The sequence below is a fragment of the Falco cherrug genome, chromosome 5 (assembly GCF_023634085.1).
Source record: "Falco cherrug isolate bFalChe1 chromosome 5, bFalChe1.pri, whole genome shotgun sequence".
Taxonomy (NCBI): Eukaryota; Metazoa; Chordata; class Aves; order Falconiformes; family Falconidae; genus Falco; species Falco cherrug.
The window spans coordinates 15657258-15873372 of record NC_073701.1 but is presented as its reverse complement, the minus strand read 5'-3'; the positions used below and the strand labels follow the sequence as shown (position 1 = coordinate 15873372).

The window sequence follows — 216115 nt, the reverse complement described above, 5'->3', positions numbered from 1 at the left end:
AAATTACATAGTTTTAAACAGCTGTATCCTGTTTTTCTATTAGGTCATTTTCATGTGCTACACCAAACCAATTGTACCTCACTACATCTGTCTTTGGAGTTTTCCATTCCCCACCCAGATTTCTTTCAGGCTACCTGGAGAGACCCCTTATAATGGGCTTCTGCACAGGGTCTGTTGTAGGAGCTGAAACTGCTGGTAGAGGCATCCCACATATTGTGTCCCATCAGATGGGGCTTGTTATTGAAATAGCTTTTGCCATTTCAAGATTGACAGGTATTCTCTCCATTTTTAGGGTGAGAAAGTGGGGAAAGAATTATCTTAACCTTGCAAATGCTCTCAGCTGGATGTGACAGTTTATTTCCAAGACTGAACCCCAAATTATCTTCAATGACTCTGCTTGTATTCACATCAGTTCTATGTAGGGTCCTATCCAAGGTTTACCCAGTTTAAGGTTTCCAACCAGATCTGGCTTACAAGCAAGATTTGCAGTTCAATGGAAATTTGAGGGGGCTTTTTGGATTTGATTTCAGTCCAAATCAAATCTAAGTGAGATATTTTCAGGAATTCTTCTGAACTGGAAGTTCCCCAAACCATTCAGCTGCTCAGTGATTATCACAGCTAAAATGAGCATTGACTTCACAAAGCAGTGATAGGGACTCAAACTCCCAGTTCCAAGTAGTTCCATCTGTGATTTGCTCTGTGGGGAGGACATGATAGTCTCCAAAGTTTGCCAGAAACTCAGGAACGCTCTTAGATCCAGTGAAACAAACAGGGCTTGAGATGTTTCTAACAAATCATCTGTGTTTCGGGAATGGCACTGTTGCTACTGAAAGTGTCATCTGTGGCACATCCTGCAGTCCTGATATATCCAGTTGAGAAACTCGAAGCTTCCTTTGAATCTCTCAATGAAAGCATTAGATTCTGGTATACTCTGGGTCTTGTCCCAGCACAGCGCCCACACCCAGGAGCAGGGAAGTACTCCTAGCTCACATGCTAGAAACATCGGTAGTGGACAGTCCCATTTACCAGAGTTTGTCTTTAAGTATTCCAGCAAGCATAAGACACTTCAGTTTCTCCTTTTGTAATTAAAAAGCTTCTGAATGACCTAAATAATTGTTACCCTACAGGAACTCCACATAGATTTCCAGAAGTCTTTGGCCCCCAACCAAGAGTGAAGAGCACTAGCCTACACTCCTACAAGTTTAAAAGGAATAAAAAATGCTATTCCTTGCCTCTTATTGGTAAGAAAGCCACCTAAACTGCCAGCATCCACTCTGAATTCTTCTACTATCCCATCAGAAGTTGGAGCACGGAGATGGTAGTCATTTAATGCATTTTCTATAGTCTCACAAATCTACAGAATCTCTTTTGATTCAAAATTTCTTCCCTGACCTGTGTATGACTCACCTCAAAAATTCCAAAACTAATTTATCTTCTGCGTTACAGTCTGCTCTACTTCATGTCTGTAAGGGAGCAGGCTGGGTAGGGCTGTTTCCTAAAGGAAGGCAAGCCAAGGGGAATACAGAGGCCACCAAGACAGGTGCCTCAGCCAGGGTCCATCCCACAGCACTCAAGGGACACAGCAGGAAAAACCCAGAGATGGTGGCCAGGTCCAACCAAGAATCCAGACCTTAAGGCAAACATGATGGTGATGAGGCTTGCCTCAGTTCAGGCTGGAAAGCGAGTCCATAGGTCAGGGTTAAGGTCAAGTCCAGTCATCACCAGACAAGTCCACAGCAACAAAGCAGGTCCAGGCCAAGCCAGGAAGTCAGCCCATGGGTTAGGATCCAGACCAAGGGGCTGCATAGCATGCCCATAACCCACCACTTCTCCAGCAAAGCTCAGGAGGAAGCTGAAGGGCCAGGGCTGAGCTTAAATAGAGCTCCTGGGCCTATGAGCATGGGTGGAGGCATCAGGTGAGGGTCATTAATACTTTGTGCACTCAGAGTCCTGATAATGCTTTCGCAAGTAATCTTTATGCCATTTTATGAACTAGTTCAAAACCCCCAAGTAAACAATAATACTTGTCCTTATTAAAAAATATCAGAAATATTTGCTTAGTGAAATACTGCCTGACATAGGCTTTACCTGTCTCTTAACACTTCCTAGCCACATCTTCTACATCTGTTTTGTAACTCAGGCAAAGGAAATCATACCACTTCGAAACCCCTCAAATATCTAGCAGTTTTTAAATGATGACATTATACTACAGCTGCCTTTTTCAATGGATCTAGAGCCGGCTAATAAATCCTATAATCTACTGCTTTCTTCCCACCTTTTATACAGGACTTGATCTTAAATCCTGAGCCATTCCACTGTGAACAGAGTTTTCACTGAGATGCTGAGGGAGAGGCTATATTCCAGGATATCTGTTGCCAATAGCACAGTACTCTAGTACTGAGTTCTGCCTGTGGGAATCCCTTGGTTTCTTGGGAATCCCTGTGGCTGCTATCCCCTGGATTTGCACTTCTGCAAGATGCAGGAAGGGAGGAAACAATCACCTCTTCCCAAACATGCTCATTCTCCTGAACAATCAATTTTTTGCTCCTTGCTTGTTTAGACTGGCATTTGCAATCAATCCCACAATGAAGCTCTCTGGGCAAAACATCAATAGCAGTCAATGTTAAGCCTGAACCCTTGCTTTTGGGTTACTACAAAACCATGGCATGTTCTATAGTTTTAATCACTGGCAAAGCATACAGTAATTTTTCCCAGGAGATTTTAGCCATTGACTCTTAATAAACTGTCATCCTCTCAAGTAATTTACATTCCTGTATCAATACCCAGTCCATAAACACTAGCATCTGTGTCTAATTGAAAGTGAGGTTTGAAACCCTGGTCAGTTAACAGAGAAAAACTTGGAAGAACCATTTCATCTCTGAATACTAAACCACACGCTGACCACTGAAATAACATTCTTTTCCTACCCCTTTTATGCAAATGTTATGTAATATTGTGAAACACAGAAATAAACCTCCTCTGGAAGGATTAAAGTCCCACAAAACTGCACATCTGGAAGCCTCTGGGGAGCTGGCTGGTGTTCAAAGATCTTAAGAGTAGAATTTCCCTTCTCACTGTTCTGTGTGCCAGACCTAAACTCATTCTTTTAAACACAATTCCTATTGCTTTGGGTACAGTTTCAGACCAGCAGCCTTGAGCTGATCCTGGCCCATTTGTAAATATACCTTATTTTGTTCAAAGGTACTAGCATGTGCCCAGGGTATTATCTATGTGTAGTGAACAAGCCAGGAGTACCTGGAACAATCATTTCTGGACCAAAGCCTCCTCAAATGCAGCTGCCCACTATGAAAATCAAAGGCTATCACAATGAAATGCTGCAAACCTTGCTTGCAACAAAAGCATTTTTTCTCTTTTTTAGGGCCAATTTCTATTGCCAATGTTCACTTAATATTCAGGCTGAAAAATCAGATTAAATTTTTACAGGGTCTGGGGAATCATCTATTCATGGTCACTCAGAGAAAGCCTTTTAAAAGCGTTCAAGGTAGTTTCTACACATGAACCAAATCTGCCACCTTTTTTTTTTTTTTCCTAAAAAGAATTATGGTTGACACACAAGAACAGCTGAAGGCTCAGTTATGCTCTTCTGATATGTTTTTTCCATGTCCTTTGTGGCCTCTTCTTTCTTTGCTTGATGGCAAAAACAGATGAGGTGGGTGTTTGATGTACTGTTTCTCCCTCTGATGGCCTGGAGCTGGCTTGGAACACTGCAGCCTTGATCTTTGCTGAATCAAGGAGAAAATCATGACACTTAACCAAAAGGTCTTTTGGGCCATTTTGCAACTGCCTGTTTAAAGCAACAGTACTATATCAGAACAAATCTAACAGAAACCTTCAACTCCATCTCTTCAGTGTTCTTCCTTTACACTATTCATTTACTCCAGTGGGATTACATTTTTGCCTTTTACATGCATCCTTTTTTCCTTTTTGCCATTCACTACATGTTAGCCACTTTATCAAACATACAAAAATTCAGCCCTGCTCCAGATCTATTAAAAATGTAACATGTAAGGTCCTAATGTAAACTTTGTCTAAAAGATGGTTGCAGCCAAAAGTTTCTTCCTTTGGAAGACTATCATCATACTGAACTGCAGGACAGTTTGTTCACAGTGGTAAATTACTTACTCCACACTAACAGATCTTCAGAGAATTTGGCACAAGCTGGATTTATAAGGTACCACCTGTCAGCTAACAGTCACTATTAGTCACCAAAATTGCACAAGCAGACAAGCTCCTTTAGAGTCTGTTTAGCCAGGCTGGTCTAATAATTATCATGTTTGAAGCTGTGTCTACTTTGGTCAGTAACCAAGCTCCCTTTCTTGTTGCTCAAGTGTATGCTGCGGAGGGTCCTGGCTTTTCCATGCTTTCCCTATTAAGCATGGTGCCCCTGGTTTCTGGCTAGCTTTAAAACAGTCTTTATTTCCTTCTGTCCGTATTTAGTCAAACTATTTATTTGCATTACTGTAAATTTACTTTGTCTTATAAGCTAACTGTATTATTTTTATGGATAGCTTGAAAACTGAGACATGCTATCATGCCAGCATGTATGCTAGCCTCAGAGCTGTGCTTACAGAGCTCATGGCATTTCTCAGCCTCCTTATGAATTCTTGCTTCCCATCCTAAAGCACTGCTGCTGCAAGGAATGACAGGTTTATGGTAAATTCCATTGCTTTTCTGAGGGCCAGCAGCTTCTTCACTCACCTTGGTCCAGAGGAACATGTATAAATCAATCTACTGACAATTTATCTACCTCAGAAATGTTTGATGGTGTCTGCACGTTGTACAAACCTCCATAGTCGTCTGCAAGTGAGGTAAGTACTTTGGTTTATCCCTCTTCCTGACTCTTGGCCATCCTCTAACCCCTACAGACTTTAAACCAAAGGCCCAGAACTTTCTCAAAGATCAGGATAATGGCACCTCTTTCCAGTGGGTAAGGCATGCAGTGCTGTTTGAACTGTATGTTATAACCCACATCCTTTCTGTTCCTTATCCAGCTGTCCCCTACCAGGGAGATAACAGATCATTTGAAGGAGAAGCTAATTATTCCCGTTAAGCTTAAACCAAAGATGCAACAGAAGACAAAACGCTTGAGGCCTTTCACCAGGCTGCAACAGGGTGGTTACTCAGATGTTGGCCCTATCATCTTGCTGAAAGTCAAATAGTGCAGTCACTGTAGTGCTAGGAAAGGAAGACTCTTCACTTGTGTTTTTCTCTAAATGGTAGATATACACTTCCCTTACCTCTGAATTTCCTTGTCATGATAGGTTTATTTGACTGCATTGTGTGCTTCTGTGATTTAATTGTTATGTTATTAGGGTGAGTAAAATAAAGCTGCAGCTTTTCTTCTGCTGTATTAGTGCAGTTTAATTACATTTGGGAAAGGCGAAAAGGAGAGTGGGAGCTTGCCAACATTAATGCTGTCTGTCATTCACAGCCCATTGATGACAAGGAGTTGAAAGCTTGGCAGTTACTCTGGTAATCAGCAACCTGGCTGATGACGAATGGAAAAGATTATGTGAAATTTCCTGAAAGGGAAAAAAAAAAAAAAAAAAAAAGAGTTCTCCAAAGAAATAAAATACAAAACAAGAACAAAGGGCACAAAAAACCCCAAACCCCAACTTCTAAATCCAACACTAAATCCTTTTTACAATGTTTACATGAAAGATGCTACATGAAGCAGTTAACAATAAACGAAAATTTTCTACTAGTAAACTGTGTTTAATGTCTATAAAGGGGTCCTGTGTTCCTAAAATAGGAGCACAAATATGTCCACTTGATTGTTGAAATGGACTTTTCCCCCTGAGCTGAAGGATATGTATTACTGGTAAAAGAAAAAGAACACTTTTCATCACTATAGATGGCATCTCAGTTATATTTCAAAATTTGTAGCACTGAAAAGCTCATCTTTAGGGTTGTTCCAAATATATAACTCCAGATCTTTCCAAATAGAAATACTTTGTTTTCTTTTTTATTCATTCTACTTAATTTTCTCTTTTTAATACAGGAGAATGTAGATATTTCATCTTACTATTAGTAACATAAGCAACTGCTATTCACACTTTAGTTATTTGTAGTACTCCAGCCTCCGCCACAGTAGTAAACTTCAAGAAAAACTGTAGCTAATTGAAACTGGGAACTACATCAGTGTTTAAGAAGGAGAAATTCTACAGTAGTTACGTGGTTTTGCTGTGACCTGTACAATGGATGATTTGTGACATTTCTCATTCGTCTTAATTAAAAGCTGAATATAATTCCAAAGCCATTTTTGGCATCTTTGGGATGAAACTGTGCTGGCTTGTCTGAGGTTTAGTCCTGTCATTTTTCTGTAGCTGCTGGATATACCTGCTCAGTTTCACAAGTCACATAATTGTGCTTCAGCATTCCAGACTTCAGCTTTTCATTTTGCTCATGATGGGCAAATTAAAAGGCCCTACGGTATCTACAGTACTACTAGACCATAGTTATAAGAATAAGAAAAAACTGTACAACTGTACAAAGTACAATTGTTTGCTCAGTATGCAAGCAATTGTGAGACTTCTGCCTTTTCTATTTTGCCAAACACAACATAATACAAGAAAGAAACAAACAGCTTTTAATCATGATGCTAAGCAACTCAGGCAATTTAAAGTTAACCAGCAGGTACTGTTGACTATGCAGGACGGTGAATAGGGAATTTCTCTTTCATGCTGCAGAACAGGTACATCACTATGTGGCTTGAGGCTTTTTCCCCACAGGCAGAGTACTGCAGTTCCATATTTTATGAGGAGTTGGAGGGGAACACCTCACCATAGCTGAAAGATCACTGATGTTTACTGGAAAACTACATGAGACTGATTTGATTGATATGTTTAGTGTTAAGAACTAGCTATGTATTTATTAGATTAAAAATATAATGCACTGAAGAAATGACAATGGGATATTAGTCATGCATCAGACCCAGTTTTAAATTTCTGTGGAAAAGATGTAAAATTTAGGGTAAAAACCCTGTAACACATTTTCTGTGTTAGCAGTGAAGTTCCACTGCCCAAGTAACAAAGTAACAAGTTTCTCCTTTCTGGACAATGACAAGGTAAAGTTACTTTATATACGAGGCTTCCTACATACATCATTCTCTCTGTGTGGTAGTTATGTCCAGGCACAACTGGTGTTTTCCTGTATTTGTCCAGGTGTCATGGACATACAGCAATGCATCAGAACTCATGTACACTAAGTCTGTCTTGCATGCTGTATATTCAGGTGTCCTGGCTAAGCCCACGCTGAATGTATAGATCAGCTGTTACTTGCACACGTGCATTAAATCTGATCCTTCAGGAAAGCATCATAGGAGCCTAAATCAGACAAGTTTAGGAAGTATTGACTTCAGTGCATACGCATGGAGTAGCTCTGCAGTGCATGTGCAGGAAGCCTGACACACCAAAGATGCACAGAGGATGGGAAATTAATAACGTAAGAGAGGATGGATTGCAGATTTCAGAGCTATAGGCTGTCACTCAGCAGTGGTCTACTGTTCCTCTTCTGCAGTGACACTGTGCTGACAGAAGTCTGCATGAACTCTTATCTGTAAAAATCAAACTGCCTGAGAATCATAAAAAATCCTTAAGTAGATGAGATCTGTTCACTTCATGGGTGGTTCTTAAGTACAGTTTTGAATTAAACTACATATAAATAGTTGTCAACCACCGAAAAGCCAAATTAAGTAAAAAACATCAGCAGAAATAAAGTGATGCACTGTTATACAGGATTATATTTATTAACCATTTCTGCCTTTCCCAATCATTTCCTGAACTTCATTTGCCCAACCACCTAACACTTTAGATAAGGGAATCATTTCCTCCCCTATCACTTGAAATTAATCTTTGTCCATTGCTGTGTAAGTGAAGGTTCACATAGAGCGCTTTCTGTCATCAGAACTAATCACTCAAAAAATAAGATATATAAGCTCTTTCACCTTAAAGTAACAATCTCTCTGTACAACAAAGGGTAACTATTTAGGGGTTCCTTGCTTCATTATGCCACAAGTTTGATCAAAGTCCCATTACAGGTACTGTCCTAATTGGAACATTGGAATATTATTCTGTAATATTTTATCCCAAAACTCATTATTAAAAAAAAAGTAACATTTTATTGGTATTTTACCTGTATCTCTTCAATTTAGACTTGATATTGCAGCTGCCTTAGTTTTTATACTTGCTGTCATGTACTGACATGAGTTAAGATAGTCAATCACAAAAGATGTTTGCTGCTGAAGTTTTGAAGGTGATGCCACTAAGCTGACTGAAGTTACTGGCCAATCAGATGGAACAGGATGTAACTGATGCAAGAAAGCAATTTTTGAGAGCTGCAGTTTCTTCTGCAGACAGGGAGAGTATCTTCTTTGTTTCAATCCATTCAAGTAGTTCAGTTAAGAACTATTTAACTCAAAGCTGAAAAATCAACGTAAGAGTAGAAAAAGTAAGATTGCCCGTTTTCCTCTGCCAATCTACAGCTAAAGCTAAGTATGAGAGGGCAAGATCTACTTTCTCTAAGATTGTGAAGGACATGGCTACTAGAAGCTTCCAATTCAATTCCCATTCTACAGGCCATTATTTCAGTTGTTTCATAAAATATTTTAAAATGCAAACACGCTTTTGAAATGCATGAAGCTTTTTTAAGATGGTCTTAATGAACAATTTAAAATGACCTCATGTAAATATTAATTGAATGTCAGTTTTCATACAAACAGAACTCGATGCAAATCATAAATAAATAACTAAAAATGTAAAGTACCATTCACTAAATGAAGGGTGAGGTATTAATACTCTGAATAAAAGATTTCAAAGCTAAAATAGATTAATTTGATGTGTATAGATACAATGTAATCTCTTAGGTGAAGAATCAAAATAGCCAGATTCGGTAATACTGACCAGTTGCAAATTTATGTTTACATGTTCACCAAGATAGGAAAAACAATTTTTCTTAAGAAAGACGACTAAAATTTAAAAAGTAAAAAGAAGATCTAAATTACCAAGATCAAATGTTTCTGCTTGTTCTTTTAAACAATAGCTAAGATGAAGGATTTTCATCCAAGCACTCTTACCCTACCTGGAACATTTAATCAACAATTTTTAATACTGAAGAAAAAAATAAATAAGAACAATGCTTAGCACATTTACTTTTTTTTTTTTGGTAGGAATTTATTACTCATATTTCCCATGGGGAAACTACACAGCCTCAAGATTTCCAAAAAAAGGTACCTGTAATTACTTTTCTAAGCTTGCATTCATGCATCTGAATAAGTGAATTGATGGTGAATATGTTCTGCAGCTTCTAATAGGTCCTAACCATTAGGCTGATCAAAAAATTTTCAAGCACATTTATATTGTTGTAAAAACGCTGACATGTCAAAATGCAAACTTTCAAGATAAATATATGTTTTGCCAGGAAGAGAAACTATGCGGGAGGCTTCTCAGGTCCAATTTTCGGTTTCTGATATGCAGCCCAGCCTCATCTCCATCCGCACGCCGAACAGGTAACATCAGTGGGTGGCTGAGGTATTCCCCCCACTGCTGGGAGGCCTGTGTTCACCTTTGGCCTCCGATTCAGTGATACACTGGCTATGAGGTTGGGCTGAGATGCATTCCTTTATTTGCTCCAAAAAATTTCCTAACACCGTCTATGTCATTCTGACATAGAACAAATATCCAAATTGCAATTTTCTTTTATAAAGTGGGTATTTTCCAGCTCTGGATTTTAAAAAAAGATGGTTTGATCAGCGATAAAGTCACTATGTCCACTAAAAGCAGATGTAACTCCACTAATTGTTGCAAGATATCCAGCCCATCATTGCCTAGCAGGCAACATGGGAACAAGCGTGAAGGAATTAAATTTATTCTTGGAAGGATTTTAAAATACTTCATTTTAGAATCACTCAACTATTGTGCCGTAAAGCCCTTTATATGTATTTTGCCTCTCCTCGATGTATGCATTTAACTCTCCTGCTCTCTACTCATAATATCATAGGAGCATAGTATTATATATTTATGATTCTATCATGGCCTGATTTTGAGACGGAGGGAAGCTGTGCATGCTCAGTGCCTCTGAGAAATACACCCGGCGCTAGCGGGAAAGGGGCCTTCCCTCACGACACCCGCGATGTTCCCCGGTGCCCTACCAGTACCTCACACTGCACCGGGGCTCCGCAGCCTCCCCGGTAGCCCCCGGGTCCTTCTCGCCACCGCCACCACCTGCACTGCAGACGTGACGGCCAGCGGCTCCCCCGGCCCCCAGGCGCTGGCCGAAGAGCACTGCTGCGGCGGCGGGGACGCGGGCTGCGGGCGTGGGGACAGCTGGCCCTGACCCCGGCGGGCCGGTCGCCCAAGGGCCGCCCTCCCGCCTCACGGCCGGCGCGGCGCGGCCTGGCTGCAGGCGGGCACCCCCCGGAGCCCCGCTGCCAAACTTCCCCCCGATCGCTGAGGGGAGAAGGGGGGCGACCGGGCAGGGGAGGCTGGGACCCCCCCGTCCACCCCCCAGAACGGCCGGCGCGGAGTTCCTGCCTCCCCCACTACACACACGCGCTCCCCAAGGGCGCTGCCTCAACTCTGCCCCGGGCCGGGCAGCCCCGGCAGCGGGCTCCGGCGGGCCCCTCAGGCGCGGGGCCGGGGGGCGCAGCCTCCCCCTCCCGCCGGAGGCGGCCCCGCGCCGCCCCCCGCTGACCCCCACCCGCGGCGGCGGGGCGCCAACCCGCGCCTCAGCCGCAGCGCGGGCCGTTAGCGCGTCCCGGCCCCGGCCAGGGGCCATGGAGCACCGCGGGCCCCGTACCCGGCCGGGTCGCTCCGGGGCAGCTCGCAGCTCCGGCGGCGCGGGGCACGGCCGGCCAGCGGGGCTCCCCGGCCGGGCAGGGAGGAGGGGAGGGCCGGCGGTGGGGGATTCCTGGCCCCCCAAAGGAGGTGGGGGAGGCGGGGGAGGGGAGGCGGGGGGGGGGGAGGGGAGGCTGGGCTCCCGGAGAAGGAGACGATCGCTCGTACAAAATCCTGCGTCTTCAAAGCAGCCCCGGCGGGCAGCGTAAGTATTTTGGGGGACCTGACGCCCCCCTGCCCCTGCAGGGATGGGGATCGGGGGAGGGATGCGTGCGGCCGCCCCGGGCGGGGTCTCCCTGCCGGTTCGGGGCGGGGGGATTGTGCGCAGGGCCCGCTCCCCGGTGCGGGATCGGTTCGAGGCAGCGAGGTTCAAGCCTCAGCGTCGCCTTCCCCGGCTGGGGACTGAGGAGGCGGGGGGGATGGGTCCGCCTGCGTTGCCGTGCGAGGGTCTGAAACCCCCCCAGCCCCCCCCTCCCCGCCACCTACCCACCCCCAAGTGCGTCAGGGCTTTGCTTCTCCCAACCAAGCTTCCCCGTCGCTTCTCTTTGCTCCTTAAAAAAAAAAATTTAAAAAAATGTATATATATGCGCCCCAAAGCTAGAGAGAGTGAGGCGGTCGGGGGGGGGGGGGGGGGGCGGGAAGGGGGGGAGGGCTTCTCTGAGGAGCGGGAGAGGGAGAGAGGCGGAGGGAGAGCCGCCGAGAGCCTCGCAGCTCCCCTTGCTCTGCCTCCGTGCTGCGCTGCCGGCGCTTGCCAGCCGCCGGGCGTGAGGAAGGGGCGTGTGAAGGTAAGGGCTGTCACCGCGCTCTCGGGGAAGGGCTGCCCTGCCCGCCTGCCGCTCGGGCGCCTTCCCGCTCCGGCCGTGCGAGCGCGCCTGGCCGAGGGGGCGCAGCCCCCGCCCCACGCGTGCCCCGCCGCCTCCCGCGGGCCGGCCGGGAAGTTACTTTGTTCGCAGAGTTCCCGCGGAGGCTGGGCTGCCGCGACGGGAGGCGGCCACCCCCGGGCGCCCGGCCGCGCCGCCAGCCCGCCCCGCCGCCCCCCGCTCAGGTGTCACCCGCCGCCACCGGAGACTTATCCGGGAGGGAAGCCTCCGAGGAAAATCCGTGTGCGCCTTCCCCGGTGGCTTCCCCTCCCGTAGCCGGGGGAAGGGGTGATGGAAGTGGAAGAACTTTCCTTTGTCATTGGAGAGGGTTTAGTGACCTCCAAAGTTTTGTTCCGGGAGAAACCGCTCGATAAGTTTTTTAGGATTCATGCTGATTTTCCTGTAATTTATTGCGCTGTTACTTGGTATCCAGCACGTTCAAAGCAGTGGAGCAGAAAAAAAGATTAGGGACCTTTTGGTAGGGATTTCATTGCTTTTAATACATTGCTTTCTTACTATCAGAATTTTGTATTTTGCATTTTCAGATGGGTAGTATGGAATACACTTAGGAATGCATATGCTTGTCTGTGGATGACACACAGGATAAAGATGGGAAAGGTGCAGAAACTAGACAGATTTCAAACATTCCATTCTCTTTGGCGGAAGATCAATAGTTGGAGATTTCTGCTTACACAATCTATACCTTGACAATATCATAATGAAGAGATCTGCTGATAATGTATGGTATCGATAGCCATTTCAACTTCAGCTAAGGCTTAATGAATTTCGTAGGCAATTTAGACTAGTATAAAGGAGCTCTGGGTAGTCTGGATAAATTGATAACTAGGCAAGATTATTAAACTTTGTGATTGGCTCCTGATGAAGTGAACTCTCAGTTTTTCAAAAGAAAATCAATAGATACTTAAAATACAAGACTACATTTTAGATGTGTGTGTCTGAAATTTGACTACTGTATCTTTTGAGAAGACCAGTGAAGGAGTCATCATACGATGGTAGTCGGTGTTGCACCCATTCGTAATAAACAGTTTCATGATGCCAGGCACTGTAAAAATGCTGGTTGTGTATTACACAAAGAGGGGGGCTTAATTTCTATTTTACATATGAATTTTTGGGAAATCATTAAATGTAATGGCTGTCCCATGTATGTTACATACATTAATTGGTTTATATTACTACCCATGACATTTTAATGGTATGTTTAAGCAATTTTAGCTTGGCTTTTCTATTTTCTTTCATTGTCTCAAGCTATCTGAGACAGAAGCATCTTAAAATTTCTTGCTTGTACATTATTCCATCTCTCTCTTCTCTCCTTGCTCTCCTTTGGTCTAAACTGAAGCAGAGTAACCGCTGAGAATACCTGTGTATGTTCATGTGAGGAAAAACTCCTGTTTTAAAGATGCACAAATCTTGGTGGACGAGAGCTAACCCCTGGTGCCCTGTATGAAAACCTGCTGGGCTGGTATTAATAAGATAAGTGTTTTGGTATTAGTTTGTGATGCCAAACAACAAACATTAGAGAATGCAATGATAAAGCTGGTGCTCTGATCTTTGTTTAAACAGGTCATGGTTTTTATTTAATGCTGCGTGCTCGTTACAGGAACTGTCAGCAGGAATGTAAAGCGAACTGGAGTTCTGATTTGGCATACATAACCAATTCTGACATTGATGTTTCTGCTGCTTGAGTTAATGGTTCATAGAGTATAGTGTTGTTTGTGGCCATATTTATTTAATTGAATTTATTATATGGAATTAGGAAAAAACGTCTGGAATATGTCCTTTTAGGAACCAAATATGATCAGACCTGCTGCCTCAGGTGCATTCCTCCTCATCTGAAGAGTTACACAGGAGTGGGCTCTTCCGTATAACAGAACAGGTAGAGGTGTATAAAAAGGTTACTGTTTTTTAAGTCAGCTAGAGTTCTGCCACTGAATTACAGGGAAGGAGACTCAAATCCCCTGAAACCAGGTAACTGCTTAGTCAGTTATCCAGGCAGTTTCTTTTTTTAGACATACGGAAACAATATCAAATAGTAAACAAAAAAGTGCATTTATAATTGAGAATTTTAATATTTTTGTTCATGAAAACAGTTTTCATTAACAAACAGTAAAAATATATCAGTGCAGTCCATTTGGTTCTTGCTGAACCTTGTTTTGAAAAATTCAGAGAGGATGTATAAAATAGTCTGAAGGAAGAACCTTTTCACATGTTCTGTTACATTAACATATATTAGGCTATTACAGTGTATGGTTTGAGCTTGCAGAATAAGACCTAAGTGGAGTGTTGCAAACTTTAATTTGCATGCTCTGGATCTACACCAGTTTGGATTTTGTGATCATCGTCCATAGGTAAATTGGGTTTGTGTGAGAGTGTCTTGAGAGCAAGGTGGTCTCTAATTTTTATTTCTGACTTAAAATGCATGCTTCTGTTAAATTCTGGATACTCTAGGTTATACTTGAAGATACAAACAAGGTTAGTAATGTGAGAGAGTCCTTTAAAGGTCAGCGAACTGTTATACTTTGACTTCCTCTTAGGAAGTCATCTTGTCAGGCTAATGTTATTACAGATAAAATAACATGTGAGTGTAATGTTTGGGCAAGGTTGCAGGATGACAGTTCAGTATAAGATCTATTGCAAAAAGGAGCAGAGCTGTTATGGTAATGGCTATTCACCTGCTTCTGGAGTGACCACCTCTGGAGTGTAAAGCAGTTCATTCTTTGTGACTGCTCACTGCTTGACCTCATTGTTGAAACTGTCAACAAGTGTGACAGTTTTGCTGTGATTTGATAAGACAGTGGAAATTGTAATAGGTTTAACAAGTAACCATCACGGTATATATGTATTAACTTGCAGTCATAACTGATCTGGGATTCATTACACTAACCTGAATACAAAGTGCTTAGCGTTTTCCATTCAGTCACTATTTAAAATGCCATTATTTACCATTGGTATAAGATTGGGTTAATAATGTCATTTAAATATGCTGTATTGTGTGTGACTATGGAGAGCCATACTAATATTAGTGTAATAAGGACTCATCTTTTTTACTCAGATTCAGAGATGTATAACACTTTTCAATTCCAAGTATTTGCCCTTACTTCTTATATATTTTTAATTTATACATTTCTGCCCAAAACAAAATCACTATATTTAGCAACTCTTTTTTTTTAAAGTTTTTGGTTTTGTTTTTTTTTTTTTTTTTTATATTACATGTCCTCTCGACCTTTTAAATTCAGTTTCTCTGCCATACAGCCAGTCCAGCTTCCCTTATGGCAGGTGAGGGTCTCACCGTTAAACCAAAGACTGAAGCCAGCAGAGCAGCTGTGGACGCAGTGTATGAAGGAGACTGATGGTTACTGTTATTTTTGACTGTTTTTTCTCTGCCTTTTCCTAATTGGCTGTTTTGCTCAAGCTCCCTTTTTGCCAGCTCTCGCAGTCACATCACTTTGCTTAACGTGCTGTATAGCTCAGATATCCTGCATGCCACTTTATTTTGTGGCACCTTTTTCCTCCTTACTGACTCTTTATCATATCCCATCTTCCCTTTGCTTTTGTCTTTTGTGATGCTAATCTTATTTTTTCCTTCTCCGTAAAAGAAAATGGAAGGAACATAGTGTTCTGCTATTGCAGAGATCATTTCTCTGCATTGCACAGTTATTTTTCACCCGTATCCTTTGTTGAGTTTCTGAAGACTGTAAGCTGTTTGGGGCAGAGAATCTTTGCTACTGTATGGTTGCACAGTCTCTAACATAGTTTGTTGTAGGATTTTACCTGGTCTGTGGACACTCATACTATAGTTAATATAGTTAATATAGAAATAACTAGGGTTATTTCAACTTTGTGGGACAGTCTTCCTTCTGATTCTTTGGTAGAAAACAAAAAAAATTCTTAATTGGAGCTTATCTTTACTGTATTGCTGTTCTGAGATACATCTCGGTTTTGCCCCTCAACACTTTGTCCCTAGTATAAGTAGTTTCTGGTAAAAGTTTGAGATACCTTGCTTAACGCAGTGGGGATGGGATGGATTAAAACTTAGCTGCTGCCAGTAGTTAACAATCTAGTACCTTGAACAAGAACCTGATCAAAACCTATCCGCTTCAACACATTTTAGTGGAAGCTTCAGATCTGACAGCACCAAAAAGGTGTTCTGGTTTCACCATGTTGAGCAAGTAAGACAGAAGGGAAAAGAAAATCAAAAAATGTATAGTGAGTTCATTTCACTACTCTGGTATTTTCCTCCTACATATTTTTTCTTTTTGATCTCCCTTTACTTTTCACCCCTAAACTGTTTGGCTTTGTTTTAGCATCTTTTGTCACATGAAAATTTGTAGTCAGTCCATATAAAATTTTCAAAAGAGTTTTTCAGGCAGCCAGCAAATCAGCTGATACACAGCGCACACAGCTCAGAGTCGAAGTTCAGAGGCAGCCAGTCCAGGCACTATTCCTGTCACTTGGCACAGCCTGTGCAGTGTTCCGCAGTGTGACAGCTTCCACCTGAGCTAGCCTAGCTGCCATGGAGTACTGTGAGGGCACTCTCAGTGTAGCAATTCTCCTGACTCTTTCTGCTTTCATGAGTAGCTTCTTCAGCTTCAGGGAGAGCAGTGATTTGAAACATCTGTGTGAGAAGGGCACTGTAGGACTGGATGCTTTGCTAATCAGTAGGATCCATTTTAGGTCTGAAGAACATCCAGAGGTGTTTGACCTGAAATGCTCCCCCTTCGGGACTCTATATGTGGGACTTCCCCCATACTATCTTTCCTCTCTCTTTTTCTTTGAAGGAAAGGGCTTAGTTGCCTTTGTTTCAGTTTCATGTGGACAATGTATAGGAAGGAGCTCTTTGTGGACATGATTTTATGGGTAGGAGGAGTGAGTAGCAGTCCTGGGGAGGATACCTGGAAAAATAAACAGAACAAACCCAGTGATTCCCACCTTGAACATTTATCAGATGAAAGGATTTCAGTGGGATAGATGCAGCTAAATGAGTGAAAAATGGAAACAACAAAATCAGTAGGACAGTATACTTAATTGTCAAAGATTTGTGTCTAAGAGGAAAAAAAAAGCCCCTGTTAAGGATTTGCTTGATTAATTCTGTAATTTAACTCCAGACCTTAATAGAAAAAGATACACTGATCTCAGAAGTAGTATCACTATAAGTATATAGTATATTATATAAGTATATATAGTATATTATAGTAAGCTGTATTCTACATTCCACCTTATATATATTTGTGTGCTGGTGCTTTGGCATTTCATACATCTTGAACTGCAGGAATAGATTGGTCATTTTTATTTTCTGTTCTTGTGTATTGACATAGAGATCAGCAACCTTTCAGGAGCTGTTAGTGTTAGATTTCTTTCTGAAATCGGATGAGAGTATTGGAAGTAGAAGTTCATCCGCAGCTGAGAGGTGCTGCTGCACAAAAAGGGAAGACCCTGTGAACTGTCTTGCAGGTATTAACGTGCCTGTGTGAAACAGCAGCTCCCAGCTCCTGCTAAGCTTGGGGCAGTGGAGTCGGTCAGTGTCTCTGCTGCTGGCTGTGTGCCATTAACCTCTGCCTTGAGCCGGCACCTCTACTGTACTTTGCTGACCTACAGACTAACACTACTGGTGACCAACACTCGTTTTGAATGCTTAGAAGAAAACTACTTGAACTGCTTACTAAAATAATTCTCTACTCAATATTGGGCTTTGACATATTCCATGCAGTTTTGGTGTCGGGGTGAACATGCTAAACCAGGTGAGATGTATTCTGCCCTCAGATATGCATGAATGATCAAATTGGTCAAATCTGTGCATTTATAAGCAATTTCCATTGAAATTGGTTTGGATAAATTACATGTCTCAGGCAAGTGGGACTTGACCCAGCAGGGCTTGTACTGGTGAAGGCTAGGAAATTAGTGTGAGCCCAGCTGTCACAAAAGGGTGAAGAAAAAGAATATTCTTCAGTTAAAAAAGAAACCAAACTCTTTCTTAAATGTATAATGTTTCAGTACTTATATAGTCCTCTTCTCAGTAAATATTTTGAGAGATTCAAGAGCTTAATCAAATGACATGCCCAAATTGCAGACTGAAATGTAGAATCAAATCCCCACAACCCTAATTTGTTCCTGTTGGAATGTCCATTTTTGATAATTTTCCCATGTAACCTATATTTGTAGCTATTTTCCCATAGAATGAGTATTGTCATTTTGGGACTTGTAATTTGTCTTCTACGAATGTATACTCAAGATTTTCAGTAACGTAGTAGATTTTGAAATACTGCCAGAGATGAAGGCAATTTTTTTAGAGTGAGGATTGAGTTTTGTGGCTTTTAGATATTTATTTAAAATTTCTTTCCCTAGAGGTAATTACTTAAACAGATTAGCTACCTCTGCAGGTATTTTGGGATAAATACAGGTAGTATTGAGCCAAAACACTGTATTTTTCAGGGACTAGATTAGGTTTTACTTAAGAAAAATGTATCCATTTAAATATTTTATCCAAATATGATAATGTTTTCTACAGTCAGGCAAGATTGTATGTAGGATTACAATAGTGCATTTAACCTTGACAAATGTTCAGTTTATTTGTAAATCTTGGAGTATTGCTGTGTTTAAATCTAAAATATATTTGATATATTGTAAAGTGGAAGTTTAAGGTAAAAACAAAGCAATATTATTAAGTTGTGTTTATTTCTTTAATTGAATAAATAAACAGTTATTTGTATGGATGAGAATTTGATTCAGAAAATTATACTGCTGATGAGCCAATATAAAATTAAATCTTCATAAATCGAATATTCAGTTACTGTAGTTTTGGAAACCTAGGTAGGGAAATGAGAAAAAATAATTTTAAATCATGCAATCATCATTTAAAACAAGACTAGCTGTGAAGGTTTCTAAATGGTAATTGCTTTAAATAAATACAGAATTGAATTTCATAGGTAAATGTTTGAAATTCTTGTGTTTTCTCAACTCATTCACCTAGATCTTTTTCTGGATGCCTGGTCAGAACTTTGGCATACAGGGGGTACAGTACAGTTTTGGAGGAGACTCCACAGAAGTGGATGCTAGAGCATAGTTCCAAAAAACAAATAATTTCTCTAATTTCCTACTTGCTGTACCTATATAATCTTTTTATGACAGTTAAAGCTAATGAGTATGTTAGTGTTGTTCATAAATAATGAGAGAAACGTGTAATATTTGTGTTTGAGAGCAATGGAAGAAAACTAATTTGAAGCAAAAAATTAATTTCAGTGAAGAATTTTGTCATACCGTATTTGACAGGTCATGATAATCAGCAAAGGAGAACAATGATGCATGTTTTAGCATGGTGAGAAGTATCTTGGGGGATTTTGTTGGTTTTTTTCCCCTAATGCAGGTTAAGGTAATTGTAATTACAGAGAAATAAGAGGTCTTATTTAAGTTACTGATTTTTTTTCATGTTACAAAGCAGATTGCTCAGTGCCCTGTAGGTCTGGGGTTAACAAATATGTGATATATATGTGATGAGGCACTGAAGTGTTCATTGGTAGGTGAAATAGGAGATTCTAAAGAGGAGAAGATAGATCTTTCCTTCGTGTGGAAGGGAGTAGGATTTTGAGGCATGCAAGTAACTCAGAGTGATGCCCCCTGGTTTTGCTTATATGGGTGGGAATAGTTCAGATTCCCAGCGAGAAGATATGGTCACAGAACTGAGTATTATTTGACTGATAACATTTAGCAAATTCGGATTCGCTGGCACAGAAAACCGTCTCAGACATGTTGTAAAAAGACCATCCAAAGAGTCGCCTTAGTAAATCTTGGGATAGGTATAATTTTCAGCAGAAGCCACTGAAGAGGGCAGAGACTGAAGAACAAGATGCTCAAGATCTCTTTCAGTTAAATACACACATAGGCAAAGGTTTTTGAAAATACCATAGTGGAGCATGTGTATTCCAGTTACCAGATAAGGCTCTGAAATCCATGGTAAGAGCCACAGTTAAGAGGGGTTTGTAAAGGTTTTATTCCATTTTTTACCTTTAAGACAACTTTACAGACTTGCAGAGCAATATACCTACATGTTATGCCTTGAGGAGCAGATGGAGCAGTATATGTTGCCATCTCATGGTGCTCACAGAATGGATCAGTGAATATGTTTCATTTTTTTTGGTGGAGATAAATCTCCGTTACAAAACTCACCCTCACTCGTACCTTTATTTGATGCTTAAAAGCAGGGATTTCTTAGCCTGTGTGGGTACGAAGTTAGAGCTGCCCCTCAGTGGGTCTGTGCACGGGGGGCCAGAGGCACACAGACGGGCCGGGGAAGCACGCAGGTGCCAGCCCCACGGCGTGCGCTCTGTCTGTGGCGGGGATGGAGGGCTGCAGGCTTCAAGGCTGTCACCCTGGCACATTGCACCACTGCTAAACTGGCGTTTAGAAAAAATAATGCTCTCAAATGCTGTACTGCTGCTGTGGCTGAAGTAGGGTTAGGTCTTCTAGGAGCTGACCTAGGACTTCTAGGTCACGCCATTCATCATTAAGAACTCTGGGAGGTTTGTGAGGGTGGTGAGCACCTTAAATGGCACCAAGGGTTATTGGACTGTAAATCAGATATCCTTGAAGAGTCTGTTTGTTTTTTAGTGCTGCTGTTTGGCTCTCATTGACACAAATTGCAGGTACGTAAAGCATTTGCTTTGGGAGAAGGGCTCACAAGTGTATATTTCACTTCAATACATTGCAGTTTTATTTGTTTATTTTTTAAATGCAATGGGAAATGTTTCTGTCAACAACAAATCATATTTATGTAGAAAGCCTAATGATTCCACCAGTAGAAATGTGCATGATCGACCTTAAAATCTAAAGTGTTTTGATGACATTTGATTATGCTGCCTTCACTTCAAAGTCCTCATTGGTCAGTTGAGTCCAAACCAGTTGACGAAGGGGAGACATGATGGGTTTGGCTTGCTAGGACTTGCATTCTGTTTCAGAAAATGATGAGGAGAGTGTATCCCTTTGGAAAGACTTTCGTCTGCAGAGTGATTTGCCTGGCTCATCCTTTCCCACAGAATAATGCCTTTTTAGGATTATTTCAGTATTCATTTCCCGATGGCAGAACAGAAGATAGCAGACTAACTCCATTGATTGGCTTTTATCTGGAGTATCTGAAACGGGGATTTTAGACAGCAAAAAACCTTTAGCTTTTTCAGCCTGTTGTTCATAGTAAAGTGATTGCTTTACTGCTTCTAGTATGTTTGCTTATAGCTGGTCAGTCTATAACAAGCTTTTTGGTGGGGGTTAAAATGAAAATAGTAATTTGTGATAATGAAGCCAATCACTAGTGGTTATAGAAGTGTTACTATGACAGTTGGGACCATTGCTGCAGAATATTAGGTAGCGCTTTTTTTCGGTTGAAATAAAGGGTCTATTTCCCTGTGTAAAGGATGACCTGACAGTTTATGAAGAGCATTGTAGCACAGTATAGGGGAAGACCTGAACCCTTGATAAAGCTCTTGGAAAGGTCTCTCCTTAACAGTATCCAAGATTCACAAAAGAAGCAAGTGTGTCACTATGCGGTCTATCACAAACTCTCACGTGCTTCTCTAAGGTGTTTTTACTGCTATTGTCTTACTGGCTTTCCTTGAAAAAATAAAATATGGCTTTGATGTTTTATAGCTGCATGAAAACACCTTTTTTTTCCCCTCTTTTTTTTTTTTTTTTGGATACTACATTTCATTTCCTCATGGCCTCCCCAAATCCCAGCTTATCAGACTGTCTGAACGAAGCTAACATGTTTTCTGTAGCTGCTTCTTTGCCACTGATCTTGGTACTGCTGACAATCCTGGCATCCTTTCTTTATGTTATCTCACTGTTATTAGTGCAAAATCTGGCAACTGCCCCTCTTCAACTCTTGTTGGTAGTGTGCTACAGCTGTGTTGTGCTGCTTGACCTCCAGATATTTTGTAATGTAGCAAAGTTAATTGCTCAACAGATAACTCCTTCACAGTTTTCTCTCTTAATTTGTAACTTCTTATTTATTATCATTATAATCAGTATTTTATCTTGGTTTCTAATTATTATTTCAGTGACATCTGCTTAAGACATGTTTTCAAGTCTAGATTCATATTGTGTGTTGCTGGAATAATTTTCAAAAGTCTCAGTGTTGTTTTTAGGCTTAAGACAAAGAGTAGATGATGGAGGGGATAGTGAAGACAATGGAGTGAGATACAGCGAGAGAAAGTGGACATGAAAGTGAACTGAAGGATGAACAGGATAAGGCAGAATCTGTGAGTGAAGAAGTGAGTTTAAAATAAAACATTGGCTTGAAATGGAAAAAATAGAGAAGTAAGATGCATAAAAAGGCTGGAAAATTCATGTAAAAGAGGAAAATAATTATGCCAGCTATGTAAGAAAGCTGTAAGATTAAAATACCAGAAAATTCTAGCTGAAAAAGTAAAAAAAATCTTAATACAAAGCTTTATTTGAGGACCTCATCAAAGGACTTAATTACACGTCTGGGTTCAAGCACCTGCCTAGTCCAGTAGTTCCTCAGGAGAGATGTTGCGATCCACGTAGCTTATGGCAGGATGCAAAGCCTTAAGATGATGGAGCAGTGTCCATTGTACACAGTGGGCTTTGGGTCAGAGCTCTGTGAACATTTGAGCATGTGCTGGAGAAGGCAGCAGAAAAATAATGTATGGAGAACATTCCTGCCATCAGTAAGAAGATGGCTTAGCTGATTTAATAGCTTTTTCTCAGTCTGTGATTCTAACAGCCAGGTTTGTGATATTTATTTTAGTATTCATGTTCTTGCAGTCCATTTTACATTTCTCTGTTTTTCCCTGGCAGACATCCCGCAGCTCCATAAGTCTGGGGGAAGAGGATGGTTAGCATGTTGTTGCTGTGGGGATTTGAGTCTTAATGCTCTGTGTTGGTAATGCTGGGCATATAATTTTAAAACTTGTGTGCTATAGAAGCAGATAATTATTTCCCTGCTGCATTGTATACTCTAGTTTGGGAAAGGAAGACATTTCAGAACACTAAAAGAAAGAAAAAGTTAGGATTTGGGGGTCTATTGGAAATGGAAACAGAAAGAGGGGAGTAATGGGTGTCAGTCTGGTTATCAGTCAAGCTGGAAAGAGACAGCTTGTTCTGTCGAACACCAAGAATGTTAGTAGTCAGCCAACCACTTATGCAGGAAGAAAACCCTAGACTGAAAGGTAAGGTTCAAAGACATCTGTGTATGTTTCTGAAATGAGGTTGAATTAAGCTTGCTATTGAATTATGCTTTTACTGATTATGTGTGCTACATATCTGATTTTTGTTTAGCACAGGCTATTCATACGATTGCTAGTTGTTATATTTGTATTGCAGGATCTGCCTCTTTTCCAGTCTTGGATGCTTTTTATGTGTTCAGGATTGACACTGGGTGACTCTCATTTGGCAGAAAGCTTAGCAATGCTGTGTCATATCTTTTTTCCCCTTTCCCCTCCCCCCCTTCTTTTTTCTTAGCTCAAGTGAAACATATCTTACTGTTTTCTGCATGTTTATGTGGTGAACTTCTTGCTGAGTATCTGCGGCTAGCACCCTCTCAAGCTGACCCATGGTGTGATTCACAGACTCTCCCATGTGCAAGGATTGACTCCCTGCTTAAAAGAACTCTTCAGCACTAAAGGATTTATCAACGGTGTGCTGGCTGTGGTTTGTTTCTGTCCGCAAACAAATTTGTTCTTTTGAGTTAGTTTGTGTTGGTAAGGGCTGTTTCCACTTAGCTGAAACAGGAAGCAAAGCTTAAGAGTGAATATTGGGATACCTGCATACATCTGCTGTTTCTGCAGCAGATTTGATGTACAACTTGAGAGAATAAAAGAGAGATAATAAAAGAGAGGACCCAAAGAGGAGGCTGATAGAAGCCGGTTTCTCAGCTGCTGCGAGCTCCTGAGAACTTACTCAGGCCAAAGAGAGATTCTAGGTCCCTAAGGCAGTGCCTTAACTCCTTTGTAACTGCAGTTCAGTTGTGTGTAAAGCGGGCATAATCCCTGAATTATAAAACAAGTCTGTGTTTTTCAGGTAGTTTGAAATCCTTATGTAGAGCTGTGGAATCATAAATTATTAATCTTGCTGGAGAATATTTCTAGAGGTCACCAGTTCTAATAGTTCCTTTCAAACAGAAGTAGGTTCACTTAGAACAGTTTGCCCCCTATAAAATCTCTGACCTTGCCTATTCAAACTTCTTTACAAATGCATCATTTAATACAGGAAGCTCCTCAGGGAGGGTTCTTCACATCTGCCATCATAATTTCTTATTTCCTAAATGCAGCAATTTGTACTTGATTATTCTTACAGGGATCGTGCCTCCCTTCCCTCCTCCTGCTCTGGCACATTCTTTTGTGCTGCTGCTTGTTCCATAGCCTGAACATGGCATCTGAGAACGTATGAAATCCAAAATTGTCTTTGTTGTTATCTTACCATTTCCTTACCACTCAAATCTAGGGGAGGGCATGAAGGAAGCTGCTCTTTTATTCTCAGACTGTTTCCCTGCAGGTTGTTAGTGACAGCAAGTTGTCATCATTTTACAGCCATTCAACAAGTAACAAAACTGAGCTGAATCTCTTATTTCAGTTTCTTAAGAACAAGATTTCCCCAAACAAAAATACACCACCACTTCTTGGAGCACTTAACATCTGTCGTAGTTAAGCAAAGGACTGAGGCCCAGATTTTTAAAGATGCTTATGTGCTTGACTGCCACTAGAACTGAACTGGACCTAATTACCTGTAAATAGCTTTAAAAATTTGAGTGACTACGAAGACCTCTCTCACCCATCACTCTTGGCAGCAGTCCCTTCAGAATGGAAGTAAGGCACATCAGCAAGGTCGCACAAAATACGTGTAGTCCTGCTTTCCAGAAACTGCATGTATTAAGTGAATTTCTGCATTCTAGCATGGTTTTTCATGAAATACATCTTCTGAAGCAGATTACTTGTATTCCCTAGAAGGGCCCTTGCGTGCATGAAAGTAAATATTTAAGACTGACAACTTTTAAAAAGGATGCAAAATTATACTGTAAAAATATCCACCTTTATAGCTTATAATCCATTTTTTATTAAAACTGGGAAATAAAAGTAAAATTCACATTTAAATTACTTTCTGCTGTTTCTAGGGGATACTCTTTGCATTCCACTTGGTTTCACTTTGCTGTTCCTCTACCCATTTTCAGTGCTGCTGTTCTAGACTTGCATAACCTTCAGGGAAAAATTTATTCCCAAACATAAAACCTGTATGTATTTTACTTTTTTTAATATTTAATAACATTTAACTGTGTGTTAGCCTTGGAATCACTTTCTTTTCCAGTGAATCCAGAATGCTGGGCTAGTGCTGACAAAGAAGAGAATGTGTTTGAAGGGGGAGCCTTTCATATCTTCATCAGGAGCTCCTTCAGTAATACCATAAAATCAGGAACGAGTGCACAGAAGGCCGTTTGCTCTGTTCCTTAGGATGTAAAGAGCAACCACTTGAAATGTTTCCCCGTAATAAATGGTGCAGACTTTCTCAAGAACTGATTAAACTGATTCTTGTTTAATTAACTTGCGTTTTAGTCATGCACAGCTGTGTGTTCAGTTTCAGGTTTGGTGGGGGTTTTTTTTGGAAGGAGGATGGGGAGTAAACATTCAGCAATGCAATAAAAAAAGGAAGTAAATGATTGTGCTGAAGAAACTTTATTATTTAATGTGCTATTCTGAATGTCTGCCATGTCTTTCAGATTTGTATTAATACAAATGTCTGAAATAATTGACCAAGTTGCCCCTGTGTACTTCAGCAGGTTTACTTCTAGTCCCTGTTTCCCACCCATAAGTAAAGTATGTTCATCAGATTGCTGAGTTGGAAAGCTTTGTGATGAGTTTTTGAGCTGTGTGTCTTCATCCCTCCATATCCCCCCTTCATCTTCATCTCATATTAAATAAAGCAAATTCCAAATAGATTAACTGTTAAAAGTTATGCTCCATCTCTTCAATCTGCTTTTAGGTTTTTCAAAGGGGAGTGTGCTGATTAGGTAAGGAGATGTCATGGTCTTCTTCCATCGATGTAGGAAGATAGCAGATATGATTGCCTGAAAAAGCCCAACTACACAGTGCAAGCATGGCTTTCGCCCAGTCGCACATTATGGCAGCTAGAAGGCATCAGCACAGTAGACTCATAATTGAAGTGGATGAGTACAGCTCCAACCCCACACAGGCTTTCACGTTCTACAACATTAACCAGGGACGTTTTCAGCCCCCACATGTGCAAATGTAAGTATTATAGTTTTGTTATTGCTCTAGCACAGCCTTGTGAATTGTTATTGCCTTGTCGATGTGGTATTTGATGGACCAGTCAAAAAGAATTCAAAGAACACTGTTTTGCTGCCTTTCTAATAATAATTACTACAATGATACAAAATCGGTCCATTTGGAAAGTGTAAGTACTTTGTTAAAGGATGGGAGAAAGATCACTCCACTAGCCTATCTTTAATACATAGTACTTATGTATTAGAAATAAACAACAAGCAGTGGTAATAAAATAAGAGATGCTACAAGGATGATGCTTTCTGCAATCTTAATAATGTTTGTTTGTATTGTGCACTTACTTATTGATGTAAATAGCTGTTGAAAATACCAAGCCTGTATCTGTACAACACATACTGTTTGGTTAGTTATATTACAGCTACATACAAGGGAAAAATCACATCAATAAATAAAATAGTGTGGGCACCCATCCGAAAACTTACTTTCATACCGATGTGCTGAAGATGCCAAGTGCTTAAAAGAGTAATTAAAATAATGTGTTTGTTTCTGACTTCTTATATAATGACAACATCAGTAAAATTAACTGCTCTAAATGATTTACTTGTAATGTAAAGTGGAGAATTATAATTACAAAATGAAACCTGCCATAAAGTTTAAAGCCAGAAGGAAGAGCAAAACAGTAAAGCTATTATAAATAAATTAAGTATAAAATTCTACTGTAAAATATTTTTATAGGGAATAAAAATGTCTGCACCATTTTACTGTGTTTCTTAAAGAGAGCAGCAGCCTTATCTTTTGATCAGAAGGCTGGTTTTTGGTTTTTTAAAGGATTTTTTTCCTTTAGGAAGACTGAATAAATAATCACCTCATTCACATTTTTGGTATTTAATACGATTTGATAATTTACAAACATAGGCCATGATTTCTGCGCTTAAAAACTCAGTAGTTATGACTGGTTGAATGCTATGTGTTGATTTAGTGAATGCTTACATATATTCTTTGGCATAAATTAGGTATTGTATTAAAAAAATCTGAAGACAAACATATACCAGGGTGGTGAGCAAACGGTCAGTTTTTGGGGGCAGTGTATTAGCTTATGGTCTGTGTTGGGGTTTTTTAGATACTACTGAAATGCAAACAGTAAAATGAGTTGAGTGTTAGCACTAGGAAACATCTTTTGTTTATAGAGCTGGCAAATGGTAGCAAAAGTGCAGACAAACAAATGTGGGTTCAGAAATACTTACATGAATGAAAATGCTAAATGCAGGTTGCTTTATTTGTTGAGGCTTAGCTATTCTTTGTGAATATTCAGACAGTTCCTGGGCACTCGTGAATTTGTTCACTGGTCTTAAAAGCTGAAATGTTTTTTACAGGGCTGAAAATAAGTTATTTACTAGTATCCACTTATTACTCAACAATATACTGTTTAAAGTTCTTAACTAGTAACAAATCATATTACCAGAGAGCTTAGACAACCAGCTGCATTGATAGAAGTTCGGCACCTAAGCAAGTAGTTGAAAATAAGCTATTCTTAGAAAATGGTTCCTCAGAAGAGTTTAGCAATCTCTCATGAATGATTAATACTATTGAAGAAGCTTGTGCAAATAGAAAAACAGGCTAAATCAATTGAAACATTTACCACAATCTGACCTACTCTTTCTCTTGGTACAGAAATTGTAAATAACGTTTCTGAATACCAGCAGGATTGCTTTTGCCTCCTACCAATGAATAGAATAGTAACAAAGAAGGGAAAAGTAGACATCAAAAGTGTAACAAAAGCATCTTTTATTTACATGATTGTTACAGGTGAAATCTTAGTCCTGCTTTATAGTCTGTGCGAGTTTTGCCATTGGCTTCAGGGAGTTGAGGGCTTTGCCATGTCTTTGTGTATAGTTCAAAATACCTAGATTAGTGATCTTGCAGGCAATCATAAACAGATCTCACACAGACCTGTTAACATCTGAACTCATACTAAACTACTTTAACCACAGGGGTTTTTTTGTGCTCCTTTTCTTCAGAATTCAGTCTTGCAGCTCTTCCTTGGTCCTCTGTGCAGTTTCATGTTTGCTGTTTCACTTTTTAGGACACATAACATACTGCCAGCCCTTTCCTAGCCCCATCTTAGTCTGGCATCCCTGTGCTTGTGAGATGACTGACAACGAGTGGTAAATTTCGCCAGCATTTTTAAGTCCGTCAGTTGTTTCTGGAAAGTTCCTGTCTTGCTCCTTTGTGAAACCACTGAAATCTAGTGTATAAACTTAACTTCTGGCAGTGTTTTTTCTCTGAGATTTTTTAACTTTGCTCTTCAGTTTCTCTGGAAGTTTTCATACTGATTTAAAGAAAAACAAAAGCATTTTCATGAAAATAATCAGCAGATCTTTATTCCTTTGCTCATGCTGCAAGCAGTGCATTGGGTGTTGGTGTAACAGCTGCTGTGGGAATGTGTTACACAAGAATATGGGGATTGAGCCTTCAGAAATTATTTCCAGTAATACAACTTAGATGCGTTTGTGAAACTTGACATATGTTTTTACCTATGTACAGCCTCAGTGTGTGCATATCACTTCAATGTGAAAAATCTGCATCTCATTTATTTGCTTTTTTGTATTGATGCCTTTTTCCCATGAAAATTCTCTGGTCCATTGCACAGGATTTAAAAGTTATACATACCTCAGCAACCTGGAAAATGCTGTCCACATCTTCCCCGTCCCCATCCAAACTGTAAGAAAAAGCATGTGTATTATGTGCTGCATGGGTTGCCATGGTAAGTCTGTTGTTTTTTCCATTCAGCTTCAGAGGAGCAATATGTGAAATGCATGCTGCTCCCCAACACCCAACTTACTGCTGTGCTGAGCTTTAAAAGATTTCTGAAGGAGAAGAAGCACCTGCTTTAAAAGTTACCCTACCATGAAAAGTCAAAAAGTGGTATTTTAAACCAGTGCATATCCTTATCTTGTGCCAGGGTAGTATGCATAATTTAAAGCTGGCTTACTAATTATGACCTGCAAGTCACTTTGGGAAGTGCTGGGCAGGGAGAGCAATAATCAGAAATTTTTTTACTGAACTGGTGTTGAATCATTTTAGTTTGAATGGCTGCAATGGTAGCCAGGGTCACCTCCTCATCAGTTTCATCCAGCCATCCCAGTTCTTCTTGTGGAGGAGCTCCATGAACTGAATGCATTACCCTTCACACAACTCGCACCTTATGGCAAGCCTCACCCACTAGTCTAAACCCCACCATTCACCATCCGTATTCCTTTGCACCCCTGCTACCTCCGCTCACCACTGATGGAGCTCACTCTATGGCAGTTCTCCAAAACAGAGGCATTTTTAACATGCAGTGGCAGTCATGCAGCTGCACTGTTTGAGGTGTGACCTCCTATGCTTAACTTCCCCTGCATCTAACTCTCGGTTTTTTCCTGCACCCTTCTACATGTGCCTGTGGTCCTCTCGCAACATACACACTCCCTCAGCCCTGTACACAGTGTTTGCAGCTGCTCTCTCAGGGTCCAGATGTTCCACTCTTTGTCAGCCAACTTCTACAATTTCCAGTACGTGCTTGCTTACATATCCCACTAGTATGTACATACTGCTGTGTATTCATTAGGTATGATTTGGTCACAGCTGGTTTTACTCCTTACTTCGTGTTTGGTTACTTTTTGCTCAAAACCGGAACTTCAGAAAGACAACTACAAGATACTTGTACTAAAAGGCTGTTTCTCCAGTACTGCTGTAAAAAGCCCAACATTTCTGCTTCCTAAAAAGGTATAGAAGAGATGGGTACAAAATAATTTGTTCATACTCTAGTTTTGTAGTTATATTAGTTATATTATATATACTATATAGATAGTAAAAAATACTAAGTACTTTTTCTGCATTTAACAAGATTGGCATGTTTTAGATTTATTCCTCACTCTCACTAATCTTGTGAAGTCGTCGAAAAGACCTCAGTTTACCTGCCTATAAATTTCATAGAATTCTTTGACTTAGAGAAGAGATTGCATGATTAAAGATTATCTTATGTCTTCCAAGCAATAAAATGCCTTTTGAAAATTTACCTAGTAAACAGGGATACTGTTGTTAATAGGAAAGATCTGTTAAATTTTTTTCTGAGTTTATTTATATAAAAGTAAGCTTCTGAATTGAAGCACAACCAGAAAGTGATAGGAATAGTATTACATACTGCAACAGTGAACAAAACTAATTTTATTTTTCCTTTCAAAATAAATGTCGTAGAAGTAAAATAATTCATAACAATTCTATATATCTCTCTGGCTTCTAGTGACATAAATATAACTCTTGCATTTCTGGCTTTTTGATTTTATTCCACCAGAATTCCCTAACTGGAATAGCAGATATGGTATAGCTGCATATAAATACATTTGCTTCTATACATTCTAACAAAAAATGGATTGAGGGTAAAAAGATTGACTTGAAAATAAGTATTCCTCATATAGCAGAGAGGTGTTCTCTGCTTTCCTCTGCTAAATCATAAGTAGGTCTCATCAGACTGTGTCAGGTCTTTTCATTCCCTCAGTTTTGAATATTGAGATCGGGCTGTGAACAATGCAGCCTCACCCCTCACAGCATCTGAGCTTACTTAGTGCAATTAAGCCCAGAAAGTTGCCACCTTTGTCCTGGCAATAGTCAGGCTTGAACGTACATTTACGGCTGTTGTCAGGAGAGTTCTTATGTTGCTTTGCATTAACACGCTAAAACATATCTCCAAAATGTGTTAATAAAATTTGCTGGAATTACATAACTTGCAGAAAAAGGTTATAATTAGAAAAAAATGCATTTAAATGTATGTATCTAAATGTATCTAAAGTATGTATCTAAAATAAATCTTTTCCCTGTGTACCATGTAATGATATTTAGACAATGAAATGGGGTAGTGCTATTCCTTTGAAACTGGCAGTGCCTTTGGTTTATTTGTAAGTATTTGTGTCAGAGTTACAGCCATAGTCCAGTCTCTTTTCCTTAATCTCTGTAATTTAGTCCATCTACCCAATAAATACTGAAAATGTTGTGAACATCCAGAATTTCTACACCTCCCATTAGTGATAGGTTTGTTTTAATAAATCCCTGCATTCAGACAGATCTAGATGTCTGTGTAATGTTTTGTAAAGGTAAAAAATACATTAGAATTGCAAAGTAGACACTAAGAAGTACATAAGAACTTCATAACCTTGTTGTGATGCATTTCCTACAGGGTTGATCCGGTGCCCCATGATGCTCCCAAACCTCCAGGATATACACGATTTGTCTGCATTTCTGATACTCACTCAAGAACTGATCCCATCCAGATGCCATATGGAGATGTGTTAATACATGCTGGTGATTTTACTGAGCTGGGACTTCCTAGTGAAGTAAAAAAATTCAACGAGTGGCTAGGTAGGTATTGAATTCTGTGTGGATTTGAAAGTAAATTTGTTTACTGGTTGTATCTACCTCTTCTGCCTCCCAGTAAAAACCATCATGCACTCAGAAATGATGAATATTAAATTGACTTTTAAATTTGAATGGCAATGAGCAGGAATCAGATTGATTTTTTTTTTTTTTACAAATATTTTTGCATTTTTTAAAATGAGTAAATTAGATTTGTGAGACTATTCATCTGTTCTGCCTTCACACTCTCAAGTGTACATTAAGCAAATTCTTGGTGTTAGCAACAATTTAAGTCAGTAGGCCTTTAATGATTTACATAAAACCTCTTACATACCTTGTTATGGCTTTGCTTCTTTGCAAAAAAAGTTGTTGTGACTGAAAACATTTGTCTGTTTAACCCCCGAGGCTCGTAGTTTTTTTTTTTATCTGAGGCTCAGCTGCACCACAGCGATGAATTCCAAACAAAGCAAAATGTGTGCCTGTGGTTGCTGTCTTGGATGTAGCAGACCAGATGTAGATGCCTTCTGTAGGCAACTGTTGGCATTGGTAACTAAAATTCTGTTCCACTGGGCAAGAGAATGGTGATTTACATGTGCTTCTGCAATATTTTGTATATGCTAAAAAAAATGACAGTGAAAATTGGAAAGCATACACTGTATCCAGACAAAAACCCTGATCAGTATTGTTCCTGCAGCAGTGCGGATACCTTAATTTAGAATGAAAATGGCTTCTGGATTCTGATACTTCATTAATAGTAGAAGGGCAAGAGGAAATGAAGAAGTTGGAGAGAGAAAGGACAAGAGTAATGGATTTCAGTTCTTAAGTTGATTTTCTTTTCTGTAGTTGGTATTTCTGCATTTTTCCTGTCTTTTTTTGCTACATAATACAGCATTCCACACTGGGAAGGCACAAAGCAGACAGATGCATGTAGGCTGAAATGGAATATAAAAAAAAGTCAGGACTTCACAATTTAAATAAATATTTGCTAGCAAATAATTATCAGCAAAGCTGACAAATATTTGAGCTTGGGAACCCAATAATGTGTCCCACATAGAACAATTGTGTTGTTCTGTGAGTGTTAAGGTAGGGGCAGCATGTGGAAGTAACACGCTCTCTTATAGTGCCCTCACCTCTTGCTCTGTACCCAAATTAAACCGTTTGGTTGTAAAACAGAAAGCAAATTTTAATCCCATTTTGTAAGTCTCTACCATATATTATAATAACATACTAAAAATAGCATATAAAGATTATACAAACCATATGGTTATCCCTTCTAAATAATACCCATTTTAGTTATCTGCTGGTGTGGGAAGAAAAGTGCTTTGGGATATTGCTAGTGAGCAAGGATGGGGGCTACACATATTACTTGCCACACAGTTTTTGTCTCTCTAGTTCTCCATCTGCCTCCCTGCTGGTCACAGCTGTACAGTGTTCTGAAGAAGTCTGTAAGCTGAAATCCTCTCAGTATCGTAGGGAGATTTCCCAGGGCATTTCTGTGATGGTCTCTTCATCATTTTTATTCCAAAAGAAGGCTTAATTTTCTGACTTTTCAGGCATGCTTCCAATTTCATGGTGGTGTGCAGTTTGGGAAAAGGTGATCTTGGTAGTTTGAGTTAGAGTTTTGAAAGAGCATCTTTGAGGTATGCAAATTTATTAAGTTAAAGATTTTTTTTGGTTTCTTGGCAATTTGAAAAAATGGGAAACGTAACTTAATTTTTTAATTTGTTCTGGAAAGTCCAATAGAAAAACAGTTTGGCATCACTACATATGTTTCATTCAGTTAGCATTTAAACTTTTGTTCCAGTTTAAAACTGTAAACTTTTTTTTAAAATTGCAGTGAATGAGATTTCAAAAGAGAAACCTTAGCTTTTTAAAAAGTTATCTTTTGTTTTAAATGAACAATTTATCAACTGTTGAATACCTTGGGTGTTTGCAAAATCTATAGTGAATGGTTAAAAGTGTTCTCTTTAAGAGGAAGAAATTTCAAAATTTTTTGCTGGGTGTCTGTTTTGTTGTGAAAGGCACTAGTTTCCAACAATTCTGATTTTTCTAGATAGCTGCTTCTACTACCTGCAGTGATTTTGCAATTCCAGCCTACCTAACCTTCTCCTTCTTCATTGTCTTAACATTTTACTAGTTTCTTGAGAAAGTAATTGATGGACTCTGGCATAGACTTTTACCTCCACCATTGTTCTTACCTGCTGCTGCCAAATTTGCCTCTCCACTCCTTTGTCCCATAGCACAGGTCTTACCTTCCCACTTAGTTATTTTCTTCTATGTCAAATCTATGTCTTTTGCCATTATTACACTATAACTTTGTTTATGCTTGTAGTAAACGCTATAGAATATTTGGTACACATTCCCTTTGTTTCAGCTTCCTCTTAGGCACTAGATACGTATCCTACTGCTGTTTTTGCTCCGTATCTTCATGGGTAGCATTGATTCCTCCTACCGTTTAGCTTTCTTTTCCATCATACCCTCTTGGGTCTGTGCCATTCTGGACTATCTGCCTGTTTCATCTTTTTAGGAGGCCCTTCAGCAAGTCAGATTTGTCTTTCTGCTCTACATAAACTCTCTGTGCCTGTCTGATGCAAAGTATATTTTACATTAACATCATTAAGTTCCATGGACCTTATGGTTATTTTGAGCACATGCTCAAGTGTGCTAATAGAGGCACGTTGGCTTGCTGAGTCATACCCTAAAATATGTTCTCTCTTTTTTAGGCTAACAGTATGTGGGTACACAGGAAGGCCTGTACCAGCTCAGATGATGTCTCTCTCGCTCAGTATTGTCTTTGACTGTGGCTAGCAGCCAAGGTGCTCTGCTTTGTCTGCCCCTTAGTCACCTAGTTTTACACTTTTTATCATCTGATCCCTAAAGCCCTCCATTTCATTTTGTTTCACTTCATTCTTTTTGGTAATTAGTTGTTTTCTTTCACTTTTCTTTTCCTTGAAGCCCCTTCCCGCTTTCCAGGGAGTAATTTGGGGTTTTACTAGAGCTAAGACTGCTGCCTAACCGTATGGAGGAGATGAAATGCTAGTGATAACTGGATGTGCATGTCTTCTCAGCTTTCTGTGGTAGGCAGTCCAAGGACTTCCTAAGCCACAGCATTACTTTGTATTTAATATACAGATTTTTCTTTGAGTCTTTTCATTGCCTTTTGGATCTATGCAGATTTTGAGCGCCAACTCAATCTTGTGTAAGGGTTCACAACATGATTTGGATTGTGTGAAGAACTTTGCTTATTTTGAATGTCTTACCTACTAGTTTCATTGGGTATTTCCTAATACTGGAAGAAGCAAATGAACAATTTCAATTTTTGTTCAGCTTAAGAATTTTTAGGCTCTTCCATATCTGCCCTGAAGATACTGTTCAGGCTGAAGACTGTTTAGAAGTCCTTAAATGCCTTTGATCATCTATGTCACTCTTAGTATCTCTTTGTTCTATATCCTTTTTAAAATGGTGAGACCAGAACTGCACATGATCTGAGAACACCATAGATTTATCCCCTGGCATAATGAAATTTCCTGGTTGTTCTCTTTTCCTTTTTAGTCTTCTGGATTATTCTGTTTTTATTTTTGACTGTGACTGAACAATGAGGTTGCATTTTCATAAAATTGCCTGTTATAACTCTATGAACTCCTTCCTGAATGGAAATACCTAGTTCAGAACCCATCAGTGTGTATCTATAGTTGGTATATTTTTTCCAGCACTTGAATTATTCTACATGAATTTATATTCAGTTTCATCTGTCCTCTTATTGCCCAATCATGCAGTATCATGTACTTTTGCAAGTCAGATTTCTATTTTGCTACCCTTGTTCAGGGTAGCTTAGAAACAGAAGGGAAAAAGGTATGAATAGTCAGTTTACAAAGCCTGCCAATGGTACCAACCTGGTTATTTCCCTCCCTTCTTTTCCTGAATTGACTGTCTGCTGTTTTTATATTTAATCTTTTCCTTTTTTTTAACCTAGTTTCTTCTGTGACTGTGTTGTTCTTCCAAGTTTGAAAATCTGATTCTGGAGAATCAGGAAAAATGAAGTACAAAATATGTATTATGATAGGGCCAAATGGGAGGCCATGAGGCCAGTGAAACTTTCTAATGACATTATAAGGATGCATGGTATGACAGCTTTGAACATATGCTAATTTTTCAGTATGTCCAGGAGGCTTTAATGACATCACTTTAAACAGCCAAAAATAATTCAGAGGAGTTTTTTCTAAATACATGGTCCTATTAGAGCAGGTCCTAAGGAGGCCATGAAAATGATCAAAGGGATGGAACACTCTCTTGTGGAGCAAGGCTGAGAGAGCTGGGGTTGTTCAGCCTGGAGAAGAGGAGGCTCCAGGGAGACCTTATTGTGGCCTTTCGATGTATAAAGAGGACTTAGAAGAAAGATGAAGAAACACTTTTTACCAGGGCCAGCAGTGACTTGACAAGGGGCAGAAGAGGGTAGATTTAGAGGGTATAAGGAAGAAATTTTTTTACAGTATGGGTGGTAAGACATGGAACAGGTTGCCCTGAGAGCTTGTGGATGTCCCATAATTGAAAATATTCAAGGCCAGGTTGGATGGGACTTTGAGCAACCTGATGTAGTGAAAAATGTCCCTGCCCATGGGCAGGGGAAGGTTGGACTAGATGATCTTTAAAGGTCCCTTCTCACCCAAACCATTCTCTGATTCTATGTAGTCAACACAAGATAAGGTAGATTATATAACATATATCAAGCTCACTATGCACTGTAACTTTCCTTGTCCTCAACTTTTTAATTATTTTTGGTTTTGTTGTTGTCTACCTGCATATAAATCTAATGTGTTGTAGGACAAATACAAAGACACATGTCCTCCTTTAGTGAACTTATCAAATAACGACTCCAAAACCATCTCTATTTTTTATCTCCCATATTGTTGGCAGTGGAAATTGCCTGCTTGGCTCAGTTGCTCTTGTAATTCTCCTTGCTCAAGTCTGTAATATCATTTCCAAATTGTGTATGCTCCAGGACCCACTGTCACTTTGAGCTTGTGGGTTACTTTCCTGGAAATTCTAACTAAACAGCTGATCTGTGATACAAGCTCCAACACATACTTCCATGTTCTCGCTGAGAATTCTTTTCTGTGCATGGATTGGAAAGATTACTTAAACTAACACATTTTATAATGTCCATTGTTTCAGTGTGTTTGCTTGAGATTTTCCAATGTCAAATACAGTCTTCCTATTTGACATTCAAGTTCAGGCAAAATTTGAAACAAAAAAATAGAAGGTGGCTTTGCATTGTAGTGGAAAATAGTAATTAGCTCTTTAGAGTATTTTCCTGATAATGTTAATCTTACTTGCATATTGTACACATACACGAAAAATGGATTAAATTATTTGACATGCACTTCAGGAATTGTCCTGGGCAGATCCTGCTCAAGGGATAATACTTTTATTTCAGAGTAAAAGGTATTTTAGAGCGAAGATGCCTTCTCAGCTATACTAACTAGTACAACTAGAATTACCTGCTTCTAGTATTAGATTGTGGAACAAAATCAGCTAATTTTGGTCAATAAATGTCATCTGTACTTTTAAGTTCTTGATAAAAAATAAAATATCTTCAGAACAGCCTGAAGCATTAGACTTAGCTTTACTTCTGCTTTACTGTTCAATCTTGCAAAATGATGGTAGTTATTTTTCTTCCTCTCTTAACAGGTATTTTATATTTTTAGGTTCAATAATGCTCACATTTACAACAGATTAAAATCATGTTGAAGAAGGAAAAAGAAATCAGCTTCAGAGCAGCAAAAGAAATTAGAATTTATAAATTGTAGTCATGCCATTTTGACCATCGGTAATTACACTATTTTTATGTTAATGCAGAAACCCCTTGAAAGAAGTATTTAAGCACTAATTATCTATTTACAAAAGAATGGCTTTGGAAATGCAGTGAAAAACATTGAGCTGTGTAGGGATTTAGAACAGATGTCATTTTTAAAAGACTGGGCATACTAAAAAAAGTGTTGGTTTTTATTGCATTTCTTAAATGTGTGATGGCTCAGATCCGTTTATACGTTAAGGCTCAGGCAGTATAGCACAGAAAACTGCACTGCAACACACTCTTCCAGTATTTCTCCAGTTCTGGGGAGCTAGTATGTCCTGAAGATTTCTGAATGTTAAACTGTCTGATGGGAGTCTCAGGAAATATTTAAGCTGCTTCCCTGTATTGGGCAGATGACCCAGAACAACTGTTTTCCAGATACTCCTTCTGCGCTAGTGGTGAGAAGCCGTAGAAGCTATAGAGGAGCAGTAGATACTAAAGGATTTTTCCTTCATCCCTCCTTCCAAACAGATGCATGCTTTCGGGAGGTTTCTTGCACTTTGTACTAATCCTGAGGTTGTGTCTTTCCACTGATGGAGTTTCTGGCATGACTCACTTAAAAATGTCCTGTGATTTTTCGTAAGTATTGAGATCCCTAACCCCCCAAAATAAGCAAGTGAGTAAAAATACCCAGTCTTATTCCAGACCAGCAGACAAGTGTAGTTTTAGGAAGGTAGTGTGGTCCAGAAGCGTAGAGAGCAATCGGAGAACTGAAAGATCTGGAATGTGATTCTGTGAACTGTCATTGCCTCTGGCGGAGATATTTGAAAGAGCCCGAGGAAGACAGGCAACCAAATTCTAGTTAGTCCTCTTCAGATTTGACAGCCTCTTTATTGTTCCCTCTTGTGAAATTGTGAAAATGATGTTTGATCCACCTACCACATGAATGTGTTGGAGGATTAATTATTCTCAGTAAAGCACTTTGAACACCTACTGCAAAGCACTGTACACAAACATTAACCATTGTTATTGGTGCTCTGCACCTTGTACAGTGACATGACACACAGTTCTTTGTAGTTTTCCCTTCCAGAAAGTGACAGCTGGGAGATACTGAAAGCACCTTTGTGGGATCTGAAGATCTGCACAGGAATCTTCAGCAGTGTGCAGAGAGATCCACACAGAAATCTAAAATATTTTTTAGTTGTTATTTTTTAACACAGTTCTTTTATCTCTTTTGCTTTCATTGTACCCACATACATGTTGTAAGCCAAAAATAAAATACTCTAAAGGACAGAAAAGCTGTTGTAGAAAATTATCTCCTCAGAAAGATATATTACATATATAACTATTTTTATATATATTATATATATAATATAAAATAGACTCTAACTATTCCAGGAAGTAAAAAAGAAAAAATATTTCTGAAAATGGACCCTATGGCTTATGTAGATGGGGTTCTCAGACCACCAATTGCCATAATCTTAAGAGGACATGTCAAAAGAAGTTTGATCTAGGCAAATCTTGCAGCTGTACAGTTTTCTAGGTGTCTGGTTCTGACCGCTAGTGGACAGAAAGTACAGAGTTATATATCTTTTGGCTTGGCACTACAGCTACTCTAATGGCCTAGTTTGCAGCATGCATTGGGTTGGTTCTGCATAATTACAGGGTAATTAAATAAACCAGGGTAAAAGGAAGCCACTTTTCTTTTAGAAGTAATTTTGGCCAATTGTTAAACGTGTGTGGGTGTATATAAAACACAGTATATTAAAGAGCCGAAGTTAGACTATTATCAGGTATTTTGTAGTTTAATTTGCCTTTATCTGTTTATTTTAAGAAATCCTGTTTTGCAAATGTGAGCAGTGTTGTATGTGTTCGCTAGTTTAGTATTTGATATAATTACTGGCTTTTACAGTGCAAGAATATCTAGAGCTAGCAGGTTACAGATGACTTAGGAGGGAGTGTTCATTTACAGTGTTATTCCAGATTACACACCGTACAAAAAGTATGTTAATGTGAATTTCCCAGACATCAGCCCCAGTGTTTAAACACAGAACTGTCAAAGAGATGCTAAAAAGCAATCTGAGACAGTTATGCAGTCTTTTTACTATATCACTCACTGCTGTATTCTAAAAGGTTGAAATGAGAGGGAGAAAGCATTAAGTGGGCACTTATATGATTGTCACTGCTTTTAATGAATACTAAAAATTCTGCTCAGTACAATACCAGGAGAGAAGCAAAGCACATCTGCTTGTACAAGTTTGCATTTATCTTGGTGAAGTTGCAAGCTGGTAACAATTGTAAGCTGCAAAGGAGGTCACTGGTTGATAAAGATACCTAACCTCTTAGTACAAGAGGAGCCTAGACCATAAACATCATGCATTTGCTTTTGAATTACTTGCAGTGTTGATACAGTTTACGGAGAAGATGACTTGCTGATAGAATGGGATGCACCTTTAAGCACACAAGAATTCTACTTTGAACAAACTCAGATGCAGAGAAATAGCAAACAAAGGCATATTGTTCAGTGCTTTGCAGTATGCAGTTTGTAGTTCAAGTAATGGTTCCCCAGCTTTTCAAGTTATTTTGTAAAAATTATGTTCACCATAAAAAGGACCTACTGTAGTTTAGAAGTTAAGAAATGCTGTGATAATTTTTAATTGGTGCATAAACATGCAAAAAATTAGATGTTCAGTTGATTTTCTTAATTAGTAATCTGCAGTAATGAAAGGAATAAACAAAGATGTTACTAGCTAAACAATACATATATTCTTATACACGTTATATTACCAGAACTACTATTAGATTTTTACAGTGAGCAAGCAAAGGCTAAGAAATTTCCTGAGGAGGGCTTGCTGTAATTGAGAGAAACTCCATGTATGTACTTAAGAAGTTAGTAAGATGATAATACCTATATATATATATAAGCTATATATAAGCTATATATAAGCTAAATATGATACCCCAGTCTTTTTGATAGTAAAATAATCTCAAAGATTAATAGTTTACATTGATTTAGGAGATTTAAGGTGGAATTTTTTGTCTCTTAGACTTTGTGTTGGCTCTTAGGTGTCTCAGAAGATGCCACTTAAGGTGTCTCATTCCTTTGAAGCCTCTCCTTCAGATAGGCATTAGCCTTCTTAGACACTTTCAGGAAACTTAAGGGAATATAATTATCCTTGAGGCCTTTGCTCCTCTGCTGAATATAGTAAATGACCTTTGAGTCTGCTGGGCATTTTCAGAGGGATATTGAGAGACAAGCGTACAGAAGTCTAAAGCATCATACTTCTACAAGTTTTCTTTCTGTAAGGAAAAGATACCCTTTGCTACAACAGCTAAATGAAGTGCAAAATTATGTGTCTCCAGCATTTTTCTGTGTACAGAGAGAGATTACAAAAAAGAGAGGGGAAAATGTGGCAGGAAAGGTGAAGAGCCATGTAGCAGAGAAGAAGGAGAAGGAAGGGAAAAATCTCTCCTCCCATGTTAAGATAGAAGCTGAAAGAGTAGAGGGTGGCTTGGAGCCCCATTCCAAATTGGCAGAAGGCAAAAGTTGGATGTGGCCTGAAAGAGAAAGCCCTGAAGCCCAGGGCTGAATTGGAGCCAGTGTGTTTTTGACAGAATTTTGATGTGTAAATATTTCTGTTAGATTCAAAATCCAAATAGGATGAAGTGGCTAGAGGTTGATTATAGAGGAAAATAATTTTAATTTCTTGCAAGTTAGACATTATGGGAAGAAAACCCCCACGTATTTTAGGGAAAAAAAGTGAAATTTTTCTTAGAAATGAAATTCTTATTCACCCCAAAATATTTTAAACTGACATTTTTCTTCATTTTGTTTCCTTGGTAATGTCAGAATCACTACATGAATTTCCAAATATATCCCATTCCATCCAAGTAGTATTTTAATAACATTAATACAGAAGACTGTTTAAGTAAAACTTTTCCAACCAGGTTTAGTTGTATTTCATCTCCAGGTTATAGAGATATTTTGGCAGAAGCTTCTTAGGTGCCAGAAATAGGGGGATCCCTGGTCTTTGGGCAAAAACACTTGTTTTGGTTAGTCAAAATAAGAGAACAGGAAAAAAATATGTAACTTTCCCCAAAATTCATAACTTTTCTTTTTTTTTTTGGTTTTAAGATGTATCTTTGACTCCCATAGCATATGTTCTTGCATGTTTCTTGGCACTCCTGAAGGGCAGATCTATTTCTTATATGCTTGCTGCCTTAATTTTACTGGGGAATGAAATTTTGTCCTGGATATGTGTGCAGAATTCCTGTGACAGCTATAAATTTTATTTAATATCTTTGTATACATAGAGCTTCTGTATTAATACCAAGTTTGCTACCTGCCCACCAGCAAAGCCATATGCTAGCATCAAATGTTAATTGGCTATCAGTTGGGTATTTAGTCCTACTCATCTGCTAAATGGATAGTACAAGAAACTTATACCAAAGTTAATGGAACATACTCTCTAGTCCTGCTAAATTGCTTGTCTGCCATAGATTTGTTCCATTAGAATCACAACATGAAATGAGTTTTTAATTTCTTTCAGCATTACAGGCTCTTTAAAATTCTTGTCTGTTTTCCAGTGTAGACTTACAGAAACCTAGAATCAAACAGGATGGAAGGGACCTCTGGAGGTCATTGAGTCCAACCTCCTGTCTAAAGCAGGCCTAGTTAGAGCAGGCTGCTCAGAACCTTGTCCAGTTAAGTTTGAATATCTCTGGGGCTGGAGATGTAACAGCTTCTCTGGGCACCTATTTGCTTTCTGACCATTCTCATAGTAGAATTCTTTCCTTATGCCATAAGGAAATCTTTAATCCATAGTAGAATTATTTCCCGCTTGTGTCTCTTGCCTCTTGTTCTATCTGTGTGTGCCTGTAAGAAGAACCTAGCTCTGCCTTGTCTTTATCCTGAGGTGGTAATCGCAGACAGCAGGAAGGTCTTCCCTTCATCTTCTCTAGTCTGAACAGGCTCAGATCTCAGCTTCTCCCTGTGTGCCACATTGCCTGACCATCTTGGTGGCCCTTTGCTGGGCTTCCTTGAGTTTGTCAGTAGTTTTTATTTTACTGAGGAGCCCAGAACTGGACACCACACTCCAGATGTTGTCTTCAGAAGTGCTAGATAGAGGAGAAAGATCACTCCCTTTTTTCAGCTGGTTTAACTGTTAACTAATACAGGCCAGGATGTGGTTGGCTGTCTTTGCCACAAAGACACATTGCTGAGTCTTGGTGAATGAAGTTACTCCATCCTAGGTGCAGAACTTTGCATTTGCTTTTGATAAAGTTTATGAGGTTCCTGTCAGCCCATATTTCCAGCCTTTGGACGTTCCTCTGAATAGCAGACATACCCTCCAGAGTGGGTGAGCAGATCCCCACCCCTAATTCGTCTTGTCTGCAGAATTGTTAAAAGTGCACTCCATCAGATCATCCAGGCTGTTAGGGAAGTAGTATTAGCCCCAGCATCACTAGCTGAGGGATACCTCTAGTGGCTGACTGCCAGGTGGACTTTGGACCACTGGTTCCAGTGAGCCCAGTATTTGAGGTGATACTCCATTGACCTTATTATCCATCTTTGGCTCAGCAGTTTGGCTGTAAGGATGCTATGGGAGATTGTGTCAAAGGCTAAGATGAAGGCGAACAACATCCAGTCTTCTCCCTTATCCACGGAGCTAGTCATCTCAAAGAAAGCAATTGTGTTAGTCTCGGGTATGATTTACTGGTGTTAAATCAGTGACGGCTGTTCGCAATCACTTTTATGACCTTCATGTGCTTGGAAAACTACTTTGTAGGAGATCTGTTCCATAATTTTCCCAGGCCTGATGTGAGACTTGGTGGCCTGTAGTTCCTCAAATTTCCCTTCTTGCCTTTCTTGAAGATGGGTGGGACATTTGCCTTTTCCAGCCATTGGGAACTTTTCCGATCCCCGTGACGTTTCAAAGTTGATAGACCTGCGATAGACACATGATAGGCCTGTGTCCATCCATTGCAACATGCCAGTCAGGTGAGGTATCCCACCATGTCTCCATAATCCCAGACATCTCACAGCTGTCCACTGTGCATCACCTTCTTCCTCCTGGTTGTACCCCATGCTCTGTGTGTGTGCATACAGGTACCTGAGAGGAGCTCCAGTGAGGCTGCTTTTACAAGGGCAGTGCAAGAGCCAGGTGGGTTGTCCCCCAGCTGCTTCCTCACTGCGCCCATGCCTCCTCTTCACAGCATGACAACCCTTCGCCAACACACCTAATTTAAAACTCTTCCCACTGTATTAGTGAACCTGTTGGCAAAGATGGTCTTGCCCTGGTTTGCCAGGGGAATGCCGTCCTAGTGTAGCAGTCCTTGTTTGTCAAAAAGGGTTCTGTGGTCTTAAAAGCCACAGCCCTGTCCGCAGCACCAGCCAGGCACTGTTGTGTTGACTGTGGGATACATCCACTCCCACCTCAACAGTGAGCCCCCTCACTGGGAGTATTGAGGAGGCACCACTGGGGTCATATCCCCCTCACTGTTAGGTCAGGGCTGTCAGTCACCATTGATATGCTCAAGGTTGCTCTGGTGGTACCATTGGCACCCACACAGGTGAGCAGTCAGGGAACTTAATGTTTAGCATATGGCTGTTTTGGAAAAGAAGGCGGCAAAAAGAAAAAGGTAAACAGCTTAGCAAATGAAAATGTTAGGTGGTGCCTTTACTAAAGCTTGGTTTTGTGGAGTTTGTAAATGGAAGCTGAAAGGAACCCTCTGCAATGGGTACATTGTAGCTACTGCTGTCTTTGGTAGGAATCTTCCTTAGCAAAATGCAGTTGTTACAAGAAGCCACAAAAACCTGCATGAGTGGGAGTTCAGCATTTTCAGCTCAGTTTGTTTAACAAGGGACAGGAAATGTGCTTGGTGTCTTTTCTACCCAGCTTGTCATTAGCACCCACCAGCAGGTAGGGAATAAACTGTCAGCCTGGAAGTGTCTGAATTATCTCTGATCAAGAGCGGGTGACACAAAAAATAATAGATGTAAAAGTGGTTGTTCTAAAGCTATGGACACATGTAGAAACACAGCCATACAACAGCTATTAGGCTGTGTGCTCCCGGGGAGGGCTTGGTCCTAGCCAAGGACTGAGCCAAGGCTACAGACTGTGCAGCAGTCTGTGTCTAGGGATAAACCCCCATGTATTTCATAGAATCATAGAATCATTTAGGTTGGAAAAGACCTTTAAGATCATAAAGTCCAACCATTAATTTGTGTTGGAAGGACGTAATGGAATAAGAAAATACAGAATACTTTAAATAATAACATTAAAAAAGTAGTAGTAAGAAGTTGTAGGTCAGAAGTAGGAAAGAGTTGCTGCTTTAAGGTGGTTTTCAGGCAAATATTGATTAGATACTGCTAATGTCTGATGGATCTCAGTGCTGTAAAAAGTACTTGAAATGTTCAGCGTTTCTTGGGATTGTGCTGACACACCGTGTCGGACTGTGGTCCTGCTGCAATTGGTGTTGGTCCCTCTGAGGTCAGTGGTGGGAGGACCATGTTTGCATGCAAAGAGCTGTTGAGCGTTCAGTGTTGATTTCTGCATGTGGACTGGCGTGAGCATTGGTAAGTTTGGAGATCACACTGGAAGCAAGGAAGATGGGAAATGTATAGTCAGTATTGTGGTCTGATAGCTGAGGGCCATCATCTGCAGTGACTCAACTGGCATCTTACATGTATACTTCACACCAGCGATGCCCAGCCAAGAACAGGGTTTCAAAGATTTATACCTAAGGTTGACTTTGCATTTCGAGAACTCTTGGAGTAAAAAGCGAATCATGTTCTAAAGTCTTCTAGGGAACAAAGTTTAAACAAAATATTGTTAAATTTACATGCAAGCAGAAAAAAATAGCCATTAGACAAAAAAATTAAATTTAAAGGGTAAAGAGGGCTTGTGGAGACAAAGAGGGAAATAGGTTTAGCAAGTTGCTGCCTGTTAGGGAATGAAAGAAAAAAATCCCTGAGTTGCAAACTCATCAAAAACACAGTTGTTAATTGAAAAGCTGACAGACCTGTAACTACAGCAGCGCTTCTGGCCGCCACTATAATAAATGTAACTGTACATTTAGAGTAATTTGCTAATTTGCCTAAGTAACACCCACAGACAGCAACATGACATAAATACATTAGTGGAAGCAACAACTATAACCAGCTCGTACAGGTTCTTGGCTGCTAGATGGATGGATCAGATGAGCTGGAAAAGATTTACAAAACAGAACAGAAATGGAATTGTTAACAATACTGCGGCATTTTCTTTATTTTCCTATTTCCCAAGAATGCTTTAAGGCCTGTAGATGCCCATACATATTGTAGCATGTAAGTAACATTTTTAACTTGTGTGTGCACGTGTGTACACACCTGGAAAACTTGTAGAGATGGAGTACACATCTGTAAAATGCTAAGCATTAAAAAAAAAAAACAAACCAACAACATTTACATCTCACGTATTCTTTCAGGTAAATAATTGAATCTCCAGCATCCACTGTGTAATTTACAATGTCTGAGAAGACTTTCTGTTAATAAATATTCTAAAGGCACCTGTGTGTTGGGTCCACAGGAAAGACTGGAACCTGTACAATCATTGTTCCCAATACAGTTGTTACAGCTATCGGAAACTTATGCTGCAGAGTCACCCAAATCTTTTCATTTGGCAAATAATGAGTTCAGCCACATGGCATCTCCTCTGGGCTAGCACTGCTTTTGGTCTTCTGTTTCCATAACTGAATCCTACTCATGCCAACTTTTGCCATTGTGTATTGACTGGTGTTTTACATTTTCTAAATATCCTACCTCTAGGTAGGCTTGGGATCTTTACTAAAAGTTTCTATGTTATCAAAACCACATTTTAAAAATAAAAAATTACAAGGTTGCTGCTATGTAAGGTGGGTCTCATTTTCAATGAAGTATTTCTTTCTGGTCCCAGTCCTCCGTTCTGATCGTCTTCATCCTGATGCAAATTAATAGTACAGAAACAAAGCCAATGAATGCAGCTTTACACAGTTTCTGCCTTTTTTCCCTCTCAGATACGCTTAGAAAGTTTCTGTTAAGCTCTTTCAGACAGGTGATAACCTGCTCTCAAGGGCAAAATCCAGCTGATAGCCAAATGTGGAGTCAGGTGGAAAGTTTCATTTGCAGTGCTGCTCTCAGGAAGAATCCACATCTGTGGGCATATATATGCTTGCCTTCAGCAGGAGGTTGTTGTAAGGTTTTTCACTAAATACAGGTTGTAAAATATTCTTGAACATGAGTCACTTTAAATTATAGTCCATGGATCCAAGGAAGTCACTGAGAAAATGGAGCAGGAAAAAAAATCTGGGATAGAGGTGAACTGCAAGACTTCTCTGTGGGATGTGGAGAGCTAAACCCAATCCCTGTCTTGCTTAAAGGCTTGATCTTAATGCCAGGGCAAAGGTGGCAGCAGACCCCTCTGGCTTACCCAAGTTCTGAGTCTGTAAGGACCCGCTCAGTACAAGCTGATAGAGACCACAGCTCTGGGAGAAGACGGCTGATGTTATTTTATGAAGCGTTATGGCTGGTCTTCTTTGAACCCTAATTTCTGTCAAAGAGTTATCATCACTGTCACAGTAAGTGATACTTGCAGCACAAATGGCAATTAACCAGAAGTAAATAGTAGAGCAGAAGTCTGCAGACAGGTTTTTAAGGTTGATGAGTTGAAAGTAGTTTCAACACATTAATGCTAAGCATTCTAAATCACAGCATGCCCTGAAAAAGACTGTAATGTAATTTACCTGAAATCGCCAGGAATTACAGTAACACGTAGTAGGGATATGCTCAATTGTTTCAAATATGTCTGTGTATTATAGGAATCAATAATAGTTTGTGAGTGTGTCTTTTTTTCTTTGATCAGATTTTCCATAAAACAAATAATTTGTTTGTTTTTCACTGTTTTAGGTAGCCTGCCCTATGAATACAAGATTGTGATAGCAGGAAATCATGAATTGACCTTTGACCAGGAATTCATGGCTGACTTAATCAAGCAGGACTTTTACTATTTCCCCTCTGTTTCTAAGCTGAAGCCAGAGAGCTATGAAAATGTACAGTCTCTTCTAACAAACTGCATCTATCTTCAAGACTCTGAAGTGACGGTGAGGGGATTCAGAATATATGGCTCCCCTTGGTAAGCAGGTTTTTAAGCATACATAAAAAAAATATTGTTGATTGCTATCACATCAGCCATTTTGTATGCATCTGCTATATTTGGATTGCTGTGTTAGGAAGAAAAGTAATACTCAGATTGATAAAGTTTTTATATTTTCTTGTAATGAGTCATTCCTGTGACAAACTAATGTGCTTGTACTATGGTTATTGTTAGCAAATAGTGATGGGAGAACGGAAAGATAGTGGGCTCTTTAAACTCTCAGCCAGGAGCAGTTCTCTAACATATAGTCCATGCAGGGTTTTTTTGTGTCCAAAAATATGTTTTCTATACTTAGTGAATCTATATAAGTACAGGTTAATTGTATTGCAGGGGTACATTCTTTTGACAATTTCCATCCTACAGATATTAAGGTTCATTAGTGTATATCGTATCATATAACACAGGATGCTTGTGTCAGTATTTGTTCAGGCTTTTTTTTTTTTTTACATATCCCTCAGAATCTTACTTTCTTTTATACAGTAATAGCTTTCCTCAAGGTATAGTTGAACTTCTAAACTAAAGTCAACAGATCAGTGGCTAGTATTCAATGGATTTTGCTCTACTGCATAGGGTGAACACTTAGAACTCTGTGACAGTATGGGATGTGACAGATGGGCTTTGGCTTCCTGACCTCCTCTTGGACCTCCTATGTGCTGCTTCTGTGTCTCTTTACTTATATTACTTGACTACTATGTTATTTTCGCTAACAGGACTGTAAATTGGGTCTTTTATGAGCATTTGGTGTACATTTTAAAATAAGTAAAAATTTATTTCAAAAGGCAGGTTTTTAAGGGAATCTGTTATTCATCCTTTTAAAATCACATCAGGCTGGAATGTAGCAAACAAGTTGTCAAACCTGATGCATATACCCCAATGTGAATTTTCAGTGTGAATAAACTGTGAAATCTCTTGGATTATTTTTTTTTTTTAATGAAAATTGGCATTTTCCCATTTGGTTACTTGAGATGGGTGTTAATTTTCTCTGAGCTTATTATTCTACATTTGTCTACATTAAATAGCTTCCCTCTTAAATGCGCCCTTCTCTCCCTCCCTCTTAGATCTCCAGATCTTTCTGGGTTTTTTTTTCAACCTACCCACCTGCTGTGTTGTAGTTCATCTGCCTCTTGTGTCTACTGTGTATTCAATCAATGTACAATTTACTTCATTTTCCAAATTATTAGGGAAGATATTAGATGGTATCAGTCCCAATATTAACTTCTGAGAAATGCCACTTGGCATCTCTTCCCATTTTGATGTTCAACTGTAAATACTGTAATTATGTTCTGTTTACAATATGTCTGGCAACTTCATATCTTCATTGCAATATTCGTAACCAGGCACCATATTTCCAGTGTCAGTAATAATTTTCCAGGCTGTAAAGTACCAAAAGTCTCACTAAAGGCTAGATAAATTAAATTAAAGCAAAATGCTGTCTATAAAGTAGCACTAAGTAGAGGCTAAAGGAAACCACTTGAACTTTCTGTGTATGATTAGATCTGTAAAAATCTGTTGAGAAAACTTTTGTCCGCCCACTAACCCAGAAATAATATTTCTGTAAAATCAGATCTGCCGCATTTCCTTTGTGCGTTAATCTTGTCATTTTGCACAAGTTGTCTAAGCTCTCTGGTATGACCCGTTCTTCATGAAAAAAGATTGCTTTCCATCTTTTATGTGTCTTCGGGTTATATCTAAACTTCCACACTACATGTTTCACAGTGTTGCTAACTCATCTCCCACCCCCTTATGGTCCTGGAAGATGAGTGTTGTAAGGTCCTTTGAAAATCTTTGCTTACTCCATATGGGAGAGAGTCTTGATGAAAGTCTTCCAGCCAAAATGGTTTTTTTGCTGGTTATTATGCAATGCTGAATGAAGTTTCCGTGCTAATTGATGTCATGTCCAGTGGAAACAGCAGCAACCACAATAATAGCAGTAATAATTTGCTCTTCATTAGTCTGTCAGACAGCAGATGCAGAAGTAACAAAAGTCACATCAGCCAGTCCACCAGTCAGAAAACTTAGGGTGAGAAACAGCTATTTTGTGTGGGTTAAACTAGCTGCCTGCTAGATTGAAGGATGTGGTACAAGTCTGTGCCTACTCTTCACTACTGTTCTTTAGCATTTCTTTTTGTTTCTATACTTCATTCACCCTGAAAAGGAGGCATGTCATAGCCTCTCTGGGAAATGAATCTCAGTTTCTTTCCATGTCATAGTAATGTAATCTCTAAAAAACTAGAACTTCTGTGAACTTCCCATGGTGAATCTTTTTTTGCCCTTGCATCATGAAGCCAGTCCTTTGGAAATCCTTATGAACCTCGTAAAGACTTTAAAATTTAGAGTTCTTTAAGATTTCAGAACTCAGTAAGAAAGCTAAATTTCATTCAGTTCCTTGTTTGGTATCCTAAAATATTTTTCTTTTCCAGCTTTGAAAATATGCATCTAGCTTTTTTGAATGGATTTGTTTAATTGGAGAACTCCTAATTACAGTTTATGTTTGTTGTCCATATATGACTATTTAATGAGAAGGTCAGCTACCTAGAAATTAAAAGACTGGGGCCCCAGATCCTGCCTTTTCGTTTCTGGTTACAGCCCTGACCTTCTATCTTACGTTGCCCTTTGTAAAAAGATGTACAAGCTAGAGATATCCCTCCTTTATAAAACAGCTTCATCAATAGTTGCAAAGTACTTTGAGAACACTAAAGTCTGAGTGAATGCCTACCTGCATTAACTTAGAGTGTTTACCTGTAGACATCTGTGTTTTTATATGACCTGTACACAATTAAATTGGACTTCTGCTTACTATGTTTTGGTTGCACAGTAAACCATGAGAGCTTGATTGGTTTGCATCGCGTGCCAGTCTCTAAGGCCTTTTAAATACATACCATTTGTGTGTGGTTAAATATTTTCAATAGCAATTGGGTATTTTGACCTCTATTATTATCTAAAACTCAGTGGTTATTTTTAATTGCATAGAAGAAATGGGACACTTTTGTCTCAGAAACCAATACTCGTAACTCTCCTGGGCTCCAAGGGCAAGATTTCAAGTGCCAGATTGAGCCTCTACTCACTAACGAAAATTTAACTGCCTTAAATGTTAATTATGCTAGTATTATCATCAGGCAGGGAGCAGCCATTTTGAAATGCAAGCTGCAAAGCACAAAAGCTGCTATTTAGGAATTTGTATTTGCAGCACGGGTTTCTTGGACCACGGATCATGAGTATAGATCAGGAGGGAGAGGAAGTATAAAAGCATTAGATGCTTCATGGGAAACTTGGAATACCAAGATGTTAAATGTATCCAGAGCAACCTTGAATTTTAAGGGTGGCTGTGTTTGGCCTAGGGGACTCATACTTTTGACAGTCCACCATACAGTGTTGGTTTTCAGATCCGAATGAGCAGGGCATCAGTGAGAATGCAGTGTGCTTCTTTTTAGTGTAACTCAGATGCTGGGAGCCGTTGGATTTTTTCCCCGTATGAATCCTGGACACCATGTTTTTTTAAATAAAAAGCTAGGCACAGAAAGATGGACTCTGGGTTTCATCCCAGCAAAACCCAGGACATGGCCAGAACATATTCACGGACCTGGAAGCAATTTTGTGTACAGACTAGTCATAGTCTGCTATGAATGTAAAACAAATACTTTGGTGCTTCGATAGCATTTATTGTAAATTGGAAAGCATCTGGTTGGACAGTACTTTTAAAAAACCTTATTTATTCTGGACTACTATGAGAAAAGTCAAATTGACAGATTGAATAACCTGAATAATTCTATATAATGTATTTTTGACTGCTAAGCCTTCCCAAGGGTGAAGCCATTTTCCTAAGGGGTTTAATTTGTTTTTCAGTAACATACATAAGTCATAACATAGAAGTAAAAATATGGCAAGCAGGAATACCAGAGAGGTGGCAGAGAATCCATCCTTTGGTGTTTTCAAGACTTGGCTGGACAGTCGTGGCTGACCAGGTGTAGTGCTGGTGAGTGGTAGGGAGTGCTAGGTTGGACTGAAGACCTCCAAAGGTCCCTTTTGAGCAATGTTTCTGTGATTCTGTCAGTCCCACTATGGAGCTAGAGCTAGGTGTCAGTGTTGATACCTGAAATGAACAGGTATCAACAAAATCCTTACACTAGGGAGCTTTGTGGATGATATCAAACTCCCTACAAGCAGTAAATAAATGGTCCTGACAGGTGACTGGGAAGATGAGAAGCCAAGATAATAGTGGAAATTTTAATTTGGATTTGAAGCAGAAGGTCTTTCTGTGTCATCAGGCCGAGTATTATCTCTATGATGATGTCGTTCACGGAACCATATAAATAAATGATTACTGAGTGTTTCAGTTACGGATTTTCTATTATAGTTCATTACTCCCACAATGTGTTATTATTTTGCAGGTAAGAGTTTTAGTGTTAGCTACAGCTGGAATGAAGATAGGCTATACAATCCACTTGTGCCTCTGTGCTGCTAAAGGTTTTAATTGCACAATTGCACACTGTTTGCACAAAAACCCCTGATGCATTCAGTACACAAGATCTGCTGTGCTTGCTGAATCAGTCAACTATATATTATTCCTTTCACAGTCATTATTCAGAATGGCCATATAAAAATAAATGCCTGTAATGGTACATGTACAGTTTTGTATCAACCTGAGAACACCTCTCTGAGGTTCATACTTGCATGTGTGATCCTGAGTGTAGCTACGTCTGCTTCTCTGCTGCACAAAATTCCAGTAATGGACTCTGCCCCACTATGTTTTTTCCATTGAGTTTTTTACAACTCCATGAGTAAGTAACTTGGCTCTCTGTTCTCCTGCTGTGTGCAATAACTAATGATAAGACCTGGAGATGAATAAATTGACCTCTGATCAATAATCAGAAGCTATTTGTGTCTGGCAAAGGTTATACTGATTGTTCCCTCAATGTCCAATATTGCACCCCTGCCTCAAATTTATAAAAAAGGTGTTCATCTGCAGAACAGCTATTCTGTGTGTATACACTGATCTTGTGGAAAATGGCAGGAATTCTGTTTTCTGTTTAAAGGTGGATTATTGTGTGTTAGTGGCAGGGTAAGAGTACACATTTTACTTGACATAGCAAGGGAAATGCAAGTGACAGAAAGAAAACGTCTTCCTAGCCAATGAACTTCCATAATGCTTCTAAGCAGCTGTACACAACTGCAGGAGAAACTTTGGTCCTCCTGCTTTCAAACATGCATCCAAGGTTGCAGGAGAGCATTTTGTCTCTTCCAGTCCTTTTTTTCATTTTCTGCAATGTGGGAAAGGAAGGGACAATCAAAGCCCTCTTGCCAAACATATACAATTCCATTATTCTAAATGACTTATCAGCCAGGGTAGCTTAAAGAAGCTCTTTAGGATGAGATTGCCTCCAGACTCATTATCCAGAGAGTGGATTTTTGCTTGGCTTTGATTGGAGAGATCTCTTCCTGTGAAACAGAACCTCATTTTTCTTTTTGCAGAATTACAGGTTTTTTCTAGTATCTATGTATTCTCATTTCCTCCTTCATTCTTTTGTTATAGGCCATCTGGAAGTTCAGAAACTTTCATTTCCCAGTCAGGGAAAATGGGAGAGTGAAGATTAGTATCAGCCTAGAAAGACATTTGTGACCATTTGTCCTGAAGTAACAGATGCCCCAGGCTGGACCTCTGCATTTTTGTAGCTTCTTTCTAATGCAACAGTGTGGCCCCCACATGTTTACACATGGGCCATCAGCTCTCATACAACATTGTTGATCAGATAATGGGAAGCTGAGTGAAGAAAGTAGGGTGCGTGTATGTGGGGAGTGTTTTTTTTCTGTTCAAGTACTGTTTTTACTGAGTTTAGCATTCTGGACCAGGGCCATTCAGAGAGCTCTGGCTATGTCAGAGATGGCTGAATTCCTTCCAGTGCAAAAGACGTGATGAACCTGTAGGTTGCATTAGTGAGGATCAGTCACCAGCTCAGCCCAAAGCAGCCTTGACAGGGAGCTTATTCTCCAAATCCTTATCCCACTTTCTTGTGAGGGCTGGAAATTTGTTCTGATCTGTTGGTGCTTTTCTTAGTGTGCTGCAGCTATTGCAGTGTGCAGCTGAGTGTCTTTTATGCAAGCTGTATAGTCCAGTGTGATCAGTACTGTTTAGTTATAGGTGTGTAACTCTCATCTGGTTTGTTATTTTCTTGTCTGATTTGTTTTTTCATCACAGAGTAGGTGCATTTGTCATACTTATTCTCAAATGTTGTCTCCTTAATATGTGTGTGTGTGTGTGTGTGTGCGTGCGCATGCACATGTACACTTTGGATAGAAAGACTGGTAACTTCCATGTGTAATTGAGGTAGTTTCATAGAACATGCAAAGGGCAAAGTGAGGCAGACTTATTTTTGTTCCACACAGACTCCAGACCACCCATACCCTAGGTCTCCGTTTCAGTGCTTTCCTCCTCCATCTTTTCAAGAACAGCTATAATAGTCTCTTTCATTCCTCACTGAACTCAGTTTCCATCAGTAAAATAATGTAGCAAAGATTTATAGTTAATTTCATGAGAGGGACACGCTTTCATTTTGCCAGTGATGAATCATCTAATGTTTACTTTCCCAGACCTTGTACAAATCTTTACCGTCATTGAGGTGAACATCAATTAATATGAAACTGTATTAAAATAAAATATTGACTTCATTTAACATAATATACCTCCCAAGCTGGGAGCGTGGCTTCCAGATAGAGCAGCAGCAGCAGCAGTGCAGGATGTTAATATTGCAAGTTTCGTACCTGGCAAAATTCACAGAAAATAATAACTTCTGCCTCAGTGTGACCACTGTGATTCTTAGTTCTTATGCCCCCTTTCAAATCTGCAATAAAGCTATTCCGTACCTTGCACATGACGTGAAATATATAGGGACTCAAAAATTTGTGTTACTGGACAAAGCCATACTAGAAGTTTTCTAAGGAAAATATAGCTGACGCTCCTATGTTTATCTTCTTTCTGCACCCTCACTTGGTCAAAAAGATAAAAATACAAATAACTAAACAGCAAAGGATTCTGTACTGTTTTTTGAAGCTATAAAATATCACTCTAAAATTCTTGCAATCCTCAGATTAAGTAGATTTTTGAGCAGGTGGCTTCTTTTCATGTCTAGCTCTGCCAGTGCTATAGTCTTATACAGATGGATGTGGTAATGTTGGATGTGAACATATTACAGAACGCTGGGTTTTGTTAGCTCAGAAACTTGTTTTAAAAATGGTAGATGTTCCCTGGTTTTTAAAGTTGGGAACTATTTTAGAGGGTTTTTTAGTTAGTGACTTTGAGTCAGGCAATGTGAGTAATTTAGGTAGTGTGACGTGGTTGCTGAAGAAGATAAAATTCATGACTGGGAATAATAGACATCACTCATTATTTAGAACTGCAGTATCTCAAGTTTCAGAAATTTTGGTGAGAAGGTTGCTATCCAAGCCTACTTGATGTGGCTGCATTACTATGGTTAGAGTCCTGAAGATGTTTTATTTCAGGAATTCAGTAAAAGGTAGGTAAGATGTGACAGGTGTGTAAGAAATAGCAATATGTTCAGAAGAGAGAAAACAAAATTAATCATCCTGCTAAAATATATTAATTAACAGTCTGAGGCACATAGATACAGGTTTAATTGTATTTTAATAGAATGCTGGAGTGATATTTTTATTTCCTCTTCCATACTTATCAGAAAGCATTTTCAATTTTGGAAAGTGCTACTTCTAAAAACACTTAAAACCACAATACACTGTAGTTTAGTTTGCAGCATATGGAGAACATAAGAATGATTTTCCCTGCAAAATGATTTTGATCTATTAAATTCAGCTGTTCAGGGAAGGTGGTGGGGAGAAATGTAGGATGTTGAACTCATGAAGTGTGAAAGGTTTTCCAGTGGCAGCAAGTGAGACTTAAGCGTGTGTTCTGGCTGTTTTAGCATCAGAAACAGATTGGTGGATCATTTTTATTCTCATTTTTTCTTTCTTTCTTTTTTTTTTTTTCCCTCTAATGGCACTTTGCTAAAATTGGTGCATTTGACGTGATAAACATCTTGGAAAGTGGGGTTTTTTTATATGACTTGGAAATACAGGAAAGGTGAGTCTCATTCAGTAGACACTAGGTATACAGGTGCTGTTGCTCATGTGAACAATCATACTGAATTCAGGAGAGGTCTTTTTAATGAACACTGCAGTACAAATTAAGTGACTGAAATGAATTAGCAAGAATCATTAACATTGCTGAAAAAAAGAAGTTTATGGAACAAAATAAAAATTCTCTAGACTCCAAGTGAATTTTCTGTAGCGTGTTAAAGGAACACAGTTGTTGTTAACTAATTAAACTCTGTAATAGGTGTGTGAGCGAATGAAAATGTAAACTGAACTACAGCTATTGTAGCCCATAAATATCATCAGAGTCAGACCAATGTGATAAATTCTAGTTGTTATGTGCTCCTGAGAAATTTTATTTTTCCATTTCCCACAAGATTTTTTTAAAGTCACAGCAGTTTAGAATATCCCTTTTTTCTTTTATTAACAAACGTTCCAGAAAATGTTTTCCCAATGTTGCCTGGGGCTGAGGGGTCTGGAACAGTTCAATCCTAGAATTGTCACAATAGAGGAAAACCACCTTTGGAATAGAGGAAAGACAAACACCTTTGCATGCTGCTTGCTTGTCCATGTTTGCGTATTGGGGATATGGATCAATTCTCTAACGCATTTCACAGTGACCTCTTGCAGAGTGAGCTGAATTAGTTACTGAAGCCAAAGATGGTTTGTGGGCACTTGCAGTTGTGTTCCTCCACTGTGTTTGTACAAGTGTGCAGGACGTTACAATGCCTGTGTATGTATGCATGTATGCTGAACATAGGCCAGAAGTTACGTTGATTTCACGCAATGTTTTTGGGCAAGTCCATCTGAACACATTGTGCAGCCTTATATTTCTGTATGTGAGTGGGGATTTGCATTTACTTGTTTTGCTGCAATGTTTCTAGCCTTAGTTAAATCTGGAAGCAGTCAAAAAATATATTGCTTTGGTTTAATTAGTTTGATAGAAAAACATCCTTTCTTGGGCAGTAATTATTAGTTGTGTATTATTAAAAGGAAGTAATTCACATTCAGTTACTTAGCAGAAATAATTGAATCTTCTGATCCAGTAAACTAGCTCACTTTGGATTCAGCTGGTTTTTAATTTAAGACCTATAGAAGAGGAGACCTGTAATCTCACTACAGGGAATTGGCTTCACTTTCCTGCAGTTCATAAACCACAAGAGTGAAATTGCAATCCCCCACAGCAGTTTTCTCTTTATTTTTCACATTTGCTTGAAAGTTTAATTTTATGAGACAGAGCTGATTTTAAAGTTTAGAGGGTTGTTTGGTTTTTTTTTTGATGTTTTGGTGCGCTTTTTTTTTTGCATTTTTTTCTGGAACAAAAGGACTACCAGCTCTATCTGTAGTCTGGGCTGTAGTCTCAGACAGCAGCAATTTGAGAATGTTTCAAAGATGTAAACACAGTTGGGTACTGTGATGAGCCCTTTGGCTATGTTCCAAGAGAAACACAAATAGCTAACTAGTTTGGACCAGATCTACATGGAGCTGATTCTCAGCTGGAGTAAATTGGCAGAGCTCCACCAGCTTTTGAGCCATTTACACCTGGTGAAGAATTAGCCTCCCTACTTCATGGTAGCTTGTATGTATGCATTTTCCATAGGTTTTTACAGAGTTGATGTGTTACTACATCAAGAAGTACATGGTGACTTTGTGTTGTGCTTTACATGAAGAGCTGTAAATAGAGCCACCATCACAGGGGCTAATTGTTACACAGTTACTCGAGTTGTTTTTCTTTTCCCTGACCAGCTTTTATGGGGAAAAGTAATTTACCACTTGTTGTGAAGTTGTTTAACATCAGAATACTTCCTTTGGATTTTTTGTTCATATATTAGTTTTATTTAATAAATTAGCATCATTTAATAAGAATTAATATGAAGATTTTCTTCCATAGTCAGAAAGCAGAGTAAATTGGAACCAATATTACAATGCAGGGCTGCACCTGTGTGTCACATATTTATAAATATGTAATTTACATAAGTATATGATATTTTTTTTTAAAGGTTATCTCAGAATTCCTAGTTAGCTGAGTGATCATCCAGGTACTAAAGCTGTACCTTTTTGTTATAGACAGTTATGTTGCAGCAGTTGGTTTCTACTACTATACTGTGGGGTAAATTTAGGACTGCAGGAAAATATGACTTCGGAATTTGGGATTGCTTGGATGTTTTTCACTTCGGGTAGAAACATAGCATATGAAGTATCAGTATGTGCTTTTTTAAACAAGAAGTTCATCTGTTGCTAAATTGAAAACATTAAAAATAATACAGTTTGTGCATATATGCACACGTGCTGTATTAATTTATTAGTTTTGGAAGCATTTTCGTGCTTGTTTAACTCAAAATGGCTTTGAATTTTCTAAGGAAGAGAAGGTAAAAAACCAAAAAGGAAGGAAAAACAGAAGAGAACTGGCAAACAGTTAGTCCATATGGCCTAATTACTCCTGGTATTTTGAGAAGAGAATGTAAACCTGTTGAGTTACTAAACTGAGAAGTGGCTACTGTGAGGGCCTTTTCTATCAATTCTCAGTGCACCTACTATATATTCTATGTATTTTAGTCACGTTTCATCTAGGAGAGTCCCTCCAGGAGCTGCACTGTAAAAAACCCCACAAGTGTAGCATCTCCATTTGAAGGGATAGTCCATCTTCTCAGTTAGCAAACTTCTGCAAAGTCTTAGAGGACTACGGTAAACTCTACCTGGATATGTGAAATAACGTTCTTTATCTGTCTGGTCATTTGGTAGTGAAAAACTGTAAAGATGCCATGCATAAATGTGCCTCAAATTATTTTTCCTTATGGATTGGCCTATTCGTGTCAAGTTTTCCATTTGAAATGAAATGGTGACTGTGCTGTGGACAGAGGGGCTGTTAATTCCTTAGCTCTCTTAACCCTTCTTCTTTCTATGGCTATCAGCAATCAGTATCTGAAGTACAGTCTGGATAACCTGGCTGTACCTATATTTTTACATACTGAGAATCAGAGAGACTGAGGGAGCAGACTGAGACATCAGGAACTCAAGACCTTAGCATTAAATCCTAAGACCGTACTGGAAGTCTGCACAGTTCTACATCTGTACCCTCAGCATCAAATCTCTTGGCTAACTATTCCAAATTAGCTTTTACATTTGTTTGTTGGATGTATTTTATTATATTTTTAAAATACCACATGGTGTATTATAATTTGCCTCCCAGCAGAATTAAATAAACTATTTGCGTTTGGTGTTGGCATGTTTTAAATTCAGTCTTTCATTAATTTTTCTTCTTACCTGTTACCTTCTGTTTTCTTGTTATGAAGATAAAGTAGATTTCATTTTATTTTTCATTGTTTTGTAACAGATTAATGTTTAGAAATGATCAGTTCCTATTAGTCACAGCTCATTCTTTCTTCTTTTCAGTCAGAGATGTATGAAATCCTTTACTAAACAAAAGATGAATGATTTAGTGTGTAACTCAAATTGCAAAAGAAATAATTACTGACAAAGGGCCATATTCTGATTTTTATCCTCCTTTCCTTTTGTGAAAACAATCATTTAATTTGATTCGGAGCTTTAAGAATGACAACCTCGGATGCAAAAGCAAGTGTGGCAAAAAAACCAAGAACATAGCAGACTTCCCCATGGAAGAAACGTTGTTGGCTATGGCCAGCGGACTGACAGAGGATCTGAGCTCAATTTGCTGCTCACTGCAGCCTCCCAAACTAACCCTGTGGAAGCCATCTTGTGCCTTAGCACCTACATTCCCCTCCCTCCTGCTTTCTCCTTTCTACCTACTGAGCTGTACTTTGTGGCCATGTGTTCCAGGGGATAATTTTACATGAGAGTAACTACCGTTTAACATTTATTAGTTTTAAGTATGAGGTCTTAGCTTTCATTAAAAAATCCCTAGTTCCAATGTTATGATTGAATGAATCTAAGTTTCTTTTTTGTGTAATTTAATTCTTTTTGTACACTGCTTTTGTGCCTCTTCTCTAGAATCATACCACCCTTGCCTTGTCCTCTTACATGGAAGTTAATCATAATATAAGTCTCCTCATACTCAAAACTTAGGAAACCTGGTTTTCTTTAAATCTCAGTTACGCTGTTAAAATGCTCATATGCCAAGATGTTGAATGGTGTTACAAGGCCTGCAAACAAAGAGTGCCCTGCCAGTCCGTCTTAGCACTAATGGCCTAATAGCTAATTTCATCTCTTGCCTGCTTTTTACAGTCCTCTTGAATGCGAGGAATAAAAAACAGAAATATGTGTGCTATTTCACAACTACTATAGATGTTGAAACAGCCAATACCCCACAAAAAAAAAAAAAAAAGGGAACTTTCATGAATCGGTATTTGAGTAAAAAGTAGTAAAATACACAGTAAACTGGTTAGTTACTTATTGAGGAAAGGCTAAAAAGGCAATTAAAGAGATTGGGTAAATTCAGCTAACACAGTGATGGGCAACATAAAAATATGAACACCTGAAGGATGTGAACACCAGGCAGACAAGGAAGGTACACAGTGTATATAGTACTGTATACCGGTGTTCACAGCACTGTAACTAGTTATAATGGTAAGATTAAATCAAGACCAGGAGAACTTAGACATAAATATCCAACAGTGAGATTTCTTGGGCCTGGAAATCAGGTGTGTTGGAGTTTTGCCTGTGATTGCCACTGCCTCATCTGACTGCTTTTTGGTGCTCCATGGCCCTTGAGCAGTCATTTTTACCAGTGTGACTTTTCAGCATTCGTAGTCTGGTTTTCTAAATACTGAATATGGGCAGCTCTGCAATTGTCAGGAGGGGGAGCAGGAATGAGAAGACTGATTTGGTCCATTTTCCCACTGAGCTTCTTTACAGTCACCAGCCAATTACCTGTTTATTTCTCGGTAGGAGACAAATGACAACTGTTGTGGAGGAAAGACTGGAGCAACTTACATGTGTTTGTGAACCTTTGAAATTTTTGTAAGCTAAGGAATTCTAGTGAGAGAACTTGCCTTTCAGCTGCAAAAAAGATTTCTGTAGGAAACTTTACAGAAATGAGGAGGTACAATGATCTGTGCATTGTGGTTTAGTTGTGTATTTTTTGCTACTAAGGTGTTTGCAAGATGCTGCCCACCAATCCCTTTGATACACCAATAGCTATTCAGTTGGCTGCCAACCATAGCACTTTGGAGGTATTGGACTATGAAAGGGAGTTTTCCCGTGAAGTCAAAGAGAGCAATTGCATGCCTGCTGGTGGCAAGATTTGTCTTATTCAGCTGGACAACTTAGACGCAGCTGTTGCAGTAGATCTTGCAGTCCTGAATTTTTTGCGGTAGCTGACACCCCACAAGCACTACAGGCAGTACCATGGTGTAACACTACGGGCAGTACCATGGTGTAATATCTCTTTGGCTGCCTTGCTGTGTTCATTTGTAACTGATGACCAAGTACTGTGGAGGGTGCCCTTGAGCCGGTAAGTGTACAGAGAGGAAGGAATCCATTCTTTAAGTTAAAACGTTCAAATTGAATCCAAGTAATGGAGAATTGGATTTCACTCTCTTCATTGCTTGTAGTAGAAAAATCCATGCCCATTGATAATTTTCCCCAGTCAAGTATCCTTTTTTGTGTCCCCTTTTTGTTCGTCTGCTGAGCAGATTGAGGTGGGTACCAGTGGTCTGAAAATTGAAAACCTTCAATTTCCACGTAAATTACTGGTCAAATCTGTGTAGTGCGTCACCGCCCTTTACAGTAAATCACATGTAAAACGAAGTTACGGCCCATTTAAATGACAAAAGAATTCTTGGACTACATGGTAGCTCTTTCCAGTAGTAGCTGAATAAAAGAAGAAAAACTAATAAATAATTAAGGTGGTAATACGTTTGACCACTGCTTCTTTAGTGTGACTCTTTCCTGTGATTATTGTAACAGAAATGCGCCTTTTAAAGACAGCTAAAGCGCTAATGATAGCTAAGAAGGTCATTCCTGGGAGGTTAAACTGGTTTAATTAGAATTTATGAGAAGGTTACTGTAAAAGTGCAGAAAGATGTTAAGGGGTTAACCTATAAGAGATTACATTGTAGTCAGTGTTCTGTTAAAGTTTGAATTAATTTTTCCCATGGGTTTTTCACATTCTAATTTTCAACTAAATGAGACATCTGTTTCAGAAAAGGAAAATTTGCTATGGTTGTCATAGCAACTATCATTCTGTAAGAAAATTATTCCAATGGTTACTTTAGAACAGAAAGATAGAAATTCAGTACATAAAGCAACATCCGATTGCTAGCCCAAATTCTGATAATTCAGCCCTTTTTGTATGGTAGATTATTTGACCTGCAAAACTTGTTCATATGTTTTTAACATAAGGTTAATTGTGGTGTAAACAAATTCACTTCCAATATATTCCCCCTAGAGTCTTATATGTAGACAATCATTATTCTTATCGTAATAATAATACCGTTGAATTTCAGTAGCATGTGGAGAGACTCAAAACTGTTTGCTTTAAGAAGATAGGACCTAAATCAAAGTACATTTCTACACATGAGCGCATCACTTCAGAGGTGAAATACATTCATGATGTATGTCTTTAATTGCCTAATACATTTTTCTTGGGTGTTTTTTGAGAACAGCGGATTTTTCTCTTACAGAACATGCATGACAGTATTTTCTGTATAAAATGTAAAATATTATTGAAAAACAATTATTAAAAAATTACAGTTTTCCTGAGCAAGCAGTAAGTGGGGATCCAGAAATTCGGTGCTTGATAGGAAGACTTTAACTTTGCTTTCAGGTTCCCTAATAAATGAAAATTTTAGACAAAGTTGTCTTTGCACAATATCCAGGTCACAGACTCGTTGGTGGGTATTAGAGAAGATTTTTTTCCCTACTCAGAAACTTTGATGGCTGTTTTGCAATAAATTTTCAGAAGAAGGGACTTGGGGATTTATAAAATCCCTGTGTGCATATAAAGATGGTTTTGCTTTGGGGGTGGGGGCACTGAAGTGTATGATTTGCCTTTCTTCTCTCAGATGGATAGCACACCAACATCCTCTGCTGAGTCCTTTCTTGGACTTCAGATTTTTAGTATTTTTTTTTTTGCCAGAAATATTCCAGACATTTCTTTCGATCTCGGGATTGTCACAAAAGACAGCATAATGGCAAATCACACAAGTTGTAACATCTCCCCTTCACAAAAGAACAGCTCCAGCATGCATAACTTACCAGCCCTGTGCTCAGGCGGCTGTGCGCTGCAGTCACCACAAAGGGAGGGAGGGAGGGAGCGAGGGAGGGAGGGAGGGACGGGGGAAAGTGCTTCTTGTCTTAATAAGCAGATCATGCCTATTCATAAGGGGAAACGGGCTTTTTAAAAAGTGACCGTGTACGGGCTAGCCCTAGTAGGGGCAGGCAGAGACTCTCACAGCTGCATATGCCATTTGTGGTCACTGGGATTTCAGCAGGATTAAGCTGACTTCTGGCAAGACCTGTGACAGTCATGATTCTTTCTCTTCCTAAATGCTTCATTGTATCCTTAAAGTAATGGGTCCCTAGGTTTTTGACATTTTCTTCTTGGGCAAATATTGATCTTTCCCCTCTGTGTCTTCCTGGGGGCAGGGGGTGGCCAGGGCCCTTTGGGCTGTGCCAGGCACAGCGGTGGGCGCAGGGCGGCACCTCGGCCCTCGCCCCCTTCCCACCCGCCCGTGCCCAGCGGCGCTGGGGGGAGCGGCGGGGGGAGCAGGGGCCCGTGTTCTCTGAAATCTGTCAGTGGCTTTAACAGCATGGTTTACTATGCTCACAGCTCGTTGGCATCCTGTTTGCCCTTGCTGTTTCTGTCAGTGGAATCTTGCTCTTGGAAAACTTGCTCTGGGCCTAAAGACAGTTTGTCAAACAGTTAAATATTTTCATCTTAGTGAAAAAGGATATTTTCATGTAAGACGTGGCACACAATCCCGGGGCAGGAATGGGTGGACAGTTTAGAAGAAGCCTAATCTCTGTATATTTTTACAAAGCCTCCCACTTCTATAATATCCAAGCACCTCACAGACTTCAGTTTGTTTATTTTCAGGGCACTCCTGTGAGATAAAAATACTTCCATTATGTCAGTGGTGAGCTGAACGTAAAGACAGGCTAATCAAGCTCCGCAGACTGGGGTTTGGCTTTGTGCAAGTGTTAGACAGTAACGCTGCTGGTACCTTACTGCAGAGTAAGCCAGTAACTAGAATCATGGAACCATAGAACCGTTTGGGTTGGAAAAGACCTTTAACATCATCCAGTCCATTAACCCAGCACTGCCAAGTCCACCACTAAACCATGTCCCTAAGCACCACATCTACAGGCTTCCTAAATACCTCCAGGGATGGTGACTCAACCACCTCCCTGGGCAGCCTGTTCCAATGCCTGACAACCCTTTCGGTGAAGAAATTTTTCCTAATGTCCAATCTAAACCTGCCCCGGTGCAACTTGGGGCCGTTTCCTCTTGTCCTGTCACTTGTTATCTGGGAGAAGAGACTGACACCCACCTTGCTACAACCTCCTTTCAGGTAGTTGTAGGGAGCAATAAGGTCTCCCCTCAGCCTCCTAACTAGACCATGAGTTACCACCCCAGCAGGTGGTAGGAAGGTGAGTGGTAGGAGGGTGAGGAGTCATGTACCTGTGAGCCAGGTGCTGTGCTTCCTGTGAGAAAAGGCTGCTAGGAATTCAACAGGTAACCAGAAAAGTGTGGTTTCAGAGTCCTGATATAGGAATACGTCTTTTTCTTAGCCAGCCGCCTTGGTCTGAGCAACCTGACTCAGGCCAAGGCTTCTGCTTCATCGCTACTGCTATTAGCATCTCTTCTTCAAACACCTTCACCTCCCTCATCACAGCTTCTGGAGGCTGGGATGTATTTCTGGTCTCAATAGCAGATACACAAAGTTTCACTTTTTTTTTTTTTTTCTCTTGGGACACCTGTGTACCCAGATCCTGGTTATCCAGGGTGTGTGATGAAGAGCTAGGAGATGAGCTCTTTGCTGTGGACATAGAAAGCCTTTCAGTGATCTGTCTGGAATAGTTGAGCCTTGTTTTGTCTGGGGAAGAAGGGCAGCCTATTTGTTATTCCCCAAATACAGATATGGCCAGAAGACATCAGTTAAAAAATTTTAAAAAAATTCCAGCCTAAACCTGACCCCTCAATTTTATGACATAGAATTAGAGCATAGTCAGCAAGACAGTTTACCACTGTGATATAATAGTTGTGAAATGCAGATTTTTAATCAATGGGATAGCGAGATACAGATAAATTGTGTTCTGACTGGCAGTGTTACAGTTCCACTGCTCCATGATGAGCTGCTCCATAAATATTTTTTAAAAAATGTAAATGCTTGTCTGATAAGAAATCCTGAATATGGAAAGTCTTACTTAAAAGCAGGTCAGCACACCAGAGGACAGAAGAAAATTATGTGTAAGAAAAGAAGCAGTATTCTTGTTCTGATGGGTTGCTTCCAATTAGGGAAACAAAGCAGCTTAGGTGATGTCTCTGACTTTGGAACTGGATCTGCTGTTGTGCCAGGGTCAGTCCTTGCCCAGCTGGTCATAGGCTAAGGGCTCAGCATGACAGGAGCCAACGTGAAATGTGTATCCACACCTAGGTAGCTGAGACAGGTGTTATTCTAGGTATTGTGGGAATCCAGCATGCTAATCCACACATGGAGATCTTGGTATCCAAGTCTTTTAAGAGTTACTTTTCACCTAGGTAGGGGAATGCTGTGAATATTTTACTGTGAATATTCTACTGAAAGTGGTAAGGACTGCACTGTTTTGTCACACAAGTTAAATAACACTGGTTATATGGAAAGAGGGTTTTACTGTGCACACGAAGAAGAAAATGAATGCTTTTTATGTCTCCAAATTCCATGCTAGTAGAGAGTCAATCTCCGTATTTTAATTAGATGACCAGTACATGGAAGTAGCACTGAAGACATTCTCCTCCTCTCTTGGCAGGCAACCTTGGTTTTATGGCTGGGGCTTTAATCTTCCACGAGGCCAAGCACTATTAGAGAAATGGAACCTTATTCCAGATGGAATAGATATTCTTATAACACATGGACCACCTCTCGGTAAGAAAATACTAGTGCTCTTAGCTGTGTATTTTCAGATGATTATACAGTAACTGATGGCTCCTCTTAGACAGAGTGCAACCCTGAAAAGTCCTAATTAACGTCCATACCGATTTCAGCAACACCAGAACTTCAGTTCAGGTTCATGTTTGATGATTACCTATGCTCAGTGGTAGGAAGTTAAATAATGGGTTAAAAAATAAAGCCTTAACACATAAAGCCTTAAGGAGCTTTATAAATCAGCAAGGTCTAGTTTTCCTGTGCATCTGTCCACTCTGCCACTGGTGAAATGAGTAGATTTAAAGCATGGAGCCTGCTTGAAGAGAAGTGCAGGACTGGGGTCGTACTTTTTTAGTGTTGTCATTTGCCCTCACTTGCAGTAGCGTTTGCCCACCCACAAGTACCCAAAGTCTGTATTTTTCCTCATCATGCTGACTTGGTGCATCTTCTGCCTCAGAAACCCACATGCTGACATTGTTTGCCTGTTCTTTGGACAGCGTGGGTGAAGTGCCTATCTGTAATGCAGTCTGGCAACACTAACAGACCAACAAGAAGTAGTTTTGCATTTGTGTTTTACAAATATTAATATAGGTGATACAGAAGCCAGGAGAAATTTCTTGTATTCCTAAATAATATTGAAATTATCTGTTACGGAAATACAATAATCACAGAAACTTGTCCATGTTCAGGAAAGGCTTAAGGCTTTTAACATGTTTTTCGATGTATTTAACATATAGCAAGCTCAATTTAATGCAACTTACCTGTTTAACTCTTAGTAATTTAATGAATGGACACGAACATGGGGCATGTACTTAAGTGTTCTCCTGAGTCTTACTGTAGAGGAGTGCTTTGTGTGAGAAGGCGGCAGTTGGTTCCTTTAAACCTTTAGATTCCCTAGTTTCCTGAAGCTAAAACCCTCTTGTCTTCCACCCTTTCTTTTCCTTTTTCAGAGCTTGGAGGAGAAAGTATCTAAAGGGTTTGTGTTTTGTTGTTTTCTTTAGAAAGACATGTTTGCATTCCACTGCTCACTAATCCTGGGGGAAAGGGCTTCTTTGTGAGCACAGTTTCTCACAGAAGGGCGTGTGTTTTGATACTTCACCTAACTGGAGTCTCATACCATGCCACAGACTGATATTAGTATGGATCTGTATTGTGAAAGTGGATGGCACAAATTATTTGTTTAGACCTTGAGATATCAGCTCCAAACGGTCAGTACTGAGCATAATCCCTGTTAGGATGCAAGGCGTGATGCTGGGTCTTTGATATAGTTTTATTTATAAGTCATATTTAAAACTTTTTCAGAAGCTTTTTCAGCACTGTTAAAGCCATTTTTAAAAACAGCTGATCAGCTGTAAAGAAATCCAACCTTTGGCTGATTCAAAGAATATCCTTGTATCTAGCGCTTGAAATCCAGTGTTGGAAAGTGGAGAGTGGGGTTTGCACCATCCAGCTTCAGCCACCTTGCTAATTTAGCCACCAGGCCTCTCCAGGCAGCCTCTGGAATCAGCAGAGGGAGGAGAACCTCTAGAGAGCACTGCAGAGCTGGTGCTCAACAGACATACTTTAATAAGAAATCTAAGAGTAAATTTGGTAATTGGAAAGTAATTTAATAATTTTAGTAATTCTGAGGAAGAGCTGCCCATGTCCACTGACTGTAATGGAATAACGTGAATTCTCCCCATCTCCATGTGTCAGTATTTCTTTTCTTTTCTTAAGCTTCAACTGTCCTTCAAGGATTTTCTTTTTTAAAAGTTCTCAATTGTCTTTTTCTCATTGATGCATTAATAGATGGCTCAGGCACAGAACCCTCTGTCTGAGGGCATCAGCTGTTGATCTCTGTGACACCCATGGCAACAAATACATGCCATTTCAAAAGGAATTAGCACTCTGCCTAACTTACAGAACCTCCTTATTTTGTGGTTCTGTCCACAGACATTTGGGGAGACAGGATCCTCCTTGATCCTCCCAGCCAATTATTTTAACCAGAAAGCTGATTACTGTTGTTCTGATCTTGGACAGCATCACTAGAGCTGTTCCTAATGATCATAAATAGTAATCAGCGCTCTTGCAAATTCCTCTTTTTTTTTTCTCCAGCATGGCTGCCTAAATTCTGTCCATCATCCATTTTCTTTGCTGCTTTCTCATTCCCTCACTTCAAAAGAGTGTGCATCCCTCTAAACTAATTAATACTACATTATTAGATAGATTTAAAATTGCCTGCATGATTCAGATGCAGAAGCACCACTAAGAGTTAATGGACTTTGTGTTTCTGTGTCAGTTAGGCACGTAACAAAACTCTGAGTAATTTGTCTTTCCTGTTTTATAGTAGTGCTTTTGGATGAAACCAGGGCAGGGATACACAGGAGGTTCACACAGGATGAGAAAACAAAGGTTAAAACAGCTATTATTGACCATTTTATGAGTAACCTGTTTATTGTAAAAAAAGATATGCCGTATATGACATAGCTTATGAAATACCGTATTCATGAGTACGGAATCAGTGCTAATGCTCACTTCTGTATCAGCATATTTGTATTACTTTTATGTATAGTATAACTTTTTAAGTCTTCCCCCTGATTCCTAAAGATCTGCATCTATGATTCTTTTATTTCTTTTCAAAAAGTTCACTTTTCTTTTCTTTGTTTGTTTTTAATTTAATTTCACCTTTAAGTCTTCATTTGTAGCTGTCTGCTTGATTGTCTATGACAAAGATTTATACTTTCCTGACAGCTGCAGAAACCTGTTTCAAGTAACCAAACATTAAAAAAACCCTAAGATGAACTCTAATTGGTAGCTAGGTGTAATCAATTATTCTTAGTTTGTGTAGTCAGGTGTACATAATAAGCTGCAAACATATGGGAAAGCTTCAGAAGGGCGATAATGCATGTAAACAAAAACATGTTCAACATAAATAATGCTTAATTTAATGGAGAAGTTAATTTTATGGATTTTTGTTTGTGAAGTTTTTGAAGTGGAAATACTTTTGGCTTTATGTTCACCACAGACATTTTGACAATTAACTGTTTCAAATCATTGAAGTAACAAAACCTATCGTTACAACACATTTGCTCTGAAAAAAAGCATGACTGGATTCCAGAGGAGTTGCTGGCCTCACTTTGACTTCTTCAATGCTTATTATTTCCTACAGTGAATTTTGACCTGCGTTGGATACCGAGAGTGACTGGTAACATCAGTTACCAGAACTGAGCATTGCTCTACTCTGTCTGTAATTGAGTGGGGCTTTCTCTTTGCACATCATCCCAACAGGAGCCAAGCAGCATCTTCAGAGGCATCTGAATGAATTAGGAGACTATGGCCATTAACAGAACTTGCTCTTTTTGACGCTCAGGATGCCACAGCCCCAGCTCATTTCTGGAAATTGGACTTAGCTTTCTTGAGTAACTATGATACAAGCGCAAATTTTTACCATTTTCATAAAACCCCACAGCATACTGAGCCCAGTTTTCAAACACTGGCATCTGAAGAGGTATTTCTCAATGTATGACCCTCCCCTGAAGCTCTAGCAGATTTGAGAGCTTTTCCAAGAGCTTGAATGCCACAGTTCTGGTGTTTTAAACCAGTTGGTTAGCTGCTATTTGGCCATGCTTGGGTGGACATCAAAATAAACACAGGAAAACTAGGTCCAGACTCTGTACCTCTCTGGCTGACGACTGTTTTCTTAAAGGCACAACATATTCATGCTTTTGTGGTAATTTAAGGGCTATAAAGCAATGACAGGCACCCAGGGAAAGTACCAGAACAACTAAAGAAAAAAGGAACGGTTATGTATTTTAGATTTCCAAATCTGAGCCTGATAAAAATGGGAGAACAACAGAAAGAAAACAAGATTGGTTATTGCAAACCCTCTAATACAACAACATCCTTCTTATACTACTACTTTGAATGAAACATGAGACTTCAGTTGGCAGTAAGCATCCCCCTGCAGCATGTTTTTAGACATATAAGCAAGTTGGTGTACATTTTTGTCTGTATTCATAAAAAATGCATTTTTATACAAACTTTGTGCAAGTAAATATAGTGCTGAAAAACATCTACTGCAGAAGGGCTGAGTTTCTCTTCCTGTGTGAGGTCCATAGATTTAGGCTAGTGGGGTTTGCTGTGTCATGACATGCTTAAACAAGTTTTACTTGAGGATGTTGTTTTTTGGCGTGCTGTGAGTTCTGCACCTGAGTTCTGCTACTGTAAGATTCAGTGTGGTAACAATACAGTTTTATTATTAGCAACACAGATTGCATCGCATCAGTTAAAGTGTTCAGTTTAAAAATCTAGATCCCAGGACTAGATTTAAATAGCTAGATGTTGGTTTAAATTCTTTAGAGACTCACTTTGGACATACTGCTCATTACACCTCATTTTCTTAAAGGAAGAACAGATAAAACATTGAGTTTTCCCATTAACAGCAGGACACAAATGCTTTAATTGCAGTGTTTGGGTTTTTTTTTTGAAAAACAACTGGCAAGAGTTACCATAGTCCTTTTTCTTCGATGAGCTTTTATGGTTTTCCGCAAGTATTTTTCCTTCCTTATACTTAAAAAGGCAAATGTTTTTTTCCATGTCAATTCTTCTATGGCTGCTTATGAAAAGCCATGAGACATGAAATCTCAGAAATGCTGTAGAGCAATACAGTTTTTCAGATAACCTGTCTTATTTTAAAGCTTTATTTCCTTTTCCAAAGGTTTTCTAGACTGGGTTCCTAAGAAAATGCAACGGGTAGGATGTGTTGAGCTGCTGAACACAGTCCAGAGACGAATACAGCCAAGGCTTCATGTTTTTGGACATATCCATGAAGGTCAGAACACATTTCTTTCTATATCTATTTAGAAAACAGAAACACAGAAGTTGTCTGGTTTAGCCAGTGTTTGCAAACTTGAATGTCTGAACTGAAGCACTTCTGGAATTCAGATACTTTCTGAGCTGCATATATAGAGAAGAAATTGGCAGATACCCACTTTTCAATGTTTGTACTTCAGATTCTCTTTCACATTCTACATCTATAAAAAAGGGTGGCACCTCCTTCACAGAGAGGATTACTGTGAATTTTAAAATAAGAACACAAGTCCAGTAGTTACAGAAGGTGACTAAATATTAGGATTGATGGATTGTATTTTCCTTTGCTGAGTCTCTGTGATTTAAGATAATTCATGTAAGCTCTCTGTGTCTCAGTTTCCGTGTTCGTAAAATGGGTAAGGATGTTTTGAGGGGTGCTTCTAAGGCTTAGTCTTCAATAATTTACAATAAAAGTTGTCTCTCCTCATCAATGTGTATGTGAAGTTGAAATCAAGAGCGATGTCACCACTGACTTGTGTAGAAGTTCAAGATATTTATTCATGTATTTATTTCCTTTGTCGGGAAATATTTTGTACCCAGACAAAATGAAGTGGTTCTCTTGACTATTTGATTTTTAAATGGAAAAAAATTAGTTCCCTTCAGTAAATGATAACAAGTATGCTCCACTGAAGTTCATGGCAGCAGGAGTTCATCTCCAGGCAAAGGGTAGATGCTGTCTACTATGGAGAAGCCTGTCCTGTTCACATAGCATGGCAGCAGGACTTCAAGCAGTGCCCCCACCAAAAGAAACCACTGGGCTGTGCAAAAGTGTACCCCCTGGCATGTAAGCACGCATTATCAGCTGCTTAGTCCTTGGCAGTGTTAACTTACTGGCAGGAAAAGGTGCTCCACAACTGCCAGTTTTCTGCTTCTGGGACTGCTCCAGCCTTTGATGTAGGATCTCTATGGGTCTCAACAGTGTAGAAATGAACAAATGCAAAAACTGGAGTAGCTGGCATACAGATACTTCTGGTTTTGTGAAGAACCGTTACCCTTCCCTCAAGTCCCACTCTGACTTGCTGCTGGGGGCTTTCATTATGCTAAGTTAGAAGTGACATTGCTGAGAGGTGTGGTGGTGTAAAATTGGTGGAGAAGATATTCAGATTATTATTCTACAGCTCAGGGATTAAGTCCATTCTCCTCATGTGTCTTGTCTGCAGTAAGCTATTAGTGGCTAGCTAATGTCCAAAATGCTGTTAAAGCACAGAGTAAACAAACATGGGGCAGTACTTTTTCCTAACCCTTTGCTGTTAGAGCAGTCTCTGAGAGCTGTGAATAAACTCATTGTCTTTTCAGAAATCGTAAGCCAGGTGGGTTGCAGGGGATATAAGCAAACAGTTAGCAAGCCATGAAGCTTCAGGCAGGTAAACAAAATCACATCTGCTAAGACCAAACCCAACTTTTGCTCCCGAGGGAAAAGAATGGCACCTCAACAGAATGGTAGATCTTGTGAATTAATACAGTTGGCACAGTAGGTATCGGAACACAGAAACAAGGTACTCTTCTTGTTAACTATCATAATTTAGAGAAAACAAATGGGGAACTGCATAGCCTGTTTTGCAGTGGGATGCTAAATCTCTGCAGAGGCGAATTCCCATTGCAGACAGCCTGTGCAAACGAAGCTGTTCTTTGTAGAGAGAATGCATGATTTGAACAGATGAGTTCTTCCCCTGACTGAGCATAGCTACATATGCAGCAGTTATTTACTGAACATCCAGGAGGAAGAGGTGGTTAGAAGAGATGTTTCTTCCCTGTTCCCCCTCTGCACTGCTGTCTCTGGCAAAAAATACCTCAAACACATGGGCTTGCTGCTGATCGACCCATGGAAGTGACAAGGGGCATGGCAGCAACTCCAGCGAAAATCCTGGTTTAGCCATTAAAGCTAGTTCTTGGCTGAGGTCATGGCCAAGGAAACTCTGTCAGCAGTAGGACAGGAGTAAAACTGTAGCATTAGGAATCTTCCAGCAAAAAGAACATATTAGCAAGCTGATTCTGTTCTCCCCAAACATGTAGCCGAGGAGACAGAAAGTCCCAGCAGCAATGCTGACTGTCCTCTGTGCAGTTTGTGTTTTACACAGAACAATTGTTCTGCGGCAAACAGCAAATGATTTAAAGAAATGTCTGTGACAGGAACCTGACAGAGTTTTCTTCCCTCCCTAGTCCCTAATTATAGTGTGGTTTTCCATGGGGAGTCCAGGAGGACCTGCATTATTCAGGGTATTTTAACGAACAAAAAAGAAAGGAATTCGGCTACTGTTTCTTTGTTTGTAAATTATGCAACTATCAATGCTTCTGTAAGGCAAAAAATTGCACTCAGAAAAACTGTAGGATCCTAGGTACCTAGGATTTGAAGAGGTGGAACTCAATGTGTATAGCAATGACTATAGTTTCACTATTAACTTCATTAATGGGGAGATTGAATCTTAATACAAATGCTTTCTGCCAGGTGATTTCCCCAAAATCATACGTTTCTGATTGTGAGTGCTTTTCTTTGTATTGATCATAATATTTCAATGCAAGTTTCCAACATTCACCTTTTAGTTCTAGTGTAATTAAGCTTATGCTTTTTCCTAGTCATTCATGAAAAGATTTTTGACAATGAAGAGTGTGTCTACTTTTACATAATACTAGGGCGGTTAAAGGGCGGCTTTTTCACTTTCTGAAACAGCATTTCACTGTATTCGATTTTCTGCAGATTTAGCTCTGGAATTGTTTGGCTTGGGTGTCCAGTCAGATGTGAGATGTAGTTAAAGCTTTTTCACCACTGCCGAGACATACACAAGGGTGTTTTCTCCTGTGGAAATGTTATGGTGTCTTAGGGTGTGAATTCACCTTGTCTGTCAGATCATGTATTAATAAAGCCATTTTTTCTCTGCCTGGGCAGGCATTTTAGTGTCTTTCCATCAGATTTGGTGGAAATTGGTCAACAAGTTCAAACACTTAGGAAGAAGAGGTTCCTACTAGACAAATCCCACCCAGGTGCACATGTACACATACTCCCCTTAGTCAAGCAATACTTTTTCGTCATTGGTAGCTTCAAAGATGTACAACACAGGCCAGAAAAAAAGGTGGAAAGATGAAAATTGCTTGGAGTTGCTGCGCTGATGACTGCAAACCTAAATGATCAGAAGTATGTTTTTTTCAATGCTACAGTTCCCTAAGCTCTTACCTTCTCATCCTTTCCAAAACTGAGATGTTTCTAAGAAAAAAAAGCTTTGCAGAGAAAAGTGTTTTGTCTTTCTAAGGACATTTGGCGAGCTGGCTGCCAGAGATTATAGCCATTAGCTAGCGAGGCACTAGCTAGCTCCATTTTGCTTTTCTTACCCAATTGAAAAGATGACAAAATGTTCTGCTGTAGGACAAGAATGGTATTAATTCAGGAGACCTTTATGTTTTGCATGAAGAAAATTTTAAAATTCCTTCTGAGTAATAAATGTGGCACTTAGCATTGTGTGATAAAGGTGAATAATTTAAAGAAAAAGAAATTAATAATGAATAATGGAAGTAACCAGAGTTTTTCTTCCTTTGTAGGTTATGGTGTCATGGCTGATGGAACTACTACCTATGTGAATGCATCTGTGTGCACTGTGAATTATCAGCCACTTAATCCACCTATAGTTATTGACTTACCTACGCCAAGAAACACATGATTATAATGAGGATTTAAAGTTGTACCCAACACATTAGCAACTTTATATTGCTGGCTGAGAATCCCAATAGGGAACCATTCAACAAAAAAAGCAAAAACCTTCTTCTTTTTTCCCCTGCTAACTCTTCACAGATAAATTTTGAGTGACAAAAGTGGATGAGGAACAAAGACATTTTGGTGCCAGAAACAGATTAAAGACTTTTAACATTTCACCATTAAAATATTTGTGAACACAGAAAAGTGAATGCATTCCACATATATATATACATATACATATATATATATCTCTCTTAAGTAGGGACTTTTGTATATACCGTACATTATATTTGACTTATTAAAGGAACAATGTCTTTCAAAGAAGTGTTTCTTTAAGAAAGTTTGCAGTTTAAACTTAAGTGTTTAGACTAGGATTTCCTCATTTCAGATGTTTCCCAGTGAGCTCTTGGTAAAGAAAAAATTATGGTGAAGATGTTTTCCCGTAATTAACATGGCAAATGTAAAAGATGGTGTACAAATGACCAGTCACAGGAGGAAGGCTATTACTTTAAGTCCTCCAGGTCTAAGTCTTTGCATCTATTCAAAACCAATGCAATAGAGGCCCTAATTCACTGTACTGAAATGAAGTTTTACTACATCTGGCATTACAGATGGTAAGGGAAATGGTGCATATTGCTGGCATGCTGTAAACAGCTCACCATTCAAGAAGGGAGACTGTGTTAAGTGCAGTATAAACTCAGGAATTTGTAACCTGGCCTCGCCTGTGAAAAAAATGATGACATTTCCCTTAAAAAAAAAAAAAAAAGGAAGAAAAAAAAAACACCTGTGTTTTCATATGGTAAGGCAATATGTGATTGTATGTAAAAAGCAAAAAAACAACCCCAAAACACAAACCCCCCACCCAGTGTTCAGTAGAGGTGTTTTAAATAAAACCAGCTGGGACTATTTGTTTAAAACTGTTTAATGGGACATGCAGCCAATGATGAGATGTCTGGTTTAAATTTGCCCCAGTCAGGAGTGATTAAATGTTGTTGTGATCATTTTGTCATTGGGGATTGTTATGGGTGTCAAGGGGAAGGGGTCATCCCAAGGTGGAGTTTGGGCATTCAGTTTTGGTTAGCAATGTAGTAGCGCAAGCGTGATGAGTAACGAGTACACAGCAGTAGGTACAGAGCAGAGGTTGCCTAACAAAACCTGTCGTTGCTGTTTGCCCGCTCATGGACACTGCTGAAAGAGGCCCAAGACAAAATCATCAACCAAGTTGAAATCCATCTCTCATGTTGCATGTGACACCAGGCAAAGCAGGGGACATGTCAAGAGCTGGTTGGGATGGCCAACGGACGTGGTACTGCCCGTGCGGCTTTCCTGCAGGTTAGCAGAGGTGTTGAACTCCCATCTTAGGCAAAAGCTTGAGAATTGATTACAAACCCACCAAAAACAAGTGCTTCAGATGTCCCCTACAAGAAATGGGTTTCTGCCTTGAACTAGCAAACATCTCTGTGCTTAAAGAGAAGCCTTTTTGCCTTGATGGAGATAATTTATTCTGTATTCTGTATTTATGCTGTATTCTGAATGTGGACATCCTGAATTTGGGGCTGACAGCGTCTGGACATAAATCTTGTTCCCACACGCTGGGCAGATTAGCGCACTACCAGTGTGGGGCTGTTTACAGGTCTGTGCGTAGCCCCCGTCTGCACACATGATTGGATAATTGTGTATGTTACTTTTTGCCTGATACATGGATGTAAATGTGAGCTTCACGTAGCAGCTGCATGTACATTGTATGCATACACAATTCAGAATACCTGTGTTGCAAAACCAGGCTATGTCAGCCTCAACTCTAAGCAAAGTGGGCAGAAACCTTGCATTGCACTGGCTTCCCATGGGCAGCAGCTCTGCCAGCTGCTGCTGGGAGTGGTGACAGTTGAGCCCAGTAAGTAACTTGTGCCGCAGACCCTCCAGAAACCACCAAACCACGAGAAAATACGACAAGTCACAGGTCTGTCATTTCTTGTAAGCTGTTGGGTGACATGGGGTCTGAACTAGTGTGCTGCATTTTCCTGAAACGAAACCCAAAACAATCAGTGACGCCTGCAACTGGTTTTTGGGTGAATAGTTTGCAAGTGCATGAGCAGTCTGCCATGAATTCAGAGGGGGCCACTTCTGTCAAAAATATTGGGGTAGAAATTGCAGGATCAGCTCCTAAATCAGCAAGGATTGAAATTCATAGTTGAATATGAACTCCTGCCATCACTGGGAAGATGAGCAATAGCGTGTAGTTAGAATAAAAGTGTCTTAGGTAGTCACAATTCAAGTGTTTTGCAACAAATGTGGCAGGAAATTGGCTGTATGTTAAAGTCTGAAATGTTTACATTTGCTCACGGCACTTAAGAGACTAAAATGTTAAAGTGGGGGGAAGAGGTCCTTTTATTAGCCTCAGCAAAATTTCTATGTCGACCATAAACTATTCTCTTAAAAATAATTTTTCCTAAGGTATCTGCAAAATACTGTGTATTTTTATGTGGAAAGGATACAAAAGCAGCTGTTACTTCAAAATATCATTTAAAGTACTTGAGGTATGGAAGCTTAAAGATTATTTAATCATTTTGGCATAACTTGAGTGTTGTTGTAATTTTTGGTCAAGCATGTTAGACGAATAAAGTCTTAAAAAAACCCACACAACAAAAAATAAAGCCTCTTTCTATCCACCTCATGCACTCAGCTCCATGTGGGAAAGGCTGCCTGTCTTCTCCAGGTGTAGGAGCCAGCCTGGGGGACACTGAAGTTGTTACTGGGAAGGTTGTGGGTCAGCTGGCAGAGGGGTGGGGGCGATGGGCAGAAGGTGCCCTGCTCCGTCTGCTGGCTTCAGCCACCACATCTGCAGAAGGTAGCGATTGGGAACTGGGGTTGTGGAGAGGGGGGAGAACAGCAGCTGCTACCTGCAACTGATGGATTTTGGTGGGGGGCCGTGCCGGAGGCGCCGGCAAGGCAGGGAAGAGCTGATGAGAGAGTGCTGCAGCAGCGCTGTGAAGCAGTCGGGAACTGGGATGCCGTCCTCCGGGAGAGGGTGGCAGTTGTGGGAAGGGTGGCTCGTGCTCCGAGTTGGGCATAAGGACACGAACCTCACAGGGAGATTAAGTCAAGGTGACTCATTTGCATTTTAACTTCGTGGGCACTGTCAAGGCCTGAGCTTCTTGCCTCAAATCTGATCAACCTCAGCTTAGGGAGGCCATGACAAGGAGGGTTTCCACAAAGGCAGTTTTGCAATTGGCTCGATTTAAATTCAGGCGTGCGCGCTCTGGTTGTTTCCCACCCCACCTCCCCATTGCTGACCTTCACTGGTGTTTGTCCAGGTAGCATTGCCCCCGAAGGTGTGCTGATGTGTGTCACTAAGCATGCGTTCCCATCACCAGGCAGAATTGTTACCGAGATTAATTTCGGTTCATTTCGACGATGAATAGGGGAGATATCACTGCATGTCAACAAAAAAAAAAAAAAAAAAGACAAGGTTATTTTTACCTCCCTCAGTCACATATGACTGGGGATGTGAAACGTTCCTTGGCTACAGGAAACGAGCAAGCTGGGACTCGGCACCCGCGTGAGAGCTGTCTGCCCCCACCCAGTGCAGCTGCACCCCAGCCTGGGGAACCAGATTTAGGCTTTCAGATGATGCTATTTGGTAGCCCCTGACGCCAGAGACTCCAAAACTATGATGGTCTTCAAGGAGGTGGCTGCAGGGAGCAAGGCTGGTGGCAGCAGTGTGCCGGGCTGGCCCTGCCGGGTGCTCCGCCAGCGAGGTGGCTGCGGGGAGGGAAGGTGAAACCCCACGTCTCTGGGCCATGCACGGGGCAGAGCGGGTGGGAAGGTGCTCTGGCCTCGCTGCAGGGGGGAGAACCAGGGGGGATGAGAAGTAGTTTGTCTTCTCTAATCACTGATTGCCAATAGCCAATGTAAATGCTTCAGAGGAGGGAGGAACAAGACATTCCTTGGAAGGCAAATTTTGGAATAATCTGTCCACGGGGATCTTTGCCCCCTCCCATTTATTCTTGTTTGTATGAGAATTTCTCTTAAAAACCCATACTACCGCTCACTGCTGATGAGCTCACATACAGCGAATGTAACTGCAAATGTTCTTTTCTTTCAGGTACGTTCTTGTCCCTTTCTTGCAAGTCTCTCTGCATCTGCGATTTTAGTGATATTTTGGAACAGTGAGCTCCCTGGGTGATTATGCGCAGTGCATTAAAACAACAGTATTTTGTTTATCCTTGTACGTGTGCTGTCGTTCAGGTTTATTGACTGTCCCTTTGTTCTCTTTTTATGTGAAAAGTGTAAACAGGAGTACTTATATGTACCTTCTTTGTGCCATCCATTATTTTGTATACTGCCATTATGTTGCTTTTTACTCACTTTATCTAGAAATTAAAATAATTTCAGTTCTAGCTAGACTACTTCTAACCCTCTTACTTTCCCATCTCAGAAGCACTCCCCTCCTCTCTTTTTGATGTGTCCTTCGGGAGCTGGTGAGAGGCAGTGATGCCAGAAGAGGACCTCCTCCTCTTCCTTCCTATCTGAGCATTTGGACACAGTTCCCTGCTACTTTCTCTCCTGATCTTTATCCATGTCTGTTCTTTATTTGTTCAGGATTTTGAGGGTAATAGTATATATTTGCAACCCCCAGTGGAGGACTGTGGTGAGCTGCCCATGGCCCTAGCCGGGTTTTCTCTTTGGGAAGTGACAGCTGATCTGGACTTGCCCGGTTTTCACAGCCATCAGCCCCTTCCTCCCGGGGAGCCCTACCCAGGCTGTGTCCATGGGGGGATCCTTTTCCCCTGGTTTGGCCCATTCCCCTGGCTCTGCTGGTGCCCTTTGCAGTTCTTGTCACCCCTGGTCAGGCTTTGCAGTTTGGGGCATCTCACCTGCAGTGTCTGATGAGCAGCCCCGGGGCTGGGGGTGCTGCTGGGTGGGGTGTGGAGCCGTGTGATGTTCACCCAGTCCTCACCCTGCTTTGGGGTTTTTGTTTCCTGGCTAGTGCCCAACACATGATCCTTCTTTACCTCCCATAAGTAGCTCTTTCACAAAAGTCTTTATCAAAACCTTTGCAAGTGTCCACACTAATTATATCTGAGACACCTCTCCTTGCCAGGACTTTGATGTACCAAAAGCTTTCAAATAGATTAAAGGAACAGGCTTTTCTTTTCCGCAAACCGGTCGGCTTTGTTTTCTCCGCTGCCCAGTGAAGTGTGTTCCCCCTCTAGAGCACGAAGGGCTAGAACCCAGCAGAGTAATTAACCTCTCTACCTGCCGCCGGGCCAGCACACAACATGCCCTCACGCTGGTGCCATTCGCTCCCGCTCGGTGCAAGCTGGGCCCCATTAGTGGACAAATTGCTTCTTGCCACCGGAGAAGAGGCTCTTCACTCCTTCAGAGCAAACCTGGTGGCGCGGCTGCTTCTTCCCTGGTTTTGCCCGGGGAGCACCATTGCACGGTGAGGTTGTGCTGCCGGCTCGCAGGGAGCCTGGCGGGGAGGGGGACAGCCGCAGGGAACTATGACCCAGACGGGTTTGCCATTTCGCTTGCTCTCGTTACATTTTTCTTGCAATGCTTTCTGCTTTCTGGATGGGATGAGCAGCTTGGAGAGGGCCAGATGGGAAAATGCTGGATGCTACAAACATACTGCAATGGCTTATGGTAGTGTTAAACTTCAAAATTAGGGTAAGGAAAACGCTCTGCCCCACCAGTGAGGTACCCAATACCTGGCAAAGGCTTGGGGGAGTCAAAGGTGACACTGAAGCACCCTGCCACCAGCCCAGCCTCAATCGCCCCTTCCCCCACTGCGATTAGGGCTGGCCCGGCTCCCTGATGAGTGCAACTCAGGAATATTACGGAATGTTGACTTTGGTCGTACAAACCTTTCCACAGAGGCCACTGGAGTGGGGAAGGGGTCACAGAGGGTCCTGGGGTGCCCTCCCCCAACAAGTGCCCTGTTGTTCGTGAGGGAACAGCTGAGGATGCTGCAGCGTGTGCCTCGGCAGGGACCCTGCCTGTGGGTACGTGGGGCCAAAGCTGATGGCGTGGGGTAGGTGTCTCGCTCTGTACAGAGCCAGGCAGCCCGGGTGGTGTGTGCTGTGCATTTTGGAGAGAGGCTTGCCCGTGTCCTTTCGGGTTTTTGTTTCAGATCGGTGATGCTGCCTCTCCACTGAGAGACAAGGGGTGCAAAGAAGCAATGGTCGGTTCCGCAGGTGCACAGCGCTGTGCCGCACCTCGGGCGTGCTGATGGAGGGCTTTGCACAGGCAGAAATATTCTCATCTGCACGGTGTAATAACCCACCCTGGCAGTCTGCTGCTGCTGCAGTGGGAAATTTCATAGCCTCCTGCAAACTTTACTTCCCACCATAATGGCCTGGACCAAATTTTCTAGAAATAATGAAGTTACGCAGGATAAAGCAATTTAAGAGGAGTGAGCAATTAAGCCTGTATTTATACTTCTTCTATTGTTTTATAAGGCTGTCGCATGGCGCAGCCATTCTGATTGCATCTGTTATCTGATATTTCAAAATGAACAGAGCTGCTTCACATGGACGTGTGCTGGCTGCCGATTACCTTTCCTTTGACACTGACTCCTCTGCTTCCCACGGTTGGTCCTGTTGGTCCCCACCACTTCATGCCACTCGTGGTGGTGCTCCGCAAGCAGCTTCTTGCCACGGGCACCCCCTCTCTGGATACCTTTATGGTCTGCCCAGGGATGACGTGTGAGTCTTAACCCAGCCTGGTCTTGCTTTTGATCCCACAGACACCCTGCTGCCTTCCCCAGCAGCACCAGCTCCAAGGACCTGCAACAAGCCAACAGCAGTGTAGGACAAGGGGGCAGGTCCTTCTGCTTGAGCTGAGCCTGGGGACATCTCCCATCATCACCCCAAGCCTCTCCAGGTGAGCGGGTACCTGCATATTGGGTAGGTTCTCTCTGTTGGGAGGGCAAAGCCCTGTGCCGGGGGCAACAAATGCCACCACCAGCCAGAGCAAAGGCAGCTTTTCACCAGGGTGTCCAAGGTGAAGCCTGGCAGAGCCAGGCAAACCTCCAGAGACAAGTGCCCAGCAGGGTCCCCCAGCCTCCCAGCACTGGAGTTTGTCCCATCTGTTTGTGAAAAGGTGTAAATGTTTGGCACCTCTATAACCTTGTGGCCTTCCCGCAGCACTCTGACTGGGATTTCCACCCCACATTCACATGCCAGGTGATATAGCACCTCTGCCCTTATTTGAAGTCCTCTGTAGCCACATACACAAGAAAGGAAGAGCCACTGTGAAGCCACCAAGGAGTCAAGAGAAGTAACTGCTTCAAACCTGCCACCCCATCATTTTCAGCCTCTGCGTTCCAGGTGCCCATTGCTGGGGAGTGATGGTTTACCTACACACCTTCCAAAGACCTTCTAGCCCTGCCTGTTATGCTTGTAACACAGTGTTTGCATAATTATGTTTATTGCTTGTTCAGAAAGAAATAATAGCTCTGAAGTGTTACCTATCTGGTTCATTTCTGTGGATGCCCGTAACAATAATTAATCATATGTATTAACACGCGGTCAAGAGACTTGTCAAAACTGGAGCTCTTGAGTGGTAAACAGAGCTCATGCAATTAGCAGTCCCGGCTCTGAAAACGCTTGGATTGATTCATTGTTCCTCCCAACACCTAAGAAAGTTAGGCAAGTAATCAATCATGAAAATACAGACAAGGCACTCAGCAACCTATGATGAAGACACTTGATCAGCTGCCTTTAGCTTTACATCAGTGTGTTGCCCTGGAGCCGACACGGCCTGAGCTGGTTGCGTGGCAGCTGTAGCCAGCAAGTGCTCACTCACGCTGTGGCAGATTTGGAAATACTGTGCTCACTTCTAAGTTACAAGTAGAGGATTTCTTAACTGCTTTTAACTCACCTGCTACCAAGCATATTTTATCCCTTAAAGGTATAGGAACGTTCTGTGCACAGATCTCCGCTGCAGAGCCCCAGGGCTGGGCAGACCAGAGGGGCAGAGGGTGCAGCTGACTTTGCTGGGCAGGAAAGGGTCCTGTCACCCCTCGGTGAGCTCACGATGCTGCAGCATGAGGTGCCCGCCTCTCTTGGATCCTGCGCGTGCTTTGCTTTGTTAAAGCATCTCCTTTTAACTTGCAAAAAAGATAAAGAAAATCAACATTTGCTAAAGGAATAAAAGAAAAAAGGACAACAGCGGCGGAGGAGGAACGGTTCCTCCAAACTTTGAAGCTGGTATTATCTATTAGAAACAACAAAAGGAACTCAAAGCTGGGAGATGGAAAGCAACAAAATGTATGAAAGCAAATTACTTGAATGGGGCTTTCAGAAGTGATGGTGATGTTTTGTACTCCCTATTGGCTTCATTTCTGTTTCTGAGTGAAATAGAAGAGTGTCCTTTAAAGTACAGCATTGTCTCAGTAGTCTCTGCACTGGCGTTATTAACAGCGGTTGTGTTCAGCAGTTGCGGTGTTGGTCTAAAAATCATCAGGAACTCACAGCCCACATGTGGAGTTGAAATAGGAAGGTGATATGCAGGGGTTTTATTTTTTAATAAAGAAAAAAAAGAATGGTTTTATTCTTCAAAACTTTCTTGTAGATGTAAAAGGCAGTTACTTCTCTTGACTTCTCAGTGACTTCACAGTGGTTTTTCCTTTCCTGTGTACCTGTGTCGTGGTTTAACCCCAGCTGGCAACCAGGTACCACACAGCCGCTCACTCACTCTGAGCTCCCTGGTGGGATGGGAAAGAGAATCGGAAGAGTAAAAGTGAGAAAACTCAAGGGTTGAGATAAAGACAGTTTAGCAGGTAAAGCAAAAGCTGTGCATGCACCAAGGCAAAACAAGGAATTCCTTCACCACTTCCCAGAGGCAGGCAGGTGTTCAGCCATCTCCAGGAAAGCCGGGCTCCGTCACGATTAACAGTGACTTGGGAAGACAAACGCCATCACTCTGAACTTCCCTGCTTCCTTCTTCCCCCAGGTTTATATGCTGAGCATGGTGTCATATGATATGGAATGTCCCTTCAGTCAGCTGGGGTCAGCTGTCCCGGCCGTGTCCCCTCCCAACCCCTTGTGCACACCCAGCCTCCTGACTGGTGGGGTGGGATAATAAAGAGAAGGCCTTGGCTCCATGTAAGCACTGCTCAGCAGCAACTAAAACACCTCTGCACTATTAGCACTTTCCAGCACAAATCCAAAACATGGCTCCACACTAACTACTATGAGGAAAATAAACTCTCTCCCAGCCAAAACCAGCACAACATGGCTACAGAGGACTGCCAAGCTATTGCCACAAGAAGAAGATGCTGATACCAGTGGGAGTGCAAAGCTGAGCTGAATCTGTGCAAGACTCTGTTCAGAAGCCCAAGGTTCGCTGAGTCTGGAAACCAGCTTTGTGAGGAGCAAGAAGACCCAGGTCTTGTTTCTGAGTTCTCAGGCTGGAGAACCTCTGGTGGTACCAGCCCAACCCCTGGCTCTAAGCACATCCAGCCAGGCAGCTGCTCAGGGCTCCTCCAGCTGAGTTTTGAGCATTTCCAAAGATGGAGAGCTCTTCTCTGCTCTGGGCATCTGTGTTGGTGTTTGACCACCCTCATGGTGCAAAATAGCTTCTGCCCTGCGTTCCCAAGGGAAGCCACCTGCACTGCTCCCCGTCCCCAGTGGCCCCTGCCCATGTGGCTACGCAGTGACATCCTGCATGGTGACGTCCTGCACGGTGGCTGGCTCAGAGCTGGCATGTGGCCTCCAGACAGCCGGCATGTCTGTCTGGCTGTCCCAGCCACTCCAAAACACAGTGTACGTGGGGAACCACAGCAAACCCCTGGAGCTGGATGTTTTTCTTTCTTCTGCTCTGATGTCTTCAGTGCCAGAGCTTGATCTACTTTGGTTGTTTTGGGAAAGCAGAAAGAAAACCTACTCTGAGGAATTGTGTGCTGGAAAATGTCTTGGTTCTATGGAAGTCAGCAGAAGTATGAGCACTGACCTCAGCAAAACAAGCATCTAAATAAGTTTGAGCCAAGAGCATCCTCGTGTGACCACACCCTAAGGTTCATGCAATTTTTCGGGAGTAGCCATGTTTGTGTCTGCACTGTACCCTTTTCTAGCTGAGCGGGAGTAGTCAAGCGACGTACCTGCTGTGCTGGACCTTCGCTTTTCCTGGCCATGTCAGAGCAGCTCCTATCCAGGGGAAACAAACTTAACCATGTTTTAACGGAAGATTGTGTTCATTACATCTGAATTTACAACTTACTTGCACTTTATTTTTGTGGCTGTTTTCCAAGGGACATTTCAGCTTTCCAAGGGAATACATCTTCAAAGCGGGACGGCTCCTCAGCAGGGCTCAGGTTTGTGCCCCTGGGTCACTGGAGTTTCATTCCTGTGAGAGTCAGACGCTCAGCATGCTGCGCTAGGCAGCTATTTGCAAACCGTGGTGCTTTGGTTCATGTTTAGCTAGAAGATGAGACTTCAAATGCAGGAACTGGAGCTATAGCAAGCAAAAAGCTTCCTTCTGTGGGGAGGGATTTTGCTTTAGAAGTTGTTCGACTGATGATTGCCTTTGATAAGTGAATACAGTGCACAGCCTTTACCGTTTCCATAAGGCAAGTCTGAGAAATGTTTTCTACTGGGACAGTGAAATGCAGACTATCCCCTCACTGCGTGCTTGGGAGAAGCACAGAAAGGCAAAACCAGGGAGGCAGATCGATTCCTGTTGTATGGAGGAGAGGAGGAAGAACTATTCTCCAAGGGACAGGCTGGCACCAGAGTGATGAAATGACACAGAGTCACAGCACAAAGGACAACACTTCATGAAATCAGAAGACTTTGCTGCACTGAATCGTGATGCAGCTTAGTAAACATGCCACGAGCTGAGAGAGAGGGATGTCCGAGGTATCCTCGGAAGTAAAAGAAGGAAGTCAGAAGATGCATGGGCCTGGCAGTGAAAAATGCTGTTTAACTACGATGTATAAGTTAAAGAATTTGGGGTTTTAAGACACGAGAAGAACTGCACAGTTTGGAAGAGCGCCTCTTCTGTAGAAGACCAGGCTGTGTGGAGCTGCAAGGAGGGGTTTTGATTAACAGAAGTGTGTGAAAAGAAGGGAGTACCAAACCCTAAGACTCCACAAAATCTTTGTGTTGCCAAAGTATAACAGAGACAAAGACTATGCTGTGCAGAAATTCATAAATTGATTATGTATCAAGATTAAAAGCCCAGGTAATAAATGTAAGGAATAGAAATTGCTTGTTTAGAAACATGCATTTGAACTAGCTGATATTAATGAAACCTAATAGGATGACACATGACAGGAATGTTAAGTTGTTTATAATCTCTTTAGAAAAGATCAGCTCAGCAAAAGGGAAATAAAACTGGCTCACAGTATAAAATGGTGATGCTGGCAACCATGAAGTCAGTCAACTGCAATATTTATTCATCCACTGGACCCAAGAAGTAAAGCTCGTGGTGTCCCTACAGATGATACGCACTCAACACTATTAAATTCAATTGAACTTTATAAGTCATACCTTGTATTGGGTTTGCATGGCAAGGTTTTGGTAGCGGGGGGCCTGCAGGGGAGGCTTCTGTGCGAAGCTGCTGGAAGCTTCCCTCTGTCTGATGGAGCCAATGCCAGCCGCTCCGAGGTGGACCCACCGCTGGCCAAGGCCGAGCCCATCAGCCGTGGTGGCGGTGCCTCTCTGGTAACATATTTAAGAAAGAGGAAAAAAACCTGCACAACAAATGGCAGCAGAAGAGAGAAGTGAGAACATGCATGAGGAGCAGCCCTGCAGCCCCCGGGTCAGTGCAGAAGGAGGCAGGAGGGGCTCCAGGTGCTGGAGCAGAGATTCCCTGGCAGCCCATGGTGAAGACCATGGTGAGGCAGGCTGTGACCCCACAGCCCATGGAGGTCCATGGTGGAGCAGATGTCCACCTGCAACTCATGCCAGAGCAGGTGGATGCCCAAAGGAGGCTGTGACCCTGTGGGAAGCCCGAGCTGGAGCAGGGTCCTTGCAGACCTGTGGAGAGAGGAGTCCAAGCTGAAGCAGGTTCGCTGCAGGACTTGTGACCCTGCTGGGGACCCAGGCTGGAGCAGCCTGTTCCTGAAGGACAGCACCCCATGGAAGGGACCCACGCTGGAGCAGTTCATGAAGGACTGCAGCCCGTGGGAAGGACTCACATTGGAGAAGTTTGTGGAGAACTGTCCTCTGCAGGAGGCAGCCCACGCTGGAGCAGGGAAGGGTGTGAGGAGGAAGGAGCAGGAGAGAGAACATGTGATGAACTGACCGTAACTCCCATTCCCTGTCCCCCTGCACCACTCGGGGGGGAGAAGTTAGACAAATTGGGAGTGAAGTTGAGGCTGGGAAGAAGGGAGGGGTGGCGGGAAGGTGGTTTTAAGTTTTGGGTTTATTTCTCATAATTGTACTCTGATTTGAATGATAATAAACTGATTTCCCCAAGTCAGGTCTGTTCTGCCTGTGACGGTAATTGCTGAGTGACGTCCCTGTCCTTGTCTCAACCCACCAGCCTTTCGTTGTATTTTCTCTCCCCTGCCCAGCTGAGTAGGGGAGTGACTGAGCAGATTTGGTGGGCATCTGGCATCCAGCCAGGGTCAAACCACCACAGTCCCAGAGAGGATGACTATTACTTGAATACTTACCAACGTTTGCAACATACCCACACTTGTCACTGTAAGGCAGTTCATTCTGAATGGTATAAACTGGAGATTTCAGTCTGCCAGAATTTCTAAAGCCCCTAGATGACAACTTTCTGACAAAAAGGCTACTTCCAGCAAGAACATCTACATCATATCTCATCTTGATGGACGAGGAGAACTGGTTTGCAGAAGGAGAATGCTGAAGCAGCTTGAGGTATCGGTAGCCATGACTTTGGTCACATCCACTGCGTGAACGTAAAATAAGGAGACAGAATAAGTCAGTTAAACACTTCGTCTTTCAAAAGGGTAATTTCACAAAGCCAAATGCTAACACATGAGTTAGGAGAAAAAACATTTAAGCAGGAAAATATAGACTGTATTTACAAACTGTTTAACCAAGTTTGCCAAAGAAAGACCAAAACTAACCTCACCCACCCGCCCCCTCCTGTTTTTGAGAGTAAATAAAAGCAGACTGGGGGGGTAGGGAATGTTTACCAAACTGATGGAGATATTTGTGTTAAAAAGTGATGAGGAAAGCAAATGTACACATGGAGTATCAATGACTTGAAATGGTAGTGTTAAGAATACAAAAGCAAATGAGGACGGGAGATTCATCAACACTATTATTAAAAAGGTGGAATTTTTAAATAAATGTCTTTGCTATGTGCAGACAAAATGGCCTGGTGATAGTCCTTGCACAGCAGGTTAAACAGCAATTACCAAATTTTTTGAATCAGAAGTTTGTATTTGAAAAGTTGGCTAAGGAGCTTTTAAAACTGCTAATAATGAATTTTCAGACACGTTAGGACATGAGAGAAGTGTCAGTAGTCCAGAGAAAGCTGAAATTGTGCCAATATTTTAAAAATGGAAAGAAGATGGCCAAAGTGAGAGAGCATTAGCCTGACTTTGATACCCGGAATAAAGCAGTGATGGGATTGATTGTGCAAGACTTAAGTAATAAAGAATTAAAAGGGGCTAATAAAATTAAATGTTAATCAAGGTGGGTTTGAGTAAAATGGATCTTCTCAAACTAATTTGATATCTTTTTATGAGATTACAAGTTTGGATGACAAATGAAATAGTGTTAAGGTAATAGACTTCTGTAAGGCACATGACTTGGCACCATTGACTAGTATTTTGAGTAGGAAACTGATATAATGATATAATTTCAACGTGGCACACGTTAAATGAATTAAAAACCACCTAACTGATGTAATTAAATGAGGAATCATCTTTAAGAGGCTATATGCTTTGTAGGCTCCTCCAAGAAGCAGTTCTTGTCCTGACATGATTTAGCTGCTAGGTCTTGACCCGGAAACCTGTCTCTCCCCAAAATAAAAGGTGTTACTGACACTTTTTTGTAGATGAACCAAGTGTCGGACTGCAAGAAATACTGAATAGGATGGTTTGTAGGTACATTCTGATCTAGATATTTTTTTAGAAAATGAGGTGCAGCAAATCGGTCTACATTTCATATGGCCATATATGAAGTCATATCCCTAAACTCAAGAATACGGGCCGTACTGAATTTGCCTTGGGGAGAAAAGCTCTAAAAAAAAAAGCACTTGGATATGGGTCTGGCTGGCAGAAATTGCTGGTGCTGCAGCCAGGAAAGCTAATGCAGCCGTTGAGTGGGTAAAGCCAGCAGAAGGGAGTTAGACGTCCTTTGCATTTGGCATCCCCATGGCTGAGATTTGAAAATGCACCAGTTCGGGCAACTCCTACTCTAGCATGATTTTGAGAAGTCGGAATCAACACCAGGAGGACCTGTGGAAATGGAAAAAGGGATGGAAAATTTGCCCCAAGATGTCAGAATCTGGGGAGCTCACTCTTGCTGAAAAAAGAAAAGGTTCAGAATGATTTTACTGTGACCTTTACGTAATTGCAGGGTACACAAGCTAGAACCTGCACAGGGGTGAATTCATATCTTAAGTGACATCATCTTAAAAATACATATATATGCATTCATATGTGGGTATATAGTGTTTCAATAAAACAACTTTCAAACGATTGTGCTGATTCTTTGCAACTGGCAATTCAAAAATCAAGATATGATGTGTATCTTCAGACAAAAATGAAGTACGTGAATCCCATTCATTAGAAATAAACAACAAATACACACCTGTGTGAACACTTGCAACTTAAATTCCTGGGCTTTGGATCAGACCTTGCCTTCTGCAAAATGACCAGTGGCCAGGGTACTTCTGCCCCTATCACCTTGCTGGGACTGTGCAAACCACTGGAACTAAGAAAAATGCTCCTTTACCCAGACATGTCATTTCACACCCTGGCAGGCAATTAAAATGCAAATTAAAAATGTTAATTAGAACTGTTTCAACATCTATTCTAATGCACAAGATGGGAATTCTGTACAGTGTATGAAGAAAGATGCATTGTTCCTCGGGCAAAACCCTCCCGCCACTCCTGCTCTGGAGTGAGCAGAAATAGCTGGTACTTTTTTGAAAACCTGATTGCAGAGAAAAAAAAAAAAAAAAGAAAGAAAGAAGATAAAGTGTTGAGGTCTGATCCTGATCTCCAGTGCTGGGATAAATGGATAAATCACCTGAAGCCAGAGGAGTTGTGGCACATTGTTGATTTAATGAGATCAGAATCAAGGCGTGTACCAATACTTACACAGAAAGATGCAAAAGGGTACCCACCCCACCATAAACATTTGTGTTAGACTATTTTTACTATCCCTCACCTTTTTTTTTTTTTTAAATCACAGCCAATTTACATGTATTGATAGAGACAGACACCAGCTGACAGAAGGCTCAAACACATTTGATGGCAGCCTGGGGATAACCCTGTTTCAGTGGGGATTTGGGAGGGTAGGAAGAGGCTGTGCCACAGCACTCAGCCCCCATGGTTCTGCCCGCACAGTACCAGAACTGGGTTTTTGTAACAGCAGCAGCTCTAAGTGCGTGCCAGCAGGTCTCCTTTCCATGTTAAATATGCAGTTGCTCCACTAAGGCTCATCCCAATATACCCTGATGTTTAAGACAACTTTCTTCCCTTTCCTACTTAAAATCTACCCACATCAAAGATGAAATCATGATGCTCTCAGAGCAGTGATGAGGTTGTTTTTACAGCTATTTGAGCAGCATGTTATACCTGCTTATTTGAAGATGATGATATTTGTATTGTTGCTAAGAATTCATGCCAAGCATAATTTTGGGGCGTTGTGAAGACATCATATTTGCATATTTTAAGTATTGATATAATACAAAATTCTTTTTATGACTCTTTTCACAGCATAATAATGCATGACAGCCTTTTGCATAGAAAAATTCAAAACCAGAAGAAAATTATTTTTTAGAAAATGGATTTTTTTAAAATCTGATTTTCATTTTCCTGTGTTTGGAACATCCCTTACTGCTCACGACCTGCTGCATATCATCCAGATAAAAACAGTAATTGCACAGAGACATAAGCACTTCACACAGTAATGCCTTAATCAAACAAATGACTGAATTCTGAAGAAGTTCAATTTTTTTTTTCTTAAGTGCGATCTATTTCTAGCCTTGCAGGCTTCATGCCAGTTGCCAATGCAAAAGATGGCCCATATGAATTGCTTCCTTCTTTCCTTTCTCTTCTGCCCTTTTGCCTAGCCTCAGCCCTCTCTCTGCTCTTCCCTACTTCTTCATCCTTTGAGTACAGAAACTCTATTTCTGCTCTCACAGGCTCCATGCCAAGCCCTAGGATAGAAATAGCTAGTACAGTCTACAAACCTCTTCTTCCTTCCCTTGCTCTGACTGATTCCCATCTTTCATTTCCCTTGTCCTGCTTCCTCATGCTTCTAGCAAACAGCTTTTGTGCCCTGCTCTAAAAGGGCTCCCCTGGAGCTTCCCCCTCCCCCAGCAAGCCCCTGTTTCTTGGCAATAGCAGCAGGCTGGCCTCAGGGCAGGCGATTTGAAGGGGCCAAGTAGCTCAGGTGGGCTTGAGGATGTGCTAATGAGCAGCACATGTTACTGGTGAGCGTCCATATTTATAGGGGCTTCAAAGCAAGAAAAAACTGAAAAGAAAGATGGGTGAGGAAGAAAATCCAGGGACAGGCAGTGTTTCTTCTTCTATAGTCTGATTTTACATGAAACTCACTTTCTGTGTACTGAGGGTTATTTATATTGTATTTTGATTGCCTGGATGTTCTGTGGTGCTTGGCTGGTGCGAGCCTTTTTGTGGTGTGGAGTCATACAGGTAGGTGCTGCTGGTGGTAACCTGGTCTCTCTGGGCAGGCTGCAGCTCTGAGGGGCTTCTCCTCATGCCAGTGGCCAATGCTGAGTGGCCTGCACCACTGAACATTTCTTTGTGGCCTTTTCTTTCTGTAAAAGAGTTTTTCTGACCAAAGTGTGTACTTTGGCAGAGGCAAGCTGGAGATACCCACTCTCCAGCCCTGGTTAGAGGTGCTGCTGTGGGCAAGTGGCTGCTTTGCTGTGGGACGTGGCAGTGAGCAGAACTTGGCTGTGCAAGTGGGGAAACAAGAGGGGTCTGGTGGTGGGTGGCTGGGCAGTGGTGTGAGGCTCCTGTGCAGCAGCAGGTTTGTTAGTGGCTTCAGCCTTCCGTTAGCTATTTCTCCTCTGGAGTGAAGGAAATAAAATGTACAACAATGTTAAAACGCTGCTGAAGGACATGTTTTTCTTCAGCCTTAGCAGACCTTTTGTCTCCAGCTCAGGAGAGGCACGTAGCAGTCACAGGGACTGCCAGTTTTGGGGACAGAGCATCTGGGAAACGCTGAGGGTGCATGGAGGCACTTGGCGCTGCTCTTGCAGGGAGCAGGCTGTTGCCTGCAGCAGTTATCCCCCAGGGATCCTCGGCTGCTGCTCTCCAGGCTTTGCTGGAGAGGTTGCTGGAAGCAGCGGTGTCCCCTGATGGCAGGGTGTGCTTGGCCTCCCGTCACACCCTGCGGGTGCCTGGCAGTGTTAGGCTTGATTAGCCCGTCAGAGGCTCGATGGCCGCCCACAGCCGGGAGGTCGTGCCCCAGCCCCTCTGCATGGCGGGCCAGGCCTCCCTTCCCGATGCCGCTGCGGGGCCCTCGGGGAGCGGGTGAGACACCATGCTTGGGGGCTTTTCTCTCCTGAGCCCAGAAGAAGCACGTCTGGAGGCAACAGCCAGTGATGGCTCCCTGCGGCTTGGCGGCCAGAAGGGGCAGTGAGGGGGCTGTCACCTGCTGTGGTGTTTTGGGGGCGGCAGATGCTGCCTTGCAGGGAGCACTAGCGGGGACCCTTGCTGCCAAAATCCCCCCAAGGTGCTGGGCTCTTCGCCACTTGCCGAGGTGGGGGGACCCCAGCACCTGCCCTGCCACCCCCGGGCTGCCAGGGCGAGCCGTGATCCTGCCGGAACAGACACGGGATCGCTGGCCTCCACTTGGAAATGAAATTTCGAGCTTTGCGTTGACGTTCTTATTCTCATAACTGCCTCAGCTTTGCTGCAGCGTTTACGTACAGCCACAGGAGACCATTGCCCTGGGATAATGCTCAATCCTGCTGGCATTATCCACCTTAGAGTGGAAACATGGGGGGTCTCTGCCAGCCCCTCCTGGCTGAGTGGCAGACCCTGGTTAAGGGGAACGGCTGCAAAAAACCAAAGCCCTATTCTATTACAAAGTCTATCCATCCAGCAGTTTGCAATTTTAGTATGAAAAATTACCTTGGTTATTTCAAAGCGTTGACAGTTGAAATTCAGTTTAGGGTTGGCTGTTTTTGTTTTTTTTTTTTTATTTTTGAGGTTGGATAAATGGTTGGTGAGTGCCATCCCTGCCTTTAAGAACTCACTAAAAGAACCCAGCATGATTTGATTTGTTTGCACAGCGAAAAGATTGTTCTTTAATCCCTTCGGAGTTCTTGGATGTGATACTCCTGCCAGTCGAAATAATGAAAAATCCTCTGGCAGAATGTGTCAGGAAATCTAGACACATCTCTCCCCTTGCCACATCACCTCTCCTGAAGATGGTGGGCATCTTGAAAATGGCCAAGCAAGGGACACAACACCTGCATCCCTGATCCCTGCATCCACGATAGCTGTGCTCTATGCCAGAAACCAGTGCAGGGATGGAAATCTTACTATATTTGATATAAAATTGGACTCTATTATCAAACCGGAGATATAGGAGATTTTGAAAAACAACCACCTGAATAATCACTGAAGTAGTTTATTTTTTTTCCTCCTCAGATCAGTACAGTGAAATCCACTATTTAAAAAATAATTAATGTAATATTTGTGTTGTAATCTCAGATATTGCAAATAGCAATTAATTCTTTAATTAATATGAATGAATAATTCAGTACATAAACTGTATGAAATAGTAACAGAAATTAAATCAGGCACGTTGCACCTCACTGGGAAGGAGGAAAGATGTTACTATTAAGGAATAGAACGGTTTGAGCCTTCATACCAGTAACAAGGGTGAAATTAAACAAAAATAGGCTAATTGGATCTTAAGTGGGGCTAAACTGAACCCCACTCGGGCTCAGCTCAGCTGCTGAAGCACAGTTATCTATTGCAGCTTGAGATGCCTTCCAGCACTGGAGACACTGCTGTGGGGCTGGCCGGTGCCAGCACCGGACCTGCCAGGGTGGCTGGCAGGGAATAGCTCACGCCTGTCTTCAGGCAACTGCATAAGGACCACCCTTTTTTAGTCACTTGCTGATACGTGTACACATGTTCTTAAACCCGCTTTCATATTATTGGACTAGGAATTTTTGTATTGATTTTGTATGGGAGAACATCCTTCAGTAATGGCAGTTTGTCTCCTCTGTTAATCAAATATCTAAGCAGCAATTTCAGGGTCATGCAGATAGCCGTCAGTTTTTGGAAAAAAGTCTAGCAAGCATTTTTTCCTGCTACTATTTCAAATATACCCAATTCCAAATGTATTTACCTTATAGTAGAGTACAACTTACACAAACCTTAAAAGCTAAAACAGAAACAATACAGAATCCAACCTGAAATCTCTCCAATGCTTTTTACTCAAAATCTTCAAAATATCTCCTGGAAAGCTCCAAATGCAAAGAAACATTTTCTCAGAAAAAAATATGCATTAAAGTGTTCTGCACTGGCTATCTTTCAGATTTGTTGCAATGGCTCACACATTCAATAGATAAGAAAAACAAGATTATGTTCCTCTACCCTTTCCCATTCTACAGACTTCCATTATATACATGTGTGTGCATGTGTGTTTGTACCCTCATAACTTGCTCTCTTATTTTATTAATTTGTACACCCATAACTTGCCTATTATTATTATTAATTTTTCTTGACTTTATATGTTGCTTGAGAGAAAGAAAGATATCACATTAGGTGATGAGGACAGGGCTTTTTGGTGTACTGATGAAAACTAGTCCAGGAACCAGAGTGTGAAATATTTATCTAACAGTTCTTCAGAGCAGATAAGTGTTTAATTGTTGATATAATCCCAGGAAGCAGGCTCTGTTGATCACATTATCCTTTAATTATCACAAGAGTTCAACAGTCAAACAATTATCTTTTCATTTCCTTGCTGAGGTCGAAGTACCTCAGAAGATATCCAAACAGAATTTTTCTAGAGCTGGGAAATTTAAACAGAGGTTTTAATAGCAACTTACTGTTTTTTTTAAATATATATATTTATATTTTTAAAAATAGACCTCATGGCTAACACTGGAAATATTTCTCTGCAGTTAAGAAGCCAATGCTTATTGGTAAAGTAGCTTCTTTCCTAAACTGTGCTGAAGGATGTAGAAGAACGGCTTTAACAAAGAAAGGTGTGGTGTTCACACACAGTTGGCATCTGCTCAGATTTCAATGGCTGGTCTGTGTTAACATGCCTCTGACAATACACATATGGCGCTGCAAGTGGAGGAAAATGATGCACCAAGAAATAGGAAGATTTTTTTGAATAATGAAGGCTAACGTATTAGAAGTAAATTCAATAGTGTGTCTTGTAAACCTTTTACTGAAGTTAAGAGTATGTCATTAATAAAGTGCGTAAAATTAAAAAAAGAATTTCCTTAAAATAGCTTTTGGAGTCGTCTTAGGAAGCATTATCTTGACAATGTTAATTATTGTCTTTTTCTTTTTTGATAAATGGATTATGCAAAATTAATTCCCTCACTATGTAGATTTAATCCACAACACAGGACCACTGTCAGAATTCTAAAGTATTTTGAATTTTCTAATGAATAGATATAAAAAAGCCATACTCAATTAATTTATTAGTTTGAAATTTGAAATTATAAATAAGTCACTGTCTTCATCTACAGTTTCCTGCTTTTGAACAAATCCCACTGTGCGGATGCCTGCAGAAAATCATTACAGGATATTTTTGAAGACAAAGTTTTATCATAGTGTTCCAAAATGTTGGATAACTCTTCTTCAGTTTCGTTGATGCTGTACTCTTGAAGAACCTACAAGAGACAGAGACAACTTTAAAATCTATTTCAGTGCTTTGGGTGAGCAAGAAGTAAAAACATTAGTTTATCTTGCTAAAATTTCTTTACAAAATGATTGATTCAGCTCCACTCTGTCTCTGGCTTCTCAGAATATTAGAAAAAAAAGTCAAAACTTCCTTTATTATCTCTTACTCTTCCTATGCCAATACTGACTCCCTGGGATGCATATCTGAAAACCTGCACATGCAGGGGTTTTGTCCACTAGCCCAGCCAGCACTTGCCTGAGGGAGCTTTGGGAAATGAGCAGCACCCATGTGCATAGAAGCTAATTTACAAAAAGTACATGTTTAAAAGGCTTTCACTGCTATCTGGAGATGAGACGAAGAGGTGGAATATCTTCCTTTCTATCCTTCTTGGGTGTCCTGCAGCCTTTGCATCTGGAGGAACAGAAGAAATAATCCAGTCACTCAAACTATGCAAACTCTTATGTATATAATAATGTCTGTGATGCACTCGGTGCTTTTCATTTCCATGGGACAAATACTCAGCCTGTAAGCATGCCTTCATTATGCTTCAGCAAGAACCCAACTTGAACAGGATGCATCTGGTTCACCTGATGCTAAAAGCCAGGTTATATACCCTCATCTTTCAAATATCTCACCTGGTGCATTTTTCAGCACTTCAATTTTAAAAGTTCTCAATGCCCTGACGTGAAAGAAAATAATGCATTAATTACTGAGGATTACTTCTGGTTTTAGATGCACTTGGGAATTTAAACCCTGAAAGTGCCCAGCAGCACGGTGTGTCCTTGTGTGCTATGCCAGTTGTCATTAGTTTTCTGGCAAACTCATGTTAGTCTGCCCCTTTCCCTCTGAACAGCTCAATCAGAAATCGCTAATGACCCCTTGCAGATAGTACAGCCATAAATAGCAGTGTTACTGGAGTTAGCAGAGAGCTAATTTCCTCGTTTCAGTAAATTAAGTTACCTAGGAGATAAAGGGAACTGTACCTCCACAAATCACTTGATATCTTGTCAAACAGTAGATTAACACCTTTGTAGTAGGATTTCAGAATCAAGGATTGCTTCTAGATCCACAAAGAGTTAGTTTTTTGGTTGTGGGTTTGTTGGGGGTTTTTTGCTTAGATTCTCGCACGTTAGGAAGCTTGATTTGAAAGTTGTTGCCTTGCTTTAACTATAAATGGTAATCATCGCATGTCCTAGAGGAACAAGACAAATTAAAATCAAATGCAAAGGAGCCTGATCTACACTCCTCCTCCCCTGAGCCTGGTCTGCTGAGGCAGTGCCCAAGCAGTCAGAAAGCTGCCGTGATAGGCAGCCTCAGGCACGAAGATGATACGGCCGCGTTGATACATCTTGCTCCTCAGCCTTCGTAGAGGAGCAGGCGGGGGCCTCGGGTTTCAGCTATGTGGCAGTGCCAGAACACGTCACATTCCCACCAGTCCTAAATAAGCAAAGATTTAAAAAAGCATTTCTGTGACTGGTATAATTGAACAGGTTTATATCTAGCAGGCAACAAGCTGACTTGCTGCACCTCCAGGGGAAGGGGAGGGCCAGAAGCACACCTTATCGCTGCTTATTGCAGACAAGTGTTTGCTTACGGCCATTGAGCATCCCACCGGCTGGCTGATCAGTCTTTTGAAGTAGCAGCAATACCAAGGGGTGTCCTAATGCACACAGCAATAAATGGGTTCAGGGCCCCACTCAGTGGGTTTTTTTCTTGCAATTGACTAATCAATATTGAGAATTACTCTAGAACAGACAGTGATTATTATTCCCAGTTAAAATGGTGTCCAAGATTTTGAAACCAGTAAAGCTAAGCAAAAATCAAACTCCCCATGGTTCTAGAGGAAGAATCACTGATATCCAGAATATCCAGGTGTGTATTTCCTGTTTGAGGGGATACAAGATACCTAAATATTTGGCAGAGGATACAAATCCCTTTTCTAGTACAGAATTATGCTGCACACAGAAAAGCAAAGAGAGAAACCAGAAACAGAGGTTCCCAAATGGGGGTTACCTGGGCCCGTTCCACGTTTAGAAGGGACCACACCAGCTGGAGGGTCGCAGATTCCTGCACCTCCAGCAATGCCTGCGTGAAGACCTACCAGAAGGTATGCTTCTATTCCCTTCCCGCGTGTTTGTGAAAGGTATGCATTTAAACTTTGTATAGGGACTAAGTTTTTTCTGGTTTATCTATTCAGGACCCCATCAAGAGGTCACATCTCAAGGAAGTGTAATCACATGTGGAAAAATTACCGTAAGTAACAGCCAGAGCTCAAGTCACAGAGAGGAAACAGGAAAAATTTATACAGTCTAGTTCAGTACCGTTTTTTAGAATTTTTTCAGTCAGAAAGCTTAGATTAGACAATTCTAATTTCCTGACTATTTATTGAATACAACTTGCCTGAAATCTGCAATATTTAACAGTCCGCTATGGCATCCATCATAGGATTTAAGAGTTTGCTTCGTTGGTCTCCTTCAGTGCAGAATCTGGGGCTGAATTCTCAGCACTGCACTAAAGAATGACATGGTTTATAGTCCAGGACTCGGCTAACAAAGCTGGATGAGAAAGGCTTGTGATTACTAGCAGCATCATGAACACAACTGGGCAGAACTGTCATGCAGAATGAAAAGATGGTGGACTGTAATAGTGCCTTGATCTGCAACTGGCTACCGAACACTTGTTCACAAACGATTGCAAGAGACTGTTTACACAAGATTATTTTAACCTATAACATTTTGATATTCTTGGGAGGTGCAGATGGTATATTTACTTAATCACTGTCAAAGCTCTGACTTTTTATTATTTGAAACTGATTCTGAAGTCAGTGTTACTTCTGCTCAGTTCTCAGTGTTTTCACATGTATTATGTATGCTTGCCTTGTTTCAACTTCCTTTTTCAGTCATTTTTAATTCCCTGCAGTGTTCATTTTTCAGAGTGAAATTTTTGCTTAAAAGTGACTGAATGCATAAGCCAACTGTGGGAGCAGTACGGTATTTAAGAAAAACCAAACCCCTACTGTACTCCTTTCCCAACACAGAAAATACCTTGTAACCCGTTTTTGAGCCTTTCTTTGGTTCCACAACTGGACCACAGGGCTGATTTTCCTTGGGACATATTGTAGCCTGTTCTTTTAGCCTGGCTAAACTTGATACATCAGTGCACCCTGAACACGTGAACTGCAGAGCTATTCATGAAGGCAAAATTAATTCCACTTGTACAAAGCTTTAGCACTGGAGTGATCAGTAAGGGACTTTTCCCAAAGTCAGCAAGATCCAATTCACCTGCAGGCTCTGGATCTGTTCTACTACCTTGTTTTGTTTTTAAAAAAATACATCTCCCTCTCAGCTTTCCCCTACACTCTCCTGGTATTTATTATTGTAGTTGGGTGCCAGCTGCACGTGTCACTGTCCACAAGCATCTCCTTGTGCAGGATTTGCACCCTTGACTTTATACACCTGCTACGTGGACGCAGAGGCTGTGCTGCACCTACACCTGTTGTAAGAGGCCTGGGGGGCAGCTGCACCATCTTCCTGTACTCTTGGGGTATCCCTCCAATGTATATGTTGCTAAGGAGTGAGTGGGTACGTGAATAATGCAGTTTCCAACCCGAAGTCCTGAGTACCCTTGTGGGCTGAGGGGTGGGAAAGGGCACTTCACAGTGACTCCAGCTGGGGTGGCTTCCATGGCTCAGAGCCTGGATGCTTCCAGGAAGCCCTAGGACGTTGATTCTGTCAGGCTTTTGTGGAATTGTGCCTGCCACCAAAAGCAAAGCAGTTTATTTGGGTATTTTATGATTCCTTTGATGTGTTCCTGTACACTTATTAGGTGGAATGGACTGAGCAATCTATGAGGAAATTTCACTTTGAATATTGCCTTATATAAAGGTGCTCAGAACATGGACTGAGACTCATTAATTTTTTTCTGAATAGAATAAATAAAAGTTATTTGAGACAACTACATAGGGACTTAAAAATTACTGCTTTACGCTCTCCAGAATACTGGGATGGAATTTTATAGCATCAAGTTTGTGTATAAAGGAAACGTTATGTAAGATAATGAAGTTCTTTGATGCAAAGCTTAATGGTTTTACCTTACTCTCCCTACTGGTAGTGAATACTTGATAATTCCTAATGATACTCTCTTCATACCTTGGTGGCAATCTGTTCGTTCCACATCTGAAAACAGTTCGGTAATGTAATTTCTCTATAAAATGCTGCTACTAACCATATCTAAACTAATTAGGCACAGTCAGAAACAGCCTAAAAATGTAGCAGGCTCGCTGAATGAGCAGATTTGGAATTTGGCACTGTTCCTACTACATAACTTGATTGGGATGCTATTATCGACGCCTTCATTTCTGGGCCACGACAGCCAGATTTCTGTGTCTCTTCTGATCTTTTCTGCCCTAGAGCGGTACTGTGGGCAGAGGGAAACAGCTTGTGTGTAGCTGTTTTGCTGGGACTCTTTTGACTCTTCATCACAGCCTGGGGAGCTGGTACGTGCAGCAGGGAGAGCTGCAAGGGCACAATCCGTGCTGACCAGTCCTGGCTACTAGATGTTTTTAGTGACCGTTAACAGCAGTGCAAATGAGAGCTCCCTCTGGGCTTTTCTTACCGTGCTGGGTGTGGGGCAGAGGCACAGCTTGCTGAGAAGTCGGGGCCATCCCATATTCCATGCACTTTTTATTTTGAGTTTGACTTATATCTAGTTCAACAACTGCTCTTAAAACATCGCTCCTGTGCTTTCTCTTTGGAATTACTATCTAAATTTTAGCAGATTTGGCCATTTTGCCATATAACCTGGATACACAGAGCATGACCCCAAGGAGTTAAATCCTCCAGCTGGAGGATATACCAAATGAATACTAGGCAATTAGTATCATGGGATTAAATAAGAGAAAAGGGAGTCCCTGCTTAAAGTGACTATAGAAACAGGCCATGAAATATCCTGTCAATACAGCAGAAGCTGGAAAAAATATAAAAATAATTGTAATTTTGATTTTTATAAGCTTTGTACCTACCACCTTCTGTGGTTTCTCTGTAAACACCCGCTGTACAAGTGATCTTTCCTGTGGTTTTAACAACAAGGTACAACTCTGAAGAAAGTCATAGTATACAAATCTTCAGGTATTTTTGAAATCATATTTTGTTGTTATTTGGTTAATTTCCCCTTCACTTAAATCCAAATTGAACTTCTCTGCTATATCTGAAATGCAAAGAAATAATATTTGTTTTGTCATTCTTAAAAAGAGCCAACCTGTGTTCACAAGTTTTACCAGGGATGTGCTGCCAGGTCACCAGCTGCAGTGACTGCTGCCTAAGTGTGTTATGCAGATCTTTCTATATGCAAATATATGTATATGCTTATAATTATGGCATGATAGTTCACGTTTTACAGGGTTTCAGGAAACAGGTAACATGTCATTTTGATTTTAAAGAAGTACTCCTTGTAATTAATGAAGATAAATGATCTGATAAGCTAACATGTTCTTATAGCCAGGACTTTACATTTGGCTATAGAGGTGCTCCCTGTCTTATCACACATGCAAATGTCCTAACAAAGGCACATAAAATCCACTCTCTAGAAGAGAACACAACAGAAGGGATGTGTAGCCCAGCTCTTCTAACAGTAAAAATCCAGGGTCACTTCAAATCACTAGGTGTTCAGCCATTGAAACCAGTGCACCAGAAGCACACACAAGCTCACAGGGAAAAGACTGGTGCATCTATCTAGTGAAATATCCCCAGGCACAGAAAGGGTAGTGAATTGGGAAGGTGATGAGAAACTTGTACACGTGCCACAAGTACCCGCAAGCAAAGCCACGCGCTCCCTTTTCAAGGAGCAGCTGATTCTGAATAGGAATGTAAAATTATTGCACCCAAGACTATTCTGGTCTGCAATAGCAGGGTGGTACCTGGAGCAATCATGTAGTAGTTGTCACTTACTAGAGGCCAGATATTCCTATGGCTGGGACACCAGAAAGAAAACAGTTGAGAATGAATAAAGCACTTTTCAGATGGTAACAAACCTAGGGAGTCTGACACTGGGATTTCTCCTAGCTTGCTGACATCCTTTTCTTTGTACACTTTCAGCATGCCTCTCCAGGAATGTTGGATGTTCTTACCTTATTTTCTATTGTTCCACAGTTAAGGACAGGTACAGAACAAGTTGTCTGAAGACAACTGGATGCTGATGTCTAAAAGCATGAGATAACATTGGTTTTTTTTTCCTCTGGAGTTTTACTGGTTGTATAGACAAACCACCAGATGACAAATCCAGGTTTTGGTCTTCCAGACTTGGGATTAATGTACCATTTGAGTCACTTCTCAATCTGATTTGAATTTGTTCTGCAAAACTGTAGGTAAAAATGTGAGAACACTCTTAGTGTCAAAACATTATTCATTTATTGAACCTTGACAATTTTTTCTTAATTTGGCTTAATCTGTAAGTCATTTATAGTTTCTCCAAACTGTTTCTTACTAACAACAGATAGTGTTCAAAAAAAACCTATGTAGTACCATCTTAGATCAAACACAAACCAGTGCAAAGTCACTGAATTACAGAATAATATTGCTTTGATTTGTTACTGTGAGGACTCAGTTCCACAGTGGTCCTGTGCAGAGCCACAGGAGTTACGTGAGAAGATCCTGGTGCTCAGTGTCTTTGATTGCTGCCTCAGCAGTACTCCGAGTTGCAAGTAAAGTCTTAGTCTACCACTGTACAATACATGCACAAGTGGTACTTATGCTTCTAGATCCAATGTACAACCTCATATTTACCGAGACTTCCCAGTGCTCCCTTGAGAGTCTCACTGGTGCAGACCTGCTGAGGCCTCACACACGTTTCCATGTAATGAACGCTGCAGGAACATTCATCCTGACCCGTGTTCAGGCTGGCTGGGGTCTTTCAAACAGCCATGATTTTAGGGAGACTTAATTTCCCTCCCTATTGTCTTATACTACCCAATCTAGCATTCATGTAGAGTAACAAGGAATTTTCCATTGCTTTTTTGGGGGGAATTGGACCAAAGCATGAAGGATGCATGTAGCTAATTGTCTGGGCTTTTCAAGAAAGAACCTATAGTTAATGCAATAATTGAGCTAGCAATGGGACAAAATTTAGATTTACCAGCCCTGACAAGTTGTTTGCAACTTTAATTTGCTCAATCTGTTATTTCTTCTTCAGTAGCTAAACATCTCCATGTAGAAGTAGTCAGAAAATCCAAGCATGTTCCAGGCACTGAATAATTCTAAATATTTTATGTTTCTGTTGTAGGTTTGGTTGTAGCTAAAGAATGTGGAATAGGTAGGTGCAGCTCCACAAGGAAGATATTTAATTTTTCCTCCTGTAATGATTTTCCTACCTTTCTGTGAACTCTAACATTACAGTAAGAGGCCAGCAGAGCAGTGGAAAGGACCAAAGTGCATTAACAACGTGAAGTGTAGGTATGGATGCAAAAATGAAGCAAAACTACTGCATTCTTAATCCATTCATCTTACCTTTCTCACATCACTGGCTTTTATGGCAAGTCTATCAGTTAGACTATCAGGCATTAACAGCTCTAATTTGGCATCCACTAGAATATTTCAGGACAAGCCAGCAAATACCTACTGGGGAACTGCAACTGCCAGTCCTGCCTAGCTTTGTCGGATGACCATGGCCATGTCAGATCACCATAAGCCATTATATTTTTTATGCTGTTTTGCAGCTGTTGGGCCTTTCTAATTTGCACTGTTTTCTTTGTCCTCAGAAACCTGATTGTGCTTAAACACAGAAATTTTATTTGCCATACAGCTCTGATGGATGTGTGTATGGTAACGGCAGGGAGTGCAATTGGTGTAAATTGACATATAACCTTTGACTTTAGTGGAGTTTGTATCTGGGCCAACTTTTGTCATCGTAACACAGTTTTGTAAATTAGCTCATTTGCTTATTGACAGGTGGTTGTGCCTGATTTCATGGGCAATCAATAGGAATACTGCCACTGAGTTCCACAGGTATTATTTTCAGCCTATGCACAGAAATGAAAATCCAGAAAATTCATAAAAAAACCATACTTACCTGCTTTTCGCCCTGCTAGAGAAGACAATGTCTGGGGATGTCCAGGCTGAGAAGACATGTGTGGGTCCTGCATGGCACGGGTAGCTGGCTTGGTAGAAGTTGCAGAACTAAGTTGCACTGGGAGTGCTTGATGGCATTGTTACAAGCTCCGAGCTGAACTTCAAAAAATCCTGACACTTCAGCCCTCCACCAGTGCTGACATCCACTGTGTTCCAAAGATTTTCAAACTAATGCAGAAGCAAAAGATTACTTCCATAAATGCTACTTTTACAACAAGAGAATCCTCTTATGTAGTAAGGATATGACAAAACATATAAAAAAGAAAGGGAGAGGATGCCTTGGAATAGAAGGAGTCCTAGGGCCCATCTTATTAAAAAAAATATCACAGCTTCTCTGCAGAAGCCTGCACAAGGCTGGGAAAACAATGAAAAAAGTATTTCTGCAGGACATTTTTTAATTGAATTGGGCCCTTTGTGTGCTGTTTAAACTACTAAACCCTGTGATTAGACACAGTGATTGAGCTGCAGTATAGAAGAATAACGCTTTAACATGAGATGTAAATCAAATACATGGCGCACCTGTATCCTGGCTAAGTACCACTGAGGCGAATTTCTCATGCTATCAGGTGCACCTAAGTTATACCACCATCTCAGGAGGCCATTAAGGTTCCTCAGTTATTGTATTTGCATCAACAAATTATTTCACCCTGAGGGCAAAAATGAATCAGCACGAAAGAACACAGCAGGAAATCTTTACAGCCTTTAGAATCACATATAGTTACGATGTATGGCCAAGAACCATACCTCTACAGTACAGCCAACCTACAGAACACCTGGGGGCAGCTGCTGATACATTTGCTTCTGCTGCCTGTGGAGGTCCATGTGGCTGCTTGGCCTGACACAGGGCAGGTATCCCACCCTCTGGGCTATGTATGGAATCGTAAATCTGAGGCTGGGCTGATTTTCTGCTGAACAGCATTTTATTCAGTAAGTAGCTGCACTGAATTAGTGGGACTACTTATGATATAAGCTACTAATCAAAGCAAGGATTACCAGTCTGCCCTTAAATGAGCTGCACTCATTTTGTGAGTGTTTCAAGAGTCATCAGTATGCCTTTTTAGGGTCTTCATTATTGATTTTTAATATAAATCTAATTGGGAACCTCAGATTGCTTTTGATTTGATCTTTTTCAGCAGAGACTTAAACCCTAAAGGAAACTAGTCACCTCTTTGATGCATGTGCCAAGTTGCAGTCAAACTTCAAAGGGCAAAGGATACATTTTGAATTTGCTTTCAACTTTCCCCCATTGGCCTGGCTGCTACCACATTATGAATTATAAACAATTCTATTTTGCGCTTGTGATTATACTTCACACTTCATACGAGGATCTCAAAGTGTATTACAAACTTCAATTAAATAGAACAATACCCTGATGAGCTGGGTTAGCTATAGTTAGAAACTATTTCAACACCCAACAAAGTTAGTCATTTGAGGGACTGTAGAGAGTTCAAGCAAGTCAAGGGAGTTCAAGCAGAGAAGAGAAAAGTGGCTGTGATAAAAAGGAGGATGTCAGTTGGCAAGATATTAATCAACACCTTGCTTGCAGCATGTTTACCATCCTTAGCCTTTTATGAAAAGGTCACAGCACCAGAAATTCTGAAGACCAAGCAGCCAAACTTCAAGAAGAAATTCTCCATCCACTACTTGACACAGACTCCAGCTGAGCCTTGCTAATAGCAAACAGTAAGTGGCCATCTCCAGAAGAGGATAAAAGAAGATGTTTTCTGTGAAGTTGTCCAGACTATGACTATTAGTAACACTTCTGTAACAACTCTGAGCAGCGACAACAGCCAGAACAGCAGGGGTTTAGATTAGCAGTGGCAAACCCTGTACCCAGATTGGAAGGCTCTCCTGGGGCATCTTCATATAGATACACGTAGGCATATCTTTGAGAGGCCTGTCAAAATCAGAATATCTCTGGAAATACAGGGCTGGAGTCTCACTCACATAGAGGCTGCTGCTTATATAAATGAGGCTCCTCAGGCCTGCTTCTCGTTGCTATTACTGATGACAGTTTCTATCAAGATTATTTTCTTCACTTGTCTGAGGTTCTTTTAAGAATAAAATAGCTCCTCTGTCCCTTTGCTGCTTCTTGAGTGTAAAGTAGACGGGATCTAGTTTGGAGGACTTTTCAGCTGCCTGCCTTGCTGCTTCCAAAAATGAAAAAAACAGGAGAATTTTCTTAGTTCAGGAAGTTGTGCGTTCTCCTGCCTCGGCCAGGGCTCAGCCACGAGCTCACCTCAGCGCTTCTGCTCAGTGGTTCACAGGGATGAGGGAAGGCTATCACCACATTTTCACTTTTTCTTTCACCTGATATCGAAGCTCCAGCTTCAGATCCAGCACTTGCACTTGGTACCTCACCAGAATCGTGGCTTTCAGGAATAGAGCACACAGGCCATTTTGGTTTTTTCTGATGTTTCCAAGGGGAAAGTGGAAAATATTTGTTTTCAGTAGTTTCATCTGCAACCTTACACATGTGTAGCAGCGCCTGATAACATGGCAGGCTGTGACATCTCTTTGCTGTAATTACAAGCAGGCCCTGCTCCTGTCTGCAATTTATTATCAAAAATGCTGGGCCAAGAACTCAGAGGGTATATCTGCAATGAGGACAACACTGAAACTCTTTTCTGTAGTGCAGACACACGTACAAGTTTGGAGGCTTTGTGTCTTGTCTTATGGCATTGATGTGATCCTGAGCATGAAGGTTAGAGTGCTATTAAGTAAAATCTGAAATCTTTCAGTCAAGGTTCCCTCTGTTTTAGTATTCGCCTAGTCTTTGGACTAAGAAAAATCACATTGAACCAGCATTAGAAAAGATAAAAAAATGGCTCTTCTCATTTTAAGTTCAGCAGAAGCAGAATCTTACAAAAGACTGACCTCTCAGGTACCCCTGAGGTTACCACTGGGCTAATCAGATGGTTTGTACTGCCAGATTCATGCCGTGACTTCAGTCACTCAAGCTAAATTCAAGGTTACATAAACTCTGCTAATGCTAATCTGATGGAATCTTTAACGCAGAAAAGTAGCTGAGAGGTGGTCGGGAAATGTCAAATGCTTGCCCCTTTCTTTGTCCAAGGAGGGCAGGACAAAATAGCTACTGAGAAAAAGGAATTTGCATTAGGTCCCCATGGAAATACTTTTTATTCCATGCTGAGAAGGCTCTCCCCCCCGCTCCCCCCCCCCCCCCCCAACTGGAATTGGATTAATTTAAAATTGATAAAAGAAACTTTTAAAATAGCAAATATACAGATAAAGAGCTAGCGAAAGAGAACTACTGTGCTTTAAATTCACACCTTCGCTATTAGCAATAGCATCTCTGACTTTGCTTTAGAAAGCCTGCGATTATTATAGTTCATAACCATACTCAGAGATAAGGAAAAAAAAATCTCCCACAAATGTAGGAACAAATGTTCATGGAATGATAGTCTTAAAACATTTTCAGTTCATCCAAATTTTTAAACCACTTGTCTATACACAGCAGTATGCAAACACATGTCTCTAGCCATAGCCAATATACCCAGTCATACACTTATATTAAGACAAAATAATACAGCTTTCTTTTCTTCAGTCAGCCACTGAAAATGTCAGTTACATATATCCCAGAAATCTTCTTTTGATACTGTATTATCTTTTGAAAAGTAAATATCTTTAAACTCTCGTGCAATTGTGTTAAAGCCAGCAGTCACTACTTCTTGTATCTGTGAGAAGACGTGTCTCTCTTGACAGCTCCCAAGCAGATTTAGGTGGAATGACTTTTTGCCCTTCCTCAGTCTAGACAAAAAACATACACAGAGAATCAGTAATGGATCCACTGAATAAATTATGAATCATGGTGTGGCATTCAGCCAGTCGGAGAGGGAAACGTCCGTGGAGAAGGCGGCCTTCAAGATCCTGCAGGCAGTAAAAGCCGCTTCTAGGAATTCTGGCTTGTGCCACAAAAGAGAAAAGGGGCTATGCAAGTAGTTAAGGGAAAAAATAGACTATAAATGTGATCCAACTGGTGACAGGCCAACAAAAGCACAGGGTTCCAAGACTGACCTAAACTTGTATAAAGGTCTAAAAAATTGGGTGATCTTACAAAGAAGGCTATTCTGTTAATGCAGAAAAAAGGGAAGTGAGCGCTAACTAGCCCAAATATCCCAAACGTATTCTTCTCATCTGAATAGTCTTTAGCAAGCAGTGGAAATCTCTTTGATTGAAAAGGCATTTCAGTCCTGAGATGAAAGAGAGGGCAATTATGTCCCTTTCCTTTCTAAGTTCCAGGTACATTTACAGCAGTACTTTTTAATTTGGTCATCCACATTGGGAACACTGCAGCTAAACAATGCAGCTGAAGGCTGCAAAGGTACAGAATGTGTCACAGGAAAGCAGAGAAGGCGTTAGGTACAAGAGTGTTAACGCTAGCACAGGATGTGCACAACCCCCTTTTTCAGTGTGTTGCTTTCAAATCTAACACCGGTGTATGGCTTTCAAAATCTACCACTGGAGCTTGTTACTAACTAAACTCCCACTATGCATTCTGCAGGGTGGAAACCCACACTTTGGGTAAATACAGTAGAAGGTCATATGGCAAGCAGAAATAAAAAGGACAAAATACAGTTGGTTGGAATAAACTGCAAGTGAAGTACTGCAGGGCTTTGGTATGGACATACCCGAGAATGCCAAGTCTAACTGTGCATTCAAAAGGCCACATTTCATAAAGTTAAATATCAATGAAATCTATTCAACATTTACATGCTACCTCCAGAACTGGCAGTAAACTTCAGTTTTTAAAATGAAACCAAGTTTTACTTATAAAACTAGTCTCAGGAATGGCACAATGTGGAATAACAATAAAAAGCTGTATCAGAATATTGAAGAAGAAAGTACTTATCTTCAGGAATGGAAACTGACTTTCCGCCCACTGAACTGTCTAAACTAAATATGTTAAATATCTTGAATGCAAAGTTTTCACAAACACAAGTGGCAGCTAGTTTTACTATAGCTGTGGCAAGAAGTCCTGGTAGAAACAAAACAAAAAGAAGTCTGGTTTTGGTTCAAAGACATTTCTTTACAACATGTTAAATGTTACTATCGTATTTTATACCCCCATGTTTAAGCATATAAGCTTTGCCACCTTCTTGCTCCATGCAATATGAAATACCAAAAAAGAAACAGATGGCTTTTGGTCCTGTGCTCCTGTTTCCTTGTCACATCTCAAATGATCATTATAACTGGATGGAAAAGAAAATATGTTTCTTACAGAACTGCAAGAAACATGCCTCCTAATCAGAAAAGACTCTACTATCTTCAGATGCAAGTAACGCTTTTCAGTATTAACTATGCTTTACATAAAACATGCGTGCAGGACAGGCATTACGGCTGTATTATTCTTAAGAGATAAAATAGAAGAAGCGGAATCATGCATGCAGATGCAGAAGCCAGTCTGTGCCATAGTCAGGAAATGAAGATTGCTGGGCACAGACCAGCACAGGGTGCACCTTCTGCCTGCCTGACATTACCGGATCTAAAAAGCACCTTACTGCTGCTTTTAATTTTTCTAATAATTAAAGACTTAGGGAAAGTGTTACTGCCCTGCAACTTTTAAGAGAAACCTATTTTGTAAGTGCAAGCTTTCCCAATTTATTTAATTTCAAGAGCTTTTTATTTCCTAAGACCTAATGCACTTTGATCTTAAAATGGTTAGAAAGCCAATAAAAAAACATCTCAGTTGTTCTTCTTGCAAACCACAGACTGAAAACTAGAAAGCCTTTTATGTTCAGTTATTGCATTACACTTGTCTGCCACATGCAGTTAGTACATTCAGTGTGTATCTATGACTCTATCATCCACAGCTAAAATAACCACCTTTAGCTGAAATAATGCAGCTGAAACCTAAAATCTCAGACTCTGGACTGGGCACCTGGACATTTAAGTGCCATTTCTGCATTTCAAACTAACCTTATACACAGTTTCTTAGCTTCGCTGTGTCTGACTTTAACCACTAGTGAAAGTGAGCAACAGGAATGAAGCTGCCTCAGAGCTATCATAAAGTCATAGAACCATCTAGGTTGGAGAAGACCTTTAAGATCAAGTCCAACCATTAACCCAGGGCTGCCAAGTCCACCACTAAACCATGTCCTTAAGCACTGCATCTACGAGATTTTTGCCCTAGCAATGCTTGCAGATCATTTATAGAGGAGTTTCCATTGGATGGCAGAGGGGTTACTTCTCTTTTAGTGATGTCCTGATATTTGCTGCCACGTGCTCCACTCATCCCATTAAGCTTCACTTGATTGATTGATTGAAGTGATATATATCATTTCAGAAGTCAGGGGACAACAGACCTCTGCAGCTTCTCAGACTGCCACGTGGCCTCTGAGCAGTACCTGCCCCACGCCCCAGCCAAATGCCAGCTGCCACTGTAGGCTGTGAAGTCCAGCTTACCCAATGCTCCTGCTCAGCTCTTCAGAGGCTTTCTTGCCCTTCCTAGCGGAATTTGAGAGAGCCTTGGGAGAACTGTGTAAATCCACTTTCATCGAGAGAGGGGGGCATTAGTTTATTACTTTTCTTATGGGCCACCCTATATATCTCACTTGCTGTTCAAAGCAGGGCTGTATTTTTCTTCTTTAGAAAGTTTCTTGCACAGCATCGTGTCCTTTTCTATAAATGGCATAACTATGCTGATTAGTAATAAAAGAAGGCTCCGCCACCCACACCTGCTCAGTGAAGCTCCATTCCTGCAGCTCCTTCCTGTTTCTGGAAGATTTTTCTATTAAGAGGAATTCTTAATTAGAAAGTAAATCGGTACAGCAACATAAATCACAATTTCCCTGCTTCTGTTCCCTGCCCTGTCACAAATCTGACCTCCCTCCCTTTCTGGGGAGGCTCAGAAAGCAAAGGTCTTGGGAAACAGCTTACCCAAGAAGGCCCTTGTATCTTCCCCTGAAAAAGGATGCTTTTTCCTCTTTGTACGCGAGAATGACCTTTGCCAGAAGCAATCATCCTTTTGACAGTTTACACAGTTTTAGAGGTTTCTGTGCTTAGCCCATGGGCCCTCCTTTATCCTACCAACACGTATCTTCAAGTTGTTTTCCATAAATGCTCTTCCCTAAAGACGTGTGGAAGCAGCAGTATTAGTTGCCTGAGAGTGGATTGGGGTGGAAACGCATTTTCTTCTTATGTTCAGATAACCAGTAATTCACCAGCCAGCCTGTTCTAGCTCTCGGAGTCTCAGCACTATAGAGAAGCTTGTATTTTATCCCCAGATTACAAGCAGAGTTGTAGCCTCATCTGGCAGTGATCAGTCTAGCTCCATTAACCTGAGTGCTGATTTACGCCTGCTGAGGATTTGATAGCTGGTGTGCAACAGGAGCTTGCAGTAATAAACCCAATTCTAAATAAAATACGAAAATTCCATTGAGGGTCATTCTATAATGTACCATTTTCCTTTTGACCAACTGTTTGCCACAGACAGATTAAAGTTTTGAGGTCACATTTGCAGGAAAAAATACTCTTGGTAGCGTTTAGAATATGTAATGGTACGCAATGGTTTGACAAAATGACTTGATACAATGAGTCAAAGGTGGCACGTGGCAGTTTCTAACTTGTCTAGAAAAAAGCTAAATTTCTCTAAATGTAATTAAAATAACGATGGTATTAAATAACTATGAAATATGAAGCCTAGGTAGAACTGGGTAAAGAAGCAGGAGGCACAGTGAGGCTTCCCTGCCCCTGTCTCCCCAGCAGTGTCCCCCCATCAGCGCTACACCTGATGGTCTAATACTATGTTCCCTACTTTCCATTATCCCTACTTTCTCCTCTTCCTCTGCTCTTAGTAAATATAGAGTGAAAAGCTTCCACCCCAAGGAACAATTTGCCATTTAAAAATTCTATTAGGCCCTTTTCTTCATTGCTCAGAACAGAGAAGGAAAGGGAGGTATAGCTTTGGCAGGCTTGCCAATGGGGAAAGATCCCAAAATGGATATCCCAGCACGAGGAGGGACAGCACGTTGTAGTATTGGGGAGGGCACTGCACAGGAGAGCAGGGGCAAGGAAGGGGAATTTTCAAACCAGTTTTGCTACGGATAAAGAGAAACATGGACTTAGGTCATGGTGTAAGGAAAGCTTTAACATTTCTCAGCCTGAAGCAGATGTAATAATGGAAAGTAGATGCAAACATGCAGGTACCCCAGGACAGGTATTTCCAGGGAACACAGCTGTTCTGCACGAGGACAGACAAAGTTTGTGGTGCTGCTGATTGAGGGTAGGGACATGATCAGCAGGCCTGCTTACCTCTGCTGCTGGTGCAATGGGTCATGACTGATGACAGTCAGTTGTCTGATCAGATCAGTGGCCCAGAACAAGAGGGCCCAGAGGTTCAACAGATGAGGACAGCAAGAAGTGAATAAGCTTGTAAATCTCGCACCCTCAAGACAGAGAAAAGCACCACCTCTCTAGAGCAGGTCCTTAAATATTCCTGCTGCAGTTTCACAGGTGGATCATGGCAGCAAAATGAACTTCATTTCCCCACACCTGAACACAGTGCACAAGGGCTGGGTTAGTATACACTGCCGAGTTTAGGTAGCAAGGTTGTGTAAAGACTGAGGACATCACTTCCCTGTTGCATAGGGGGTTTTGGAGCTCAAAAAACATGGTTACAACAGATACACTGTAGAACTGCACTCTGAACATTTCAGCACTTGCAGGCTAATCAGTGTTCAGGGACACACAGCACAGCCACTCTTCATTTGTGGAGCTGGTAATCTGTGTCAGTGCTGTCCCCTCTGTTGATTAAAGAATAGTTTCCAAAATCATAAGTAAGCTGTTCTGTATGTATTTTACAGGAAGGGGTTGTAGCAGCCACTGCTGAGAGCAATGTGATGTGAGAGTGAGTGGCTTTGTAGACTCTCACCAGCAACATGCCCAGCAAAGGTGGAGACAGTGATGATGTACCCATGTTTTCACTAGTTAATAGAAAAAAACTAATCCTGGACCTCAGTCCTTGGGCCTGGAGGTACAGTTCTCACAGTGCCAGGCTTCAAGAAGAGGTGTGAACTGGCTACGCTGGGGGGAATCCTTTCATGGGTACTGGTCCAAGGAGAAGCAGGATGCTCTCTCTGGCACGAAGCGCATCAAGGATGAACAAACAAGCCTGCATTTTTGCAGGCAGGTTGATCAGATGGAACTGGCTGCAAACAAAATGCACTCAGCTGGTGAAGAAGGCATGAGACAGACTGCAGAGAAACTCAGAACAGGAAGCTAAACACAAACAAAAATGGAGAATTTAGTGTGGAAGCAGAAAGTTCAGGACAAAGCTAAATCAAATGCCTGATTTGATATTGAAATATTGTGCAATTTTTTCTGCAAGGAAGTCCTGGAATTCAATCTGATTTCCAAATTGCATCATTTTAGATGGAATCACATTTGTTTTTTAAAAAAGCTTTTCTGAACATGTTTCTACTCATTCCAGTAATTCCCTTTGTCAGCTGAAAGACAGACATGTTGGCAAACCCCTAGTTAGTTCAGTTCCCACCCTTGAACGGGCACAAGCAGTAATCTGTCACTTCTCTCTGCCATCTCCTCAACCTGACCTGTCCACTTCCTCCTCACTGCTGAGCTTGACACACAAAGGTTTACTAAGCTTGCAGCAAATCACTCAGTGGTCTCAGCTCCAGGAAGGCTAAACAACAAATTGTTCAGCCCTGATCATAATCCCTCCTTTTCCCATATATTCCCCTCTATAGGCAGCTCTGCTGATCCTTTATGAACATCTTGCTGTTCTAGACCTGACCAGCACCCCCTGAACTGTCCCTTCTAACACATCCTTCACTTTCCCCTCCCCCACATCTGAAATAGCTCACAGTGGGGAAGGACAGGAGAGTACCTTTTCTTTTGGGGCAGTCTGATTCCCAACTGCTTTTTTCATTAGGCCAGACTGCATTAGCCACTTTTTTAAACGCAGAAGAGATCCACTCAGGCCTTATTAATCACAAGGCTGGCAGGCCAGCCGAGAAAAGTTCACGATGCATATTCCTAGCATCTGGACTTTTACAAATATCCTCAGAGAGTCCACTGGTGGTTACCAGGATCCCATCTAAGGCAATGTCCTCTCTGTTTCCTTCCTCAACTCTTCTGCAGTTGGTTAGCAACCCCCAAGCTAAGTGCCATAACCATGGCTCTTTCTTAGCTGGATACTAAGCTGCAATCATATTGCTTAAAATACTTCGCATTTCTTTAATTCTATTTTTGTATAGTATAGTCCTACAGAGCTGTATTTCAGTGGGCATCCTACTCACGTACAGATGTTATAGTATGTATTCTAGAGAGTTAATCAAAATGTAAAGCTCATCAACATATGTCAAAACCATCAAAAGATCCACATGCCACATAAAACATTTAGAAATAATTTCCATAAGATTTTTTTCATCTCCCCTCATTCAGCTGTTTTCTAGGAAAAAATACAACTTAAACCTGTATGACTTTTGGGGTTGTGAATGTTTGCCTTTGTGGTTGTGGGTTTTATTTATGAGGTGCCATTTGAGACAAAAGTCATCCCAGGCTCATACTTTACTAGTTCAGTAAATTTTCCGTACTTTAATGATCAAGCTGCATACTTTACTTGTTACTTTTTAATATACTTCTGTGATCAAATTGTATAGCATAATGATCAGTTTTCCTGACATGCCTGAATGAGTTGCATAACTCATTAATTTAGATACATACTTTACAGGCCAAAATTGTAGCGTGTTTGGATGAAGTGAATAATTTAACAACCAGCCTTCTCTCAGAACCTGCACAGGAGCCCAGCAACATGTGCAAACCCAGGGTGGGATGAAATTGCAAAGGCATGGGAAATTTTGGGTTGAACCCAAAATGAAAACATGAGATTTGAGAGCATCTGGAAGCTGAACCAGCACTGTGAACCTGGTTCATATTTGTTTTGTCTTTTAAAAAACATTCCCTTGTGGATTAATTTGGGATTGTAATGATGGATTTATCCCTTCTACCCCTAATACAGCACAGAAAACTGTTCAAGGTGAATGCTCAATATTGAAAAAAGCAATACAGGCTCCGGTCCTGTCATGGACTGAGTACCTCCTGAAAGATGTGTAGGTATCTTTTTTTTTTTTTTTCCTAAATTGAGGCAGAAAGTATTCGGGGTCTTGGAGCACTAACTGATAAAGAGACTTTGTGTTAAAACATACAGGCTTGCAGAGTTTGATCCCAGGAATTGTACAGCTTGACAAGTTGTTAAGGAGGTTTAGCACCTACTCAGAGGATGAGAAGACACCACAGCAAACCCTTCTCTAACAAAAGCATCTACCTATTCTAAAGTTCACATGAAAGCTTGCTGGCCAGTCAATATGACAGCACACAAATATATTCTTAAAATAAGTATACAGATATGTTATATTTCATGAAATTGGTCTTTGTGTTGGTATGACTCAGCTGAAACTTAGTGAATTTATATCAGCGTAAAAGCAGAAGAGAGAGAAATGCAGCATTTTCTAATCTATACAAAGTATTCCACTGTTTTACATTGGAGATTGTGTAATCTATTATATCTCTTAAGACTGCATTTTAATTTTAATAAACTGAAAGTATAAATATTTAAAATTCCCCAACTATTTTTTAAATAACTATAATGTAGTCCTGCCACTAAGGACAAAGTAACAGTTGCACTGCTATAAATATTAATGCTAAATTTACAGAGAATAAAATACATTTAAGCAACCTTATAAAATTTTGAATAAAGGTACACTTATAATACACACTTTGGTAAAGCTATGCTTATTGGTAACTGACAGGCATCGATGAAGTCTCTAACCAGTTACAAAAGCCTGTAACACATCACAAACATTTGGAGCTCTTTATGAGTCCTCCTTCATTTGAAACCTGTGGTCCCTCCTCCTCCTCCTCCTCTCACTAATTACTCAAGCCCTGCAATTATTTGAAACCTGACAGACTTTGACTCAGGACACGAAGAGGCTGACACAGAGCTCACTGGTTTTCCAGCTTCTACTTTACAACACAAGATTTAATCACTGTATAGCTCTATACGGATTTGTTTAGCACAACATTCTATTATCGCCATGGCAATAAAGTGGAAGGCTTTTTATATGGTTTTCCATTGGATGATGATTACTATTTTTCTCATTTTATTTGTGCTTCGAGCATATACTTTTGAAAATGAAACATAGTTACTTCTTAGAACATAAGATGGATGTTAATACTTTTTTTTTTTTTTTAGAACTGCTTTTTATCCAGCTAGTAGCCAGCTTTCACATCCTTAGCCAAGTTCAGAAATGAGCTGTAAGGTAACGTCATTTGGACTCTTGCACCCTCAGATCCTCTTATACTCAATTCCCACTGGGTAAGGCAGACTGAGAGGGGAGAAGCCAGAGGAAAGTGAAGGACCATGAAATTAAAATAGGACAGAGACTTCTTTTATTTACACCTTTTGATAATGTTCCTGCTATTTACGAACATGGTAAGGATTACTGCACTGATAAAAGGATGTGATTATGGAAAGATCTGTTCTTTCAGTCTGCACCAAATGGACAACTCTATATGAGGCACTGTGGACACAAAAATCTGCCACAGAGAAGCAGCAACTCTAGTTTAATTCGAGTTGTTGCAACATGCATACTCAGAGCATCATAAGACTCTGTCCATGACTACAATCAAGATTTTTTCTGTACTTGAACTAATCTTTGCATTTGACCTTCCTGCTACATCTATACTGCTATTACTGTTTGGTACCAAGAACCTGGTGGGCTTCCCACTCCACTCATTTTTCTGTCCAGCCCCTGCTAGTCCATCTAGATAGGTCAGGGATCCTTAGGCATATTTGGATATCCCATGTCCTACATCACTTAGTTGGCTGCATCCATGTTATGCTTTCAGCTTGCTGCATGAACAGACCTAGATCTATGTGAGTGTAAGACTTAACTTCTTAGAGCTTTTAAGGGGATAAGGGCTTGACGGAGTTCAACAGAAATGAACAGAAACATGTGAATTCTGCATGCTTAGTTAGTCAGCCAGTCACTTCTAACACATCAGATCGTATCTTTTAAAGAAATATATTATAACATGGTAGCTCTTCTTATCTCTGTGAGGTGGTTTATACTTTTCAGGAAAACTTTCCAGTCTACTGTGAAATCCTTACAAAGGTTAAGGTTCTTGAGAAGGTACCTGAACGGCCTGTCTGATAATTTAAACCAGAAATGGTCAAGTACTTGCCAAAATTCCAGGTCTTTAATTACTCCAGTGCTGCCTATCAAATAGAGAAAATGTCTGAGAAGCAAGAATTCAAGTTATTTAAGCAAACACAGACATTCCAAAAGAGAAGGTTTTTTTAGCAACCATTTAGCAGTTAAATGGAAATACCTGAGACCTATATGCCTTTTACTTGCAGGTATTTTATACATGGTGAAACAAAACACGTTTCTCAGAACCTTACTTAGTCTGAAGCTTCCCTTTCTTTTAAAAATTATATGCAATTGTTGAAATAAGCCAAAAATAGCCTGTATTTCTGTGCCACTTGTAAATATAAATATGCAAATAAACAGCCACCCCCTGTAAAAGCAAAAAGGCATTATATCAAGTATCCAAACTTTTCAGAAAAGGTAGTGGTTAAGACAAGAGAGGAAACAAAAATATTTGAGAGCTGCCTTAAATAATGTAAATTAAAATATTTGTAATTAAATTCACCTAAGCATATTTAATTTCCCTTTCGGTCCGTGTTCCCCGCCCCCCCCCCCAGATGATTGCCCCTGGAAGGTCAATTTTGTTTTCTACTCTGTAAAGGACTCAATAGTCCTTCATCCTGTAGAATCACAGAATAGTTTGGGTTGGAAGGGACATTAAAGGTCACCTCGTTCTAACCCCCCTGCCATAGGCAGGGACACCTTTCACTAGATCAGGTTGCTCAAAGCTCCATCCTCATTAGCTTCTGCTCATCATGAAGGCTTACTTGCTCTCTTCTTGTCCTCCCTTGCACAAAATGCCCAGCCTTTTCTTTGTGGGAGTTTTTCAAAGGTTTCCCAGGGAAAACAGATTAGGTTTAGCACAGTTGCAGCAGCCGGCGTGCAAGAGAGTAGTTCAAGTGGCAGAGATACCAAGGTCCAGAAAAGCTGTGTGCCATATCCACTCTCATTCTGCCCGGCTGCTACTAACTTACTGTGCCCTCTTGTTTTATTCCCTCTTTATTTATGATGGTGAACATACAAATCACGGATTCCATAAATGTAAATGAATATACACCTTTCAAAACGTCAGTTTAAAGCCCTATTAGTCTGCTAACACTACAGTATATTGGTGTAATACAGCAATTTTTGTTTTACCATTAGAACTGTCCTAAATAATGGGCTTTAAAATGTGTATTTAATGTACAGGAACTATGTCTACTGTCAAAACAAATGCTACCATATCCAAATGACATTGGAAAGGAATCCTTTGAACACTAAAAAGAGTTCTGTAGCTTCTTAATATGAAAGTCTGATCTTTGCTTATATAATGAAAGTTCTATGGGAAAAACAAAGCGTTGAATATATAGCATGCATTGTACTGACTATGGTGAAAATGCATGGGAAATGATTATACTGACAGAGAAGATGCACCTGAACTCAAACTATTTGTTATGAAACTTCAAAGTCTATATGCAGTTGTAGAAATGCTGTTGATGGGATCTGATGGGTTGTGGGGTTTGGTTTTTTATTCCCAACTAGCTGGACTCTAGGAACTGTGCTTTCAGATCTGCCTCCTAAAAAAATATTTTGTTATAAGCTTACATTGTTAGAGTCCCCTATCACGTAGGTGGCAGCAACTATTATTCAAAAAATGGCTCAGAAGGAAGTTGAGAACTTCCTTATTTTCACACGTAAGGGAAATGAGGAAAAAGTTCTGCTTTTCCATAGTGTGGTGGACAAAGTCTGTCTCTCCATGGAGAAAATCCCTTGGTCCCTGAAGCTATATTAACCACCAAATCCTAAAAGACTAAATGGACAATTCATTCATGTTAGAAGTCATTTTCAAATCCTACCCTCACCAGACAAAATTGTGACCTTCTCAATTCCCAATACACCCAGGGATGAGAGGACAGATATTGTCTTCTATTAATATTTAACAACACTAACCTGTACTATTTAATTTTTCTATTTCTTATTTCAATAATTCAGAGCACAGGAAAGGTTTTCCCCCCCACTTACTATTAAAAATGTAAAGTGATTATATAGATATTTCAGTATCCTGTTCAATAGTTAGTCTACCTGTCAGAAATTGGCAATGTGGCCCCAATAAGTTCACAAACATCACAGAAATCCTTTCACACTATTTGGAGAATCCTGTCAAGAAACAGCATCTCCCACGGTGCTACTTTTTTTAGGGTGCTTGTAGTAGTGACATCACTAGTGATGTCTTTGTTGGAAGCCCATGTTGTTTTTAACTGCAGGACAGAGTCCACAGATTGAGATTTCAGACACTCAGCAGTGGATTACAGGGAATTTCTGCCCCCATTGCCTTCCCAGCTACTGTTCCTTTCCTCTCCCTCGTGCAGTCAACAGCTCTCCCAAGGCCACGCACACGTGATCCAGCTTTTTTCAGGCTGAGGTTCCCTGACCTAGGTCACTGGCCAGGAAGACCAGTGCTGGTTTTGACATAAGGTAGGCAGGAGGACCATGCTGCTGGGGATAGAGGGGTAGCGAGACCATCTTTGCCGGCATAAGCCTGCCTCTGAAGTCATGAGCTTAAACTGGACCTGAAACTGCAGATGCAGATGAAATGGCTCTACAGTTCTTTGCGACAGCAATGCTTCCTTCAAGGTCTTTTTGATTATTCTTTCCCATGCTTGAAAACAATCTCACTGTGACATCAAGAATTATTTACTCTAGAGGCTGCTGCATTTCAGCAGACTCCGACACAACAGTCTAAGACTACTTAATATACAGCAGTTTTCCATTCAGGGCTTTCAAAATTCTAGAGAGTAGTGGTTATTTTTATTGTTCTCATTTTACAGGTGGAAAACCAGCAAACTTGCTGCTTGACTGCCAATGCACCTTATCTATCTGTGTCAGAATCAGAAGTGGCCAAGCGCATAAATGCGGATAATTGCAAAGCCCCAGCTGACAGGTGCTAACTTCTGCAGCCACTATGATGTGAGCACATCTGATCATATGTCTTCATCCTCAGTTGCTACATGATCCTTTCATCTGATAAAACCATAATGCCTGCCTGCAGTAGCACATTATATCTACTTATTATAAGTCTCAGCTTAGGAAACTCAGCTATTTGAAAGATGTGATATTTACATGCTTGGAACACAATTGAGACAACTGGAGGAAGAAAAGGAGTTTGAGGAAGAAAGGAAGATCCTGATAATTCGCTGTTTACTTTTTCCTTTCCAATCCTTACCTTCACAAAGCCTCTAGGCTTGATTTGATATGCTTGTTTTGTGGGAATACCAGAATACAATCAATCAAGACATCTGCAGTTGTCAGAAGATGCTATTTCTACATAGGCCAAGGTTGTTGGTAGCAGCCAATTAATAGCAGAAAAGTTTTGAAGACTTTGGGTTAGTCCCCAGCCAGGCAGAAAAATTAAATAAGAGACATTAAATAAGATGCAGTGACCACATGAAAATTTCCTTGTACAAGAAATCCTAAGATGATGCAACTATTTCTTTTATCTTAACTAGGGTCTGTTCTAAGCAGAGTACCGCAAAGTCAAGCTTGCAGGTGGTGCAGCCTGCTTTTGTCTCTGTTGGTATTTAGATGCTCCGCCATCATCAGTTGCTCTCAGGACAAAATAAGAGCTTGCTGTCATGAATGCTGATTCCTAAGCTAAGGGAAAAAAACCAAAACCCACAGACTGAGATATCAATGATTTTAAATAATTATCTCACTGTTGTCTGTACTGATTAATTACTATGATGTATTATGTGTACTGGCCAGTGTATAAATCCTGTTAGTTCCAGCCCAAGCTATTTCTCAGGTCTAAGCCACCAAACCTGTCACTTAAATGCAACCAGATGCAACTCTCAGATGCAGATCCAGGCCAATCTCCAGGTGCTCAAGAGGAGACATGCTTTGGCCTGGGCCCAAGTGCATAACCTTCCACTGCATCAGCATTAACTTTGTGCTTTTTAAAAACAGCACTATATTTTGATCACATTCTACATCCCCAATGCAGCTGGAGGACATGTAGGCTCCCAACCTTGTCTTTGAATCTCCTTTTCATGTCACTGTGTAAACAGTCTAATAGACTCTGTTGAAGAGTTCATTGTGCTAAGTGCTGGTAGTTTGACTGTTTTACAAAAATACCTTTGACTCACAGCTACTGAAGCACTGCTTTAGCCTCCCGATATGTTGTGATCATTACAATTCTGAGAGAAAGAAGAAGAATCACATACGGCCTGGTAAGCTGGGACATCTGGTACAGCTCCATGATATGTTTCATGGACGCACCAGCACAGGTCTATAATCACTCACAATTTCTCTACCACGTGGGAGGAAACCAAACCAGGCTCCATACGGTGCTTCTCCTTATGTTAGTGACAGGAGGGCTCACCTTCCATCTCAACCTGCACTTCACTTTGCACAGCTTGTCAGGCCACTAGAGAACTATTTTACACATTCTTGGCAGGACTCAGCCCCAGCGTCTCAGGCACTGGCCCTCCCTCCTTCGGTGCACCCGCTGCGCTGTGCGGAGGGCTGGTACCTTCGGCCCAGCAGCTGCTACCGTTGACTCATGGCATGGTATATCCATGAGGGCTCCTCTCCTGATCGCTCATGGTCAGGCTGTACCTGGGAGCCCAGCCCACGGCTCGGCAGGCGGCACTCACAACATGCTGGACTTCTGTCTGTCATCTGAAACATCTGCTGGATCCCAGACACCAGGGAATTTCATGTTGTGTCACATCGGAAATGCAGTGGGTTACAGAGCTGGCTACAGATAGCTCCAGGTAACAGCAGCGAAATATCAGCATAGGGAAAGATAAGCTCTTGCATAGGATTTGAGATAATTCTTTTTGGTAAAAATTTAGTTCATTACCAAATTAAATTAATCTTTATTCAAAGATGCTTTACCACAAAAAGACTGGAATTAAGGCAAGCTTCACATATACAGAAAATATGTGAATATCAAAGTCATTTAGCATGAAAAATTAAGGCAAGATGAAAAGCACCAATCATTACATGAAAAACTACTTTCCTCCAATGTCCTGTGATCTGTGACCACTTAAGGAAAAGACACCTTGTATATTTTAAACAAGGACTTCAAACCTGTCTAATGAGCCCATTCATTGTGCGAGTTCATCACCACAAGGGATACTATAGCAAGGGCTTGCTCTGCTCTCGCTTACCCAGTAGAAAGCCAGCACAGTCAGTTTGTGGAATTTCCTACCATTGAAAGACAGAGAGTCTCCAGACTACAATAATACATTAGGTGTTTTTGATACAGATCCATTGGCTCCCATGGAATTATTCCAGACTGATCTTAGAGTTACCATCTATGCAGAAATTTTTATGAGCCTTTAATAATTTTATAGCCAAGTGTCAGAACTGTGGTTTCTTTACACACATGTATTAACTAGACAATTCCTATGCTGCAGGGCAAAGACTGGACTTTTTTTTATCTGGCATTCAGCTTTTTTGTTAGAGTTATGGTCAAGGCAAATCCTAGAGAGCCAAGACTTGACAGAGGAGATGGCCCCACTACACAACGCTGATTTTCTTGTTTAAAACTGAATTATTGTAACGCACTTTTATCATCTGTTTCCACAGTGAATCACTGGGGACCAATGCCTCAGCTACCAATCACCAGCATATCCAGTTACAAGAATGTCTAATTAATGGGGAGAGCCAGTAAAACAAAGAGGAAGCTTTATAAAACAGGCTGGAAAAGAAATTAACTATAGACCCCATATCTGCTAGTAAGAAAAAAAATATTCAAGAGCCCTGATTTTGCATCTTGCAGCTGCACAGCACTCCCACATACTACCCGTGTCAAGCTGGCTCCAATATTGGAGACAGTGTGTGGAAAAGGAAATAATCAACACCATTTCAGCAGAGAAATAAATTGCCAAGTGGGCATTAAAATTTTAGTAATAAAACTAAATACATATGCTAATCTACTCTGTATTATTTAGAAAAGACTATTTTGGATCAAGAAAGGAATAATCTGCACAAAATTACAATGAATGGAGGTGTTTATCATCAAGAGGTCTTTGAGAAAGAAACAAGCAGCAGATTCCTATTAAGGTTTCAATTCATAAAAAGTTGATCACCCAATTAAAGGTGAACTGTGAAAAGACTTTGTTAATTTTATTTCAAAAACGAGTCTGGTCTGGCAGGCTTTGGAGAACAAAACCCAGTGCTGCCAGGCATATGACCCTTGGGGGACTGTTTGGTGCAGAGAACTGCAGTACCTCATGTTAGAGTAGGTCCTTTGTGTTCTTCAGTCTCTACAAAAGAGATTTTTCTTCTTACGCATATTAACTCAGAGAATTAAAAGCATAGTTTTTCATGGCAGCAGCACTGGATCATTTGAAAATTATTGCTATTTTGTAACCTGGTTTAATTCTGTTTCTATTTTCAACAGGAACTGTTTCACACACTTCCTCTATTAAATTGAAATTAAATAAACAAAACAAACTAGCAAACAAATACACATAATCGCAGCACACTTTTTTTATGTAAGAAGCCATTTCACTCATTACCTGCTGCCATAGTTTAACCCCAGCCAGCAACTAAGTACCATGCAGCCTGTCACTCACTCCCCACTCCGCACCAGTGGGATAGGGAGGAAAATCAGGAAAAAACCCATAGGCTGAGACAAGAACAACTTAATCACCGAAATAAAATAATAATAGTAATGAAAAGGTAGAAAAAGAGAGAGAGAGAAATAAAACCCAGGAAAGGCAAGGGATGCACAATACAATTGCTCACCACCTGCTGACCGATGCCCAGCTAGTCCCCGAGCAGTGATCCACCCCCCTGCCAGCTCCCCCTACCCAGTTTATATACCAAGCATGACACCCTATGGTGTGGAATATCTCTTTGGCTAGTTCAGGTCAGCTCCTGGCCATGCTCCCTCCCAGCTCCTTGTGCACCTCCTCATTGGCACGGCATGGGAAACTGAAAAGTCCTTGACTTGGAGTAAGCACTACTTAGCAACAACTAAAACATCGGTGTGTTATCAACATTATATTCATGGTAGATTCAAAACCACAGCACTGTATCAGCTACTAGGAAGAAAATTAACTCTATCCCAGCTGAAACCAGGACACCTGCAGAATCAATACATTACCAAAAAGATTTTTCACACATATGCAATTTTAAGCATGTGGATACCTCTGTTAAAACTAACAGAGCTTCTTATATGCTTACTTAACACTAAGTGGAAGCTTATAGGCTTTGCTGGGTGTGACCAAAGAGGTCCTTAGGAGATAATCATACAAACCTGATTAGAAGACTGCTGAACTGATTGTGATCAAGGTAATAGTTGAATTCTTGTAGTATCCTGTGCAGGTCACATACTGTTACACAGCCATCTCTATTTTTATCCACTTTATGAAAGGCCTTATTGAAAACTTGGAAGTAATCCCTAAATTTATCCCTGAAAGAGAGCAGGTGTTGATTTTAGCTCCTTTGTTAAATCAGATAAAAAGGATAGAAACAAATATAGAAAATAGGGGTGGAGGGGCAGAGAAAGATTTTGAACTTATTTGTGTGTGGTAAGTTCATTGATTTATTGAAAGACTGCCAAATTGTTCACAAATTAACTTCAAACCCAGCACCCTCCCCCACACACCCCTCCACCCCCATTTAACCTGCACATGGAATTGCATGGCTCAAGCCTCTTGTAAAGAAATGCTGCTTGGGCGATTAGCTGGCCACTCTGTCTGTTCACAACCACAGAGCCAAAACATAGTTCTCTCTTCTAAAAGCTGTCCTGATCAGAGTTACAAAATGTTTAATACAGCCATTAAAACGGTAAAGGCAGCACACCTCCTGCAGATTGAGCCTCCTGAAACTTTGACATAAGAACAACTCTTTCAACAAAAAGGGTTAGACTGACCAAAACCTGGAGTAGCACTGTGCCCGATCCATGCCCAAGGGCAGAAGTGCAGGGCTTCTGCCAATTCATCTGGGCTTTGGATCAGCACCTTAAAACGTCCCTGAGATATTTATCATTTCTAACACCTAACTGAATTCAGGCCTCAAAATCTTGTCTTTTCCTCCCACTTTATTTTGTCACTTATATTTCACTGCCATGAGGGAAGTCCTGATCAAACTTTGGAAACCCCTGCCATATGCCTTTCTGCCTCTTGATTCAACGAAAGCCTCTCCACATTTTGGCTCAAGAGGACGAGGCAGGCACAAACATCTCTCATTACCACGTCTTCAACTAGAAAACTGGCTTAAGACTAATGTAAGTTAAAACAGTCATGAATTATGGCTTGATGTAGATTACCAGGTATATGTAAATTATCTACATATATTCAGCACTTACAAGATCCTACCCTTATGGCAAAAAAGTTTAGATCTGGACTAATATATACAGCTGCACACCATTTTCTTTGGGGTTGCTCCCTCTGACAGCCCTAGGGTACAGAGCATGGAGGCTGGGTTCTTCAGAGAGTCGGGATTTGTAGTATAAAAGGCTTATTTCAGTGTCAGCACAGTTCAGCAGTGTACCCTACACCGTCAGGCATGATTCATTGCCCCAGCCTCTCACCAAGCCTGTCTGTGGATCTAACAGCTCAGACCAGATCACTCTGCTCCTTATTAAGCCACCGTCACTCAGCCAGCACCCAAGCCTATGTTTTCTCTTTCACATGAACACCCTGCAATCAGCTGTTATAAGGCTAACATGGCACCTGCTAAATTTCTCAAGTTTTTTAGCAATACTCAGTAAGTCTTTTCAGAGATCTACATGGATCTCCTCAGAGGCATCTGGTCTCAGCTCCAGTTACTGGTGCTGTCTGTCCTGTCACAGCATTGCAGCATCCTTGGTTTTCCATTTGTTTTCAGGAAGCTGTAAGTTCAGGATACCCTTTACAAAAACCATACATTTTCCTTTCCAATTGTTTCTCCTAAGAATCTGTCCTTTTGGACTCTGCACTTCATATGAACACAGAGTAATTTCCCCACAGTGCTCTGAGTCCCGAAAACACCATTGTGTATGCAAAACACATCACCTACCCTAAAAAAATCTAAGTTATGATATGACTTAGGTGGGTTGTTAGCAATTTATCATATGCTTCAGACCCGTTGTACCTTCCAGTGTTATATGGACTAAGTTGGGAGTACCGAGACTCTCTGCTTAAGTAAGTTTCAGCTGGCAAGAAACCATTTTTCAATATTTCTCTCAGGTTCAGTGAAAGTACGGATCACTTGTCAGCTTCACAGTTTGCTCAAACCATCTTTTAACAGCTTTAACTCATGTCACCATTGTATTCACGACATCTGGATATCCTTCATTTCTTACAAATCATTTCAGGTCTGAGCTGCTGAACAGGGCACCATTGCTAGATGAAATTTCTGGGACTCTGTACCTGAACAATTAGAGCACTAATGTATGCCGTAACATGTTCTGATGTTAAAATCAATCCAAATGCAATTCCAGGCTAATGCCTGACTGACACTCACAACAGGTTCACATATATCAACATACAGTCTTTTCTTTCACATTTTTCAGCTGCCTTGTGTCCTATACTCTGTGAGGCCCATCGGGTCGTAACACACTGACCCACTAAGCTGTTACCTCTGAAGCGTGTGCTGCTAAACACAGAAAACTCTGATCTGATTGCTCCTATGGGCTTGGTGTGCAATGCCCTTGCTACTCAACAGGTGGTGACCTTCATGACTTTCTGCATTGTGTCATGCATGCTCTGCACAGCCTCACCAAACCTAGCCCATCTGCTTCTGAAATGGGATATTTTTTAAAAAAATTGTGTTTCCAGGTGTTATGTCATTCTTCGTGTTGTTTTCAAGAGGAGGCTCCTTGAATGCTCTAGTAAGTACATCTTTGATCAGTAATTATTTCTGTAACTTCAACTTTATTGTCAAATTGAATGATTTTACCTAAAGAAAACCAAACCAAAACACTAAAAGTCACACTATATTTATATTCTGGAAATTGGTCTTTCTTGTGCCTACAAAGTGGTTTGTCTCAGCTGTGACCATAACAGATCGAAAAACAAATATGTGACATTTCTTACAATCAGAGCTCTGCTCTCTTGGTCTATGCCTTGAATCATGGTGTTGACAAGTGCCCTAGGAACACAGGCCACACATTTCCATTGATCATTTTTTTAATAATACTGCTTGTAAGCCATTGTTTGAAGACTTTGTCTGTCTTCTAGTGCCAATATACGTAAAGCCAGAAGTTGTCTTTACTAATGCCTTTAATTTGGGAATTCTTTTCCCAGATTTACTGCCCAGTATGTCCATTTTGTGTAGTAACTCAACAGCTACTTGCACAGATTGCCCATGTGATATGAACTCTCATGTAACATTGACAGAATAACAGGCCTCTGGACACCTTTGTTATCTTTGTAGATAGCATATTTGTAATGACTCTTTTTTATCTTTTTGACAGTTAATCTTTTATGTTATTTCTCTGCCCTTACATTTGCATTTCTGTCTAATCCTACTTCTCAGGCCCTCTTGGATACTTTTTTCAGATTCCCTACTGGTTTTCTCTCTACTTGATATCTTCAGGATCTATTTAAGCAGCCACAGTTGCTTCAAGTGAATGGCTTTTCCTATACTTTCCTGTGAAAACTCAAGAATAGACTTTAAGACTAAAGGAAGTCTTTAAAAGCAGAATCTCCTGTTCAGTGGTCTAAAAATGCATAGTGTTAAATTCCTGTCATGCAAGGAAGTTTTCTTGGATCCAGCAGAAGAATATGAATTTGTAATTTTTGTAAAAATCTATTAATATCTGTAAAAACGTAAGCAGTCCTTTTACCTGAAAATATCCTTTATAGGAAAGTGTCTGTCCTGAAACAAATATTTAGCCCAATTGGATGTAAGAACAATTTCACTGACTTGTCTTTTGATTTTGCTGTTGCTGACTGGCTCTTCCATTTTTAAACTTCCCACCATTACTCCTGCATAGTCTAGGTCCTATATGATCTTCTTTCACAACCACAGTATTCCTAGCAGCACACTTCACTCTGAAAATCGAGAGGTGTTTATTCTTAGTCTGCAGCCCCCTTTGTGCAGCTTTTGCACAGAATCTCTACATGGTATTTTGTTGTATTGTTGGTTTGTGCACCATCACATCACAGATCTGGGGATATGGAGGGTACTGTCTTTTGCTTCCGCTTTTCCAGTTGCAAGCTCTCACCAAATAACTGTATTTCTTATAGCTGCTACAGAATTTCTAAACTCCTGGACATAACGTGAACCTGTGAGATTTCTGTATTTAACTTTGGCTACTTCTTGCAGATAGGTCTGAAAAGAAACTCTCAAAACTATCCTAGTTTCCTTTCCTGACAAACAGCACATCCTGGTCCCCTTCTGATATTCCCATGATATCCCTCATGACTATTTCAGCTTGATTCAGATTTTTCTCTTTCCTTCACACCCCTCCCACCCCCTGATCCTGCCTTCCTGGGATCTTTTCTGTATCTCTGGATTTTTGATGCCAATCACTATCTGATCCCTTAAAATGAAATCTCTGAAAACATCATAGCTGCTTAACTGATCTGTTATTTTAAGATCAGCTAAAAATTCTTCAAAAGATTCCTCCTTCTGCATTCTCATATGAAAACTGTGTCTTTCAAAAGTTCAGGTTTCCTTGGGAGTGTAATATTCCTTCAGCTTACTTTCTGTAGCTGCATGGATTGCCCTCTCACCCTGGCTTTGTTTCATGCCATTAAAAACTTTGATAGCTCCTGCTCCTGTAATATTCCAGAAAAGAGTTGTGAGCTTCCTTGTGATTAATCTAGCTGCCGTATATAGGTTTCAAAGCATGATGTGAATCTTTTCAAGGAAACTGCAATATTGCCAGTGTTGTTTAGAGTCTCTAAAAGCCCCTAAAGAGCTATCGCCTTTTCTCTCACTTTCAAATCTCTTTTTTCTAGTTAATTCCTTCCTCTTTCTCACACTGTGCTCCTGCTACCATGTGGTACTTGGTTTACACGTAAAGCAACACTTGTACTGGAAAGAGCACAGAAGTGTGCTGCAGAGGGTGCGCATCAGTCAGAGTGCACATGCACTGCACTCAAGCCGGCTTACTGTCTTGAATCTCCATGTATCTAATTACTGACTAACCAGCATAGACTCATTCAGCCTCCTTTTAGATATGAGACCCTGGAGATCCAACATCTGCTAATTACATCTCCGAGTTTTAACTTTTATTACATTCAGAAGCCTACAGACTTTCCAGTAGAGACACAAATCTAAAATCTCCTGACAGAGGGTTTGCTTTTTTTGAGCTCCTGTAATGTACTACAGCTTAAAAAACATGGCTTTATAGCGACTGCAAAGGGGCAACGGTGGAGGAGGATGGATGCTGAGGGCCAGCAAAAGACCAAGCGAGTCATATCTAGGAAGCAGGATACAGCAACCTAAAAGTCAAAACCCACTGACCACCCTAAGGGCAGTTTGTGATCTCAGTGAGAGGTTGATACATACCTTCCAGCCCTGGAGGACAATATATTTAGCAATGCTCCTTCCATCTTGCAAGCCTGTGCTTTGAAGCTGTGACATGGTTTGTGTTGTACACTCACTGCAGAAAAATTCTGGAGTCCTTTTCAACTGTATGTTACTTTCAGTGCCACTCTTCATCACCACTATCATCTTCCACTTAAATCTTCCTAATGAAAGTAAAGGCTGAAGTAAAATCAAAACAGTTTTTGAGATTCATATTTTTGGAAAATTGAGGCATTCAACATTTTTGGACTGATAAAAGATTTCCAAGCAGTAATTATTCCACTTACAGCAGTAAACATGTGTGTGAAGAAAATGAGGATTAAAACCATAGATCAAGCTACAATGCCAAAAAATAATATTTTCTTGCAAATGTTTTGTAATTTTCTTGAAGAGCTGGAGAGCCACTGTTCAATGTCTGTTTCTAATTTGGGCGATTTGTTCCTGTGTGTTACAACAAAAGCAAAAGGAAAAAAAAAAGTGCACAGCAGTATGTTTTGAATTGTAAGATGTCCAGAGCTTTTGTCTGCTTCACAGTGTGTAATCACAGGGCACTGAAACTGCTCCAAAGCTGTTAGGGTGAGGTTCACAGCCCTTGCAGAAAGCCAGAAGAAAGGACACAGGCTGGATGCAGCCACTGTGCAAATAGAAATGAGGGGGTTTAAGCAAGATCACAGAAGGGGAAGTGGGTGCTGCTCCCAGTGTTGCTGAAGTGTGTCCTATAACCAGCAAATTCACACCTCAGGCAAATACCTCCTCCCGGTCCAAATCTGACAGGTGAAAGGAATCAGTTTTCTGACTCGTTGAGAATGAAGCGGGGGCTGAGACCCACATGGATTGCCATCACTGGGTTTTGCAGCCACTGCATCTGTTTTCCTGACCAAGAGCAGATCTCCTTACGCTGACCTTTACGCTAGGAAGGCATGGTGCCCACCTGTGCTTCCTGCATCTCATTTGTCTTCCGTGGTCCTGGAGCGGAAGGGTGACACTCAGCTGGATTGCTGCCTCCACAGCCACCACGCAGATGGATTTAATCCGTCAAATGATGACTCTGGCTTAAGAGTCATTTATGGCTTTCCAGGGCCTTATGTGAAATCTGAGGAGTTCAGAGGCCTGGATTCAACTCCCCTTGCACTTCCAGCTTTCTGAGAGAGAAAACCAGACAGGAGGTGGGTAAGGAAGTGTGGGAGACAAAAAGAACATTCAGAGGAACTGAAAGGTGGCAATAATCGATAACAAGATGAAATTTTGTAGACCACAAGCGATTAAGCTGTGAACTCGTTCCCAGACAAAGCTGCAGATGCCAGAAATTTCAAAAGATTAAGAACAGAACTCTATGTCCTATATATATATACAAATCAAGAAAAGCAGAATCTAACAAATAATTAGAACATAGTTTTTGAAAGGGATATCGAAGTCTCATCTGCAGGTTTAAACCAAACTCCACCATTGCCCAGGATGTTACAGCCCATGTGTAGGGTGCAAAATATTCCATGTCCACCTACTAGAAGGCTGCTCCACCTCAGCCAGGAACATCTGGCTCCAATTGCTAGCAAGTAATCAAATTCAGTTAGATTTGACCCAGTCTGTCGATTTCTGTTTTCTTCCAAATTACGGTTAAGCAAGTGCTATGCACTCATATGTATGTATTTGTGTGCATAGTTGCCATATAATAGTTCTATACATGGTTGTTGTTATGGTAGGTTCGCAAAAGTAAGTAATTCTAAATGATGTGGACCTGCCAGCATGTCACATCATGACTATTTTTACCCAGCATGTCTTCCCCATTGATTTAATTACTCTCCAGCTGCTTCAGGATGAGTATTTGCATCTTTGAGCCACACTGTGTAATTTCTGCTTGCAGCACAGCATCTTCTTTACTTGCAGAGCTGCTTCTTATAGCATTGGAGGCAGAGCTGCCCTGCATTTGCCATTGCACTAACAGGAAAGAAATCGAAGGCTCCTGACCAAAAGAGCCCTTCATTCAAGTGTAAGGCTGGAGACAAGTGGCTGGTACAACAAATGGAGCCGAAGAGCCCAGTATGAGACAGTCATGGCCTAAGTTTCAAATCAGACAGTTACAAATACAGTAATAAGCAATGCCTACAACCCAGCAGCTGCCTCACCATCTCCACTGTATATCATGCAATTTTTTATAGGTGGAACACTCATTGATACCTGTGGGTGTCATAAGTGCAGTTTATGCCAGAGAGCTGCAATGCAGGTGGGAGAGTTGTGATGCTGAAAAGAGAGGAGAGTTTTGCCCTTAATTCCTTCAGCCTATTTGGGATACTGCAAAACAGAATTAAAAAAGCAGACTAAAAAGCCAAAAGCCTTAGCTCACAGGCTTCTCTCTGTGTTTTCTGGTGGTTTGTTTTGGGGTTTTTTTTCCTAATGATTTCCCAGGCTGCCTCTTTATCTGCAAGACAAAGCTGCTTGTCTTTGTTTTTGAGTGTATCACCTCTACCAGCAATGTCATGGGGAATTATCATTCTTATCAATAATAATTTATTAGTTCCTACAACTTCCAGACACCTTCCAAGCACAAAAGAAAGCAAATCTGAGCTCTTGGGGTTATATTTTAACATGTTTTTTGCTCCTGAGGGTTTCTACTCCTAAATAAATAAATAAAAAACAGTTCAGGGAAAGAGTGAAAGCACAAGCAGAAAACATGATAAGCATCCAGGTGGTGTCTATCTGCAGCCTGGAAATATAAAGTTTTAACAGCACTGTATTGGGGCAGAGGATTCTCCTGCTGCCAGGTGCAGGAATCCTGTAACAGCAGCAGGCTAATCACTGCTGACTCACTAGGGCAAACATGGATCATTAGACTCCACCCTGATTAGGATATCATTTTGTCATTTGTTTGTCAAATGCTCTTCTCAGGAGCAATGACCTATTAACTCTGTGAGTGTTAATTTTATTTGAGGCAGAGGCTCCTCTTGCCTGGAGACAAGATGCTTCTTTCTGTCATATAGAGCCAGGGTCCATCCTTGTTAAGGCTGCTTTTTGTTGCAGCTCTAAAGCCATATTTTAACAATTTAACTAGCTGCTAGAGGGATGTGAAACCAGCCGTGATTGCTGCTCCGCCTTCATCCAGGGGACAGGGTAGGATATGGGACCACAGTGTCCTACATGCCCATCCAGTCCAGTTGCAAGAAAAGCCCCTGTTGAGTGTGATCAGGTAGGTCTATACCTACATTGCCTGAAGCAGTCTGAGAAGAGACCTGCAGGGTGTCAAAACTGCACTTGCTCTTCTCCCTCAGTCTGGGCCGATAGTGGTGTTAGCACCAGAACCGCAAGCTGAGATGATACCAATAAACGGGCCAGGGAGTGCTCTGGGCACAGAGGCCAACTGGCACATCTCTGAGAGTAAACCATCTTAGCCACCAAAAGTGAGCAGCTGCCCTGCAGACTGCCTATTAGGAATGGTCCTTGAAGCATTCTTACTCCGAAATGGTGCTGGGAGTGATCAGGGAAAACATTAGCTGACACAGGCCAAAGCACGATGAGGACTGTTTTAGCAGTCTAGCAGCATAGATGACTGGGAATGTCTCTGGAAATTCTGATTCGTCAGTACAGATGCTGCCATAAAGTCTGTAAAATAAGTAATACAAGCTATGCAGAATATCTATAAAAAGAGTCTCACAGTGCACAATGAGCTAGGCTTATCTGCAGCAAATCAAGGGTATAACACTATAGATAAGCTTGGTCCAGTACCTTAAGACTCCTTTTCAGAGTCTTTTTTGTAAAATTACATTAGTATTGTATACAGTGTCATCTTAAACTAAAGGCAAACACAGAATTTTATATGCTAAGCTCATAAATAACTTTCTTGATCTGCTTTTTAATTTCTCTTACATGCAGAGCTTTAGTTTGCTGTTTCTGCTGCTTTTCCAGCTTTGAATGCTTCTTTTGTTGATTATTATAATGTGCTTGTAAATGTGCATAGCTGTCTTCCATGATGTCTCTGCTGAGCCCTGTGTCAGCGGGTGCAAACTCTATCCCTGTTTTCTGTAAAAATTCGTGGTGAGTAAGATATCCTTTTGTATCTGTATCATACCTTGAAAAATAAATGCTCTTTTTAAAAATTCATGTGTTCCTCATAGAAAGCCATTACAGATGTCCTTAAGTGACTTAACAGCTTAAATCTCACTGCTCACTGACTTCCCTTCCTTACAGAGGTGCTATACCACACTGAGAATGAGTGACTTTATATGAGACTCGAAAGATAGGGCTTACGTGTTGTAATCACAGAGTCAGTTCTGAAAATACTACCCTGAGGACCAAACTGTCAGGAGTATCCTCCAGCTCTCAGTACTGCTGCCTTTCAGTGTCTGGCTTGAGATGCAGAGAACTGGGCTCCTAAAAATCCAGTCTCAAGTGTCTCAAACTGGTCATATAAGTCTGAGATGCTCAGAATTGTAATCATCCTTCAGAAACATAGCTTTAACTTTGTAAACACTTCTCACATTTTCTTAGGTATAAACCCTTCCATAGGCTTTTTTTCCCTGGAGTTTCTCCCCCTGCTAGTGCTCCGATGCATGGTAATGCCTAATTTAGCCTCAGCTTCACTCTAATTCCTTTATTCAAGTTACAGACATATCAGGCACGTAAGAGATTTTAGCTATTCTATAAAAGGAGTGGCTGATGGGAGTGAAGTTGTGCAGCAGATAACTGCATGAAAAGGATACTCTTCAATGTGCCATGGCATCCATAAGGAATAAGAATGGAAAGTAAAATCTAATGGAGTAGAAAATAATTCAGAGATGAATCAGTGCTAAGAAAAATCTATATAGTTAATGCAGTTTGAAACCAAAATGCAATACACTCGGGTTCTATATGTTAGAGAGAGTGATTATTTTTTTAAATAGACCTGTAACGAAGGTAGCTTTTTATATAATGTCACATACAGCTGACATCTATGCCATTTCAAACACAGTTTATAGCACAGCTCCACTTTGTTGAAGGCAGACAAGTATTTTCCTCCACTTCACAACAAATTACTTGTCTATGAAAACATTTCATGATATTACTTGCCATCTTTACACAGCATGAAATTGCCTTACTTTCTTTTGTTACGTATTTGGAATGTAGCATTTTTCTTTTGGCTGAATCACTTTTATTTAGGTTGAAAGTATTGTAAGCAAATTTAGTGCTTGGAAAAGGAGAGGCTGGTAGCCCTGCCTTCAGACAGGTATGTGATGCAGACTGTCCACAGACCTCGATGAAGCTTTGTCTGCAGCTCCCACCTGACCTGAGACACCTGGAATTGACTTTCACCTACCACAAACTGAGGTAGGTGTTTGTGTGTATAAAGACAATTTATGAGAAAGAAGTTAATTTAACCAGTGACCTTAAGTGTCGTCCAAGAAGAAAATACATGTTAAAGGGATCAGTAATACTGAAGAGAAAGAAAGCCCTATCTTTGAAATCATTGGAAACTGATGGATCTAATTGTATTCTCAAACTTAGTATGATAAGATGTAGCGTCCTGTAACACAGTGTCATGATCTAAGGTCACAATCATAACAAAATGAAAATTTCTTGTGCAGTGTAATCTATTGTCATTCACTGCACTACCATCGACTCTGTAATCCTATAAAAGATGCATTATTGCAAGAGCTAATCATTTAGAGTTGTCTTACCTTGCCCAAAGCTGCTTAAATTCTTCTGGGGTGATCAGAATGCCAAATCCGAACAAGACTTGCTTCAAGTCCCTTGGCTGTATAATGCCATTTCCTTCACTGTCGTTTCCTGAAAATTCTGGAATGTAAAAGAAATCATCACTAACAAGAACCAACAAGTTTGACAAAATGTTTGATCTCTCTGTATGAGTAATGAATAACGGGAATTGAGAGAGACAGAAAATCATGCACATCTGAATTTCATCTTTTAATGTTTTTTTATTTGATTTTTACTGTTTCTTATTTTCCACTACGGGTGTGCAACTCTCAAAAGCTTGAATCGGGATTGACATCACAGGTGCTTGGGTAATGTACTCTGTGTGGAAAGTTCCTTACTGATGGCAAGCACAGGGGATATGAGCATGAGAAGTGTCCATGCAGCGGCGGTGTGCCCACTGCTGAAGCATGCCAGTGGAAGACGAAGGCACTGGAAAATGACACACCTCCAGATTTTGTCCTCATCTTGTTATATACATAATATGAATTAGATTTTGCTTTGGGGTTTGGTTGCTTGGTTGGGTTTGTCAGGTTTTCACCATTCATGTTTCCAACTGAGACTACCAGTACCACCATTGTCTAATCTACACAAGCATTTAATGAAAAAAATATATTCATTTTTCTTATGCTACTCTGTTGTCCCAAAGGTGGAAATAATCTTTATAGGACAGTTTTGTGAGAGTCTTTTTGGATGGTGTAAACATCGTGGTCAATGCATCCTTGTGCTGGGCCACACTGGGTGTCATCATAGGAGCAGGTGTGTGTGTGTGCAGTGTGTAGTCAAACAGGTCTCAGGTGAAGCCCGTTACTACTCTTACAACAGAAACATTAAATAAAACCAACAATAGCAAAATATGAAGAAAGTGTTAAAAATAACTGTAATAACATCTGCTACATAATCAATGTTACAAAAATTGAATATTATTCAAACTGATTTTTTTTTTAATCAGATAGTAAGTTTTTATCATTAATGAGCTATTTTGTACGGGTCTCTGAATATTTATAGAATCTGAAGATCAACATTGCATAATGTTCTGAAATCTATTAGTGCTACTTATTTATTTAAAGAAAACATTCTTCTTACCCTTGCTAGGTCATGCCATCTGGTTCTTGCTTTGATAACAAGGTAGTAATGAGCGTGATCACAAGCTAGCTCTGCATCCATTATCATCTGGTTTTTTCCTCAGAAAAGGAAAAAAAAATAACAACTAACTATGTTTTATGTTAGTGGGATCTTTAATCTCCACAAGTTTTCCTCTTTTTTGTTGTTCTTCATGGTAGTGGTGGTTTTGTTTTCTAGTTTCTAAGATACCCATTAAAGACTGTTACTTCACATCTGTGTAAACTTAATTCTTTAAATACTGCCTTATTTCCCTAGCTGCAGGTTAGCCAAGATGTTTTAAATTTTGTAATTCCCTATTTATTTTCAAATCAATGTTGTTCAATTCTCCCTCAAACTCAAGAGCCAGCACAGATCATTTATACACATAGAAGGAAATGTTAATTATCTCAGAAACAATTATATCCTGGAGTGACTCCAGGAAGATTATCCTTGATTTACATCAATAATGTAGATCAAAACTATCTTTGTGAATTTCCACGACACGGCTGGGGAGTAAGACCCATATTTGAAAATTCAGCCACCATTACAGGTGCCTAAATTTTGGGGGCCTGGTACTTCTAATTGAATCCAAGCATGGGGAGGAATATGGGTGCATCAGATTAGGATCTGTGTGCTAAGCAAGGATACACCTACCTGAGAATCGAGGGGACCTTACGTCTCACCATTCCTTGAAATAGTGTGCTTTCCTTCACCTGAGAAGCACAGCCCTTCTTTTGGTGCCCAATTCTCTTTAGCTTTTCTAAGTGCTTCCAGTTAGAAAACTGAGGAAAGGCTGGTCATTTCTCTTAACACACAGCTGCCCACTTCATGCTGCATCCCAGCACTCATTCCTGCTCTGGCTATTGCTTTGTAAGGAAATGTTACAGACATACGGCTTCAGAGCCCGGTTCAGCTGAGCTCCAGGAATACACTTCTTGGACAAAGATTCTCAAACAAGAGGCAGAGGTATATTGGGTCTGCAGACCAGGTGAGATGCAGTAACTACATGTGATCTACCCACCGAGTTCCTGTACCACCCAGGTGGGCACAGAGCAGAACTTAGGTCCTGGAGAACTGCAACACTGCAAACTCAGCCATTCCTGAGCTCCTGGGGCTCTGGGCCTTGACAGCCTTTGCTGAGAGCTCTGTTCAGATTTAGAAACATGAATGCCGCTTTAATCTATTTCAGGTGCCTGGGAACCTTCTGGGTTTTCTCCACTCCCACTGCTAGAGAGAAGATTCCATAAGCCTAAATAATCAACCCACAAAAACAGTCTAAAAACATAACTGGGAAAATGCAAGTGCTCTTAAGGCTTTCAATCACTATTTTCTTTACTGGACTTGTGAAACAATAATAGTATTTGAAATAAGGAAATTCTGGAGCTAAATTCAAAATGTTTCAATTTCTAGCAAAGTCCAAACTGAAATGGAAACAAGAGCATGACGGTAATTGGTCTCAGACTCCAAATGTTTGCAAGACTCAATCATCACCAGTCTCCTTTCTTGTTTTGAACTGATGTCCTTGATTCATTCAGTTGTCCAATTCAGGAAAAAAGAAAAACAAACCAAGCAGATAAATATTACTAACATCAGAGCCAGGAGTAATGCTGCAAAAGACAAATAAAAACTGGGAAATAAGCCTATGTGTATATATCACATCTTCACTGCCACAGCGGAGATGAGTTGCTGATCGGGAGCATTTTCAGTCCTGCTGTATCTTGTCATTATTTTTATGATTTTTTTCTCTGTTTGCATAGTTAAACAGAGTTTCACACTGAGGTTTTAGAATTAATTTTTTAGTGCTGAAATGCTTTATCATTAAAGGTCTGGGGCATGAGCCTTTGGTCTACCGTAACATACACTGATAATACCAGCCTCAGAACTGACAGACACTGTGCCAGGCAGCGAACTACCCTGGCTGCTCCTGAATTCAAAATGACATCTGATTCCCAAACCACATCCCCAGCTCTGCATGCCTGGAAGATGCAGCAAAGTTGTCCTGTTTGGAGGCTAGCTCAGCTCTAAGGCTGCATCTCAGGCACCAGTATATATGCTTGACCTTACAAATTTAAGCAGTCCCCTGGGGTAGTTCTGGCATTTTAACCCAGTAGTGGATTCAATATCTAATTTAACAGAGTCATAAATCACTGAGAACTTGGTAAAGCTACCCAGCTTCAGCTTGATAAAGACATTTTTAATAATGTCTTTTTTTTTCAGTTATATCCAATACAAATTTTCACACAGCATATTCATTTCTGTAAACACATCAGATTACTGTAGGTACTACACAACTTTTTCTTTCTTACTTGTGAGATGGCACGAGCCAAACTCCTTGGTTTCTTAGGTGTGGAAGAGTTGATGGAATTCTTGGTAATTTAACATGGAGGTCAAGTTTGTTCCCCACAAACCAAGTAGATGCAGGATTTCCTCACCTCCAAGATGAAGTAAAAAGATGTCTGGCAAAAGTCAAGCACATTAATGATACCATCATGGTTACTGTCTGTTTCATGGAAGGCAGAATAGGTGTCCTAACAAGGAATATTTAACTAAACATATTTAACATGTCAACTACATATTTTTAAACATAAATAACAAATGTTTGCTCTAGACTTGTTTTGACAACAGGCAAGTATTTTAACACAGTTTGAGAATACAAAGCATTTATAGCACTGCCTTACTAAACACTTGGGATAGTCCTCAGTAAACTGCAATCTTACTGCTTTCATCTCAAGCATGTACAGAAAAAGAAATAAAAAGTAGGGAGCATCAAAAAGCGCCCAACATACAAATTTACAAATTCACCTCCACTTCCCATGAGTACTATACTGAGAAGTATCTCATTTCTACCCTACCCTTAGAAAACCTGTGATGGAGAGAGGCTTTACAGCAATTGATCTACCAGCTGAATGGCATCTCCCATTAAAATAGGTAAGATTGTTCAAACACCTTTAAAATGGTGCAGTTCTTCAGAAATCTAAAGTAATGCTGATCAATATGATCAGCTTTGCTAGGCGTGTCCAAGCTGGTTTGAACAGAGGATCCTTTTCCTGAATGCTGATTTTTCCACTTCTCTCAATGAACAGGAATGGGATGGGATGAACTGAGTAAAAAGGGTAAAGACTGCAGCTTCTCTCCTTTGTAAACTGTGATCTCTCTTACTCTGTGCATATCCGTGGTAGGAATTCAAGGAGTACATTCTAATGGTAATTACAGAAAATAATATGCAAACATAGAAAAGTTGGAAAACAACTCTTGATTAAGCCCACTGTGTTGCAAACTTTAGAGACTAAGAACATCTTCTTGAAAGATCACTCTCATCAATAGATGAACTGTTCAATGAATGAGTAGTATAGAGATATTCTTTCCTAATTACAGAATCTTTAATAGCTGTGTTCACAAAAGGATGGGAAAAAATAACTTGGATCTTACTTTCCTGGCAGAGGCCACAGAGAAGACAATTAGGGGGGAAAAAAAAAGTTTTGCCTTGATAACTAAAAATATTTGAACTGGAAGTTTCTGAGAACAAAGATGACATGAAATCCAACATAATTTTTAGAGTCACTTTCCTGACAGCTCCTCCAAACCAACTTTTAAAACAAACGTGTGTATCAAAATAACAACCAGCTTCACTGCCAAAAGCAAACCGTGGCTTGATGTATGCACCCCATACACTTCCATCATTTTGTGACGATGTAAGTTGATTGAGACATTCTTCAGCAGTCATGTAGTGATATTTACCACCATTTAGTCTGTGAGATGGCTATCACATAATGGAGCTCCTGGCCCATTCAGTCTGGCATCTGCAATAATGAAATCAAAGTACAGCAAACATTGAAAAAATATTAAACGTATCTCATAAATAGCACAGTAATATAACATAAAACAAGAAACCCTGCAATCATATTCTTTACAGCCCAGACATGGCCAAGTCCAATAGCTGTATGCAGAATTAGTGGTGTCTACCTTATTTACAGTAATGGCCTCAGCTGCTATAATTTTCCCAGCACAAGGTGGGAAACCTTTCTTCTCAACTGAAGAAAGCACAGCTGAAGCAAGGTCGTTTTCTTTTGCTTTAGCCTCTTCTGATGCCTGGTTGCTTTGAGGAGGGGAGGTATCAGACTGGAGGAGGAGAAAAGGAGCACCATGAAAGCTGTGACTTGCTGTCATATTGCCCACCTGTCTCAGTAAGGGAACGCAGGAGCTGCAGACAGTGTCAGAGAAAGCAATTTGTTACATCTTTGACTGTATAGCACAGCCGCTGCATGCTAGACTATTTCCCCCGGAGCAATTCTATCCTGGCTAAGCCCTCCTCCAGTTTGAACCAATGCGAGCTATTTCAGGAGATCTGCCATCAAAATACTCCTGACTTAACAAAGCATCACCCCTGAAACTATTTCAGCCTCATGTTCTGTTCTGGCAAGACTCAGTCCTGCACAAACAGCAGCTTCATATTGTCACAAGTTTATTATCCCACAGCCCAGCAGGATCAGGAAAGGGTGACAGCCAGATTCCCAGAAGGGCACCTAGGTACTTCCAGTCCTGAATGGCTAAGGTACATTTAGGCCACAGAAAAGCTATTTTTGTCACCATTTCATATCTGATTCCTTCTGCTCATCATGCAGTGATACTCTAGGAATCTATTTTGCCTTACTTCTGAGGAAAAAGATACCAAGCATGTTTTGTAGCCTTTTGAGCATTTTAGAATTTTTCTGCATCGTATGAGCCATATAGAGAAGTAAAGTAATTCCTGTCAGATTTTAGAATAGGAAGAACTTGCAAAGAAAAATGTACACACTGACATTTCACTATACCCTACTTGTGATTGATAAGAAAAATGCTAAGTTAATGGTCTGTTCTAAAGGAACATTTCTTTTCTTTTTAAAAGATTTACATACACCAACACACAAGAGCCTGTACAACTACACCAAAGAATCACTAAATAGTATTCACTGCGTTATTTTAACTTCTCTTGATTTTACCCTTTAAATCCTACTCCCCCCTACAGACATTCACTATCCTTCCCTTTTTTCAATTCCAGTTTCTATTGAAGTCTAGTCAATAAAATTTGTACTTGTGTTATCTTCCTGCTAAAGCTTATAAGAAGAAAATCAGGTTTCTTGTTCTGTAACTATAGATCACTCTCCAACTCAGTAAATCACAAATCATTGAAAAGCAAGTGAGGAGAGCTTTTTCTTTGCCTTCTGGTTTCTGAAACTTCTGATTTATATTAAATGTACATCACACTTTCTTTTAAACTATAAGATACAGTAATGTATGGAAAGAAAAACTGTGATTCTCATAATTGGCAAAAGCAAAAACTTTAAATACAGACAAAACAGTGTTGATTCTTGATTTATATCAAAGAGCTGGCACACTAATTTTCCTCAAGGTTAACCTGTTGTGAATATCTTTTATTAGGCTACTGGATGAAGGTGCACATATTTTGGAGGACAGATGATTAACTGGATATATTCACAAAGTTCTAAACTTCTAGGCCAGAATGAAGAAAACCTAAATATTATGTCAGCCAGCCTCGAGTCAGGTCTCCCTCTCGTCTTAGCTCTGAAAGCTAAATAATGACAGCAGAAAATAATAGTAACAGTGTGGGGGAAAAAAATAACACACACCTCTAAGAAAAATAACAGAGACATACTATGGAAGTTAAAACAGGCCTTGAAGCTAGTGTCCGAACTGCTGTTGACTTCAGTGGCACCAGACTTAAAGCATAAGTACAAAAGAAATTAGAAATTAATAATTACTTACTAGCTTTAGTCTGGACTCAGGATTCTACCCTAAACAGTCAGTTCAGATTCATCAGCTTCATTTTTAAGAGTCGAAAATCAAACCCCTTACTTACAGTGCCTTGAAATCAGTGAAATTACTGATGGGGTATGGCAAGTAGCTGAGGTGAAAAAATGTGCTCCCAAATTATGAGTATATTCCTCTGGTACTCATTCCTCGGCAAATAAATCAATGAAGACCACATCCTAACTGTACTCACTGTATGGGTGGACCATGTATCTATATCTACACAAACAGTAAGTCATCCTCTCTCTAATAAAACTATCAATTAGATTACAGATAGCTGCATTTCAGCATTCTCTAGTAGCAACGTCCCTTAACAGTTTTAATATTCAAAAGCAGTACTTGAAATTAAAACTGTGAACCTATGAGTAACTAGATTACACTACAGAGCTCCAGTTGTATATACTGCCACTAGAACTCATCACTAACGGCTTACTAACAGATCTTTCTTTTCTGAAAGGAGCAGTTACTGGCTTTTGGCTTTTTACACAGAATCAAAAAAAATTGATGGACATCACTACTATAAAATCATCCACTGTAATTTAAGATACAACATAATTCCAAGACACTGAATAAGAGTTAGAAACCCTGGGCACAAGGATCTACTCAAGGCAAAGCAATCAGTCAGTTACTTTTTGCAATCTGTTTGTGACAGCTCCATGGCACCTATCTGTGGACCTTCAGTTAGTTCACATCCCACATGTTCCAGTTTCCCTCTCGCCCCGAGTTAGGTACTCAGCAGCTTAGCTGGATCAGAACTACAGACAGGAAGATCATGCATGTGCTAAAAATCCTATCACTGATCTTTTCCTAATTTCACCAATAACATTTCCTCAAAAGAGAAAAGTTCTGGATCTTCCAGGAAAGGTTTGCTTCATGCTTTATTGCTGTTAAAATTCCTTTACCTTCCAGTATTGCCACAAAATCCAAATAACTCAACCCTCCATCTGGTAACCGTAGCATTTCTGTTAGCAGATTAAATTCACTGTCATCCATTGGCATGCCATGATCTTCCAACACCTGTTAGAAGAGAAATAAAGTTAGTTATATAAGGGCCTGTTTTCTTGCTTAATATACCATTTTGAATACTAAATATCTGGGTGGTTTATCCTGTGACTTAACTTGAAATTACTCTGAAAATTGATCTCTCTTCCTTATATTTACAGTAAACCATTTAAATATAGATTTACTCTGTACCACTTTAATTCTATATAGAAAGAGACACAGAGCAAAATTTGACTATATTTTTGAGACTTGCATTTTAAGCAAAAGCACTGAGTGACAGGCTAAGATTAAACTTCACCTGGAAAGGAAGAAGTGCCAGAAGAAATTACATTAGCTCGTTTAGAAGACTGGAGGAAAACTGTCATTTGCAGAATTTCCTGCTACCACTTTTCCCCACAAGCCTGCCACAACTCCCTCCAGGACAAGAAATGCTGCAGAAAGGATTCAGACCCCTGAACCACATACAGCTGCAGTGAGGTGGAAGGCACGATTCCTTCTGCATTGCTGCTCCTCAAAGCAGATTTGGGGATCCATTTTGGCAAGGAACTTTCTGATCTTCCTCCATTCCTCCCATGTCCCAATCTCTTTTTTTTTTTTTTTTTCCTCTTTTTTTTTGCAGGCCTTCTACCTTTCTGCATCTAAATGGTACAGCAGTCTGGAGTGGTTGCAGTCTGCCGTTGTGCCCCTCAACATTACCTGGCAGTCAGCTGTGGAGGGGTCTATGGGTTTCTTCTATTTTTCCCACCTCCTGTTTCCTTGAAAAGTTGTAGTTTTAGCCTCTGCTGCTGCTGCTGGCTTTTCCAAAACCTTTCATTTCCTTCAGCTGCCTTGTAATTCCTGATTTGGGTCTATTTCTTTATAACTATCCTGCACACCTCTGTCCTGACTTTCCAAGTGTTCCTACAGCAATTACTCTTGCCATTATATTTTATTTAATTGTACAGATTAAAAGAAAAAAATTCATTAGATAGCTGAACAGCATAAGGATTGTTAAAAAAAGTGAGAATAATTAGCAAATTATTATTCCTTTCTATGAAGGTAAAGCTTCTGGATAAGCAAACACATTTTATGTTCAGTTGAACAAGTATTTACCATCAGATCAAATACTTAATAGTAATGATAAGGAAATCTGGCTGCACAAATCCAATCAAAGCTGAAGAGAATCAGTCACAATAGTAATGTTGGTGACTACAGTTTCAACTATTAGTACTTTCATCTAGAAGAAAAAAGTGATAAAACTCTGACAAAACTGCATACAAGATTAAGTCATGTTAAATTGTATGACTAGGTCATTGTCCTGTGCTGAATGGCTCACGAAAGACAGTTTCTAAGTCTTCTTTAAAGGAAGAGGATTGGTGACAACCTTACAGGGAGAAGATACTGTAATCCTTCACACAAGTGAAGGCACACAGACAAATTGTGGATGTTACCCCAGGACCCCTGACCAAGCTTCAGTTATTCTCTTCCTGATTTTGAACTACATTAAATATTGGACAAGTCCAAGGGTGAAAAGGCACGGTCTGTCCTACTTGCCCAGTTCCCAGGAAAGCCAGGCCAGCAAAGCCAGAGGTACTAGCTTACTCTTTGGTAAAGGAGGTGGAGTTCAGCATCCCCCTTCACTAACGAGCCTCACACCTTTGGCACTCCACAGGCAAGCAGTTAGAAGGTGTCGTATGCTGTAAGCTGTAAAGAAAAACACAGCAAACTGACAGTATTTTTATAACCCTGCAAAGGTTAACTGGTGATTTTATTTCTGCTTTTTTGAGTTATTCAGGCATATCAACATCAATTACCCTTCAGAGGAGTGTAAGGGTGCATTCTGCCCACTCCCCTAATGCCACTGTAACATAATGTTTTACAAACTTGAGGGTAGGAAGGCTCTGCAGAGGGATCTGGACAGGCTGGATTGATGGGCTGAGGCCAGCTGTATGAGGTTCAACAAGAAGTGCCTGGTCTGTGCCACCTGAGTCACAGCAACCCCATGCAATGCTACAGGCTTGGGGAAGAGTGGCTGGGAAGCTGCCTAGTAGAAAAGGACCTGGGGGTGCTGGCTGACAGCCGGCTGAACGTGAGCCAGCTGTGTGCCCAGGTGACCAAGAAGGCCGACACTATCCTGGCTTGTATCTGGAACAGCATGGCCAGCAGGACAAGGGGAGTGATTGTCCTCCTGTACTGGGCACTGGTGAGGCTGCACCTCAAATCCTGTGTTCAGTTCTGGGCCCCACACTGCAAGACACTGAGATGCTGGAGCGTGTCCAGAGACGGGCAGTGAAGCTGGTGAAGGGTCTGGAGAAAAAGTCCTATGAGGAGTGGCTGAGGAAACTGGGGTTGTGTAGTCTGGAGAGGAGGAGGCGGCTCAGGGGTGACCTCATTGCTCTCTACAGTTCCCTGAAAGGAGGCTGCAGCACGGTGGGTGTAGGTTTTTTCTCCCAGCTAACAAGTGACAGAACAAGAAGAAATGGCCTCAAGTTACACCAGGTGAGGTTTAGAATGGATATTAGGAAACATTTTTTCACTGAAAGGGTGGCCAAGCATTGGGACAGGCTGCCCAGGGAGGTGGTGGAATCACCATCCCTGGAGGTATTTAACAAATGCATAGATGCAGTGCTTGGCAACATGGTTTAGCGGTGGACTTAGCAGTCCTTGGTTAATGGTTGGACTTGATGATCTTAAGGATGTTTTCCAACCTAAATGATACTATGATTCTATGATTCTATGAAATAAACAGACCTTATCCACTTCCAAGTTGGGCAGACAGCTTCTGCCCATTTCTATGGCTTTGCCTGGAATAACAAATCAGAACACAAGTATGCTTTTACGTTTATCACTACCACACTATGCTATGACTGGTTGAGTATCCTATTCCACCTCTGAGGACAAGCCACTCTGTCCAGCTGTACGGTAGCTGCCTGGCTGCTTTAAATGGAGCCATGATCAGAGTAGCAGTTTCAAATATGCCAATAAGGAGGGTGGTGGCATTGGCACACCTGCCTAGCTACAGAATCAGGATCAAGTCAAAGAACAGTACACCACTGTAGATCACTTTAACTTCAGTGGCACCCCAAAATGCCTCACAACATACCCACCCAAATGCACCTGGGACATGTCATACCGCCCACACCATTTGCGACAGTGTGATGTATCAAAAACATCTATATGCAGCTGGCAGATATGATACACAGAGTCCTACATACTTCTGAAGTGGCAGTTGGAGACCAGGGGAGATTCCCCACAGTGCCTACAGTGGTGCTAGACACCCATTTTGTGATGCCCTTATCTATCACAGAAGCTCTACAAGCTCCTGGGTGAGAAGCAACTGTGCTCCCAGGGCAAGGATTGATGAACATCTTGGTAGAAGTGTCAGGGAAATTAAAGCAGGAAGAACATGAAAATCTCCAGTTGGAATCCCACCTAGACAATGAGGTGGAAAACACCCTTTCCTTTGCAAAAGCTGCAGAAATCTTTAAAGACCACAAGTGATGTGGTTTCAGTCTGCATGTCACCTGAAAACACACATGCCCAGGCAGTTCCCAGTGACATAAGTAGTCTGTCACTTCAGTTCTGACAAGGAATCCCTTTTAATCACCCTTATTCACACAGAGCTCTCATCCTTGTTCATTCCAGGGTAGGCTTATTTCACTCAGCACAAGGCAGGGCAGAACAGGACTATTGCAGTGAAGCATGCCCCTTTTGACTGATCATAACGAGCAGCAGCGGGGCAGAGTTCCCAGGCAGTATTCCACCCAGCTGGTCTCTGCTGAGCTTGCAGTGTCCAAGAACATCACAGTGCAGCGATGCATATACCTGCTGCAGGTACATGATGATTTTTTATCCTTTGTACATTGCCAAAACTTGAGAAATGCATCATCCACAGTGTAATAAAAGAACAATGAAACCACAAAGACTAACTGTTCAATAGCTTCTGGTGCTATACAAATATCTTAAATGTGAGTTGTATACAGACAGCCAATGCAGAAGAAAAAGCAGCAGGTAGAATGAGTTTGTCCTGCCTAACAGTGACAAAACGCATGTTGCTGCATTAGCTGCAGGCAACATATAAGCCTCTTAGGTATCACATTGTAGTGTAAATCACAACAACCAAAGCCAATGTCCCAAAGGTATGTGCCACAGATGGCAGATTTGTATGGGAGGAAGGGTTGCAGCTTAACGTATTCCAAATAAGTGTATTATTAACAAGAAAATATTAAGAAAAACGGAAAATATTTTACGTGCTTTGTCCTCCCTCTTTCCCTCCCCTTCATTTCAAAGCAATTTTATTTCCTGCACATAACTGCAGAGAGATACCCACCTGGGGGTAAGATGATGTGTGGCTGAATGCAGCTACAGTGTTCGCAGGGGAAGGCTCTGTAGTAACAGCCTTCATCCTGTCGTATGGTGTAGAGCACACACCTCATGGGCCTATGCCGAGAAGGAGAGAAAGGAAGGCAACAGCTTGTCACCCCCTCACAGTCAGTGTATTTGTCCCTGCAACAGTAGCTGGTGACAACATACACAGTCCATGGTACATGGATGCTGAATCAGAGTAAAGACAGATCGGGACAAACTTTCTCAAGGGACTATGCAGGCCATTTTCAAAGGTTCAGTTCTGGTTTAACTCATGCATCAGCGCCCAGACAAAGGGCAGGCAGAGCATGCATTACTGTCATAACACTATTCAGCAGCACATCTTGCTTAAATCTAGGTAGACTAGGAAAATGTTATTGCCATCATGTCTCTTTTCCTGCCCAGTCTCAACTTTCAGCAAAGGATTTTGCTTTGAAATGTGAAAAGAAGGAAACGTACAGCTGGCTGCCAACAGCGTCACAGCTACAATCCCAAATCCATGACCTCACAAGCCTGTCCAAAGCACAACACGCAGTCAGATAAGCCATTAAAGCTGTGATGAGCACTAGGAATACCACAGATAATGCTACCTTAAAAAAGACACCTACAAAATTCAGTGGGAAGTCTTGGCAAGTAAGAACTATACAATTTCAATACATGCGTGTTATTGTGGATCTTCTCAGCACTGAGATGCTGTACCCAAATCAGCTAACTTAATATCAAAAGCCATCCAACATCAAATAATTGCATTGGAAATTTACAACATGATTAAAGCCACTGAAGTCAAGTAAGAGCTACAGAAAGGTTCTCCTCTCCTTTTGGTGACCATTCTACACCCTGAAATGCTACTAGATGTCCGGAGGAGATTTCCTGGACACAAACACTGCAGGCTCCTTTGAAAGCAGAGCAAAAGTGAGCAAGAAAGAGAGCCGGGGACCCCAGGGGTTGCCATAGTCCCAGCATGATAAGAAGCCACACTGCGGTCCAAGAGTGGTTCAGAGGAAGCTGAGGCTCAGAAATCTCAAAGACAGTATACAATTAGCTTAGGTCATTCGCCCTGAAGTGTCATGCTGTAACTGTTAAGAATCTTATTCTTCACCTACCTATATCAGGTTCCTACCAGCTACCACTGTGGAGTTGCAAAGAGGGCTTAAGGACTCTTGAGTTAAGGCTTTGGTAATTCTTTAAGGTATGCCCACTCACTTCATACAATAGGTGTGTTGTTGGTTGACATTAGGCCCCCAAGTCCCAGCTGTGTCTTGCCAGTCCCAATTCATACATGTACTTTTTGACAACTGGGAGCAGCTGAAGTTTTCAAGACATAGTGCTACTACAGGATGACAATTTTATGTCTTTAAAGATGAGATCCTTTCTCATACAATAACCTACATAAGACCTGTTTAGCTTATCAGTAACTGAAACAGTCCTGAAGGATTTAACTTTACTTATGTGAGCAGATACATTGCTAAGACAGTATCTTTCTGGGAAAAGTACAGGAGAGAGAAAAATAGGTAACATCTTTCCTACCTTTCACAAGCCAGCTTTATTAATTTTCCCATGTGATTGCTTGTTGCAGGCAAAAAAGCTGTCTTTAATAGTTGCTGTCTGTTTTAACACTCTGCCCTTCTGCCTTTTAATTACTTCCTCAACAGTTCTGTTCTGAGCATATTTATTAGATTGATCTTCAATCTACTTGATTCTAAAATTGAAAGATTGTGCATGAAGACAAGCTGCTTATTTTTTGTAGTTTCAAACATTTGATACAGCAATAATGACCAAGATTGCTTCAATGACAAACAAGACATAGACATGGAAGAAGCTTCTTTGATGCAAAACAAAATGATAGGTTGCCAAGGCCCATCTTGTGCAAACATTTCTTATGTATAGCTTGCTTTATAGAAAAGAGAGAGAGAAGAAAAAGAACCCACCCCAGAAATTGACTGCTACTGCTCTGAAGTGTTTATTTTGCAAATGGAGACCTCCAAAGCGAAGGCTTAGTTTCTAAAGAGCCCAAGTTTCTACACCAGCTAAGGAGCCACCTTCATCCTTTAATATCTTCTCAGTTAACATGAGATGGTTAAGTTACCATGAAAGAAGTTAATGAAAGTCTTTCCATTGATTTTAAAAGTAAAAAATATATCTTATGATGTCTTCTCTCTTCCTGTATCCCAACTAAACCACTTCTATGCTTTTTCCCTTTGGAGGAATTGCCAGAATACCTTTCTTTCTTAGGCCCTATAAGAAAGACCATAGATATGGACTATATAGTCTTCTCGCTGAAATACCACAACCTTGATCAATAAGCCATTAAAATAAATAACAATTGAATATTTTAAGACTTTTAAAGATAGAAAATAAATTAAATTAAAGGGTATGTAATGTGTCCCACTTGCACCTTTTACATCCATTATGGATTTACTATAAGCCATGAAAAGGAAAGTTAGAACAATTATTTTTGTTAAATTTTAGAGAATGTATTTCCATATAAGCAAAATGCAGAAATATTCAGCAGTCTTATTTTATAGATTTATTAAATGTGTTTTATAGTATTCCTTAAACTTGAAGATAATCTTAACATTTTAAAACTTATTCTAAAAATATGCTAATGAAAAGAGTTTTACTTTGATCTGAGCAGCACACAGAAGATTAACTCTAAGCCTCCCAAAAGGGATCAAAAGATTACAGTGCCTGGTGACTACCTCCTAAGGATCTCAGATGGACTCATCTGCTGAAGGCACCTGGTCTTCTGAGATATCTGCTCTCTTGCCTGAATGTAGTTACCAACTTTACCTGTCCCATCCAACTGATTATTCTATCATCCTGCCTATCAACATAGGCCTTGTATGAACATAGGCCTGAGAAAATGAAAAAGTAATTACGGGACAGGTGATGCAGGTAAACCCAAATGTTCTTTATATCATTCCTCCTTACTGAAGTTCAAGACTGAGGCAAAGGTTGGATGTATCCTGGAAATAAATGAATGATTACTTGTAGGATGTTATCTAAAAGACCATCTGCCCTGTCAGGGGCTTATTCGCAAAAAACTCTCTTTATCTACTAGCTTTATAAACTAGTAGGGAAGCCTTAGACCAGAGAAGAAAAGAGCTGACATAAAAGTTCACAGGAAGGTATTAACCACAGCCACTTAGCTGGGGACCTAAAACTACTTGGAATAGGGCTATACGTTACAGAGTCATAGAAAAGACAAAAGCAGACAGAATGGATCAAGCATGCTGATTGTCAGTACACGAATATAAGAAATATGGTATAAAAAAGGGAACCTGGAAGTCCTTATGGTTCTTGGAAGATCCTGAAATCTTACAGTTCTTAAGCCTTATTTAGAGTTCTACTGATAAAAACCTATGAGAATGAGTGCTACAGTGGTAGGATGCCTACTATATATCACCGACAGGGAAAACAGGATTTGGATTTGAAGCACTTGGAGATTTGGAGATTTTTTTCTAAGAAAAGAGAAAAAGAAGCAAAATCATCCAGGTAAAAGAGCTGGTTGTAATTGGTTGGGTAATGATTACAGTAGAAAACATGTTGTCCAGCAGATTAGCAGAATGTGTCAGTGACATCCTGTTGATGCTGCAAAATCTAGTGAATAGCAAGTCTTTCTAAATTTTATCCTAATTAACACAGAGAAACTGCTTGAAAACGTGAAATACAGCTTAGGCAGGAACGATGATGGAATGACAGAGTTTATGACACCTGTAAAGGAAAGCAGGAGAACAGTGAAAAAAGTAGATTTCTACCTTCTCAAGAAAGTAAAGTCTCATAGAAAATGGGTCTAAAGGGAAAATAACTTAAGGAGAGCTGGCAGTGCATCAGTGAAACATGCCGTCACAGTATAAGAGAGAAGCATGAGTATATATGACCAAAACCTGAAAGGCCACAACACAATGTGAGATTCAATATAAAAAATATCAAGAGCAATGAGAACTCATTCTATAAATGCTTCAGTAATATAAAAGGAATTGAGAAAGAATTTGGCTTTCTATTCAACAGAGAAAGAAAACTACCAACAGATATTAAGGGGGTGAAGCACTTAAAGCCTCTTTTTGTATCAGTCTTCAATAAAGAGTCAATATAAGCAGGCTGCTTGAACAAGTAATACTAACAAAAAATAAGGAAAGAACAAATTATAGAATATTGCTGTGTATTCATATTGGTTCTTAAAGAACTGGCTAAAGTTGCCTCCCAAATTTATGCAGAAAAGCAAACACATGACCTAGCTTAAAAAAGACGGAAGGAGAAGAACTGGAAAGTTACTGACATATTTCTAAGAAATCTATTCCTGCTTTCAGGCAGTAATTACAGAGTCACAAAGAGTTCAAAGTCTGTTAAGAGACAGAAGGGCCACTAGGGATCCTTGAGATCTACCCTGATTTCAGGGAAGATAATAATTTAAATTATACTCCCCTCCTAACAGCATCACTTTTACCTTGGTTTCCTAGGGAAATAAGAATAATGCAATCATCCTTTTCATGCCCATCTGTCAGCCTTTCCCCTAAATTTGGAGTCCATCTACCAATTTCAGACAAACTTGAGAGTGGTGGGGTCTTCAGATACAGTGGTTACAAGTTTTGTGAAACTGACAGTCATGAAAAGGAGAGAAACTCTTCATCCTCCTGGTTGGGAAGGCAGGGACATTATCTTTTCTGTTTGTTAGCAGCTAGCCAAGCAATCAGCATATGTGCCTCTCTGGGCTAGCCATGCACTGTCTCTTTCCCAGCTGGCAGCTTGAAGTACTCAGTGAGAAGTATGTTCTTTTTCTACGTTCAAGTAATAAGCTACAAGTACATTTACCAGCCGTGTGAGGCACCAAACCCTACTCCCTTGCATGTTTCTGTATCTCTGAGGTTGGGTTGCAAAGTTCTTCGTTCAGGCCTGACAAACCCAACCTAACCGTCTACTCTAACACAGCAGCTCTGGGTGCCAGAACGCTTGCTGAAGGTGTGGATAAAGCTCCAGATGGTGGCTCAGCAGAAGTTAGGGACAGAGATATTTATTAGTGAGGCCACTGATTAATCTTGAGTTTAGCGTACTGTGTCCTATTGACAGAACTGTATTGCACGTTGGTGAGTCATCTGTATTTTTTTAACTTGCCAGCTCTCTGCTTTGACAGTCTTTCAGTAGAAAAGGCATCGAACCTCAGTAAAAATAACTTTGGAGAATTTCTGAAGGATCTTTTGACCTCAAGAACAGGAAGGGCAAGCTCAACTTGCAGAAAACAAACAGGTTGATTTTTCGATTGAAGTACTGATCATATTCTGCTCTGGGGACAATCTTGGAATGTGCCTGCAGGAACACTCTTTTCCCCAAAAATATTACATAAAAGGATCCAGCCATAAGGACTTAGATATTTCCTAGTGTCTCACAAAAGTAAATTAGGAAAGAATTTCAGACAGAGGCAGTTTGCTAAAGTCCTGAAGATTAAGATGAAGGCCATTGTGGAATAGAATCTTTCACAGGTAGAGACATCTTAATTACAGGTGGAAGGATGTGGAATTATCAAGATTCCACCTGTTGCAGACCATTGGTCCAAAAATCACCACTTTGGTAAGAAAGAGGCCAGGCTTGCTTTCCTAGAGACGTCATGTAATATTTCTTTTCCATTACCAGTCAGAGCCACACAGCACCCCTTACACAAGGAAAGAAGTTATAACAAGTTTCATTTTAGGAGTTTTAGGAGGAGGGACAGAAACCTTGAACTCCAGGCTAGAAGGCTTAGAAGGTGTTGGTACCAGAATTGGCTTGAGCACCACAGAACATCACTGTGACAAGAGGAACTGAAGGGAAGATGTAAACCACTGCTTACACTTACAGAAGGAGCAACTCATCTGACATAGTTCCAAGACAGGAGCTGAACATATAAAGGTTCTGTTTTAAACTTGTCAGAATGCCTAAATCAACAGTTCTTGTCAATGTCGTAAACAAAAAGTCAGGCTTCGTATGTTTGCAGCATGGTCCCAGCTTTCTGCATAAGTGATTGACTCACTTCTGTGCAGTCTTGACACAGTAAAATGACTCAGACCATGTGCCTGAGAACTTGTCTCACATGGACTGGTGGCAGGTAGCCCAGTAACACTTCCAAATATTTGACATCTTCCCAGTAGCTAGCAACTGACCGCACTGTATAAAGCAGCTCAAAGGCCTCGTAGCCAACAGTCACCTTGGTAAGAAGGTAAAGGAGATTGTGGTCTTTTTTAAAATATCCCAGAAAGCTTGTATCATTCCCAGACCTGACTAGGAGAAACAGAAGGATGTCCCAGTGCCTGAGGGGCCTTCAGAAGATGGATAGCTTGCTCCTCCTCTGCTTTGTCTTTCTACAGCAGAGCTTGGCAAAGAGTGGTAAGTGAATTCTGGTGAGTGCAAGCTGTCCTTCGGCAGGGACCTTCAGCAGGCACTTGATTCCTCATATTGCCAATTCCAATGCCAAATATCCACTGCCAATTTCTCTATATTCATGACAGAAACGTGAAGGTCCTGGTGGACCCATAAACAATTTTGTGAGACCTGTGCTGCAGGTTGCATTAGGAGTGGCACTGAAATCGTTATTAAGGGTCAGAGCTCAGGGGCCACTGTTTATACCTGTGTTTAGCGTCCCTGCAACATTCAGCCTCCTTTGAAAAGTGTGTGGAGATCCTGTGTCAAGGCTCTGGGACAACAGAACAGAGACAACAGAGACGGGTTTTTAGAGCCATAGGAATAAGCTGCCAGTTCTGATGTGTGAATGCACAGACAAGGCAATCCCAGGAGCCGGTCTGGAGGGGATACAAATGGGGACTTAAGAAACACAAAAAGGTCAGATCGTTGAAGAGGAAGCAAAGAAGTCTGAGGAGAATCTGGGGCAAGACAGGACATACTCCCGTCCTGAGAGGTATTGACAGAAATGTGAGCTTTGCATAGGGCATTCTGTTTTATGTAATACCAGCCTGAAAATGCAGAAGGATAGGCAGTGATCGTGGCTGTATTAGAGTAAAGCATTATCTGGATTCAAGTGAAAGGAAATACATGTGTCTCGGGCTTGACTGTACATGTAGATTATCATGCAAATAGAAGAAAAATATTTCTAAGAGAAGCTCATCCCATTGCAAGGGAAAGTTCATTGTGTGTGTCCCACCCCACCCCTTCCAGATTATGTAGGTGTTTACATATATTCAAAAATAAAAAGTGAGGAGAAGCAACAGGTCATACATCTTTGCAACCTGGATGCCAGTATCAATGATGCTGGTTCAGTTGGAGGCTGTAGCTATGGCCTGCGCTAGTCACAGCCGTCAGATGTGCCAAAGTTCCTGATCCTCTGAGAATGTTCAGATCCAATTCCTGAATAATGAGCCATACTGATTCTACAAAGGATCACAAGCTTACTCTTCAGACATTATCTAGAGGGCAAACCCCCAATTTTTGAATGAAGCAGTGAGATATAAACCTCGCGGACCCTGTAAAGTGAGCTCAACGGTTTTTACCTGAATCCTAGAGCCTTTGATGAATGATTCATGTGTGGCTGCTCTCCTGATGTAATACTTTGAGTGTTGTACAGTTCTGAATGTATCTCTGCAAAATGAGAGTCAGCCCAGGACAGTACTTAGTATTAGAAAAACAGTATGTATCCTCAGTCCATCTGAAAGTCTCCATTCTATACATATTTTTTCTTTACATTAAACAGAAAATTGTCTGTAATAACAGTACCTTTTTGAAAGCTCTGTTTGCCTTTTTTCTTCTCTTTGTTGTTTTTCTTTTGATATATGTGAGCTGATACCATTTATGTCACCAGAAAGAACAGCAACTTTAAAGTTATCCAAAAGCATCTTATAAAAGATTATATCAGAAGAGTTATTCTTGTATTTATAGCATAACCCGGATAAAATAAGAATTTAAAATAATTTGAGAGGTTGAGAACAATGTATAATACAAATGTCTTAAGGCAAAGATGATCAAAGTAACACATTTCCTTCCCACATACAGTTAGGGACATTATTCAGAAGGTTGTCCTTAGGTGCTGGAAACTATCCTTCCCAGGCTCTTTCTGTAGCCTACAGAGAAAGCAGGAACCTAAGTTAAGCACTGTATCATTGCCTGGAAGAGCTCCATTGACTTTAGAAGGAGCCTAAGGACATAAGCCTCCCTCACCTACAGTTACCCTCTGTCAATACCCTGTGTAATGAACACTTGAATGATATGGTGGACACTTGGAAGAAACTTAGCTTACTCGACATTGACCTGTCAAATTCAGCTGCACTGGTGGAAGAGGGAGCTAAGATCACAGCCAATGCACAACTAAATCTGTCAGAAATCATCAATGAAAGCCCTTGTTTACCTTAATGTGTTGCCTGGCATATCAACATGACATGAAATCACTAGCGGCCTAAGTTAACACTCCTGGATGTGAACCTTTGCAGCCCAGGAACAGACACACTGTTCAGCCCCTTCTGTTATTCTGAGGGTAACTTCCAGTGAAGAGGTCGAGTTGGTAGTTCCCTGGGCCTGTGAAATTACCCTCTGAAATCATTCCCATATAAATTAGCGGAGCTCATGAATCAGAACTCTTGTCATCACTGTGTCGCTGCTTCATTGAGCTGTTCAGCCTTCCAGGTTTTCATTCATGTTCATAAACCTTTGGGGCATTCCTGGATGAAAGCAGAAGGCTCCTGTCCATGTGCTGGGGATGCATGGAATTTTCTGCACTCCACTTACTGCAACCAAGTGCCTGTTCTATTTAGAATGACGCTAAAAAAATACCCATGGTAAAAGATACTCATAACTTAACATGTCAAGTGCCTCAATGCCTTCCTTCTGAAAAAAAAGGGGAAAAAAAAAAAAAAGAAAAAGAAAAAGAAAGAAAGCAGAGCTTTCATTTCTTTTGAGAAGTCTAATCCACACCATATACACTGCAGGGGAGAAAGTGTCAGGGGGGTGAGAGAGAGGGGAAAGAGTCTCCATTTTCTAGTAATTGTGAAGCTCTGCTCAGCTAAAACAAGTGTAGCCTTCACAGAGAAAATGGCTGTCAACACTACAGAGCAACATCTGCTTTGTGAGTCTAATCCATAAAAGGCTTCCAAATGCCCTTAAAAATTGTTCCCTCTTTTCCTCAGTCTGAATGTCATCTCACAGGAAGCCATCTGGGACAAGCATGCCAGCTATTCTGCTGTAGCGATAGCAGTATTGTCCTCAAGTGCCTCAGGATGAGTCACATCAATGCAAAAGTCCAATTATAGTAGAAGCCCCCCAAAGCAGAAGTATCATTTCAAATAAATAAGACTGATGTAGCTGAACCACTGGAATTCAGAACGTAATTCAGTCACTTCATCACCTTTTGCTCAAAACCCCTGCATCCCTTAAAGCACCCATGCTAAATCCCCAATCTGGTTATGACATTCCCAGCACAGATGTGGTAGTCTTAAGCCCAGTGTGTATGCATTTAGAGGAGTCAATTACTTTTCTTTTTTTTTTTTTCCTTATTATTTTAAAATACAGCCTTTTTAAACCTGGCATTTCTTACCACTTTAGAGCAGCGAATGAACAGTGCCATCCACTGTTTCTCTGCATAATCCACAACATTTTCCTAGGATAGTCTTAAATAAGATTTAGTATACAAGTTAATGAAACAAAGAAATACAGATTGGTAAAAAGATGCAAGTCAAAACATATTTTAAGGAGTCAGGATAAATCACAGAATGACAACTCTAAAAGCAGATTACAACAAAGGATTTTTTTCAAAATATCTCCTACCTGTGGATGAGCCATTCTGACTTAATTATCTATGTTGTTACTCATTTATCCTGAAACCAAATACTGCTCCAACCAAGTAGGCCATCTGTTGCATTGTTGAGTACAAATTCCCCTTCATCTTATTATAAGAATTACATTTCTTCCTCAGTGCGGTCACCAGCTCTCTAAAGCATGACCCTGATGAATGACACTGCTAAGAACAGGTGCTTTTAGGAATATTTACTACAGATGAATTAATAATATGGTGTGAATAAGACCCAGTTTTCACGGACTGAAAATGGCCAATGCGAGACTATATGTCCCTGAATGTCTTTGACAATGGAATCCAAACCTTATCTTTTAGATGTATACTTTACATACTATTCCTATAAAAGATTCCAAACTCATCCCATCTGTGGTGTCGCACAGCTTGCTTTGATAAGCACAGATATCTGCACTTTTCAACAATGCCACAGTTCAATAATGCAAACATGTGTATGTGCTTGGTGTTCACCGTAACAGAAATCCTAGAGGTATTATACCTGCTTCTTCCTGCTTTGCTAGAGCACAGTCTCAGTGTTCCGCGTTTGGCTAGACTGATCTCACAAGGCTTATCTTGCATCCTTTTAAAATAAAAGCAAAACAACCATTGACCACAATGATGAATGAATTAAACCTTAACAGTTTTCCTCTCATTACCTTACTCTATATTATTTTCTTACAGGGAATGTTTAGAATTTCAAGTAAAGACCACTTTCCAATTCAAAGTGCCTGTAATTCCTGACTTTTCCTATAGTACAGATCTCTCATTGACACAAATAATGGTAGAAACATTATTTAGAAAATCGTATAACTGCTAGGTCCCAGGTAATTCAAAGGATAATTACTTGTTCATGATCAATGACCACTAATTATATACTACACAACACAAAGCTATAAAAGTGACAGATGATGAAAGCATATGGTTATAACACACTGTGCTGGGAACATGACTTTTATGAACCCGATGCATAGCACCCGAAGTTTTCTCTAAGACATTTAAAGAAAGGAAAATGCATACAGTAGAATTGGTCTTACTGATCACACTCATGCTCATTCATATTTCAGGATCAAAGATTATTTTCCAACAGCCATTTCCTATTGATGCTGTTGTGTTTGCTCCTCACACACAATGATCAGCAGGACACTGGGTTGTAAGGGTCAGACTGGAACTGATTTCTTTGATTTTCCTATTATGTTTTCAAAGGTAGGAAATAATTCCACATCTTTCTGAAAGTCACTGGCTGTAAGCAGAGAAAACTAGAGCTCTTGAGAGAGTAGATTAGACCTGATTATAACCTGACTGAAATGTTATTGCAATAAAATGCCCAATACAATTCTCTCTTCTTTGGACACAGATATTTTGACCCCATGCTCCTCATGCTTGAAGCTCTTTTGACTCTCCACTTTGGGGATCCTGCTTATATTGAAAATGAGATTTCATGTTGACAGTATTAAATTTCAATTCCTTTTTCTTTAAAACAATAGTCTACTGAGGAAAGACATAACATTAATCTAATAAACTGTGTATTACATTGTGTTTGGAAATACTAAATAATGTTCAATAATGTCCTGGATCTCCAGCAGATCAGTTGTTGCTTTGTTGAAGAGGCTTGTCTCACCTTTGAAATGCTGAAATAATGTCAAACACAAGTTTCCAACATGGAATTGTTATGAAATTAAATAAGGCTTTTAGAAGCTGATCACATGAGGAATGGGGCATCTCTTCCACCGACCTTTTCTATATGTGTAAGGGAGACCAAAATACTTAATGCCTCTGGCTATAGCTGTCAAATTAAAAGACAGGAAGAAAGATACGGTACGAAAAGAAATTACATTAAATCTGTTCATAACTCACACATCATCAACTTACTTCATAAACCATTGATCTGACAAAGAGGGACAACACAGCTGTACAACTTTTCTTAGATGACTTGTGTTAATACTGCCAGTACATTAGGATCATAGGACTTGCAAAGTCTTATGAAAATCTTTCCAATTTTCTGCGATTTTATCTGAAAGGATGTCCTCCACCTAACAATCAAATCAATTAATAATGCAGGAAAGAAAAAACAGCAGCCCTGAGGTTAAACTATGATACCATTACCACATGAAAAATTGTACTAAAATGACAAACCTAATGTTGGAAGACCAACACTTACTGAAAATGAACTATGTTATCACTTACAGTATTGCAAGCTAGAACAAGAAGAACAGGCTATTTTATTTTGTTTGTTCCATTAAGCTATTCATGGACCATCAAATTTAAAACAAAGTTATGTTCACTAAAAGCATTTCAAAGCATGATGCAACATCAGGCCCAAAATGTACCCTGGAAAATGTTCTCAAAACTAACTGAAAAGTGACTGCAAGAAAGTGCATACCTCACTTCATAGGTCTGCTTCTTTAAGTGACCGAAGAGGCATGTCTACTGACTGATAACAACATCGAGCTTTTGCTGGCTGTTTCTCCCCTCAGTCTTGTAAAACAAAATCCACTAAGACTGAATGAATTGCAAGTGGCACTCAACTTACTCAGGGCATAATTTCAAGACAATGGGCTTGCACGGGGGAAAATAATGACAAAATCTGGCTTACTGAACCTGCTTTAGAATCTGTCTGTTACACTAGCAGTTAGAATAAAAGTGTTCTTCACTTGTAAATTGAGTACATGAAAAACAGAAGGTTCTGAGAAGAAAAACAGGATCATATTTCAACAGAAAGTCTCAGCATAACTGTAGATCTGACCAAACACTGTACTATGCAAAATTTCATAGAATCACAGAATCATTTATGTTGGAAAACACCTTTAAGATCATCAAGTCCAACCATTAACCCAGGACTGCCAAGTCCACCACTAAACCATATCCCTAAGCACCACATCTATGCGTTTTTTAAACACCTCCAGGGATGGTGATTCCACCACCTCCCTGGGCAGCCAGTTCCAATGCTTTGCCACCCTTTCCGTGAAGAAATTTTTCCTAATATACAATCTATACCTCCCCTGGTGCAGCTTGAGCCCATTTTTTCTTGTCCTGTTGCTCATTATCTGGGAGAAAAGACCTACCCCCACCTTGCTACAGCCTCCTTTCAGGGAACTGTAGAGACCAATAAGGTCCCCCCTGAGTCTTCTTCTCCAAACTAAACAACCCGAGTTCCCCTAGCTGCTCCTCATAAGAATTGTGCTCCAGACCCTGCTCCAGATTTCCAGGTGGAAGGAAGGAGGCTGAGATGCCCCTTGGGCTGTCTTAGCTGGCTGGGGACCTAGATTGGTGCCAGGTTCTGTTTCTGCCCATTGCTGCTTTTAAGATTCCTCTGACTGAATTATTTCCTACAGGAATGATAAAAATGAAGAGATTTCTTGAAAAAGGTGTCTTCTTTTATTTGTACAACCCATAATTTGCCTTTTATACAGATGAGCCATTGATGGAGCTGGCATCACCACTCAGGACACAAAACAAAAGACACTTGGGCTTCCTTGCAGCAGCTTTTCATCAAGACCTGGGTACAAACCCAGTCACAGAATCCAGACATACTCTTCCAGGCAGAATTACTCTCCAAGTGTGAAACCACAGCTACCAGGGTCATGTGTGGCTATGGTGCCATCCCTAGTGGTATTTCATGCCAAGATGAAAATGTTCTATGACTTTAAACATTTCCTTTACCTGTCTTCCCTCATGCTAGCATTTACTTCATTTGGAATGCTTATTTTAAATGACAAAAATGGCTAGTTATCTATCCACATCTCTAATTAGAGTCTAACCAGCTTAAATTGTAAATCCCACTTAGTGTGCACATCAGTTGCACATGTAGGCACTGTTTACAGCATTTACGTTTCCCCCAGCATGCTAATTTTGCAGCCACTTAAGTTTGCCCCAGAATTTCAGCCTGACCATTATTCTACTCAAAACCAGATGGAAGGGACTTGAGCTGCTGCATCAAATGTTGCTATTGTTGGAACCATCAGAGTGGAAAGTAGTCTGTTTCAGCTCCTAACATCAAAGCATTTCAAAGCAATGCACACCATTCAGGGCTGTTCAATGGGACCTTCTTTTTGTGCATCTAGTATCTCTCTTGACACTACTGTGCTCCTTTGATATCTCTCAAAAACACTACCCAGACTACCTAAGACAAAGCTAAATAGTCAGTTGACGTACTAATGCCAACATAAAAGAGAGTTGATATCGAAAATTAGGAACAGCTTCTTAATATTAGGAAGAATATTTGCAAACTGCAATTCAGGTTATTTCTTGGAATGATTTGGTAAGAAAAAAAGTATTGACTTATTTCTGTAAAAGGAAACAGACATACTGCACAGAACTATTGACTGTGGGTTTCAGCATATAACCCCTCTATACCTTTGGTGAATGGTTCTAAAGGAAAATACCATAAGATGACTGCAAATTCAGAAGGTGTCAAAGCTGTACCCAGGAATATATGCATTGCCTGTGTAGTATATAGCATATATTTTGAACCAATGTATATTATAAAGAATAATAGATAAAACAAGAAACAGCAAAATATCAGCAAAACAGATCTGACAACTGAAAGCTAAGAAGTACGACTACTATTCCTCCTCTGCTGTACACACATGCATGAGCTAGTGATTCTGCTGTAGTTTTCAAAAACTTCTAGTAACCGTGAGATTGCTTTCCAACTGATGCTTCAGAAAAAAAGTCTAGAAGTGCTGATCATGATTATTCCATTACTGGAATGAATGTGAACATACTAACTTAGATAAAAACTGTATGCAGAGCATAACATTTTACCAAAACATAATCCAGCATTTTGCCACAGCCATTATAAAAGAGGTCATGATTAAAGAATTAAAAGTAAACACTTACTACTGATTCTTTTTATTCAAACAAGTCTACAGATTTGTGGTAGTCAAGGTATCCCATCTGTTCTGGATCAATTATATCATTTAGCTTTGGGAAGTCTTTATGTTTCATTTGAAATACCAAGTTATGTAAAACATGACGAAGATAATTTCTTGTGATCTTTCCATCTTGTTTCTAGGACAAAAAAAAGAAAGAATGCATAAAACCCAACAAACATTTACTAAAGCGATGCTGATTCCATCATGTCATTCTACACTGCTAGATCATTCTGACCTACAATAACTGAGAGCTCTGTAGCTGTTTCAATAGCCTGTATACACTCCAGCTGCCAGTGAACATACAACGGGAATATTCACTGGATGGAAGACTAAATCTACAGGAATGAAACTGCAGTGACTTTTCCATGACCTTGGGAATAGATTATTTAGTTTGCTGGTAAACTGTGCCACAAGTGAACGGATATGTAAACTTGCCTTGCCCAGACCAGCTCACATTCTGCTCAGTTTATCAGCTGCATTTCATTCCTTACCTGGTCTGGAATCAATGTTTACACAAAGTTGTGTCTGACTGAATACTTGCTGGATCTAAGTGAACTTGACTCAGTTGAGACAAGTCGAATCTTAAGTTGCTGCTACCATGCACCTTAACCATTGCCTTAAGTTCAAACAAGAGTCCATCAAGTGATACTTGTTATTAGATCCTAATATACCTCTCAGCATATTCATAGACAGCACAAGAGCCTAAATTTATCAGTGTTCACTCATCTGTGGCAGGATTTTCTTCATGATTAGCTTCAGCACAAAACCCAAAACTCAACTAATTTTATGTTTGAGCACAGCTTTTTCTAGGGATGTAGTTTTCAGATACTGTTCATGGCCACAGCAGTCCATAATGCCAGAGTATATGCAAACACATGGGTCATTACAGAGATTTCAGTTAAAGATGCAATTATAAGTACATGGTGAGCCTTGAGAAATTCTGACAGTGATAGCGGTGTGTTAATCTGAGGCGTACTGTTGTTGGATCTCCTCTTCTTTTCTCATGTTTGTTTTGCATCTTTTTATGTATCCTTTAAACGAGCAATGCTGTTAGGCTGGGTCTACTGGAATTCTTGATCTGGTTATTGAGGGTAAATCAGCTCTCGGGGAGAATCTTTATCCAGGGCCTGACACCCAGTCACATTGTCATGCCAATGGTTACTCATTTGGACTCTAAGGACTCTAGGCAATGGAAATAGAAATGTCCTCACGCAACAGAATCAGGATACTGTTACTTTGCTATGCTTAAGGCATAGTTCTTCTCTCAGTTCCCATGGAAAATAATAGCCATAATTTCTGTAGGTGAGTTTTAAACATGGGTTTGTACCAATTGTTTTCTATGACTGTCTACTGCATTTCATAGTTTTAAATTTGTCCCTGAACTTTTTTTTTTTTAAATTGTTTCTTCATTTTCTCTAAAGAAACCTGAGGAAAGATAATGGGGGGAAAGAAGAAAGAGTAGAATAAAGGCTTTGGAACAATAACAGAGAAATTAGGATTAAATATTTCCTTCAGTGATTCAGTTTTCCTGGCTAAGCACTAAACAAATATCTTTCTGTTCATAAAATTCACCCTAAGAAAATTCTGTTTCCCTTTAGTCCCCCACAGAGATCCAGGGTGGCAGTAATAATATAGAGGATGAGCAATTACTTACTTCATCAGTTGGTCTGGGAAATACTTTAAAGTTTGGCAATCAAAAGATAATGGTCTTGTGAAACTACTATCTGGTATTTGAATTTTCTTTAGAGACTGCTGTCACTGTATTAAATCATATGGAACAAAACCTGATAATATACCTACTTCCCCCAGTAAATAAGTTAGGGAATCTGGTACTGAAGCTACAAAGATAGCTTGTACTTCACAAGAAACAATTGTGCAGAATGACTAGGTCTTACCCATGAAGATGAAATATCTGTTAAGATAAAAATAAATTACATTTTGTTCAAACCTTAGATAATATGGGAAAGTTAAGATATACTACATCAGGATTTATTAATCAGAGTGCATTTGCTTATTTGGCCACCTTGCAAGTTCAATTTTATTTATTCAAAAGGATTTAATGTTATTGCCCAGATTATTATCTAAGTCAGTCCAGCATCAGTAATGTAACTGGGGACGTACTGGTCTATTCCAACCAAAAAAAAATAATGTTATTTATAAATATAAGCCATTTTTACATGTATTTCTTTCATTGTGAGAGCCTCCACGTGCTGGGGTTTAAACAGTTCTTTCTTCAGCCTGTCTTTCCACCAACCCCAATACCTCTGCCTTTGTTAACAATTTCATTCAGTAATGCTCCAGTTCAGTATATGAATTAAAATAATGTCGTAAAGTGCCTTACTGAATCACGGCCTGAACGCTGTAGGCGTTATTATTATCTACTGCAGTGTATGAAACTGATTTCTTTTCCTATAAATTGCTAGGTGAATTCTTTCTTTTTTGTGGTCATATATATATGTATATAGATGAAATACTGCAGAGCTAAAAAGAACTGGGTTTATGTAATCATATTAGAAAGGAATTGTGATACATCATCTATATAAAACCATCTAATAAAAAATGCCAATAGTACTTCTGAAGATATGCCCAGTGCTCCTTTTGCTTGTGTCAACCAGACTGAGAGCTTTAATTTTTTCAGTCTATTATTTGCTCATTCAATTCTGAAATACAGAGTCTACAATTTAAGAAGTGCAATATGTAGCAAATCAAAGTAATAAAAAAACTAGCTTGTCCACTAAAAGGATGATCACACAATCCAGTGTATGGGACATACGTATCATGACATTCCATCAAAACTGACAGAAAGGCATTTTAGCATAGTTCTGTAAATTGTGAGGGCCACAGAACTGGTAAGGACAGACAGTTCTTATCAAAAGATCATACTCCAGAGCTAAACACAGAAAGGCAATCCAAAGTCTACAAAAAGTCAGATGAAGGTACTTTTGAAATTGGAGTGAACTATGCAACAGTAGGCTCAAGTTGTCAGTGTAACACCTGAGTTACAGCTACCTGCCAGATGACAAACTGCAAACACAAACCTTTTACAAATACACGATAGCGTGCGCTGTTTATATTATATAATACAAGCTTATAATCATTACTACATAGTTCTGATTCTCATTAACTGTATCTATCACACTGATCTTATCCCTTCATCAAATGAGATTCACCTTCTCTGTAATTTCTCCTGTGTGCCCAGGGACCATGGGGATTTGTATTCATTGCTAAGCAGTGTATTTGGATGTACACGCTTCCCTTCTCCAAAATGCTGTATCTCAGACTAAGGTGTAGCTTTATCCTGCAAATATTAATGGCTATCTTTAATTTAAATGTCAAACACAACCGATTGGTCTCCTTCAACATGTAATGTTAAATAGGTATTCATGTTCTGTAGTATTAAGATATAATAGTAAACCCACTATGTTCCTTTAAACATTTAATAATGCTGGGAACACTCTAAAGTTTACCTGATGCCATGTTTCAGAACAGGAGAGAAAACGGTTTAGTTTCTCTTATGAATCTGATGGGTTTAATAATTTGATTTAGAAGACTTTTCAATACTACTTGATTTCGTTGCCCTGAAGTGAACTATCTCCTTTTAAAAGAGACTAAAATAAAAGAAAATAAATAATGCAGGTGAAAGATTACAACTTGATACTGCGATTCTAAATTTGCAGGGGATGCAACAATATGACTCTGAAAGTCATAAAAAATACAATGTCACATCTTCAAATGACACAAATGCCAATGCTCTAGGTGACTGGGACACTGCCTGTGATCAAGAACAAGAACTATCACACAATGCACTCTATATAGTGGAATGTATAAAAATAACATACATATATAATTAATTTAAAAAAAAATTCAACTAATTTATACTGAATATTTCACACATTATTTGTAATGTCTTTTTGTTTCTGTGTTTCAGAATATATGGAGAAACTGAAAACATTCTAGGAGGCTAGAGATGTTTTCTTTTTAATTCTTTAGTGTTGAAGCACTTGTATAACTATTTTTTTTCTAGGATCCAAGTTTTAAAAGTAAACCACAAAATACTGAGGACACACAAAAGAACATCAAAGGGTGCTTCACTCATCCTTTTATAAAACATCAATCTGATACAACATTTTAAAGTCAAATTTGTGGTATAGTTTCAGGGAACATATTTCTAGCTTGTACATTAGAAAGCACTGCTACTTGGTTGGGATTTTGTTTTCAGGATATAGATTAACAACTAGGGACCAGTATCATTTTAGAGTCCAACACATTGAGAACAATTCAGAAAAAAAACATCAGTTGGAAGAAAAAGGGAGCAGGCAGCTGGTTGTGGGCTGAGCAGTGATGTGATGAAGAATCAGAAGCATGCTGCATGAACCTATTAAAAACTTTTAGATAAGAACATGAATGTATTTAAGTCCTGGAACAGAAGACATTCAAGTTCAAATCTATTTCTATCTCCTGAAAAAAAAAAAAAAAAGAGCAAGAAACTTACTTTTGTTAACTCTAAGACATGAGGAAATGTCTTACCTGTTTTACATGGATTTTTCACAATAGCTGAAAACTCACTCACACAGTTACATAACTATTTAGGAATGTTACAGATTCACATGTTTAGACATTAATAATGAGCTCACTGGTGAGATCACTGCTCTGTTGAACTATCACATACAGCAGCTGAGCAGAATAGTATTTGCTAAATATTATGATGCAGATATTAGTGTGAAAAGGAAATAAGACATCCAAGAATATTTTTCTTGTGTTGATCACATGAGACTGAACATTTTTCATAGCATTCCTTCTTCATTAAATGTCAAAGCCTGTAGGTATGGCATTTTGTCCTACCAATAAGGAAATCAGCTTTTCTGGGAGTTACCACACTTCATGTTCGACCGGTAGACGAGAGGAGGTGATCCACTTGAGCCTAGAGACAGCCCTGAGCAGGAGGAAGAGTGGGGAGAGGGAATGCAGAGCCAGGTTCAGAGATGAACCTGGATAATGAACCTCTATAATCAGAATATAATACCCAACACTGACATAACCAATGGTACCAGTCACCATAGGGATGTCAACAACAGCACACTAACACATCTGGATCCTTCTCGTGGAGGCAGCAGCTAACAGGGCTGTCCAGCACTCTGGCACAGGCAAAATAGGCATTAGGGCCCTGCCTGCACTGCCGTCCTGGGGCAGCCTGCGGCCCGAGGCAATAGTATACCTTACTTATGACCAGTGGCATGCCGTTTTGACTAAGAAATGAGAACACTATGGATGCAAATGGCAGATATCAAACAAGCGTGATAGATAACAGAGCCAGATAACAGAAATATTCAAATAGAATTGTAGGTAATAACCCATTCTCCAGTAGGTCTGTTGCTAACAAGGTCTTGCTGGGGCTGATTTTTCACCCTGTGCTATACATCCTTTTTATGCACACACGTATATATACATGTCTCTGTGCGTGTGTGTACAGAGTAAACACAGCTCTCTCTCTCTATATATATATATATGCATATATATACACAGGCACATGCACATATGTACAAATAACCTGGAAAAAAAACCACAAAACTTTAAAACATTAGATGACCACAGATAACAAAGACAAACGGAATGGTAAAATGATGAAGAGAACAAATCACTGATACAATATGACTGGGAAGAATAAGCACAAAAATAAGCTTTTTAATGAAGTCCTACAATGAGAAATGGAGAAAATATGCCAGAATAGAAGAGGAATCTTAATTATAAGGAGCAGCTACTCTTAAAGATTTGCAGGTCATAATATATAATCGAAGCATAAATAAAATGCCAGTATGATGTTAAGCACAAGGCAATCCTTGGATTTAGAAGCAGGGGAACACTTAGCTGAGAAGTTATATATATTATTTTTTTGTTGGTATCAGTGTAACTTCTATGAAAGCACCAATTCTCATTTCTGTCATAACATTTCATGAAATATACAGAAAAGCTAGCAGAGGTTCAAAGGCAGCCACAGGGATGATTAAAGAACTGGCCAACATGATTTCCAGTGAAATTGTAGGAGGCCAATAATTTTTGTTTATCAGAGAGGTTGTTACAGATTATTTAGTCCCCAGTTGCACATATCTATGTTAAAGAAACTTGAAAAACAGACTCCATGTGCTGCTGTAACAGAAAACAAAGACTGGCAACTACCAGATTACTTTGAAGCAGATATGAGACACAAATGTTTAGCTGTAAGAGTAATTAACCAAGACAACACCTAAAAATAATTGCTCTTACTTCATCAAGCATAAGGAATGCCTGCTTTAAAGAGGGATAAGCATCTTGGATGTTTCTGTGCAGCTTCTAAAGAACAGTGTCACTTCATCTCTAGCTGGATTTACTCTGCAAGAGGGAAAAAGACAAACTTTGCAACACTTTCATGTCTCAGCCTTTTGCTCGCTATTTTCTTCTCAGAGCAGAAAGAATAAATCACCTCATTAAGAATCAGGGTTTGATAGGATTCAAAATATGAGACAAACCATTGCCAAAAGATTTTTTTTAACTGAGTTTAAACAAGACTGACCATTGAGTGGATACACTTTCGTTAATTACATATACCACAGGTTACTCACATAAAAAATTAACTTCCTACTCGCTTATGTTAGTTTTTTTTCTTGTAAGAATTGTCTACATGTTTTCAAAGGTGCTCCCAGCATCCCAGATTTTTTCTAAAATTGTTGCCAAGCAATTTTACCTCTGGCTTTCACTCCAAACTTGATTTTTAAAAAACAAAACAATTTTAAAAGGTTTTCTTATAAAACCACTCCACACTCCAAGAAGAATTTTGAATTAGAACATCACATCATTGTTATAACATCAATGTGTGCAACATTCATAATTACAGTAAGCTTGCATAGATTTTATTTGTTACTAAATACATAAACTGAGCCAACTTGTTTTCTCAATTCCAAATGTCTAGCTGTGGAAGAACTATACCCCAAGTGAGAATTTATCTAACCAAATGTACATGCCTGCACCTGAACGAGTCACTCTAAGTTCCCTTTATAGTCATTGGGGAGAAACAGGCACTTTCAGGACAGGATTCATCTCATCCTAAAGTAGACATCTAAAACTGATTAGATGAATCCTGCCTGTTGTTTCTCTCCAGTGACTATAAAATGGAGTCTGGGAGGAGCAGTTCAGGCGTAGACATTCACATTACAGATGTCTAGAATAAGATAGTATTTAATGCATCCCTTCTCATTATTTACACATAACAGTAGAGAAACTAACTAAGGGGAATAGTATGTTGGTTTTTTAAATGTTATGATGTTCGTTGTATCCATATTTGAAAACTTCAAAAGTACTGGAAATGTTAAACTACATTAAAAATTCAGGGATTCACCAGTATCATATTCCATGAATAATTACTTTAAAATCAATAAGGACCTAATCCCATGACTCCCCAGACCATTGGCATATCTCCTATTCAGGTTCAACGGTATAGCAGAAAGCTCCAATGAGCATGGCTAAATACACTCCTACTTCAGAGGGTGCTTTGCAGGCAATTACATCCCTCACATATTATCAGAAACGTGCTGACTCGCTACTGTAGTCATCTCAGAAAAGCTTTTAAAACTCCTATTGCTCCTTAAAATGGTGGCAGATGGTGTTTAGAGCATTTACTAACCCAGGATGCACAGGACAAGGCTGAAAATTTACCAAATGTAGTCACCTGGATCTTTTACAAAAAAACCCCTCATTTTCAGACTATCCAGCAGCTCCTTAAGCTCAGCCAACAAAGCTAAAACCCAAAAGTTACAAGAATCACAGCATTCAGACTTTGGTTGACTACAACCTGACAGCACGGGTGAGGAGGGAACCTGATTTTTTACAGTGGTCCTGGCTGAGAGTAGCACCACGGCTCAGTGGCTCAAGGGCTGAGCATCTCCCACAGCACCAGCAGCACAATTGCACCAGAGCCCAGAAGAAGGGCTGGGAAGGGCCAAGCACCAAAGACTCAAGGTAAATGAAGACAGAAGCAGTGCTGGCATTCACATTTCACCATTTCATTCCCTGCAGGAAAGGGCTTTGCCAACAATACTATTGAGGAATGGGTTATTAAAAAAAGCTGTGGGAAGGATAGATATTTCATATCTGATTATTGTCTTGGATAAATGAATATGAAACAAACAGTACGAAATAACAGATGATCTTTAAAATTAAGGCCAAGATAACAACTGTTATTTTGAGCCCCCAACTGAGATCCCTTCACACTCAAATATCTATGGTCTACTAAATCACTCAAATCACACTGTAGAGAGCAATTCTGCGCTGAAAATGAGCAACCAGCCAAAGCTGCGTCAATCGGAGCAACAGACCTCTCCACATCCACCTCCTCGATCAGAAGCTCTACAATTGCCTCTCAGACTTCAGCAGCAACAATTTCCAAAATCCTGGAAGCGGAAGGGAACTTAGGAAGAAATACTAATACGGGTGTGTGAAGGTCTGGCATTACTAGCTATGATTTGTGGTGACATTGATCAGTCCACAAGGTGCAGTGGTTTTCTCCCGTTCTGCAGATAGGTGAAGGATTGTGGAGTTTTTCCATTTCTGCCTGTGGCTGGCCAACACAGCATGTCTCTTCTGCAGGTTTCATCATGGAAAGGGATGAATCAGGCCCTCATGGGGGCCAGGGAGGAACTCCCCAGCATTAAGTTTTGTGGATCAAATTGAATAAAGCCCTATCTAGACAAAGCTGAATCATTGGTAATAAAAGCTGAGGAAGGACTTCTGTATTTTATTTTTAAAACAATCCCTCTTTATAGTTATAATATTGGCCCTCAGATTTCAAGCTGTGCTAGAAGGGCAGTAAGTACAATATCTAGATGCTATAGGTTGAATAACTGGAGCATAGAAAGATCATTCCACAGTAGAGCCAGAAAAAAATGCACATCTTTTGTGAGTGGTAATCCAGTTTTTAATCTAATATAGTAGGCCAGCTAATTTATTGAAGTAATAAAAATAAATTCTGCATGGCTTTTCAGAAGTATGCTTATGGTTATGTCCAAGTACAAAGGAATATACTTCCAAAAGAATTGACTGATTAGAGTGTAACAACATGGATACCTGGTAAAACTGTGTGATTATCACCTCATAGTGATACTTTAGAAAATACCCACTGAGAAATTTTTAACCATCAGTGCCTTAGTACTGTGGCTTTTATAGAAATCATAAATTAAAGAACCTAAAGCATGAGGGTAACACAAAAAGTTTAAAACTACCTCTGCTGCTGAACTGTCCTTGTGTTTTTTAACTGATACTGTGTTCACCCAAGTCCTGACCAAGTGAGCACAATGATTCACCTCATATCACAAAAAAGGTCACCAATTAGAAATCCCAGCAGCCACCAGAAAAATCTTAGAATTTAGACCCTCCATTGGCAAAGCCTTCACATTAGTCATGTATGATTTGCTCCCAACCATCAACAAGAACACTTCACTCATACCCCTCCACTTGTGAAGGGACACAATCCACAGCAAAGCTCCAAAACATAACCAAAATATTTCTTACATGGGAATGCTGAAATACTGTGAAATTAAATCCTTCAGTTTATGAAATTCTTTATATAACCTCAAGTTCATGATGTTTTACTTCTAAGTGAAAGAATTTTCAAGAGTAGAAGGAATTCAGGGAATTCAGAACTCAGATGAGTGATGTCCTTTGAATGAAGTACACCTCAATGGTCTGCCTCTGATGTATTTGATCTTGCTGCAGTGGGGACATATACTGAGAGATAAGTGCGTGGGTAATCTGGTCCTAAACCAGTCAAGGATGAAATCCTAGCCGAAGTCTAAGGCAAAACTGCATCGACTTCAATGGGCCCTGAATTTTATATCAGGAGCCCATGAGATTTAAATACCTCTAACAATCATAAAATGCTGTCATGTATTATTTCTTATAAACAGCTCCTTGGCACATCTCATGTCAGATTATTTAAATAGAATCTTAAAAACCTTGAAATCACGTTGCTTGCCCATCAATTACTACTAAATTTATTATCAGTTGCAATGAAGTTACTTCATTATTAGAATTAGATGACTATGAGGAACTTTTGCTGCTGTTCCATTCACCTGGTGGAGCTTTTGAATTACATTATCTGAGAAATATCACCTAAGAGATATGGCATACATAGGCTTGAACATTTCTGTTTACAGCATCATTAAAATGTCACTATATTTTTCAAATACTAGAGAAAGCTCCAGTGGAAGAATACATGCAGAAATCTCTCCATTATGCAACTGCTCTTAAGAGCAAGATTTACTTTAAGATTTAAACTAGCAAGTGACATTAATTGAAAAAAAACTATAATAGCAATTTTTTTTCAAAGTAATAGTTGATCATTGTTATATCACACTGTGAATGACTAGAAGCAAATCAGATTTATCTGCTGAATGCACAAAGCAATATGGTTACTGCAGATGACATTCTCATACAGCACCTGCTGCTGTAAAACATCTATCTGCACTGAGGTCTTTACAGCTAACTGGTGCATATAAAGAAAGAAATAACTCAACTGATTATTTACATGGATGATTCTATTCTTCCAACAATTTAAATGGATAAACTATAAATTGTGGAATCATTAAGCTGTTGCATAGTCTGGTTACTGACCTCCTCACACAGTATGATTTGGGTGACTTGTCCTGTTGTTATAAGCCTAAGCAATGTTTTGGAGTAAAAATGCTGTGTAAGAGTTAAGTTGTTCTTTCTTTCTCTTTGACTGGCCATATGCCCTTGGCACTGTTGCCAACAAGTATAAAGTATATCCTGGCAGTTTTCTTCTCACAGTTTTTGGTTTCTGAGTACAGAATATTAATCATAAAAGATCTTGGTCTAGATTTAACCAAAAGCCACAGAAAACATCCATTCCTATGATATTTTGGCTTTAAAAAGGAAATATGAGTTCAGGAAGATAGTCAGCGTATGCTGAAGTGGTCATGTCCAGGAAATTGTATTTTGGAAAATGTCCTGTAGCTTAAACTCTGCTGAGATCCTTGAGGCTGGGCTGGAAAATGTTTTTTATCCATTTATCTTCTGTACACTAGACTGCCCAAAAGATGATTTCAGTTTTGGTCATAAGATACAAAGTTGCCTGGTTAAAGTAAAATAGTACATTGACTTGAATCCAGTAGCTGGCATGATTTCTCAACCTTCACAGCACTTTTAATAAAAATATTTACAATGTCAAAACCTAATTTCAAAAGATTTTTGCCTTATTTTAGTTTAAATTCAGATTTCCAGGTATGAAATTGCTTTATTATGCAGCACTGAAGTATCCCTTCAGTTTTCTTTTTCAGTGACTGACAATGAGCAGTGCAGAGTGAAAGCGTTCAACATTAGCTCATTCATCCACTCTAGTTTCACTTCTTCCTTTCTCTTCCTTGCCACACCAGCATATTTAAAAAGGAGAGGCTTGTATAGTCATGCTGTCACCATGCGAATATGGTGCTAACAGTCATGAAGCTGCTCTTCCAGCAAATTCACACCATCCCACATCACTAGTCATTTGAATGCAAGACAGTAATGCTCCATTTAGGCAATTAAATACAATTTTGTGAGCAAATAGAAGTAAGAAAGCAGTAACTTAAAGCTTCTACTCCATTAAGCCTATATGCCTTACTGCAAAAAAACTTGGGTTTATACCCAGCTATATCAGTGCCATGCATACTGCAACACAGGCACAAGTAAGATGAATTAATGATGGTAGTGACAAAAAGCAATAATAAAGCTATAAGGCAGCAGCTCTAAAAAATGTCCCCTAAGAAAATAGTATGATTCTTACCTATTCATTAGCTCTTGAAAAGTTTCATTCAGCAAAGGAAATATAAAGCCATTTATGACTGACTTCAAGTAATCCAAAGACACAAATCCACTCTGACTGACATCAATTGCTCTGAAGGCTTTTTCAATGTCCTGATAGGCTGAACACAGCTGTAATGAATACAATTTATAGTGTTTTGTTCAGAAAAATCAAGTTCATGAAGCTTTTAGAACAATAATACATTTTTTACAAGACCTTTTCAAATGTTCTTCTCTGTGAACTGATCAAATAGGTTACCCTGGCATGCTCTGACCGTCAGATGTTTAATTAATAAGCTCACTACAAAACAGTATTCCCAATCACACACTCTCAAATGACAAGTCAGACAAGTTTCTCAAATAATAACTCTCCTCAAAATTCAGAGCTAAAAATACTTGGTGGATCAGTCTGCTTCATAACACCTGTCTTAATGTAACTTTAAAACCATTCATGGCATAACCTAGTATTAAAGTTTCCTTTATTAAAATGGGTTGTTAGCACAATGAATACTGGAAAATGTTAGAAGACGGAATAGTTAATATAGCTGTTGTATAAACTTATCACACTTCTTCGGGTTTTTTTAATTCATTGGTTGTTGCAAAGGAGCTACGTGGATGTGGTTTTGCTTATGGGACTTGTAAAATGCCTGAAAGTTGACTTACTGCAGATTTTGATAAGGCTTATGAAACAATAGGAAGACTGGTTTGTTTTTCTGAAATGTTAGCTCACACTGGGTTGTTGAATACTGCAAGCATCCCTGAGGCTTTTCTCCCCCTGCCATTTTTTGACAAGTACCCCATCTGCTTCTAAGCTGATTATTGTTCATTCAAAACTGCCAAAATCACAGTGTAAAGATAATGTATAGAGAGATTTTAGAAAGCCCAAAATAAACACCAAGGACTGTGAGGACTTGTAAGGTGAGCTGTACTGTGCTTCCAGTCCAGGCCTTGACCTCCATATCAAAGATATACAAGATGAAAAAGGATCAAGATGTTGAATGTCCCTGTAGCCCTGTTTGTCCGTCCTCTCTTGTCTTTTCAAGGCTGAGAAAGCACAGTTACAGGCCTGTGTAATTGAGTTTGTAGTAGAATATGCAGTCTTGATGCACAGAATCAGCTCCTGTTTTCTTAGACAGTCAGGATTTTCGTGACATGAAGGCACAAGAGTGAGTTTTGGAGATTTTTCTTTTCACCTTCCCATAAAGCAGGTGGAACACAGTTATGTTCCACCATCACGCTCCCCAGCCCTCTTCAGTTAAGATCGCATTTAAGGGCATGTGGAGAGTTCATTTGTCATCGTCTATTCCAGCTCCACTCTCTATTCTAAGCTTGCCATCACATACAAAAAAAAGTGTTTCTGCAGTAGCACCTATCCACTAATAATTTACTCCATGCAGGCCAGAAAACAATTTTCATACAATGACAACTATTCATTACTCAGTGTGAGTCATCACTTACTTTGATCTGACAGAGTGATCTAGCAATTCACATTATGAAATACCTTAGCCATCAAGCTTCGATGTGCTCTCATTTTGTTTTAGCCTAAGGAATCTGGAGTTCTAATACACACATTTCTAATGCTGTGAAGCTAATAAGCAAGACTGCAACACACAAAATAAAACAGAACTGCTGTTTCTGCTAACCAGCTGTAAAAGCAAACAAGAAACCCTGTGCATGGAATCTGTTCATAAAAGAAGTTGATATAATTAACTGGCCTCAAAGCTTGGCAGTTTGGGTTTTTTTCCTGTGATGCCTGGGTCAGCTTTTCCACCTGTCAAAGTATTTCAAAGTATTAATGGCACTCCCTTACCTTTTCTTGAAATGCCCTCTCAGTGCTATCCAGACTGCACTCTGCCACAACATGCTCAGCTGGTGAAGACTGGAAAAAGTTTTTTCAGCTTTTATTCCTTCGCTTTTACTTTCTGGCAGATTAGTGCTGTTAAGAAAACTGATCCAGCAAAGTCCACATCTTTGTCAGCTTCAAAGAAACAATGCCATCTACAACTCTTAAAGACCGTTTTTGATAACTGGACAAATCTTTATGTACAAACAGGCTAAACCAAACCTGAAATATAACTTTCTTGTATATCCTTGTATTTCAAAGCCGATCAGTAATTCAAAATTACACTAACTAATCTGTGAATTTGTTGTAGTAGCTTTTCGTTTCATGTATCTTTTAAAACATAATATACATAACTTAGAAACTTACCATTTAACTTTGCTACATTTAATATCAGAATGTGCTACTAGAAACTAACTGCCTCTCTTTGTCAGTATGTTTTCAGAATTATCCATTACCAAAAATGTATTTTCAGGAACTGGAAGACAGTGTCCTTACAGGCCTTTGATAATAAACATTCCTATTGACCTTGAAAAGGCTCTTATCTTTTCCCTTTCCTTCACATACTCCTGTCTCAGTGTCCCATAGAATTACAGAATCATTTAGGTTGGAAAAAACCTTTAAGATCATCAAGTCCAATCATTAACCCAGGACTGCCAAGTCCACCACTAAACCATATCCCTAAGCACCACATCTATGCGTTTTTTAAACACCTCCAGGGATGGTGATTCCACCACCTCCCTGGGCAGCCAGTTCCAATGTTTGGCCACCCTTTCCGTGAAGAAATTTTTCCTAATATACAATCTATACCTCCCCTGGTGCAGCTTGAGCCCATTTTTTCTTGTCCTGTTGCTCATTATCTGGGAGAAAAGACCTACCCCCACCTTGCTACAGCCTCCTTTCAGGGAACTGTAGAGACCAATAAGGTCCCCCCTGAGCCTCCTCCTCTCCAGACTAAACAGCCCCAGTTTCCTCACCTGCTCCTCATAGGACTTGTGCTCCAGACCCTTCACCAGCTTTGTTGCCCTTGGACATGCTCCAGCATCTCAGTGTCTTTCTTTTAGTGAGGGGCCCAAAACTGAACACAGTATTTGAGGTGCAGCTTCGTCTGTGCCCAGTACAGGGGGACAATCACTTCTCTAGTCCTGTTGCCCACACTATTTCTGATACAAGCCAGGATGCTATTTGCCTTCTGCTGGCTCATGTTCAGCCAGCCATCAACCCAGCTCCTATTCTGCCAGGCATCTTTCCAGCTGCTCTTCCAAGCCTGTAGCATTGTGTGGGGTTGTTGTGACTCAAGTGCCAAAGCAGGCATTTCTCCTTGTTAAACCTCATACAATTGGCCCTGGCCCATCAATCCAGCCTGTCCAGATCCCTCTGCAGAGCCTTCCTACCCTCAAGCAGATGAACACTCCTGCCCAGCTTGGTGTCACCTGCAGACTTACTGAAGGTGCACTTGATCCCCTCAACCAGATCGTCAATAAAGACGTGAAACAGGGCTGGCCCCAATACTGAGCCCTGGGAACACCACATGCGACTGCTGCCAGCTGGATGTAACTCCATTCACCACCGCTCTTCAGGCCCAGTCGCCCAGCCAGCTTTTTACCCAGCACAGAGTACACCTGTCCCAGCCATGAGCAGCCAGTTTCTCCAGAAGAATGCTGTGGGAGGTGGCGTCAAAGGCTTTACTAAGGTCTAGGTAGACAACATCCACAGCTTTTCCCTCATCCACTAGGCAGGTCATCTTGTCATAGAAGCTCAGGTTAGCCAAGCAGAACCTGTCTTTCATAAACCCATGCTGGCTGGGCCTGATCCCTGGGTTGTCCTGCACATGCCACGTGAACTTTATGCACAAAGAGTATGTGCACCAAACTCAAAGGTTATTCCAGTGGAGCTACACAGGAAACAAAATGTTGTTCTGTACAAAGTGTGACTATTCACTGCTTAGGGCATGCATTCCACTGTTCCCTCTGCCCACTCAGTGGCCTGCTGGACATAGATTTTTCCTTCTTTTTTAAATAAAGCTATACTTTTTATTACTTAAGCTTTTGAAAATCATTTGTGTGAGTGCTCAATTCCATTTAGAACTACCCTATTTCAAATTCGTTTTGGTTGGGTACTAATATTTATTAAACAAATATCACTCAGTTTTGCACGTCAGAAATGAACCAGAGAGGTTTACCCCTAATTTATCTAGATGATTGTAAAATCTATTTTTAGACCCATGTTAAGCAGTAATCTTTTATAACTACTTTATTGTGGACAAGGCTACACTTCTCAAAGTGGGAGGGTGAAAGAGATGAAATTGGGAATCAGAAGGCAAGAGGTGAATTCAAGACACTGTGAGCAAGGTAAGGCTGAAGGAACACCCTACAAGCAAACTCTGAATGTCTGAGGCATCCTATGGCAGAATGAGTGGGGAGGTTGTGTCCCCAGCCCCATTAACTAGATGGGTCATTTAAGGGGGTTAATCATGCACAGTGCTAGGTACAGCACTACTAGGAAGGAGGAGGAGCCTTAATTAATATTATTTCTCCACAATTTCAGTATCCCACACAGGGAAAAACTCTGTATTTGGTAGTTATATTTACTTCTAGTAATGGTTTCAAAACAATCTTTGATAGTACTGCACAAACTTACAAAACTCTATATAATCACACCACGGTCATGTAAAATAGTGAGAAGAAAAAGTATTATTAAAATACTAGATATTCTGTCATCATGATTTCAAAACAGTTCAGCTTTATCTGATCCTACTGAAACCAATGTGAACTAGTGGTATCCAGGGCCTTTGAACACCAGGCCACCTATTCAAAACTGGTTCAGAAATAATTCCTACCACTCAAGGCAATATTTTTTGTCAGAAATAGGATAAACCTAATTCAGACTTCTGGACTGATGACTTCACTTTTCTAGACCAGGATGGATTTTTTTTTAATAATCCTCTTCATGAAGCACTAAATTTTGAGTAGTAGAAATGATGAAGCTAATGCTCTTTAGCCTGCAAAATACGAGTCATTCATTACTGGCTTTCTTCAGCAAAGGTAAGTTTAAATGCTTTTTTTAAAACAAAAAGAAATTTTAAAAATATTAGCAGTTAGCCTCACACTCATGAAAAAAACTACTGCCAAAATATCATACATGTACATATGTGATGAAGAAAATACCTTGTTAAATGCACTAAATTAAATTCCAAGATAGGCAAACAGGTGTCTATTATTTATAAATGTGCTGGAAGGGCCTTTCTCACTATCTGAACTTGAACACCTTCTTAAATCCACCTCTCCATTGGTCCTCACACTCACATTACAGGTAAATCTGGCAGACTTTTGCTGTTTAACCTCTCAAACACAACCTTTTTCATCCACATACAGGGCTAAATCTTTTCACTGCCTCCAACAACTGAATTACTGAAACACACTCTTTCTATCTTTGACGAAAACAACTGTATCCTGCTCTTATGAATGACTCTTCCTTCCCTAGACAGCAAACATAAGCTAACACCTTCATTTTAATGGTCTCCACATCCCATGTCCTCCATGGCAATCGCCTTTCACTCAGGAATGACCCCTCATGCCACCTTGGACTGTTTGGTTCTTGCAATTTCAAACAGATACACTTTGCATCTACTCCTATGCTGATCCTTATATTTAGAGAGGACCTGCCCAAACTGACTTAATTACTGACCATCAATCCTTCCTAAACATCCTTCTTTAAGTTGATGCCTACAAAGACAATCCCAACACTCCAATAAGTTAGGTTGCTGCTATGCTTGAAAATACTGTCATGCTGACAAAAAATGTCTTACTGTCACCTTGACCTCCCCAACATGTCCAAGTTCACCATTTTGTTACTGCCTTACGGTGCAAGTTCTTTGTTACAAAGATTACCTGCAAAATTCAGTATGATTGAATGCTGGGTGAAAACTGAGGTTCCCAAGTGCTACAAGATTCCAAATTACAGTAACAAATTCTTTATCTGGGGTTTATGAGCTTGTAATAGTGATTTTATTTTTTGGCCCATGTAACATGTCACCTTTTGATTTTAAAGGCAGTTTTCACACAGACTTGGTAAATTTCCCAGGCCAAAGGAAACTGGCTTTCTTTTCCTCCCTGTCCTAGTTGTATCTGCTGAGAATCAGAGGCTATCAGCGTTCTACAAAATTGCAAACCAGATCCATCAAGGCCAACAGAAATACTTCTATTGATATAAACGGAAAAAGGAAAAGTACCCAAGTTTCCACTCTTTTTCTGAGCACATACTTGAAATTTTGTGTTCTGTGCTTTTTTTAACAGTCTGTACTTATGCCAAAATTCTTCAGAAATTCTTTATAATCCATCACATTAGAATCTCTAAAACAGTAACAGTTTCACAGCCTAGAGAAAAAGAGCCACTTTTTAGAGAACACAGCTATTCTAGATCATACTTGTAGTGAATTAAAGAAATAGGAAATTTATGAAATCTTTAGAAACACAATATGTACAAGACTCTGAAAAACAAACAAGCGGTGAATTACTTTTTTCTACCTTCCCACTACATTTTTCTCTGGTCTCTTTCCTCTGCCCAAGATTGTCTATAGTATATGAGTTGTCTGCATAATATGATTCAAATCCTATATACAGTGCCATTTTCTTGGCCATCTACATGAACATGAATTTTAATATAATCGCATAAGGACATTTCTCTTCTAATAATATAAGAATATTATGATACTCTTAAATAAATTCCAGCATAACTTATGATAAGTCATACCCAAACTCTGTAGTAAACTGTCTGGATTTTACAGCAGGCTAAAAAATTTGCAGGAGCTTCCTCTGGATTAAACGGGAATCCACTTTGCAATTAGAACTCACTTCTACATGGTATTAACTTCCACAGCTTGGAAATTAATCTTTGATTGCAAGTGTTTATTTTTTAGGTATTTCTCCTGATTGGCAGTGAAGTTGTTAATACTGTATGCACTTACCCTCCTCATACTGCATCCGAATGTTTAGAAAAAATGAGCAGTTCTCACCTTTCAGAACAACAGTTTGTTAGAGAATCCAGGACCAGTTTATCACAAGTTGCTGTGGGATTTATCTCCAATCCCCGTCAGCAAATACTGCCATGACTCATGCGCATGTTTTATCTTCCTAATCATGAAACCTAGAAAGACACAGTTTTTAAAATGAAAATTAAAATTCTGTTGCATAAAGTCTAAAGCTAAAATGGTACCATTAGAACATCTTGTGTATCACAGGCAACTAAATTTCTCTCAACTTCCTTTCCATTTAGTCTCATAATTAGTCTCTAAATACAATAAAACTTGTGTTAGCGTGTCTGACAAAAATGCATTTAGTTAGTCCTGATGAATTTGTTTCAAGGGCTAATGAAAGAAGAATTGATTGCCTTATTTTTCATTTGAATTTGTCAATCCAGTGAAGATACTACACCATATGATGTAGTTACCTCTTAAACTCCCTTTCTCAAAGGCTAAACAGATTGTCTGCTGAAATCAAGCTGTAAAGCATCCACACCATCCCCTGAATGATGATTTGGGTTTTTTGTTTTGTTTTGGGTTTTTTTCCCCCACAATTTCCCAGCATCCTGAGAATGAAAGTACATGATGTGAAATTGTGTTCTGGTTTTGACTTTGACAATATATTAAAATAAAAGTCCTATTTCTGCTCAGTACTTTCTCCAGTCACTTCTGGGACATTAACACTTTCAGACATCCTCATAGTAGAAGCCAAGACCTTATGAAAAAAAGACAAATACTACCCATTTATAACCCACTCATTGCATCAACATGAGGGGTGAGGCTGGGAAATTCCATTTGCCATCTATGAGACCATTTAGGTGATAAAGAGAAGAGAACCTGGTTAGATATTTGGCAAATTCCATTTAGGGCAAGATGAGAGCTGCACTGTAACAATGACTCTTTTCCTCTCTTTAGGTTGTACAGCAAAGTGTGAAGGTATGATTAGCTGCTAAAATCATAATAATTCCATCACTTTTGTGGGGTACTGAAAGACAGGTATTCCCTATCACAATACTAAATTTACTTTAAAAACTTGGGAAATCATTGACTTGTCTCTTGCCTCAGTTTCCCACTTGTACCAATTGAATTATACGCCTGCCCAACCCATGGGGCTATCCTGCTTATCACAATAAACCATACACCTGTTTCTGATGCATGCAAGCCATGGGTATATGCATAATTCATGGAGGACTTCACTTCTTTTCCCCAGCAATTCCCCCACATCCTATTTCCCCTCGAGTCTTCTCTTTATGCCTTACTAGAGGGTGAGGATTATCTGTGAATTTGTTTTAAAGGAAATTTTAAAGGGATTAAGATTATGTTAGCTGTGAGTTGTACATATGGAAATAGAGAATGAATATACAGACAGAACTCTGACATATGTGAAATGCAGTAGAAACATATAAAATGGATCGATTCAGTTCCACTTTGAACAAACTTCTCACGCATACATTCTAAAAGGAATATTAAAAGACATTTGTGTGATTGGATTATTTGGGGATTGACAATTCTACTTTACGAAAATGCCATGAGAAAGATCAGGTTAATAGTAAACCTCAGCATCAGGAAGAATACTTTGGCACATTTTAGTAGTGTGTGAAATTCTGCCTTGTTTACAGCTTAGTTTTTGATCTGCCAAAAACCCCCAACCTACAACAAAAACCAGATACATACACAAATTACCATGGCCTTACTATAGTAAGGAACACTCTTCAGTCATTATCCTACATTTGTGACTGTTCTCAGCAACCCATGGGGTACTCTGCTCTCTGTCACATGAAAACAGTTGCATTCCTTCCCCTAGGAACTTTCTACTGTTACTTTCAGGCAATTTCTGCTGGTTTGAACCAAATGGCTTATTATGCATCTGCATATATCAAGGCTGGAAAGTCAATCTCATTTAATAAACAAACAGAAATACAGAAATGATTACTGGTTCAAAATTGCACTTTGCCCTCTGTTCTTTACCCTCCAGCTTCTTACACAGGATCCCCATGAATAGGCGAGGATCACCATTAACCACATCCTTACAGAAGGGTCAAGATACAATCTGGATGTGTAATGAACGGCAATTGAGTTGGTCTTTGCAGCAGACATATTATTTCATGATAAAAATCAATAGGAGACTTTCTATTGCCCTCATCTGGGCATATGAAGAGAACACAAATTATGTAGCGTCAGTCTTGATTGATCTATGTTAATATGCCTTACAAAATAAATTATTGGTCCCAATCATTACAATGATTAGTTAGTTTGCTTTCATAAATTTATTTAGCAAGGAATGTATTCCCAAAGACTAGCTTTAAATAATGACAGTGATCTCTTCCATCCTTCTCTGTATATGGGAAGGAGTAAAACAAGTACTACCACGGGGTGATTCAGAAATCCTAACTTATGGTCCTCATCTGCTTGCTCTCTGGATATGTTAATATTTTTTGAATTACTGGAAAGGGCAACAGGCCTCGGGTATTTTAAGTTAGCCTTTGGATTGCCTTGCCCTTCCTGTCAATAAATAATTTCTCTATTTATTTCTATGACGTTCCTAATTATTTCTTTATTTATATAACCTAAACCAATTCATAGGTTATCACTTGAAAAAAAAATTCCAGTACCTGCTTATGTTCAACACCTGTTCATATTTGATCACTGTTTCCTCTCCACACCCAAGATGGAAGGATTGAGTTGAAACCAGTTGAAAACAGTGTTTGTTACATTCAAGGGGCACTGGTTCAAACCCTCTCTAAAGCCGTGTTCTTGCAAACACAGTCTTTCAGAGCACATGGGTCCCAACTACATTAACTTTACCAGTAGTTTTAGCTCTGATAGGCTGAAGCATCCAGCCCTGTTCAGCCATAATATCCTTGAATCAGTGCCGTGAATACAGCTGGACTACCCAGACCCACAATGGGAGACCTTTGCACAAGTTTTGCTTAAAATCTAAAGGGCTAGTGTGATAAGACTGTTACACTAACAAGCTTATAAGATCTTGTGGATCTTATAAGAAAGATGGGGACAGACTTTTTAATAAGGCCTGTTGCAATAAGACAAGGGGTAGCGGTTTTAAACTAGAAGAGGACAGATTTAGACTAGATAAAAGGATTTTTTTTACAGTGAGGGTTGCCCAGGTTGGTCATTGGAACAGGTTGCCCAGAGAGGTGGTAGATGACCCATCTCTGGAAGCATTCAAGGTCAGGTTGGACGGGTCTCTGAGCAGCCTGCTCTAGTTGAAGATGTCCCTGCTCATTGCAGGGGGGTTGAACTAGGTGACCTTTATAGGTCTCTTCCAACCCAAACCACCCTATGATTCTAAGCACGAGAAAGCTAAATATTGTTCTACACATTTTAAAGTCTGAGTTTACATTTAATTTCAGCATATATTCCTTAAGCAACATTTCATGTGAAATTATTTTTTTAGTTAGCTATTTTCAAAAAATTGAAGCTGACAATGCACATTTAATAAGCATAGAAATGGCTTCTGGTTTCCTAAGTATCAAAATATGCTAATTATAAGTATAACTATTCATTATTTTCCTACTTTCTATTTTTACACACATACAAATACCTCCTAATTGTTAAAACTGAAAAACAAACAAATGTACCCATTATACTTTTTATGAACCCATCCCATTGTTCAAGGAAAAGAAATTATTCTTTACGCGAAGATATTCTCTGAAACTGCTGCCAAAGAAAATAACTTTATTTGCTGCATAACTGCCACATAAGTACATTAAAGGTGCCTAGGGACAGCTTTGTCTTGAGCATGTGACTTTTAAAGAAAAAGCTTTTAAGTTCAATATTTAAAAATCACTGCCATATCCCTTTTCTTTCTCTGATTTTTAAATTAAATCCAGTTATCACATATAGGATGAAGTCAGATGGTTTTTGTTTCTGTTTTCAGTCATTTATCTAATATTGAAGGTTTGTATTACCTGGCTGCAAAAGATTTGGGACATCATTGGGATGTTAACGAAATAGGTGTAGATATATATATTCATGGGTGGGTTTCCCCACAAAACTGGAGAATGTAGCCCTGATGCAATACCTGAATAGCTTTCCTGACCAGAAGGATCAAGGCTGCCCAACTGTGAAAGCCTAAAAGCTGAAGTCCTGGCATAGGTCTTAAGGAGAGTTATATTTTTCACATAATCAAGGAAACGTTTAGATGGGAGGTCCATAACCTAGCAGAGACTGGGTTTCAGAACTGTTAGACTTCTGGTTTTTTTCAGAAAAAAATTAATATCCTTTTGGCGAGGTAATACAACTGCTCTTTCTCTCTGGAGTTGGGCTGACCTATCTGAAAGAAATGCTATGAGGACAAACAGGGCTCTCTGGCAGAGTTTGTGGATCCAAAACACATCTCTGAAATGAGTATTTTCCCCTGACTACGTTGTAAGTGTCCCCAGCCCAAAAGATATGTATGGGCAGCGCCTTGTATCAATATCTCGACAGAAAAAGCCCTCTTAATAATTGCAGGACTGTTCCAAAGTCCATTAAAGTTAATTGAGAGACTCGACACTGTGTCCTAGAACAACTATAACAGGATTATGGGGAAAAATATTTGTTAATCGATCCAAGGCAAACATTCAGCAGGCTCTGGCTTGAATCAGAAACAGCTGCAGAGTCCAAAAGCAGGAATCAATTCAGACCACACTGTGAAGGGACAGCAGAAAGAACAGTAGCAGCAGAACTTGGTCCAAAGAACAGTACTGGTTTGGGATTTTTCTCCTCGATCAATGCAGAAAGAAGTATTTTAAGTGGATTATATTATACTGTAATTCAGAACTAGAAACCTGAAGGACAGTAAGAGCTCAGGCCCTAATCAAGTAAGATGCATTTTCTCTAAAAGTTACAGCCACAGGTCCATGCTATGAAAGATACACTGTCCATAGAAATGTGATAGACAATCATATCAAAGAAACGTGGCCTAGCAGCTAGATGAGCATCCAATGCCCTAGAACAACCACAGCTTTGAAGCAGAGGCTCTTTAGATACAAGAAACCTCACCAGGAATCTCAAAAATAGAAGAAAATTTCTTTCTAATGAAACCAAGATTTTAGGTTGAGGGGTTTGGAATATGACACTCCAATCTTTTGGCTGAGGAGGGGAGCTGAGCGGGAAGAAAGGTGGATAGATACATCTAAACAGTCTGAAAAGGCTGTTAACATTTACTTCTCCTGCCTGCTTAATTGCCCTCAACATGCTAAAAAAAACAGCTTGGAAGCCCAGGGTTTATTGATTTTTGTCAAGGGATTTCCTGGATGGCGATTTGGAGAACCTAAATACCCTGTGGGAGACCCATTTTGGTTAGATTTTTTACTGTTCTCTTTGGATTTTTCCAGTTTCTCAGCCATTATTGCTACTGTCAGCAATGTAGATTTTTGGAACAGCTGAATGACCCAATAAGGTTCCCAACATGCAAAAAAAAAAAAAAAAAAGTATTGTGCTTGCCTAATTTGTCAGGAATTTAGAGGGAGACATGGATACACTTGAAACAGCAGAGGGCATTTAGGTTCAAATTTCTTGGGTTGCCCATGCCTCCCCAACCACCTATGACACAGACAAAATAAACCCAGTCAACATGACTTAAGTAACTCACTTGGGCAATGTTCTTTTAGGGCGTGATGATTACAGGACATATAGGTTGTGTATAATAATGAATGCACAGACAGAAAAGCAGAGTACACTCTCTGTTCTATGTTGTCCTTGAGATTTAACTGGATCAGTGCAAAATTACCAGGCACAGAAGTGATTTTGACCCATGATTTTAACCACACTTTCAAAAAAACCCAAACATTTTAGTCCTTTGACTAGGGCATTACTATCCCTCCTTAAACACATTATTAAGATTCATTATCTTGCAACTTGTAGTTTGAGAAGAGAATACACTTTCAGTTGCTTTAAGTTTCATCCATAATAAGAAATGGAGGTATAATTTGGGTATATTTAAACAATCTCCAATTTAATAAGCTTCTTCAAAAGTGGTTTGTGTGATATTTCATCAGTAAGAAAATAAAATAAACGTCACATTTTATCTCTGTATTATTTCTGTTATTCTGTTGTATCATACAGAGGTGACTTGGTACCATTGTTTTTATTCATTAAGCTTCAGATTTTTTTCTGATAAAACTTTATCATTTTAGAGCTTTAAGCCCCCAACATGAAAATTTGTGTTCTTTTTTATTATTCAGCATTTAAGAGATGTAGTAACATTTTTATAGATTTATTACCTTTCAGATTGCAACGCCAAACACAAGGTTTATTGTCAAATAAAGCATCATTTTGGTTTTTTGATTGCCTGCTTTAGAAGAATATTGCTTCTGTTCTATAATTGCCTGTACCAAATTATTTAATTGGTTTTGTTGATATCTAATTCTGGAAAGTATCCCAACCAGAAAAACTACACAAAGTGAAATAGTGTAGCCAGGCAATATGAACTGACAAAAATTATTTTGGAAGTTTCTCACAATGAAAAAAGTATCCAAATAAAAAATCTAAACAAAAATCATCAAGCAATAAAGTACCATCCTGGTTTGCTTCATTTTCTTTTAGGTCCCCATCCAGCAAATAGTACCTGTAGTGGTATTTCCTGATGGTATTCATAGACACCAAAATCCACAGAAGTCATTCAAAATCATAAGACACTGAACATTCTTTGGAAACAGAGCATGTAGGATCATAGGATGGTTTGGGGTTGGAAGGGACCTTTAAAGGTCACCTAGTTCAACCCCCCTGCAATGAGCAGGGACATCTTCAACTAGAGCAGGTTGCTCAGAGACCCGTCCAACCTGACCTTGAATGCTTCCAGAGATGGGTCATCTACCACCTCTCTGGGCAACCTGTTCCAATCTACCAACCTGGGCAACCCTCACTGTAAAAAAATTCTTCCTTTTATCTAGTCTAAATCTGTCCTCTTCTAGTTTAAAACCGCCACCCCTTGTCCTATTGCAACAGGCCTTATTAAAAAGTCTGTCCCCATCTTTCTTATCAGCTCCCTTTCAGCATTGAAAAGCCACAATAAGGTCTCCCTGAAGCCTTCTATTCTCCAGGCTGAACAACCCCAACTCTCTCAGTCTGTCTTCATAGGAAAGGTGTTCCACCCCTCTGATTTTTGTGGCCCTCCTCTGGACCTGCTCCAACAGATCCATGTCTTCCTTGTGCTGAGGGCTCCAGAGCTGGATGCAGCACTCCACGTGGGGTCTCACCAGCACAGACTAGAGGCACTGAATCACCCCTCTTGACCTGCTGGACATGCTTCTTTTGATGCAGACCAGGATACAGCTGGCCTTCTGGGCATGCAACAGCTCAGGTCCAGCTTTTCATCCACCAGTACCCCCAAGTCCGTCTCCGCAGAGCTGCTTTCAATCCCTTCACCTCCCAGCCTGTATTGATACTGGGAGTTGCCCTGACCCAGGTGCAGGACCTTGCACTTGGCCTTGTTGAACTTCATGAGGTTCACATGGCCCCACTTCTCAAGCCTGTCCAGGTCCTTCTGGGTGGAACCCTGTCCCTCAGGTGTGTCAACCACACCACTCATCTTGGTGTCACCTGCAAACTTGCTGAGGGTGCATTCAATCTCACTGTCTATGTCATTGATAAAGATATTAAACAGTACTGGTTCCAATATAGACCCCTGAGGGACACCACTTGTGGTCTTGTCTCCCACCTGGACATTGAGTCATTGACCATTACATCTGGATGCAACCATCCACCAATTCCTCAGGCACCAAACAGTCCACCCATCAAAACCATATTTCTCCAATTTATAGAGAAGGATGTTGTGGGGGACCACGTCAAAGGCCTTACAGAAGTCCAAATAGATGATATCCATATCTCTTACCTTGTCCACTGATGTAGTCACTCCATCATAGACAGCCACTAGTTTGGTCAGGTAGGACTTGCCTTTTGTGAAGCCATGCTGGCTGTCTTAAATAATTTCTTCATCCTTCATATGCCTTAGCATAGTTTCTAAGAGGATCTGTTCCAGGATCTTCCCAGGCACAGCGATGAGGCTGACAGGTCAGTTGTTCCCAGGGTCCTCCTTTCTATCTTCTTTAAAAATGGGTGCAATGTTTCTCTTTGTCCAGTCACTAGGGACTTCACCTGATTGCCATGACTTTTCAAATATCATTGAGAGTGGCCTGGCAACTACATCAGCCAATTCCCTCAGGACTCTGGGATGCATCTTGTCAGGTCCCATAGATTTATGTATATTCAGTTTCCTCAGGTGGTCACAAACCTGATCTTCTTTTATAGTGGGAGTGACTTTTCTCCCCCAGTCCCCATTCTGCAGTCCATCCACTTGAGAGGTGTGGGCAGAGAGACTGCCAGTGAAGACTGAGGCAAAAAAGTTGTTGAATACCATGGCCTTCTCCTTGTCCATTGTTACCAGTTTTCCATTTTTGCTCATAAGGGGGGTACACTTTCTTTGACCTTCCTTTTCTGGCTGACATACCTGTGGAAGTCCTTCTTATTATGCTTTGTATCGCTTGCCAAGTTCAGCTCTAGCCACACCTTGGCCTTCCTGACCCCATCCCTACACAACTGGGCTGCATCCCTATACTCTTCCCAGGATACCTGGCCTGCTTTCACTGCCTGTGCATTTCTTGCCCTTTAGTTTGACCAGCAGGTCTCAATTGAACCATGCCAGTCTCTTGCCTTCCTTTCCTGATTCCTTAACCTGGGCATAGAGAGCTCTTGGGCTCTATGGAAAACATCCTTAAAGATCTACCAGCTTTGTTCTTCTCCCTTGTCCCTGAAGACAGTTTCCGGGGGGGGGGGGGGGGGGGGGGGGAGCGGGTGGGGAGGGCTATTGACTAACTCCTTGAAGAACTGTAAGTTTGCTTTCCTAAAATTCTGAGTCCTGACTTTACTCTTTGCCTGACCCATATTCTCCAGGACTGCGAACTCCACCACTGCAGCCCAGGCTGCCTCTAATCTTGGAATAACTGATTAGCTCACTTGCATTGGTGACCATCAGGTCCAGTATCACATCCCCTCTGGTAGGGCTGTCTATTACCTGGCTTAAGAAGTTATCCTCAATGCGTTGCAGGAGTCTCCTGGATTGCCTGCAGCTTGCTGTGCTACTTTTCCAACAGATATCAGGGTAGTTGAAGTCCCCCAGCAGGATGAGAGCCTGCGAGTGTGACCACCACTGTAGATGGAGTAAGAAGGCTTCATCAATGGGATCCCCTTGATCAGGCGGCCTGTAGTAGACATCAATTGCAAGTTTCCTTTTGTGGTCTTGGTCTCTAATTCTTACCCATAAGCTTCCAACATGCTCATGGCTGTTCTTCAGAGACAGCTTTACACACTATCCATTTTGTGACATAGAAGGCAATCCCTTCTGTCCCTCCTTCCTCGCTTGTCCCTTCTGAACAACCTGTAGCCATCAATAGCCACACTCCAGTCATGGGATTCGTCCCACCAAATTTCAGTAACAGCAACTAGGTTGTAGCTTTCTAGCAGCTTGACAGCTTCCAACTCTTCCTGTTTTTTGCTCATGCTGTGTGCATTGGTGTAGAGGCACTTTAGCTGGGCTGTCAGCCATGTCACCTTCTTAGAGGAACACCCTTTAATTCCTTTGAGGTGTTTCACTGGTGTTTCTCTATTGGCTCCTGTTACCTCAGGAGTCCCTGGCTCATCTCCATAAGACTTCAAGTATGCTCCAGTGCAGCCAGCATGACTCAGACCAACAGGTTGAGGGCCCTCACTAGCACCCCATCTCTCTAAACTTGGCGTGCCATCCCACAGCTTGTCACAGGCAAGCCTGATATTATCCCACTCCCTCTTCAAGTCTAGCTTAAAGCTCTATCAATGAGCCCTGCTAGCTCATAAGCAAAGACAGCCTTCCCTCTTTGAGAAAGGTGAATCCCATCTGACAACCACAAGCCTGGTGCCACGTAGTCCATCCTGTTACCAAAAATACCAAAACTGTGGCAGTGACACCAGCCATGGAGCTATGTATTAATAGACAAGGTGTATCTGTTTCTCCCAGTGTCACTGCTTGCAAATGGAAGGAGAGAGGCAAAAATAACCTGTGCTCCAGATTCCCTTACCAACCATCCCAAGGCCCTGAAGTCTCTTTTGATCACCCTTGGACTATCCGTTGTGGCTAACAGATTCATGTCAGTTTAAGGCAGTTTGTAGCTGATCCTGCATGTCATTGGCATCAATTCACAGGCATGTCATCACTTGATGTCTTTCAACATTTCCATCATATTGCCTTATAAGTACAATTTCAACAGCAACCCATCAGCAAAGATACTAAGGTAGTATTGAACACACTCCTTGGATATCTGCTCTCCTACCCATCATGCTTGGACCATCCTTCTTCCTGTAACCCCTAATGCAGTCAAAGCTCTCGCTGCTTCCCATCCCCAAACCTATGCTCTGAGAGAGCAACTTCTGCCAGTAGAAACTAGTAGGGGCACTGGAACCATCATATCTGAAGCAAATATGGAGTCACAATATTAATACTTGGCCATTGCTATGCCATCAAAGAGCAGAGCAATCTAGTTTCTAAATGCTACACAAACATTAATCAAGGCTCACATCGTACCTCTGAGGTAAGCAACTATTATTCCCTTATGTAGCTGTGCAAACTACAGCCCCAAAAGGTTAAGCATTTCTTCTGAGGTTCCTGGTGAACCAGACCTAGGTGACTGGGTCACTGAATCAAGCCACTCCTTGCTTTCTGGCTTCACCCTACTTGGAGGCAGCCTCTGAGTTTTCATTTCACTGTATCACTTCACATGAAAACCGTGCTAAAGGGAGAAGAAGCAGACCATAGTATCCAGGATACAACAACTCCGTGTTCACCACCTCAAGCTGCACAGGATGTGAAGATGTACCATGGTACCATTTTATTTCAAATAACAGCATTCCTCTACCCCATGGGTAAAAAACCAGCCATATCCAAACCACTTGCAGGAATTCAGCAAAAGCATGAAACAGAGTTGATGAGAGCTGTTATCTTCTTCAAAAGCAATATTTCAGTGGTCAGCTGGTTATCAAGGTCTTTTATCCAGTGAGAGGCAATAGCTCTCCGCTTTCTCCACTCACTGATCTCAGCAGGAGTGGGGAGCTGCTTTCTCATTCAGAAGCCAACAATTTCAAATTGGCTGTGAAAAGGAGGAGGTCCTGGCTCCCATAGGTATGTCCTGCACACATACTTTGTTCTCTCAATATATTGGTTCTTCTGAACAATATTTCAGAAAGACTTACGTATATCCTATGTCAGCCAAAGAAATGGAACAGGCTATCCTAACACCTCTTACAAATGGAGTAAGGAAATCCTTTCACTTCTTCCTCTGAAGGAGCCTCTGGGGTTCTCACTGTCTCTTCTGTTCAGCTTTCATTGTGGAGTGGACACTAGCATCTCCATGTAGACTTCTCAACACTGTCCTGGGTCCGAGGCCAAGGACATCCATCCCCAACATCATGATCTGAGACAGCAAGCAAGTAGAGTCTCACATTGCCCCTTTAGTATCTTAACCCCCATCCTGACAATCAAGCTGAATAGGATGAATTCTCATGCAGGACTCATCCCTTTAGAATGAATTACCAACATATTTATCCTTGCATACTATTGCATCCATTTATTCAGAGAAAGGCTGAAGGCCACAACTTGCATACGGAAGATAAACTGGCAAATTAGCCTGCTGCAAGCTGCCTCCAGCCACTGTCATTCAGAAGACCACAAAGGCCCAATTGTTATTATTACTTGCACAGAAAAATCATGGCTGTCTCTTTACTCACTTTTTGAATTCCAAGTCCTTCATCCTAAAACAGGTGATCTCCAGAATTTGCCTTAGTGTGTGCCTCTTTATCCATCCTGCGTGGCTGTAGTCAAAAAGTCTGCAGCACCCAACAATGTTTTTCACTTCCTTTGCAATCTGCAAGTTACAATGAATTCAATGATCTCAATGAACAAGAAACCAGTAATGACACAACTGACACAAATGCAAGCACTGGAAATCTTGGCTAACATATAATACAAAATGTCATTTTATACCTATTTTGATAATACAGGACAAACTTCCCTGGCACAGTAGAAAATGTTACAATAACATTCCACAAGAAATGAGTATTTGGAATTTACTCAATGTCTAAGGCAATTTCCTCTTCAAATGGCACTAGTAAACTTCAAAACTCTTTTAGACAAAGCAATGTATTTCAGATGTGATTCATATATTTTGAACAGAAGGAAGAGGATGATCTTTCTTCAATAACTGAAACCTAAGATTTGCTGGAAACCAGATATCAAAGATCAAGGCAGGTATACATTTAATAAGTATCAATGAAGTCCAGAATATCAGTGAATTATTTGTTCTACATATACCAAAGCATTCTCTTTTTTTTCTTCACTTAAAAAAATTTAAAAAGACCAAGAAAATTTAGGTGCTGAAAGAAAATGTATACTTGGGACAAACTGACAAATATATTAACATTCTAGCAATTGCAACTGTCTTCTCCAAGTCTGTCAAAAATCTCAGCAACTTGGACCTTAAAGTAAGCATACAAACTGAATGGAGCCAGGATTTCATATCTTGTTTGTTTTCATCAAAAGAGTTGAGATTCCAGGTCTGGTACTCCCACGATGGAGCAATTATGCAGAGTGAATAGCCTATTTGTGGCTATAACCATCCACTGATGTAAGCAAAGGTTGCCCAAAGTAAGCAGCTATGACTGGTCCTTGGCAACTCTTCCTGGCAAAAAAGGGTGGAAGAAGATAAAGCTTTTTATGTAGCTAAAGACATGAAGAAGAAAAAACAGTTTTTGTTTGTTAAAAAAGTCTTTTCCTATAGTGATGGATCTAAATCAATGGAAATTCAGATTCAAAGAAAGGATTAGAATTCACCAGAGTAGGCAAGGATTTTTCTTCCTTGCCACAACTGCCAAAACATTTCCACCACAACTCCAAGCTTTTCATGGAGAAAGAAAAACAGCAATCTTGATTAATTTATCCCTATAACCAGATTTAACTGAAATGTATTATTTAATGAGTGAAGCACACGTTTGGATACTGTGGTGTCTGGCACCAGTGGTACATTTTTCTGCCAGCTTGATATGACCATTTGTCCTTACAGGTTAGATAAGCTACATACCAACCAGTTTATGCTATCAGAATCTTTCAGCAGAGACACTAGAAGCAATGTTCCTGTTTGTTCTCTGGAGTATTAGTGATATCACAGAACTTTGAGCAACCACAGGGCCTTGCCATTGTGTCTTTGGCATAACGTGCTTTGTTGTCACTGACACATGCCAGCTGGCTGCTGCTCCCCACCCCAGCAGTGACTGCATTTCAGCAGCATTTATGCATGTAAAGCACTTGGGGATCCCTTGGGAAGAAGGAAGACAACGAATATTTTAAATATTTTCTTATACTTCAGAAGCACAAAGGATATCCATTGAAAACACATCCTCTACAGGCATCGCAACAGGAGGAATTTCCAGACACTCCCTTATGCAGACCGCAGCTCACTGTGAGATGATTTCCTGCTACGAATCACTGAAGTTCATTTTGCTACCCACACAAGTATTGCCAGTTACTGTATATCGAGGCATTTTCCCTGCAACTGTGCATCCCATGGATCTGGGCTTCTAAGGTACCACCTGCGCCATGCATTGCTTCCCTCTCCCAGTCTTTATGGAACTTGCTTGGTGGCCCAGGGTATTTGGCAATGGTGCAAAGGAGATCTGGAAAGTGGCTTTCACGCATTCCCATTACCCACCCCAAACTCCTGAATTCTGCCTACAACAATATATACCTCCTTTCTGATGCTGAATGAGTCTGAAGGAGGTTATAGGGAATCCCTGAAACAAACAGGCCCCAACCATTACAGTCAGAACAAGAATTGTGCTTTCAAGAGATGGCAGCTGGATGGCTGGATAGGGAGGCAGAGAAGTTCTGCACAGCTGTGATACAATGGCTTGCCTATCCAGGGAGATATGCATGGAGGAGACTGGGAGAGATCCAGTGTTACTTCTGCAGGAAACAAAAGCTTCTTGCCCTTGACATGAGGATCAGAAGCAAAATCTGTGTTCAAATTTGTGGTTGCTGCCCCTCATTAAAGCCATACAGTCACCCTAATAAACAACATATGGGAAATCTGGGGTTATTATTTGCCAAGAAAGCAAAATAACAAAATTTTAATGGCAGCATTAAGAAATATGCTGCAAGGAATAAGTTGAGGACAGAGTGGTAAAACATGCTGCCTTCTTCAATTTTTGTGAAAAATGTGTCAAAAATGCATAAATTAGTAAAGAAAAACACGTGCTGTAACACCTGGCACTCTCTCTGGTGAAAGAACTAGAGCTCAGATGTGCTTTCAAGGCAAACCCTGCAACACAGGACAGCTTGGAAGCTTACCACCCCACTAACTGTCCCTGAAGGGACTGCATCAGATCCACAGTCTCCAAAACACCCTTCTCAAGAGTGGAGGAGGTGCACGTGCAGCAAGCTGGCCAGGGCAGGAAAAGGAAGACCCTCAGCCACTTGGCTTCCAGTCTGTCTCAAGACAGTCTGACAGCAGTCTGCAGCAGTCTTTCTGCTTGACTGTCCCCTTCCCGTCAGCCAGCACACCCATACAGAGATGTACACTTAGATTTCCTGCCATTCATGGTACCCTGCTGTAAAAGGTACCAGGGTAAGAAAGAGGATGATGGGGAAGCTTTTAGAGCTATGGTTATATACCTCATGACCAAATGAAAGATTGCAATCTGCAAAGATCTATCAATCTAGCATATTACACACAGAGAGATACATACATCAGATTTTGTTTGTTTTGTTAAAAAAAGAAAGAAAGAAAATAAATGCCTGAAAAATATTCTTCTCTTGCTATAAACACATCAGTGCTCATTTTCCCTATATTCTACTTTGGGCCATTCTGTGTAAAATCTTTAATTAAAGTTTTTCTTTGAAATTGTCATCATCAAACCAGAAGAAAGAAAGTAAAAAACGGAAGGACACAGCTGTGCATATATGAAGTGCTATTCAGTACCAAATGAATTGGAACAAAATAAGTATCATGACTGTTATGCTCTTAGTTTTGGCTCTGTATTCTCAGTAGCACAGTCTAACTTGTCACTTTATATTGATTCCATCTGTTTACACTCTGCAGAGTATTGGCTTCCTACAGTGAACATTTCCTATTTACCAGCTGGTAAAGATAGGCCCAAATCAGATAGAAAAGAATTAGACTATTTTCAGATCCTCATAAACATAAAATCAAAAATTAATGGGGGAGGGGAGATAAGAGTAGGGGGAGTGAGGAAGATACATGGGCCTGATGCTTGTTCATATTGATAGCCCTTTACAAGCCATTAACAATTTTCAGAGACCTTGAAATTTGTGCAATCAGTAAACAAAATAAATCAATTTTCAGTCCTCTTTACATTCTGCTTTACATGAGTGGCCTTATTGTAAATGTGAATCAATCCCAGTACTTCAGTAATCTTTAAAGAGAAACAGTTGGGGTCTGAACTTAGCTAACATAATATTCCCACTCCCACCAGCCAGCTACGAGTAAAAAACCTCCATACAAAATGGATGTGCACATGCAATACAGAGCCATCTTTGCACTCCACCAAACTGAATTTCTTTCTTTTTCATACTTGCTGGATTCCTTTCTTAAGGAGACTACTATTTGGAGGGGTTGACTCACTTCAGAAGAGTCCTTTCATTGTCATTAAAAAAAACTGTTGCAGGTTGCAACCTTGTCTTGAACAAAGTTTTCTTTTTTAACATTCAAGAATGCAGTGTCATTGAAGTTGAGGATCCTTTCTATAGTCCCATGTCCTTTTGCAAGTATTACTGGGAAACAAATCCTGTCCCTATTTTTGGAGTCCTAGCAGCCACATCAGTGAATTTGCAGTCTATAAAGAAAAAGAAGGCAGATTTGCATGCTTAGAAGACAAGCTGCCTTCTATTGAATAGGTCTCTGCTGCACTAGGGCAGAAGCATAAAGCCAGGGCATCAGCTGGCCAGATGCATGGAAGAGTCTGGGCTTCTATTATGGTATGAAAGTTCTGGTTCTTGTTACTCACAGCACATAAAGTGCATAAATACCCCAACAACATTGCTGCCTTACTACCTTGAACACTCACTGAGTCAGCAGAAAAGAGCCCTTTCATGCGCCATCATTTATATACCCAGGCACACCTCCCTTCAGCATTTGGCCCACCTTCCCAGGCTGTTCTTTTCTTAGGAGGCAGCACTGTGTATCCTACACATTGTGGCCATTTTCCTACAATTTGCTGTTACTTTTCTTTCTTGATCAGTTGTGGGGTTTTTTTCATCTTTTCTTTAAACCTGCTTTTCCCAAGACAGTGACCTTCAGGAGTAACATATTATTACATTTGGCTAGAGACAATGGAAGGACTTCTATAGTCAAAACTAAATTTAAAGTTTTACCCTGGCATTTGAAATGCTCAAAATCTTTTCCTAGATTACCCACACTTTATTGAACAAGTAAGAATGACTACAAAGGCAGGAAGGCTCACTTTCAACAAATACAACAAATAACTGGTCTCATAAAGAGAGGCAAGGTCAGCCCTGGACCACCTGGTTAAGTAAACTGTCAGCATGGCTAGAGTTTCTAAGTGCAGGGCAGTGATGAGAAATCCAAGGCCTCCTGTCAGATCTTGGTTCCCCTGTGTCTCTTCACTGACTAGATGATGCTCTGAACCACCTGTTGCTTTCCTTAATTGTATTGGGTTTGCATGGCAAGGTTTTGGTAGCAGGGAGGCAGGGTGGGAGGGCAGGTGGGCAGCTACAGTGGTGGCTTCTGTAAGAACCTGCTAGAAGCTTCCCCTATGTCCGACAGAGCCACTGCCAGCCAGCTCCAAGATGGACCTGCCACTGACTAAGGCTGAGCCCATCAGCGACAGTGGTAGTGCCTCTGGGATAATGTATTTATGAAGGAGGTAAAAAGCCTACAATTGCAGCCAGAGAGAGCAGTGAGAACATGTGAGAGGAACAGCCCTGCAGACATCAAGGTCAGTGAAGGAGGGGAGGGAGGAGGTGCTCCAGGTGCTGGAGTAGAGGTTTGCCTGCAGACTGTGGTGAAGACCATGGTGAGGCAGGCTGTCCCCCTGCAGACCGTGGAGATCCATGGTGGAGCAGATAACCCCCTGCAGCCCATGGAGGACCCCACGCCAGAGCAGGTGGATGCCCGAAGGAGGCTGTGACCCTGTGGGAAGCCCGTGCTGGAGCAGGCTCCTGGCAGGACCTGTGGGAAGAGGAGCCCATGCTGAAGCCGGTTCGCTGGCAGGAGTTGTGACCCCTGTGGGGGGGACACACTGGAGCAGCCTGTTCCTGAAGGATGGCACCAAGTGGAAGGGACCCACACTAGAGCAGGGGAAGTGTGTGAGGAGTCCTCCCCCTGAGGAGGAAGGGGCGGCAGAGATAACGTGATGAACTGACCGTAACCCCCATTCTGCGTCACTCATGGGGGAGGAGGTAGAGAAATTGAGAGTGAAGTTAAGCCCAGGAAGAAGGGAGGGGTGGAGGGAAGGTGGTTTAAGCTTTAGTTTTTATTTCTCATTATCCTGCTCTGATTTGATTGGTAATAAATTAAGCTAATTCCCCCAAGTCAAGTCTCTTTTGCCCGTGATGGTCATTTCGGAGTGATCTCTCCCTGTCCTTATCTTGACCCATGAGCCTTTCATTATATTTTTTTCTCCCCTGTCCAGTTGAAGAGGGTAGTGATAAAGCAGCTTTAAGGCACCTGGTGTCCAGCCAGGGTCAACCCACCACATTGATCTTGGGCTTTATAGTAGTTATGTTGTCTAAATACAGCTATGTGTGTTTGGTGGTCCAAATGTGGCTTTCTGCCTATACAAGGAGAAAAATTTTATTCCATATTATACTGAGGACATTAGGAACTTTTTCTTTTTTTTTTTTTTCTCCAAACATGCACATACAAATTCAAAACCCAATCAGAGTCACGAATATAAGTGTATCCTTGACTGATCATGTGCATCCAAACTGAAGCAGAATAAGGTTTGGCTTGGGAATAGCCATTGCAATATTGCAGATAAATATTTAAAAGAATGCATGAACTCTTAAGCGTATCTGAATAATTATCTGTGTACATCATGCACTTACGTATCTTGCAATGCTTCTTTAACTGAATTGTTCCTGGGATATATATGCAGCAGTAACCTTGCCTTAAGTTAATGATTTTTTTTCTGTTAATATAATAAAATATACATAACAGCTCTATTTCACAATGCTGTTAAAAAATAACAAAGAACCTTGTAAATTAAATATACCTCTAATTAGGACTTTGGAGGATATTTTCAATTTATAAATTCTATAATAAGAAGATATTACAGCCATTTCTTTTGTGATAGGAAATGCTTAACACGAAAACATAAATGCTACTCTTCAGTTAGTTGCGTATAGCCAAATGAATAAAAGCTATGACATTAATAACAACTATACCAAGTCATGATTGATAGGCTTTTCTACAGCGAGAAAAGATTGTCTTGGATACAATCTGTCCTAACAGCCTTGCGATATGTTAATATTTTATTCAGACTAGAGTGAGGATATATTCAGATGTCCTACTCAGTGGAAGGGAAGCAAATGCGTTGCAAATACTGCTGCAGCCCTGAGGTGCAATAACAGCTGTGAAATCAGAAAGATTTTATTTCCCCCTCCCAAATTACAGGCCAAGCCCATGCCAAGCACAGCAGGAGGTTGGATTTTCCTTGGAATTTATATCAGGTTATGTTTAATGTATTTCTTCTTCTATGAAAAGTCTTAGGGTAGAGCCAACAGACTGTCACACAGTACTCTAGAAGGCATGGAATACTCTTCTGTGTCCTTGTAAATAATAACTACTATTAGCCATGATATATGACATTAGGTTAACTTGCAAATGCCCAAATATAATAAAGTATCATGATGTTTATAAACAGATTTTCATGGCTCACTTTGTGCAAAAATAAAACAATAAAAATCCAGGTTTCCCAGACTCACACCACCACTTCCTCCTCTATTTTAAAAAAAAAATCGTGCAGAGAGCCTTGGAGAGTCTACTTTCTTAAGTAAGTATTGTTACTCAAGCCACAAGGCATCTAGTAACTAAGAAGTAAAATCACAGTGGGACTGTGCCAGTCCTACATCAGAGATTTGTTGCAAGACTGCTTGAAAGAGAAGAGTGCTTATGGTTTTGATGCTGTAAGTGATTCACATTGCGGATTAGAGAGGCTTTCAAAATACTGCTTAATACTTCAGCATAATTAAAAAAAGCGAAACAACAAAAAAATCCTAAGCATACAAGTATGACCAGATATTCATGATACAACAGTGCAACATCCTTTTAAACATGTTACTAAAGTGATATCAGTACATTAAGAGCATCTTCTACTTACCTGAAATGAATTACTACCCCAGCCTGTGGTTTCTGTTACCACCCTGGTCAACATACTTTCTTCCTGAGCAGGGATTCCAGCTAACTTAATGTCATTGGTTGGCAACTGTGGCTAATTTGGTTTTGCATGCATACAAAAATGTAACCATGGATCATTGTTCAATCTGAAAATAAATATAATAAAAAAGATTAGATGAACATAAAACACGAGTGCATTGATGAACAGAAACCACAAGTGCATCACAGTACCATTGAAGACCACTGTAAGGACATCAATGGGAGAGTCTTGTTTTAGCATCTGAACAACTACAAATGCAAGAAGGTGGCTTGCTCCTGCCTTCACTGTGGCTAATCTTCACAGCCCTGCACTGCTTTTAGAGAAAACCATCACAGAGCTGGATCTCTGAGCAGAACAGAAATGTAACAGCTGCTCCTCTGCCACAACCACGATGACTGCTAGTGTAAAATATTTTTTCTTGAAGGATTTTCTTTTTTTGGCTGCCATAGGGGATACAGAGGGATGCTAGCAACTTGATCTGGCCCTTGGGATGGCAGAGTAGTCCCCCCTCCTCTGCTCCTATCAGATACTCTCCAGAGAACAACAGGCATGTCTCCTCGTCCCCTTCTCCCCCAGCACAAATCTGAGATGCGTTTGTCACCGGTAACTTCTAAAATTATTTTTAAAATTTGAAAACATTGCCTCGCTTTTACTTTTGTTTCTTTATCCTATTGGCTTGCATCAAACACCAGAGCAGGTCATTTTCAGAGTTATCTACTGGACAAGTTTACTTTCACTAGTGGTTTCTGCAGGTGCCAAATTCCACTCTGCACATCCTTCTCTGCTTTCAGCCTTAACTAACTGCTTCTGAAAAGCTTTGTGCAATTTTATTCATAGCTGTATTTGTGGGATCAAGTCTTAGAAACCAAGCTCTGCCATCATTTCAGCCTCTGAATTTAGTGGAATTGCTGGAGTTTTACAGAGGGAAAGTAGCTCTGACAATGCCTGCCACCGAACCTGCCAGAAAACAGCACCTGCACTGCCCTCCCGTGGTGCAGTCACACCGCCGGTGCCCGGCAGCTCCGACCGACCCACCGGCGCTTCTGCTCCGGTAATCGCAGATGCTCTCCGACAAGTTCCCCAACAAACCAGCCGGCCAAAGGACAGCACGGTCTAAGCGCAGTGCTTACTTTCCACATTTTAGTAAGTTTAAAAGGAAATCAAGAGTAACGTTTTATATATTCTCTTTGAACGCTGGAAGAAAATCCAACCCCAAGCAAACAAAAAGCTTTACCATTTTATTATATTGCATGTAATAAAGAAAAGATTAACCTTTTATTCCAGGAAAGATCCCTCATTTGTTATTTAATTAGTTTTCACTAATTAATTAGAATTTTTTAAGCTCCCCTGTCTCTCTGGGAGAAAGTGGCTTAGGTGCCTCCCTTTTTCTTCTTTTCTTTTGCTGCTCCTCTTCTTCCTCCTGCTTCCTTTCAAAGTCCTAATCCCATTTTTGTATCCTCAGTATTACACTCCCTCATTCTCTCTTTGTCTGGGAGTTTTCTTAGCTTTGCACTTGCTGGGAACAAACTTGGTCTGGAATTTACAGAATATTTTTTGAGGCAACTCTTTATTGAAGGCCAGATCATACAAACCCACAGGACAAACTGCAGGAAAAGGAATTTCCCTGCTGAATTTCACCCTTTATATTTTATTGGGTGGGGGGGTGGAGGGGTGGGGAAGGTGTGTGGTGTCAAAAATATTTAGTGCTCCACTAAGAAAGCTACTGTGAGAGCACAGATTTGGGGGGGCAGCTGTGGGGGTTGTATGTGTGTATGTATGTAGATATTATTATTTTTACATAGAGTATGGCTCTATTTTCCATTTTACTTCACTGAAGGTAAGAATCCAAATCAATCCCAGTTCACACACAGCTGGTGTCTTCTCAACTTTACTTTTGAAAAATTACCTGCACTGGAAACCAAGATGAATGCAATTTATTTAATCCTAAAGGATTGAATCCTGAAACATTATAACTTTCCCATTACTGGGTCCCTTGGCTTAGCTTCTGTGTTTCACTTAAAGACATGTCAAGCCAAGTGGCATGTTTTCAAATCCCTATTCAACAATCAGTTATAATTTCTTTCATACACAACAACTTTCATTGTTAACTTAGAGAACAGACTGACTAGTCTTCAAAGTTCATATTTTTCCAGTAGCAGATTGGCGGCTTAGCAGACCATTCCCTTCCCTTTGCCAATCAGGTAACATTCCTATGGCAACTATGCCAATTACACATACAGAAAAAGCGATTTTAGAAGAAAGCATATCGTATCTCTATGACACTAGAAGCTCACATTAGCAGCTAGATTCTGCCTTGAGAGCTAGATAATTCACAAGTGATTCATGACTGCCTACAATTTAGGAGCAATTTGACTACATAAGAGGGAACACTTACCTTCTGAGCACGTTGGTACTTCTGGCAATTTTAGTGAACTTTGACAGGAAGTCAAGATATGGCCCAGTAACTGTGTCAATATTTGGGATCTGTATTTCGATATACATGGATAAGTCCTAGAGTGATACCAGATTTTTTTAAATACTTCATTTGCATTACTTATTCTTCTCTTAAACAGCAAAAACGGATTTCTCTTATAATTTTGGTTTTGTTTTGTGTACTCTCAACAACTTGTCTAGAATTAAGCAGAACATTAATTTAATATCTGGTAAATCCCTCCCCAAAAAAGTTACAACCTACATGTCTTTCCATCCTGCAAGATAAAGATTTCTCAACTCTCTAGCTCTATGATCTCTCACACGTATATATGAAAGTATATTCATTCTCTGATGCATCCTTCTCTTGTTCCAAAAGACTACTTCATGTGTCTCCCTAATGATACTTCAGTATTAGCAAAGAATTTAACAGCAATCGTAGCTGAAATGGGCTTAACTCGTTACAGTTTAAAATGCAAATGTAACAGATAGGCTCACCCAAATTAAACAGGCAAACAAGACTCAAGTACATTAGAAAAAAATAATATATATATATATATAAAACTTAGCCACCTACACTTTCAGGACAGAAATTTAAGTGTACAATAATGCCGGTGCAGGCTGCACGTCAGAATCCTCCCTTAGTTTTGGTAAATGTCAGTCTTGATGTCATATAAACACCCTATGTTCCTTTAAGTCCAATCTGACGATGGTTTATAAGGTAGCAAATACCAAAAGTGAGCTGAGAAACTCCCCAGGCAGACAAAAACCAGCTGATCTCTAACTCAGAGTTCACAACCTAATGTATGCATATTTATAACACCACCATGTATATGAATTGAAGCTGTCAGATCTTTTTGTTTTAATCTAAAAAACTGCTAGTAAATGGCAACTCTTTCAAACAGTGAGACACACTACACAGACAAAATCCTTATATAGACATCTAAACTGTCAAATTTAGCTCTTTACTTTTGCAAGTTTTCTATGACTTTCACTTGAACAGAAGGTTTTGACCATGTCTAGCATCTTTTTGATAATATTGGTCTGGAACCTGCTCCCATTGAAATTTTACTCTTGACATAAATAGAAACAACTTCTAAATGATTATGAACAGCAATGACGTAGCATACCTCTGCCAGCACAGCATCAAATTCAGCTTCTATTAGATGAAAGATTTCAATCACTCCCCTGAATCCACCCTTTGTGACTCTCAGGGTCTGACCAACATCAAGCACCTGAAATGCTTTTTTCAGCTCATCTTTTTCAGCTGTCTTTTGAAGCAAGATCTGCCCAATGTCCCAGGAGAATAATGCGGGATCTGGGACAGAGCTCATAGGAGTATCTGATGCCTAATATATTTTACAGCTATGCCTAAGTCTGGCAAAATCACATATTTTTTCTCAGAATTCAATACAGATCAGTTCATTCCCAAAAATATTCAAGTAAATTGGTTATTGCTTGTCCACTGATTTGAAAGCAATAAATAACCAAACACAATGGTAAATATTTAAATAAAAGATTCTAGGGTTTCTCTTTCTGCTACTACAGCCAAAACAGCAAGTTGGAATACCCACTTAAGATCTAAAAGTTAAAAAACAATAAATAAAATAAAGTTACAATGGATAGATGTGTTCTATCACAGCAGACCTCCCACTTCAAACTACAGAGAGGATCTCTTTGCCCTGTAAAATTTAGGGACTTTTTTTAGTTATTGAGCTTCGGTTAGAGATACCAAGAAGTAGTGGGGTCAATGTTCGCTGTCTGTATATGGAGTCTATAGCTGGTAAGTATTTTTGCACATGCCAGCCCCTTTCCCACTAAAAATATCACCAGCAATGGAGAGTGGAAGTCCCTGACAGTGCAATGTAGTGTACAGCGATGTCTTATATTACTTAAGACACCTCTGACTCTCATTAGACTTGAATAAGAACTAAACACAGACCAAAAGATTTGGCCTGATGTTTCTTTTGGATTCATAATGAGCCAAATTCAGCAACAGTTATGAGGATTTAATTACCTTCTACTTGAATCAAACGAGGTTTTGTACACAAGTCTGAACACTGGGGCTAGTTCATAGGCATTTTTTCCAAACTTTAATCTAGGATCTGCTCTTAAACAAAATGTAACTGCCTTCAGAAGCAGCTTTGTTTACAAAAAACAAGATGGCAAAATACAGCTTTTTGTTATTTACAGCTTTGCTGCAGTTTTATGAGAGCCAAATTTTTTCTTATGCTCATCTCTTCCTTACAATGAAAGTATACAATCATGGACGCCTTGCACATTTCATTTCAACTTCAAGCCATTCTGACAAAAGAAAGCATTCAAATTCACAGCTGGATACAGCTTTGGTGAAATCAATAGAGCTGTCACAGCTTACTCCTACAATGAATCTGACCCTAAATCTAAACCTACATGGCAGGGAGAAGAGAAAAAGTGACAGGAACCATGATGGAGGAAGCCTCGCATGATAATAATTAAAAATTACTTGCAAGAGGAATGTCCACATTGGGATTAACAGCAAATTCTTACTTGATTGGAACAAACTATAAATCTTAGTGCTCCAGAAAATGAGCTTTCCCTGGTAAATCATTTCAAATGAGCTCCCAAAGGATAAGATGTATATCAAATCTGGTAATGTGTTATAATTGGAACCAGTGATCTTGTAGTGACTTCAGAACATAAGTGAGACAGTAGCCCCAAGAAGGCCATCTCTCAAGTTCCAGTGGACTTCAGAGAAGGGAAGGAAGACCCTGTTTCCTCATATGCAAGCAGGAGGAACAAGAGTTGGGTGAGAAGGGCCGTGGCTCCCTCTTCCACCCTTTCTCCATTAGTAGAACTAGACTGATTTTGTTCATGTCCACAGGATCCAGCAAACATGGTGTATCTGTGACAGATGACTTCTCTCCAAGTATCAAGGGAAATAGACCCCAAATCCTAAATAGTGCAAGGGCTTCTTGCCTGCTACAGCTCGCTACATTGAAAGGCACCACTGAACCCCAAGAAAGCAATAGGACAGTGTCGTGGTTTAACCCCAGCCAGAAACCCAGCACCACGCAGCCACTTGCTCACTTTCCCTCACCCAGAGGGATGGGAAGGAGGATCAGAAAGGAATATTACACTCAAGGGTTGAGATTAGAACAATTTAATAGTTAAAGCAAAAGCTGCGCACACAAGCAAAGCAAAGCAAGGAATTCATTCACCACTTCCCATGGGCAGGCAGGTGTTCAGCCCTCCCCAGGGATGCAGGGCTCCATCACACGTAACGGTTACTCGGGAAGACAAATCCCATAATGCCAAATGTCCCACCTTCCTTCTTTTTCCCCCAGTTTATATACTCAGCATGACGTCATATGGTATGGAATACCTCTTTGGCTAATTTGGGTCACCTGTCCTGGCTGCGTCCCCTCCCAATTCCCAGTGCCTCTCCAGCCCTCTTGCTGGCAGGGCCCAAGGAACTGAAAAGTCCTTGATTTAGTATAAACATCACCCAGCAACAACTAAAAACTTCATTGCGATTATCAACATTGTTCTCACATCAGAGCCAAAACACAGCACTGTACTAACTACTAAGAAGAAAGTTAACTCCATCCCAGCTGAAACCAGGACAGACAGAAAGAATTCAGAAGATGATGCCACCTACAAGTTACACAGTACTCGTCCACTGAGCAATAGAAGGATTTTGACTTAAAGTCCCAAGACTGCGAATGCCTAGAGTTCAGTACAAATCTGCAGTTGATTTGAGCGCTGCCTGCTGTCACGCAATTATGCTCAGTTTTGTGTAGAATGAGGTCCTGGGGTAAATGTCATGCCTTGAGAGGAGGGGTGCAAGGCACCCTTCTTCTGCAGTTGTCACTTTGGCGATGGTCTCCCCTGGATTTAAAACAGGACTACAAAAATATGCTAGAATATGAGACACAAAAAGAAGCAGCGTGGCTGGCAAACAGCAACAAGAAAGACAAAAACTGATTTCTTGATATGAGATCTAATTTGCTGGTAAAAATATTGAATGAGATAACTCTTGCTCACTAACAGTGGCCAGATGAGCGGAGTTCACAATTTCTGTGGTTGTGCTGGATACTATCTCTTATGTCAGCACTTTCAGATGTGTAGTTCAGAGTAGACTAGAGTGGTAGACTAACTCCTCTACCAAATAACACGGAATTATCTCTGGAAATGTTTTTGGCCATTACTGAAGGCTATGCACATTAAAGTACTCTAAAAATCTTTAAAAACACAACCTTTTAGTTAAAAAAGCCTGCTATTTTATTAAACAGTACAGTTGCTTAGTTGTTTGTTTAGACTTTTAGGCTTTTGCAGGAGAAAAATACATGTACCAGACACCAGCTCATTACACTAATTAGTCTGTTTTATGAAGAGCTATTATTAATTTTCTGCACCAGGAAATCTGAGGCAAACTATACTGTAAGTGTAAACAGAAGAGCTAACTGGGAAAATAACAATCAGACAAAGATAGTGTTGCATGGCATATGCAACAGTTCCATAAGTGTGGCTCACTGGTGACCTGCTAGGCAATGTTAAACGGTCTGCATCTGCTCTGTGCAACCATACAGCTTGAACAGCGCCTGCGACTGCAAACGCCACCATGTGAGCTCCCGGTAGGAATGCTGAGAGCCGACTATGCTCTACCACTCGAACCGATGGGAGATGCCACCCTGGGGCTTATTCAGGTCTGATAGGGCATTTGTCTTTGCCCATGTGGAACGTGTTTTGAGTGCTAATAAAATAAGGGTGATCCAGGCGATGGTACTATCACCCAATCTTTTCCATGCCATTTTACAGTCATTAGTCACAAAAATACTTTCAAATATTGGCAGTCTTATGCACGGGATCACAGGGTAATTCTGTGGATACTTAGGTAGTTAACCCAATCAGACACTTCAAAGGAAAGATTTTAAAAGGCCCTGTTTCCTCTGTTACAAACATAATTAGAAATTTGGTTTCTCCCCAGACTGCGCGGCAGTCAGCTAGTAGAATGCATTTCCTCTTCTCTCTGACACGTGCCAATCAATTGCACTGTGCTCCTGCCATTCAATTACCACAGTATAGAAAGCAAATGTTAGCACAGGGAATTCTATGAGTTCTGTAGCCTTCTGAAAATCCAGCATGCTATGAACAAATGACAAAAGCTATATAAGGAGGTTCAGTCAATTCTCTGTAAAGGGAGTTGAGAAGTAAAATAAAGCAGACATTGCAGGGCCAAGTGAAAAACAGCAGGACAAGAGCAAGACTCACTAGTCATCTAGCAAAAATGCAGCACTGTGCAGCATTTTACACAGATAGAAAAGCCCTTCTTCATCTTCCCCCCACAAAAAAAAGCCCCAAACCAAGCCCGTCCAAAATGAATAAACAAACCCACCATAGTTCAAACACTCAGAGTTGTCATTACCCAGCTCAGTGCTTTGGACTACTAGGGAGAACGCAGGGCAGGAAGGGGAGAACACCACCTTTCTGATAACTTAAGCCATCTTCATGTTATCAAACTGAAATTAAGTAGATCTGAGCAGAACATCCTCGCTGTTTAACACACGGCAAATTAAGCAGTTGCTGGGTACTGCACTGCATCTTCATCCTCTGTATGCTCAAATTGTTAGAATAATCTCTGACTGGGTTTTAACGCGAGCTTGAGTCAAGCAGCTTCTTGGGTGCATTTCAGGAGTTAGCTTGGTCAGGAACCATTCCCAATGGGCAGTCTGCATGCAGCCATCCTGTTTCAAAGGCTGAGAAGTGTTTAACAGTCTGGACATGGGCTATGCCATGCCAGTTGGCCTCAGTGCCAAGAAACAGTCACAAGCACACTTAACTTACTAGCATAGCCCTTCTACAGCAGTAACCCCTGGCAGATGTCCTAGCTCTGTAGTCATCCATTAAAAGAAATTAGCCTCCAAGCATTCTTTCTCCACCACTCAGGTGGAAAACAACCTTTTCTTTTTCATCTGATGCATGGCTAAGCATCACCATTACTACAGTCACTTGGCTGAAACACTTGCAGTGGCAACCATGCAAGTTTGGCTCCCTAGAAACCATAAACAGGGAGGGTCCATTTCTCAGAGGCCAAGAGCTCAAATGAATGGGTTCTGGCTGCAAGATCTAACTTATCATAAATACAGGCAGACAATAAGTGTATTTGAAACAAACAAACGCAAGCCGATTCTGCCGTTGCCTCCTCAGGCACCACCAAGCTTTATCTCAGGTACTGGGGGGTTGTGCCAGCTATTTGTATCATGCCCAAGCCAGAGGGAAATTCACAGACCTTTCACTACTACTATACCCTTTTTACAGGTTCAGCAGACATATTTAAATCAATTTGTTGGCAAAAGGACCATTGCAACCTCTAAGGCAGCAACAGCTATGCGGCTTGTTAGCTAGGCTACAAAACAGTATGGTAAGTAGAAGCACATCCTGCTGCTGCTGACTTCATTAGCAAAGCTTTCTTTGACTCCAGAAAATTGGGTTGGAGCTCTGAAGTACTCATAAAAACCAAGTGCAACTGGTATTTTTGTGGACTCTAGACATTTTCTGGTAGAAATGTATGTGCATCTGGTCTATTAACAGTCAGCTTGCCTTTCTTAGCTACCTCTCACAGACCCTGCAGAAATAGTCCATAGTCCATAACAAGTCCATACACTGAAAGTCAAAGATTACTCATATAATCAAATTTGAACTTTCATCAGATACTGAGCCTGGTTCTCTTTCCACTTACACTGCATTTACACCTGCAAAATATCAGTGCCTGTATCAAGAATAACTTACCTGCACTGAATAGCTCCTGATTTATATTTCACTTGGAATTCACGCTGGTGCATAAAAAGTCATAAATCAGATCCATTGCTTATATTTTTAAGTACACTACTACTAGTATGAGGGCAAGATCCTCAGTTACCATAAATCAGAACAGCTCTGCTTGCTTTCCCATCTTCAGAAGAATTACAGCATTTATAGCCACTAAGGGATTTGCCCCTCATTTCTTCTCATTTCAATAATTTAATTGATAAGAGTTTCCCAAGTGTCTATATACCAAGTTCTTGCATCTGAGGCGTGTTTCACTATAGTTACAAGATGGATGTTCTTGCAAATGGCATAAACATATTTCTGGCCAGTTTAGATAGAAATGTAGAAGGCGGTTTCTAACAGAATAATGAGGATGTCTTACAGTGTTTCAGTCAGAACCATGGGACTACATCGTTTTCTTTTCTTGGAAGAATAAATAAAGCTTTAGAATAGAATTCTTTTTCTATTTATATATATCTGAATATATCTGAAAGCTTCACGATTTTGTATTGTGTTTGGCAAGACAGACAGCAAGTCTCACCTTCATTTTCTCTTAGCTCTTTTTCTTTAAAGCCTAATACATTCTATTTTATGTAACCTAAAGTAAAAGGATCACTGTAACCTTGTCCTTTATTTCATTTTATTCCCCTTGAAAGAGTGCCAGTCTCTGCAATTGTCAGGGAACAATTAAAGCTATGAAATCCCCCACGCAGATGAAGGGTGAACAGTTTATGGCTCTAACACAATTTGTTGTTCTCATGATGGGGTTATAGTGAACAACCGGCAGCAGAGCCACACCAGACTAAGTTCCTGCATGATCTGAAATGGGCTACCAGAGGCTTCCATGGTGTGGTAGGTTGACCTAGACTGGCTGCCAGATGCCCACACATCTGCTCTCTTATTCCCTCTCCTCAACAGAACAGGGGGTGGTAACAATGTGGAAAAGCTCACAGGTTGAGATAAAGACATGAAAAATCACTCACCAATTATCATCACAGGCAAGATAGACTTGATTTGGGGAACATTAATTTAATTTGTTGCCAATTAAAAATAGAATAGGATGGTGAGAAACAAAGACAAAAAACCTAGAACACCTTCCTGCCACCCTCCCCTTCTTCCCAGGTTCAACTTCACTCCTTCACTCCCAGCTCTTCTATTCCCCTCCCTGGAGCAGCACAGGGGGGTGGGGATGGTGGGTTGCAGTCAGTCCATAACAGCTCCTCTCTGCCACTCCTTCTTCCTCGCACTTTTCCCCTGCTCCAGTCTGGGCCAGTCAGAAGGACTGCTGGCTGCGGTCCTTCACAAACTGCACCTGCATGAGCTCCTCTCCACAGGCCACAGCTCCTGCTGGGAGCCTGTTCCAGCATGGGCTCTCCACAGGCTGCAGCTTCCTTCAGCGCATGCCCACCTGCTCTGATATGGAGTTCTCTGTGGGCTGCAGTGTAGATATCTGGTCTGGCATGTTTCTCTTCATGGGCTGCAGTGAAATACCTGCTTCACCATGACCTCCTCCAGGGGCTGCAGGCAACTCCGCTCTGCTGCTTGGAACATCTCCTTCTCCGACTTTGGTATCTGCAGGACAGTTTCTCACACTTCTTCCCTTCCCTTCTCTCTCTCTCTCTCTTAACAGAGCTGTGGTGCACTTTTTTGTTGGTTTTTTTTTAACCCTTTCTTAAAGATGCTTTCACAGATGTGCCCCAGCTGATGGGCTCGCCTTGCCCTGCAGTGGGTCTGTTGGAGCTGGTGGGAAGCAGCTGTATCTGGCAAGGGGCAGCCCCTTGCCTCTCCTCACAGAGGCTGCCTCTGCAGCTCCTGCTACCAACAGCTTGATGCCTACACCCAATACACAGGGCCAGTCACCCTGGCACCTTCACCAGTGTTTGTTAGCCACAGGAAAAATTCTGGCGTCAGATCACAGACTATCCACTGTAAAATGGTGTCTTTTGATTGCCTGCCTTTTCTTACTTCCCTAACTCCACTTATGAAATCCTTAATTAATATATTCTCAGTTTCCAGTTGTTACTTCTCCCTATTTTCATTCCATGGCATGGGGGGTGGGAAAGGCTGATGCTAGAAGAATCAACTACCTAGAGCCAGTCTTCACCCTACTCAGTGGGCGACCAAAGAAGTTTTCTCCTTACTCCATTCAATCCAGGGAAAACAGTAGTAGCACTTGCTTTATGGGAAATGCAAAACAGAAGCAAATAAACATAAAATCTCTCTCTAGAAAGAATGAGCAATCACTTAGATATGACATCCTCTCCTGTATGTAAGCTGTCCTGTGTGACACACTAAGGCAGAGCTTTCTGGATTCCAGCATGTGTGTCTTTTACATGGACAAACCACCTCCAAGAGCCCTGCCCCTTAAAAGGTCTAATGTTATTTAAGTGGCTGAGCATGTTCATTTGTTCCTGTGTTTATCCAACAAGGTGGTACAGCCAGAAGCATACCTCTGACAAATCAGGCAGGGACCTGGCACCACTCTAATCTGTAGCAATAACCTTCTTGCTATGGCAAATGAGGCTTTTCAGCAAATACAGAAATTTCCACTCCAAGATTTGATAAAATAGCTCAAGACTGAGATAACCGACAGGATGTGCATTTATTTTGCAAAGAGAAAATTATATGTTATGAGCTCAGGGAGTGTGTAACACTGTGTCCCAAAAGCAGAATTTCCCCCAAAGTTAAAGCCAACCTGCAACACATCAAACAAGGAAGTTCAATAGCACACAGTCTGCCTCCTATACTGCCCTGTCCACAGTGTGGACACTTTAATCACTTATTAATCACCTTCTTTTTCTGTCGTCTAATAATAAGCACAGCTTGAACCAAGGCAGAAGTGCTGCGTGGTTTTCTTTCACCAAACTGCTTTGGAGGCTGGAGTCAGGGACTGTGCTGGTACAAGGGCTTGCTGCAAGGGTGGAGGGAAAAGCGCCTCTGAGCTTCGTGCTCTGTCAGGGTGAGGCTGCAGGTTTGGTCTGAAGAAAATACAGTGTGGCTGTTGAAATTCTCTGCTGTTACGTTTAAGGGGAGTAAAGAAAGAAAAATTATCTTAGGAGGGAGGCCATCCCTAACTGCCCCTGATAAAGAAGAATCTGGTTTACATGTGGTTTATTCCACAGTTCTGTTTGCCAGGAGTGCTTTCGCCTTTTCTGTGAAGTACCTGAAACAGAGAGGTTTTATAGTGCAGGACCTTTTACAGGCCGGTAGTCTGTCACAATAGCTCAACTTAGAGCATGTTCTGGTAATCAGAATGACCAAATGACAGCCACACTGTATTTTCTTCAGACCAAACCTGCAGCCTCACCCTGACAGAGCACGAAGCTCAGAGGCGCTTTTCCCTCCACCCTTGCAGCAAGCCCTTGTACCAGCACAGTCCCTGACTCCAGCCTCCAAAGCAGTTTGGTGAAAGAAAACCACACAGCACTTCTGCCTTGGTTCAAGCTGTGCTTATTATTAGACGACAGAAAAATAAGGTGATTAATTAATAAGTGATTAAAGCCCTCCCTCACGCAGGGAGGCAGGTGCCCCGCTAGCCGCCCCACGGGGACCAGCCGCCCTCACGAACAGGGCCCCGACACGGGCCTTCTGCCGCTGTGCCAGGCCCCGCTCGGCGCTACGGCGGCGCAACGCGGCTGTTCCGCCCGGACGGCCCCCGCTTGCTCCCGGCCACGTCCCCACACAAAGCTGCGGCGGCCTCCGGGCTCCCCAGCCCCGGGTCGTTACCTGCGGCCCGGGGCGGGAGCGCGGCGCCCACCGGTACCGGCCCGGCTCCGCACCTCTTCGAGGCCCTCCTGTGCCGGGACGCTGTTGCCGCAGTAACAACAGCCTTCGCACCTGATTGGGCAGAGCCGCCGCCGTTCGCGTGGCAACAGTAAGGCAGGTCCCTATTGGGTGCTCGCCCTGCCGGCCCGGCCCGCCCCTCGCACCGCCGGCGCCCGGTGGGGGCGGGTAGAGGGTGGCGGGAGCCGCGGGGCCGCGCTGTGCCGTGCCCCGGAGCCGCGGCAGGCGTTAGAGCCACCCCCGGCCCCCGCAGGTCAGGGCCGCCGCCGCCCTCGGGAGCAGGCAGGGCCCAGGGCCCGAGCCCGGAGCCTCGCGTAGGGAACCGGGGATGGGTCCAGGCGCGGCACAGGGGCCGTGACCGTGGGTGACTGTGGCCATCCCCGTGGCCGTGGCGTGCCCGCTGGCCAGGCTCTGAACTCAGGAGCAGCTGAGGGGGTGTCTGTACCTGCTTGCCCCCGTCGGTGCATGAGTGCCTTTGGTTAAGATTCCATGGAGCATTTCAGTGAGAAATTGAGCTCTTTAAGGCTTGATTCAGTAAAAAAACCCAGACCTTTTCATGGTAGGGTGTACCATCTTGATTTAAGCCCTTTTTGTTAATTCTAAAAGGACTGCGTAAATTACTGCAGTCCACCATGAGAAAAGAGGCCTTATTCTATGACATTCCCTAAGCTTTGGTGTCTTTTTTGTTCTTATTTTTTTTCTTTCTTTCCTTTTTTTCCCCTCAATAAAATGAATGAGATTTTTTTGGAAATTATATTGTAGCCATTGTCTCAAAAAATGACAGTTATCTTGCAGAGTCCAGACACACTGGCCATGCATCAGCAATTAAGCAATAACATTTTCTGTTTTCAAAAGTCCACAAACAAGTTCAGTATTTCAGTAGTTCTTGATACAGACTAATGCCCTACAGGACATGTTAAAGCTCTGAATCCCACAAATAATTGTGTACGTAACTTTCATGTGGTCCCTTTGAATTCAGTGGCAGTAATTTAGAGACAATAACTTGAGCAGAAGTATGTAAGATTGCAGCAATGTAATGGCTGTACATAGCATCATAGTTATTGCTAGGAAAAAAAAGGAATAGTTCTAAAATTATTTCTTCATTTCAAAGACTTCATGTAAATCTACTCCAGATTACTGGGTATAAAAGTGACCAAATGGTCCATACTTGCATGGTTCAAACCCAAATGCTTACAGCTTGAATTGGCCTTTATCATATTTTTCTTCATTTTTTTTTTCATCCTGTTCAGAATACACAATCTTACCCATATATTTAATACTAAAAACAAGGTCAGAACTAGCTTCAGTCTCTAACCTCACTGGGATTTACTGAGGGAACAATGAACGTGTCCAAAAAGGTCTGGCTGTTAAGAGAGACTAACCCCTAAGCAGGGGCAGCTGAAGCAGGGTGGTTAAACAACTGAACTGGAAACCCACTGTGGATCTTCCGCTGTGTGTTTCAGTCTTGCCAACTATGGAGTGGTGGCATTCCCAGGAACTGGAAATCTTCTGCAGCATTCCCAGTATTACCTGTTTCAATAGGGTTAGAAGTGCCTTTTTTGGGGGGTTGCAGCACCAGAAACAAGGTGCAGAAGCAAACAAGAATGGTACATGAATAACCTGGGAAAAGTTAAAATCTGGAGTGGTGCAAGCTTTGAGTAGGGAGCATTTGTAATCACCTTTGTTTCCTCTGGTATTTCCTCAGTATTTATTAAGCTCCAACCATTTGATTGTGTGATGTATGGGCGAAAATAAAATACTGCCTTCCCAGTGGAGTTTGAAATCTAAACATTTTCCTTGGTTCTTGTTTTGTTCTAATTGGTTCCTTCATGCTGAGTTCTTAGAGCTCTCACATATTTTATGTGACTCTTTTCCAAAGCCGTACGAAAGCAGATGTAAGGCCTGCGAGGGCTGAAGCCTTAGCACACTGTTACACCAGCTGTGTTACTGTTATCTGCATGTGAGGATTAAATTGTCATCTTACATTCAGTGCTGGCAAAAGCTGAGTATGTGACAGAGATGGTGACAGTGGATTTAACGTCTGGGTGGCAGTTACTTTGAATATCACTCGTACCACACATATCAAGCAAGTCAGTGTATTAGCGACTGTGATTGGAATCAGTCAGCTGCCATTACTTTACCGTTCTTTCTGCATCTTGCATGCTGTCACACAGCATGTCTTGCTGCAGCACTCCCTCCTACAAAACAATACTCCTTCCAAAAGTAGGTTTTCGTTAATTCATTCCATGTGGCAGTGTGGATCTGTCTCCCCTTCTTGCCAAAGGACACGAGTCCACCTTTGTAGACCATCTTTCACAGGTTAAACTTGGTCCATATGTGAAATAGACTGTTGCCAAGTGGAGACTGCATTCAGCCGCTTGCAGAGCTCTTTCTGAAGAGCTCTGACAAGGCTTTGGGAGATCACCTCCAAGCCAGGGCAGCACCCAAGGACACGCTTTGGCTCCTTGCAGCTGCAGTTCATAAATCAGCCTATTATCTGAAACCAGCATCCATATCAGTTTAAGTTAATATGTCAGCCTGTAAACTGCGGCAGCTGAGGAGCCAGCACACATTTGCTTCTGCTGTCTCTCCTCCATGGTGGCCATTTCTGGCAGAGAGGCAGAGTGGACAGCTGGAGGTGGTAGCTTCTAAAACTACTTGTGTGCATTGCCAGGGCTTGTCATCTGTGCACGGTGAGAACTCCAGCAAGAGTTGTTGCGTGGCTTTACAATTCTATCCATTGATCGAATGGTAAAATCCAGAAAAATGATACCGGCACAGCACCGCTTACCAAAAGAACCTCGTGTAGGTTCCTGCATTAGCAGGGAGTACAAAGGCTTCTCCTTTCTTTTCTCTATTTCACTGGTGTAGACAGCTTCAGTGTTTCTAAAACCAATTTACGGTGAGGAGTCCTATGCTGCAAACAGTAATTCCTGCATGCTGGCATCCCAAAGCACAGAAAATTGCCCTGCATTTTTGTAAACTTTTCATACATTCATTTTTAAAGACCACAGAGCTCAGATGCTTTCTGGAGGACACTGGATGTTACATGCTCCTATGGATGATTCAAGCCTGAGAGCTGGAAAGAGGCACGGTTCCAGTCTGCCTGCAGAACTTGCCATCGCTCTCCCATCTTTTAGAGGGGCGATTTATGTGCAGCTGGACCAGGGCAGAGTGGCATCAGCGCTGTTGACTTCCTCGCCACTCCCTGAAGATAGAACAGCAGTTTTTTACTGGAGTATGACTCAGCATGCGAGGTCTAAACCTCATTATGCCAAAATCTGAGTAAGTTTTATTTTTAAATTAAGGTGCTCATTTTTGCACTCTCTTTCCATTGCCAGCATGAAGCCGATTATTGGTTGCATTTATTTCTATCTGTGTAATACACACCATGACAGGTAGCAGAAAATATTAATCTGCATGTTTTATGATTCAAACACAAGAGGACACCAGTCTGCAGATCCTGCAGTAAAGGCATCAAATGGATCATGTAGTGAGATTACATATCCTTATTTCTGTACTGTGTCCTTCCGATGGGTGTGGTCACTGGTTTGGGATTTGTTATTATTTGATTCAGCTGAATCTCTGTTTAGCCTCTTTCCTTTGACTGAAGAGGCAAATGCTGTTCCTTA

At 40.7% G+C, this 216115-nt stretch overlaps 1 protein-coding gene and 1 long non-coding RNA gene across 5 annotated transcripts; one reads left to right on the top strand and one right to left on the bottom strand.

Moving 5' to 3' along the window:
- The first annotated feature begins 10975 nt into the window (after window positions 1–10975).
- MPPED1 (metallophosphoesterase domain containing 1) lies at window positions 10976–74826 on the top strand. Of its 2 annotated transcripts, none has more exons than XM_055712707.1 (7): window positions 10976–11058; window positions 25712–25977; window positions 31184–31365; window positions 47079–47304; window positions 65353–65468; window positions 70165–70278; window positions 73848–74826. In XM_055712707.1, the coding sequence occupies exons 2-7, from the start codon at window positions 25826–25828 to the stop codon at window positions 73964–73966; spliced, it is 909 nt and encodes a 302-aa protein (XP_055568682.1). In that variant the 5' UTR covers window positions 10976–11058; window positions 25712–25825; the 3' UTR covers window positions 73967–74826. The 2 variants fall into 2 exon arrangements, with proteins under 2 accessions (XP_055568682.1, XP_055568681.1); XM_055712706.1 differs by having other exon boundaries at window positions 31184–31369; window positions 47083–47304.
- Window positions 74827–94243: 19417 nt separating this feature from the next.
- On the bottom strand, window positions 94244–212496 carry LOC114014270 (uncharacterized). Of its 3 annotated transcripts, XR_008732644.1 has the most exons (14): window positions 212427–212496; window positions 199425–199587; window positions 191799–191935; window positions 180036–180166; window positions 142278–142392; window positions 139306–139367; window positions 135550–138023; window positions 134430–134547; window positions 129716–129926; window positions 128767–128964; window positions 123578–123733; window positions 103080–103306; window positions 101143–101373; window positions 94244–95007 (listed from the first exon to the last, which is right to left on the bottom strand). It is a non-coding gene; the product is annotated as an uncharacterized LOC114014270 (long non-coding RNA). The 3 variants fall into 3 exon arrangements; XR_008732646.1 differs by lacking the exons at window positions 94244–95007; window positions 101143–101373; window positions 103080–103306 and adding an exon at window positions 106401–106909; XR_008732645.1 differs by lacking the exons at window positions 180036–180166; window positions 191799–191935; window positions 199425–199587; window positions 212427–212496 and adding an exon at window positions 143959–144059.
- Between the last annotated feature and the right edge of the window lie 3619 nt (window positions 212497–216115).

Excerpts from the sequence above, each read along its gene's own strand:
- MPPED1 (XM_055712707.1), top strand. The coding sequence starts at position 25,826 with ATGGCTTTCGCCCAGTCGCACATTATGGCAGCTAGAAGGCATCAGCAC. Across the intron at positions 47,305-65,352 it reads AGAATATATGGCTCCCCTTG|GCAACCTTGGTTTTATGGCT; the intron begins GTAAGCAGGTTT and ends CTCTCTTGGCAG. Across the intron at positions 65,469-70,164 it reads AACACATGGACCACCTCTCG|GTTTTCTAGACTGGGTTCCT; the intron begins GTAAGAAAATAC and ends CCTTTTCCAAAG.